Source organism: Molossus molossus, unplaced genomic scaffold, assembly GCF_014108415.1.
Source record: "Molossus molossus isolate mMolMol1 unplaced genomic scaffold, mMolMol1.p scaffold_m16_p_21, whole genome shotgun sequence".
Classification (NCBI taxonomy): Eukaryota; Metazoa; Chordata; class Mammalia; order Chiroptera; family Molossidae; genus Molossus; species Molossus molossus.
In genome coordinates, this window is record NW_023425357.1 from 6,624,226 (window position 1) to 6,849,094 (window position 224,869).

Below are 224,869 nucleotides of genomic sequence, written 5' to 3' on the forward strand. Positions count from 1 at the left end.
AACAAAACAAAAAAACCTGAAAGGTTTCTAACCACTCACCCAATTACAACCTCAAGGGAAGCTTGCTCTGGTGATTTTGTTTTGCCTGCCACGTCTGCCTTCTAAGAATGTACGTGGCCAGTGATGACAACAGTGACTAACAGCAGCTCTCTGTTGTGGGCCACTGTGCTGAGCTTGCCAGGTGCCCAATCTTATGAGGAAGTCACTTAACATATGGGAAACTGAGGCTCAGGAAGGCACAGGGACCTGCCCAAAGCCAGAGATGGTCAGTGCTGGAGCTGCAATTTAAACCTGCTGTTCCAACGTTTCTACTATTTTCTACGCTAAACGCAGCTTTAACAGTACCTGGTGTTCAGAGAAAAACTTCCCAGAAAGATTTGCTCTGTTGGTAGTGGCTGGTTCTAATAGGCACATTACAGCCTATCATCTTCACCTGGGCTGTTAAATGTGGAGAGTTCTGTCTAGATCTTTTCTCGCTCTTTCAGTATCCCAGTAACCCTGGGGTTTTTTTTCAGTCTTGCCCTGTGAATATGCACCTGCAATAGCACCAGACAGTGTTGCGTGTTGAGGTCAAGAAGGCCTCACTGGCTGGAGACAACCAACTCAGCAACTGGAAACCTTTTCCATCCCTCTGTCCTGGACCCAAACCTGTTTCCCTGCAGGGTAATTGACATCCCTGCGCTGGCTTGCTCTCCATGCAGCTCCCCCTTTCGGCAGCTTTGGACCGAGTCGATCCCTGTCTCCTCAAAAACACTCAAGCTACCAGGACACACTTGCCTGGTCCTCCTGTCTTCTGGCTCCCTGCCCAACCCTCACACGTGGGTCTTTCTCAAGGCTCTGTACTTGTCCTCAAGTCTTCTTCTTTCAGAGGTCGCAAAATGGCAGCCCAGCGGCCTCATTAGACCCACCAGCGGATTTTTGTTTGGTCCTCAGTGTGTTTTGTCTTTAATTTGAATGCCTTTAGGTGGGGCAAGCACTCTCCAAGTTCGCCACAGTCCCCATCATTCCCTAGTGTCTTACACCCGTCCGCTTCACACATTTCCATCACCTGCCTGGTCCATGAAGCCATCTGAGTTTTCAGAACCCCTGCTACATGTACTGCCTGGGAAACCTCACCCACTTTGCCTTCGACAACTGCACCAGTGTCTCCTACCCCATGTTCCGTTTGTGTGAGAACCACCTAGGGAGCTGTTCCAAGTCCCCAGCCTCCCTGCTGCCCTCCCTCCCCCAGACTCAATTCAATAGTTCTGGGGCAGGGATCGGAAACTCAAATGCCTCCAGGAGCCAGGCGGGCCACATAAATGAGTGAACTAGCCAGGTATAAGAAAAGTCAATGGCCAGAAATATAATCAAATTGCATCTTTACTGAACTATGGTGAATGCATGGAACAGAATACAAACATGTTTGGTACTGGAGTTTATATTTCAAATTCAAAGCTGAAAAAATACAAATTGAAAAATAGATTTAATTATTAAAATTTTCTCTTCTGTAATTCTTTTGCTCCTTTGAGTTGAAGCCGGAAGGCTGACATCATCCCTTCTGTACCGAGACATCGGCATCAGGCCCCAGGTGGCACGGTGGGATGAGCACTTGAGAATTCAACCATGAATCCTGGGAGCGGTGTTTAATTTGATTCAGTTTCGTAACGGAAAACCACTGTTCACAAGCATGGGTACCTCCAGACTCGGAGAATTCAGGACAACTACTGGAGAGCTGTAGGGTTGAGACGCTCCAGCAGAGTCCCACCAGGAGCCAGCACCCTATTGCACTGTAGTTCAACAACTCCTCCCTGTGGTCTGTATTCACACGACCGACATTTGCCGACAAAGGAAAACTGGACAGCATTAGTCCATTTTCATAGCATCTGGATGCAGAGCCTTTGGGGGAATTTGGTCTTTAACCCCATGATTTGGGTAAATAAGGTTCAGGTCATGTCTTTCATTTCTGGAAACCAATTGCAGCAAAGGAAACAAAGTCATAATATTCCTTGCTAATGGCTTCCCCATTTTTGCCAGGACAGGGCAAACATGATCATACATTCAAGTAGCTGCTTGTGAATGTCCTTGCAGAGGAAAAGAATCTTCAGACGGGTCATAACCTTGACCCAAAGTCTTTGACCAACCTTCTCAGGGGAACCAAGGTGTAGCTTTTGCCTCATCTGAAATGAACCAAGTAGACTGATTTCAACAGTTGTGACTTCTTCCACACCATCACGTGACAACCAGGTCACAGAGCTTCTGTGGAATACACTGGGTCAAGTCCGCCATTAACCTGCCTGTGATTCAAGTACAGAAGTGCATCAAGGACATTAACGGTGTGTTCCATTGACTTTCTCTGCACGATTCAATTCCAGTGACTGACACAATCACCTGACTTCTGTGTCCTCGCCAAATGTTGCCACCTAGGATTGTGGTGTCCTGACAAGCTCCCCTGTGACACAGATCATTAGATTACCACAACTGTCTGTAGCTGGGCTTAGGAATTCTGACTGTCTATGTAAAACTTTTCATTTCTGTCAATACACGCACAAAAATAAGTCATTTCCCAGTGTTGGGCCTGCCTTGGCACCACCATGTCACAGACTTCTTCGGTCACATGAAAATTCTCAATATTACAAATAAATAAAGCTAACTGGAAGTAGTTCATGCGCAGAAATAGAAAAGGCCACAATGGATTTGACTCTTTCAAGCAACTGGACTTGTAAATCTTCTGATTTCTCTTCAACACACTGTGCGATGCAAATCAACGCCTGTTGGACTTAATGGCCCTCACAGACGTGTTTCTGTCCAGGACATATCATTCTTCTCCTTTATAAACTTGCCGTCTGTGGGAAGTTTTAATGCCCGGGTAATTCTTTCAGATCACTGTGAAACTGCATGTGGCACTCACGTCATTTCTAGTGTTGGCTTTCCAAACCCTACTGACACTTGAGGCCCTTTTTCAGTTCATTGAGTATTGCATCTCGTGTCTGTTCTGTATACTGGTCGAAGCTCTTACTGTGCTTTGATTCATAATGGCGTTTCAGGTTGTACTCTTTCAACACAGACATGATTTTTTTGCATATTAAACACGTAGGCATGCTCTTCACTTCCACAAAGAAATAGTCTCGCTCCCATTTTTTTCGAAACACGGGGCCCTCTCGTTCTCTCTTTGGCTGTGCCACTTTTGATAGAGACATGGGTACAAGAAAGATTTCACTTTCCTTGGCATGCTACCACAGGAACAACCACAGGGCAAGCCCAGTGACAAAGGTGAGGGAGCATGAGGGAGTGGTGGGGACTGTGGCGAATTAGAGAGCACATGCCCCACAAAGGGGCAGCTCTAGCCCATTGTTGCTAGGCAGAAGGGCAGGCCCAGGGGTGCCAGATCTTCTGACTTGGCAAGAGAAGCCAAGACCATAGATTTTGTGTGTGAGTCTGTGTGTGTGAGAGAGAGAATTATCCTGAATTTTACAACTAACTCATTAGAAAAAAATACCACATATGCTAACACAGGGAAGGCCAAACAAAACCCATCTGTAGAGTGGCCCATGGGCCACCATATTGCAACCTCTCTCCTGGGAAAGGGCCTGGGAATCTAATGTTAACCAGCGTCCCAAACAATGTGAATGCTGGTGGTCCAGGTGTGGACCACACTCTGCACAACACTGGTCTAGAGTCTGACAACAGAAAACTGACTGTCCGCCTCTAGGGAAACCACCCACACGCCCCACACCTGCGTCTGTAACCAGCTGTCCCCTGGACATCTTTCTGAGGATGTCCTTCAGGTCCCCTGCCTCACCACATCCCACATCCCCAAACTGCTTACTGCTGGGTTTTCCATCTCAGGGATAGCTCCACTGTCCATCCGTCCAAAATCCTGGAAGGTAGGTCACTGAATGGGACCTGGGACCTCCCCTCTTTCCACATTTGCTCTCATTCACTCCTAAGACTTCAACCATCAAACATACACTATCTCCTAAGGACACACCCTGAGTCCCCAACACAACAGCTGGGGGGCATACCTTGGACCATTAGTATTCACTACTGGCTCCTTCTTCCAGTCTCTAACTCAGGGAATCCCCACCATATACCAGCAGCCAGGACAGGTCCTGGGGGCCAACCTCAATGCCCCCACCCTTTTCCCCAACTTCCTTCAAATGGCAACCAGTCCCCAGCCTCACCCCTCTTGCCCCCGACTCTACCTCAGCTCCTCCTCTGGGTTCTCCTCTCCTCTCCTCTCCTGAACCATCGCCCCAGCCTCCTTCCTGCTTTCCTGACTCCTAGAAGACCAAGGCCTAACCCCTGCTTGTGGTCTCTTGTGGTGCTGTGTCCTTAGGACAAACCTCGAGCTGCTCAGTTTGGAGGCTGAGGGCCCCGAGACCTGGCACCTGCCCACCTCTAAGCCCTCCCTCCCCTGTGCTCACACTCCAGAAGCACTGACCCCCTTGCTCCCCAGAACACTCCAAGTTTTCCCCTGCCTTCGCTTCTTCATTTCGGCTTCCTCTATGCCTGGATGGTCTTCCTGGCCTCACTGACTCCTGCTTCTCTTCCTGACTCTGCTGAGCCCAGCTGGCTCAGAGGCCACTTCCAGATCCCCACGGTACCCTTTCTACCTCCACGAGAGCACATGGTCCCGTGAGCTCTGCCTGTCTCCATGTCTCCTCTGAGCCAGGCTGCACCAGACGGCCTGACTCACTGCCAAGGCCCAGGCATCACCAGCCTGGAGCCTCAGGGATGTCTGCTGAAGCAAGAACAAAGACAGAGATGTCTCCCCCCGGTCTCCTCCTGCCCAGTCCTGGGGGACGTCAGTGACGGGAGCCGGGGCGTGTGTTAAAAGGAACTTTATTGGGTGTTGGGGATTCAGATGAGATCCATGAGGATGTCGTCCTCCATGACGCTGGGCTGCAGGCCCGGCTGCGGAACCGGGCCCCGGGGACCCCCGCTCAGCAGCATCTGACCTGGGGGGCAGTGGGGAAGGGACTGCATCTCCCAGTAGTCCCTGGGGCCCGAAAGGGCCCTGGGGCTGCTTTCTCCCTCCTCCTCTGGGAGTCCAAGGCACTAAGTTGTCTAGAAAGTCCTGGGAGACCTATCAGAGGCACTTTCTGGCCCCATCTGGACATAAATGTGCTGCTTCCCATAAGCCTTTAGGAGCCCATCCCCCAAAATACCTCTCTGGCCCTAAGACTACATTTCCCAGCAAACCTCAGAGGATACGCAGGAAAGTGATCATGGGGCGAGCTCTTGCCCTCTAGGTCCTTGGCCCCCTGGCCCTCAGAGATCCCCAAGAGCCATGGTGGGGGATCCACTCTTCTTGAAATCCAGGACTTTACTTCCCAGGAGCCCTTGGTCTTAGGGCTCCAGGCCACTGGGACACTCAGTCCAGATCCCGGGCCTCCCCCAGACCTCCTTACCTGGCAGTGGAGCCCTTGGGGGAAGCTGTGCAGGCCAGGACTGGGCAGGCGGTGGGTGTAGAAGAGGGGGCCCCAGCTGGGGCTGCCCCAGGCCCTGGTGTGGTGGGGGCAGCAGTGCAGGGGCCCCTGGTGGCTGGAGGTGGTGGAGAGAAGCCTGCTGTGGGGGCACCGCAGTCTGGGGCTGGAGGGAACAAATAAAGCGGCTCAGAGAACCCAATTGGGAAGACCCCATCCCACCATGCAGCCTCTACCATAGATGCTGCTCAGAAAACGTCTCATCCAGTCACTTGTGTGGGGTCTTTCTTCAAAGAGAGGAGCTGATGGGCCTGGAGCCTTTGGTGGGGCTTTACTCACCCCCCTTGATCAAGCCCACCTCCCTCCTCTGAGATGAAAGATCTAGAACTGTCACAGCCCAGGACCCATGTTCCTAGCTGCCTCCCCACCCCAAATCTCACCGGTGGTGGGTTGAGGAGTAGGCTCCGCAATTGGGGGTTGGCCCCAGGGTTCTGGGGCCGAAGGATAGGTCCAGGAGGGGGCGGGCCAGGAGCTGCTCCCGGAGGGCCTTGGGCAGCACCTGGAGGGGCCTGGGCAGCACTCTGGGGCTGAGGCTGCCCTGCAGCTGCAGAGGTCCCCACAGTGCCCTGAGGCTGGGGCTGCGGTGGGCGGAGCTGGAGCTAGTGGGAAGAGATGCGGGTGAGCAACAGAAACTCCAGACCCCTTGGCCTCCACAGCTAGGTCAGAACAACACTGTCCTCCCCTGCCCTGGCCCTGACCCTGCTGGCCTTGTCCTCACCAGATTCTGCGAGGGCCTTGCCTGGTCCTCCAGGATGGGGCCCAGCCCCGATGGTGCCTGCTGTGCCCCCATCTGTATGGGGGGAGAAAGGGTACGTTACTAGGTGTGGAGTGGATCTGAGAGGATTGTTCCACATCAGAGAAGACCTGAGCCCTGAAGGGGAACAAGTAAAGAGCTGGGAACATCTCGTTAAAGGTAGGGGATCTGGAAAGTAAACTTTATAGGGTCCCCAAGAGGGGTCTGTCTCTCAAAGATTCCATGAGAACACTGAAAAGCGAGAGAAAGGTCGCAAGAAAATGTGGGGATAGAACTGGATCAGGATGGCCCTGGGGGTCCCCAGGGGATTTGGCCATGAGCGCTAGGGCCCAGGTGGGCAGGTGCTAGGAGGGGGCGGGATGGGACAAGGGACCTGCATCACTCACCCCGCGCTGCTGCTCCAGCTTCTGCTGCTGAACCTGCTTGTGGTTGGTGATGACCTGCCGGATGCCGTTGACGAAGCCGCTCTGGTCGTAGGGGATGAGGCCCATGAAGATCTTCTTCTTGGACGAGTACAGGAGCATGAGCACGCGCACCTCGCAGGGGGCCGTGTGGGGAAAGTGCACGCAGCCCGCCTGGGGGGAGAGAATCAGAAACAGTCACACCCTGGAGGAGGAGGTATCACATCCCTCCCAGGTCTAGAAGGTTCTAAAAGCCCCAGTCAAGGAGTGGTGAGGTTCCTGCTATGGAAGACTGGAGTTTTGCTTGAGGCTGCTCCAGAAACAAAGGGAGGTGCTTAAAGGAGAGCTAAGTACCCTAAGAAACAGGGCTGGGCTGGGGATCTAGCTGACTGTGGGAGGGAGTGGAGAGGAAGCGCCCCAAATATAGGGCTGGATCCCAGCTCTCCCACCCTGACCCTCCACCTCCCACCTCCTGGGGCCACCCTAAGGGCTGCTGGGAGGGTTGCAGGCTGAGGAGGAGGGGCTTCAACACAGACCTGGCACCTGAAGCACATGACGAATCACGATGGTGGATACACTGACCCAAGGGATCCAAGAGACCTAAGGGGGTGGCCACACCTTTCCTGGCCTCACTCTCTGCCATTAAGAACTAAGGACATCCCAGGGTGCTTTGACCGTGGGATGCATCCATACACATCAGGCATCCTGGCAGCAGCTGGACACACAGAAAGTGCCCCAAAAATATGATCAAACATGAAGTGGGGTCATAATATCTGGACACTCAGAATAGGGACTCTTGAGGGAAGAGTGGCTGACATGGTTGAGGTCTCACCTATGGAACCTCAGCCCAGCGAGTTTACTTCTCTGAGCCTTGGTTTCTCATCTAAAGCAAACCCTGCTAGCTACCCACGCAAGATCCACCTGCCCTTCTCCCCTGTGTACACCCTAACTCTGCTTGGGGTAGCAACAGGTCCAGGCCCAGGGCCCTGAATCTGGCCCAGGAGCTAAAGAAAACGGCTCGGGGGTAAGGGCAAGTGTCTGCTTTCCTGAAGTGACGGAAATACACCACGGATGCCACACTTTCTTCTTGACTTCCTGCATCCAGTCACACAAGATTCCTGGAGCTTCAAGAGCCATCTTGTGACCATGAAAGAGAAGCCAACAGAATCTTGGTCCTGATGTCATGGGGCTACAAAATTAATTCCAATAGCTGCCCATCTCTGGATGTCCTGTTATATTGCAAAAATAAATGCCTGCTTGTGATGCTCATTTTGGGGACATCCCTCTCAGAAGCCAGCTGCCATGCTGTGAGGATGCCTAAGTCAGGTGCAGAGGCATGTGTGGGCGCTCTGACGGCCAGGTCACGCTGTGTCCTCAGCTGACAGCCTGCACCATGTGAGTGAGTCTGGAGCCTCTACACCATTCCAGCTTTCAGATGAGTAGTCTCAGCCACCATCTGATGGCAACCCCACAAAACTTCTAAGCGAGACTAGCCCAGCTGAGCCCAGTAGACCCACAGAACCATGAGGTAAAATTATTGTTTTATGCCCCCATCCAATCACCTATTTGTTCTAAAAACTCTGCTGGTTGGGTTTGTGTTATTTGTAGCCCAAAGCACTCCTAACTCCCAGGATCACCTTCTTTGCAGCATTTTCCTGAGGATCCTGTAAGGTGACCCACCAAAGCTCCCTCTCCTGGAAAAGTCCACAGGACGTGCTCAATAACTAGACCTGTTCCTATTTAGGGAGACCCTCCCTCAGGGTTTTAAGTTGAATTGTCCTCCAAAACTAGAGTTGAAGTTCCAACCTCTAGCACTTGTGAATGTGACCTTATTTGCATTCATCAGAGTGGGCCTTAATCCAATGACTGGTGTCTTTGTAAGACACACACAGGGAAGAGAAGACCACGTGAAGGCACAGACAGAGAGAGGACGGCCATGTGGAGACAGAGGCAGAGACTAGAGTTCTGATGCCTAAAGCCATCAATGCCTGGGCTACCAGCTGCTAGGAGCTATGAGGGGACCTCCCTTGGAACTTTCAGAGAGCATGGCCCTGCTGATACCCTGATTTCAGACTTCTGATTTCCAGAACTAGGCATAAATTTCTGTTGTCCTCAGCCCCAGAAAAGCAATACACCCGGTAAACCTGTCAGAGCCAGCTTCTTCCCTATGGCTCCTGTCACATCCTGTCACATTTTAACAGAGAATGGACTTCCATCTGGTGCATATTAACAATTACAAAACAAGCTAATGCTCAGGAAGAAAGTTGAGGAGGCCAAGCTTATTAAGCCCACCCAACTATCAAAAACAGCTCCCTGGTGCCCAGATGGACAGAGGAGTCAGCACCCCTGGGTCCCACCCAGTCCAGGACTCACAAAGCCATTGCCCATGATGCGGTAGAGGCCTTTGAGGGACTCCAGGTCCTTGTTAGTGAAATGGAACTGAACCATCCTTGAGTTCCGGAACAGAGGGCCCAGCGTGGTCTAGGGAGACACAGAGGTCAACCAGCATGTGGACTGGGGAAGTGAGGAGGGGAGAACAGAGGTAGAGGGGGCAGGGAAGGGATAAGGGAGAGAAGAATAGGCAGGGGCTGGGGCTCCTCCTGCCTGCCACTCACCAGCAGCTGTTGGGGGATGAGCTGCATGATCAGTTTCTGGGGCCACTGCTCTGTTTTCCTGAGGGCAATGCCAAGAGATGTGTCAGAAGGATGCAAACCCCAGCCCACCACACCCCCTGACAGTCACCTACAGGTTCTCGCCGTGATTCACATAGACCTGGCAAGGCAGTGACCGAGTCAACTTGGTGTTGGCATCCACAGAGGCGGGTTTGGGCTTCTGAAAGGGAAAGAAGGGCACATCACAACAAAAAGGGCCCTGAGTCTCAGTCCCCTCGACCCCTGCTCAACCCTGGGAGCCCAAAGCTCTGGATCTTCCCCAGTTTAAGTGACAAGAGCCCTGGGCCCCGCCTCCATACCATCAATCCCACAATTCTCTAGCCCTCTACAAATATTGGCTCCTCCTTTTGCTCCTAAATCCCACAACCCTCTGTCTCCTAGATGCCACAATCCCCTGGGCCCACCTGGACCCCTAATCTGAGACTCTTCAGTACTTTATCTGCGATGCAATTCTTACTACCTCCTTAGTCCCAAATCTGGGCTACCAATCCCATGCTTCTTGGGGGCTATCTGGGACCACAAGTCCATGTCCCTGTGGGGTCCCAGTCTCACCCTGTGCCCCACCAGGCCTGGCCCTATGAGGTCCACTTGCCCAATGTCTCCTCAAGCCAACTCACCTCCTGCCACTCAAGGACGCCATTCCAGGCCAGGAGTTTGTTGGAGACTGACTGCTGCCCACCGAGGGCCGAGGCCCCTAGCTGGGCTGGGGAAGGGCCACTTACCCCACCTTGGGCGACGGTGCCCGCCTGCCAGAGGGGAGGAAAGAGGGAAATGCAGGTGTGTCAGAAGGTCAGACCATCTCATGGGAGGAACTGTCCTGAGAAACAGGCCAGCAAGAACAGGACAAAGGCCTCTTCCTCTGTACCCCAGTGGCCACCCCGGGGATATAAACACCTAATCCTATAGGATTCCAGGACTCTCAGAACAGGAGCCCGTGGGATCCTCAGAACAGTCTTCTTCCACCAGGAACTGCAAGCCCCATAGTCCCCTCTCCAAACCCACTAGACTTAGTGTTGCTAGTAACACAAGACTCACGCCCTGGGCTCTCCTCAGGCAGGCAAACTGCTAGCCCAGGGCAGTCAGGGGGAAGAAGTGGGGCAGCAAGTGAGAGGCACACAGGCACCTACCATGGACGGTGCCCCAGGCTGCGCAGTGGGGGCCAGGCCCTGACCAGGGGCTACCGTGGAGACCAGGCTGGGCTGGGAACTGGGAGACGGCTTGGGGGCACCAGGTGGCCCCTGGGGCAGCGAAGAGGCCTGGGCCTGGCTGAAGGGGGTACCCACTCCTGGAGCTGCTTGCTGTAGAGGGTTGATGGGTGAGACTGTGGGAGAGACCAAGGGAAGAGGTGGGGCAGGTGGTCTCGAAGAGAGGCCTGGCTGGCCCATACCCCATACCCTCGCCCCAGGACTCACAGCGAGGACCTAGCCCAGCCTTCTGGTTTTTGGCAGCCTCTACTGCATTCTGGGCAGCTACCTGAGCTGCGCTCAAGTTCCCAGGAACCTGGGAATAGAGGGGAGGGGCAGATGAGGACTATGCACCCCAGTCCCTTATTCTGGTGTCACATGAGGCCACACCACCCACACCCCCACAAGGCACAGGCACCCCAACTCCAATACCACAGTAACTCATGATTCCCATCACCCCACAAGAACATGACTCCTCAGCCCCAATAGTCCACCCTCTTCATGTCTCAAGGGAGACTCCCATTACCCCACAAGCCCCAACATCCAACCAGGTCTCTTCCAAGAGGCCAGGGCTCCCACAAGGAAGCACGTCCCTTCCTGATGCAGTCCATACCTGGTACTGCTGGGGAACAGGGGGCAGAGGCTGCTGGGGGGCTGCCGAGAGTGCAGCGCTTGAGGATGGAGCTGGAGGCAGGGAGACAGGCTGCTTTGGCTGGAGGGGGCCTGGGGCTGAGCCACCCCCGACTGAGAGCCAAGGATGGACAACACAGTCCCATAAAAAGTGATTTGAGAGGGAAAGAAAATCCAAGTCAGAGGGAGCCAGCCAGCAAGAACACCCCCATCCCCCACCGGAGAGCGGGCCTTACCTGGCAGCACCAGCCCCCGCACCAGCACCATGTGCCGTGGGTCCTGGCTCACATCTGCCGGCGGCTGCAGTGGCTCCAGCATGGCTGGGGGGGCTGCCTTTTCGAACAGAAGCCGCAGGGCAGGCAGCTTTCGAGGAGACACGATGGAGAAGTGGATCCCTCGCTGCAGGAGAGGGGACATGCAGTCAGGATGGGGCCACAGGGGCCAACACCCAGGCTACCACACACTCCTGCTGGGGATCTGGACAGCCTGGCCCTAAAACCAAATTCCCATTAGGCTTTGGGACAGGGGACCACGAGACCTGTGTTAGCTGCCCCACAGGATTCAAAGTTATAGTTCTTCCACCTGGAGTAAGCACAGCTGGCCACAGAGTCTGTGACCATTCTGTGACCCAAAAGTCCCCTCAGATCTAGGGGTGCTCACCTCCCCAATCTTCTGCACAAGACTCTCCGTTGTGCACCCAGAGTATGTGGTGCTCTCGACAGCGGGCAGCAGGTACGGGGGCGAGTTACAGATAAGGAGGCAGACGCGGTGTGTCTGGCCACTGCCAGGAACAAGAAAAAATGTAGAGCAGGCAGCAGCATGACCTTGGAGAGGGACCCAGGCCCAGCACAGGAGAAGTCAAGGACTCTGCCCCACAGGAAGCCAGGAGGAATGGCCCCATTTTTCAGCTGAGAACACTGAGGCTCTCAGGTTCTTGACTTACTCTGAATTGGACAGCAGGCAGGGGAGATAGGAGCTAGACACCCCTTCCTGCTAAGGACAGAAACCGGGCACCAACCAGGGGACTCCTGATTCCCAGCCCCAACCCCCCACGGTGAGGCAGGGTGCAGAGTCCTGAAACAGGCAAAGCGGGTTCTGAGCCAAGTGAACAGAAACCAACATGGGACACAAGCCCCATGCTCAGGGCGCACTCACATCTGCTCTCGCATCTTCTTGAAGTCATCGAACAGCTGCAGGGCTGTGCTGAGGCCTTCTGCGATGAGGCTGCAGCTCTCGCCGCCCCCGCCCATGAACCTGCACGAGACCAGGTTATCAGCCTTCAGGGGGTTCCTGCAGCACCCAGGGCTGCCACCTCCCAGCACACAGACCACACCTGAAGTGCCTGCACCTGTGCCATCCCCTACACGGCACTGGACTGTGTGCCTTGGGATGGAGACACTGTTGAGTTTCCTGCTCTATCCCCAGTGCTGGCACAGTGCCAGGCCCAGAGAACAAGGACAGTGGACATATATCATCTCTTACAAGGAAATCCCTCTGGGAAGAGGCCCCATCAAGGATAAAACAGGAAAGAACCTGGGATCCCGTGATATGTCCCAGTCCCTGTGTACCTCCCCTCTCTGGGCTATCTCTCCTTTATTTTATTGTTTTTATGTTTTTTTTAGAGAAAGAGGAAGAGAGAGAGATGGAAATATTGACGAGAGACAACATCGACTGGCCACCTCCTGCATGCCCCGCACTGGGGATTTAGCCTACAACCTGAGTATGTGCCCTGACCAGGAATCAAGCCAGTGATCCCTTGGTGCGTGGGTCGATGCTCAACCACTGAGCCACACTGGCCGGGCTGAGTTGTTCATTTTAAAATGATTACTTTTCTTACATGAATTTCACCTCAACTTAAAAAGGTAATTAATAAGGGAACATGTGATTAATCGACCATTTTGAGATCCTAAAACTTGTTCCTTACTGACCACTAAGGAAAAGCAATCTGTCACCAGCTCAGAGATAGGTAACATTCTTTCCAAGAAATGAGAACAACCTGAAAATGGGAAGTGGGGGGAAAAATATGGTCAGTTGCGAAACATTATTTTTTTATCCTCACCTAAGGACATTTTTCCATTTTTTGTTCAGATAGAGTGGGAGGGAGAGAGAGGAAGAGAGAGAAAGAGAGAGAGAGAGGGAGAGAGAGAGAAAAACATCGACGTGAAAGGGACACATCGAGTGGCTGCCTCCCGCACGACCCAACCAGGACTGGGGACAAACTGCAACCAAGGTACATGCCCTTAGCGGGAAGCAAACCTGGTTCTCTCTGGACTGCAGGCCAACACTCTAACCGCTGAGCCAAACCAGCCAGGGCAATGCCCTTTTTTTTTCTTTATTATTTAGAGAGACAGGGAGGGAAGGGGAGGGGAGGGAGAGACAGAAACATTGATAAGAGAGAACATCAACTGGCTGCCTCCTGCATGCCCCCCACTAGGGATTGTGGCCCACAACCTGGGCATGTGCCCTGACCGAAAATTGAACCTGTGACCTCTTGGTGCATGGGTCAATGCTCAACCATTGAGCCACACTGGCCAGACCAAAATGTTTAAAATATCATCAAGTTTATGATACATCTCATTTCTAAATAAACCCCTTGATGTTACAGACACAAAGTAAAATAAAAACTGAAAGTGCTGCCCTGGCCGGTTTGGCTCAGCGGTTAGAGCGTCGACCTGCGGTCCTGAGAGACCCAGGTTCGGTTCCCGCTAAGGGCGCGTACCTCGGTTGCAGTTTGTCCCCGGCCCTGGTCGGTCGTGCAGGTGGCAGCCACTCGATGTGTTCCTTTCACATCGATGTTTCTCTCTCTCTCTCTGTTCCTCTCTCTCCCTCCCACTCTACCTAAAAAAAAAAAAAAAAAAAAAAAGGGAAAATGTCCTCGAGTGAGGATAAAAAAAAAACAAAAAAAAAACTGAAAGTGCTCCGGGTGCTCTGGCCCTTACTGCTTCCTTGTCCTCTCACTACCCCCATCTGTTCAGTCCAATGTCATTCACAAGAATCCTCAATGCCCACTTTCATGGGCCAACAGGTCTCTGAAGGCCCCAGAGGTACAGGACCAATGAATGAATGTGATCAGCAGCCAGCCCTGAGTGATGGGCTCCCTGTGTGCTAGGTCTCTTGTCTGCTTGTCACCCCACCTCCAAGAGGGTCAAGCAAGAACTTGCCTATCTTATGTCCCCTGACTCCTCAGTGCCTAGGACAGTTTGTTCCACAAATGTTCGCTGAATGAACAGACTGTCACACCATGGGGAAGACCAGCAGGGCTCTTTTCCTTCTACCCATTTCTTTCTGACCTGAGTCACTAGCTTTTGGAGGGGGGAAAACTGACTCTTTTGTACGACAGGAAATGTAACATCAAAAATGAATCTTCCCAGAGCAAGGCCATTTCAAGTCACACTGCATGCTTTGTTCCTTAAGTTCCAGACATTCCTGAGGAAGATAAGATTTCCCTAAGTGTGAACAAAAGTTGCTGACTCTTTGTGATCTCTGTTCCATCCTGCCTAGAACAACACAGAAACTGAATTTAAATGGTTACGTAGGACTTGATAAAAACAATGACAACTGTGAATGTAAAATAATAGCTTAAAATGTTTATCAACTGATTTGAAGAATTCTTCAGTATGCATACAGCATACAAAGCTTTCTCAGTTGCTTAAAGATACAGTGTATGCTAAGTTGATTAAGGGGGAGGGTAGATATGTGATGAAGGTATTCAGAAAGCATTTCCCAGCCCTGACCTAGTAGCTCTCTTGGACAGAGCATCATCCCGATATGCCAAGGTTGTGGGTTCAATTCTTGGTCAACGCACATGCAAGAATCAACCAATGAATACATAAACAAGTGGAACAACAAATTGGTGTTTCTCTTTCTCCAAAATCAATCAATAAATAAAAGTTTAAAAAAAAACAATCAATGCCTGGCCAGTATGGCTCAGTGGTTGAGCATGACCCATGCACCAAGAGGTTGCCAGTTCGATTCCCGGTCAGGGCACGTGCCCAAGTTGTAGGCCAAATCCCCAGTGGGGGCATGCAGGAGAATCAATGTTCTCTCTCATCGATGTTTCTATCTCTCTCTCCCTCTTCCTTCCTCTCTCTCCAAAGTCAATCAAGAAAAAAGAGTACTTAAAAAAAAATCAATCAAAAAAATATATATGTACAATTAAAACAAGAAAACATCTCTTTTAGTTTCCTAGTGCCCCAGGAATTATTAAATAAGGAAGATTGACTGCTTTTCCTGATACTTAAAAACCCATAAGAAAATTTTGTTCGTATAAAAAAACATTGTTTTTCTTTTTTGATTTCAGAGAGAGAGGAAGGAAGAGGAAGAGAGATAGAAACATCAGTGAGAGAGAACAATCAATTGGCTGCCTCCTGCATGCTCCTCACCGGGATTTGACCCACAACCTGGGCAGGGGCAGGTGCCCTGACCGGGAATCAAACCAGCAACCTCTTGCTACATGGGTCACCGCTCAACCACTGAGCCACACAGGCTGATCAAGATTTGGTTTCTTTCTTTCTTTTTTTTTTCAGACAGAGTGGGAGGGAGAGAGGAAGAGCGAGACAGAGAGAAACATCGATGTGAGAGAGACACATCGAGTGGTTGCCACCCACACAACCCCAACCAGGGCTGGGGACAAACTGCAACCGAGATATGTGCCCTTAGCGGGAACCAAACCCAGGACTCTCCAGTCCACGGGCCGACACTGTAACCGCTGAGCCAAACCGGCCAGGGCAAGATTTGGTTTCATGTTGATTATCTTCCCTATAGCTTTCACTCATTCATTTACTCAGCCAAGGTTTCCTGAGGACTCTTGGGTGCCAAGCACCAGCTGGAAGCAAACACCCAGGATCCTGGACATTCACAGTTCATGTGAAATGTGAACATCTTGGAGTGATGGGGGCAGAGGAGGGAGCAACTGGATGCCTGCCAGAATCAGGGACGGGGCATTTAAGTTGGGTCTTGATGCTTATATAGTTTACCAGGGAGAATCAGAGTATGAAGTGCATTCAGGGCATTCATACATTTCACTCACTTGTTCTACAAACTTTTCTTTCGGCCTGTGTCAGGCCTCCTGGGTGCCAGTGATTGAGGGATGTCAGCCTTGGACTTGGGCCTCAAGAAGCACCCATTTAACACTATTTGAGTCTTATCTACCACAATGTATCCCAGCTGTTCTCAACTGGGATTGATTTTGCTCCCCCAGGGACGTATGACAATATGTGGAGACATTTTTGTTTGTCACAATTTGGGAGGGAAGTGGCTACCGACATCTGGTGCATAGAGGCCAAGGATACTACAGAACAACGCACACAGGACAGCACCCATTATAAGGAACTGTCTGTACCAGCAGTGCAGAGGTTGAGAAACCCTGCTCCTACCCTGACCACTATGACCATGAGGAAAAACTCTGGGTGTCACCTTGCCACTGAACCTTCAGCACCCAGTACAGCACTCAGTGTAGAAAAAGCAGGCACCCAACAAACACTTGCTGAAGAAATGTAATGAAAGGGTGTGGTTTAATGGGCTCTGATCACAGACCAGATCCAACCTTAACACAGGATGAAGACTAGCTCCTGTGATCCTCCCAAGAGTACTGGGACATGGACTACCGTCATCTATTTGCAAACCAAGAAACTGAGACACAAAATAATAGCAAACACTGAGGTAGCACATAATACATACCAGGCACTGTTTTAAATCATCAACTCATTTAATTCCCAATGTATCCCTATGAAGTCATGATAGCCAGGTCCCCAATGATCCCTACCTCCTACTCTTCACACCCTTAGTATTCACACCCATTCAAACACTGAACACGACTGACTCGTGTATCAAACAGAATGCGGCAGAAGTGATAATGTGTGATTTCCAAGACTTGATCATAAAAAACCTATGGCTTGCCCTGGCCGGTTTGGCTCAGTGGTTGGAGCATCGGCCCGCAGACCAGGGAGTCCAGGTTCAATTCCCGCTAAGGGCATGTATCTTGGTTGCAGTTTGTCCCGGGCCCCGGTTGGGGTTGTGCAGGTGGCAGCCAATCGATATGTCTCTCTCACATTGATGTTTCTTTCTCTCTCTCTTACTTCCTCCCTCCCCCTCTATCTGAAGATACATGCAAAAATATCCTCGGGTGAGGACAAAAAAAAAAAACACAACAAAACGAAAAACCTGCGGCTTCCTCTTTACTTTTTTTCTGGTGGACTGCTCAGTTCGAGGAAAGCCAGCTGCTATGTTGGACAGACACTCAAGCAGCCCCATTGGGAGCCCCTGTGGCGAAGAGCCAGCAAAGCATTGAGTCCTCCAGCCTACAGTCACAGCGTGAGCTACCTTGGAAATGGAGCCTCTGAAGACCCAATCAAATCCCTGGTGACTGCAGTCCCGGCTCTTCGTGACTGCAACCTCATTAGAGACCCTGAGCCAGAACTATCCAGCTAAGCTACTCCTGAATTCCTCACAGAAACTGCACAAAATAATACATATTTGATTTTTAAGCACTAAGTTTTGGGGTAATCTCTTACACAACAGTGAATAATAAAATAACTAATGCAAGTACAGATTACATGCAAATAAACCCATCTAAATTGAAATAATCACACTGAAAATTCATTTAACCTACCAAACACCATAGTTTTGCCTTACCGGTTTTTTTTCATTGTTTTTATTGATTTTTTTTTTTTTAAAAAAGAGAGGAAGTGATAAACACAGATTAGCTGCCTCCTGCATGACCACTACTAGGGATCAAGCCCTGACCAAGAATCAAACCAGTGACCTCTCAGTCCATGGGACGACCCTCAATCCAATGAGCCACACCAGCCAGGTGCCTAGCCGATTTTTATTGAACACCTATCACTTTTGCTCCACTGTAAAGTTGAAAAAGCAGCCCTGGCCGGTTTGGCTCAGCGGTAGAGCGTCAGCCTAAGGTCCAGAGAGACCCAGGTTTGGTTCCCGCTAAGAGCATGTACCTCAGTTGCAGTTTGTCCCCGGCCCTGGTTGGGTCGTGCGGGTGGCAACCACTCGATGTGTCCCTTTCATGTCGATGTTTCTCTCTCTCCTTCCCCACTCTATCTGAACAAAAAATGGAAAAATGTCCTCGGGTGAGGATAAAAACAAAACAAACAAAGTTGAAAAGCAACCAACAGCCCTGGCCAGTTTGGCTCAGCGGTTAGAGCGTCGGCCTGTGGTCCGGAGAGACCCGGGTTCGGTTCCCGCTAAGGGCACGTACTTCGGTTGCAGTTTGTCCCCGGCCCTGGTTGGTCGTGCGGGTGGCAGCCACTCGATGTGTCCCTTTCACATCGATGTTTCTCACTCTCTCTCCCTTCCTCTCTCTCCCTCCCATTCTATCTGTACAAAAAATGGAAAAATATCCTCGGGTGAGGATAAAAAAAAAAAAGAAAAGCAACCAACAACTGTGTGTATTATTAACACACCCCTTTTAGAGATAAGTGATACTAAGCACAGAGAGGACAGGGACTTCTGCTGCTGTACTACTGTGATCTGGCCCCAGGCTATGTGCCCTGCAAGAGCCTGCCACTGTGAATTAACAAAATTCCACATGAAGCACAGAGGGATCTGTCCTGTCCTAGCCCCATCCCCCTTGCACTGAGGCTTCAATGTGCCCATCTGAAAAAGCAGGACTGGACTAGAGGTGAAACACAGCGGAGAGAAAGCAGAGAATCCCAAATGGAGTACCAAGCGGGTACTGGAGCTCAAGGCTGCCTTGACTGGTAAGTTTTTCCTACTTCCCAACCAAATGGCAAAATCGCTGGGCACATAGAACCCACCACAGAAGTGACTTATGGACAAAAACATACCCCCCCCCCCAGTCCTTTCAGCCACCCAGTGTGACTCTAGCCACCATTCATTCATGGTCCCTCACAGGGTCCCCCAACCCACCCCAAGCACAGGAAAAAGCTCACTTAATGCCATCGAGCCAGGTGACAAACTCATAGGCGCTGCTGGTGGGAGCATGACACTGTACATAGGACTCAGGAGCGCAGTCCACTGTGTTGAACACCACGAGGCTGTACTGGGTCCCCCCATACTGGAAGGGAAACAGAAAAACTTTTCATCTGGGACCTCAGAAGTAGTGGGTCCCCAGCCCCTCCTCCCTCAGACCCAGGAGTCCGGGCCCCCCGCCCCTCCTCCCTCAGACCCAGGAGTCCGGGCCCCCCGCCCCTCCTCCCTCAGACCCAGGAGTCCGGGCCCCCCGCCCCTCCTCCCTCAGACCCAGGAGTCCGGGCCCCCAGCCCCTCCTCCCTCAGACCCAGGAGTCCGGGCCCCCAGCCCCTCCTCCCTCAGACCCAGTCCGGGCCCCCAGCCCCTCCTCCCTCAGACCCGGGAGTCCGGGCCCCCAACCCCTCCTCCCCCAGACCCGGGAGTCCGGGCCCCCAGCCCCTCCTCCCCTAGACCCGGGAGTCCGGGCCCCCAACCCCTCCTCCCTCAGACCCGGGAGTCCGGGCCCCCAGCCCCTCCTCCCTCAGACCCGGGAGTCCCAAGACTCACGTCTCCCCCGAAGTCCGTCTCGGCGGGAGGCCCACCATTAAAATACCTGTGAGGGTCGGAGATGAAAAGTCGGGTGAGGCAAGGCAAGAGGCTGTGGAAAACGAAACTCAGAGGGCGGGGCTGGAGTCGTGGAAATGGCACTCACTCGATGGCCGGGAGCAGGTAGTGCTTGCGGAGCCCCTCGAAGTAGGGCCCCAGGTTGGCCGTACCCTCAATCACAAACACCACGTCAGCCACCAGGCCCCCGGCGCGGGCCGGGCCCTCGGACCCGGGGACCATGCCCCGCGAGGTAGACGCCACCGCCACTGAAGCCTCCGCCGGACGAGCGGAAGTGCGCCTGCGCGGCTACTCGCCGCATGTGCGCCTGCGCTGTGCGCCGGAAGGCTTTTCGCCTCTGCTGACCCGCCGGCGGCCGTGTTAGTGCGGGGCACCCAGGGCGGGTTGGTTCTGTTGCCATCCTCGTTCTCACCCACCGCAGGCAAGACTCAGAAAGGACGTAGCAGATGCCTTTGGGGCCTGACGTGAAAGAATGAATCATTGGCAGGATTGTCGAGAGCGAAATACATTGAAAGCGGCACCGTCGGCCGTCATCTTTGAGCGGGGCACCTGTTCGGACTCTGAGCACCCGGGCCAGACGACCTGGTTGCTAGACAACGCGAACGCTGCCCTTTTTTTTCCTAACAGGTTTTCAGTTCTTTATAGAGCAGGGGAATGGGAAGTGTGAAGGGTCCAATCACATCGTCCGAGACGGGGTAACCTGGCAACGCTTAAAGGTTGCCCTCAACTCAGGAGTGCAGCTGTTTTTTGTTTTTCCACGCCCCGCCCCCAAAAGCCAAACTCCAACCCTAGTGGAGGTTGCTAGGCAACACCTGATGGTTGTTTTCTGGGAGAGGAGCCAGAAACTGGCCTAGAACATAAATACATTCCAGGTGGATTAAAAAATGTAGATGCAACAAATGAAACCATAACCGTATCTGAAGAAATAAGGAAATGCACTGCATAATCCTGAAGACTTGTTATAAGTTTCTTATCGTTACAGCAAAGCCAGAAAACGTAAAATATTGATTTCTCCACAAAAGACTCCCTAAACTGTGTTGAAAAAAAGTGCGAACCGGGAAAGTCAGCATAACTTGTGTTGATAGAAATTTACTACACAAATACACCTTACCAATCAATAAAAACACAAAAATAGTAATACTTGATTAATTTTTTAAAATATTTTTTCTTTATTGATTTTAGAGAAAGAGAGGGAGGGAGAAAGAGAAAGGGAAACACCGGCAGAGAGAACAACGACCAGCCGCCTCCGGCACGCCCCCGACCAGCCGCCTCCGGCACGCCCCCGACCGGGGACCTGGCCCACAACCCGGGCATGTGCCGTGACCAGATATCCAACCAGCGACCGCCAGGTGCATGGATTGACGCCCAAGACTGAGCCACACTGGCTAGGCCTTTATTAATTTTTTTAATGGGAAGGATTCTAACCAGGCTTCTCTCTCTCTCTCTCTCACACACACACACACACATTAAAATGGCAAATAAACATCTTAAAACTGCTCATGTTCACCAAAAAGTCCAATGATACAGCATTTTACTGTGTCATGTTCATTAATACTGGAAAGAGTAACGTCCATGGGGTTGGGTGAAATGAGAAGGCTCAGACATGGTCTAGTGGGGGTGTAAATCAGGACAACTTGTTCCTATGCAGATTGGCAATATTTGTTAAAAGGGTACATAACCTTTGCACACTGCAGTAGCACCGTCTTGTCACATTTATGTTATCCATTCCTTATCTTCTTTGCTGAAGCTTTTTAAATCCTCAGTATCATATTGTTTTACCTTTACATGCTTAATTGCCATCTCCAAAAGCTGTGTGTGTGTATACATATATATGTGTATATATATATAAACATATGTGTGTGTATCACATAACAACTGTGCCATTATCACCTCTAACAAAATTATTTCTTAATTTCATCTAACACAAAATCCATAATCGAATTTCCTCAATTCTCTCAAGATATCTTTTTACAACTGCTATATTTCCATCAGGATCCAAACAAAGACCAAACACATATTTAAACATTATATCTCAAATTAATTTTAATCCAATTGGCTCCCTCCTTTTTTTTATGCCAGTCTGGTTCAATTTTTAATAAAATTACAAAGAAGACAAAAGTAAAATGGAGAAAGGATCCACAGAAAAGAAGGTTAAAATGTTACCTAAAATACAAATCTGTCTTCTTAACTATAAGGAATCTTTTATTTAGATAAGTATGATTGGTTGAATGAACTGATTTTTAATCATTTCCATTAATGTATTACAAATGGTAAAATCAACTATTAGGTATTTTAAACTGTATGTCAGCTTGTGGCATTATGGTAGGGGTGTCTTCAGGAATCCCACCACCCACCCAAAAAAGACAGAGCCAGAAATTAACAAAAAAGAGAGGGTTGGGGTAAAACTGCCTGCTGGAGGAACGGGGCTGCATTGGCGTTACCAAGAGCCTGAAGGCTGCTGTGAATTGGAAAAGTGACACTGGTTCCCCAACTAAGCAAGGGCCTTCCAGGGCAGCTGCATTAGTTCCAAATTGGTTATAGTCCTTACAGTCTGCAGAAATAGAAGCAAATGCTCCCTATGGGCCTCAGATCAATATTTGCACAATCATACGTGAAAAAGGTGTTAATATTCTGTTAAATTGTCTCAAAAATATTTTGGAGAAAAGATTTGGGGAGTACTTTCATATTCTGCATGATATATTATCATGTATAAAATTACAAAAATATCATTTTTGTGATTCTGCTGAAGGATTTCATCTTCCTGACCTGGCCGGTTTGACTCAGCGGTTAGAGTGTTGACCTGTGGTCCAGAGAGACCCGGGTTCAGTTCCCGCTAAGGGCATGTACCTAGGTTGCAGTTTGTCCCCGGCCCTGGTTGGGTCGGGCGGGTGGCAGCCACTCGATGTGTCCCTTTCACGTCGATGTTTCTCTCTCTCTCTCTCTCTCTCTCTCTCTCTCCCGTCCACTCTATCTGAACAAAGTATGGAAGGATGTTCTCTGGTGAGGATTAAAAAAAAAGGATTTCATCTTCCTTTTTCTTATCAAAACCAGCTAATCTCATTTGGTGGTTACTAGGCAAGGCTCATTGGACCAAACCATCCTCAAGGGTGAGAGGGCAGATGGTGTTTTTCTCGATTTTGCTCTAAGGTAGGGTGCTCAGGATCCCTCAGGAGGCTAGCTTTGAGTGGCGCACAGCTGTTTACAGCTTTAGGATAAAGATTAGACTGACTGTGGTTGCTAGGCAACACCCTGGCACCGTCACCACCTTTGAGTGGCACACAGCTGTTTATCAATGTACCTACTTGATGGTTGCTAGGCAACGCCTTGGCTGGTCACTACCTTCAAGAAAGGCTCTTCAGTATCTTTTGTAAATAAATTAAATCAAACTGTTACCTAAGGGGTGAAAATCCCCTTTTCGAGGACCCCAAGCGGGGTTCTTTTCCCATTCGGTGTCATAAATGCAATTATGAGACCAAAGTATTTACAGCATAAACTTTGCTCAATTCAGAAGCGGGAGCCTAGCTCTCAAATCTACCTCTTCTCAGCCCAGGATCCAGGAACTGTTGATATTTAGGTGAAGGGGAAGAATATAATTTTTTTTCCAGATTCTGCCTTTTTTCTGTCCTTCTGCGGTTCCTTCTGTCGCTGTCATGGTGATTGTCAACTGTCATGGCACCTGAGGGGTGTCATTTAGTATCAACATTAGATTATCAGATTTTTGGTCTTCTGGAAGTCACTTCGGTGGCCACCTTAGCTGTATTTTTTTCCTCTTCAATTACAGTGTACATTCAATATTATTTTGTATTGAATGGTTTACAATACATTGGAGAATGACCGTAGTCACATCAAGTCGGGTGCAGGTTTACAGCATAGTGGTTAGACAATCATATACTTTACAAAGTGACCACCACCAGCATTGAGCTGGTTTAAACTAGTTCTTTTTTAAGAAGAAACTATTAACTGCAGGCCTTCCTGTTCTCAAAATGTATAGAGTTAGGGTGGGGTAGGAGCTCAGCCAGGTTATATAGATCTTTTGTAAGGTAACAGATTCTCCCCTTTCTTATTTTCACTCATTCTCGAAGGGTGCTGAGGGAGGAAGGTTAGCCATCCATAACTTCTTTCGGCTGAATATGAGTGTTGTTATGGGACCTTTTATCTCGCCAATCCTTTTTTTTTTGGTACATGTCCCTAGCGGAACCGAATCTGGGACTCTCTGGTCTGCAGGCCGGCGCTCCAACCTCTAAGCCAAACCGGCCAGGGCTATCTCGCTAATCTTAAATAAGTCTGAATTTCTCTTGGCTGTAGTCCTAATTGTTCATGCCCCTGGGTAACTATCATTTGACGCTTCATTGATGCAGGTACGGGAGACAACCGATCAATGTTTCTCTTTTCCTCTCTCTGAAATCAGTTTTAAAAACTGTAAGAGGATCAAGACATGTGAAGCCACAGGGTTGGACAGACAGTAAGAAAGTACATTATAACAGAAACAAGATATTCCCTAGATCTGGTATCTTACCCAGGAGTTGCCTGAAATTCCTATGATCATGGCTCCTCTCTCACCTTTTCCGTCACCCCGAAGAAGGAGCCAGTGACCTTAATCCGCGCGTCCCGGAGCACGACCCTGGTTGGGGGAGGGGGGTGTCCCCGACCTACTTAGTTTAGGGGGTCTTCTCCGTATCCACGCCCTCCTTTACCTGTGCTTGGCTGTTAGAGACGCCCAATTTTGTTTTTTGGTGTCTCTGCCCACCCCCCACCCCTTTTCCCTCGCGCTCAGCAGAGGAGGATCGAAACCACTTCAGGGACAGATGGAAACTTCACAGGTAGAATCAATGATCCGCCATGTTTGTTTGGGACACTGTGACTTCCGGTCGGGGCGGAAGCGAACCTAGCCGGGGCTGGGAGAGGTGCTGGAACGGGGATCGTGGAAATCTTTTGCGTTGGATTCTTCCGGTCTGCGCCCCATCTCGCCCTCTGGTGGTTTCGGATGGCAGCCCGACTTGGTGTGACTACGGTCGTTCTCCAAGGCGGGCACTGACCGTGTTCGCGAAGAGAGTGGGCTGGGTTCCAAATGGGGGAGGGGGGGACGGAGGCCACGGTACATCTGCTGTGCCTCGCGGCCTCCAGCGGAGTTCCCCTGTTCTGCAGAAGCAGCCGCGGCGGCGCCCCCGCCCGCCAGCAGGTGGGGCTCTGGACGTCTGGATCTCCGAAATTGAAGGGGGTTAGGAGCTTGGACTCTGGGTCTTTAGGAGAGCAGGGGCTGGGGAAGTTTCAGAGTTGAGTTTAGAGGGCTGAGGGTGCAATGGACCAAAATTCCTGGTTCCCTAACCAGGAGGTGCCAGGGCATCTAGAAAGGGGAGTGGATTGGGGGACCCTGTCTAATGTCCTCAACTTTTCCCCAGCTCCCATTCTCTGTCATCGGCTCCCTCAATGGAGTCCACATGTTCGGGCAGAATCTCGAGGTGCAGCTGAGCTCTGCGAGGACCGAGGACACCACCGTGGTGTGGAAAAGCTTCCATGACAGGTCTCCAAGTGGTAGCTTGCAGCAGGGACAGGGCCCAAGTGATAGGCCCTGTTAAAGATGACCCCAAGGCCTTCCAGCTCTCAAAGACGAGCTGTTACTTGGCTGTGGGATCTCTGACAAGCCAATTACCCTTTCTGACCCCTGAGTTTCTCTGTATGAGAAGCGAGTTGTGCTGGGGGAGGATGGAGCTGGCAGCCAGGATAAAGGGCAAACTCTTCTATCCTCACTGCCCTGTTTTCCTGGCCTGGACTCATTCTTCCTTTTCACCTTCCTTTCTCAAGCATCACCCTCATTGTTCTGTCATCTGAGGAGGGCACCTCGGAGCTGAGACTAGAGAGACTACTCCAGATGGTGTTTGGGGCCATGGTGAGACTCCCCAGGCCTCTTTTGCAAACCAAGGAATCTGAACTTTCAGCATCCTTCTCCCTCAGACCGAGCAGTCCAGGCTCCAACACCTTCCTCCTCCAAAACCCAGGAGTCCTGGCCCTCAGTCCCTCCCCCCTCAGACTGAGGAGTCCAGCCCCCCAGCCCCATCCTTCCTCAGTCTGAGTCCCAGCCCCTCCTTTCTTCTTTCTGCTTATATATGCTTCTTCTAGGTTCTTCTTTTGGGACTTGAAGAACTGACCAACATCAGCAACGTAGAGAGACTGAAGAAGGAGTTGAGGGTGAGGCTACTGATATTTGGGGACTACAGTTCCCAGCAGCTTCTCGGGCAGCTCATTTGTCTGACCCTGGAGCTAGGCCCACTCAACAGGGCCACTTTTCTGAGGTCCTAGTTGCCTCCCTTCTCCCTCTGCTAGGCCAGTTACCGCCTCATCGACAGCTTCCTGGGGGACTCAGAGCTCATCGGGGACCTGACCCAGTGTGTGGACTGTGTGGTTCCTCCAGAGGGGTCCCTCCTGCAGGTATTGGAAAAGCCTTAGGAACTCTTAGACCCGTCCTTATGGCCCTGTTTCAGTCCTCATCCTCTTAGCCCTGGACTGTTGCCTCCACTTCGTCCCATCCTCTGGGCTTCCAGTCCAACCCCACTTAGCCTCAGAAGGATCTTATTACATCACAGCTGACTGTGCCCCTCCCCTGATCACAGCCTTCTCATGGCTTCCATCACCCCCAGGACAAGGTCCCAGCCCCTCATCCAGCTGCCTCAGGGGTCCCACAAATCCCAACAACTTCCCATCTTTCCTGCCTTAGCATATACTGTTCTTTCTGTTCTGTGAATATTTACCCTTTTAAAAGTACTGCTCTTGTAGACTCACCAGGTATGGCCACCTCCCAACAGTGTGACTCTAGGGAGGTTACTTGACTTCTCTGAGCCTCAGTAGGTGGTTGACTGCACCTACTTGGCACTCAGTAGAACTCAATAAACCATAGCTGCTGCTGTAGTAATTATTAGCGTCAGGCCCTGGCCAGTTTGGCTCAGCGGTTAGAGCGTCGGCCTGCGGTCCAGAGAGACCCGGGTTCGGTTCCCGCTAAGGGCACGTACCTCGGTTGCAGTTTGTCCCCGGCCCTGGTTGGTCGTGCAGGTGGCAGCCACTCGATGTGTCCCTTCACGTCGATGTTTCTCACTCTCTCTCCCTTCCTCTCTCTCCCTCCCACTCTATCTGTACAAAAAAAAAATGGAAAAATGTCCTCGGGTGAGGATAAAAAAAAAAAAAAATTATTAGCGTCAGTAGCACATACTGGCAGGGAAGCAGGCACCTTAACCCATTTAATCTAACTTGATTTGGGGATTGTAACTGCATGTGAAGGTGAAGGAACCCAGACCCAGGGAGGGTGAGACACTTGAGCGTGGCCACCAGGCAAACTTTGAATTGTATGAGGTCCGTTCCCACTCCTCGCCAACCTGGGAAGTCACTGCCGCCCCTGCTAGTGTCTCCTGACTTGCTGTCGGGCTGCCTCCCTTACCCAGGAAGCCCTCTCTGGGTTCGCCGAGGCTGCGGGCACGGCCTTCGTCAGCCTTGTCGTGGCGGGCCGGGTGGTGGCAGCAACAGAGAGCTGGTGGCGGCTGGGAACGCCGGAGGCTGTGCTACTCCCCTGGCTGGTGGGATCCCTGCCGCCGCAGGCCGCACGCGACTACCCGGTGTACCTGCCACACGGCAGTCCCACGGTGAGTGGGTGTGGATGGGGCCGGCAGGGGCAAGGCGGGGCCAGAGACCCCTGCGCACGAAGGGGTGAGACCTAGAGGCCAAGTCACGAGGAGGCGGGGCTTGCGATGGATGAGACCAAGCTCCGGCCCGCCCACCCCGCACCCCGCACCCCGCTTCAGGTCCCGCACCGGCTGCTGACCCTGACGCTGCTACCGGGCTTGGAGCTGTGTCTGCTCTGCGGGCCGCGCCCTCCCCTCAGCCAGCTGGATCCACAGGTGAAATCGGCCCGTGTCCCGCCTCCTCCCTACCATCCTGCCCTGCCACGTGCTCCCTACTCTGTACCGCCCCTTGGTCAGCCCCGCCCTCCCGTCGCCCCGCCCCCTTGGGCTGCGTTCCAATCTCCTTCATCCCAGCCTGGCCCCTTCCACTCTTCGGCCATCCTTCCAGGCTTCGCTCACGCCCCTCTGCCTTCTCCCGTGTGGGCTCCTACCCTCCTCCATGGCCACGCCCCGTCCCCTCGATACTTCCCCGACCTCACCACCGGCCCCACTCCCGTCGACCACGCCCCCTGCAGCTTCTGGAGCGCTGGTGGCAGCCGATGCTGGAGCCGCTGAAGGCCTGCCTGCCCCTGGGACCCCGAGCTCTGCCCGCTGGCTTCCCCCTGCACACGGACATCCTCGGGTAGGGCTGGGGGGAGGAGTGCGTCGGGGGTCCTCATCCCCTCTTCCTGGTCATGACGCGCCCTTTCCCGCAGGCTGCTGCTCCTCCATCTGGAACTGAAGCGTTGCCTCTTCACCGTGGAGCCCTCAGGGGATAAAGGTGACTGAGGAGGAGGGCGAGTCAGAAGGGTCCTGGGCCCTGACGGGGCTCCCTGTCACCCTTTCTTCTCTTTTCAGATCCTTCCCCTGAGCAGCGTCGGTGCCTCCTCCGTTCTTTCTACACCCTGGTCACCGCCATGCACTTCCCACCAGGTCAGAGGTGGGCACAGTGTCCCGTTTGCACAGGCTGGGACACTGAGTCTCGGGTCACACAAGGAGGGAGTAAGAGGTGGGGCTGGAGAAATGTAGGACTCAGCAGGTGTTGGGCATGGTTAAGGCCTGGGCATCCACTACGGAAAGGGAGGGGCAGGGAGGTCCCTGCCTGGAGGTTACAGAATCTCCTGGGGAATCCTAGTAGTTAACACAGATCTCTCTCTTGCCAAGTACTTTATGTGCAATGACTCACTTCATCCTCATAGGTGAGGGTTATCTCCTGCTATATCATCATTCCCGTATTACAGACAAGGAAACTGAGGCTCAGCTACTAAGTGGCAGAGCCATAAGTTACACGCAGGTGGCTCCCACATCCACACACTCCACCCGGCTGCTTAAAGTATAGGTTTTACCCACAGTCTGGGTGGGGGGTACCACAGAGCCCAGGTTAGTTAGGAAAAGTTGTCCTAGAACCCAAGAGGCCCCAGAGAGACAAAAGAAGAGACCTAGGCCCTGGCCGGTTTGGCTCAGCGGTTAGAGCATTGACCTGCGGTCCAGAGAGACCCGGGTTCGGTTCCCTCTAAGGGCACGTACCTCGGTTGTGGTTTGTCCCTGGCCCTGGTTGGGTCGTGCGGGTGGCAGCCACTTGATGGATGTGTCCCTTTCACATCGATGTTTCTCTCTCTCTCTCTCTCTCTCTCTCTCCCTCCCTCCCACTCTATCTGAACAGAAAGTTGGAAAAATGTCCTCGGGTGAGGATTTAAAAAAAAAAAAAGAGAGAGAGACCTAGGGTGACACTACAACCCCAGTGAAGACATAGTAATGTAGCAAAATGGTGAAGAGCTGCACCTGGCAGGGGCAGGGGACTGTCTCTTTCTAGCTGTTGACCCCACCTCTCTGCACCTGTTTCCCACATGGAAAATGGGGTGGGGTCCCTTGTACCTGGAGCCCAGTGCCTGGCACCTAGTAAGCATCACCTGCGTGTTTGTCATTTGCGTTGCTAAGTGGATTGCTTGGGGCTGCACATAGTATCCACAGGAAAGGGGGGGACCTCGGCCAGGTGGGAAGAGGGGCAGCTGAGTGAAAAAGTCTGCAGCCTTCAGGTCACTGACAGCCGATGGAGCTGTGAGGCCCCTGCCCGTCAGGAGTCAAGCTCAGGCCCAGGATGGGGTATGGCTCCCACTGGTCACCTCAGCCCTTCTTGTCCTTTCTCCAGAACCCGGACAGCAGGAGGAGAAGGTGGAGGACGTAGCCCACCAAGCCCAGGTGCCTAGAGCCTGCTACCTGGTATCAGGGACTGAGGAACCAGGCACAGGATGGCGTCTGGTGGCCCTACAGTTGGGGCCACGGCGGCTGCTGCTGCTGCTGTCTGCTCAGAGTCCCAGCCATGGGCTGCGGAGCCTGGCCACTCACACTCTGCATGCCCTCACCCCACTCCTCTGACCGCTGGGTGTGAGTGACAGATAGGGACTCGGGGCTGTTAGCGTCTCTCTGTTTATTTGATCACAATAATACACAGCCCCTGGACGGGGAGGGGGCAGGAGGGGCCACAACAGGGTAGGGTGGGAGGGGAGGAGGCGCCTGCTTCCCTGGCCCCTCTCCCCTCTGTGCTTAGGGGGGAAAGGGAGGGAGGGGGCTCCCCCTTACCCCCCAGAATGTAAACAGCAGCAGATGAACAAAAATAAAAATACAAAAGGCCGGAGGAAGGTCCCAGGCATCCCCCTACCCCGGGGTCTTCCCTGTCATCAGTGGAGGTCCCCTCACTGCCCCAATCCACCAAAGCTCCCTCAGTCCTAGGGGCTTCCTGGCGCCGGCCACATTCCCGGGGGCAGAGTCCAGGGCTCAGAACTGCTGGGCCAGCAGCTCACACAGGTGACGGGAAACAGACTCCTTGCTGGTGCGCAGGGTCAACCGGTACATCTTTGGGGGGGGACATAAGAGAGAGGGACTCAGAGAGGAGGCAGAGGGATGGGGCAGGCCAGGTGAGACAGGGTGGAGAGCTCGGGAGGGCCGGGATACAGGGGAGATAGAAGGTGAGAAGAGAGAAAAAGGAGAAAGGGACCAGGAAGGTGATAGAAAGGACAAGAAGTAGGAATAAAAGTGATGGGAAACAGGCAAAGAATGAAATGAAAGATAAGAATGGAAAGGATGTAGAGAAACAAAACCCAGGGCGGGAGAGAGGGGAGAGGAAGACAAGAGCCAGAGAGCTGCAGGGCAGGGCAGGCAAAGAATACACACGAGGCAGGGGGTAACGGTCTATTTCAGGTGGGCCTCCCAGACCACCACTCACCTGAGCCTGGGCATTGGGCTCCAGTCGGAGCAGACAGCCCACCTGCAGGGCTTTAGTCTGGATGATTCCAGCCCCTACGAAGTTCTCAGGGTTGGGGTCCACGTTGTCCAGCAGAGCAGAGCCAAACCCCAGGAGCTGCGGGGGAAGGGTGGTAGCCGTCAGAGGTGCCCGATCTGTTACCTCCCAGAGTGGCATGCCAGTTCCCAAAACCCTTGGGAGTGGGAATTGGCCTCATTTTACAAATGGGAAAACCAAGGTTCAGAGTTGAGCAGCCACTGCTCCCCTAAATCCAGAGTTAGGGAGAGGCAGGGATGGGGCGTTAACCTGGGGACTCCTCTCCTGATTCTCCGCCTCACCTTAGCCTTCGTGACTTCAGCGTCCATGGGGTGATTGGCTTTGAAGATTTTCTGCGCTTCCTGTTGGGGGCTGGGTCAGGAAAGGTTCTAGTCAACAACCTGGCAGCTTGGCCCCGCCCACCCTGAAGTGAGGCTCTGGCTCCACCCCCAGCTACTCACAGGCTCAGCTGCTTCCAACGCTGGAAGAAGTCCTGGGCCGCCATCTCTGTTGGCTGGAAGAACTTGTTGATGGTCACGGGGAGCTTCAGGGTGAGGGACTGAGGGGCTCCCCCATACCTGAAGTTGGAGGAGAGAGGGCTTGGTCAGACCACGCCCCTCACCCAGGAAACCCCGCCCACCCGGCACGCACCCTACTCACCTGAAGCGCACTGACAGGAGTGGGGGCATCAGGAAGTCCCTCAGACACTCAATGTTGAGCACCTGCTGCACCTGCGCCCCACCGTCCACCTGTGCGGCTACACGCTTGGTCTGCACGGCCAGCTGTGCCCACCGTGGTCAAGGAAGCCAGAAACTGGAGGTGGCTTACCAGGGTCCTGCCACCCAGGATTCCTCCTACGCTGAACTGACCTTGCACAATGGGCTCAGCAACTTCCTTTACCGCACATGTCACACCGAGCCTCTCTGGGTTTGAATCCCAGCTCCGACTTAGCCTCTCTTAGCCTCACCTGCAAAATGAACTGTGTCCTCTGTCCAGTGATGCAATCCAGTATGAATACTTGTCAGTGTGTTTGGCATATGGTAAGTGCACAATCTGTGTTGTCACCATCTACCTCCATGTCAGTGACACATGGGCAAGGGCTGGGTCTTCTGCATCTCTTACCATGCCCCACCCATGCCCAGCACAGAGCTGAGCGTGCAAGAGGCCTTTGGGAATGATGAAGGAAGCAAAGAACTAAAACTAAAAATATCCTCAAAGTTTTGGGGTCTAACTCCTATCATTTCACAGGGGTGGAAATGGACCAGAGCGTGGGGAGAGGGGGCTGACACTGCTCAAGCACTTCCTTTATGACAGCCATCCTTCCAGAGTTCTCCAACCATGCTGACCTGTACGACAACCCCATGAGAAGGAAGAGGAGGGTCTACACAGCGGGGAAAGGAAGGCTTGGAGAGGAAAAGCGACAGGCCCAGGTCACACAGGAGGTGGCTCTGGTCAGCATCAAGACCGCCAGGCCTGGTTCTCGAGTTCAGGAGGCACCAGACTCATGGGTGTAGAGCAGACTGAGGACAAAGTCAGGACAAGGTCAGGAAGGGGCCTGACAGGGACACCTGGGGCCTGGAGCAGCAGGGGTTGTAGAACACCTATCACATCACTTCACTGCCATCTCCTGTCAGGGGAAAAGGGACCAGCCCCTTCTTACAGGTGACAGTAAATCTCAGAGTATTAACAAACTCAGGCTCTCAAGTAAGGGGGCTAAATGGGAATCTGGACCTGGGTCCATCCACTTCCCAGGAAGGCAGACCCTGAGCGGTGGGCCTGAAGCCAGGGGGCGGGACCAGGCAGAGAGGATATGAGTCTGGAGGTCTCCAGGGTGGACGACAGTGGGCGTGAAGTTCTGGAACTGTACCGAGGTCTTGTTGCCATAGAAGAGATACATGCGGCCTGCAGTGATGGGAAGAGGCAGACCTCCATCAGAGTCCCTACTCAACACCCAAGCAAAGGTACCCCCCAAACCCCATCCTCACAGCCCCCGGACACACCCAAGTTCTGCCGGAACTCTGACTTGACTCCAATCTGCAGCAGCTGGTTCTCAAACAGAACACCATTGTTCTTGCACACGAACCTGGGGTGGGGGAGCTCAGCGTGAGAGGAGGCCCGTCTGTGCTGTGCTTCGCGATCCCCACCTGTCCTCTGCCCGCCCTGATCTCCCCCAGACTCACTTATTCAGCAGTTCATCAGCTTCTGGGATGGGCAGGCCGATGTCCTCAGGACCTGGGCTGCAGGCAGGGAGAGAGGCGAGATGAGCGGGGACTGGCGGGAGGGAGGAGCTAGACAGAGGCAAAGGCCCGGAGCTAGCTAGTGAAGGAGACCACAGACCCTAAAGGACAGAGCCCCACAGTCCACATACCGTATTCCCCAGAGAACCCCAGAATCAATCTGGTGACTGCCTCTCATGGGAATAGGACTGTAGCATGTGCTGCCACCCGCCCCGGCATCAGAGGACACTGACTTTCACCCCCTTCCAAGTCCCTGTCTCTACATTAACTCGAGAGGAACCCTTGATGAGGGGTCCCAGTCCCCTACCCTCCCTAGGGACAAGAGTCTGCCCACCAACCCCCTGAGGCCACCCCTTACTCAGCAACTGGAGCTGGGTCAGCCAGCAAAGCCATGGGGCTCTCAGGAGCAGGCGGCTCCAGCTCGCTGGGCCATCCAATCCCAGAGCAGACAGAGAAGACAGGCGTGGCAGGCAGCCAATCCCAGACAGGCAGCAAAAGGGCCAAAGAGAAAGAAGGAGGAGGGAAGGAGAGAAGGAAGAGCAGGCTGAGACACAGTGATGGGAAAGGACGACAAAGGGTGGCCAGGGGCAGTGAAGAGCCCAGAGTGGCCAGAGGGAGGAAGGAGGCTGGAGAGGTGGCAGCCAGAGGCACAGGGACAGGGAGGGAGGAACAAGTCGGGGGGAATAGACAGAAGACGGGTAGCCCAGAGCCCAAGGCAGATGGTACCTGAGGAAGGCCTCCTCAGGGGTGGGCCCCAGGCTGGGCTGGGCAACTGGGCCATCGGAGGAGACGTCCACCAGGAGGTTGCCTGCACCAGAAGGAGCCTGGGGCGCTGCGGGAGGAGGGGCTGCCCGCAGCCCCAGGAGGTCGGCGGAGGGTGAGGGCGTCGACTGCAGAAGTACAGACTTAGGTAAGAACGACACCCCAGGTGAATCCTCCCAGTGGCCCAGTCCTGGGGGACTCACCACGGTGCTGGGGGTGGGCTCTACACCCCCATTGATGTCACTGCTGCTTGGGTCCCTCCGGCCATCATCCAGGGCGCTGGCAGCTCCTGGCCCCTTCTTGCGTTTCAGCTTGGCCAGGATGGACGACTCGCGCTCAGGGAAGGGCGGCATCTCCTCCAGCACGGTGGCCTGCGGTGTTGGGGAGCAGGAGCAGGTCAGGAGGAAAGGGAGGCTGAGGCACAGAGTGGGGCAGGCGGGGGCAGGGGGGCCGGGCCCTGACCAGGACATCTGTGCTGGCCACCGAGCTGAGGGTGAGGTACTCGACCGCGCGCTGCTGCAGCTCCACGTCCGCGTTGCGCAGCTGGGAGCCGGCCCGCAGCACACCCTGGATGGTGGCCTTGGTCTCCGGGAAGAGGTTGATGAACTTGATGTAGGTGGACAGCAGCAGGGCCCGTGTCGCCACGCTGCACAGGTGGAACTTGGAGTGCAGCAGCGAGAACTGCACTGGGGGGCTGTATGGGGGGCAGGGGGCAGCGAGTGTCAGCTCCACCAGCCTCTTCCAGAAACCCCTACATGAGGTGCCACCTCCCTTGGAGGGACACTTCTCAGGACCCCAGGCTGGCACCGGGGCAGTGTCCACTGCTAAACTCTGTCCCAGAGGCTCCTGAGAGCTGGGTTCTCCCTTACTCCACAAGGTTCTGGGCGAGGGGCTGAGATTCCTGGGAGCTGCCTCATCACTAGTCCTGAGACTCCTGGGGTCCCCCTGTCCCGGACCCTTCCAAAGTGCATATATTCACCACCTCACCTGGAGCGGGGGTCCCCAGCAATGAGGTTCCCAAACTCCCCAAGGATGTAGCCGCCGACCTTCACCATGTTCTCATGACAGGCTGGGGCCTGGAGCGCCTGGGAGGCAGGGACAGGGCGGCAGAGACAGCCGTGAGTAATGACACCTGGCTCAGGAGCACTCAGGTGTGCAGGCGGGGTGCTGACCCTTGGGACTCTGTGACATGTGTGGGATTACAGATGGGGAAACCGAGGCACAGAGTGGTTTAGTGACTGGCCTGAGCTCACACAGGTAGCAAAACAGGACAGAATGGGACCCTTTTCTGGTGCAGAGGGAGTGAGAAAGTGCTGAGACCGGGGGACCGGCAACTGCACACTGTGCTGACCCTCACACGGGCCGCTGAAGGCTGGGCCCTGTCCCTTGGGAGAAGCAGGGAGGCCAAGGCACTACTCTGCGGAGGAGGAAGCAGGATGGTGGCCAGGGCTGGTTGGCTCCACAATGCCAGCTGTCCTTTCTCTGCCCTGAGGCCCCTTGACGGGGGAGAGCTGGGTGTGCTGACCTCAAAGACAGTCTTGGCAGCGTAGCCCTGGACGTCATCACGGTTGGTGACGATTTGCAGCACACGGTACCACACCTCCTCACTCACATAGTCGCCTGCGATGCGGATGAGGTTGAGGATGGTGTCCACATACCAGCTGTAGTCCACTGCATATTTCTCAGCCAGGATGGCCACCTTCAGGACCTGTCAGTGGGAGGGAGGATGGGCACACATGTGCGCACTGGCGTACGGCCACGGGGAAGTAAGGTGTGGACTCATCTGGATCTGGGCTCATGACTGTCCCTACCCGGAGACCCAGGAGTCCTGGCCCCCAGGACCTCCTCCCTCAGACCCAGGAGTCCAGGCCCCCAGCCCCTCCTCCCTCAGACCCAGGAGTCCTGGCCCCCAGGCCCTCCTCCCTCAGACCCAGGAGTCCAGGCCCCCAGCCCTCCTCCCTCAGACCCAGGAGTCCAGGCCCCCAGCCCTCCTCCCTCAGACCCAGGAGTCCAGGCCCCCAGCCCCTCCTCCCTCAGACCCAGGAGTCCTGGCCCCCAGCCCCCCTCTCTCAGACCCAGGAGTCCAGGCCCCCAGCCCTCCTCCCTCAGACCCCGGAGTCCAGGCCCCCAGCCCCTCCTCCCTCAGACCCAGGAGTCCAGGCCCCCAGCCCCTCCTCCCTCAGACCCAGGAGTCCAGGTGCCCAACCCTCCCAGAACTCACGATCTCTTCTCGGATGGCGTAGTCGGCTGTCTCCAGGTACCGCAGCATCTCTGACACGATCTGCTTGGCATTGCTCCGGTCACACATGGCATAGAGAAGGTCAGCCGCCCGCTGTCGCACGCTGACATCCCGCTCCGTCTGAGGGAAAAGAGCAGGTGGGGTGTGTTCTAGGATCTGTGTGGCATAAGGCTGACCACCCAAGGGCCTCTGAGCCCTGTGCCACCCAAGGGCTGGGTGGGCATGGGGAGCCTGGCCCAGGGCAGGCTCCAGATCACACCTTGAGGGCGTTGATGACGGTGTCGATGTGGGTCTTGACCGCCTCGTGGGAGAACTCGGAGCTGGCCAGTGTGCACATGCTCTCCAGGGCCAGGTAGCGCAGGTTGGTCTCTCGGTGCTGCAGAAACTGACCCAGCTGGTTACAGGCCCGCACCAGGAGGTTAGGCTCACTGCCAGCAAAAGAAAGAGACATGGGGACATGAGGAGGAGGACTCGGGAAAGGCTGGTCCATCCCGTATCCTCCTCAGGACCCAGGTCTTAACTCCTGCCCTCTGGCCCAGTCATGACCACTCTTGGTGACCCAGACACTTGAACCTTTGAGCCCAAATAAAGATAGCCAGAAGAAAAAAAAAAAGCCAGGAATTCTGCCCCCCAGGAGGGACCCAGCACCAACCCGGCAGGGTAACATTTCACAGCTTCATCCTCCTTCTACCTAAAAGTCACAATTCCCAGACCCACACCCCTCGGACCCAGGAGTCCAGGCCCCTACCCCCAGCCCCCGGATGGGCACCTGTCGTAGTGGATGATGAGGCTGATGGTCTCGAAGAGGATGGCATTCTTGGCATTGGAGTGCTGGACCTTCTTGGACTTGGGCGGCTCCTGGGCCTTGTTGAGCACGGTCTCCAGACACTCGACCAGCCTCCCCTTCACAGCCGCGTCCTCTGGGGAAAAGGAAGGATGCCCTGGGTCTGAGGTCTCTACCGGCCCAGCTTACCTGCCAGGAGCAGGGGCCATGCCATGGCGCCGGCTCCCACCTTCCACAGGAAGGGCGCAAGAACTGCAGCTGCTGGCCAGGGTCCTGCTCCCTGAAGCCCTTCCTGGGGCCCTGTGACCAGAGGAAGTGGGAGAGATGCCAACAGAGGACCCGCCTCCACACCTGGGCTTTCATCCTGCTCCATTCTGACCCTGCTGGGCAAGAGGCTCCACCCCTGTGAGCCTCAGTTTCCCCTTCTGCAGCAATAATGTTCTTTAGATTCCTCACAAGCAAAGAAAGTCCCAGGAACATTCCCCGGAGACACCCTGAAACCCAGCCTTCCCACGGAGCAGTCCGAGTGCCTGAGACAGACGCCAACCAGGAGCTCACGGGATCCTCAATAACTGCCATTCCTTGGACCGCAGGCCGACGCTCTAACCGCTGAGCCAAACCGGCCAGGGCGCATTGTGGTTTTATACAGTAGCCTTGGAGACGTGTTCGGAAATATTTCAGGGTGGGGGGAATGTTGTGGTGTCTGCAATTTCTCTTCAAGTGATGCAGCAAGGATCTGAGAGAGTGAGCGAGCAAGGGCACAAACACAGTGAATGTTAACAGGCTCTGTGGGCGCTAGGTAGAGGCATCTGGGCGTTACTACGCTGCTCTGGGCGTTACCTGAATGTTTGAAATTGTTTATAATAAACAGGTGGGTGAAAGCCAATGCCCTGGAACAAAGGGGGCTCAATCTTCCAATGTAAGGGAGATGTGTGAGAAATAATCAAGCCCGCCCTGGCCGGTTTGGCTCAGCGGTTAGAGCGTCGGCCTGCGATCCAGAGAGACCCGGGTTCGGTTCCCGCTAAGGGCGTGTGCCTTGGTTGCAGTTTGTCCCCGGCCCTGGTTGGTCGTGTGGGTGGCAGCCACTCAATGTGTCCCTTTCACATCGATGTTTCTCTCTCTCTCTCTCTCTCTTCCTCTCTCTCCCTCTCACTCTATCTGAACAAAAAATGGGAAAATGTCCTTGGGTGAAGATAAAAAAAAGAAATAATCAAGCCCGATACTAGTATCTTGAACAGATCCTAGTTTGAACTGACCACGGAAGACATTTCGCAGAGAGTATCAGAGAACATTAGGGAATCATTGTTCCTTTGAACTAGGAACGTAGAATTGCTGTTGGGAATAAAAATTGCTGGTTTTGAGAAATATATAACAAAATATTTAAAAGCAAAATATATGTCTATAATTACCTTTGAAATATGTCAGAAATATATAAGAAAATAAGAGCGTGCCTACAAGAAACGTGACATCTAGGTGATGTGTATTCTCTACTTGTTTGTATGTTGGAAAATTTTTCGTAATACTTGTTAAACTCATTACCTGGAAATGAATTGGAGATAGCCCCTCACTGCCCAGCAGCATCTGCTTGGGGCCACCGCTACAATCCCTACAGCGCAGAGCAGCACATCCCAAATTATGAGGTGGGATTTCTGAGATGGAATTGGGCTTAGGTTCTACCTAAATCCTTCGTTACAGCATGGGAAAGAGCCAGAGAGGGCAAGAGGCTTCCCCAGGGCCACACTGCAGAAGTCATCACTAGTTCTCCAGGCTGGGAGGGACCTCTGGAGTTGCCTAAACCACACACTCAACATGCAGACACACACGTACACATATATACAGATGCACCCACCCACACAGACATGCATGCACACACACACATGGACAAGCATACACAGGGACATGCACAGACATGCATGCATACACAGATCCACACAGGCACATGCAAACATGCATGCAGAGACATGCACGCGCAAATACACACGCACACACATAGATACCCTTGCACACAAGTGGCTGGCTACAAAGACTCAGGTGCACATTGGTCCTGGGGCCCACGGCAGGTGCTCAGCCCCTGGCTGTATCAAAGGGAACTGGTTTATCGGGCACCTACTATGTGTTAAATATTTCAGCTCAGGGTCCCTCTGTGGGACTGTTCTGTGAGGTCAGCCAAGGCCCCCATGGTAGAGTGCAGGGCTTAGAGCATAGATTCTGAAGTCAGGCTCTGCCTATCTCTCAGTTACTGCCCAGGCCTGGAACGGCCATGTCCAATCTCCAAGCCTCAGTTTCCCTGTTTGCATATTGCAGAGACAGTTCCCCCTCATCAGCTCTGTTGGGAGGGTGCAGGATCTGGCTCATTGTAGGCGCTGCATCCATGCCAGTGGTCATGACAGTGAGGACATGAAAACCCCTAACAGAGCCACAGTAATTCAAACAGCACAGCCTGGGAACTGCTAGGTGACCATAGGCAAGGACCATCCTGCTCTAAGCCTCAGTTTTCTCATCTGTAAAACAGGCCTAACAACAGCCCCTATGTTACAGGCTGGAGTGCAAGTGCGGCTCAGAGACACCAGCCCACACAGGGGATCACCAAACACCAGAGATCTGTCCGACTCTGCTACGCAGGATGGTTCCCTGCCCTGTGCTGCTCCCGCCTCATGCAACACACTCGTCCTGGAACCTTCCTGGCTGGGTCCTGGGCTCAGGGCTGCCCCAGTTGCAGCCAAGGTGCAGGGCTAGAGGCACCAGCTGCCTCCAAGAAATCCTGACACAGACCCCCAGCACCCACCCAATTTCCCTAGGGGGTCAGAGGCCCCCGATTCACCCCCCAGGGCTCAGCAGTACCTGGCGGGGGGTAGCACTGCAGCAGCCGCAGAAGCTTCACCGAGAGCCAGGGCGCTGGGACAAAGTAGTAGGTGTAGTCCTGGAGGTCGGTGGAGGCTGAGGAGACGATCTGGGGGCAGGAAAAGGAAGGTGAGGCATGGGCAGGGGCACCAGGATGGAGTGGGGCTAATGCTGCCCTGCCAAGGGGGTGTAGGAAACTGAGGCTCAGGGAGGAGAGAGGAAGCCACGGGCACACGACGAGTGACAGGGAAATCTAGGACAGAGCCAGACTGTTGGGTGGACAGGTAGTTTCTGCCAATCTGATGCCCTACTGTGAGCTTCTGATTCCAACTCTCTGCCCCCCGAAAACCCTGGCCACATGCACCAGCACACACATCGCACCCACTCACTGGAGACTGCTTCCCTGCAGTCCTCCCCCAAGACTGGAAGCTGCTAAGGGGCTGGAATTGAGTCCCCAGACCTAATACCAGGTCAGACACAAGAAAGGCTCCGGGAACAGGTGAATTAGTGAAAGGGCATGTGACTTTGTTTCCTCATGGCAAACTCCTACTCAACCTTAAAAACCCCTTCTCTGAGAAGCATTCCCACCATGCTCTGTTCCACCTCCATTGTGGTATTTGCCCCACCCCATTGTCACTGTCTGTCTCCCCCACCAGCCTGGCCCACAAGACTATTCAGATGTCTGGTGAATGAATTAAAATAATGACTGAAGGAATAAGCTGGTGTGTTGTTCTCTTGCTTGATAATCCAGGCCTCTTCCTACCTGGCCAGAAAATGTTTATATTTATTCCAAGTCTCAATTTGGGGATCACCTCTCCCAGGAAGCCTTTCTGGATTTCCAGGCTAGGTGAAGTGCTTCCTGTGGGGGCCTACAAAGCCCTATGCTACCTCCACAACAGCACAAACATCCCTTTTATGACAATTTGTGATTGAGTCGGTCTGCCCTGCCACATGCCCCTTCCTCCAACAGGACAGGGGGCTTCTTGAGGGTTGAGGCCTGACTCGTGCATGTTCCCCGTCAACCACACAGAGCCAGGCACACAGGAAGCCTCAGGGCACGTTCCCAGGACAAGGCACACATGAGGAGAGGAGGAGAGGAAGGAGCGAAAGGAAGATGCATGGAAAGGGGCAAAGGAAAAGCAGGAGGAAGAAGGAGACAGGGTGGGCAAGAGGGAGGGAGGAAATCAGGATGGCAGCTCTCGCTTCCTGGGTCCTGACCACATCCCAGACCCTGTTCTAATACTTTATATGGAGACGCAGATTAATTTACAGCAGCTATACTGTGAGGTGGGCACTGGTACCATCCCCACTGAACAGAAGGGACAACTAAGGCCCGGAAAGGTGAAGCCACTTGTGGCCAAGCTGGGATGAACCCAGCTCAGAGTCTGAGTTCTCTCTTTTTTTTTCCTTATTGATTTTTAGAGAGGAAGGAAGAGGGAGGGAGACAGAGAAACATCACATTGATCGGCCGCCTCCCGCATGCCCCCCACTGGGGATTGGGCCCACAACCTGGACATGCGCCCTGACCAGGAATTGAACTAGAGACACCTCCTGGTGCATGGGTTGATGCTCAACCACTGAGCCACACCAGCTGGGCGAGCCTGAGTTCTTAACCACCAGTTGGGCTTCTTCTCAGGGAGAGCAAAGAGGACCAGAGAGGTGCGGCAGGGGACAGGGACGCCAGGGCCACCCCCAAGCCAGCGGCGAGTCCACACCCACCCTGCTCAGGCGAGACACAGCCAGGGAGATACATGTCTTGAAGTCATCCGGGTTCTTTTTGCAGAGACAGGTGATGAGGCTAACAGCAGCTGTGACCACACCCTGCAGGGGCAGATGAGTGGCAGATCAGGGCCCTGGTGGGAGGGTCAGGCTGGGGACGAGTGTGCAGGCTGTGGATCTGAGAGCAGAGACTCAGGAACACACTAGGGTGGGCTTGTGGGAGGGGGCGCTTAAAGCTGCGTAGGTGTCAGTGTTTCCAGGCTCAGGGACATGACCAGCACTCACTTAGGTGCCTGGAGTGCCCCTGGGGGGTGCCCAGGACTAGGGTGAGGAGCAGAGGGTGGGTGGAGACTGTGGAGGAACTGGGAGTATTGGAGTGGGGTCAAAAGTCAGCATCTCTGTGCTGGCTGGGCCAGCAATGGGCACTAGGGGGACCTCTGTCAGAAACAGAGGCTGGGATTTTCTGAATGGATAGGTGGGTGATGTGTTGGGGACGCTAGACAGGACCCCTGGGCAGCCAGAGATGGAGGTAGGGTGTTTCGGAACATTTGGGTGAGTAAAAAGTACTGGGGAGCAGGACCAGGGTCTCTTGGTGCCTGGATAAAGACAGACAAGATGCAGGGCCCCAGGCACCCAGGACAGGGGTGGGACTCCCTAGGCCTCCAGGTGGACATCAAGGGCAGGGGTGGATCTCAGGACAGTGGCGCCGGCCTCACCATGTGCTGGTCATTGAGCAGGTGCACGACGCGGGCCGTCCACTCGCCCATGGGCACCAGGTCGGGCGAGGCCTTGTAGAGCCGTAGCAGACACAGGGCTGCGCTCTGCTTCACACTGTCCATGCTGTCCCTGCAGGGACACATGGGGTGGGTGGGGTCAGTGCGACCCAGCCCCGCACCCCTCCCCTCCTCCCTTGCTCCTCCCAGGCGGACTCGGGATCCAATCTGGCGCTGTTCTCACGGCCTAGATCGCAGTAGCCTTGCAGGGTCCCTGGCAAAGCAAAAGGTCAAGCCTGCTCTGCACTTATTAAGCGCCTACTGTATACCAGCACTGCTGTAGGCACCATGGACAGAATGGTGGACAAACTCTGTCCTCACAGAGCTTAAGTTCTAGCCAGGGCCGCCAGGACCCATGCACACACACCCGATACTGCTGGGTGGGGTTCGGTGCTATGGTGGAAACTGGGGACGCTGTTTCGGAGGAAGGCGCCAGGTGAGCGGAACACCAAGTAACTTAATGAGGAAAGACAAAATCTCCGCACAGAATGTCCCACCCCGGGGTGTCCCCAGTGACGGCACAAGAACATTCACTGCCTGACTGTCATCAGATTCAAAGTGGCAAACAGCAGAAGGTCTGTGCGCAGGATGCTGCTGGACTGACTGTGGTCTCTCACGTGCATCACCACAGCTCATGTCTCACAGGCCCTGACTGTGGGCCACACACTGTACCACGTGCTTCTACATATCACCTTGTTTAATCCTCACCACAAACTGCCAAGGAGGTGAATTCTATTATCCTCTCCAGTTACAGGCAGGGAAATGTCCAGTCAAATACCAAACCAAAAGGAGTAAGAGCTATTTATCAACTTGGTGAAGTTAAACAGAGACTGTGACACTATTTAGGGTGAATTTAAAACGACATAATTTTGGGGGCTGACCCCAGGTATGAAAGGACAAAACCACCAGATTTAGGGGACCAAGGAAGGAAAAGAAGATGGAGAGATGATGTGAGGGATGCTGGGGGAATTCAACTGCAACTGTTTCTTCTTTTTATTTTTTAATTTTTTGTTAATCCTCACTTAAGGATATTTTTTCCATTGATTTTTAGAGAGTGGAAGGGAGGGGGAGAGAGAGAGAGGGAGAGGGAGAAACATCAATGTGAGAGAGACACATGGGCTGGTTGCCTCCCCCATGCACCCCGACTTGGCCAGTGATCAAACCTGCAACCCAGGTATGTGCCCTTGACCGGGAATCGAACTGGCAATCTTTCGGAGCACAGGAGGACACCCAACCAGCTGAGCCACAGGTAGCTGCTCCAGAAATATTTGCTGAATGATCTCCTGCCTCAGGACGATCACTGCCCCTCATGCCTTCCCCCTTCCCACAGCCAACACTTCCTCCTCATTTAGGCCTCAGCCTGATGCCACCTCCTCTGGGAAGCCTTCCCTGATCCCCCAGCCTAGGTCAGACGCCCCTACTAAATGCCCTGAGGGGCTCCTATCCCCCACAGCATGGTTTTGAGGCATTAAATGCTTCATCCTCCAATTATTCAGTTAATGTTTATTTCTCCACTCTGTACCCTGAACGCTGTGAGGACAATGGCCATGTCCATATCTCGTCATGTCTACACCCCCAGCAATCGGCATAAAACCTTGCACATAATAGATGCTCAATAGATGTTTGTTGATTGAATGAAAGGAGAAGATGGAGAATTTCTGGAGGGCTGTCACCAACATAACCGAAGGCTATTACCTCTTCTATAGTAGATGTTAAAGGTCAGTTAATGAAACAGACATCCCACTGGCTTTGCTGGGAGGCTGCCTCACAGTCAAGTCAGTCGGGTTGGTCAGATGAGGAGATACGACCACAGGGCTGCCACCAGAACCAGTGGGGTTGCCAGTCGAGCATGAGCTCCACATCCTAGCTGGGAGACCTTGAACATAACCTCTTTGAGCCCCGAACTTGGCTGGGCCTTGTCTCCCCCATCGCCTCCCCCATACCAGGTCTCCAGTGACTCACCCGGCCACCAGGATGCGAGGGATGTCAGCGGCAAAGGCCTCGCCCATCTCACGGCTGCCCACGTTGGCGATGCAGTGCAGGGCCAGACACATGAAGGTGGGGTTACGGCTGGCCAGGTCATTCTTGATGGCATTGTTGATGAGCCGGATCAGCTCGGAGTTCGAGTTCACCAGCACTGAGATGAACAGGTAACCCTGGATGGAAAGGGAAAGGGGGCAGGGGAACCTTCTGGTTAATTCGTCCTAGCCTCCTCCCTCAGACCCAGCAGTCCAGGTCCCCAGCCCCTCCCCTCAGACCCAGGAGTCCAGGCCCCCAGCCTCTCCTCCCTCAGACCCAGGAGTCCAGGCCCCCAGCCTCTCCTCCCTCAGACCCAGGAGTCCAGGCCCCCTGCCCCTCCTCCCCCAGACCCAGGAGTCCGGGCCCCCAGCCTCTCCTCCCTCAGACCCAGGAGTCCGGGCCCCCAGCCTCTCCTCCCTCAGACCCAGGAGTCCGGGCCCCCAGCCCCTCCCCCCTCAGACCCAGGAGTCCGGGCCCCCAGCCCCTCCCCCCTCAGACCCAGGAGTCCGGGCCCCCAGCCCCTCCCCCCTCAGACCCAGGAGTCCGGGCCCCCAGCCCCTCCTCCCTCAGACCCAGGAGTCCGGGCCCCCAGCCCCTCCTCCCTCAGACCCAGGAGTCCGGGCCCCCAGCCCCTCCCCCCTCAGACCCAGGAGTCCGGGCCCCCAGCCTCTCCTCCCTCAGACCCAGGAGTCCGGGCCCCCAGCCCCTCCTCTCCAGACTCACTATCTGCTTCTCTGTGTATTTGTTGGAGCTAAGCAGGTTCACGGCTTCCATGTGCCCAAAGTCAATGTCATGGCCCAGCAGAAAGATGAAGAGCAGTTTACACACATATTTTTTCTTACTGTAGCCATCCAAGGCTTTGTCCCCTGGGGCCAGAGGAAGAAGGAAAGGGGAGGCCAAACAAGGAAAGATCACACCTGTGAGTCCCAGGATTCCCAGTCCCCAGCCCCCTCCTTCCTCAGACCCCGGAGTCCAGGCCCCCCCACCTACCTTTGAACTTGGAGCGGATATTGGCCAGTTCCTTGTTGATTCTCTTAATCTCCGCCTCCTTGCTCTTACCTGCGGGGAAGGCAGAGCTGGTGAGGAGGATTCTGGAGAGCTGAGCCACCTGCCGCCTTGTCAGGTCCCTCTCAACTGGAAGTGCAAACTCTCTTCATCCTGGGGCCCCATCTGTAGCTGGGACCTTCAGGGAGGTGATAACTTTGACTCATTGGTCTCTCCAATCCGGAGAAGCTTGGCACACACTTCAGGGCGATCCTTGACTTCCTCCTCTCAAGGAAGCCCCTGAACTACACTCTTCCTGGGAGTTCCTGTCCCCACCCACAGCTCTGGTTACCCCTGCACCAGCCCCCAGCACTGGCCTGGCAAAAAATACGTGACAGCCCTGGCACAGCCCTGGCCGGTCTGGCTCAGCGGTTAGAGCGTCGGCCCGAGGACCAGAGTTGTAGGTCTGATTCTGGTCAAGGGCGTGTACCTCAGTTGTGGTTCAGTCCCTGGCCCTGGTCAGGGTTGTGTAGAAAGCAACCAGTTGATGTGCCTCTCTCACATAGATGTTTCTCTCTCTCTCTCTCTCCCCCCCTCCCTCCCATTCTATCTGAAGATAAATAGAAAATAAAGTATACTCAGGTGAGAATTAAAAAACAAAACAAAAACATGACAAAGTAAAGAATGAATGAATGGCCCGGCTGCCTTCTAGCTGTCCCCCAGGACCCTCACCCCTACCACATCCCGACTGAGCTCAGTGTTCCCTGAAAACCTGGTCTTCCCCCCGCTTCCCAATTCAGTGAAGGTCCCATTGCTACCCAGCCACGAGGCCAGACCCGTGGGTGCCGAGCTCCGCCCTGCACTGTCCCACAGAGCAGGCATTAGCCAGGTGGCTCTTGGGCACCTGGAGCGTGGCTGTTACAAACTGAGGTGGGCTGCAGATGGCAAAGTCACACCAGATTTAGAAGAGTGTGTGGGGGGGGGATATAAAAGTAAAATATCTCATGAAAATTTTACAATATTGATTACATGTTGAAATGACAATATTTGGTGTCAGGAATATACTATTAAAATGAATTTTGCCTGTTCCTTTTACCTTTTTTAAAAATGTGGCCACTGGGCGGAGTTAAAACCACACGAGGGGCTCACACTGTACGTCCACTGGACAGCGCTGGCCCAGGCCTCCTCTGGGCTCCCACACTGCCTGGGTCACCTCCCTGAGAGCACACGTCATCATGGGTGTCTGGGTCCACCTCCGTGCCCAGACCAGACCAGAAGCCAGTTGAAAACAGGGCCAGCACCTGCCACTTTTCTGGGTAGCAACTCCGTGTTCCAAAGGCTTCCCGAGTGAGCGCCTGAGCTCAGGAGCCCCGAAGATGTGAACGAGGGCCCCATGAAGTGCGGAGTGACCCCCTCCACCCCCTCAGGAAGGAGGAAAGGGACTGTGGATGGGGGGTGGCCCTCTGGGACCCAGGAGGGAAAGGCCAGCACTTCAGTGATGAGTCTGAATTGGCCTGTGTGGGCCCAGAGGCCATCTGATCCTTCATTTATTAATTACACGTATCCTGAGGCCCCGGGGGCCAGGCCTAAGTGGGACTATGCTGGGCACCCAGGACCCAGCACTTCTGATCCGCTTCAGGGACTCCTGGCCTGGTGGGGCACAGGCGGGGGGCTCCAAGCCCACACCTGAGCAGGATGTGCAGGGACGGAGGTTACCAGGGCACCGCCTGGGCCTTGGTGGAGACTGCAGGAGGTGAGGACACTGGAGGAGGGCTATGAAAGATGAGGAGGCTTCGGGAGCAGTTCACCAGCCAGGGCGGCCAGAACTACGCCAAGAGGACCTGCTCATGGGTGGCCCAAGGTTAAGACAGCACCTCCCTCAGGGGCAGGGCGGGCGGTGACCAGCCAGGGCCACGGGAGGCCTCTCGAAACCACTGTGCGTGATCTGTGCTGTCGCTAACCTGAGAATGACCACAGCTGCTTCAAATGTTTGCCTTAAAGCTATTCTGCAGGAACCAGAAAAAAATCTTTTATGAATGGATCACATGTCACAAAGTAGCTGCCTAAACTTGATCACAGATAAATGGATATTTGAATGGCAATTGCATTTTTGAGGCTACCAACCTCTCTGGCCTTCACTTACACCTCTATTAAAAGCTTCGAGAAGCAGGCAAAACCAACCTACGGTGTTAGATGACCCAGTGGTGGTTGTCCCTGGGGAGGGGCGGGGACTAGGAGGGTGCACGAGGCGGGCCGGGGAGCCAGGCTAGGATGCTGGCTCTGAATCTGGGGGCCAGGTACATGGCTGTGTTCTATCAGGGAAAACTCATCAAGCTGGACAATTATGATCTATGGGCTTCTTCAATAGATATGATATTTACATATATATACACAAATATATGTTAAAATTACATAGCAAAATATTTTATAGGAATGGACTCAATTACACAGAAGACAATATCAAACAGATATGGACAACTTAAAGATTATTTTAAAAATATATATGTGTGTGTGTTTCCTTTAAATAGTCTTTAAATTATCGACATCTAGAAAGATCTCTTATCCTGTGAGATGACATGGAGGTACCTGGAGAGTATGATGCTAAGCAAAATAAGCCAGTCAGAGAAAGAAAAGTATCACATGATCCCACTTATTTGTGGGTTATAATGAACAAAATAAGGTGATGAACAAAATAGACCCAGAGACTGACAAACTTCAGAGGAGGGAGTGGGGGGAAGGGAAGAGATAAACCAAAGAACTTATGCATATAAGCATAACCAATGGACACAGACAACAATGCTGGGGCGGGGGGCAGGAGGAGGGTGTCAATGGGGGAAAAAGGAGAAATATCTATAACAAAAATAAATAAGTTAAATAAAAATAAAAATAAATAATCGACATTTATTTGATACTGTCTTCTGTATAACTGATATACGTTGCTATAATAGAACTGACAGCCCAGCTGGTGTGGCTCAGTGGTTGAGCATCAACCCATGCACCAGGGGGTCTCCAGTTGGATTCCTGGTCAGGACATATGCCCAGGTTGTGGGCTCAATCCCTGGTGGGGGGTAGGAGGGTGGGGGTGCTGATCAATGTTTCTCTCTCGTTGACATTTCTCTCTCTCTTCCTTTCCCTGAAATCAATAAAAACATATTTTTTTAAAAAATTTTTAAAAGAAGAATCGACAGCCCTGGCTGGTTTGGCTCAACGGTTAGAGCGTCAGTCAGCCTGTGGTCCTGAGAGACCCGGGTTCGGTTCCTGCTAAGGGCACGTACCTCGGTTGCAGTTTGTCCCCAGCTCTGGTTGGGTCGTGCGGGAGGCGGCCACTCGATGTGTCCCTTTCACGTCAATGTTTCTCTTTCTCTCTCTCTCTTCCTCCCACTCTATTGGAACAAAAAATGGACAAGTGTCCTCGGGTGAGGATAAAAAAAAGAATTGACAGAGAAAACAAAGCACTGGGCCTCTTAAAAAAAGGGCTGCAGCCCTGGAGGGAGAGAGCCTATCAGGCGCACAGCCTCAGCAAAGATCTAGAGGCAAGAAACAGCCCAGGTGCCCAGAGACAGTGCATGGGCGCTGCTGAGTGTAACCCCTGGATGAAAGGGGCCGAGGCAGCTGTGACCGATGGGCTAATGCAAGCAAAGCCTTTCTAGCACTCAGGACTAGCCAGCAATAGGGGAGTGAGCTCACTGTCACAAGAAACATGTAAGCATTTTAAAAGGCTCCCTACTTAAAAAACAAAAGTTCCCTTGCCCTGGCTGGTTTGGTTCAGTGGTTAGAGTGTCAGCCCGTAGACCAAAGGGTCTCGGGTTCAATTCCCAGGCACGTACCTAGGTTGCAGGTTGGATCCCCAGCCAGGTCAGGGTCATGCAGGAGGCAACCAATCGATATGTCTCTTTCACATTGATGTTTGTTTCTCTTTCCCTCCCATTCTCTCTAAAAAAAAAAAAAAAAATCAATGGGAAAAAAGGAGGAACACCGGTAATACTTTCAACAATAAAAATAAAAAAAATAATTTTTAATCAATGGAAAAATATCCTCAGGTGAGGGTTAAAATAAATAAGTCAATAAGAAAAAAAAAACCCAGGTTTCTCTTATCTTCAAACATCCCCTGGGGCCAGCCCTGTGCTTAGAGACTCCTGGACTGGACAGGAGGCTGAGGCAATTTTGCTATTTTGACAGAGACAAACACAGTGCAGCTGGGAGGCTGTAATCAGCTCCTGGGATTCGAGGATCAAAAGATGAGGCTGAAATGGACCACAAAGAAATAAGGGCAAGTGTGCACTGGGCAGGAGGACCTGCCTGTGCAAAGGCCCGCAGGCTAGCCCAGTGGGCTTGGCCAGACTGCACAGCCCCTGTGCTAGGGTAGTGAGGGCACTGAGCAGCCATGGGAGGGCGCAGGTCCTTCTTCTGCCTCTAGTTTTGGCTGTAAGGGACTGTGGGTGGGAAAAGGTCAGAGCAGGGTATGCCCTACCTTGAGGCTCTGTTTAGGGGAGTTAAAAACTTCCCTAAGGGTTTACGCAGAAAAGGCAAAGGTGGGTCTATCACTGCCACCAAAAGTATCCTAACAAACCAGGACTGTACCCTGGTGGGAACCAAAGCACTTTTATTGAGGTAAAGGTCCCTCACCGCAAGCCATTGTCTAGACAACCACTTTTACCACACGAGGTAACAATGTTTCCATCTATACAACCCTGCCCTGATGGGTCTCCCACAGAAGTCCAGGCAGTACTGGTCCTCAGAGAGGATTCTGGGTGATGACGCCTGCTGACTCTGGACCAGCAGGAGGCTCAGACCGTACTAGGCCTGTGCTGTCCAATACGGGAGCCACTGGCCACGCGTGTTGGAAATATGGCCAGGGTGACGGAGACATTGAAGTTCTCGTTTTATTTACTCTTTAAAAAAAATTTTTTTTTAATCCTTACCCAAGGATATTTTTCCATTTATCTTCAGACAGAGTGACAGAAGGAGAGAAAGGAAGAGAATGAGAGAAACATCGACATCAGAGGGACACATCGACTGGTTGCCTCCTACACGACCCTGACCAGGGCTGGGACCAACCACAACCAAGGTACATGCCCTTGGCAGGAATCGAACCCGCAACTCACTGGTCCATGGGCCGATGCTCTACCGCTGAGCCAAATCGGCCAGGGATGTATTTACTTTTAATAAACTGAAATTGAAAAACCAATTCTCATTCAGTTACTGCAAAAGTATGTGTGGAACAACTCGAGTGCCCCATGAATCTAAGTTTTATGAACGCTTAATGAAAAGCAAGTACTTCCAATGAAAATGACGCCTTTGAATTGAGAAAGGAACATAAACTGTCTCATTAACCGTTTTAAAACTATCGATTACACTTTCAAGTCATATTTCACACACACTGGGATAAATGTGTTAAAATTAATTTCACTGGTTTGTTTTCCTTTTTTTAGCACTGGGTTAGACTGCTGCGTTATCCAAGTCACTGCCATCCCTTAGAGAGAAAACATTCTCCTTGAGCACCACGTCACATTCCGTCATTCCCCAGCTGGAAGGCAGCTGCAAAGACCCTCCCTGAGCTGCCGCCCAACATTAAGGGTGCACATGCTGATCTGCAAACCCTCAACCGATCACAGCGCCAGGTCCCCAAAGGCAGGGAGGTGTGGCTGCTCCACTCCCAGTGGCATCCACGGGGTCCAGGGCAGTCCTGGCACAGGGCAGGTGTTGAAGGCGATTGTGGTGGGGGGAGGGGTGGAATCCCCAATGTCATGCTCATGTTGGAGAACCACCAGAGTGGGGCTCACTCTGTTTTCTGCACAGCGGCCAGAGGGATCCTATAAAAATCTGAGTCAAATCCTGTCCCTTCTCTACTCCAAATCCCCCCACGGCTACACAAGCTCAGAGTAAAAGCAAAGTCCTCAGTGTATGATCCCCCAGGCCCTGCACACCCTCTAGAGCTCCCCCTCTGACCGAAACTCCCACTCTACCCCCAACCTCCTCTTGTTCCTCCTCCTTCACTTTAAGCACAGTTCTGCCCCAGGGCCTCTGCACAAGCTGTTTCCTCTGCCAAGAATGCCCTTCTCGACGTTTATACAGACCCAATTCACCCACTAAATTGGATTCTTTCCTCCAACCATCACCTTTTCAGCAAGAGACTCTGACTGGACTATATGCCAGCACCATCCCTAACATTGGTCCCATGCCCCCCCTTCCCTGCTTTATTTTATTTTATTTTATTTATTTATTTTTTTATCCTCACCCGAGGACATTTTTCCATTTTTTGTTCAGAGAGAGTGGGAGGGAGGGAGAGAAACATCGACCTGAAAGGCACACACTGAGTGGTTGCCACCCGCACGACCCAACCAGGGCTGGGGACAAACGGCAACCGAGGTACATGCCCTTAGTGGGAACCGAACCCGGGTCTCCTTTTTTTTTTATTTTTATTTTTTTTTTATCCTCACCCGAGGACATTTTTTGATATTTTGTTCAGGTAGAGTGGGAGGGAGAGAGAGAGAGAGAAACATCGACGTGAAAGGGACACATCGAGTGGTTGCCACCCACACGACCCAACCAGGGCCGGGGACAAACTGCAACCAAAGTACGTGCCCTTAGCGGGAACCGAACCCGGGTCTCTCCGGACCGCAGGCCAACGCTCTAACCGCTGAGCCAAACCGGCCAGGGCCCCTTCCCTGCTTTATTTCCCTCCAACACCCACTGCCACCTGTCTGAATGACTGAATACTACATATTTACTTGTGTTGGTCTGTCTCCCCCTTAGAATGTGAACACCACAGAAAGGGGACTTTAGTTCAGTCACAGTACCATGACCTAGAACAGTGTCCGGCGCTCAATCAGTGCTCAGTAAAGGTTAGTTCATTTGTTCGTTCATTCAATGGGAAAATTTCTCCTGAGGACTCCAGTGGGCCAGGTCCTGCCACGGGCAGAACTGGGGACCCAGGGAAGGGATCAACCTGTGTTCCAGGGACTGGGGGGATGTCACAGACAAAATGGGTCACAGTTTGGAGTGGGATGTGCCCTAATGGAGTTGCTCAGCACCCCCACCCCCCACCCACTCCCTCGGAAACTCTCCTGAGGCTTGGAGGGAGCTGGGCCCTCCAGAAGTGGCAGCCCCAGTCCCTGCCCTAGGGAGCTCCCAGTCAGATAAGTGACTGCAAGGCCCATCCAGGCTCAGACAGTCCAGGACCACACCCTCAGGCTGCACCCAGCCTCAACCTCTCTTATCTGCAGAATTTGCCCTTTCTGGCCCTCCTCAGACCCTGCCCTTTATCTCCTTCTAGCTCTTTCTCTCTGAACTCCACTATGTTCTTCAGATCCTGCAGCAGGATGTCTCTGCCTCCACTCTCCTCACCTGTTCATTTCTGAGCACTACCTGTCCCTCACCCCTTCTATTCCCTCCCTCCTGCTTAACCCCCAGCTCCGTGCTCTCAGGACAAACATTCTGCCAACTCCCCAAAGTCAGATCCTAGGCCTTACTTAGCTCAGAGTCTTGACTGGGACTCAGGACCTTTGCACTTGCTGTCCCCCTGCCTTCACAGTTCTCACCTTCCTTGGCCTGGCTAACTCCTCCACATTGTCTGAGCAATGCAAACAGCAAACCCCAGTCTCTCAACTTTGAGACTCTCGCCCTCATTGGAACTAGAACAGCTACAATATTTTTCCACTTAAAAAAGTAAGATATAGCCCTGGCCAGTTTGGCTCAGTGGTTGAGAGTCGGCCTGCGGACCAGAGAGTCCCGAGAGAGTCCCGGGTTCGGTTCCTGCTAGGGGCACATACTACAAACAAAACAAAACAAAACCAAAAAAAAAGTAAGATATAGCCCAGCCAGTGTGGATCAGTGGTTGAGCGTCAACCCAAGAACCGAGAGGATGCCCAGGTTGTGGGCCAAATCCCCAGTGGGGGACATGCAGGAGGCGGTGACTCGATGTTTCCCCCTCTCTCTCCCTCTCCCTCCCCCCCCTAAAATCAATAAAGAAAAAAAAAAAGTTAAGATATAGCCCTGGCTGGGTGATTCAGTTGGTTGGAGCATCATCCCATACACCAAAAGATTGTGGGTTCGCTTCCCTGTCAGGGTGCCTATGGAGGCAACTGACTGATGTTTCTCCCTCACATTGACTCCTCTCTCTCTCTCTCAAATCAATTTTTTAAAAAAGTACCCTCGCCCTGGCTGGTTTGACTCAGCGGTTAGAGCGTAGGCCCACAGACCAATGAGTCGCAGGTTTGACCCTGGCCCTCGTTGGGTCATGCAGGAGGCCACCAGTAGATGTGGCTCTATCACATTGATGTTTCTCTCTCTCCCTCCCTCCCACTCTATCTGATAATAAGTAGAAAAATATCCTTGGGTGAGAAATAAAAAAAAAGTATCCTCGGCTGAGGATTAAAAGGAAAGAAAATTAAGATATTTCACATACCATAAAGTTCACCACTTTGAAGTGTACAATTCAGCAGTCTTTAGTATATCCACAATGTTGTGCAACCATCTAATTCCAGAACATTTTCTTCACCCCAAAAAGAAATCCTGTACTCATTAGCAGTCACTCTGCATTCCACCATCCCTTAGCCCTAGGCAACCACTAATCTACTTTCTGTCTCTATGGATTTCCCTCGTCTGGACATTTCAGATAAAATGAATCATACATTTTTGTGTGTGTATGGCTTCTTTCATTTAGAACGATGCTTTCAAGCAAGGTTCATCCATGTTGTAGCATCTATCCATACTTTATTCTTTTTAATGGTTAAATAATATTCCATTGCATGGGTGGACCACATCTGTTTATCTATCCATCATTGGACATTTGGGTTGTTTCCACTTTTTGGCTATTGTGAATAACACTGCTATGAACATCTGCATACAACTTGTGTGTGTGTGTGTCAAGAACAGCTGTATTTTTTATACAGTACTTGTCTCCTTCATGGGGGCACAGACAAGTGTGTCCTATTCACCACTGTGTCCCCAGCACCCATGATAAGGCTTAAAACATACCAGCCACTCAACACATACTTGATGAGAAAAGGAAGGACAAGAGGAAGCCCCGAGTCTCCGGCCCCAATTCATTTGGTGAAATTACCTCCACTGCCCTCGAGTTGGAGTCTCCCCTCTGTTCTCTGTCTTCTCTCTGGGGTCCTACAGTGACACCGGCCTGGTTTCTCTTTCCTTTCCCACCCCCATCATCCAATCCCTTTGCAAAGCCTTCAGAATCGATCCCAAACCTAGCCATTTCCCCCCATTCCCTTCTCACCCCAGTCAAGCCAACACTATCTCACACCTGGATGCCTGCAATCGCCCCCACAGTTCCTTACCTGCTTCCGTGCATACCTTCAGTCTATGCTCTTCAATGTAGCCAAAGGAATTATTTTAAAACATCAATCAGCTAATTTCCCTCCTGTGCTCAAAACCTACCCACCGCTTTCGTTTCACTCAGAGAAAGGCCAAAAAAAAGTGTTCACAGTGACCCTCAAAGCCCTACACATCCCTGTCCCCTCTATGCCCTCAGCTCCCACCTTCTTTTTCTCCCTCCCTCGGCTCCAGCCACACTCATACGTGAACACACACCAGGTATATGCAACCTCAGGACCTCTGAACATCATTCCCTTGACTAGAGACCCCTCTTTCCTCCAAAATCCACAGAGCTCACCCTCTCATTTCACTCAGATGTCATGTCCTCGGTAAGGTCTTTACTGAGCACCCTCTCCATCCCGGTCCTGGTCCCTCCCCCCTCCTTATTTTTCTTCACAGCATAGTGTGACACTGTATCATTTATTATGAGTTCTCTGTGTTTATTTTTTCTATCTGTCTCATGCCATGGTGCTCTGAAAGGCAGGAATTTTTGTTCACCATTGGAGCCCCAGGTCCAGAACAGTGTCTGGCATTCTAGTTAGTGATCAAAAAGTACTTGTTGCCCTGGTCAGTTTGGCTCAGCGCTTGGAGCGTCGGCCTGCAGACCAGAGAGTCCAGGGTTCGGTTCCTGCTAGGGGCACGTACCAAAACAAAAAAAAAAGTACTTGTCAAACAAATGAATGAATCTTCAAAAGCAAGATGTTGTTATGCATGGGGTTGGCAGATAAGAAAACTGAGCGTCAGAAAGTTTAAGTGTCTTACCAAGGGTCACATGGCTGGTAGGTATCAGATGCAATGCACACCTGCTCCTAACAGCTGGCCCCCCACCAAGTTTACAACCCCTCATGGTTCCACCCCTTTTCATAACAACCAGAACCTCTCTCCTCCACATGATAACCAACAGTTTCCACCCCTCCTTTTCACAAGCACCTCACATATATTAGATCCTTCCATACCCAGTAAATTCTAAAACAATCATTGGGCCCCTAACAGCTGCCACTCCTCAGATCCAGCAAAACAAACAAGAAAAATAGCCAAGATCTGTCTAGTAGTACCTGAAATGTGGGAAAGCCCCACTCACACACATTATCACAACAATCTCATCAGGAAAGTGAAATCAGCAGTCCCTCCTGACAGAGGTGAAGTCCCTCATTCAAGGTCACACCACAGGAAGAGAGTGACAGCACTCAAACCCAGGTCTGGCTGACCCCAAAGCCCATGCGGATGCAGCCTCTGAAGCTCTTGACAGCTCCAAATACCAACACCCACTCGGAGGAGTTGGGAGCTGACTTGGCACCAGGCCTCCCATCATCATGACAATCCTTCCTGCTGGTGATCACTGTCCCCATATTGATGTGGTCAGGTTCTAGATTCAAGACTGTCCTGCCCCCTGAACCCTGACCCCTCTCCAAGACCAGGCTTTCCCCACTCCCACCCCCAGCTGTTTAGATTCTTCCCCACAAATTCCTAAGGCCCCCCTGGCTATCTCCTCTTTCTGGAACATCCCCAGGCCCCACTTTATAGTGTCCACTCCTTTTCAGGCCCCCAGCCCCCTGTCTCAGGTTCTCCACCTGCAATGTCTCCCCTGTGTACCCCTTGATTCCCTCCTTCCCCTTAGTAACCCTTCTAACCCCTTCTCCACTGCCCTCCATATCTCCTAAGCAATCCTCTATTCTGGAACCCCTCTACCCCTCACAAGGGTCCTGCTATAGTCCTCCACCTTCCCATCTCTCCTCCCCAAGCCCCTGGGACTTTCTATCACTCCCAGGCCCTCTCGATGCACTAGCCAAGAGCCTCAGTGACCTATCTAGCCCCTTCCCTCTATAACACCCCCTCACCCAGGCCCTCAAGCATGGCCCCATTAGCTTCCTGTGTTTCACGTCTTCCCAGTCCCCTCTGGCCTCCTCCCACTCTATCGCTCCAGGGGGCACCCCCCCACACACACCTATGCACCTCCTTCCCTTTCTATCTACATCAGAGATCCCTCTACTACGACCCCCCAGGGGCAGCTCTATAACCCCATCCTCAGAACCTTCCTAACCTCCTCGCCTTTAAGACCCTCTCGGACGCCTCGAGCCACCCCGTGTAGTCACCTCAAGAGGCACTCTAGGACACTCTAAGCCCCTCCATTCCCCCCACCTTAAAGTTCCCCCCGGACCCTATCTATCCTTTCCCTCTACGACCGCAATGGTTTTCTATCCCCGGGGCACCTCTGTAACCCCCAACCCCTTATTTCATCGCTCCCCTCCTCCAGTGTCCCCCGGCCGCGCTCTCACAGTTCCGGATGTCGGAGATGAACACCGCGAGCCCCCGCATCCCATCGCCCTTGGACACGGCCGGCATGATGGCGGTGGTGTCGGCTCCAGGCCTGGCCGGGCAGGGCACAGCGCAGCGGGGGCTGGCAGCCGGGACCGGGAGGAAAAGGACCCCAGGCAACGCCAAGGAGCGGAGCCGGCCGCAGGGGGGGTAGCACGGCTGGCGGGCGGGCGGGCTGGAAGGCCGCAGCACCGCCCCCGGCCCCTCCCCTCCCCTCCGCCGCCGGAGCTCTCACCGCCCATTGGCTCAGGTTACTGCCGCTCAGACTCAGGCTCTCCCTCATTCCCTTGCTCATTGGCCTCAGGACAAAGGCACGCTGCTACGATTGGTCCTGCGCCCCGCTATTTCCGTTTGGGAGGGAGGAGTTGCCCAAAAGACGGGCGGAGTTCGATTACGTACTGTGGGACCGCCCCCTCCGCGCGGCCGGGTCAGATAGTGATTGGATCGGGACGCTCTCCCGCAAGGCAGGGATTGACGTGAAGGAAGGCGGGGGAACGGGCTTGAGGAGGAGAGACTTGCGCTGGCTGGGACCAATGGACGAGGAGATCGCCCCCGCAGGCGTCTCGGATTCGCCAGACCTATCCTACTCCCGCCCCCAACTGGGCGGTTATGTGGGCGGTTGGAGGGAGATGAAAGGTGGAGAAGGGAGAGTGTCATTCAGCTGGGCTGGGATAGGTGGAGTGTCGCCTGCAATTCCCTGCTGCAGAGAAGGGTATGGGAGGGGCAAGAAAGCGTGAGGTGTTTACTGCGCACGCGTCTCTCTGTTCCCCTTTCTCCCTAATCTCCTCCACCCTCAGAATTCTTAAATTTTCTTCCAAGAAGGCGTCGCTATCCTCTCCTCTTCCTGTATCTAGCGGCAGCGAAGTCGAGACCTAACTTTGTTAGAAAAAGAATCCCAGGGCAGAGGAAACGGTCATTCGTATCTCATTCCCATTAAGCGGATGTTAAAACTGAGATCCAGAGAGGCTGAATTTCTTGCCCAAGGTCACACAGCTAGGAAGTGTCAGCAAGATTTAAACTATATTTTGGCTTTTAATCTCTTGTCAATATACAGTGCCCCCCCCCCCAATCATATCGCCATTAAACAGATATCAAGTCAAAATTGTGAGTCTCTCCTTCACCAGACTTAGAGCTCCTCAGTAAGAATGCGACCTGAGCCCTGGCCAGTGTGGCTCAACTGTTGAGCGTCGACCTGCGGACCGGAAAGTCCCAGGTTCGGTTCCCGCTAGGGGCACATACCACACACACACACACACACACACACACGAATGCGACCTGCTATTGAAGAATGCTGGTTAAAAGGAAGGAATAGGTGGATCTGTTGTGTTTGGCCCAATCACCACCCTTCAGCGCCCCCAGAGACCCGCTTTGGTTGACTGGCTTTGGGGAAGGCCAAGCTTCCGGAACTGTACCCGCCCCTGGCCATGGAGAAATTTGGAGCAAAGGGTAGTGGAAGAGTCCATTTCTGTCACCGGAGGAACTAAACCCAACCACCACCCTTTTCTAATTTCTGAAGCCTGGTATTCTTGGAATGAGCCTTGAGGGAGTGTCTTGGCTCCTGGCAAGGTCCATTCCGAGTCCGGGGGGGGGGATAGAAATGAGGGTGAGAATAGCTCACCTTCCAGGTTCAATGGATCCGCCCATTTGGGTTTTCCGGAACAGGGCTTGGGAAAGTCCATTATGGATTCTAGGAGGACAGACATCGCTCAGCTGTTTTAGTAACCAAGAGGGTCCATTCCTAATAAGGGTTGGAAAGCGGGGTGCTGTCTGCCCCTAAAGAACTAGAACGGCACCATTAAAAAGAACAATAACAACAAAAGTCATTAGGACCAGGAAAGAGTCCTTTTTGTGGAAGATATTAGTAAGAATCTCAAGGACTGGAGGAGGCCATTCCTGACCTGGAGAAAGCACTTTCTCCCTGAGGATAACTCTCCACCTCCCTGTGACCCACCATTTCCAACCCTTTGCCTAGAGTCCTCCTGGGACTAGATGGAGTTAACTCGGGTTTTGTTGTGGAAAGATGGGGGAACACGGTCCAAACCCTCTCCCGAGCCCATGAATTAGCCCAAACTTAATTTTTAAAACTGGGCCTAAGGCAAAGGCATTCTGAGGTCTAATGGGGAATCAGATTAAGGAGGATTTAACCTGGAAAACCTGGGACTGCTTGACCTTGTGTGGTGCCACCTACAGGAGCTATTGGATTTTACCCCTGTTGAATTAGAGCAGCACTTGCCACTGAAAATACAGTGGGAACCACAGATACGATTTCCAATTTATTCCAGCAACATTTTTTTAAAAAAGTAAAGCCTTGGCCTGTGTGGCTTTAATGGACTGAGCGCCGGCCCAGGCACCTGAATGTCAGCGGTTGAATTCCCAGTCAGGGCACAGGCCGGGGTTGCCAACATGATCCCCAGTAGGGGGCGTGCAGGAGGCAGCCAATTGTGTTTCTCTATCTCGCTCCTTCCCTCTCTCTAAAAAATCAATAAAAAACATTATTTAGAAAAGTAAAAAGATGTCCTGGCCGGTTTTGCTCAGTGTTAGAGCATTGTCCCACAGACCAATGAGTAGCCAGTTCCATTCCGGTCAAGGGCACTACCTCGGTTGCAGTTTGTCCCCAGCCCTGGTCAGGGTACTGCAGGAGGCAACTAGTTTATGTGTCCCTTTCACGTCGATGTTTCTCTCTCTCTTTCCCACTGTATCTCAAGATAAATAGGAAAATATCCTCAGGTGAGGATTTAAAAAAAAAGTAAAAGGATGCCCTGGCTTGTTGATCAGTGGTTAGAGCGTCCGCCTGTGGACCAGAGAGTCTCTGGTTCGGTTCCCGCTAAGGGCACGTACCTCGGTTGCAGTTTGTCCCCGGCCCCAGTTGGGGTCGTGTGGGTGGCAACCACTCAATGTGTCTCTCAGATGTTTCTCTCTTCCTCAATCTCTCCCTCCAGCTCTATCTTAAGATAAATGCAAAAAAGAAAAAGTTTAATAATTTTTTAAAAAACCTTCACCCAAGGATATTTTTCCATTGAGTTTTTTAGATAGAGTGGGAGGGAGGGAGAGAGAGAGAAAAAAAAATATCGATGTGAGAGAGAATGGGACCAGGGATTAAACTTGCAACCTAGGTATGTGCCCTTGACCAGAATCAAACCCTTGACCCTTTGGTCTGCAGTCCGATGCTCCAACCACTGAGCCAAACCGGCCAGGGCCATTATCTAGTTTTAAAAAATGTGTAACATACGGTAACGAAAGGAAACTAAATGGCTTTGGGTGGTGAGCTTACAAGAGTATGCAAATATTGAATTATAATGTACAGCTGAATGCTATCTATTATTAACCAATGTTACCTCCAATAAATTTAATAGAAAAGAACAAAATGAAAAATTTTAATATGCAGTATAGAAATTTTCTTTCTTTTTTTTTTTTTATTTTATCCTCACTCGAGGACATTTTTTTTGCATTTGTTGTGGGTTGAATTGTGACCCCTAAAGATGTTGAAATCCTAACTCCCAGGACCTGTGAATGTGACCTCACTGGAAATAGGGCCTTGGAAGATGATCAAGCTAAGATGAGGTCGTTTGGGTGGGCCCTGACCAATATGACTGTATCTTTAAAAAGGGGGAAACTTGCCCTGCCTGACCAGTGTTGCTCAGTGGTTAGAGCATCTGCCTGGGCATTAAAGGGTCTCAGGTTCGATTCTGGTCAAGTGCATGTACCTAGGTTACATTTTCCATCCCCACCCCAGCTGGAGCATGTGCAGGAGGTAACCAGTCAGTGTGTCTCTCTCAGGTCGATGTTAATCTCCGCCCCCCCCCACTCCCACTTCCATCCCTTCCACTCTCTCTAAAAATCAATGGAAAATATCCTCGGGTGAGGATTAACCAAAAAAAAGTGGGGGTACTTGGACACAGGTAGACAGGGGCAGAGAGAAGCCAATATGAAGACACAGGGAGCCCGTTTGGTGTGGCTCAGTGGTTGAGTGTCGACCTATGCACCAAGAGGTCGCTGGTTCAATTCCAGGTCAGGGTACATGCCCAGGTTGTGGGCCAGATCTCCAAGTGGGGGTCATGCAGGAGGCGGCCTATGTTCTCTCTCATCAATGTTTCTATCTCTCTCTCCCTCTCCCTTCCTCTCTCTAAAAAATCAATAAAGAAAAATTTTTTTAAAAAAGACACAGGGAGAAGATGGCTGTCCATAAGCCAGGGGATGCCTGAGGGTCACCAGAATCAAGGGGAGGGGCCTGCTCCTGCCACAGATTCTCCCTCACAGCCTCAGAAGGAGCCATCGCTGCTCACACCCTGATCTTGGACTTCCGGCCTCCAGAATGGAGAGACAATATATTTCTGTGGTTTCATCTCCCCATCTGTGGTACTTTGTTTCAGAAGCCTCAGGAGACTAATACAGATCCTTCAATGCCTACCATTCCCTATAATTCCATGTTTATTTAGAATTTTTTTAACAGGCAAAACTCACACAATAAAATGCTCGAATCCCCGGCATACAAATCAAATCGCTTTGACAGATGCCCACGCCGCTATCACCTGGGTTGGATTTTCTTTAGATCACTTACCGACACCTGGCCTTTTTGTGTGTTTCTGTCGATTGCTTGCGGGCACCCTCCTAGCCCCTCAGTGAATGTTAGATCTTCCAGGGCTGGGCTCCATCCTCCTTTACCACCGTCTCCCAGACCCAGGGAAAGTGCCAAGCCCAAAGTATTGCCTGAAGAATCAAGTATAAATGTGGGGGGCTGAGTGACCCCACGGAGACTCTCTGGGAGAGGGAAGTTGGACCCCTCCCAAGTTCTGGACTAGAGTGAATAACTCCATTGAGGTTCTGAAGGGGAGGGACTTATGGGGGTAGAACTAGAATCTGGACAAGAAGAGTTCACTGGGACCCCCTGGGGGAACATGCTGAGCCAGCACCTCCTTCTTTCCCTGCCCCCCCCCCCTTAATGAGGCCCAGTGGTCGGGTCCTTTATGAGACAGGCTTGTGGAGACCGGAACTTTGAGGGCCGCGCTCAGAATAGGTGGAGAGTCTCAGAGGAAGGAGACACTGGGAGCAGGGCCCCCACACGCCATGGCCAGCGTGGTGGTGAAGACAATCTGGCAGTCCAAAGAGATCCACGAGGCTGGGGACCCCCCCGCGGGGGTCGAGAGCCACTCCCAGATGGTTCCCAAGGCTCCTGGGGGGGTGACCAGCCCAGCCAAGGGGATCTCGAAGAAAAAGAAGGCCGTGTCGTTCCATGGGTGGGTTTGTAGCACCGTCTGTTATGGTCCTAGCACCCAACACTGCCTCCAACAGAGCGCGAGTCTCACCGGGGGTGCTGGAGGAAGAAGACAGGGAGATGAGAAGGGGGCAGAGGAGAGGCAGGCAAGGAAAAAGTCAGAAGAGGGGGCATTAAAGGAAGCAGAAAGTAGGCGGTGGGGTTGGAGTCAGAGACTAGGGGATGTGGAGACAGGGAGGCAGGAGGGGTCCTACTCCACGGAGGCTACCCCTTGACCCTCCTGCCTGTCTCTCCCCACCAGGGTGGAGCCTCGGATGTCCCACGAGCCAATGCACTGGTGCTTGAACCTCAAACGGTCCTCGGCCTGCACCAATGTGTCCCTGCTCAACCTGGCCGCTGTGGAGCCCACCGACTCCTCCGTGACAGACTCTACTACGGACGACAGTAGCTCGCTGGCACTGCCTGTGCCCCCTGCCTCCCCCACCCCACCCTGGGCTCCAGATGACCCAGATATCACGGAAATACTGGTGAGGGGCTCCCAGCTGGGGAAGACAGTCCTCAGCCTGGTGGTAGGCAAATACTGAGGATGGAGGGGTGTCTTTGTGATTCTGGTCACTCTTCAAAGCCCGGAGGAACTGTCGCCTCCTCCCCTAGTGGCCAGCCATGACTCTGTTCCGTCCCTGGTGAATGATGCTACTGCCTGGGAGTTGGTCTTTAGTTCATCCGGTCACTTCCCAATGTCCTGGTAAGGCCTGGAACACAGGAGTCAGGACAGGTCCCTGCCCTGGAAAAACTCCCAGTCTGGTGGGGGTGACAGACACAGACTGGGGGGTATACGTTCCTTAATGGAGGTAACACTGGGGATCCCAGAGAAAGGACCCTCAAACCAGGCTGGGGGTATGAGGGAAAGCTTCCTGGAGGTGCCAGTGTTAGAACTGGGCTTTGCTGGCCGGTTTGGTCAGTGGTTAGAGCGTCGACCTGCGGTCCTGAGACACCCGGGTTCGGTTCCCGCTACGGGCGCGTATCTCAGTTGCAGTTTGTCCCCGGCCCTGGTCGGTCGTGCGGGTGGCAGCCACTCGATGTGTTCCTTTCACATCGATGATTCTCTCTCTCTTTCTGTTCCTCTCCCTCCCTCCCACTCTACCTGAACAAAAAATGGAAAAATGTCCTCTGGTGAGGATAAAAAAATAAAAAAAAGAACTGGGCTTTGACGGAGGAGTAGGAGTTCTCTGAGGGCTTACCAAAGAATCTGGGGCAAAACTGGGAGGTGAGCAAGATCTACAAGAATTGAGAGAATTCTCAACAGAACAATAGACTACTATAGCTTGGTCCTGTTACCCTCCCCCCAGTAACCCCCTTCACCCCCACCACTGAGAATTATACTAACGATAACCAGGCTCATCTGGCTGTGCGGCTCGGTTGGCTGGGCGGCCTCCCCTGCGCTGACAGGTTGCTGGTTGGATTCCTGGTCAGGCCCAGGTTGCAGGCTCCATCCCAGGCAGGGGGCGTGCAGGATGCAGCCAGTGGATGTGTTGCTCTCACATCGACGTTTCTCTCTCTTCCTCTATCTCTCAAAATCAATTTTCTTAAATCTTCAAAACAAAACCAGTAAATATAGCAGCATCCAAGGCAGAGTTCTGGATATAACCATACCCACTTCACACTGTTGTCATGACAACGAAGTGCAGTTCATTCATGCAAAATGTTTAGCACAGTCAGCCATCTGTAAACACAGAATAAGTGTCGCTTGCTATTATCGTTATTTTCATCTACCCCCATTTCACACATGAACATATTGAGGTCCTAAAAGGTTAAAGAGTACATCCAAGGTTACACAGCTTGTAAGTCATGGAGCCAGGCTTAGGAGTCAGGTAGAGAGCACCCTGCATTGGTGGGGGGCAGTGAGGTCACTGTGGGAGCCTTAGAAAGGGAGGCCTTGGCCCAGCCAGCCCTGGCCAAGGAAGGCTTTCCAGAAAAGGCAAAACACAAACTGGATCTCGAAGACGAGGAAGGTGTTCCCCAAGCAGAAGACGGGTGTCCTGGCTAGCAGGAAGATGCGCAAAGGGACAGGGATGGAAAAGGACCTGAGGAATGGGGATAACTGCAAGTTAGTCCACAGGCTACACGGACTGAGAAAGGTGGGTGTTCTCCTGAGGTCAATGGGGAGCCACTGAGGGTTCATGAGCAGGGGAGAGAGGAGCAACTTAAAGTATTGGCTCCATTCCCGTTTACTGAGCACCTACTATATGCACTGTGCATATCCCTAAGGTGGGGATCTCCTTGTCCTCAGAAGTTCTGTAAGGGAGGGGCTGTCATTACCTGTTAAAGGATGAAAACAAAAGTAACAGGCCTGGCCCTGGCCAGTTTGGCTCAGCGGTTAGAGCGTTGGCCTGCGGTCCGGAGAGACCCGGGTTCGGTTTCCGCTAAGGGCATGTACCTCGGTTGCAGTTTGTCCCCGGCCCTGGTTGGTCGTGCGGGTGGCAGCCACTCGATGTGTCCCTTTCACATCGATGTTTCTCTCTCTCTATCTCTTCCTCTCTCTCCCTCCCACTCTATCTGTACAAAAAATGGAAAAATGTCCTCGGGTGAGGATAAAAAAAAAAAAAAAAAGTAACAGGCCTGGAGAGGCAGAGTGACCGCTGTAGGTTCAGAGAGCTTCTCAGAAACAAGGTCAGCCCTAGAAACCTAGGGTGACTGACGCTAAAGCAAAAGTCCTTTCTCTCCGGAGGAGACTCTGCTGGGGCTGGGTGGGAGACCTTTGAAAGGCAGAGACTGGAGGCAGGATGAATGAGAGGAGGCTGGGCGAGGGTCCAGGGTAGGAGGACAAGATGGAGAGAAGGGAGCCGGGCAGGCACAGTCCGGCGGATGGCCGGCCTGGAAGACATCCCCTCCCCCAGCCAGAACACTTTCCTTCTCTGTCTGAGTGCAGCTTGGGTAGCACTTGCAAAGGTTTGCTTCCCACCAGAGCTATTTCTGAGTCACGTCCCCCGTGGATGGTGACACCTCAGAAAGAGCCCTGGGCAGCCAGGATCAAGGGCCGATGCAGCCGCCAGCTCGCTGTGGGGGTGGAGGGGAGCATCAGCCTCTTAGCAGGCTTTAGGTTCCGTATCCCTGAAATGGCAGTAATAACAGCCAACACCTCTGAGTACATGCAGCAGTGAGAAGGTGGGGACAGGAAGGACACACAGCGGCACTCAGCACTGAGCTACATCAGGAGAGAAAGCTGGAGGTGGACAGAGTAGAGGGCAGAAACCCAAAGAGGGGGGGACAGAGATCCAGAAAGGAAAGGGGCAGACACCAGAGAGACGTGGGACAGACAGATACAGAGAGAGGTTAGAGAAATGGGGGCATGGAGACGCTGGTTGAGTGACAAGTTCAGATTGGATAGAGACAGTGGGAGAATGATGAAGCCGGCAGCTTTGGCTTGTGTCTTTTCTTTCTTTTTTATTGATTTTTTAGAGAGAGATAGAAACATTGATGAGAGAGAACCTCAATTGGCCACCTCCTGCATGCCCCTGTGGGGATTGGCTCACAACCTTGTCATGTGCCCTGACTGGGAATCGAACTGGTGACCTTTTGGTGCATGGGTCCACACTCAAAACACCGAGCCACACCAGCCAGGGCTGGCTTGTGTCCTTTTATGTAAATCCTCATTCAAGGATATTTTCCCATTTATCTTTAGATAGAGTGGAAGGGAGGGAAGAAGAGAGAGAAACACTGATTTGTTGTTCCACTTATTTATGGATCCATTGGTTGATTCCTCTATGTGCCCTGACCAAGGATCGAACCCACTGAACTACCTGGTCGGGTGGCTTCTGTCTTAAGCTATGATATCTTTATGAGGCCAGAGGATACAACTGAAAAGGTGACTGCTTTTCGGGGAGGTCCATGAATCAAGGCAAAGATGCACAGGTCATTTGACCCCTGCTTGGGAACGGTCCTGCTCTCTGCAGGTTCCCCTGAGGCTGCTAAGAGGCTTTGGTTCTAACCCCTTCTTGGTAGATCCCATCCTGCTGTGGTTATTTTTTTAAAATATATTTTTATTGTTTTTTTTGTGTGTGTTTTTTTTTAAATCCTCACTGGAGGACACGAGGATATTTTTCTATTTATCTTCAGAAAGAATGGGAGGGGAAGAGAGGAAGAGGAAGGACACATCGACTGGTTTCCTCCCACACGACCCCGACCAGGGTCGGGGATGAATTGCAACCGAGATACATGCCCTTGACTGGAATTGAACCCACGACTTCTTGGTTCACGGGCCTATGCTCTACTGCTGAGCCAAACCCGCCAGGGCTTTTTATTGATTTTTTAGAGAAATGAAGGGAGAGAGAAACATGGATGTGAAATTGATTGACTGCCTCCTGCTCGCCCCCTACTGGGGATAGAGCTTGCAACCTGGGCATGTGCCTTGACTAGGAATTAAAATTAAACTGGGACCTCTCAGTCCATGCGGCGACACTCAATCCACTGAGCCACACAGGCTGGGCCTGCTGTAGTTATTTTATTTGCTTTTTTTTTTTTTTTTTTAATTCTCACTTGAGGACATTTTTTCATTTTTTGTTCAGATAGAGCAGGAGAGAGAGAGAGGAAGAGAGAAAGAAAGAGAGAGAAACATTGACGTGAAAGGGACACATCAAGTGGCTGCCACCCGCGCGACCCAACCAGGGCCGGGGACAAACTGCAACTGAGGTACATGTCCTTAGCGGGAACTGAACCCAGTCTCTCTGGACCGCAGGCTGACACTCTAACCGCTGAGCCAAACCGGCCAGGGCATGCTGTAGTTATTTTTAACAATGCTGACACTAATCGCTATGTTTGGTTTATTGATCGTATCTATTGACCTTTCCTCATTGCCATCTAAGCCAGGTATCGTCATTCCCATTTTATAAGAAAGGAAACTGAGGCAGACTAGAAGTAGGGAATTGCATCACTAAGTCGCAAGGCATGAGGTGGCCAAGAAGGGCTTTGTCCCCAGGTCTCTGGCTTCCCTCTTAGCCAAGGATGACAGGCCCTTCATCATGCCCCTCATCTGTGCTCAGTGAAGCTAAAACTCACATCCAGGGGTCACAGTTGCCCTTTTTCAAGGAAATATAGACCAAGGGCCTTTCTGGGCCAGCCTGCATTCCTCCCAACAGCAGCCTTGTGAAGAAGGAACCCAGTAGTCCCATCTCCATTTTACAGGTAGAGAAACAGGTACAAAGAGGTGAAGTTCTACCCTGGCCAGTTTGGCTCAGCAGTTGGAGCGTTGGCCTGTGGACCAGAGAGTCCCGGGTTTGGTTCCCGCTAAAGGCACGTACCTGAGTTGCAGTTCATCCCCGGCCCTGGTTGGGATCGTGTGGATGGCAACCAATTGATGTGTCTCTCACATCAATGTTTCTCTCTCTCTCTCTCCTCCCTCCCCCCTCACCTTCTCTAAAAATCAATGGAAAAAATATTCTCAAGTGAGGATTAACAACAGCAAAAATTTCAGCTGGGGCTGCAGTCATCTGAAGGCTTGACTAGGGCTGGAGGTCTTGCTTCCAAGATGGTTCACTGGCATGGCTCTTGGTTCATGGCCTCAGTTCCAAACCACATGGGCCTCTCCACAAATGGCTGCTTAAGACATGGCAGCTATCACTCTCCAGAGTAAGACAGAGTAAGCAGGAGGCTGTGGTTTCATAGGAACTAAGTCACATACCATCTATTCTGCCTTATTCTATTTACTAGTATGAGTCACTAAGTCACGAAAGGGGAATAAGGCTCACATTTTTTTCCCCTTAATCCTCACCCGAGGATATTTTTTCTATTTATCTTCAGATAGACTGGGAGGAAGGGAGAGAGAGGAAGAGAGGGAGAGAGAAATATTGATGTGAGAGACACTGACTAGTTGCCTCCCGCATGACCCTGACCAGGGTTGGAGACCAACAACAACCAAGGTATGTGCCTCTGACTGGAATCGAATCTGCGACTTGTTGGTCCATGGGCCGACGCTCTAACCACTGAGCCAAACTGGCCAGGGCAAAGCTTACATTTTAAAGGAGTGTCAAAGAATGCATGGACATGTTTTAAACCACTGTAGTTTTGTGAGTTTTTTTGTAGATGCCCTTCATCAGGGTGAGCAAGTTCCATTCTATTTCTAGTTTGAGTTTTTATTTTTATCATGAAGGAATGTTGGAGTTCATCAAATGCTTTTCTTCAGTTGATGTGATCATGTGTTTTTTCCCCTTTATTCTACTAATATATTACATTGATTCATTTCTATATATAAAACCAACCTTGCATTCCTGGTATAAATCCTACTTGATCTTGTTTGTGTAATCCTTTTTTATATGCTGCTGGATTTGGTTTGTGAAGATTTTGTTGAAGATTGTGTGACTTGCCCTGGCTGGTTTGGCTCAGCAGTTAGAGCGTTGGCCTGCGATCCAGAGAAACCCGGGTTCGGTTCCCGCTAAGGGCACGTACTTCGGTTGCAGTTTGTCCCCGGCCCTGGTTGGTCGTGCGGGTGGCAGCCACTCGATGTGTCCTTTCACGTCGATGTTTCTCTCTCTCTCTCTGTTCCTCTCTCTCCCTCCCACTCTATCTGTATAAAAAATGGAAAAATATCCTCGGGTGAGGATAAAAAAAAAAAAAAGATTGTGTGACTTTCTTCAGAAGGGATATTGGCCTTTAGTTTTATTTTCTTGTGATGTCTTTGGTTTGGGTATCAGAGTAGTACTGGCCGCATAGAATCAACTAGGAACTGTTCCCTCCTCTTCTAACTTTTTGGAAGTTTAGGATGGATTGATAGCAGTTCTTTTTTCCTCATTGGTATAATTCATCAGTGAAGTCATCTGGTACTGGGCTTTTCTTTGTTGGACGTCTGATAATTAACTCAATCTCTATACTGTTCGGATGTTCTAGTTTTTCTTGAGTCAGTTTCGGTTGTTTGCATTTTCCTAGAAATTTTTTCATTTCATTTGGGTTATTAAATTCAATGGCATACCATTGGTCATAGTATTCCCTCATAATCCTTTTTCCTTCCATAAGATCAGGAGCAATGTCCCCTTTCCTTCCTGATTTTAGTAATTTGAGTCTTCTCTCTTTTCCAGAGTCAGTCCAGCTAAAGATTTGTCAATAATGTTGATTTTTAAAAAAAAAAACACAACTTCTCATTTTACATAGTTTTTCTTTTCTTTTTTTTTATCACGGTAATCTTTACTATTTCCTTCCTTCTGCTAGCTCTGGGTTTGGTGTGCTCTTCTTTTTCTAGTTTCTTAAGGTGGAAGTTTAGGTTATTAATTTTGAGTTTTTTCTTTAAATGTTTTTTCCCGTTATTGATTTTAGAAAGAGAGGGAGAGATAGAGATAGAAACACTGATGAGAGAGAACATCAATTGACTGCCTCCTGCAGGCTCCCCACTGGGGATCGGGCCCACAACCTGAGCATGTGTCCTGATCAGGAATTGAACCAGCAACCTCTTGGTGCATGGGCTGATGCTCAACCACTGCGCCACACCAGCCGGTCAAGTTCTTCTTTTTTTTTTGGTATGTGCCCCTAGCAGGAACCGAACCCAGAAGTCTCTGGTCCACAGGCTGACGCTCCAACTCCTGAGCCAAACCGACCAGGGCGAGTTCTTCTTTTTTGATGTAGGTGTTTAGTACTCTAAATTTCCCTCCAACTATTGCTTTCCCTAATCCCATAAGTTTTGGGTTATTGTGTGCTCATTTTCCGGCATCCCAAAGCATTTTTATCATTCCTCTTGTGATTTCTTCTTCTACTCATTGGCTGTTTGTAAGTGTATTGATTACTTTCCATATATTTATGAGTTTCCCAATTTAATTCTGCTATGAGTTCTAAGTTCATTCTACTGAGGTTATCAAGGTCAAAACACTTACTTTGTGTGACCTCAATTCTTTTAAAATTTATTGTAACTTTTTGGGAGAACCTTTCATGTGCACTTGAGTAGAATATTCTGCTGTTGTTATGTGGAGTGGTCTACAGATGTCCATTAGGGCTTGTTGATTTAGTGCTCAAATGTCCTCTCTTTGTTGATCTTCTGTCTAGTTGTTGTTACGGAGAGTGAGGTAATGAAGTCAGCAATTACTGTTGAATTATCAGTTTCTCCCTTCAATTCTGATAGTGTTTGCTTCATGTGTTTTGAAGTCCTGTTAGGTGAATATATATTTATAATTGTTATATCTTCTCAGTGGCCCGACTCTTACCGTTTTTGAGGGTTTTTTTCATTGGTTTTATGAAGGGGTAGAATTTTGAGGGTTTTGTCTCCACCATTTTGCTGCCACCTTAATACAATTTTTAAATTTAATTTTTCCATCACCATTTATCCCTCTGTGCCCTCTTCCACCTCCACCTACCACCCCCTGCAATCACCACACTGTTGTCCATGTCCATGAATTCATTCTTTTTTCCTTTTTCTTTTTTATCCTCACCCAAGGACATTTTTCCATTTTTTGTTCAGATAGAGTGGGAGAGAGAGCGAGGAAGAGAGAGAGAGAGAGAGAAACATTGATGTGAAAGGGACACATCGAGTGGCTGCCACCCACACGACCTGGACCTGGACAAACTGCAACCGAGGTACATACCCTTAGCGGGAACCGAACCCGGGTCTCTCGGGACTGCAGGCCGACACTCTAACCGCTGAGCCAAACTGGCCAGGGCCGCTCTTTTTTTCCTTTTTTGCTCAATCCCTCCACCTCCCCCACAACACTTCCCACCCCCACCCCCCACCAGAGCTATCTGCCTGCTTTCTATCTTTGAGTCTGTCTCTGTTTTGTGTGGCAGTTTAGCTTATTCATTAAATTCCACATATAAGTGAAATTATATGGTTCTTGTCTTTCTCTGAATGGCTTATTTCACTTAGCATAATGTTCTCCAGGTCCAACCATGCTGTTGCAAAGGGTCAAATTTTCTTCCTCTTTACAGCAGAGAGTATTCCATTGTGTAAATGTATCACAGCTTTTTTATCCACTCATCTACTGAGGGACACCTGGACTGCTTCCAAATCTTGGCTATTGTAAATAATACTACAAGGAGCACAGGGGTGCATGTATTCTAATACAATATTTCTTATCACACTTGTTCTCCACAACAGTCATGCAAAAAATGTGATGCTGTCCCCAGTTTACAATAGAGGAAATTTGTTCTCTTGTTTCTCTTTGTGTATCAGTTCAGTAGCTATGAAAAAAAAAACCAAAATTACCTGTTTAAGTAGGATAGACTGTTTCTCACCTAAAAGCCTAACAAGAATAGCAGGCCTGATCCTCAAATGCAGTAGGTTACACCCTGGCTGGTATGACTCAGTGGTTAGAGTGTCCGCCTGAGCACCATAGGGTCACAGTTTCGATTCCCAGTCAAGGGCGTGCACGTTACCTGGGTTGTGAATTTGATCCCCAGCCCCAGTCAGGGTGCATGCAGGAGGCCACCAATTGATGTGTCTCTCTCACATCAATGTTTCTCTCTCTTTCTTCCCCCTCCCTCCCTTCCTCTCTTCCACTCCCTAAAAACTCAATGGAAAAAATATCCTTGAGTGAAGGTTAAAAAATAAAAATAAATAAAAAACAAATGCAGTATGTTACAGGCTCTTGTGTTCTGGTGGCTCAGCTATTAGGTCACAAGTCTATAACCAAAAGACACAGAACAGCATAGCTTCAACAAAATAGAACATGTTGCCCTGGCCGGTTTGGCTCAGCGGTTAGAGCATCGGCCTGCGGTCCTGAGAGACCCGGGTTCGGTTCCAGCTAAGGGCATGTGCCTCGGTTGCAGTTTGTCCCCGGCCCTGGTCAGTCGTGCGGGTGGCAGCCACTCGATGTGTTCCTTTCACATCGATGTTTCTCTCTCTCTCTCTCTCTCTGTTCCTCTCTCCCCCCCAACTCTATCTGAACAAAAAATGGAAACATGTCCTCGGGTGAGGATAAAAAAAAAAAAAATAGAACATGTTACCTCTTGTGTGTAAGTCTTCACAGGTGGATGGAGTCGAGGATGGCGGTCCCACAGTGTTGGGATTCAGGCTTCTTCTGTCTTCCATCTCACGGTCCAGGATGGCGGCTCCAGCTTTAGCCATCAACTCTGCATTCCCACCAGTTATCCCTTATTAAAGACCCTGAAAATGTCTTAATTATTCCCACTCACATTCCGTTGGCCAGAACTCAGTCACATGACCAAACCTTGCTGCAAGAATGCCTGGGAAATGTAGTCTTTGGCTGGAAAGTCACGTGCTAGGCTAACGCTTCTGTAAATGTGGAAGAGCTGAGAGTAGACCCAGCCTCCGGCATCCCTCCTGAGCCAGCTTGGCAGGAATCACAAAGCACTGTATGGGGATAAAATGTAGTTGGTGATCAAAGCCACGTGGGAATGCCCTTGTACACCCAGGTACACAGCACATGAGGTGGCCTTGTCAGATTTTAAACCCAGAGCTCAGGCCACCTCAGGTTCTATGTACCTGGGAGTACAAGGGACATCCCCTCTCTGAGCCTCATTTGCCTCACTTGCAGAATGGGCCAAGTAACCCCAAGAGGTGTGGTTGTGGGGAATAAAAGAGAACATGTGTGTCAGTCCTCGGCCTGGAGCACAGTGAGTGCTTGTGTCTAGAAAATGGGTTACGCCCTGGCCGGTTTGGCTCAGCAGATGGAACATCAGCCTGTGGACCAGAGAGTCCCGGGTTCAGTTCCCGCTAAGGGCACAAACAGGAAGGAAGGACAGAAGGACGGAAGGACGGAAGGAAAGAAGGGAGGAAGGGAGGAAGGGAGGAAGGGAGGAAGGGAGGAAGGGAGGAAGGGAGGAAGGGAGGAAGGGAGGAAGGAAGGAAGGAAGGAAGGAAGGAAGGAAGGGAAGGAAGGAAGTTATCTTTAGAATTCTCCAGTGCCTGGAGAGAAAGTCAGAGCATGTATCTTAACAATTTGTCTTATTTATGTCTGTGGATCCCGAAGGCTTTTATCTCAGTGTTTGGTTGAGACCATCTTCCCTCCCCCACGTGTCTGAGTGTTCCCCCTGCCCCCACTCATATTTCTTCCCATCCACCAAGCAGAAACAAGTCCACCCCTGGTTTTCAGCACAGAAATACCAAGAATCAAAGAGGCATAGCCTTGGCTCAAAGTCACACAGCTACTCCACGGCAGAACCAAGGTGTAAACCAAGCCTGCTCCCAGTTCTAGACTTTTTCTTGGGGTTATGGTTTTGTTCCCACACACCTATGACCCACCTGTCTCCCATTCTTCCCCAGAGTGGGGTCAACAGTGGATTGGTTCGCGCCAAAGACTCCATTACCAGCTTGAAGGAAAAGACAACCCGGGTGAATCAGCATGTGCAGACACTGCAGGTGTGCGGACCACGCTCCCCCCAAGCACCTCCTCTTCCTCTAGGGCCAGGCTGCTCTCTTAGGCCCCTCCCACCAACTCAGTGCACCCATAGCCCAGTTGGGGAGGTAGAGGCTCAGAAAGGAAAGGGACCTTCCCAGGCCTAGCCTCTCCCCACCATGGGGTGTCCCCTTGCGGCCTTAGCTAACCCCTCCTCCCTTCCATGCTCCAGAGTGAGTGTTCTGTGCTGAGTGAGAATCTAGAGAGAAGGCGGCAAGAGGCGGAAGAACTGGAAGGATACTGCAGTCAACTCAAGGTGAGCCACTGGGGGGCAGGAGTGGGGTGGGGAGAAGGGAGTAGACTTAGGAAGAGGGTGGGAGGAAAACCGGGAAGGAACGGAGTGGGTGAACATGAGAGGGTGGAGGAGTAACACAGGAGAGGTTGAAGGAGAAAGCCAAGGGAACCAGACGCCCAAGAGGCAGACCAATATGCAGAAGGCAGGTGCTGGGGTTGGGGGGTGCCTTGTCCTAGGGGTTGGAGCCTGTATGAAAAGAGAGGGTAAGGGCTAGGAGGCAGAACTGGAATGGGAAGGCAGGGCCCCTGCCCTGGTGTCCTGACCCAGGAGAACTGCCGGAAGGTGACCCGGTCGGTGGAAGATGCTGAAATAAAAACCAACGTCCTGAAGCAGAACTCTGCCCTGCTGGAGGTAAGGGAAGAGGATTAGATGCAAAAGGAACTTGGTTAGACATCAGGTGGAACTTTGCCACCCTGCCCTTTCATGTTCATGGTCATACTTCTCTATGCACAGTAATATTCAGCTCCCAGAGAGGGACTTGTGTTGGACTTCAAGTGGGAATGTCTTTGGTGCCCGTATGCCCATATATTTCCCACCAAAATGTTTGAAAAGTTTCTACTGTTCTTCCTAAACAGAACTGGAATTGACACCTTGGAGGATTGGAGTTGGGAACAGAGGGCTGGATAGAGACAGGGAGGCAGGCATTAGGATGTTAAAGTAGTTGGACTTCAAATGGGAGAAATATACTCAGTAACAAGTGGGAGTCCATTTAGAATCCAAGCTGGACTTCCCAATATCCTGTCCCCACATCCATTTATTTTCCAATCTCGGGGATTCATTGGGAGATTTGGGGCTGGAGGTGGTTGTGGGAGGCAAGGGGCTACACGGAGTAACCCTGCCCTCCTTCCCGGCCCAGGAGAAGCTACGCTACCTCCAGCAGCATCTGCAGGATGAGACACCTCGGAGGCAGGAAGCCCAGCTGCAGGAGCTGGAACAGAAGCTGGAGGCCGGTCTCTCCCGGCAGGGCCTGAACCTTGCAGCCCAGCCCCTGGGCAGCTCTGGCTCTCCGGGGAGCCCTGAGGACCCACCACGACCCCGCAGCCTGGTGCCGGGCAGCTGGGGAATGGGGCCCCGGGCAGGGGAAGGCCTCGGCATGAGCGAGCAGGAGGTGCAGAAGGTGTCCACCGGCCTTGAGGAGCTGAGGTGCGTGAGGGGTGAGGGGACTAGAAGATGGGGGGGGGGGCGGGAAGATATTAGGGGGCAGGGCCTAGGGGGTGGAGCCTTGAAAAACCCCGGAGGGAGTGTTCTGGGGGCGGTGATCTAGAAGAACAAAACTTCGAAGAACTTAGTTTTGAGTACGGGGCTGTCGGGAGGGAGGTCCACGCTGGGTAAAACTGAGGTGAGCGGGGGTTTTTTGGAGGGGGCAGGCCCTTGGAGGCTCCAAGTTCAAGGGGCAGGCTTGGTGTGATCTGTGCCTCGAGGAGACAGTGCCTGGAGGAGCTGATGTGGGGCTGCAGGGCAGGATGAGGGGAGAGGGCCGATTCCTGATGAGACAGAGGCAGGGTTCTAGAAGACATTGGGGGATACCAAGAAATGGGCAGGACCGGAGAATTTGGGAACGGGGTGGGTCTGGAGCTAAGCACGTGGTCTTGGCAGGGCGGGACAGATGGGGGTGAATTCAAACCCAGCCCTTACCTCTGCCCCTCCAGGAGGGAGGTGTCCTCATTGACCGCCCGGTGGCATCAGGAGGAGGGGGCGGTGCAGGAGGCCCTGCGGCTGCTTGGGGGCCTCGGAGGTAGGCTCGACGGCTTCCTGGGCCAGTGGGAGCGGGCGCAGCGTGAGCAGGCGCAGACCGCGCGGGGCCTGCAGGAACTGCGGGGCCGGACCGACGAGCTGTGCACCATGTAAGAGCCAAGGCGCGGGGTGGGACTAAGGAAGGGCGGGGCCTTGAGGGAAAAGGGTGGACCAATCAGCTGGGACCAAGAGGGCCAGACCGGATACTGACATGTGGAAGCCCCTATTAGAGAGTGGGAAGGGTCTTGCCGTACCTAATAAGGACTGAGGGGCGGAGTCAATTAGAAAAGGACAAAGGGAGGAGCCAAGGAAGAATAGGGAAAGCCAATTAGAGAACAAGGAAGGACTTTCCAAAGCTCAGTATTTTTGCACTGGCCGGTTTGGGTCAGCAGTTAGAGCGTAGGCCCCACGGACCAAGGAGTCACTGGTGCGATTCAGGTCAAGGGCATGTATCTCAGTTGCGGTTGGTCCCCCTCCCCGAGGCAATCAGTGGAGCTGGACACATCGATGTTTCTCTCTCTCCCCCTCCCTTGCACTCTATCTGAACAAAAACATAGTAAAATATCCTCCAATGAGGGTAAAAAGAAAAAAAAGAAGGAGCCAGAGACTGGCCGGTGTGGCTCAGTGGTTGAGCTTGCACCCCATGCACCAAGAGGTCACTGGTTCGATTCCCGGTCAGGACAAACATTTTTAAAATTGATTTTTTAGAGAGAGAGGAAGGGAAGGGGAAGAGAGAGAGAGAAACATCAGTGCAAGAGCGAAACATCAGCTGCCTCCTGCATGACCCCTACCAGGGATCAAGCCTGAAACCCGAGCATGTGCATAGGACAATGCCCAACCAACTGAGCCACGCCAGTCAGGGTAGTTTGGAGACATATCCCCAATGGGGGCCAGGAGGCAGCCAATCCATGTTCTCTCTCATTGATGTTTCCATTTCTCTCCCTCTTCCTCTCTCTCTAAAATGACGGGGAAAATTTTCAAAAAGGTGGGGGGAGGGCAGTATTGCAGACCTGCTGGTCATGGACACAACCTTGCGACCTCGCCGCCCTGATTATTCTTACCCTTCAGGGTGGAGCGGTCAGCAGTATCTGTGGCTTCACTGAGGAGCGAACTGGAGGGGCTGGGTCCTGTGAAACCCATTCTGGAGGAGCTGGGGCGGCAACTGCAGAACTCTCGAAGAGGGTCTGACCTCACCATGAACCTGGATCGGGTCCCCCAAGGAGGCTCCTGTACCCGCTGTGCCAGGTAAGGGGCCCAGGCCTGGGTCTGAGTACATTCAATGAACACAAAGTATTGAAGGAGATGGGGCATTAGCAAGCGTGGCAGGGAGGGTGTTGCACTGTGGGAGACAGGGCATCTTTATGCATGCTTTGTAGGACCAGCCAGACCGGCCCCACATTTCTTCCCTCCTCAGAAGTGGAGTGAGTGTCTTGTGGAACACAAGAAAGTCTTGATATAGTTCAAGCATCCTGGATTCTAGTGCATGGTGGGAAGGTTGGGATGTAGTACTTGGTGGGAGGCTGGGTTTTTCAGTGCACTATAGAGAAAAGAGACCTTGGTGTATCGGAGAGCCAAGGGATACCAAGCTCGGTTTATATTGGGAAAGGAGAGGACTTCAGTACGATGTGGGATCAGATTTAAACAGTCCGTTGTGGGCAGTATGAGTCTTTGATTAACTGAGGGCTGTCTGGTGCCCTTTGGGAATGTGATTCTCCAGGCATTGTGGGAATTCCCCCGCTGTGGAAACCAAAGGGTATCTCATGCACTGTGGGTTGGCCCCAGTGCATGGTGGTCAGGTTGCATGGGTGCACAGTGGGAAGGGGACCTAGTGGAGGCTGGGCAGGTAGGCACCCTGGGAATGGAGTTAGTACTAGACCTCTTTACCTGGTGACCACCCTTCCCCAGCCAGGGGCAGCAGTTGTCCACAGAGTCCCTGCAGCAGCTGCTGGAGCGTGCACTGACCCCGCTGGTGGACGAGGTGAAGCAGAGGGGCCTGGCTCCTGCTTGCCCCAGCTGCCAGAGGCTACACAAGAAGATTCTGGTACCAGGGACCACGGGCCACCATGCCCTACTTTTCTGTCAGGGGAGGGGGAGGGGAGCCCCAGGCACAAGGTACTGCTGGTATGTGGCAGGATGGGAAGAGCTGAGCTGTGCGCAGAAGGTGTTGGAGGAACATTGGGTTTTAGTGATTGGTGTCAGGGGAGGGGCAAGCAGTTTGGAACCTTGAATTTGCCATTTGAACAGAATGTCAATTTGCAAACATTTTTAAAATTGATTTTTTAGAGAGAGAGGAAGGGAAGGGGAAGAGAGAGAAACATCAATGCAAGAGCGAAACATCAGCTGCCTCCTGCATGACCCCTACCGGGGATCGAGCCTGAAACCCGAGCATGTGCATAGGACGATGCCCAACCAACTGAGCCACGCCAGTCAGGGCAGTTTGGGGACATTTGAAAAACTAGCACAGGTTCCGTTGGTCAATCATTATGGAAGCTTGGGTGACAGACATTGCCTAAAGCATGGTGGGACACTGGATATATGGGACATGGTGGGACAAAAGGACAGACATGTCTACAGCTTCATGGAATACAAACCTGATTTTCTGTAGACCTTAAGAGAGGCCACACATTATACGGGGTCATTGAGGATGACAGGATCCAGTGAATGTAAATCACAGTAAGCTAGTGCATTTTGGGAAATGGAACCACAGCTCTTCATAGGCCGTTGCACCAAAGACTCAAGCCCAACAGCTAATGAAATGAGGCCTGTGTACATTCTTTTTCTTTTTTTTTTTTTTTTATTGATTTGAGAGAGAGAAACACTAGTTTGTTGTTCCACTTATTTATACATTTATTGTTAGCTGATTGTACGTGCCCTGACCAGGGATCGAACCTGCAACCTTGGTGTAGTAAGACGATGCTCAAACCAACTGAGCTGCCCGGCCAGGGCCAGACCGATGTACATTCTGAAACAGAGAGAGCTAATGTATGATGGGATATGGCCTAATGGTGGATATAAGTTGTAGTGGGTGAGAGAGACAAGTGAGGCGGTATGGGACATTGATGTGGCAGAGCTATGGGACTAAGACATGATAGGACAAGGGGTCTAGTGCATTCTGGGATATAGGGAACCAGAGAACTCAAGACTACTATTGTGACAGAGATACTGGTCTGTAGATAAGAAGATGTGAGGTCTTATGAATTATGAGATGCAGAAGGTCATCACGTGATGGGGTACTGGGGCCCAGATACACATCCAAAGCATGATGGTTCGTGGGCATCTGGGGAAAACATGACAGATGCTGATTTAGTGCTTGGTGGGACATAGAAGGCCAGGGCATTATGGGACCGGCAGTGGAACACACAGGTTCAGCACACAATGGGATTTGGAAGGCCAGTGCATTGTGGGTTGCTGGGGTCAGCTGGAGGCAGGACAGGATACTTTGAGGGAGGAATGTGGGCCCCATGGGACCCTGCCCCTTGCCCTCCGCGATCCAGCTCCCCCTCCACCCCCAGCCCAGTCAGGCAAGCCCAGCGGCGCCTACACTCCTCTCCCCAGGAGCTGGAGCGCCAGGCCTTGGCCAAACACGTCAGGGCAGAGGCCCTGAGCTCCACCCTTCGGCTGGCCCAAGACGAAGCCATGCGGGCCAAGAACCTGCTGCTGACGGACAAGATGAAGCCGGAGTGAGGAAGGAGGCTGAGGGCATGGGAGGAGGGTGAGGTCTTACGGATAGAGCCTGAGTCACCCCCTCCACCAGCCCCGTGGCATCTGGCCCCACCGGCACCAACTGCCCGCTCTCTGTCATTACAGGGAGAAGGTGGCCTCTCTGGACTATCTACACTTGAAGATGTGCTCCCTCCACGATCAACTCAGCAACCTGCCACTTGAGGGGTCCACAGGGACAATGGGAGGAGGAAGTGGTGGGGGAACTCCCCCGAAACGTGGGGGCCCAACCCCTGAACAATAAATGGCTCCTCATGCTGGCATGAATTCTGTCTCCTTTTTTGGCACCAAAAAATGGCTAGTAATTTGGATGCACACCGGGCACCCGCCTCGGCTCACTGGGACTTAGTCCTCCGCCAACAGGAGGTCTTGATTCCAGAGATGCTGCTGATGGTCCACTTCTTTGAAAATAAGGTTCTGTGGTGCAGCTCGGGCCAGTCAACCAAGATTTTTAGGATTCTTTTTACGAAATAATCATCTATTGCTGTGTAAAATATTATCCCCCAAACTTAGCTGCTTCAAACAATATTATATTATCATTTCTGAAGGTTAGGAACTTGGGAGTGGCCTAGCTGAATGGTCTGGTTCAGGGGCCTCGTGAGTTCGCAGGATGCCGGCTGGGCCTGCAGGCACCTGGCAGCTGCGCTGGGGCTGGGAGTTGTATTTCCAAGAAGGCTCACTGGCCTGGCTGTTGGCTGGAGGCCTCAGCTTCCCAGGCAGCTCACTTCTCCCAGAGCCAGCAGTCTGACAGAACAAGTGCCTGTGATGCCTAGTCTCTCAAATTGCACACTCATTTCCCCTTTTTACATTCCTTAGAATTGAGTCCAAATCTTACTCAAGGGGTGTGTCAGAGAATTTGCAGACATATTTTAAAGAGAATGTCCATTTGTGCACATATTTTAAACCACCACGGTAATGCTATTTTAAGTTTTTAACTGAAGTATAATATAAACAGAAAAGTTCACAAATTAAAAGCTCCATGAAATGGCCATGTTCATGTAACCACCACCAAGATTTAAAAATTCAGTTTATAACCCGGCCGGTGTGGCTCAGTGGTTGAACGTCAACCCATGCACCAAGAGGTTGCCAGTTCGATTCCCGGTCAGGGCACGTGCCCAGGTTGTGGGCCAAATCCCCTGTGTGGGGCATGCAGGAGGCAGCCAATTGATGTCCTCTCTCATCGATGTTTCTATCTCTCCCTCTCCCTAAAAATCAATAAAGAAAAATAAATTCAGGCCCTGGTCAATTTGGCTCAGAGGTTCAGCCCATGGACCAATGAGTCGCAGGTTCGATTCTGGTCAAGGGCACGTACCTTGGTTGCAGTTTGTCCCCAGCCCTGGTCAGGGTCATGCGGGAGGCAGCCAGTTGATGCGTCTCTCTCACATCGATGTTTCTCTCTCTCTCTCTCCATCCTTCCCACTCTATCTGAAGATAAATAGAAAAATATCCTTGAGTGAGGATTAAAAAAATTTTTTTTAATTCAGTTTATAGCATCCCCGAATCCCTTCTCACATCCCCTCCCAATCACTATCCTTCTACCCCAAAGGTAACCCCTATTCTAACACATTGCAATAAGGTAAGAAAAGAAAGAGTACAAGAATAGAGAAGAAGCCCTGGCCAGTTTGGCTCAGCGGTTAGAGCGTCGGCCTGTGGTCTGGAGAGACCCGGGTTCAGTTCCTGCTAAGGGCGTGTACCTCGGTTGCAGTTTGTCCCCGGCCCTGGTTGGGTTGTGTGGGTGGCAACCACTCAATGTATCCCTTTCACGTCGATGTTTCCCTCTCTCTTCCTCCCACTCTATCTGAACAAAATATCGAAAAATGTCCTTGGGTGAGGATAAAAAAAAAAAAAAAAAAGAATAGAGAAGAAGACTATCATTATTCTGAGATGGCGTAACTAGGCACATAGAGAATCATAAAGACCCAATAGAACACATTATTAAAAACCAGTAAGTTTGGCCCTGGCCAGTTTGGCTCAGCGGTTAGAGCGTCAGCCTGCGGTCCGGAGAGACCCGGGTTCAGTTCCCGCTAAGGGCACGTACTTCGGTTGCAGTTTGTCCCCGGCCCTGGTTGGTCGTGCGGGTGGCAGCCACTCGATGTGTCCCTTCACGTCGATGTTTCTCTCTCTCTCTCCCTTCCTCTCTCTCCCTCCCACTCTATCTGTACAAAAAATGGAAAAATATCCTCGGGTGAGGATTAAACAAAAAAAAAAAAACCAGTAAGTTTGTAAAAATGCCATTTATTTATTAATTATTTGTTGTGAGTAGTAATAGATGATTGGTAAAAATTTTGTTCTTATGAAATACGTTGCATTTAAAAATAGCAAGAAAAGGAAATACTGTGGACTTGAAATTTAGTTTTGGGTTTGAGTCTCAACTGCCAAAGAGTTGATTGTGCAATTTGTTCCTGTAATTTAAGAAGTTATTTTCTCATCTGTAACAAAAATAAATAAAACACACTTGTAGGAATGACCCTCAAAAAAAAAAAGTTATTTTCTAAGTCAAAGAATGATTTGCCATTCTATATAATTATATATTTATTTTTTATTCTTCTGTCCTATAAAGACAAGGGTTTTGTTTTGTTTATTGATATTCTCAAACTTTGAATGTGTATTTGGCCTGTAGAAGATGCTTAAATACTTGGCAAAGAAATGAATAAATGTGGATGAATATTGTTGGGTGAATTAAAAAAATAAAATAAAATAAATATAATCAGCCCTGGCTCAGCAGTTAGAGCGTCGGCCTGCGGTACTGAGAGACCCGGGTTTGGTTCCTGCTAAGGGCATGTACCTCGGTTGCAGTTGTCCTCGGCCCTGGTTGGTCGTGCGGGTGGCAGCCACTAGATGTGTCCCTTTCACGTCGATGTTTCTCTCTCTCTCTCTCTCCCTCCCACTCTATCTGAACAAAAAAATGGAAAAAAGTCCTCAGGTGAGGATAAAAAAAAATCAGTGAGTCTGCCTGCCCCTAGTAGCTCTGTGGATTGAGCGTTGTCCCGTGCACCAGGAGGTCACCAGTCCCAGGGCACGTGTCTGGATTGGGAGCTTGATCCCCAGTAGGGGGCGTGCAGGAGGCAGCCAATTCATGTTTCTCTCTCACATCCATGTTTCTATCATTTTCTCTTCTTCTCTCTCTAAAAAATCAATAAAAACATTTTTTAAAAAGAGAGAAAGAAATGTTACTGTAGTGCCCCTCCCCCCCCCCCATTCGCAGTTTCACTTTTCATGGTCAATCTTAGGCCAAAAGTATTTCATGGAAAATTCCAGAAGTAAACAATCCATTCGTTTTAAATTGGGCACCATTCCGAGTAGCATGATGAAATCTCATACAGTCCAGCTCCGTCCTGCCCCGGCATGAATTATCCCTTTGTCCAGCATCTCCACGCGCTAGTCACTTAGTAGCAACTCAGTTATCAGATTGCCTGTGGTGGTATCTCAGTGCTTGTGTTCAATTAACCCTTATTTTACTGTATAATGGCCCAAAGCCAGTCACGTTACTTCTATTATAGTAGTATATTGTTATATATGTTCTATTATTAGTGTTCATCTCTTACTGTGCCTAATTTATAAATTAAACTTTATGATAGGTATGTATAAGAAAAAACATAGTATATATAGGGTTTAGTGTCCTATCTATCTGTCTATCTATCTATCTATCTCTGGGCTTCGGGGTTCAGGCATCCACTGGATACTCGTATCCCCCTCGGATAAGGGGGACTATTGTACTTAGGTATAAGGGTCGGTAACTAGGTAACCAAAAGGTATAAAGAGAACCCTGTGGTATCTTGGTGAGATCCATTCTAGGAAGCAGCTATCGTCCCTGGGGCAAGAAAAAGAAAAGGAGAAAGTTCAGAATTATGGAAACTAAACGCTTGGATGAGGTTTCCACTGGAGATGGAACTCAGACAGTAAGGGGGCACTGCCCAGCCGGTGCAGGTGTGTCAGCTCAGACCACCCGGCGCTGGCACCTTCTCAGGAAGCGTGCTGGTGAAGTGGTGCTGGCATTTCTGAGGGTGTGCAAGATTTAGAAAAACTGGAAACTAGACTCACCAGCAGTTACAAGAAGGAACCGCCTCAGCCAGGGTGAAAAAGCTGTGCTGGGTGATGCTGATGGAAACAAGAAATTGACTGGAAATAAGCAGAGAGCAAACAGGAAGGAGCGGGTTCCTTTGATTTCCTCCCGTCGTCTGGGCTCCCTGGTGCCCCCTACCGGCAGAGTGTAGCACAGCCGGTGGGCGGAGGGGAAGTGTGGTTTTCAGTCCCAATCTGATTCACAAAACCAGAAGAGGGGAATGGATTTGAAACCAGGAGGTAATAGCTTAATAACTGAGATACCTAACAGTAGAGCATGCCGGGGCGAGTAATCTGATTCCGCACCCATAAGGGTCAAATATATTTTTATTTATTTTTTAATCTTCTCCAGAGGATATTTTTGTATTTATCTCCAGATAGAGTGGAAGGGAGAGAGAAGGAGAGAAAGGGAGAGAGCAAGAAACATGATGTGAGAGAGACACATCGACTGGTTGTCTCCTGCAGGACCCTGACCCAGGCAGGACCCTGACCCAGGCGGGACTAACTGCAACCGAGGTACGTGCCCTTAGCGTGAACTGAACCCCGAACTCCCTGGTCCGCAGGCCGACACTCTAACCGCTGAGCCAAACCAGTCAGGGCTTAATTTTTTTTATATCCTCACTGGAGGACATTTTTCCACTTATATTTTAGAGAGATTAGGAGGGAGGGAGAGAGAGAAACATCAATGGGAGACAGACACACTGACTGGTTGCCTCCCACAGGACCCGATCAGGGCTGGGGACGAACCACAGCCGACCTACATGCCCTTGGCAGGAATCAAACCAGCAGGTCATTGGTCTGTGGGCTGATGTTCTAACCGCTGAGCCAAACCGGCCAGGGCCCAAATAACATCTTTAATGCAAATATAATAAAAATCCCCATTAGATTATTTTTTAAAGGATTTAATCCAATTATTCTAAGGGTCTTGTGAAGAAATAAGTATAAATAAGAGACGCAAAATTTTTTCTATGGACAAGATAGGTCTAAAGCCAATATATTAAAATATAAGGTAACACCAATTAGTGTAGTCCTGAAAGATTAAAAAGATGATAAACATTAAAACTTCATAGATGTCCAGCCAGTGTGGCTCAGTGGAATGAGCACTGGCCTATGGACTGAGAGGTCCTGGGGTCGATTCCTGGTCAAAGCACATGCCTGGGTTGTGGGCTCAATCCCCAGTAGGGGGCGTGCAGGAGGCAGCCCATCCATATGTCGTTCTCATATCCATGTTTCTCTCTCCCTTTCTCTCTCAAAAAATCAATAAAAACATATTTCAAAAAATAATAAAAATAAATAAAACTTATATAACATACTTGACAAATTTATCATAAAGTAACCAAGAATAGTGAAATTATTCATAATATTATCGGGGGGGGGGTAAAAATGGCATTAATTACACTCACAGTGTTGTGTAATCATCACTACTGAGTTCCATCTTCCCAAAGACAAACTCTGTATCCATTAAACAAAGCCGCCTCACTCCCCATTCTTCCCTCCTCCCGTCTCCTGGCAACAACCAGGAACATCTTTTCATGTGCTTATTGGCCATTTGTGGATCTTCTCTGGAGAAATGTCTATTCGAGTTCTTGGCCCATTTTTGAATGAGGTTGTTTGTTTGTTTTCTGTTTTTTGGGTTTTGTTTTGTTTTTTTGTATTGAGTTGTAGGAGTTCTGGGTATTAACTCCTCCTAGTCAGATAAATGCTTCGCAAATATTTTCTCCCATTATGTGGGTTGTCTTTTCCCTCTGTGGTTTTTTGAAGCACAGCTTTTCATTTTGACCAAGTCCAATTTATCTATTTTTTCTGTTGTTGCCTGTTCTTTTGCCGTCATATCCAATAAATCATTGCCAACTCCAACGTCTTTTCTCCTATTTTTTTTTTTTTTCTGCCTTGCGGAGCAAGGCCACTAAAAAGCAAGGCTTCCCACACGAAAAAAATGGGAGAGAGAGAGAACATCTCCTATGTTTTAAATAGAGTTTAAACTTTTAGCTCTTTGACCCATTTTGAGTTGACTTTTGTATAAGGGCCCCCGTCCTTTGCATGTGGGTATCCAGGTTCCCCAGCACGTTTGCTGAAAAGACTGTCCTTTCCTCCACTGAGTGATCTGGGCGCCCCTGTCAAAGTTCTCCTGACCACATCTCTGAGGGTATATTTCCGGGCTCTCTATTTATCCCATTGGTCCACGTGTCTGTCTGTCTTTTTTTTTTTTTTTTTTTGGTACGTGCCCCGAGCCGGAACTGAACCCAGGACTCTCTGGTCCGCAGGCCAACGCTCCAACCGCTAAGCCAAACCGGCCAGGGCTCACATGTCTGTCTTTATGCCAGCATCACACATTGTTGCTTACAGTAACTTTAAAATAAGTTTTGAAATCAGGAAATGTGAGATCTCCAACTTTGTTCTTCTTTTTCAAGATTGTTTTTGGCTCTTCAAAGCAGAATGGATTTTTCTATTTCTGCAAAAAAAATGCCATTGGGATTTTGATGGGGATTGCATTGAATCTGTACAAGGCTTTGGATGGTACTGACATTTAGCGATATTAAGTTTTCCAACCCAGGTTCATAGGATGTTAACAATTTTTAATTACATAAGCAGCTCACATGACTGGCTTAAATATTCCTCAGAACACCACATTAGTTCACTCTCAATAACATCACCTTACTTAGACGGATGAACAAGAACTGGCAAAGTGCGCCCTGGCCGGTTTGGCTCAGCAGTGGAGCATTTTGGCCCTCAGACCAATGAGTTATGGGTTCGATTCCGGTCAAGGGCACTTACCTCGGTTGTGGTTTGTCCCCGGTCCTGGTAGGGGTTGTGCGGGAAGCAACCAGCAGTGTGTCCCTCTCCTGTCAAAGTTTTTCTCTCTCCCTTTCTCTCCCTCTCTCTCCTTTCCACGCTGTCTGAAGATAAATAGAAAAATATCCTCGGGTGAGGATTTTTTTAAAAATGCAAAAAAAAAAAAAAAAAAGAATTGGCAAATGCATTGAAGGTCCACATGCTCCAGAGTGTGGACAACTGGCGTTGGGCAGCAGAAACTGGGTTGAGAGTTTTCCGGGCGTTGGACGGGGATTGGCCTGGGGTGGTTAGGTAGCGTGACTGGGGGTGGAAATGCAGTAAACAGGGCTGGCGTTAGGGATTGTCACTGGAGCTGTGATTGTAACTGCGAATTCATGGTTGGGCCTGGGGATGGATGAGACCTTTTCTCCTCCCGCCCTCCCCCCCTCCCCAGCCCAAAAGCACAGCAATACCACACCCAGCTCACCATCTTTATTGGACCAGATGTGGGGTTTCCAAACCCAAACAGCCTGTGCCTCTGTCCTGCACCAGCCCAGCCGTAGAGCCCCTCCCTCTAGTTCCTGGGGAGACCAGCTCCCCGTTGGAAGAGATCAAAAGTTGGTGGAAGGCATGGGTGCCATGGAGCCCCTAGGGTGGCAAGGGAGAGGTCCACACCGGTACCCCCGCGGGCCCTCCTCCCCTCGCCCTCTGCACCCTCGCTTAAGACGCTTTCCCTCCTGGAACAGGGAGGCCACGTCCAGCAGCGCGTCCTCGATGTGCTGCCCCAGACGGTGGGAATCCTGGAAGAAGAAATGGGTCGTGTCCAGGGGGAGAGGGAGCGGGGCTCTCGCAGTCTGAGAAAGAGGAGGGCTGGGATCTGAAGGAGGAAGGGCTGGGGACTGGGCATCCTTTTGGCGGGGTAGGAGGGAGCTGGGAGTCTGGACTCAGGCTCTGGAAAGGAGGGAACTGGGAGTCCAGACTCCTGGGTCCGGAGGAAGGAGGTGGCGGGGTGGTGGCGCTGTGTGTTCCAGTTTGTCTCACCGTTTTTGTGCTTGATTTTTTGCTGGAAATGTGGAAGGTGATCATCTCATCCCCCATGAAGATGTAAGAGACACCATAACCATGGTCATCAATCTGAAAAGGGACAGAGTGAGGTGGGGGGAAGAGGCCCAGTGCCCTCCTCCACCACGGACGCAGGAATGCAGACCACCAGCCCCCTCCTCCCTCAGGGCCCCGGGTTCAGGGAGCTGGGGTGCCGCGGTCCCACTCACAGGCCCAAATCCACCACCAGAGGAAACGTAGTCGGGGTAATTGTGGACGTCAAACAGGTGGGTTTGCTGAACAGGGATCTGGCTGGTGGCCAGCTGCCACTGCTCCGAGTGAACCTGAGGGACAGGAGCCGGTCACATGCGCAATGACGACAAACAGACCCGCAGATCCGGGCCTCCTTGGCTGGGCTCCAGGACACACAGCCTAGCCCTTCCTGACCCATTTTCCCTAAACCTGCCCCCATCTGCAGCGGGGCCCCTCTTCCTGACCACACACCTCTGCTCTTCTCCCTGACCCCGCCCCTCCTCTCTGACCACGCCCCGTTCTCCACCCAACCCGCCCTTCTCTCTGACCCCGCCCCTCCTCCTGACCCCGCCCCTCCTCCCTGACCCCGCCCCTCCTCTCTGACCACGCCCCGTTCTCCACCCAACCCGCCCTTCTCTTCTCCCCCTGACCCTCCGGTTCTTTCTGCCCCTTTCCCCTACCTGGCCTGTTTTCCTGTCCCTCTTGCCCCATCTCCCTGGCTCTCTCTTCTGCTGTTCCCTCTTTTTCCCAACATCACCCTCCTTGCCCCCAAGTGCCTCCCTTCCCCCGTAGGTCACCGCTGCCCTCTGTAACCCTTTCCCTGCACCCCAACCTGATCCAGGAAGGGCGACTGCAGGTGGAGGAACTGGGCCACGATGCAGAGTGCGAAGAGGTGGCGGTCGGCGCCCTGCCCGCTCATTGCAGCCTTCAGCAAGGCCTGGTGCTTATCCACCGCCAGGCGGAACAGGGCGAGGCACTGTGAGTCCTGGGGTCCCCGGAGGTCACAGGTCATGGAAAAACAGGAAGTGGGCTTACTGCTGGGGTCCGTCACACCCCTGGCCTCAGCCCAGCCTGAAACATCCGTGCAAGGCAGAGAGAGCAGCTCTGTTATCCAGAGGGGCAACAGGCTCAGTGAGCGGGGAGTCACTGGCCCAGGGCCACACAGCAGGGCAGAATCAGATGGGTTCCCAGGTCTGTCTGACTCTCCTTCCAATGAACCACATAGGCAGGGAGGAGAGGGAACAGAGGTGGGGGGGGGGAGCAGAGAGGTGCACAGGGTCACAAAGAGGTTAAATAATCAAAGAAAGCAGCATTGTGGCAAAAGGGCTCCCTCTGGGGTGCTCCCCCAGTGTCCTGTGAGACCCCCATTAAAGCATGTATCCCACCATGCTGAACTATCTCTGTTTCCCCCATCAGGGAGCTCCTTGAGGTCAGAGTCCAGGCCTGGCTCCTCCCGGTCCCTAACCCCGTCAGGGGCCTGGGCCTCAGCAGGTGCTCCATAAACGTCTGCCAGTGTATGGGTGAGGGTGGGCAAATGGCCGCGGCCTCACACGAGGCTCACACCCACTGTCTTCTCTTTGTCCTCCATGGCTCTCACGAAGCTGCAGGCTTCCCTCGTGCAGGAGCGCACCGTCTCTGTCCGGCCTTCCAGGAACAAGCGGGTCATAGTAGACTCGTAAGTCAGACAGAACTGACCCCTGTCCTGGGGGACAAGGAGAAGAGGAACCTGTCATCTGGGCTCAGGAAGTCTTCACAGACTTGACCCACCTCTGGACCCCCAGCCTCCTCCAGCCCTGTAATGTGTGGTTAGGAGAGAGGAATCGAAATAGCGGCCCTCCCTGGCCGGTGGGGCTCAGTTGGGTGGGCGTTGTCCGGTGCACCTAAAGGTTCGATTCCCGGCCAGCTTGCCAGCGCCATCCCTGGTAGGGGGCATGCAGGACGTAGCTGATCAATCTTTCGCTGTCACATTGATGTTTCTCTCTCCCTCTCCCTTCCTCTCTCTCTAAAACTCAATAAAAATATATTTTTAAAAACCTCTAAGGGGTGGGGGAGAAGACGGTGGATCCACAATGGCCAAGAAGAGTCATGAAAGGGGCTGACAAGGCAGGTCTTGGGGGACCAGGGAACTGAGCTCCTGAGGGGGGGTGGGGGTCAGGGAACCTAACTGACCCGGAAGTGGGCCAGCTGCAAGGCCATCTGGATGAAGCTGTCTGAAGAGAGGTGGCAGCGTTTGATGAAGCTTTTGCCGAAGTGGGAGAAGGGAAAGACGTGGCAGTCAACGTCTCCAGACAAGGTCTTGGCTCCCCTCAGGGCGAGGGAGATGGACAGATGGATCTGCCAGAAGGGAGGCAGGAGTGGCGGGGTTAGAGATGGCGGTAGGGATGGCGCTGGGAACAGGGCTGGAAATGCCATGAGGATGGAGTTAGGGTCGGGGTGGATAATGGAAATTGGGACAAAGAAGGGAATGGAGCTGAAGGGCCAGGTGAAATATGGAGGCAGGGATGGGGCTGGGACAAGGTCAGGGTCGGGACTGGGATGGAGTTAGGGTTGGGCTTTCAGATGGTTTGGTGTTGGAAACAGGGTTGAATTTAGGTACGGTGATGGTGCTGGGATGGAGACGAGTTTGGGGTGGGGGTGGAGCTGGGGTAGGACTGAATTGGGAGATGCGGTTGGGGTTGAAGATAGGGTTAGAGTTGGGGTTGGGGATGGAGTAAGGGATGTGGTTGATCTCGAGGTTGAGATTGGGGGTGGGGATGAGTATAGAGTCAAAGCCAGGAATTTTGGGACTCGGAGGAGAGGCCCCCAAACCCAGACTCACCTTCTCTGGAAGGTCCCAGTGTAGCCGCTGAGGCCGAGGCAGTGAGGGGTCAGGATGCCCCTTGCAGTGGCCGTCCACCGAGTAGCCCAGCTGAAAGCATTCTGTGGCCAGAGTGAACTGTGTACAAATGGAGGCTGTCAGAGTCCCTTCCTCCCTCTGGTCCAAGGGCCATCTAACCAGGGACCCCTTTTATCAGTCCCTCTGGGCATGGGCTCAGTCCCTGAGAAGGAGAAACCCATGTTCACAAGAGGGTTCTCAGGTTCAGTTCGTCGAGAGCAGGACTGATACTAATAGCATCAGGTGCTCACTAACCCTGTACTTCCGCCAGGTAGATAAGGAGCCGCCAACGGCTGCCCGGCCCTCCCAGGGACCACCCCTCAGCACCCATTCTGATTGAGTCGGGGCCCACACCCAGCTTTTTATTATTGTTAAATATTTTAAATATTGCTAAATGTTTTACATCAGCCCTGATAGACCACTTACTGCCTGCCAGCCTTGCATTTCTCTTTATTTTACTTTACGTGACATCTCCTCGTTCAAAGTCAATACAGAGATGATATGTTGACATGTAGCATCTAAAGGGTCTGACATTGAACTGAATTGAGAGTTTCCTTTACCAACATCATCAAAGGGGAAAAAATTCCCATTTTACTAGTAAGAAATAGGCCCAGTGGGTCAGTGCTGATCTGGGGCTGCTCCCAAGGTCTGCAAGAGGCCTCCCTTCCCCTCACACCTGCCTGATCCCCACCCTCAGCCCCATCCAACCCCTCCTGCAGCACCACAGAAGTCTGGGAACCCGATGGGGGCTGACACCACATCCTATGATTTAAGACTAAGTAAAATAGAGACTTGAAGGTTCTCAGGACTGGATGGGACTTAAAGATCAAAGAAACCCCAGCCCTTTCACCTGTCAGAAGGGAAACTCACGTTCAGAGGGGAGTGACTTGCCCAAGGTCACACGGCCAGTCAGCACTGAAAGCCAGTTCCGACTCAGTGTGGTGTGACTGAAAAGCCTCTCGTTTGGGTCTCAGAACATTCCAGATTCATATCCCGCTCTGCAACTCCTGGCTCTGTGACTCCGGGCAAACTACCTCCCTCTGAGCCCCAACTGCCCATCTGTCAAAGGTAGGTCATAATCCTGGGCCCTTTGCTGGGTGGTCTCTGTGTCTCTCTGAAACTCTGCTTTTCCTCTGACCCTAGGTCCCTGGAGAGGAAGGTGTCTGGAAATGGGGCTGGCGGTCCCCGGGGTGGGGCGGGCTCGCTGCCCTACCTCCCACATATGTCCTGAGATGGGGCAGTCTGCCCACGAGTGCTCCACGCTGAGGCCCAGCTTCCCGTTGGAGAAGACGATGAGGGTGAAGGACTTATCATACCAGCTGCCGGCAGAGAGTTCAGAGTGGTCACCAAAGAGCGGGGGCCAGGAGGGAACTCGGGGTGCTCTCTGGGGGTCTTGTGGGGATTTCAGGATGGGGAGATTTTTCTGGAATCAGGGCTGGAATAGGGATCTCTAAGAGGGCGGGGTCTTCAACTGGTGGTTCTGCGTGGACTCTGAGAGGTGTCTAAGGTTTGAGGGGTTGGGGACTTTTGAGAGAATGTATAGCGTAAGGTAAAGGCTTACAGGGCGCTGGGAGGTTAGGGAGACTTCCCCAGGGCCTAGGGAATCAGTGATGACTAGTGGGCATCTAGGAAGTTGAGGATCTCCAGACTTGGTCCCCAGACTTGGGGTTCTCTGGGTCTGAGGGTCCAGATCTGGGGTTAGGGGTCCCGGAATTCTGGGCCCAAAGGTTGCCTGGATTTGATGTCCCCAAGTCTCAAGGCATTGAGTCTGGGGTCCTCAGATCAAGGGAGCCCTTGGATCTGTGGCCCCTGGGGACCAGGGTCTGCTTGTCTAGTGTCTAGAGTCTCAGATATAAACACTGGGTTTTGGTCGCAGGTTGGGGTGGGGTCCAAGTCCCAGGGCTGACTCACCGGTCGTGGCCTCTGCCAGCCAGCAGGGCATGGGCGTAGGCATCCAAGGACGCTGCGGGGTCCTCCCTGGCGAGCCCCGCGGGCTCAGAGTCCAGTGATACAAAGAAGGCGGCCCCTTCCACGGCCTCCAGGGCATCCTCCGCCTGGCTCTTCAGGGACCTCCGCACCTGGGCCCACGTGTCCCTGTTGGGGATGTGGCTGAGCCCTTCACCCTGCCCAGCCTCCACCCGGCTCCCCATTCTGCCCTCTGGAACCTCGGGATGGTGGATGGGCCGCCGGGCCACCTGACCACCCGCCCTCACCTGGGAGCCGCGGTCAGGGCCGCCAGATGCTCCTCATGGGGACAGGCGGGTGAGGGGTCGTCCAGGATTCGCTGAAACTGTTGCTCCAGGTCCCGCGGGGAAAGCAGGCCACTTTGGGAGTGGGTCCCCACGCGAAAGAACCGGCCCCGGTGGAAGACGGCCACGTGTCGGCTGTCACGGAGGTGGCGGATGTGGTCTTGGGGTGGCGGCAGAAGTGTGGAGGGCAGAAAGGCGGGAACCATTGTAAGAGTAAGAGTAGCAACCCCTCATCAGGCACTTCCTATGTGGCTTGCACTGTCTGGGGCGCTCCCTTATTCCGCACCACCCTATGGATCCGTATTATCCCATTTTAGAGATGGGAAAACTGAGGCTCAGAGAAGGTAATACCTTGCTCAAGGTCACACAGCTAGGAAGAGGGGGCTGGGATTCAACCCAGGCAGGCTGGCTCCAGAGAACATGCTCTTGGCTACGACACTGTCCCACCTCTATCAGTCAGGAGGAGAGAGGGGTCTCACCTTTCTGGACCCCAGGAATGCGCGTGGTGTTGAATATCTTCTCGTATTGGGCAGAGCATAAGGGCCGCACTCCCATCAGCAAAGTCTGCAGGAGGTCATGGCTCGGGAACTGCCCCCCAGGACCCCCGTGGCCCCAGCCCACCGGGGTGGCCCTCTCTTACCGGCAGGATCTCCTGGCGGTTCAGGTGGTGACGATAAAGGAGCAGGGCGTGGACAGCGTTCCCTGCCCGAGCAGCCTGCACTGGTGTGGGTGTGACATACAGGAAGTCCTGGGGACAGCCCAGGGGACAGCAAAACGCCTAGGGTCAGGTTTGCCCCTGATGGGGACACTGACCCCCACACACAGGTCCTGACCCCAACAGAGGACAAATAGCGAATTCCGGACTGTGACTTGGGACACTGACCCTAAATCCCACATTCTACTCAGACATCCCAATCCTAGACCCAGGAACTATGAACCCCACCCTCTCCCCGACTCCTAGCCCCCTTCCCCCTTTCTCACCATCATATAATAGTTGCTATTCACCATCAGAGAGTTCCGGGAGCGTAGGTACACAAATTCTTCCCACCAGTCAGTGACCTGGGAGTGGGGCAGAGACACACAAAGCTGGGGTGGCTGGGGCCAATGTAGCGGGGAGACAGTGGGGGGGTCGAGCCACCCAAGACTCTCCTGTGTCCAGCAGGGAGGGTGGAGCACAGTGAAGGAGACCAGCATGATCAGTAGCTAAATAACCTAAAACCTACACTCATGCTATGGAATATATGCAGCTGTTCAAGAAAAACAAGGTACACCCTGGCTGATTGGGCTCAGTGGTTAGAGTGTTGGCCCTTAGACCAAAGGGTCGTGGGTTCAATTCTGGTCAAGGGCATGTACCTGGCTTGCAGGTTTGATCCTCAATCAGGGTCATGCGGGAGGCAGCCAGGCAATGTGTCTCTCTCACATCGATGTTTGTCTTTCTCTCTCTCTCTCACCCTCTCCCTCCTTCCCCTTCCACTCTCTCTAAAAGAAAAAAATCAATGGGAAAATATCCTTGGGTGAGGATTAACAACAACCAAAGCATCAAAGCTGGCTGAAGAGTGTCTATGTGTATGAAGAAAATCCTGGAGACAATGATGGAACAAGATTTTTTTTTTTTTTTTTTTTTTTTATCCTCACCCGAGGACACTTTTTCATTCTTTGTTCAGATAGAGCAGGAAGGAGAGAGAGAGAGAGAAACATCGATGTGAAAGGGACACATCGAGTGGCTGCCACCCGCACGACCAACCAGGGCCGGGGACAAACTGCAACCGAGGTACATGCCCTTAGCGGGAACCGAACCCGGGTCTCTCCGGACCGCAGGCCGACGCTCCAACCGCTGAGCCAAACCGACCAGGGCTGGAACAAGATTTTAAGCACTAGGTACCAAATGGTTGGAGGGTGGGGAGGAGATGGTGATGAATCAGACCTGGTCAGAAAATCTCTAAGACAAAGTCTAAATCAGGTCGGTTTTATTAAAAGCCATTCAAGTGCTCTGCAACCAATGGCTTTGGTTATATCACAGGATCTTTCAGGAAATGCTCCATCACTAGGTTCTTGACAACACAGGGGCGAGGCTGCGTGGAAAGCGGGAAGATACGGCAAGTCTGAATCAAAATGCAAGTGAGAAGAATTAGATTCGGAATGTGTCTTGGCCGATTTATTATATTCACAGCTTCCTTTTTTTTTTTTAATAAAAAAATTTACGAGAGAGAGAGAAAGGGAGAGAGAGATAGGAACATTGATGAGAGAGAACATGGATTGGCCGCCTCCTGCACACCCCTCACTGGGAATTTGGCTCACAACCTGGGCATGTGCCCTGACTGGGAATTGAACCAGCGACCTCTTGGTACATGGGTTGAGGCTCAACCACAGAGCCACACTGGCTGGGCTACAGATTCTTTTTTTTAAATTTTTAATCCTCACCTGAGAACATTTTTCCATTTTTTGTTCAGGTAGAGTGGGAGGGAGAGAGAGGAAGAGAGAGAGAGAGAGAAACATGGATGTGGGAGAGACACATCAAGTGGTTGCCACCCACACGATCCCAACCCGAGCAGGGACAAACTGCAACCAAGGTACGTGCGCTTAGCGAGAACCGAACCCAGGACTCTCTGGTCTGGAGCCGATGCTCTAACCACTGAGCAAAACCGGCCAGGGCTACAGATTCCTTTTTAAGTTTGCTCGGGAGTGATACTGGATACAAATCTGACTGAGTCTAGACAAACTCGTTTCATATACAGTTGATTCTCGTTACTCACCGCAGCTGAGTTCCATAAAGTCACCGTGAACACTGAGTCAGCCAGTACTAAACCTGACCACTGTTCCTGGGAAATTCAGGTTCCTGTGAGACTCTGGTTACCACCACATTTTCATCAAGCAATTAATGCACGAAGTGGTTTTTATGTGTGTTTCTACTTAAAGACACTTGACTTAATAAATATCGTTGGTTCCATCCTGTTGAAGTCATGCCAACAACGCGTGCCTGAAGGAAGCTCATGGAACACAGGTATTTTCCCTGTTAGGCACATCCCAGCCTCCCCATGCTTGGAATGCAAGCCAGCACTTCAGCACATGCTTGAGGGCCATTTAAACAGCGAAATCAACAACAACAACACATAAAAATGCAAACAACGTGAAACCAAACAGATCACAGAAAGGACCCATGTTTTCAGGATGAGAGCTACCAGAAGGCAGAGCAGAGCCTTCTTCAACCTCAGCTGGGAACATGCGCGGCCGCAACTCAAATTCTTCTCCACTCTGCGCATGTCCTGCGGTGAGGAATACCCATGCAAGGGCCACAGTATTGATTTGGGGGTTACAGATATATTTTGGCAAATAGACAAATTAGCATATCCAGAATCCATGAATAATGAGGACTGATCTATATAAAAAGTCTAAGTGGGCCCTGGCCAGTTTGGCTCAGCGGTTAGAGTCTCGGCCCGTGGACTGGAGAGTCCCAGGTTTGGTTCCACTAAGGGCATGTACCTCAGTTGCAGTTTGTCCCCGCCCCAGTTGGGGTCGTGTGGGTGGCAACCAGTCAATGTGTCTCTCTCACATCGATGTTTCTCTCTCTTCCCTCATCTCTCCCTCCTGCTTTATCTGAGGATAAATGCAAAAATGTCCTCAAGTGAGGATTTAAAAAAAAAAGTTCTAGTCCTGGCCAGTTTGGCTCAGCGGTTAGAGCATCGGCCTGCGGGCCCGAGAGACCTGGGTTCAGATCCACTAAGGGCATGTACCTCGGTTGCAGTTTGTCCCCAGGCCTGGTTGGGTCGTGTGGGTGGCAACCACTTGATGTGTCCCTTTCACGTCGATGTTTCTCTCTCTCTCTCTCTCTCTCTCTCTCTCTCTCTCTCTCTCTCTCTCTCCTCCCACTCTATCTGAACAAAAAATGGAAAAATGTCCTCGGGTAAGGATAAAAAAATAAAAAATAAATTTAAAAAAATTTCTAAGTGGTAAGAAAGCAGTGTGTTTAGCTGGCCTCGCTTTTTTTTCTTTGTTGTTCATGAGATACATGTTATAATTGGTGGTGCCTTAGATGTACAATAAAATACATGTTGTGTGGCCCGGCCTGTGTGGCTCAGTGGTTGAGCATGGACCCATGTACCAGAGGTTATCAGTTTGATTCCCAGTCAGGGCACATGCCCAGGTTATGGGCCCGATCCCCAGTGGGGGGCATGCAGGAGGCAGACAATCGATTCATCGATGTTTCTTTCTCTTTCTTCCTCTCTCTCAAAAATCAGTAAAGAGAAAAAAATATATGAAATACATGTTGTGTCAGTGGGTATAAATTTTTTTTTTTCTATCCTCACCCGAGGACATTTTTCCATTTTTTGTTCAGATAGAGTGGGAGGGAGAGGAAGAGAGAGAGAGAGAAACATCGATGTGAAAGGGACACATCGAGTGGCTGCTACCCACATGACCTCAACCAGGGCCGGGGACAAACTGCAACCGAGGTACGTGCCCTTAGCGGGAACTGAACCCGGGTCTCTCTGTACCACAAGCCGACGCTCTAACCGCTGAGCCAAACTGGCCAGGGCGGGTATAAATTTTTAAGAGTAGAATTCGGTCCAAGAGCATGACAAATGGGAAAAGACGGAAGAACTAGGGCCATTTGCACTGCACCTCTCCAGACGTGCCTCCATCAAGCTCCTCCGACCAACCCTCCTGTGCTGCTACCCTTGGAGCTCGGTCCCTTTTCACTCTGTATTCCTGCCTCCAATAGTCTCATCCAAGTCTAATATTTCATATTCCTTTGATAGCTGAAGATCACAACCCCGGCCTATTTCCTGAGGCCTCACCCGGCCAGTCGAACTTGTCTCCACAGAGCTCAGTGTCATGACCCCAAAGCTGGTTCTCTTGTCCCTACCAAATACCAGGTCCGACCGGTGGGTGCCATACCCATGCCATCTCCCTCCTGTCCTCCCCACAGCCTGGCATTCCCAGCCTCCTGCTCCCTGACACTCTCTGCCTTGTTCCCTGTGTCCCACTGCAGCCTCTCAGGCCTTGTCCCCTGGACCCTCACCCAAGCCTCCCAGCCTCCACCGTCCCCTCTCCCCGAAGTCTTTCCCTAACATCAGAGCTGACTCTGCCCCTCTCCTGCCCAGAATCCTCCCCTGGCTCCCTAGACCCCCAAGATAAAGTCAAAGGTCCTCAGCAGAGCCCAGGCCTATCCCACCACTTCCCATCACCTCTCATGACCAACACCCTTCAATTCCCTTGTTCCAGCTGGAGTCAAGCCTCCTTACTGCCCAGCCCCCACGGGGCAACCCTCCTACTTCCTCACCTTTGCTCAAGGCATTCCTTCACCAGCCTGGCTGGTTCACATTCTCTTCAACCCTCAATGCAGCCCTGAGGCCGCCTCTGACCACCCCCAGACACTCACACCACCCCATCTGTCTCTTCATTGCTACCGCTGCCTGCACACCCGGCCTGACGGTCGTCTACAGCTTCCTGCAGAACGGGAGCCTCGTAAGCCTCGCTTTGGGGGAGTCGCTGACTCCATGCCCCAGCTTTCCAAGGAGCTCAACTCACTGTACCAAAAGGTCTAGCTCCTGAACTCAGAATGGAAGCCCATTTGGGGAAGGTGTTTCCTTGAAGGGGGGATCTATTCTGGAGTGGGGCTTAGAGTGTTGGCTGGCCAGGCGAGGGGCCGAAATATTAAATGGGTCCTGGAATTCTGGTTCAGGTACTGGAGGGTTAAGGGCAGAGTGCAGGATGTGGGCAGAGCTGAGATTATTGGAGAGTCTGCTTTAGAAAGTCGGAGCATGGAGGGAGCTGCTCAAACTGTTGGCAGATGAGTGTGCAGAATACTGGAGTACAGAGGAGTATCAGGGGCTGGGTTTACATGATTGGAGTTTGGGGACTGGGCTTTTGAATATTGAGCAGGAGGTGGGGCTGAAAGTGTGGATGGGGCGGGGCTCAGAAGACTTGCGTGTTTAGAGCCTCCAATCGCCACAGGGCCTAGGAGTTGTGGGCGGGGCGGGGGCGGGGCGTAGACCTCGCTGGCTTAGGAGAGTGGGTTCGGAACCTCTGCCTCCCCCACCCGGGACTCACATAATTGGACGCCCACCAGGACTTGAGCTGCAGGTACCACTGGAGCAGCGACGCTTGCAGCCGCAGGAACTCCTGTGCTAGGACCGCTGTCCAGTCGAAGTCCTCGTCCGACAGGACAGGCCGGACGGACTCCAGGTACTGTGGGAAGAGGTGAAGAAGGTAGTTCACGCCCCGTGCCCGCCCCGCCCGCCTCTCCTCCCATCCCCAGGTACCGGGACCACCTTGTGCACGGTGTCCTGCACGGAGGGCACCGGCTGGCGCGGCAGGGAACGTTGGTAACTGAAGAGCATTGGGTGGCGGCCGGAGAAAATGCGGACCAGGGCCTGGGGGGTGGGGAATGGGAATTAGTGGGTCATTAAACCCCTCCCTGGGGCTGGGGACCTGGGTGGGGTGTGTGTGGCAACCCACAGAGAGAATGGGGCAGATACCTCCCAAAGGGGGATAGAGACTCAGAGAGAGGGGGACAGAGAGGTGGGCCCCCGGAGGGCCTGAGCTGGGCACCGTCCCTCATTTACCAGCCAAGTCTTGGTGGGTGAGGACATGGCTCCGTGGGGTTCGAGGAGCCAGCCGTGGTAGGACAGAAGCAGCCTCAGAGCCACGTGAAGAGTGAAGATCAGGGCTCCCCACAGGCACGAAGCAAACAGTGCGGCAGCCAGGACCCCTCGAAGTCTGTGGTGCTGTGCACCCCTGGGGGAGGGAAGAAGGGGGTGGGCCTGGGCCCCCTGGCCTCAATCCCCCTCCCCTCCGGCCTCACTCAGCCCTTGCCCTTCCCAATAGTCTCTGACTCTGGTCTTTTGGCTGCTGGAGGCTCGTCGTGTAGAATTAGTCAGAGAAGTCCAGTTTCCTTGTTTGTAAAGTAGACATGATTCTCTCTCAGTACATTTCTCCTCCCAGGATTGCGGGGACACCAAGCTTCTAAAATCACTTCTTATGAAAATTCACAGGTGCTTAATAACTGGTGTTTCTATTTTTTTGTTGTTGTTAATCCTCACCTGAGGAGATTTTTCCATTGATTTTTTTTTTATCCTCACCCGAGGACATATTTGCATTTATCTTCAGATAGAGTGGAAGGGAGAGGAAGAGAGAGAGAAAGAAACATCGATGGGAGAGAGACACATTGAGTGGTTGGCACCCGCATGACCCCACCGGGGCCAGGGACAAACTGCAACCGAGGTACGTGCCCTGAGCGGAAACCGAACCCAGGACTCTCCGGTCCACTGGCTGATGCTCTAACTGCTGAGCCAAACTGGCCAGGGCTCCATTGCTTTTTTAAGATAGAATAGTAAGGGAGGGAGGTGGAGAGAGAGAGACAAACATTGATGTGAAAGAGACACATTGATGGGTTGCCTTCCGCACAACCCCGACCAGGGCTGGGGATCTAACTTACAAACCAGGTATGTGCCCTTGACCAGAAATCGAACCCAGGAGGGCTGACACTCTAACTGCTGAGCCAAACCAGCCAGGGCAAACGGTGTTTCTATTAAAGGGACACAAATTATATATAGAGTATCAAATTATGCTCTAAGTGTGGTTCTCAAAGTGTGACCCTTGGACCAGCACAATCAGCACCACCTGGGAGCTTTCTGGAAATTCAGATTCCTGGCCCCACCCAAACTTGGTACAGCAGAATCTGTTGCGGTGGGACCTAGCAGTCAGTGTTGTTGGGTTATTTATTTATTTTTCTTTATTGATTTTAGAGAGAGGAAAGGAGAGGGAAAGAGAGATAGAAACATCGATGAGAGAGAACATCAACTGGCCACCACCTGCGTGCCCCCCACTGAGGATCGGGCCCACAATCTGGGCTTGTGCCCTGACCAGGAATTAAACCAGTGGCCTCTTGGTGCATAGGTCGAGGCTCAACCACTGAGCTACACCGGCTAGGTGCAATCAGTGTCTTATTTATTTATTTTGTTAATCCTCATCCAAGGATATTTTTCCATTGATTTCTAGATAGAATGGAAGGGAGGGAGAGAAACATTGATTGGTTGCCTCCCGTACAACCCCGACCAGGGCCAGGGATCAGACCTGCAACCCAGGTACTTGCCCCTGAGGAGAAATCAAACCCGCAACCCCTTGGTCCACAGGCCGACGCTCTAACCACTGCTCAGCAACCAAGCAGGCAGCAGTCAGTGTTTTAACAAGCCTTCTCAGGTGGTTCCAAATCAAACTCAAGTTTAGGAAACTCTGGCCTACAGTAAGCCAACATGTTTGCAAAGTAGCAAAGAGACATGGGAGCAAATTCCACTGGGGGAGTTGGGGCGAGTCACTCCCCTCTGTAGACTAGATAAATCTAACCTTTCTGGAAATTTCTACCTCTGATCCAAGATCTGCCCTTTAGGGCTGCCTGCGTCCTCAGGGGACTAATTCAAGGGTTAGAACCTGCCACTTCACTGTTACCTGGTTGCCAACTCTTTCCCCAAGCTGACAGCAACAACTATAATATTACAACCAGTCCCGTTTAACCATCTCCTGGCACAGTGCTGAATATTCCACATGCATGATTTTAATTCTTCCAACCACCCTAAGAAGCAATTATTATTACCCCTGTTTAACAAATGAAGACCCTGACACATATATTGGTGAAGTCTCTTACCTGAGTATACAACCAGAGACCAGCAGAGTTCACACTTGTATTACCATACATTTTCTAGCTTGTCACCATCCCCCTTAGCAAGGAACAGCCAGGATGGAAAATGTACAGAGAGGAGAGAGAAAATCACCTCCTTTTTATTGATGCTGTTACCTTTATTAATCCGTCCCAAAGTAGGTCCCAGAGGTTACTTTTCCTTAGCAGGCACAGCACACTGATAGAGAAACTTACTGGGAAGAAGGAAAGGGAGTAGGGAGGTTACTGGGCTGAAGTGGGCAGCTCACCAGTCCGGCAGCAACTCTTTAATCTTCTCTGTCAGTCCTAGGGAAGGATCCAGCTGGAGGAACCAGGCGAGCTGGATTGCACTGAAGAGGAAGAGCCAGCTGAGGGGGCTGGCGGGGAACACACCAGTGAGAAAGTCATTCTGTGGGGAAGAAAGGGCATCCATTCAATCTCATCCTCTAAGCCCAATCCTTAGGTAGACTGAGCACCTAGTGTGTTCTGGGTCCTGATCTAGACTCTGTCCTCAGGGAGGTCAACGAGAATGAAGCCCGTGCTAATGGTGATAGACAAGGCACAGGAGCCCTGTGGTGCAGGTTGCTCATCCCAAGGGAGTCAGGGAAGGCTTCCTGAAGGAGGTTCCCCTCAGGAAGAACCCAGAAGGCAAAATAATCCTCCAGACAGAGAAGCATCTGGAGCTTGATAGGCCTTCGAGAACTACCTGGCCATAGAATGAATGAGGAATGAATGAAAGTACTGGGTTACTAATCAGGTTCCGAGGGGAGGGTGAACAAGATAATTAACACTTAATGAGAGTTTACTACATGTCAGGTGCCCTTTACAAGGCTTAACTCTTTAAATCCTCCCCACAACTGGAGAAGTTAAGTACTAAGAGTATCTCATTATACATTAAAAAAAAAAAAAAGCAAACAGCTTCAAGGTCACACAGCGAGCATGGTTAAGACAGGATAAGAGCTACCATTACTTGGGGACATCACCATCCAGGCTCAAGAACCCACTTTCTCACCCTGGCCGGTTTGGCTCAGCAGTTAGAGCATCGGCCTGTGGTCCAGAGAGACCTGGGTTCGGTTCCTGCTAAGGGCATGTACCTCGGTTGCAGTTTGTCCCCAGCCCTGGTTGGGTCGTGTGGGAGGCAGCCACTCAATGTGTCCCTTTCATGTCGATGTTTCTCTCTCTCTGCCCCTCTCTCTCCCTCCCAGTCTATCTGAACAAAAACTGGAAAAATGTCCTTGGGTGAGGATTAAAAAAAAGAAAAGAAAAGAACCCACTTTCTCTCTTCTTCCTGCATTTAAGGGACAGGAGGGCCTCAGAAATCAGAGTTTAGAACTGGGGCTCTGGAGTCACACCCTTTGCTCTGTCACTAACAAGCGGAATGGCAGGCATGTGACCTCTCTGTGTCCTCACCTGTAGAATGGGAGCAATCTCAGAACTTGGCTCACAAGGCTGTCACAAGGGCTGAATGAGAAAATGTCATTCCACAAATGTTTGTTGGGGTCCTACAGCAGTGACAAGACAGCAAGGTTCTCATGGGGGACAGAGGCAATGTCCACATAAGTGAAGGACTTAGCGAGTCAGATGGAGCTAGGTGCTATGGAGAAAATAAAGCAGAGAAGGGGCCTGGCGAAGGGCCTGCATGGCATAGCTCAGTGCCAGGCACACAGCAGGTGCTCAATAAATGTTACTACAGTGATCCTTTCTATTGCTCCTCTACTTCACTTTGGGGATTTATTTACTTGACAATCTTCCTTTGGCTCGGCAGGAAAAGATTACAGGCAAATGTGTTTATTTTTTGTTTCATTTTTCCTTCTTAAAGAAGCTGTCAGTTCTTCTATTTGGTGCTTTGATTGCAATAGAACAGAGGCTTCATAATAACAGGAAATGTCTCCATGGCATTTCCCAAGTACCAGGCACACCATTAAATCATCTTATTCCCCTGTAATTCAGTAAGGGAGTAATTATTATCTCTATTATATGGATGAAGATAAGGCAGGATAGTAAGAAGCTAGGAAAACTCTTTGGCAAGTGGAACAGGGAAACTGAGATAGATAGCTAAACAAGGCTGAACAATTAGCCTGATAATAAATCATAAACCCTTATCTTTCTTAACCAAGGACACTTAGGAGCAGGTGGTTTAAACCCCTCCTCCCCAACTAGAGTAACTTAAATCACCCTAGTCAGGGAGAGAAATAACAGAGATCCAGTTAGTGCAATTAGTGCCAGCCAAACCCCAGAATGGATGAAGTCAGGGAAATAAATAACAATTAAGCCCAATTAGAGCTGCGCAAATCAAAGATAAAAGTAAAGCAGTGAAGCTGACCAGGAAATGATCCCAGCCCTGGCCGGTTTGGCTCAGCGGTTGGAGCGTCAGCCTGCGGACCAGAGAGTGCCGGGTTCGGCTCCTGCTAAGGGCATGTACCACCCCCCCCCAAAAAAAAAGAAGAAAGAAAAAGAAAATGATTCCAAACCCCCTATTTGCTCTTTTTAATACATCAGCATATCAAAGGAAACACCTGGAAAGCTGTTGAATATTCTGTTGAGACCCTACCCTGAGATCTCCCCTAAAACTCTGCCTTTATACAAGATGAAAACCCTTAAGGCAAAGGACCCAATGCACACTGTCCCTTGAGCACACCAGTGTCCCCCTTTCCTCAGGGGTGTACTTTAGCTTTCATTCTCCTAAACTCTAAGGGTCCCCACAAGACCTGCAGCCAGGGGAGCAGTGGGCAGTGGTCGTTGTCCTAGGCTAACCCCCTGAACCTGTCTCCAAGGGCCCTCCTTTTGCTCCTGTAATTTTTTTCCTGAACCCATGCAGCCCAGTGTGGCTCATTTCTGTCACTGTAACTTGTTTTCTGAATCCACACAGCCCAGCATGACTCACTTTTTCTGTCTCTTTGACTTCCTTTCCTGCATCTAGGCAGCCCAGCTTGGACCACTTTCTTTCTTTTTTTTTTTTTTATCCTCACCCGAGGACATTTTTCCATTTTTTGTTCAGGTAGAGTGGGAGGGAGAGAGAGGAACAGAGAGAGAGAGAGAGAGAAACATCGATGTGAAAGGAACACATCGAGTGGCTGCCACCCGCACGACCAACCAGGGCTGGGGACAAACTGCAACTGAGGTACGCGCCCTTAGCAGGAACCGAATCCGTGTCTCTCAGGACCGCAGGCGGATGCTCTAACCGCTGAGCCAAACAGGCCAGGGCATAGGCAGCCCAGCTTAAGCTCACTCCTGTTGCTGTGACCTTGCCTCTTCTATCTTAAGCCCTTCCTTTGTTTCAGCGCCCACAGCTTCAATAAACATTCTCTCAAACTGTGAAATCTTTCCTACAGAAAGTCAAGAACCCACACATTCCAAATCATGCCAGAGCAAACCTGCCTTGGTTCCATCCTGGTCCCTTTTCAGTGACAAAGAAACTGAGAAAGGAAGTTTGAAGAACTCATTCAAAGCCACAGAGCAGGAAGCAGTGGAGCTAGGATTTGCACCTAGGTTCCCTGGCTCTAAGGTCCACTATCAACACTCAGACCATTGGATGCCTTGGGACCCTAATGTAACAGGATATACTACAAGGTATCATCCTCTGGGGAATATTATGTCTCTGAATTTCATATTCATTTGAGAACTATTTCAGGGAACACTGTGTTCTCTTGCTGATGAACTACCCGCTCAGTGCTACATGTCATGCCATGTGCTTGGCCCACTTCCCATAATTCACAACAACCCTATGGCACATGTAACAGGACCACATTCTAGAAAAGAACCCCAGGCCTGGCTACTGTGGCTCAGTGGCTGAGCATTGACCCACGCACCAAGAGGTCACCAGTTCGATTCCCGGTCAGGGCACATGCCCAGGTTGTGGGCCTGATCCCCACTGAGGGGCAAGCAGGAGGCAGCCAATTGATGTCCTCTCTCATAGATGTTTCTCTCTCTCTCCCCCATTCCCTTCCTCTTTCTCTAAAATCAATAAAGAAAAAAATATTTAAAAAGAAAAGAAAAGCAGCCTAGGATAGTGGGCATCAGCATAGCTCTAGAACCAGACTGCTCATTCTGGCTCTGCCCCTAGTTCTGCATCTTAACAGCTGTGTGACCTTGGGAAAGTGAAAGCACCTCTCTGGGTTTCTGTTTATTCATCTGTAAAATGGCACTAACAACAGGTCTACCCTGAAGGCCTTAGGGCCCTGGCCCATGTTGCTCAGTGGTTAGAGTGTCGAGTCACGCACCAGAGAGTCCCAGATTCGATCCCTGGCTCCAGTTGAGGCACATGTGAGCGGCAGCCAATCATTGTGTCTCTCTCACATCAGTTTCTCTCTCTCTCCTCGCCCTCCCTTTCTCCCTCCCACTCTCTCTAAAAATCGATGGAGAAAAATATCCTTGGGTAAGGATTAACAACAACAAAAAAGGCCCTAGGAGTAATAGATTAAAAGAGCTTGCTTAGTGTACAGCCTGGAACACACTACTACTCAATGTCATTTTAGAAATGAGGAGGCAGAAGCCCAGAGACGTTATTACATGCCAAAAGGCACACAGCACCAATGTGGCACATAAGAATAGCAATGCTGCCCAGCCAGTGTGGCTCAGTGCGCTGAGCAATGTCCCATGGACTGAGAGGTCCTGGTTCAGTTCTCTATCAGGGCGCATGCCCAGGTTGAGGGCTCTGTCCCCAGTAGGGGGCGTGCAGGAAGCAGCCGATCCATGTTTGTCTCATGGGTCTTTCTCTCTCTCTCAAAAAATCAATAAAAACATATTTAAAAAAAAAAAAAAAAGCCCTGGCCAGTTTGGCTCAGCAGTTAGAGCGTTGGCCTGCAGTCCGGAGAGACCCGGGTTCGGTTCCCGCTAAGGGCACGTACCTCGGTTGCAGTTTGTCCCCGGCCCTGGTTGGTTGTGCAGGTGGCAGCCACTCGATGTGTCCCTTTCACATCGATGTTTCTCTCTCTCTCTCTCTCTCTTCCTTTCTCTCCCTCCCACTCTATCTGTACAAAAAATGGAAAAATGTCCTCGGGTGAGGAAAAAAAAAAAAAAGAATGGTAATGCTGAAGTGGTTACTTCTGTGAGCCAGGCCTTCTGCTTAGACAACTGATGCTTACAACACCTGAAGGCAGGGACTGTCAAGGTTCCCATTTTATAAAGGAAGACAGTGAGGTTTGGCTATGCATCTATGCAACCACAGCTCTGGTGCTGCTGAGGGCACAGCCCTCACCCTGGGACCTGCGGTCCCAAAGTAAAAGAGGAAGGAAATGAGAGCTTCAAGTGACCATCAGGGAGAGACATGGCTCTGTGATAGGAAAGAGTGATCATTATTACAATTATCATTCAATCCTAATGTGAAAGTCTGGTGGAGACCACTGGCCACAGGGGACATTTGACTCTAAAAGGGCTTCAGGTCTTGCCTTTTCTGCGGGGGTGACAGTCAAAATATTCAACAATGCAATTCCAGTCACAACCCATCCATAAGCATAGAAATCAGAACAGTGGTTGCCTTGCAGCGAAGTATTATGAAAATTCACTGTACACTTAAAAAAAATCTGCCCAGCAAGTGTGGCTCAGTGGTTGAGCATCGACCCATGCACCAAGAGGTCGCCAGTTCGATTCCTGTCAGGGCACATGCCCAGGTTGTGGGCCCGATCCCCAGTGGGGGGCTGCAGGAGGCAGCCAATCGATGTTCTCTCATTGATGTTTCCATCTCTCGCTCCCTCTCCCTTCCTCTCTCTCTAAAATCAATACAGAAAAAATTTGTTTAAGAAATTAAAAAAATTGTCCTGGCTGGTTTGGCTCAGCGGTTGGAGTATCAGCCTGCGGATCAGAGAGTCCCGGGTTCAGTTCCGCTAGGGGCACGTACCAAAAAACAAAAACTAGAAATTTTAAAAATCTATGTATTTTTCTGTATGTAACTATATCTTAGTTTAAATATATATATGCTTATTTTTCTGTCATTTAAAAAAAATTAATCCTCACCAATATTTTTCCATTTTTTATTTTAATTTTTATTTATTTTTAATATTTTTATTATTTATTATTTTTATTTATTTATTTATTTTTATCCTCACCTGAGGATATTTTTCCATATTTTGTACAGATAGAGCGAGAGGGAGAGAGAGGAAGAGAGAGAGAGAGAAACATCGATGTGAAGGGACACATCGAGTGGCTGCCACCCGCACGACCAACCAGGGCCGGGGACAAACTGCAACCGAGGTACATGCCCTTAGCGGGAACCGAACCCGGGTCTCTCTGGACCGCAGGCCGACGCTCTAACCGCTGAGCCAAACCGGCCAGGGCTATTTTTAATTGATTTTTTAGAGAGAGGAAGGGGGAGAGAGAAACATCGATTGGCTGCCTCCTGCATGCCTCCTACCGGGGATTGGGCCCACAACATGGGCATGTGCCCTGACCAGGAATCAAACAAGCAACCTCTTGGTTCATGGGTTGATGCTCAACCACTGAGCCACACCGGCCGGCCCCATTGATTTTTTAGACATAGTGGAAGGAAGAAAGAAACATCAATGTGAGAGAGACACATTGACTGGCTGCCTCCTGCACGACCCTGACTGGGGCTAGGGATCGAACCTGCAACCCACTGACGAGGAACTGAATCCGGGACCTTTCGGTCTGTGGGCCAATGCTCTAACTGCTAGGCCACACTGGCCAGGGCTATTTTTCTTCTTTATTGCAACTAGATGGAGAGCTCCATGAGGGCAGGGTTCTATCTGTCTTGCTCCCTGCAGTATCCCCAGTGCCCCAAACAGTGCCAGGCCCTGAACAAATGCTCCAAAGATATCTGGTGAATGAATAAAGAACAATGTTATCAAAAGCTAACACTTAGCCTTTGCCATGGGTCAGGTACTTCGCTCAGTGCTTTACATGTAAGAATTCATTTAATCCGTGCAACTGTCCTGTGAGTAAGGGGCCATGGTTACACCTGTTTTACATGTGGGGAAACTGAGGCTCAGAGAGGAGCGCTTAGGATTAAAACTCAGTCATGGCTGACCCCACAGGTGTTCAAAGAGGAGGTGACCAGTGGGGAGATTCTGTATGTAGACAGTGTCAGAGTTCTGGGACCAGGGACCCTGAGGCAGACATGGGTTTTGGTTAGATGGTGGACGTGGGCTTTCTAGAGCCAGAGCAAGGAGCAGAAGTTGGGCTTTTCCAGAACAAAGCAGCAGGGTTTGTAGTTATGGAGAGTGCAGGATACAGACATTGGAGGTTCACAACTCAGAACCAGGGGGCCTTCAAGATTGGGGTGGGGGCTACCTAAGATCTGGATCGGGTCTTGGAGTTGTGGAAGGGGGAGTACCCAGATCAGAGCCTGGAGTGAAAGGGAAAGACTAGAAGTGTACCATGGAAGGGGACTGAGTTCTAGAAACTGAGGCGGAAGTTATGTTTGGAAGTGTGGGAAAAATTGGGGATACCTGAACTGGGTGCAAGAGGTAAATAGGGGCACCTAGTAGGTGAGGCTGAGAAGCCCTGAAGTGAGCCACAGACCAGGAAATAGCTTTAAGAAGTCCTAGAAATGGACATCAGAATTCCCATCAGTGGGTGATATGATCCCAGAAGTGGGCCTCCGGCATGACGGAAGCAGGTAACTGGATCCCCGGAAGAAAACCAAGCCTCAGCCCTCCTCACCCAGAAACGGCAGAGATGCCTTTTCCACGAACGCAGTCCAGACAGATAGATCTCCTGCAACACCGAGGCACTGAGGTCCACTTCCGCCCCGTCCGAGGTCAGTGAGGGTCGGAAGCCCACGGCTTGGTGCGCTTCAGCCATGTCCCGCTAGACTCCTGGGAGGACAGAGGGTTATTCTCTAAGTCCCCAGCTCCCTGCTCCCTCCGACCAGGAGTCCAAGACCCCAGCTCCCTCCTCCCACAGACCCAGGAACATGGGACGCCAACTCACCCCTCCTAAGCACCTGAGGGATCGTGAGGGTCCCGGCCTGACCCACACTCCGGTGTTGGGGGGGGGGGGGCGCCTCAGTTGGTGATCTCTGTGAACGCATAGAGTCGCATATAGAGGCGGGAGGGATAACTCGCGTTAACCCCTTTTGTGGCTCTGCTGAGAATGTGGTGTGAGGGCAGCGCCTCCCCCCAATATAGGACTTTCACGATTCAGGGGTGGAGAGGGGAAACCTGTTCAGGGTGAGTTACCGGATCAAGAGGAAAATATTAGCCCTAGACCCATTTGAAATGAACACCTGCTGGACGCTGACACTGTCCACTCTGTTTCCGTTTCCCATTCTAAGAGGGTATAGGGATGCGGGAACTGTCTATAAATTCATCCGCTCTGGGGTGGCCCAGCGTCCCCTCCCCCCAGAATCGGGGCTGGAGGGGATGGGGGGAGGGAGCACCCTACTGCGCATGCCTCGAAGTCAGGGATGCTTCGAGGACAAGTGATGGAGAGGCTCCTACGCCCAACCCAATATACAGGCCTCCAGCCCCCGCAGTACCTCGGGCCCCTCTCGTCCGGTACTTACTACGCTGAATCAGGGGTCCACCGGATCGGATCCTGGGGACCAAGCCCGATTACACCTCCCCGACCCCGGATTTAGAGCGCCGGACCTGTCTCCCACTTGCATATGTTCCACCCAGTGCGACGAGTCCACCACTCGGTCGATGGGCTTCCGGAGGTCCTGCACGCCCCCGATTATCCAACACCCAGGAATCCCGATTTCTGTCTCCCGTGTGCCTCCCCTGGTTATTCAAGTCCCTGGTCTTGTCCCCGCCCCCTTAGAATTACTCTGCGTTCTGTCCCCGCCCCCTCTGAATCCCAGCTTCCAATCCCCTCCCTCGGTTGAATCCCCGGCCCTCTGTCTACCCCGCAGGATCCTCCATTTGCCTCCTGCGTTCTATCAGCATCTCTCCTGAGGCCCAGGTTCCTGGGCTCCCCAGTCCGCCCTCTCGAGGAGCTCGCTCCTTTCACTTCAGGGAGCACTCACAGCCTGCCTCTGGGTATACTAGTCACGGCGCGTGGGGTATCGAGCTGGAGCGAATCGCAGTCCTACCATCCGGGGAGGGAAGAGAACTGCTTTGGGGTGGGATAGACCCACAAAAACCACCCCACAGAAGGTGCAACTGCATGGACTGAGCTGATGCGAAGGAGGGGGCTACAGTGGGTTGAGTTCGAGTTAAACAGTCAAAGGAACTTCCAGGAGGGAAAACGTGTATGACAAAGGGGAAAAATATATTAGGGACCGGGATCAGATTGGCAGGTCACAGAGAACAGAGACCGAAATAGGGAAATTGTCTTTTATTTGGGTCTGGACGTTAATATTCTTTGTCCATGCTGGCTCTGGTGTGCCCCTGGGTCCAGTCCAGTCACAGCGAAGGGCTAGGTTTAGGACGAGACGATCTCTGGGTGAGCCCCCATGGAATTAGGGGAAAAGAAACTTGGGGTCATGGCCGCAATATATAGATGGGTAAACTGTGGCCAGGGTAGGTGCAGAGATGGGCCCAACATCCCCAGCAAGCTGGGCACTGCGCTAGCCTTTGCTGCCTGGGCTTACAGCCGGACTTCCCTGAGCTCCTTGGTGAAGGTTGAGAGGAACTACTGGGTTTCTGGCAGATGGTATATTTAGCATGTGCCCAGGAAACACAGGGGCGGATTGTGGAAGGAGCATGATATGGGGGGGGGGGCGCGTTCAAACAGGAGCCACGGGAGAAGTGGGGCTCTGTAGGGTAGGGCACAATGAGATCGCCTTCCCATTCCACTGAAAACACTGGCCCGGGGGACGCATTTCCCTGCCACCACCATTCTCACCTGCTCTTGGAGTCTGGGCCCTCCAGGGCGGAGGAAGCCAGAAGCAACAGGAGGGTGTGGGCGTCACCAGCAAAACTCGGGAATGAGGCAGCCCCTCTGTGGTGCAGCCTTGCCCCGCCCACCCCGCCCCCAGCCCCCTGGATAATCTTCTTCCCCGGCGCCACCGAGCTCAAGGAGTCAGAGACCAGTCCCCACCTTCCAAGAGGGTAAAACAGGGAGTCTCCACACCACGCCAAAAGGGCAAGATGAGAACTCAGACCCACGGGTTCTCGTGACTGTACTGGTGGTGGTGAGGGCTACAGCCTCTGGAGAGGTAATCCTGTTAAGACCCAGGAAGAAGGGTGGGACAGCTGACACCTGCCAGTGGTTTAATGAAAGGGGTGGGGAAGCTCTGGCTCCTGTGTAGACCAGGCCTCACCCCTGGAGACTGGCACCTGGGAATAGCGACAAAGGCAGTCTGAGTGTCAACAGAGCTGGTGTGGACACCACTCTGGGAGAACAGAACAGGTGTAGGCAAAGGTGAGGCACACATAAACCTCAGGCTCCGGCTGCACTGAAGCAGGTTGGTAGCAAGGCCTGTGACCCAGATTGTGTGGGCAGCGTCCTGGGAGACCAGGGGGCTCTGTGGACAAGGCCATGGGGAAGGACAAGTGGACAAAGTCGCCATGCCTGCAAGTAGACACTGGGCAGAGCGCCCCTGGGCCACTGGGAAGGTCAGCTGGGCCTTGGTGTCTACCTGATGTAGGGAGGCTCTGATGCCCTGACACCCCCCATGATCCCCCACCCCCAGGTTCCAAGCCAGGCCAGAGGAAGCAGGCACAGACCCCTAACAAGGAATTCTATCCCCCAACACAACTCAGTTTCCCCAGTTGCAACAGGGCCAGGCAGTATCACTGCCAGTCAGCCCTGGCGTGGCTTTGGAGGGTGTTGGACTGAAAAAACAGCCAGAGAAAAAGAACGTGCGTTGGGGGAGGCAGGGAGACAACTTTCTGGGAAACTTCAGGGCCCAGCTGTACTGGGGACCCACACTCCAACCCTTCCCCAGCCTGGCAGTGCAGCTGGGGGCAGAACCATGCCCAGTGGGGACAAGAGGAACAGTGCCATAGTGGGCAAGAGAGGAGGATGGGGGAACATACTCTCCCCAGAGAGGGCTGGGGTGGAGAGATCTTGGGAGGGATCTAAGGGGTGAGCTGGGACAAGATTCAGAGAGGGCTATGGTGAGACAGACGCAGACAGAGAATGAGGACAGAGACCTACAGCCATCAACCAGTTACTCCGGACTGCTCAGAATGGCACCGTAGCACCTGCAGGTAGAACCCCAACCCCACTTTGCCCCCAGGAAGCCAAGCTGTCCCAGCTGAGGATTTATTGGCGTAAATGTAACCATATAAAAACATAAGTTATGAAAAACACAATCACGATGTGCCCTCCCCACCCAACCCCCCACCCCGGACCCAGGCCCCTAAAACCCCCTTCTGAGAAAGGGAGAGGAAGGGGGAGCCCGAAACCGCCTAAGAATGCCGCAGCCCCTGGGCCTGTGCAGGGCCGGCCGGGCTGGGGTGGGAGAAACCGGGCGCCGGCTCAGCGCATCCGGTAGTCGGTGGAGCAGGACAGCTCACACAGCTGGCCCTTGAAGTCCAGGTCAATGGTGAAGTCCAGGTCTCGCTGTGGGGAGAGGGTGCACATGAGGGGGACCGGAGACAGGGCAGACAGGGACCTAGAACTGTCCGAGCCAGCAGGAAGCAGGGGGTGCAAGCCCGGCACACCTGAGATGCTGTGTCCCCACCAGCTGTCTACACACCCTCCCTGGAGACTCAGGGGAGGCCTGCTTTTAGCCCGTGTCCAGAATGGAAATGCCACATTGCTGGTCTCACCCCCAGCATCTGCCCTGAACCCTGACTCCCAGTAACAGCTACACGTGACACCCTCAAATCCACCGGGTTTCTAGGGGACAGAGTTGGGCTGCTCTGCCTCTTGCTTCATGACTATCTCTCCACCAGAACCACTCCCATCAGCAAACAGTCACGTCTTCCTCGTAGCAGAGGTGAATCCCTCTCAAGCACACTTCTTCCTCCAGAAAAACTTGACAGAACTCAGTGGCCCCAACCCACTGTCCCCACTTCCTCTGCTCCTAAGCTTCCTGGACACCCATCCCCCTCCTGTACCCAGCTCCCTGGAAAGGCTGGGACAGTCACCAATGACCTCAATGACCTCTGTGCCCTCCCTGCCAGAGGCCCCCTTTCTCCAGTTTGTAACAACCCCAAATGTCTCCAGTGACCAATATCCTCTGGGGTACAACAAAACTGTCCTTGGTTGCGAGTCCGTGCTTGAAAGGGCTCATCTCCCTTAGAAAGTGGGTGCGGCTTGGGCTACTGTCCTCCATCCAGGCTACCTGGGCACCATCTAGCCTCACACTGGCCTGGTGGTATTTCTGGCACAGAACACTCCCCTTCACTCAGGAATCCAGACCCTTCTTCCTCCCACGCACTGGCTGAGCTCAAGCTCCTGACTGCCCCAGACCTACGTCCCCCCATGTCTCAGCTGATGGCAGCTGCATCCTGCCAGGTGTGCAGAAGGAACAAACAGTCTTTTTTTTCTTCCCTGGATCCCCATGCCCAGAATTGGAAACCCTGGAAACCGGATTCTCCCTCTGGCCCACCCCTTCCCAGCTTGACAGCCACCTCCAGCTGTCGTTTACGTGTGTCCCACATCTAGATTGGAAGCATCAGGAGGGCAGGGGTTTGATGATGGCTGGGTCCCCAGGGCCCCACTTCCTGTAGGTGCTCAATATAATCTGTGTTCCAAAGACAGGCCCCAAGAGTGCCAGACAGGCAGAGGTGCCTCCACAGTCCACCCCCAGCTGCCCACGAGCCTCACATTGTTCTTGGCATTGGGCCGCATGCCAATGGTGCCAAAGATCTCCTCGCCTGTCTTCACCGTCAGGTAGTCCTCCATGTAGAACACCGTCTGCTTCCAGTGCGTGTACGGGGACTCGGGGCCTGGGGGCAGGGTAAGGTCAGCCCACTGGCCTCCTGCCCCCAACTGCACCTTGGTCTTGCCCTTCCCCCTGCCTGGCACATCCCCCAATGACTGTTTACTGCCCATGAATCCCTCCCCCCTCCTCCAGCCTCAGAGGGACTTGTCTGGGTTTTGTGGGTGGGGAAACTAAGGCAGAACCAGCTCGTTAGCAGAGCCTGCGTGGGAACACGGGTTCGCGCGGCCCCCAGGGAGGCGCCCTCTGGCTGCTTCCGGAACCCCTTCCCGGCACTCACTGGTGGAGAAGCCGGTCCGCTTGTGGCAGCGGGTGAACTCGATGTTGAAGTAGGCCACCAGGGCATGCACGTAGTCGTTCCGCTTCACTTGCAGACAGAAGGGCGAGGTGAAGGTCAGGTCTTCCACCTTCACCGTGTAGATGTCCACCTCCTGCGGGACAGGCCCCATGAGCCCCACTCGGCAACATCCAGCCCAGGGTCCAAAGGCAAACGGGGGTGGGGGAAGTGGGGGTGGGGGCAGCTATTGGATTCCATTCCCTTCTCTCCCACATCCAAACCTCAAACCTGACAGTTTACTTCCTGGACTGACCACTTGACTTGAACTGCCTGTCTACCCCTCTCTGTGGCCCACACCCTGCCCCAGGCCACAATCGCCTTCCCTCTGCAGCAGCCTCCTAAAAGGCTCCCTACTTCTATCCTCCCCGCCAAACGACACTTCTGAAACAAGTCAATCAGATCACGCCAGAGCCCTGCCTAAAACCCTCACAGCTCCTCACACACTCAGAACGAAACGGTGCTTCTGAGGCAGGCCGTCTGGCCGCTCTCCTCGCTCCCTGCACAGCCTGCCTCCTCCACCTGGTTCTGCTTGCCCCAAGCAAGAAGTGACGTTTGGGACGGACGTGTGGGGAGGAGGCTCAACAGATGATTGCAGTCACAGCATTCTTTTTGGTATGTGCCCCTAGCGGGAACCAAACCCGGGACTCTCTGGTCTGCAGGCCAACGCTCCAACCACTGAGCCAAACCGGTCAGGGCCGTCACAGCATTCTTTATCGATGTGGATAAACTCGTCCTGGCCCCAGCTTCTTGCATTTGTTGTGCCCCAGAGGGTAAGCCCTGGCTGAGGGCCTTAGCTCCCTGCCTCAGGTGTTCCCTCTGGAGAATGTGCCCCGGGCAGGGCAAGCTCATCTCTGTGGGTTCCATCTTGGAACCCACTGGCCTTGGTTGGCTCACAAAGCTTTTTAATGGACAACATGGTTTCACTGGGTCTCTAGCATTACCCTGGCTGACAAGTCAGGAACCCAAGACCTCAGGCCAGCATTCTGCACCCTGATGTCTCACATGGGGGACAGGTACTAGCTCTTCTTTGGTTCCAACCCTGGGGGACACCTGGCCATGCCCATCCCCTCACCTTTATGAGGCAGGCGTTGGTGACCAGCTGCTTGGGGTCCACCACATCCACCAGGGGCTCCTTGATGGCCACGTCTTTGATGCAAGACATGTCAAAACCATACACATTCTCCCACCCTGGGGAGGAGGCAGGGAGGAGGGGTAAGCACACCAGGGTGCCCAGGTCCGGCCCAGCCCGCCCCACCCCATGAGCTCCTTGGGCCCGAGCTCACAGTGGATCTTGTAGTCTTTGTACTGCCGGTCCTCAATGGCCGTCACGTACAGTGTGGCTCGGTCTGGGAAGATGAGGCCATCAGGAGCCTGTGGAAGGGGAGGGTGAGGGTGTGAAGGATGCGGGGGCCTTGGCAACACTGCCCCCAGACCTCGCTCATTTGGCTCTTTATCTACCCACTCTTTATCCTACCCTGGTCTGCGCCAGACACTCCCCACCTGGGCTCCTGCAATGCCTCATGTATTTCCAGCTCTGCCCTCATCCCCAAGCCCATTCCCCATATGGCTGCCAAGTGGTGCCCAGGAGCACCTAAGTCAGACCCTGTCCTTCAAAGGTTCTGAGGGAATCAAAACACTCCCTGGCTCCTCTGAAAGGTAAAGCAAAGTCTCATGAGGGTCGACAAGGCCCCACAGGTTGGAAAAGGCCCCTCCACCCCCCACCTCTAACTTCACCTCCTACTGCTCTTCCAGGCTCTTTCACTCTAGCTTCCTTGCTGCTCAACACACAGCAAGCACATGCCTGCCCCAGGACATTTGCACTAACTGAAATCCTCCGTCCAGCGTGTTCTTCCATTCAGATTCAGATCCTCTGCGGCTACTTTCCATCCTTTGATCAGATCTCAGTCACCTCCCTTGGGAGGCCTCCTCTGATCTGAGTACCTGAAGGGATCACGGCCCCCTAGTTCCTCTCCATCCCTCTGCCTTGCTATGGCTTTCTTTCCAGCACTAGCTCCCTCCTGACAGTGTACCATCTCCTTGTCACCGTCTGGCTTCCAAAGCCTGTTATACTCCATTTGGTCATGGGCCTTCCAACACCTGTGCTGTTAATCCCGTGTTAAGTCCACTATGAGGGAAATACCTAGCAAGGCTTCGGTTTTCTGCCCGGCCCTTGACTGATACATGCAACAAACATCCTAAGGACCCCAGCCTGCTGTTCCCACCCCGCCAGAGCCTCACCAGCCACTTGTCTCGGGCATAGAGCACGGTGTTGAGCATTGACTCGTAGAAGAGACAATAGCCCATCCACTCGCTGATGATGATGTCAACCTTCTCCACTGGAAGCTCTACCTCCTCCACCTTCCCCTTGATGATGGTCACCACTGTAGGGGCAGAGAGACACATGCCACCAACCCTGAGGAGACCCATCCGATCACCTCCCCCTGGGGGTCCAGGGCCCAGGGACCTGACTGGGGCAGCCCTTATCTTCTAAGGAAGGGCTGGGGCTACGTTTGGGCATCTTCAAAGAACTCTGCGAGCTGAAGCCACACCCTGTTCACTCAGTTTTAAAATTCATTCGCTCTAGATATTTTCTGAGGCAGAAGCAGAAATTTTACATGGACTAGGTATTAGGTGATGTTAATGTTTTGCCGCTAACAGCACGGTCATCTATTAAAAACACACAGCAGAATTTAAATGACATCACAGTTGGACTCTGTTTCCAAAGGACATATTCAGAGCTGAGTGATGGGTACTTGGGGGGGGGGGATTCATTATACTATTCTAAAATTTAAAAAAATACCACTTCAGTCTAACGAAATGCTAGGAGCCTTCACATCCAGAAAACCCACCTCTTCCCAACTTCTCTGCCCCTCAAACCTCGCAGGTGGGAACTCAAAAGCAATCTGGCAACATCTACCAAACTTACATTTTTGACCCATGCAATCCTACTTTGATAAACTGACCTTACAGATATACTAGTTCATTTATGGAATGAAGTTATACGTGGGGGCATGAAACTCTCAGAAGCAGCTAAATGCCCATTACTAGGAATCTGGTTAAAAAAGCTGGAATATGTGCATATTGAAAATAAGATTCCCTCAACATCCTGCAACATGTTAAACTCTGTGATAAGCAGACAGAGAAAGAAAGGGCAAAGACTTGTATGAAATACTACTTGTGTAAAAATAATGCACTGCCCTGGCCAGTTTTATAGTATCGGCCCATGGACCAAAGAGTTGAGGGTTCCATTCTGGCCACGGGCATGTAATCTTGGTTGAGGTTCGTCCTTGGCCCTGGTCGGGGTTGTGCGGAAGGTAACCAATTGAGTGTCTCTTTCACATCAATGTTTCTTTCTCTCTCTCTTCTTCCCTCCCACTCTAACTGAAGATAAATGGAAATCCTTGGATAAGGATTAAAAAAAACAATGCACATGAATGTAAGAACATTTACATGGAATGTTGGCCGAACTCGGAGAAGGGCAGCTGAGAGACTGCTCACTATAGGCCTTCAGGTGTTAACCACATGACTCTATTCATTGAAAAACCTAGACTGCTTCTTGCCCTAAAGTTTTAAGAGTGAGGTGCCAAGTTTGCAATTTCAACACTCAAGTTCTAAGATAGTAGAACCCAATCATCAGGTTATAGGCTCTGAGAAGGGTGAATTCTCAGGCTGTTGGCAGCACAGAGCCCACAGGAGAGGAAAAGCTGAATTTGTATTCCGTGGCCCCCACCCTCTTGCCAAGGGCCCAGGGAAGCTGGGATTACCCTCTCCATTCCCACAAACCCATTCTCTTCCTGGGCTCACCATGGTCTAACTTGTTGGCTTTGACGATCTTCACCGCATAATCAGAGATACTGGAACACTCGATCTGGGGTCCAGGAAGAAGGGAGGGTGAGACCCCCCCTAGTCCCATTCTACCTCCCACTCCCTCCATCCAATCCCTGAGCCCCAAGGGGCCCTCTTTCCATCCCAAGGCCCAAGCCCACCCAGCTGTCCAGGACACTCACCCCGATGACCTTTCGGGCCCCGGCCTTGGCAGCAAACATGCAGAGAATCCCCGTGCCTGAGCCCACGTCCAGCACCACTTTGTCCTTGAAGAGGTGCCGGTTGTGAAACATGGAGTTGCGGTAGGTGAGGGTGCGCACCTCATCTTTCAGCATCTCCTGGAGGGAGGGGGGAGAAGGCATACAAAGATACCATGAGGACGCCTGCATTCCCACCTGGAAATTGGCGTGTACTGGCCTCTGACACGCTGACAGCTAGAGCTCAGCCTTCCCACTTGCTTAATCCCTTTGGAACAAGTTATTTCCTTTCCACGTGCCTCAGTTTCCCTATTCATAAAATCAGACTGGATAGACTAAGCTCCCATCTTAGCCAGATTCCACCATTGCCTCCTAAGCCCCAGCTATCCTTGAATTTAAAAAATCCTCAGTAACTTAATCCACTGACCTAGAAAGGAAAGGAAAGGAAAGGAAAGGAGGAAAGGAGGAAAGGAAGAAAGGAAGAAAGGAAGAAAGGAAGAAAGGAAGAAAGAAAGAAAGAAAGAAAGAGAGAGAAAGAAAGAAAGAAATTCTCAGAACTTCATCCCAGCTACTTTCTGGGGCCCCAGACTCCAGTGTACAAGAGCAGAGAAGCCATCTGTACACCAGACATGAGCAGCCGGGGGACAATCCCACTGCCGCTCACTAGAGGGCGGCAGAAACCGGCAGGCCCTGACCTCCAGCGCAGTCTCAGCCAGGCATGCGTGCTCCCACCGCAGCCTCCCAGGAGGGGTACTGAAGAGCTCGGGGCTAACCTCGGTCTCCAAGGTAACCGCTGGGAGAGGAGACCCCAGGGTGAGTGTTGGGCATGCGCAGAGGGGCAGCCCGCTGACAGGGAAGGCAGAATGCATGCGTGGGAAATTAAGTTCCAGCCCTCCCAAATACTCAGCAGCCTCAGGAGCTGTCCACACTCACCTCGTGGATACCGAAGTGAGCGTAGGAGTCAAAGTAGTAATCTTTGGACGTCATGTCCTCAGCGTTGGGCTTCTCGCTGCTTTCTGCTTGGCCACAGGAGACCTGGGAGAAGGAGGATAGGACCATGGGTCAAATCTGGGGGCTTCCATAGCCTCTTAAGCCTCCAAGTACCTACTTCTCCCTGGAATAAACCCCCAAAGACATACCCTACAGCCCCCACCTGCCACCTTGCCTCCCCCAGAACTTCCAAATCTAAAATCCCATATTCCTATTGCAGGACCCCCCAGAGCACCATCCAGGGGAGTACCCCGATACCTCAGCCACGCCTACCATCTCTCCAGTCTCTCTGCCCCCGTCTCTAGCTCAGCCCACAGCAGGGGAGGGGAGGGGAAGGCAGAACTGGGGCAGACACAGGGAAGGGCAAAGGGGGGCTGGAAATGGAGTTAAGGAAGCAGCCACAGTATTGGGGAAGGCCAGGTGGGGGCCACAAATCTGGAGGGAGTTTGTACTGAGTGTTTGAGGGCAGGGGGAAAACTGGTTTGAAGCAAGAGGGATCATGGTTAGACCACTATAAAGGGCCTGATGTGTGGCAAGATATCTTAATGTGGGGAAGGGTCTCACAAAAGGATATTTACTTCTTCAAGAGGCGGCTGGAGGCTCATCCCATTAGCCAAGGTGGCTACAAAATTCTAGGAGAGAGTAACAGGGAGAAAGGATTAGCTACTGGGAGTGGCTAGGGGCAAGCCAGGCCAGGGGACCCTGGCTCTTGGAAGAGGGGAGGTGTTTCCTGCAATTTTCCTTTTCCTTGGTAGGGAGTGGTGGCAGAGGGAGCAAGTAATGAGGCAGGGTTGTTTCAAAAAGGGGTGGGAGAAGTGGGGGAAGAAGAGAAGGGATTCTGTCTCAGCTGTGGCTGGAGAGATGGAGGACTGCTCCCACGTTGCCCCTCTCTGGCCAGGCACCTGACCATACTCACCTCCCCCATCCAGCCCAGAGGAACTGGCACCCACTGGGCACATAGGCACTGCCAGCTGTCATTCCCCTCCCATCATCTAATCCCCCCAGATTAGGTGACACTTCCTGACACACACACACACACACCCATGCTGGGGTGCCATGAGTAGCTGGGGGAGGGGGCTGGCAGGGTATACCACTGGACATCTGCCACTTTTGGAAATCAGTCTCTTTTATGAGAGAATTCCAGGATGGAGGTATGGCACACAAGCACCCCACCAGAGCTGGCAACCTGACCCCTAGCTCCTGCGTTGGGCTCAGAAGCCCTGAATAAAAGCAGTTGGAGCCAATCTCTTTGCTTATTACTCTCTACCTAGAAAGGTCGAGTCCCTGGGGAGAGGCCAGACTCTGGACCCTGGAGCCCATCTGCCTCCATTCACACACCCATCCCAGGCTTGGAAGCCTCCAGGTGTGAGTCCAAATCCTGAGGCAATCTCTGGGGAAGCTATTTCCTCCACCCATACAGGCCCTGGTCCAGGAGAGAGCCAAGGGGGATGGGAGTCATTGGAGTGACCCTGGGAAGCTGACCTCCCACTCCAGAGAATGCCACAAGATAAGGGGTGAAAATTCAGAGGCCCCATCAGATTACATCTCTTCCAACTGTGACCACCCTTCAAGCTCCAAAAAGCATGAGGTTAGGGAAATGACTCACGGGGCTCCAAGCCTCACCCCCATTCTCCCAAGCCAGTGAGGATACCTATGAAGAATGGTGGGTGGTGAGGGGATTTCCCACTGGGGCCCATTTCTCAATACCACTGATACTACAGCCAGACAAGCCCCAAACAGCGTGAAACACAGCGCCGGAACTAACCCCACATGGCTGCACAAGAACCAACATCTTGGGAAACCATTTCAGGGATCCAGGCTCAGGACCCTCAAACTGGGCTTATAGGAGGGGGAGTACATCTCCCACCTTCACGAATGTGGAGGGGAGAGAAATGGGGGTCAAGTTCGCAGCTTCCATCACATGCCCTTCCCAGCAGACCGACTCTCCCTCCACTGGCCTGGGAGGGCTCCAACGGGGAGGTGGGCTTTGGGACACGCCCCATGAAAAAGATGTCCCTCCCACACACCCAGAAATGGCCACAAGGGGGTGCCTGGGACCTTATCGGGAAAGATCTTCAGCTAGAAGCCCCACCACCACCCAGAGAGAGGTCACAGGGGCATACCCCATCCCCCAGCTCCCAAAGCCCCAGGCGGAGGAGAATCCTGGGACAGGAAACGGGGGGGGGGGGGGGGCTGGAGAAAATCAATTCTTTGTCTTCCTCCAATCCTAACCCAAAAGTGCACGAAACCTGGACCGATGCTTAAGTAAATGTCCCAGTCCTCGGAAGGGGGTTGTAGAGGGTCGAGATACACTGCCCCTCCCAAGAGACCCTTTACTTCTTGGAGGCCCCCAAGTCAGTCCCACCCAGAAGTATACGTCGCGATCCCCGGGAGAAAGGCTGGGGGCCTCTGAAGAAGGGTGAGAGCCTCCTCCCCGCCCCCCCGGGGCGCCCCTCCCCCGGCCGGGGGCGGGGCCTTTGTCCCGCACGTGGAGCCCGCCGGGCCACCGGGCATGGCACACCCCCTCCCCACCCACCGCGCCGCGGCCACGTGGGGGCCAGGCCGGAAGCGCCCCCAGCCCTCCTCCACGTGGGAGGGGCACAAGACCACCCGCTTGGCAGGCCCCGGAAAGCTAGGGAACCCGCACTGAAACGGTGGCCCCGGATCCGGAGCATGCGGCCTCCCCTCGGTACGGCTGGAGGCCTTTACTCAAATCCGCCGACTCACAGCCCCTTCTCTATGACGGAACCATAAAACACCGACCCCCGAACCGACCCCCACCCCCGGCAGCATTCCAGACGCTCACCTCCATGATGCAGTTCGCGGCCTCGGCTGCCGCCATATTCACCCGCACCTACTCCTCGAGCCGCCGAGACCCCCCCCCTTCTCCGCACTCTCCCGAGACCGCCTTATACCGGAGGTCTAGGCCCGCCCACCGCGACCCCGCCAGGAGATTTCATTGGCAATGGAGGCGGTCCGTCTGGGGGTACCATGTACCAATTGGGTAAAGAAAACGCCAGTCAAAGCTCAGAGATCCTCCCAGTCTAGCGTACAGAGCCCCGCCCCTTTAAGTCGACAGGGATGGGAAAGACTGCCTGTCTATCACAAGAAGTGCGACTGATGATTGGGTAAAGTCGTTCGAGAGTTCCCGCCCCTTTTCCTAAGCACCGCGTCAAAGCTTCCCGGCGGGCCCCGCGCTAGCGGACATTTTGAAATAGATCTGTCCATCACCTAAGTGACCCGCCTCTTATCAACTTCTACTGGTTTATCCAAGTTGTGACGTCACGAAGTCTTTGGCGAGCCCTTGCCAAGCTGCTGGTTTCAAGAACAGGGCCATTGGCCCATGAGGGGCGAGGGCTTTAGCCTCTAGCGATTGACTCAAAAGAACTATCGCTCATCGTCCATTCAGTGGATTTTCCCAGCCCCAAAGGAGTCGAGGAGGAACAAGGGAAATTTTGCCCACTTAGGAGGAAAACACTGAAACAGTGAGGGGAAAACACTGAAGCCATCAGAGACCCAGAGAAAGGGAAGGCTTGTCTAGGGTCCCGAATAGGACTCAAGCGTCAAGGTACTTAAACTCTAGCCCTCTATTTAACTGTTCCCATTTTTTTAAACCCAGCAATCCCACTCAAACCACTTAGCCTTTGCCAAGTCTCTCCCCCTGCCAAAACACCCACCTCCTTTTGTATACATCAGTCAGGACACAGCTTAGACATCACCCCCTCCAGGGAGCTATCCTCGATCTGCAGGAAAAGTTACTAGTTGAATGAAGATAAATGCAGCTTGTAGAATTGACTCATCACCCCGGAACATTCCTTCATAACCCTTTCCAGTGAACACCTTCCCTCACTCAACCCCTGAAGTGATCACGTTCTATTTTCTGTCACTATAGTGTAGCTTTTCCTTTGCTGAAGTTTCCTATGAAAAGACTTATACAGTATGTACTCTCTTGTGTCTGTCTTCTTTCACTCAACATAATGCTTTTGAGATTCATCCAAGTTGTTGCATATGAAAGTCGTGCAAACCTTTTTATTACTGAGGAGTATTGGAGTATTCCATTGAATGGATATATTATTGTTAGGACAAGGGTCTCAAGGTCTGGGAAGTTCCAAATGTTATTACTGGTTAAAATGTAGCATAGCATTTCTTAGATGCAGCTGTAAACAGGATTAGCTGGACAGGAACTCAACTGGTAAGTGTAGCCAAGTGCAAAGAAGAAATCAACATGTAACTGACCAAATTATGTGATGAGCCATTTAGCTAAGCCTCCACTGGGGAGACAGTTTTGGAATATGAATCCACCTCTTTGCTGCTAGTAAATAAAACTATCTTGCAACAACTATGTTTCATTTTTTTAGTAGAGCACCCCAAGCTAGGAACCCCTTGAGTTCAGTAACAGTACCATAGATTGTTTATCTATTTTCCTGTTGACAGACATCTGAGTAATGTCTAGATTGGGGCTATTATGAATAAATTGGCCATGAATAGTCATGTACAAGTCTTTCTGTAAACGGACACTAAGTCATTTCTCTTGGGTAAACCTAGAAGCAGGTGACTGAGTTGTAAGCTTAGGTGTATGTTTCACTTTATAAGAAATTGCCGCCCTGGCCAGTTTGGCTCAGCGGTTAGAGCGTCGGCCTGCGGTCTGGAGAGACCCGGGTTCGGTTCCCGCTAAGGGCACGTACTTTGGTTGCAGTTTGTCCCCGGCCCTGGTTGGTCGTGCGGGTGGCAGCCACTCGATGTGTCCCTTCACGTCGATGTTTCTGTCTGTCTCTCCCTTCCTCTCTCTCCCTCCCACTCTATCTGTACAAAAAATGGAAAAATATCCTCGGGTGAGGATAAAAAAAAAAAAAAAAAAGAAATTGCCAAAAAGTTTTCCAGTGTGTTCTACCATTTTGCATTCCCATCAGTGATGCATGACGAATTCCAATTGCTCTATATCCTGGCCAGCTCTTGATGAGATCAGAGGGGGCTTTCCCCGGGACAAACGTGCTGTCAGAGGCCTTTGTTTCTTTGGTGAGCCCTTCCCTGGGGCAGCAGACAGCCGCTGTATCTGGGACTCCAGCAACCTGGCTCACACTGGTAGCCCCGCCCTGGTGACTCCCTGAAGCCCCGCCCCACCCAACTTTCAGGCCCACCCAAGCTGTTGCCAGTTGCTTAACCATAGATTTGGCCTGTCTTGGATCCTGCTTCAGGTTTTCCTAAATTCTTTCAAACAAGTAGCATCTGGTCTCAGCTAGCCCCATACATCTCGTTAAGTAATACACAGAAACAAACACAAGGAGGCAGCCAAAATGAGGAGACAAAGAAAGAGGTCCCAAATGAAAGAACAGAACAAATCTCCAGGAAAAGAACTAAGCGAAATGGAGATAGGCAACCTAACAGATGCTGAGTTCAAAATACTGCTTATAAGGATGCTCAGTAAATTTAGTGAGGGCTTCAAGAGCATAAAAAAGGACCAGTCAGAAATGATGGATGCACAGTCAGAAATGAAGGAGGCATTAATTGAAATAAAGAATAATTTACACAGATTCAATAGTAGAGTACGTAAATCCAAGAAGCAAACCATCAATTTGGAATATAAGGAAGCAAAAAACGCCCAATCAGAACAGCAAAAAGAAAAAAGAATCCAAAAAAATTAGGATAGTGTAAGGAGCCTCCGGGACAACTCCAAGCATGCCAACATTCGCATCTTGGGGGTGCCAGAAGGAAAAGAGAGAGAACAAGAAATTGAAAACCTGTTTGAAACAATAATGGCAGAAAATGTTTCTAACTTGGTGAAGGAAACAGACATACAAGTCCAGGAAGCACAGAGAGTCCCAAACAAGATGAACCCCAAGAGGCCCACACCAAGACACATCATCATCAAAATGCAAAAGGTTCAAGACAAAGAGAGAATCTTAAAAGCAGCAAGAGAAAAGCAGTTAGTTACCTACAAGGGCGTTCCCATAAGGCTGTCAGCTGATTTCTCAAAAGAAACTTTGCAGGCCAGCAGGGAGTGGCAAGAAATATTCAGAGTGATGAAAAGCAAGAACCTACAACCAAGATTACTCTATCCTGCAAAGTTGTCATTTACAATCAATGGCCATATAAAGAATTTCCCAGATAGCCCTGGCCGGTTTGGCTCAGCGGTTAGAGCGTCAGCCTGCGGTCCCGAGAGACCCGGGTTCGGTTCCTGCTAAGGGCACGTACCTCAGTTGCAGTTTGTCCCCGGCCCTGGTTGGGTCGTGCGGGTGGCAACCTCTCGATGTGTCCCTTTTACGTCGATGTTTCTCTCTCTCTCCCTCCCACTCTATCTGAACAAAATATCAAAAAATATCCTCGGGTGAGGATAAAAAAAAAGAATTTCCCAGACAAGAAAAAGTTAAAGGAGTTCATCACCACCAAACCGTTATATGAAATGATGAAGGGTCTTTTTGAAGAAAAAGATAAAATATATCAACGAACAAAATGGCAATGAATACATATCTATCGACAATGGAATCTACACACAAAATAAACAGGCAGAACAGAAACATTCTCATAGATACAGAGAACATTTTGTTGGTTGCCAGATGGGAGCGGGGTTGGGGGAATGGGGGAAAAAGGTTAAGGGATTAAGAAGTATAAATTCATTGTTAGACTGACAAACCTCAAAGGGAAAGGGGTTAGGGGGTGTGAAGAAATAAACCAAAGAACTTATATGCATAACCAATGGACACAGACAATAGTGGGAAAAGGAGGGAGGGGGGCGGGAGGAGGGAGGAGGGGGCCATTGGGGGGAAAATGAGGAACATCTGTAATACATTCAACAATAAAGATTTAAAAAATTTTTTTTTCTTTTTTTTTTCTTTATCGAGTTTTATAGAGGAAGGGAGAGGGAGAGAGAGATAGAAACATCGTTGAGAGAGAACATCGATTGGCTGCCTCCTGTGTGCCCCCCACTGGTATTCCACAACCTAGGTACCCACCCTTACCGGGAATTGAACTGGGATCGTGGCACCATGCTCAATCCACTGAGCCACATCAGCCGGACTCTTTTCAATTTCTTTTTCCTTTTTTTAAATGTATTTGTTTTTAAACCTCACCCGAGGATATTTTTCCATTTATCTCCAGATAGAGTAGGAGGGAGGGAGGAAGAGAGAGAAACACTGATGTGAGAGAGACACATTGAGTGGCTGCCACCCACATGACCTGGCCGGGGACAAACTGACCGAGTTACCTGCCCCTTGTGGGAACTGAACCTGGGACTCTCCAGTCTGCAGGCTGATGCTCTAACTGCTGAGCGAAACCAGCCAGGGCTCTTTTCATTTTCTTTTTTAATTTTTAATTTTAATTTTTATCCTCACCCGAGGACATTTTTCCATTTTTTGTTCAGATAGAGTGGGAGGAAGAGAGAGAGAAACATCAATGTGAAAGGGACACATCGAGTAGCTGCCACCTGCACGACCAACCAGGGACAGGGACAAACTGCAACTGAGGGAACCAAACCCGGGTCTCTCCGGACCGCAGGTTGATGCTCTAACTGCTGAGCCAAACCGGCCAGGGCTCTTTTCTTTTTCTTAACGTCTTTCGATGAGCAGAGATTTAAAGTTTTTATTAAGTCTAAATAAATAATCAGAGCCTACATTTTGACCCGAGGACATTTTTAATTTTGTATGGGTCCTACAAATACTGTATGGGTCCTAAATGAGTTTTTTTAAATCCTCATATGAGGATATATTTCCATTGATTTTGAGAGAGAGAGAGAGGCAGGGAAACAGAGACAGGGAGAGAGAGAAACATTGACTGGTTGCCTCTCGCACATGTCCCAGCTGGGGATTAAACCCCAAACCTAGGAATGTGCCCTGACCGGGAATTGAATCCCCAACTCTTTTGTACAGGGGATGACGCTCCACCAGAGCCACCTGGTTTTTTTTTGCAACTGTTTCAGCAACTTTTTTTTCCCCCTGATTTCCAAGTACTGTTTATTGTTTTTTGTTAATCCTTACCCAAGGATATTTTTCCATTGATTTTTTTTTTAGATAAAGTGGAAGGGAGGAAGGGGAGAAAGAGACAGAAACATCGATGTGAAAGAGACACTGATTGGTTGTCTCCCACACAACCCCGACTAATGCCGGAGATCAAACCTGCAACCCAGGTACCTGTCCTTGACCAGGAAACCTGAGACCCTTCAGTCTGTGGGCCGACGCTCTAACCACTGAGCAAAACTGGCCAGAGTCCAAGCACTTTCTTTATTGATTTTGAAAGAGAGGAAGGGAGAGCAAGAGAGAGATAGAAACATTGGTCATGCCCTGCATGCCCACTACTGTGGATCAGGCCCATAACCTGGGCATATGCCCTGACCAGGAATTGAACTGGCGACCTCCTGGTATGTGGGTCAACACTCAACCACTGAGCCACACCAGCTGGACCCAAGTACTGTATTTTAACCTGATCAATTACTTCTGCTCCGTGCTGCTACTAAGAACATAAAAAATAAACTATTTATGGAGCACTAGGGAATAACCTAATGGCACTGCACAGGGGTACGCAGGAGTATAGAGTTCAGGGGCAAAGTCTCAGGCTGGAGTCAGAAACCGGTAAGTTGTCAGCATCAAATTCTGCACTTTCTAGGATATCACCACTCGCCACATGGGGCAGTTGAGTAATGGACTGTGGCAAGTCTGAATTGATGTACTATGAGTGTAAAAAACAGCTGCCCTGGCCGGGTAGCTCAGTTGAGTTTTGTCCCATGTGCTGACAGGTTGCTGGTTTGATTCCCAGTTAGAGATACATGCCTGTTGTGGGTTTGATCTCCCTGGCCCGGGAGCATATGGAAGGCAGCCCAATCAATGTTTCTCTCTCTCTCTCTCTCTAAGCATGTCCTTGGGTAACAGTTAAAAAATAATAATAATAAATAATAATAAATCAATAAACACACATCAGATTCAGAGGACTTAAATATTTAAAAAGAATCTGTAATACCTCATTAATATTTTTATATTGATTACATGTTGAAATGATTCTATATTTTGAACAAACAGGGTTAATAAAAATGACTTAAAATTGATGCACCTTGGCCGGTTTGGCTCAGCGGTTAGAGCAGCAGTTCTCAATCTGTGGGTCACGACCTCTGTGGGGCTCGAACGACCCTTTCACAGGGGTCGCCTAGGACCATCGGAAAACACATTTCCGATGGTGATTCATAACAGTAGCAAAATTATAATTATGAAATAGCAACGAAAATAACTTCATGGTTGGGGGGTCACCACAACATGAGGAACTGTATTAAAGGGTCGCGGCATTAGGAAGGTTGAGAACCACCGGGTTAGAGCGTCAGCCAGCGAACCGGAGAGTCCCGGGTTCCGTTCCCACTAAGGGCGCGTACCTCCGTTGCAGTTTGTCCCCAGCCCCAGTTGAGGTCGTGTGGCAGCCACTCAATGTGTCTCTCTCCTGTCGATGTTTCTTTCTCTCTCTTCCTCCCTTTCTCCCTCCTGCTCTATCTGAAGATAAATGCAAAAAAAAGAAAAAGTCCTTGGGTGAAGATTAAAAAAAAAAAGTGATGCATTCCTTTTTCTGTTGCTTTAGTGGGGTTCTAAATCACATATGTGGCTCCTTTAGTTCTGTTGGCCAGTGCTGTACTGGATCACCGCCCTTGAAATGGACGAGACCACTGAGGGGTTGGTGTGATTAGAAGTGGGGTTAGAAGAAGCACACAGACTAATCTGGCAGTGTTCCCAACATGAAAATTCATGGCCTGGGATGGTAGAAACTTCATCTCTGACCAAAAGGGAACTTGGCATTCCTTCAATGAAGAATTTAGTATACTTCAAAGATCCTAGAATATATTTCAAAGATCCTAGAATTAGCCCTGGCCGGTTTGGCTCAGCGGTTAGAGCATCAGCCTGCGGTCCTGAGAGACCCGGGTTCGGTTCCCGCTAAGGGCATGTACCTTGGTTGCAGTTTGTCCCCGGCCCTGGTCAGTCGTGCGGGTGGCAGCCACTCGATGTGTCCCTTTCACATCGATGTTTCTCTCTCTCTCTCTCTCTCTCTTCCTCTCTCTCCCTCCCACTGTACCTGAACAAAAAATGTCCTCGGATGAGGATAAAAAAAAAAGATCCTAGAATTAGCTCCTGTAGCCTGGTCCCCAACATAAATCGCAGATGCCTGCATGTCACATGACAGTTGTTATAGATACCCATGTGGTGGGCAGAATTCTAAGGTGGCCAAGATCTCTGCCCCTTACTTTTATATACCAAGGAGTAGGTTGGGTTATCTGACAAAGAAAATGAATGTCACTGCCTTGATTAGGTTACCTTATATGTCGGGGGTGAATTGATTTTGCAAATGTCTTTAAGCCTCAAACCAGTTAACTTTATTTGTTTAAAATCCTTACCCGAGGATATTTTTCCATTTATCTTCAGATAGAATGGGAAGGAGAGAGGGAGAGACATCGATGTGAGAGAGACACATGGGTTGGGATTGGTTGCCTCCCACAGGACCCTGACCAGGGCTGGGGACCAAACTGCAACAGAGGTATGTGCCCTCGACCAAATTGAACCTGCAACGTCTCTGATCCATGGGCCAACACTCTAACCTCTGAGCCACACCAGCCAGGGCCAAAACAGTTAACTTTAAATTAATCAAAGCCTAGCTTGTGTGGCTCAGTGGACTGAGCATGGTCCCACAGACTGAGAGGTCCCAGGTTGATTCCAAGTTTGGGCACATAACCGGGTTGTTGACTCGATTCCCAGTAGGGGGCGTGCAGGAGGCAGCTGATCCATGTTTCCCTCTCACATAGAGGTTTCCATCTCTCCCTTTCTCTCTCTAGAAAATCAATAAAAACATGTTAAAAGGTGGGGGCAGGGGATTGTCCGGGGTGGGCCTGATTTAATCAGATGGGAGCCCTTTAAAAGGGGGTTAAGACCTTCTGAGGTCACAGTGATTTTCCTGCTGGTCTACTGCTGTGAGTCCCACAGCCACAAAGACATGAATTCTGCTAAAAACCAACTGGGCTCGAAGCGGACCCTGAGCCTCAGATGACATGGAAGCTGAGAACTTGACTGCAGCCAGACGAGACCCTGAGCAGAGCACCCAGCTAAGCTGCACCCACATCCCTGACCCACAGAAAGTGTGATTAATAAATGGGTATTGTAAGCCGCTATATTTGTGATGTGTTACCCAACAAAATGGCAATAACTAATACATCTGAAAGCCTTATTTCAATCTACAGTCGATTCTTTTTTTTTTTTTCCTCACCCGAGGATATTTTTCCATTTTTTGTACAGATAGAGTGGGAGGGAGAGAGAGAGAAACATCGACGTGAAGGGACACATCGAGTGGCTGCCACCCGCACGACCAACCAGGGCCGGGGACAAACTGCAACTGAAGTACGTGCCCTTAGCGGGAACCGAACCCGGGCCTCTCCGGACCGCAGGCCGACACTCTAACCGCTGAGCCAAACTGGCCAGGGCTACAGTGGATTCTTATTACCTGTGGGAGATCTGTTCTATGAAGGAAGTGTGAATACCATCTGACTCAGCAAATACTGGGCCATTGTTCTTGGGGAAATGCAGGGTCAGGTTCCCATGAGCCTCACAACATGTTTGTCAACCCACCCATACTAACCTTATTTTATGTGTGTTTTCTGTTTAGACACCTTTATATTATTTATTTTTATTGATTTTTGAAAGAGACAGACAGGAACATTGATTTGTTGTTCCACTTATGTATGCATTCATTGGTTGATTCTTGTATATGTCTTGTATGTATGCAGGAATCAAACCTGCAACCTTGGCGTATAGGGATGATGCTCTAACCAACTGAGCTACCTGGCCGGGGCCTAGATACCTTCTTTAATAAATATTGTTAATTCATTCCCAGTGAACTCACAGTCAAGAGCACAATAACTCACGCCTGAACGAAGCTCCTCTAACCAGGCACACGAGAGCGTTCCTGCATTCAGAAACCCTAGACAGCAATGCAGTGCCATGTTCGGGGCCTTTTTAAACGGCAAAATTGCCCTGGGTGGTTTGGCTCAGTGGTTGGAGCGCAGGTCTGCGGGCCAGGGAGTCCCGGGTTCAGTTCCCGCTAGGGGCACATACCAAAAAAAACCCCAGCAAAATTACCACCAAAAAAGCACAAAAATGCAGAGAAGACATGGGGCCCTACAGAGATTGTGGACAGGACACATAGTCACAGCCTGAGAGCTGACAACAGACGGCAGACTGTGGCCTGAGCCCAGAAGGTGCACAGTGGGTGAGTCCAATCTTGTACAGCTCTGCCCACACTCATGCCCACAACCACCAAACTACCATGAGTAAGGATTTGACAATTACACATACAATTTAGTGCAAAGGCAAATTCACAAATACAGAATGTGCAAATTAACAAGGATCGACTATAATTTGTTCCCCTTATAATCCTGTACATTTCGTTGTGTGTGTTTACAAATATCATTCTGTGAGACAGGCTATCACCCTAAAAAGGTAACAAACCCCGAGTGCCCAGGGAGATGAGGAGGACCAGCAAAAAGGCCCAGAAGGAGCAGTGGTAGGAGAAAAATTAGAAGAGGGTGGTGGTCTGGGTGTCCCGTGAAGGAAGAGGACAGCTTTCTTCTAGAACTAGCTGGAAAGACCCCACAAGCATCAACAAGGGGGAACTGGAATAAACTATGCAACAGGGAAAATGTAATTAGCTAGAATCGTATTTACAGATACCCTCAAACATGCTGCATGTTCAGCTAACAGGTACTCTTTATTTTTTATTTTCATTTTTTGTTCAGATAGAGTGGGAGGGAGAGAGAGAGAGAGAAACACATCGACGTGAAAGGGACACATCGAGTGGCTGCCACCTGCACGACCAACCAGGGCTGGGGACAAACTGCAACCGAGGTACGTGCCCTTAGCAGGAACTGAACCTGGGTCTCTCTGGACCGCAGGCCGACACTCTAACCGCTGAGCGAAACCGGCCAGGGCGCAACAGGTACTCTTAAATGCTCCAAATAAGCATGTCTCGAATGAATGGATTGGCTCTTGCCTCAATTTATAAACCAGAGAGATCTCTGAACCCAATTTCCCCTACTTAGAACTTTAGTTCGCGAATGAAAGAACAAATAATTAAATATTTGAACAAGTTTTTAATATGAAAAAAATTGAAACGATTTCTTTTTTTGGCAAAACCAGGGTGGGCAGCCCCCCCCCGCCCCCACCCCAACAGCCCTGAGTAGAACAGGAAGGCTTGAGAAGCACACACAGTCCAGGCACCTGAGGTCCAATCTTGTAGCAGCTGCTGAAGAAGCTCTCAGTCCAGGGGTAAGTTCAAGTCCACAGGTGAGCCGGCCAGGATGCCCTCCTGGAGGGAGAAGCGGCAGAGCCTCATAAGCAGAGGCTCCCTCCAGTCACAGCAGCATCCACACCAGCCCAGTGAGAGCTGAGACAAAGGAGGCAGAGACCGGAGAGGGGGAGAGAGAAACCCAGGGTGAGAGGAACACAGACCCGGACAGGGGATCAGACACCAGGGGTGGGTGGGGACAGAGTCCTAGAGAGAAGAGGGAAAGCCAGAACCTGGGTGGTGGGCAGAGCACTAGAGGAGGGTGGATAGAGACAGAGCACCAGGGAGAGGCAGACAGAGTGCTGGGGTTTTAAAGATTCAGAGCCCTGGCTTTGTGTCAAAGTGTTGATTCTCATCCCCCGCACGAGGGACTTTCCCTCTCAGCCTTCCTAAGACCAGGATAATAACTGAATCCCATAAGGTTATTGTGAGGCTTAAATGGGATCATCCCACTGAAATCCTTGGTGAATACCTGGCCAAACTTACCTGTTATAATTCCTTAAAAATAAAAATAATTTTATAATTTTATGAATCAACAAGCTTCTGGGTGGAGCTCCAGACACTTATATCCCCTATGCCCTCACCATCTTGCTCTGAGGTCAGAGGGCATCTCTTGCTTAACTGGACCACTTTCAACCATCTCTGACTCTTCCTCAAACCTGCTCCTTCCCTTCCCCTCCACCCGCTTGTCCCCGTCTCTTCCCATCTTGGGGAATATTAGATGTAGCCCAGCAGCTGCCCAGGCCAGCATCCTCGACTCCTGCCTGCCGCTCAGTCCCCAAATCCACTCCATTAGCAAAATCTGTAATCTCTATCTCCAAATTAAATGCGGACTCCTTCACTACTCCCATACTGGTCTGATCCACCCTCATCTCCCCCCTGGACCAGCAGAGTCCCCCTCTCCAAGCTACCTATTCTGCCCTCTTCCCATACAGTGTTCCCCACGCCGCCACCAGGGGGCGCGTGTGAACACCTAAGTAGCTTCTTGTCCTCTACTCAGAGCCCTCCAGGGATTCTGGGCTCACTCAGAATCAAACTCTAAATTCTCAGCATGACTACAAGGCCCTGAACAACCCTCCTGCTGTCAACTCTGGCCCTCTCACCTCACTCACCCCGCTCCAGCCCCCCCCCCCCCCCTGCTCCTCACACACACCAGGCCAGCTCTTCCCAGTCTGTGAAGCAACAGTTCCACTCCCTGGGCCTGGTTACCTTCCTTGGTCTTGGCGGGCACCCTTCTGGGACTGCATCACCACAACAAGGCAAGTGAGGTGGCGCCCATTGGGAGGGGGCAGACCAGTGCTCAGGGAGGTGGGGCCGTAGCCCAGGTTACACCACCAAAACACTGAAGCCCAGCGCAGCTCTGAGCCTGGCACTGCATTGAGAGCCGGGAGCATCAAGGTAAGACTCCCTGGGCTTCGGAAGCTGAGGTATCAGGGGCGGGAGAAGACGACAGAAATAAAACTAGTCATTTCTGCCATCTGTTAAAAGGTGCAGAGTGCTATGGAAGGAAGGAAGGCAGCCAAGAGAGAGGGGGAATAGGTGGGAGGGTGTGGGGTGGCTGCAGTTTTAAATGGGGACCAGGAAGGCCTCCCTGGGGATAATACCCGGGCAGGAGGATACCCAGGCAAGGGTGTCTTAGCAGGCAGAGTTGCCCAGGCAGACTACCATATAATCACGCAAACAAATGCCCACAGAATGCCAAGTACTTACAAGGATGATCCCACTTAATACTCACAATAACCCACTGATCACCACAGTGCCTGTACAGTAGGTGCTCAATTAACACAGAACAGGTGACTAGGAGGGAGGGGAGAACACCTATGATGTCTGAATAGAAACCTAAAAAAGCCTCCTCCCCCCAATTACAGTTAGGTAAAGCGAGACCCAGAGAGGCTGGGGCGGCTCACCCAGCCCCCATGGGCCTGGATCCAGGGCGTGAAGCTGTGCACGTGCTCTATGCTGAGTCTAGCCAGGGTGCCCCCCAGCCCGGCAACTCGCCGACTCAGCTCCATGGCCAGGGCCAGGCGGGCCAGGGGCTCTGGGGAAGGTGGTGGGGGCCCAGGGCACGGCAAGTTGGGGCGTGCACAGCTGGGGCGAGGGCTGCCCTCCCGGCTGGAGAACAGCTCCACTAGTCGGGCGAAGGAGCCAGAGGAGAGGCGGGCCAGCGTGCGATGCAGGGCAGGGTCGGATGCCAGCTGTGGGGTAAACAGGGAAGAGACAGGGAGGTGTGGTTCTCTGGTGCATGGGACTTCTAGATACTAAAACTCTAAGCCATGCTCCTGTCCATCATATCACCCAATAATAAACCAGACTCCTGGTTTCTGCCAAATTACTTGCAGGAAGGTGGCCTAGAACCAAAGAAGCTAAACCACGCCCATGCACAGTCCTCCACAGCTAATAAGGGCTGCAGCCCTACTTTAACTGAGTTCTAGAATGCTAACCTTCTAGCCACACCCACAGTGGGGTTCCCTGACAGCCCAGCAGACCATGCCAGTGTCTACAACCACTTTGCCTTCAACATACAATTAATACAACAGGACCACACACTTTACCCAAACTCCTATGCCAAGCCAATCATATTCCAAGAGTCACAAACCAGCAGTCCATTTCCTCCACATTCTAAACCATGCCCCTATATAATCATCAGGGCTTCAGATTTTAGTCTCCTCCAAACTTCACCCCTGTTCCACCACCATACATTCTTACTTCCTCAGCTGGTCCCAATCTCTTATCTAGATCATGTTTCTGATGGCCACACCCCCTGCATCTAGGCCACGCCCCTCTAATGCACAATGCAAGCCTCCAGGTACTGCCACACCTGGGTCACTCAACCTTTCATTAAAGCCTTGTCTCACCCTCCCTACTAACCATCCAATGAGAATACAGACTCAGCTTCTGATCCCAGTGCCCAGTCATTAAGCAATTCCTATTCTAGCTAAGAGAAGGAATAGACTGACCATCACCTTCTGGTTGATGACTTCTGCCTCCTCCTCCAACAAGGCCACCAGCCTCCGCAGCAGGGCTTCCTTTTCTGTGCGTGGGGGACCCTGTAACTCTAAGTGGGGCAGAAGAGAATTCAGCTGGGGGCAGAACTCTGGCGACCCCTCTACCCTCATCCTCTAGGGCCCCTCTGCACCTCACCTGGACTAGGTGGGGATTTCAGTTGCTCTTGGACCAGCTGTTCCAGCCGCTGGGCCACCAGGGCATAGAAGTCTGGAGTAGCTGGATCTGGGGTGAAAAGAGACATGGATAGGTCTCCAGAACATCAAGAAGTTATGGATTCTGTCCTAGCAACTACCTCACCAAGTAGCCGTGATTTCCATTTCATAATGGGGTAAATTGAGGCCCAGTGAGCAAACTTGGCAAAAGACCTTTATACTTTCCTTTATGGTGTCCCCCAGAATGGACTTAGCGTGTTAGAGCTGAACTGAACCTTGAAGAGGATGCCCCATTCAAGGAAGGCAAACACAGGACAATCCAGCAGTTACTTTATTCCTTGTCCATTTCAGGCATCATCAACAGATCACAGAGCCCTTCTCTCTAGCTAGGAACCCCTTGCAAGCTAGCACCCCAAGTAGCCATTACTAATCTATCTAGGCTCACATATGAGCGGAAAGCTGTTGATCACTTTTTTTTAATCCTCACCTGAGGACATTTTCCCATTGATTTTTAGAGAGAGTGGAGAAAAACATCGATGTGAGAGAGACATCATCAATTAGTTGCCTCCCACACAGGCCCAGACCAGGGCCTGGGATGAACCTGCAACTCAGGTACATGACCTTGACCTTTGGTCCGAGGGCAGATACTCTAACCACTGAGCAAACTAGCCAGGGATGTTGGTCACTCTTGATCAAACCCAATGACCCACCTATTCCTACTTTGCTACTGTAGAAACAGGAGCAGGGAAGAAAAGGATTTTCTGAGTCATGTAACCAAATAGAGAAGGGGTTGTGATTAAAAACCTCGTCTCCCTATTGTACAGGAGAGAGATAACAAATAGAAAGGGACCACAGAATTGACAAACAGCAATCTAACTGGGATGGCATAGGGTGCAAAATGGTGAGGACAGATGCTGGAGACACCACACCCTTAGCTGAGCGATCTTGAACTAGTTCCTTATCCTGTCTATGCTTTAGATTCAAAGCTCCTGACCCTGCAAGTTCACGGGTGATCTAGGGAAATCTCTTACCAGGCTGTGAACCATAGCAGGGGCGAATGGGCAGGGAGCAAGGCCGAGGGGACTCAGGGCCTCGACCCAAGGAGCAAGGAAAACATCTTCGAACGCGGCTCAGCAAGTCTGTCGGCTCCTCCTGGGCAGGGCTGCAACCCCAGGGACAAGGAATAGAGCCAGATATAAAGAGAGGGGAAAGGGCACAGACTAAGTCCAGGAGCAAGAGTTAGAGATGGCCCACACCACATGCAGAGGCCCCTGAGGGAGGAGGGCAACTCCTCTTACCTGGGTGGGACAGTAACGGGGGACCCGGCAGCCTCACCCCGCCTAAGGAAGGCAGCTAAGACCTTCAGCGTGTCCTCCCGGAGCCCCAGCTCTTCCGAGCCTGCCATGGGGGCACCTGTAAAGGGGCTGAGGGATAAACTCCAGGGTTCAGCGGGAAGTGAATGCTTGGGGCCCCAATTCCTGGTCCGTGAATGAGGAGGGGCAAGGACTCGGAAGTCCCCAAGGGAGGAAGGGGCTGAAGGGCCGAACTCCTAGGTGCGTTAGGGGACGTGAGGTCTGGAGGTTCAGACTCATGAGTCCTCAGAGGGAGAAGAGGGATGAGGACGAAGCCTCCTTGATCCTGGCAGATGAGGCGGCTGGAGACCCGGATTCTTGGGTCTAAGGGAAAAGGGGGAAGGGGGTTTGAACTTTTGAATCTGAGAAAGAAAGGATTTGTGCCTCAGACCTCTGGGTTCCTGAGGGAGGAGGAGGCTTGAGGTTTCGATTTCCGGATTCTGAGAGGATACGCCAAACTATTTAAGCCGTTAGAGGATGGAAACTACCAATCCCAGCAGGCTTCAAGGCAAACAGTCCACTAGGTCCGCAACCGACCGCCGCGCAGCCTGCTGGGAGGTGTAGTTTCACTAGCTAAAACTGGCATCTTGGGGAGACCCGCGACGTTTGAATGTCGAAGAAGCGGGACTCGGGTTCCAGCTCCTCGACGCCGGCCCTCTTCTCTTCCCCTCTCACCCCAGCCCTCACTAACGCCCCACTCACCTGGCCCCGGGCCCCGCCGCCGCCTCCTTCACTGAACTTCTATCAACTTCTAATAGTTCAACTTTCCCGCGCCTGCGCACTGGACCGGGTTGGTGACGGCCCGAACGTAGAGGGGGCGGAGCGCCGGGTGCCCGCCTAATTTACATGCGACGTTCCCAGCGTGCGGGCGGCCGGAAGGCTTAAAAAGGGCGTAGGGAGGAGGGACGTTCGGGCTTTGGGTGTGGCTTCTTTGGAGTTTGTTTCTCAAACGTGGATCAAGTAGTTTTGTTGCAAGAAATCGGTATAAAACAAAGCTCCACCGCCCTACAGTTCAGCTGACGGGAAGTGAGGACGGGGTGTGCAGCTGCGAGTTCGAGAGCGACTGGACCCCCAAAGTCAAGGGTGGGCCCCAGCACCTTGCACGCCCCGTCTTTCTAGGTAGGTAACACGGAAGAGCTGGGGAGTTGGTGGCGACCAGGCGTGAGGAACCGAGAAGGAAGAGTCTGCCGTGATAGTGGAGAGTGAGGCTGTGTACCTTGGGGAGAGGGGAGCAAGGAGGGAGATAAGTGAAGCAGTGGCCGGTGCCAAAGCAACTCTTAGAACTAGTAGCGTGGCGGCGAAAGGGGAGGGTGGACAGCAGGTGGGAGGCAGTCCACTCTCGGAAGTGGGGAGCGTGCCCTGGACGAGGGAGGCTGTTTGGCGGGAATTATGGATGGAGGTCTACGGTGGAAATGGATAAGGGGATCTTACTTATGTGGGAGTCTGTGGAAGGGGGTCTACACTGGGGTAGGTGCAGGAAGTAGACGTCTACACGAGAGTATTGTCTGCTTTAGATTCCACCTTGGAAGTGGGAGTGCCTGCGTTGGGTAATGAGGAGGTAGGGATGTACAGTGCAAGAGGGAAGGGTCTCTTGCTGGCGGAATTGAGGGGGAAGAAGGGTTTGCACAAAAGCTGGGGAGACGGAGGGAGTCGAAAATGGGTTTGGGAGGGAGTCCTCGCTAAATTGGGGAACCTATCTAGAGGATGGGAGGAGGTCTGTTTGTACCCCAAGAAAACAGATGAGGGACCTGTGCCGTGGTCCCGTGAGAGGATGGTCTGGTTGTGGAACTCTCAGACCGCCTGCGCCCGTGAACTGCCCATTGTTGGCAGGCCCGACCATGGGAACCCAAAAGCCACGGATCCTGCCTTGGCTGGTGTCCCAGCTGAACCAGGGGCACCTGGAGGGTGTGGCTTGGCTGGACCCGAGCCACAGGCGCTTCCGCATACCCTGGAAGCACGGTTTGCGGCAGGATGCCCAGCAGGAGGACTTCAGCATCTTTCAGGTGCGTGGGATCTGGGATTCAGGAAACCGAAGCTGCCATGGGATTGGGTGGATTCTGAGCGGTGGAGTTAGAATGAGATGGGGTAGGATTAGGATAGTTTACAGACTTTGGATAGCTGGCAGGATTGGAGGGGCCAGGTTCCCGGAATAGAACCAGAAAATCGGGTTAGACTGTAAAGAAAATACACCTAGGGGTTCAGGGCTCACTGAGGGTGGGGCTTTTGGATGTAGAATTCTGGAGGCGGGTCTTGGAACATGAACGATCAGATTGCCTGAAGCTAAGGTTACTTAACACCAAATTAGGATACCCTAGTGGTGGTCAACTGAGTTAGTGTGGGAGGGAGCAGGTTTATTACAGAGGGTGTCCTGCAACAGGTTGGTTGAAGAGTTAGTCACTCAGCAGGACATGGAAGTTTGGCTTAGAAAGGAAAAGATTTTTGAAAGACGGAGATAGGGGTACTTGGGGCACAGAGAATCCGAGAGTTTGGGAATAAAACCTTGCCAAGTTAGCAGTGTGCCATGGGAGAGAGGTCCAAGTTAGGATGAGAGGAGGCAGGGTTCTGACCCCTGGAACGGATTCTGAATCATCCTTTCTATCCTGATTCCACTGGCCACCCAGGCCTGGGCAGAGGCCAGTGGTGCCTACATTCCTGGGAGGGATACGCCTGACCTGCCAACCTGGAAGAGGAATTTCAGGTCTGCCCTGAACCGGAAGGAAGTGTTGCGTTTAGCTGAGGACAGGAGCAAGGACCCCCACGATCCACACAAGATCTATGAATTTGTGAACCAAGGTGTGTTGAAAGTGGGGATTTTCGTGGAGGGATGGGATTTTGAGAGTGCCCTGCACCTCTTCTCTGCTTACCACCTCTCTCACCAGGAGCTGGGGACTTTACTGAGCTGGAGAACTCTCCAGACACCGATGGCAGAGGCAGTACCTCTGATACCCAGGTAAGAATATGCCCAACCCATGCCCGGCTGGTGTGGTTCAGTGGTTGAGCATCAACCCATGCACCAAGAGGTTGCTGGTTTGATTCCCATTCAGGGCACGTGCCCAGGTTGTGGGCCTGATGCCCGGGGGCAGCATGCAGGGGGTGGCCAGTCGATGTCCTCTCTCATTGATGTTTCTATCTCTGTCCTCCCTTCCTCTCTAAAATGGATAAAGAAAAACTATTAAAAAAGTACCCAACCCTCCTGCTGCCTCCCCCACCCCCAGTCTCTGTCCCATCTCCTCTCTGCGTCCCCTTGGCCCTGTTCAGGCCTCATCTTCTCCCCATGGACCATCACCCCAGCCTCCTCCTTGGGCTCCCTTCTCTCCTTTACCTGACCCAGAGCTGACCGTATCCCTCTTCTGCTCACAGCCCTCCCAGGGCTTCCCAGAACCCTCCCTCGGGAGAAAATTCAGTTTTCACCAAGCATGCAAGGCCCCAACACAACTTCCACTGTTTACCTGCTTTCCATCCTCTTGGCAACTCAGAAGTTCCCTAACCTTGATCTTGCTGATGTCTGTGCCAGGTAAAGTCCCCTGTGAAATTCCACCTGGAATTAGCTGCTCCCCTAGTGCCATCATGGCACCCAGCATATATCCGAGCATGCCTGTGCCCATGGCTGCCCTTCCCCTAGACTAGAAGCCCCTTGAAACACAACTCAGGACTGTCTCCTCTCTGGGTCACCATATTGCTGAGCAGGAGGCCTGGTCCATGGCAAGTCTCCAGAACATGCTGTAGAAATGCCTGGAATGTTTATCTTTCTCTCTCTAGGAAGACATTCTGGAGGAGTTACTGAGTGACATGGTCTTGGGTCCAAATCCAGTTGAGGGGGCCTCAAGTCTGGCTGTGTCTCCTCAATACCCCCCGCAACACTTGCAGAGCCCCAACTTAGACACCCTTGCTCCCCACCCAAACTCGGAACCCCCTGAAAACCCACTGAGGCTGTTGGTGTCCGAGGAAAGTGAGTGCCAGCTGTGGGCTGGGAGGACTGGGTCTCGGGTGACGGCCCCCTTCATACTCTGTCTCTCTTCCTTCACATTGCTGCTGCAGACTGGGAGTTCGAAGTGACTGCCTTCTACCGGGGCCGCCAAGTCTTCCAGCAGACTGTCTTCTGCCCGAAGGGCCTGCGGCTGGTGGGGTCAGAAGGAGACAGGACACTCCCTGGGCAGCCTATAACACTGCCAGACCCTGGGGAGTTCCTGAGAGACAGGGCCGTGAGGGACTACGTGAGTCGTGTACTGAGATCCCTGGGTGGAGGAATAGCTCTGTGGAGAACAGGGCAGTGGCTCTGCACCCAGAGGCTGGGGCCCTGCCATGCATACTGGGCTTTGGGCGAGGAGTTCCTCCCTGACATTGGTCGCAAGCCTGATGGCGAGGTCCCCAAGGACATGGAAAGAGGCGTGTTCAACCTGGGGCCATTTGTGACAGGTGAGTTGGGCAGGCCTTACTCTGCTGTGGAGAGTGGGCCCCAGTGGTTAAAAACACTGGGGTCACACCTTTTGGGATCCTGCTGCTCTGTCTGAAGTTTAACCTGGATTGCTCTGAGCCTGTCAAGACTGAGGACTGTCTCCCTCCACCTGCTGGAGCTGGTAGGAGGCACAGGGCCCACTGTACTGAAGGTGCTCAGGGAACTAGCTGCTGTAATTATCATCATTATTACCAATTATGGTGGATGGATAGACAAGGGGGAGAGAGATCCCGCAGGGCTTTGCCAGCCAATAGAACTTTCTTTGTCCAGTATGGTGTTCGCCAGCCATCAGTTGCTATTGAGTACGCAGATGCTGTGAGTGCAACTGAGGAAGTGAACTTTCAACTTTATTTGTATTTTAACTAGTTACAATTTAAATAGCCATGGTGGCTAATGGCTACATATGGAGAGTGTGGCCTTAGGAATTAAAAAGTAGTAACTGTCAGCTGCCTCTCCACCTTGGGGAAAGTGGATTCCCCTCTGGACCTGTTTCCTGTCCGGAATGCACGCGGCTCTTGTGGAGGTGGGAGCAGCTCTCCCAGCCCTACCTGATGGGTGGGAGGGGAAGGGAACATTGATGTTGGCGCCAGAATTGTGGGGACTTTATGTAAATCAGCAGCCCCCTGGTTTTGATGGCAGAGGTTTATCAGGCTTTAGGTCAGGAGAAAAGGTAGGATAGGCCTCAGGTTTTAGGGGGAGGGGCAGATAGGGGTCTTCTCATCCCTGACTGGGCTCCTGGGCCTCCAGATCTGATCGCCTTCATCGAAGGAAGCGGACGCTCACCACGCTACACCCTCTGGTTCTGTATGGGGGAGACGTGGCCCCAGGACCAGCCGTGGACCAAGAAGCTAGTGATGGTCAAGGTGCCTGCAGCCCTGGGTTCCTGGAACTGAGGGGGTGGATCTTCCAAAGGGAATATGTTGCTCCCAGGAACTACAATTCCCAGAAGCCCCTCAAGAAACTAAAACTTCCAAGTGTCTGCAACCACCATCCTTTCCTAATCTGAGGACATTTTCACTGATTTTTAGCGAAAGGGAAAGAGAGAGTGAGAGAGCGAGCAGCAGAGAGAGAGAAATATTGATGTGAGAGAAAAACATCAATCGGTTACCTCTAGCACCCACCCTGACTGGGAATTGGTCTGAGACCTTTTGGCATACGGGATGCTGCTCCTATCAACTGAGCCACACTGGCCAGGGCTGCACCACCATTCATCTCCAGAGCTTCTGGGTGTCCCACCCATGGCCCACCCTCAGAGTTGGTGCACTACATGTGGGAGTTGGTGCACTACAAGTCCTGACAGCCTGTGAGGAACTAGAGCTCTCAGGAGTCCTCCTGACACAAGTGCTCAGCCCTAGCTTCTGGGAACTCCTCTGGCCTCCCATGATTTTAAATATGGGAAAACTACAACTCCCAGCAACCCTGGGCTTAAGTTTACCCTGGGTTATGATGGGAGCTGTTGGGAGTTACAGTCCACTCAACCTCACCTCCTACCAGACTATGTTGGGTGCTTCCCTTGAACGTGTTTCTCCCCCATCCGACAGGTTATTCCCACATGCCTCAGGGCTCTGCTAGAGCTGGCGCGGGCAGGGGGTGCCTCCTCGCTGGAGAACACCGTGGACCTGCACATTTCCAACAGCCACCCACTCTCCCTCACATCAGACCAATACAAGGCCTACCTCCAGGACCTGGTTGAGAACATGGATTTCTAGGTCACTGGGGGAGGTCTGAGCCCACCACTCATGGGTGCAGTCCCCTCACCTCAACCAATAAACTGTTTCTTGCCACTGTCACCACTTGTGTGTGTATCTGGTATTTGGTGTCCCCAGGCCAGCCCTGACCCAACCTGGGCATTACTCCTTTAGGCCTCAGTTGATACACCTGGCGAGTCACCCACAACTCAGGTGCTAAGGCTCCCAGGAACTCCATGAGGGCAAGGCTCTGTGCAGGGCCAGCTGACACCTATCAACTCCCTGCCTCTTCCCATGGACCTGGTGAGAAGGTGACGGTCAGCCCCGTTTTACAAACCAAGACAGTGAGGCTTAGAGAAGAGTAACGGTCACAAGATGGGAAACAAGCTGGGTTGGAATCGGTCTCATTTCCAGGCTGCTGCTCTCCGGGGAGACCAGGACTGCATCTGGAATCCCCATCTGGCCTGTGAGCAGCTTGGGCCAAGGTCCAGTCTGCAGAGCTCCCTGACTGTTCTGTTCTGTCTGTCGGGGGCCTTGGATCCCTCCCAACTCCTGCTGGGTGACCTCAGGCAAGTCCTCCTTTCCAGCTATGGGTTCCCCCTGCATGGGGCTGGGATGGGGAGCTGTACAGGAGCTCTGTGCCCCACCCCTGGAGTCCACATGCTCTGGCAACCCAACAACACCGCCTTCCCTCACCGTGCCTGGCCTCTGGGCTACAGGACTGACCCAGGTCAGCACTGCCCTGACGCACCATGTGGCCCTTACTGAGTTTTCCTCTCCATCTTAGGAGGGTGGATTCGATCATCCCCACCTCAGGACTGCTAAAAACACAATCCAGCTAAATGGGGAATGGGCGCTTCCAAGGCACACATGTAGCACCTAGTGCCCTGAGCTTGGAAGACACTGGCCAAGTGTGCCTGGCACCCCTCTGTCCCATTGCCACTACTCTGTCAATAGCAACGGCTATTGTACCGAGTGGGGTTCTAAGTGCTTCACTTGCCTGGGTCTCACTTAATCTTCACAACACCCACTTTATAGATAAGGAAACTGAGGCCCGGAGAGAGGAAGGTACTTGCTCCAAGCCACACAGTCTGGTCTCTCTGCTAACCACCCTAGACTTGGGCCAAACCTCCTGCATGTTCCTCCTCAACTCTTTTCCAAATTGGACTCTGAAAAGAAAGGGCTAAAATCATGGAGCTCAGGGGTAACATTTCATGAAATCTTTAATGAAACTGGGGGACATGAACAGAGGGAAGGGACAGGTTTGGGGACAAGGGAGATGGGCACAGGGCTGGGCAGGGGGCTCTCCTCTTCCCCACAGCAACCCTCCCCCAATCATCCCACTGACAGGGGGAGGGAAGTGGGGAGGTGGAGCCATAAATACGTCCAGAATTCTGAAGAAGCAAAGGAGGGAAACGGGGACTGGGGGTCTCAGAGCGGGGGCAGGGGCAGGCCCAGGCCTGGGCCACCCTTGTCAGGGGGCCCTGGCTCCTTGGGTGGCCGTGGGGGCCCTGGGGGGTCCCCTGGCTTGCGGCCGTGCTTGCGGAAGTAGCGGTAGCGCTGGACGTAGGCCCGCACCAAGTTGCTCACCTTCACCGGGTTGATCTCCCCGCTTTTGCTGTGGCAGATCTGGGGAGCAGGGGACAGCTGTGGTCACCACTATGACCTGTCCACTGGGACTGCTGAGCACAGCTCAGGACTAGGCTAGGAGTCACTCCCCCAGTGTTGAAGCCAACGTCCCTACTTATGATGGCAGCAGAACAGGCCCAGGTGGGCTTGAGGAAATCTTATTGTGACCCTCCTCACCTTCCAGATTGACCCACCATCCTCAGTCTCCCCATTTGCACACATCTGTCTCTATCACATCCTCCACCCACCTCTGTATCTGCACCCTCTGGGCCCACCTTGTGGACAGCCTTCCTTAGGATGTCCTTGTACTCCTCCTTGGTGATGTCTTTCTTCTGATAGTACGGTTTGATGGCCAGCTTCACCTCCTCCACCGCCCGCTCCTGTGTGTGCAGCTTCTTTAGGTACTGGCGGGTGATGACAGGGTGGGGAAAAGGGACAGCAAAGGCCAGGTGAGCTTCTGCGGAACCCCTGCCTCCACTCACCTGCCTGCCAGCTCAGCCTCCTTGACCATCCAGCTACTCCTGGAGGTGGAAGTCCTGCTTAGGGTCTGCCTGTGCTCCCCATGCTGCTGTCACCCTGGACCACAGGCCAGGCCTGGGCCTTGGAATGTCACTGAGCATGTCCTCTAGGCTGGACTCTGGCCATCCCAGGTGGCCACGACTAGGACACATGTGTTCCCTGCCCGTACAAAGTTCACAGTCTAGTGGGGTGACAAGGTTAGCCAAGAAGTCACGACTGTTTTAATGAAACTCCACAAGACTTGCTCTGGTCGCAGCGGGAAATTAGGGCAAGGCTGCTCAGCGGGGGAGTGATAAGACCCAGCGTGGGATCGGAAACCCTGTCCTGGCTCCTGAGTGGACAGCCGGACTAAGGGACACGGGGTGTGGGACTGGCTAGGAGCACAGGGGTGGGGTGGGAGGTGAGCTGCCATGTTTGTGCTAAATCGTGGTTCAAACCCCGTTGTAGTTCATGTGTAAAATGTGGAGAGTACGCATGGGGATGGCTGAGGCAACAAACGTGGAGGCCACAGCAAGGAGCCAATCAAGGGGATGGATGGCTGTTCTGAGGGTGATGGCTATGGGGACAGGCCAGGAAACAGCTGAGATACCCCTGACCCCTGCCTCAACCTCAAGTGAGATCTTTGCAAAAGCTGATAGGACATCTCCAGCAGGAGAGTGCATTCAAACCAGAGTCAGTCTGTCGCAGACTCCCCCCAGGCACAAGGGACAGTCACCCTAAGAACCAATCCTGGGGAGGTCGCCTTCTCGGGCCAGGGCTGAGGGCAGATGGAAACAGTAAACAGGCCAGGCAAGGGCAGGACAGTCCAAACTTCAGGGCCAGCACCTCGGACGAGATGATAAGAATGCAAACTGCCTGCTGAACTCCTGGGTTGTCTGGGCAGCACTGCTGCTAAGAGAGCCACGGCCACGGGGGAGTGTCCTCAGGCCTCCTAACCCAACAAGAAGTGGGTTTCTAAAGAGAAAGGGAGCTGTTCCCCACAGCCACCTCAGATGTGGCCAGGGAAGACAACTGGCAAAGAACAGGCCAGGGAAACTTCACTGGGCAGAGCAACAGGCCTGCTGCTGGTCACAAAGTCCACACTGTCCCTGTCCTGCAGCCCATGGCACGTGTCATGCACCAGTGACCACCAAAGCTGTGCCCCTGCCACTGTCTCTCATAAGGGGCTTTTAGGGGGTTCATTATTCTCTCTGGCACTGTACATAAAGTATATAAATAACGGGTAAGCCCAGCCGGTGTGGCTCAGTGGTTGAGCATTGACCCATGCACCAAGAGGTCGCTGGTTCGATTCCTGGTCAGGGCATATGCCCAGGTTGTGGGTCAAATCCCCAGTGGGGGGCATGCAGGAGGTAGCCAATCAATGTTCTCTCTCATTGATGTTTCTCTCTCTTTCTCTCCCTTCCTCTCTCTAAAATCAATAAAGAAAAAATAAAAAAACCCCAGCATCCTGAACTGACCAAAAAAGATAACAGCCCAAGGTCCGGGAGGAGGAGCCAGATGTAATGGAATAAAAACCTGTGTGTATTTGCCCAGCCCCCATTCTTCCTCCTCTCATCTAGAAAATGCTTAATTTTTGTCAACCATCATTCCCCTTACACAAAAAGATGGGGAAAGAGGGAGGGAGCGATATGGGTAGACTTTAGTATAGTGGGTATATGTAAATGTGTTTGTATCTTCATATCTCTCTATGTATGTGCGTGTGCATACACACACACACAACTTAAAAATCTGCCCAGCACTCATTTCTTATTCATCCATTAGAGTAAGTTTAGATCCTTACAATTCAACGATTTCAGTTTTTTATCTAAAGCCCCATCTGTTGGCATCAGCCTGCCATTCTCCTTGGGCCCCTACATCTCAGTTCTCTGCCAGACTGTCACCATCAACCCACCTCTCCCAAGCCCAGCTCACCTTATCTGTGTCCCCTCGTCCCTCGGAGCTGCTGCTGCCCTCTCTCTTGTCAGATGCTGCAGCCAGCCCAGTAGGCGTGGGAGGGGTAGAGCCGCAGCCCCCGAGGGGAAGGCTGCCAGGGAGCAGGTAGCTGGAGGGGCCAGGGGGCAGACCCAGAGAGGTGGGCACAGGAGCTGGTGTCACCCCTAGACTGGAGGGTGGCTTTCGGTGGCTGAGGATCTGTGGAAGAGGTTGGAGAATAAACAAAGAGAGGTGGAGGAAGGAGGGATTGTGAACCCCTAGTATTCCCACCCTGATTTCCCAATATTCCCAAGGACAACAAGCTCCACTTCTGGCCAATACCCTAAAGCCTGCGGAGGGTTGTGGTTCCTCTCCTAACCCAAGGCAAAGAACAAGAGAAGTGGGGACTCCTCCCCTGGGGAGCCCACCTGGTTGGTGGCCTGGATCAGCTCCTGGGCCTTTGCTCTGCTTGCCAGATTGGCCTCTTCCATCTTGAAGAGAAGTGCAGTCACTGCAGGAGGCAGAGAGGCGACGACAGGGAGATCGGGGTTGACAGATGAGACAGCGAACCTCAGCTCTCCACCTACCGCCATCTCCTGCCCTGGGCCCCTGGACATGCCTTAAGGCCGCAGGTTCAGAACTAAGAAAGGGGGCTTTGACCACTGAAAAAAATCACCCCACACCCATAATGTTCTCGGGACTCAAGGCATATGCATGTTGGCTGTGTCATGAGGACCACTCAGTGACAAGGTGGTGGCAGAAGTGAGATTCTGTCTCCTGAGCCCCAGTGGCCAGTCCTAGCCTCTCTCCCCACTTCTGTGATGTGGCAAAGGCTCCGCCATCCCGAGGGGCACTGCTCCCTGCTGATGCCTTTCTTTTTGGTCCCTCCACCGATTCTCTACCGGCTCACCTCTAGGACTCCAGGACACACCCCACTCCACCAGCCTGTACCCGTCTGCTCTGCTCTCTCCCATCACACCCAAAGATCTAGAAACCTCCTGGACAGACCCTGGTCGACCCTTCACCCACCTGTGGCCCTGCAGTCCAGGTCACTATATACCCACCCTTGTCAAGGCATCCCCATTGTCTCTAAATCTGTTCCCATATGACCTCATCTTCCCTGATCCTTTCTGCCCTCCCCAGACTGCCCTGAACACTCACAGGCCAGGACGCCACTGGTAGTGCAGTCCACACCAGCGGGCAGGTTCCAGGGCATGGGTGGGGGCAGCGTGGGCAGCTGGGAGACACGGGTAGCCGGCCCATCTTCCGCCCCTGAGTCACCGGCTGTGGACCCTGCACTAGGGGCGGTGCTTGGGGCGGCAGCAGCCGTGCTGGTAGCTGTGGTGGTGGCTGGCTGCTGCTCCTCTTCCTCCTCCTCTTCCTCCTCCTCCTCTTCTTCCTCCTCCTCCTCCTCTGCCCCACCTCGGACCCCAGCCTCCTCAGTGGCCTCTTCGGGCAAGAAGGAGACCTCAGGTGTCTTACAGCTGCTATCTACAGTCTGAGAGTCCGGCGTAAGGGCGGGGGGCGGAGGGGCTGCCTTGGGGGGTGGGGTGCTGGGGGCCTTGGCTGCCCGCTCTTCCCCAGACCAGGAAGTCTCCTCAGCCCCCTTGGCTCCTGCCGCCTGGCTACAGCTATCCGCCTTGGACTTCTTCAGTGTCACAGGGCCACCAGTGCCCCCGCTGCCGCCCCCACTGCGGACCTTTTTCCTGGTCTTGGATGGCTTGGTCTTTCCCTTGGTCCCCTTGGCTTTCTTGGCCCCAGCCTTGGCCTTAACCTTGGTCTTTTTGGGCTTGGTGCTGCCTGGAGCTGCCTTGGCTACCTCAGTAGGAGCCCGCTCATCAGGCTTCAGGAAGGGGGAGCGGCTCTCCCGGTCGCGGCTGAACTTGACTCCAATGGAGCCCAGGCCAGCCGAAGCAGCCTCCTTGGCTGGTGTGGTGCTGCTGACACCCTCCCGGATCAGCACCGCCACCTTGGACTGCAGCTTCACCTTCCGGGAGGAAGAGGACGATGATGAGGACGAAGAGCCTGAGCCGCTGCTGACCGGTGGCTTGGGTGGGGGCCCTGAGGAGGGCACCGACTCCTTGGGGGGCCGGGCTTTCTTGGATGACCTGTCCCTGTCCCTATCTCTGTCCCTTTCCCGGTCCCGATCCCCCCCATCCAGTGCCTTCCGCCGTGATCCCTTCTCCCGGGAGGAGGCCGCCCCAGAGCGGCGCCGGTCCTTCTCACTGCTCTTGCCACCCCGCTCCTCAGTGCTCAGTCCCTCCGAATCGTACAGGACCTCGCGCTTTGGCGACGAGGCCGGGACTGGGGAGGGGCCTCGGGGGTCGGACTTGTCCGGCCGGCCCACGGTGATGGTCCGCTTGATGGCGAAGAGATCATGGTCTGTGAGGTCTTGGATGGAGGGTGGCACAGCCCCCCGGCGGCGGCTGTCACGCTCGCTGCCCAAGGAAGTCGAGCCAGAGGGTGGCTGGGCGGGCACCAGGGCTTTTTCACTGTCCCCTGACCGCTTCTCACCCCTGGACCGAGACCGCTTCTTCTTCTTCTTGCTGCCACCACCTTCCCGGTGCTTGCCTCGGTGCCGTTCCCGCCTCGAGGAAGATGAGGAGGAGGTGGCTGGGAGCGGAGAGGCTGAGCGCCGCCTCCGTCGCCGCTTCTCCCGGGACCGAGAGCGGCGGCTGCCCCCACGGCGGCGGTCGGGGCTGCGCGAGCGGCGGCGGGCAGAGCGGGACCGAGAGCGGTGGCGGGTGGATGAGGAGGCGTGGGAGCCGGGCTTGCGGTCCCGGGAGCGGTGCTTCTTGGAGTCCCAGGGGGAGGCCGGGGCTGGTGGGGCTGGCGGTACACCTGAGGAGGAGGTGGCCTCCTTGGCCTCGCCGCTGCGCTTGCGCTCCCTTCGCGACTTCTTGCGGGTGGGCGGGCCGGCTGGAGTGGCGGGGGCTGGGGAGGGCGAGCGCTGGCGGTAGCGCTCCCGCCGCTGGGTCAGGATCTTGCGGCGTAAGTCCAGGCCGCCCCATCGCGCATCGGCGGGGGGCTGCGCGGGGGCCGGCTCCCCCAGGTCCACCTGCAGGGCACCCTCACCATCTGACTCGGCGTGCAGAGACAAGAAGTCATCTCCCTCGGGGGCTCTGGGGGCGGGTGGTGGGGGTGGGGGCTGGACGGTAGGTGTGGCTGGAGTTGCAGGTGGAGGGCGGGCAGCCCGGCTGCTGGCCCGGAAGAGGGACAGTGCCATCCTGGGCTCCTCCTCAGGCTGGACGATCTCACCCTCCTCAATCTCTGAGTCACCAGGTGGCAGCAAGGGGGGTGGCAGGGCAGCTCCGCTGGCTGTCACTACCTCCACGGAGACCTTGCCTTCCCGACAGGCCTCTGCCTCAGCCCCGACCACAAAGACTCGCCGGCGGGTGGCTCCGTCCACCCGGGTGGAGTCCGCCTGTGGTGGTGTGCCAGGGGCTACAGTTGACTGCGGGGGCTGGGGGTCCGGGTGGGGACTCTCGTCACCTGGGAAGTCCTGACTTAGGCTGTTGTCATCATAGATGCCCGCCAGGGTCTCAGAGATGCGGCTGATGCTCTGGGACAGGCCTTCCTCTTCCTCTTCTTCTTCCTCCTCTTCCTCTTCCTCCTCCTCCTCCTCCTCCTCAGGTGAGGGGGTCCCAGCAGATGAGCTGGGGTTAGAGCCAGTAGGCTCAAAGGGATCGTACTTCTGCTCTGGAGCAGGAGGTGGGGAATAGGCCTCGTCGGTGGGGTGGAAGGGGTCATAGATGTCGAAGCGGGGGGCAGGCTGGGCTGGGGGAGCTGGGGGTGGGGGAGGAGGAGGAGGGGAAGGGGAGGATGATGAGGGGGAAGGGGAAGGTGAGGAGGAAGCAGAGGAAGGGGCAGGGGGTGGTGCAGGGCCCCCGTCTCCGGTGCCCAAGGTGAGGAGGTGGCGGGCACAGGTGGGCTGAGAAGAATGAGACTGAGGAGAAACTGCAAAGGAACAGGGGATACAGAGAGCTGTGGTCAGGTGCACGTCCCTCCTCTGTCCCCCAGCAGAGGGGGCTGCAGGCCAACTAGCACCCACCCTTGCCCTCCACGCCCCCCACTCAGCAATCACTGCATCTGTAGGTACTGCCCCCAGTGCTTCGGGTGTGTCAACTCACAGGATGTTCCCAACAACTCCACACCATAGATACTGTGACCCGCGGGCCCCAGGAGGAAACTGAGGCACAGAGAGCTGTGGTAGCTTCCCCAAGGACACAGCAGTGGGGAGGAGTCAGGGTGCTAACTTGTTCAGTGGGGCCCCTCAGCCTGCACTCCCACATCCTGAGATGGACACTGGCCAGCAGCCTAAGACCACCCTGACTACTGAGGGCAGTGAGGTTACCACAGATGGTGAGGGCTGGGGCAGGACAGTGGGGTTCAAACCTCAGACCACCTGCACAACCAAGCTTGGGCCTGCTGAGCCGGCTGCCTCCTGCAGGTTACCCCGTTTTATAGAGAGAAGGGGAGCCTGAAAAGGTGAAGTTCCCTCTACAGAGCAAGGAAGGGGCAGACTAGGGAGCCCTGGCAGCCTGAGTCCCCACTCCAAACTCTTCACTGTACGATGAGCCCCACCCAAGGGGCTGTATCTGCTCAGGACTCAGAGAACACTGACTGGTGACAGGGACAACCCCTGTTCACTCCTTCCTACAGGCCATCATGCTTTCCTATGTCACCTCGTCCACACTCCTGAGACCCTGCCTTCTAAGCACAAGTCTCACTGCCACAAGTCCTGCACCAGAACTCAAAACACACACATCAGAGTCCAGAGGCCACATGTAACTGCAAGGACCTGCCATGGCAGGGACGCCAGCACAGTCATGTGGACAGTGCCAGGGACACAGGGTTGAGAAGGCGGCTCTGGAGCCACCTCCCGATCCTGATCCCAGGCTCCAGCCCTCCCTCGTGACCTGACCATGGGCAAGTCACTCAACCTCTGTCTGCCTCAGTTTCCTCATCTATTAAGCGGGGGTTCGTGCATTCATTCAATACATTTTTATCCATCACCTATTTGTGCCAGGTGCTGTTCGGGGTAGCAGGAATAGGATGGTGAACAAAATAGACAAAAATCCCTGCCTTCAAGGAGCTCACATTCGAGTGGGGAAGAGAAATATCAACGTGCCAAGCGTAGAGTCTGCCAGCTGCTGAGGGCTCTGGAGGAAAATAAAGCAGGGGATGATGATGATGGGGGCATTAAGACCCCACAGGTTTGAGAGGACCATATGAGCAGCTGCACAAGAAGAACCAGACTGTGCCTAGCACTGGGAGGACTCGGTGAGTGTGAGCGCCTATGACCCTGGTTATCATCAGGACCTGAAGTACAAAACAGACTACAGACTGGAGCGGTCTGGAAGCACAAGCCATCTACTTCTTTATGTAATTGTTACACAGGATAGGAATAAGGGTGCGTTTCCTTTTCTTTTTCTTAAGTTCTTAGTATTTTCCAAACAAAGACCAAAAGAACACTTAGAATAAGGAAATGAAATACAACCCCTGAAGACAACTACTAGGTTCTATATATATCTAATATTACTTAAGGCCCAAAAGCCAAGTCCAGCCCACCATGTTTCTGTTTTTTTTTTGGTATGTGCCCCTAACGGGAACCGAACCCAGGACTCTCTGGTCCGCAGGCCAATGCTCCACCGCTGAGCCAAACCGACCAGGGCCCACCATGTTTTTGTAAATAAAGTTTTATTGGAATACCTATCCACTCATTTGTTTACTTATCCTCTATGGCTTCTAATTTTAAAAGAAATGAAATAACTTTTGTGGGCCCCTAAGAGTGTGGTGGGTCCTAGGCACCGTGGCCCCTGAGCCTAATAGACAAGGTCAAACTGCAACTGTAAAAAAAGGACAAGGAGCCCTGGCCAGTTTGGCTCAGAGGTTAAGAATGTCGGCCCACCGACCAAAGAGTCATGGGTTCCATTCTGGTCAAGGGCATGTACCTCGGTTGTGGTTTGGTCCTGGCCCTGGTCGGGGTTGTGCAGGAGGCAACCAATCAATGTGTCTCTCTCTTCCCCCCGCCCCCTCCCACCAACTCTATCTGAAAATAAATGGAAAATACATCCTTGGGTGAGGATTTATAAGGAAACCGTGAACTGGCTCAGAGGGTGACCAAGCCACAGTGGCTGGTGGCTGACCTACTGTTAGACCTGCACCTTCCTGTCCTCTCCACCCCTCCCCAAATATGTATATACATACAAAAGGAAACTGTGAACCCAGGGTCTCATCAGGGTCTCGGGACCAGCAGCAACAGCACCAGGGAACTGGTTAGAAGTACAAATTCCCGGGCCCCACCCCAGATCTGCTGAAGCAGAAACCCTGAGGGTGGATCAGGCCACCTGCCACCTGTGTATCTAGAAGTCCTAGTGATTCTGATGTTGGCTCGAGTTTGAGAACCTATGCTCTTCACTGCTCCTGTGAGCGACACCACTGCACATGGGGTTGGGGCAGACTTTCACTTGGGCAGGTGCGCATCGAAGAAGTCAACAACCTGGGCTTTACACTCAGACACACCTGGGCTTGGGGCTCAGGACCACCACTCAACTGGCTATGCCACCTTGAGCAAGCAATTTCCCTCTCTCAGCCTTTCTCCTCTGCAAGATGAAAATGCTAAGAGTGTCTCCTCCTGGGGAGGCAAGCCCCAGTGCAGTTACACTGACAGGTAGAACCCCGGACACCCAGGGCTTCCCACGTGGTAGCCATCACATCAGTTTTCACTTTATATACATCTGTAAGTACATGCAGCCTTTACTACAGTGTTACAGGAAAGAAGATGATAAAATAAAGATTCGCTCTAAATGAAACAATCATCATAACTGTTACTTTTAAAGAGAGCTGACTCACACAAAGCCAAAGCCAGCCACCTGCCCAGATCTGCCCTGGCCACACATACCCGTTTTGCTCGTCCTCCAGGCCCTGAGACGAGGCAGCAGGGTGGGCACTGGCAGAGGGATCGGATCCCTGTCCCCGATGCGGACCTCGGCCACCAGCTCCAGCATGTCCTCGCTTCTACAAGACAGAAGGAGGGAGTGAGCCTTAGGGGTGCTCCCAGCTCCCACACCAAGGCCTCTTCCACTCCAGCTGCCCAACTACTCACTCGCCAGGCCGCAGGTCCAGGTGGCTGGGAACCCAGGTGTCTGGGGGATCCAGGACGCTCACCAACCCTGCCAGGAAGCTGTCTGTGGCCATGTCCAATACCTGGCATAGGGAGGAGAGACTCCACCCTGACCCTGATCATGTGAGGACCCACAAATCCCATTTCCCCAGCTCCTAACCTCTCAAGAATCCAGACAACTGAGACTCCCTGAATGCCCCCAGGACCCAAGGCTTGGCCCCCAGGACCCAAGGCCTGGCCTCCAGACCCTGCAACACTGCCCTGATCAGAACCCCAGTACCAGGAGGCTGCATCCCCATCCCCATCTCCCCATCTCAGGGACCCACGCACAGGGCCTGTCCTCCCCCGCTCCCTCCTTACTCACAGCAGCTGTGTCAGTTCCCCCCGACTCCTGGGAACGGGACTCTGACCGTGGGCTCCGGCAGCGCCTCCATCGAAGGCCATGACACCTAGAGCCATCTGGAGAGAGATGTGCATGGGGGATTGGGGATAGAGGACCAGACGCAGAGCCTTTGTGGGGCAGAGGAAAGAGGAGCCCACCCTTGCTCTTGATAAGGAAACCAAGCTTCTGCCTGCTCTCCTAGCCTCCATCCACCACTTCCCAACTTGGGTCCCAGAAGGACTTTCCCAACACCCTTCCGAGGCTCCAACTCTTACCCATTTGTCCTCCTAGCTGCCCTCAGTATAAAGTCCAGACTAGTCAGCTTGGCATTCAAGCCAAGCTGTGACCTGGTCCCCATGAACCTCTACTGCCTCCCCTCCCACCCACTGCCTGCCAGCCCCTAAGAAACACAGCTTAGTCCTGCAGCGCGCCCGTGCTATGCACCTGCTGTTGCCTCTGTCAGGCTTTCTTTTCACCAGACAACTCTAATATGTTCTTAGAGACCCAGTTCACCTGTCACCCCCTCCAGGAAGCCTTCCTGGGCCCTGCCTCCTCCATGTTAGCTTAGCTGGGCCTCCTGCCTTCTCAGGGTACCATAGGCTACCTCTGTGCCATGACTGTCTCCCCTCTAGACTGTGAGCCCCTCCAAGGCAGCTGCAGGGGGTTCAACTCAACTTTAGCTCCCGTGCCAGCACAAGAGTGGCACCCAGGAGACCTCAGAAAAGTATGTGAATGAAATTGGGATAAAGAATGTAGAGATGGGGCAGAGAGCTAAGAGGAACCAGAACCCATCATACCTTTATCATTCGCCAGATCCCCCTGCAGGGAACTTCCCACAGCCTGCTGAATGGCCCGCTAAAGAAAAGATGGGGGGTGGAGGGGGTGGAAAGAAAGGGCGGCAGTCAGGGGACTCACAAGCTCTGCTCCTGGGAGACAGGCATTCTAGACACTCTACAGCCAGACTCAAACCCTTCAGAGGAGCCAAGAGTCTAGGCCCCCAGCCCCGCCTCCCGCTAGTTTGCCAGTCAAATCCGGACTCTCAGCCCCTCCCTCTTTTGGCCCCAGGTAGCTGGCAGCCTCACCAGAATAAAGGCAGTAGGAGAAAGCGTGGGGTCTCTGTCTGGCGGACCATCACCCCTATCTTCGCCCGACTCCTCTGTCTTCCCTCGAGACTCATCTTCTTCCTCCATGGTCACCTGGTGGTTGAAGGGGTAAGAATGGAGCGCAGGCTGGCAGGGCTGGGGGTATATGATGTGTGTGTCTGTGTGTGTGCGTGCGTGTGCACATGCCTACAGGGATAAGAGCAGAGAATGGTCATGAAGACCTTAAAGGTCTCCCATGTTGCCTCAATCAGCATCCTCCTCAGCATCCCTTCTCTCCCCCACCTCATCCCAGTCCTTGGGAGTGCACCAGGTCCAGTGCAGACACCAAAGGGAGTAGAATGACTCTTTTCCCTGTCTGGATATCAACTGCCTCCTCTGTTGAAGGGAGGCCTTTCCAGCCTCCTATTTCTACACCCACTCCCTAGATCCCATAGCTTCCCCCCAACCCAACTTAAAACCTCATGGCTCACCCTCATGGGATCCAACCCAATGCCAAGATGTTTTTCTGTTGAGTTGTAATTTCAAACAGTGTGCTCCATAGTCTCATGCATGCACCTTTCACAAAATGAGGTATGTGCCAGGGTGCTGGGTGCACCTCCTACACAACGAAACTTCCTAAAGCATCATCAATCTTCCTTAATGGTAAAGGACCAAAACTATTTATATACATAATATAAGATGGAACTATAATAGTGTGATTCACAAAACCTGCGTGCCACTATTGAAATGAAAACACTAATTTCAGAAAGGCACACTGTCCACCAGACCCCATGGGGACATCGCCTCTGGCTTATCTGCCCAACGCACGAAAGCATGGCTGAAGCCTTTGCTATGTCACAAAAACTTAGATTACAGACGTTGAAAGGTCATCCTTCAGACTGGTGGTTGTCTTAATCAGAGCTCCAGAAAATAGGAATATTTCAGCTGTAGGCTATCCTCCAACTGTCAAACCTGCTACTCTGAAACAATACGCAGTCTCTCAAGGTTCCTAGGAAGCTTCAAACCCCTAACCCCCCGATTCAGGGTGCTTATCTCTATATGACACAATCATGTGTCTCTGAGAACATCGGTGAGAACTGAAAAGAGACACTTCAGCCACAGAGTCAGCACAACCCAGTGCTCAGTACAGAGTAACAATGATTATTATTATTATTATTATTATTAGCCTTTTAGGCTCAGGTTTCTCTCACATCTGTCTCCCCCCTTTTCCCATTGCATACTTGCAAAGAAAGACCTCTATCCTGGTCTCCCTCCTACCAGATTTTCAACCTTTGCCAAATCTCCCCCATGCAGCCTCCCAGCTCTCTAAGAGCCTGCGTCTCCTTCCCTAACTCTCCATTGATAGCTGTCCTAAGGCCCTAAGGACAGTTCCCAGCCTTGGAGCAGCTCTCCAGCACCTCCAGGGGGGAAGGAAGCACAAACTGCTGTGACTGTCACACAACAGAAGCTTAATCAAGATCTGTTGGCTACCAACACACAGATCCCAAACTCTGTGGGTATGAAGATGCTCCCTTACCCATTCAGACATGCCCCAGGCGCTGCAGACACACATACCAATGGCTCCTTAAATCTTTTTGACATGAGAAGGCTCTGCAGACATTGTTAGGAACCTCTAGATCAGTGAATGATTCCCACTGATAGCAGTATAGTGCTTCACAAATAGCTTGTTATAAAAAGTATATCGAACACAGTAGAAAATTCTTCATGGTACATCGCAAGTAGTAAGGAGACATGCTAATGAGACATGGGTATTAGTGAAATGTGTACATTGATAGGTACTGGGTTTCAATGAAAAATGTATTTCTTACTGTAGATCAAGGTCAAAGGAGTTTGAAAAGCATTGCACTAGATGTCTAGTTGATCCTATTGACTTTCCCAGACTAATGTAGGCTAATCTAACTCTCTCTATAACCCCAGGGCAACGCAGACTTTTAAAGCAGATTTCATTTGAATTACCTTCTAAAGTGCAAGTACATTTGAGCTCCGCAAATTTTCCAGTACTCTCCTTTGTCTTATTCTCCATCTGATTATCTGGCCCCAAAAGGCATTCGTATTTGCTCCAGGCATACAGACTGCACTCTTGCAGGCCCACTCAAAGCCACCGAGATGGTTCCAGGTCCTTCTAACTGCCCCCAGCCTCCTGTCATTCAGATTTGACACTCCCCAGACGTTGGAGACACATCCTGGTCTTTCAGCACATCTCAATATTCGCCTCCCTCCCTTCGTGGGCACATCCCACCCCTAAAAGACTTCCTAAACCAGGAACAGTTCTTTCAGGCCCGCTGAATGGCCCCAGACCCATGTAGGTAAGTGGCATCCTCACGTCAGCCCATGTAGACACTTCCCTGCCCCAACAGACATACCCCAGAGCCCTGCAGATACTCCTCAGCTCTTGCAGACCTCCTTCACCCCTGGGACATATCTCAAGATCTCAAGATGGCCCCAGAACCATCGGAACAGACCCTAGCCTCCGGTCAGCCCCCCAAAACGATCAACAGTGCCTACAGAAATGACCCAAGCCAGCTATATGATGGAGGGCAGGAGCCAGTCTCAGTCCAGGCCCTATGGCCGTCCCCAGTTCTCACGGAGACGCCCCGTAGATGCCCCCCGCACCCAGAGACGCGTCCCGGGGCCTTGAGAAGGCCCCCCGTTAGGCGCCAGGCTACGCCGCCGCTGCCTCGCCAGAGGCCGCCCCGCAAAGTCCTTCAGGCCCCGCGGCGTGTGGGGAACACCGCAGGACTCCTAGCGACCCGACTCCGCCCCGCCCACCCCGATAGGCCCGAGCCCCGCGGCCCGGACCACCGCCGCCATCTTACCCCGCCGCTCGGGCTGCGGCTCCGGCCCCGGCGCGGGGCGGGGCGGGCTGGGGAGGTTCGCGAGCAGAGGGAGGAGAAGGGCGGAGCTAAAACGCCGCCGAGCTTGCCGGGACTTCAAGTACCGTGCACGGTGCCGTGAAGGCTGGTGGGAAGGCTCCGGACTCGGTTTCCCAACAGTCAACGGGGCACTTGGGCAGGGATGCGCGCGACGCACGCCGGGAGGCGTAGTCCGCGCGTCCCCTCCGTCACGCGGGGACAGCAAGGAGGTGAAAGGTGAAGTAGGCGGGGTTGCGGTAGCCCGCGATGAAACCCCACAATGCCGTGCGCGCGCGCGGAAAGAGCTGAGGAACAGGAAGTGACCTAAAGATCACTTAGCCGGACAAATGCAAGGGAATTGTAGTTCTACGGAGTGGACAGTAGGAAAAAAGCTGGATTGCCTGCAAATTGCCCCGCCCACATACTGGGGAGCCCAGAATCCTGATTCCCCCAGTCCCTTCTAAATTTAGAACCAAGAAGGCCGGGCCTACAGACTCCTTATTTAGGATAGAAAAGTCCAAATTCCTATTCCTTTCGCTCGGCAGAGAAGTCCGAGACCTCCTCCTTCCTTAGATCCAGGAGTCGGGTCCTCAGGACCTTCCTCCCTCAGACCATTCCTGGTCTCAAGCTCGTACCTTACGCGAACATAAGTGTTCCGGTTCCCCAACCCAATTCCCTCGGGATCAAGAATTCTGAGTCCCCACACCCTCCAACTCCTGGACCCAAGTGTCTGGGCCCTCAGCTTCCTCCTTTACGGGATATGGGTAGTCCTAATAAGGACCTCCAGACCCCTTCCTCCCCGGATTACAGGAGTCCAGACCTCCAGCCCCATTCTCTCCTAGGCACCCGAGTCTGGGCCCTCAGCTTCCTCCTTCAAAGACCCAGATATCCTGGCTCTAAACCCTTCATGACCCAGGCGTCCCGGCTTGGGCGAGCTGGCTCATGGATCAGGAATGCAGTGATCTCACGGCCCCTCCCTGCCCCGTTACTCGGCTGTCCTCCTCCAGGGCCCCAACTCCCCTCCCAGCCTGTCTTCCGCTAAATTGGGACAGCGGGAACCGGAAGCCTGGGTCCCTTAGCAGGCGGAGACTCCGGCATCCAGCCCAGACACCCGGGTCGGGAGCTTGGCTCGGATCCCAGGACGGAGGTGGAGCTTCCCCTCAGGACCTGCTCCTTCCTCGAAGCGCGCCTATATACGGCCGCGCGCGAGCCGGCTGGCCCCGCCCATGAGAACAAGGCCCTGGGGAGGGTACCCTGAGAAGCTGTATCACAGGTTTCTTATTTGCATAGCCCCTCCCAGAACAATCTTTCCGACCCGTCTGCCCAAAGAATGAGAGTTTATATTAGCATATCCCCGCCCCCAGAAGGCCCGCCAGTCCACAGCGCGTGGTGCAGCTTGGGGTGAGCACTGTTCTCATTAGCATGTCCCCGCCCCATTGAGGAATTCCCCTGCACAGTGACCACCCCTCTCTAGCTCTTATTAGCATAGCTCCTCCTTTTCCCTGGCTTTACCTCCTCCTTAAGTGTACCGAGACTTGTGCCCTTCTCGCTGGAGCTCATGATTATGCAGCAGACTTATTAGCATGACCCGCCCCTAAGCCCCGCCCGGCTGCCCCCAAGGCTGTAGCGGCGGCGGCAGCGGACGCGACATGAGCAGCGGGGCGGCGTCCGGGACGGGGCGGGGGCGGCCCCGGGGCGGGGTGCCGGGACCCGGGGACCCCCCACCCAGCGAGACACACAAGCTGGTGGTCGTGGGCGGCGGCGGCGTGGGCAAGAGTGCGCTGACCATCCAGTTCATCCAGGTAGTGGGGCCCTCACCCGGGGGGTGCCCCCGGGACCCAGAATGTAGCCCTTGCAGGGGATCTCTGAGACCCCGACTTCCCCTCGATCCATCACTGAGGCCCTCCTATGAGGTCCTCTAATCATAAAAGTTCCCCTCAAAATGTGATTCTGAGCCCCCCCAGGACCTCCACCCTCTTATTTGAGGGACCCTCCTCCTATACTCACATCCTGAGACTCACCATCCCTCCCCAGAACCCAAGACTCCCTTTCCCTGCCGACCTGACCCTCAGCACCTCCTGGGAGCATTTTAAATCCAGGAGTCGCCCCATTCAGATCCTAAACCCTCTCCTGTGCCCCCTCCCCTGTAGATGCCACTTCCTCTCATCCTGAACCCCATCTCCCCCAAACCCCAGACCCCACCTTCCCCTCTGAGCTACCCAGAGCTTAACTGGGAGAACACCTGTGCTCAAAGCCCTTGAGATGCCCCCAGACTTGGTGCTTAGTCTCTTCAGGGACCTCCCCTAGAATCTAGAAATTATGCCCAGACTTTGCCCCCTGAGACCCATCTGGGACCACTCAGTTCTAAGAGAGGCGCCCTCAAACCAAAGAGAGTTCAAAAAGGTCCTGCCCCTTGTCATTCCAGAGAACTCTAAGACCTTAAATGCTGGGGCTCCCCCATCCCATCAGACCCAGACCTCCACCCTCCCCTAAGAAAACTATCTTGAATTTTCCACTGCGACTCCCTGAGCTCCTCTCAGAAAACCTGGCTGGCCCCCAGATTCTTGACACCCCCAGAAATATCTACTCCTGAGGAGTGTCTTTGACCCCATACATGCATGTCTAGAGTCTCTTAAGGCTCTAGACATGCACCTATATATATCCTATTACAAACCTCCCAAACGGGCCCAAATTACTTTTGGACTTTCCCCCAATTTTCACCCCTGAGCTTCTCCTGAGGTACACTGAAGACACCCCCCTAATTCCCCCAGGGCCTGGTCCCTACACCCTCCCTCTAGGACAAGCCCTCACCAAGCACCTCCCCTAGCAGGATGTAGCTCTAAGACCCCCAGCTGCCAGATCACCCCTTCTCTGCTGAAAATCCACTCCTGCCCAGGAAACCACCCCATTCCCAAGGGAAACCCTCCCACCTCCGAGAAACCCTAGAAAGGTATCTGCTCCCGAGATGAAACTGCAGAGGCCCCTGGTCCCCAGACCCCTCAAGAGACTAGCCAGTGCCTGCGTGGGAGCCCCTGCCTGTGTAGAGAAAAGCTCCCCAGCCCTGGGCCCCTTGTCCCAAGGGCAGACCCGAAGCTGGTCAAAAGCCTGGCTGGAGACAGGCGGACCTAGGCAGGAAGGGAGGGGCCCAGCCTGCAGGAGGGGCAGTTTCTCCAAAGTTGGATTGGAACCCAGACCTTCCCCTGGGAGGAGACACTAAAAACAGCCCAAGGAGGAGGAGCAACAGGAGGAGGAGGAGAAAAAACAGGAGGAAGAAAAAGAGGAGGAAGGAGAGATATAGCAGGCAGATATTCTGGACAACAGAGCTCCCAATAATTAAGCACCTACGTCCAGGTGGTGTGTTAAATGCGTAGATATTAAATGAATTTTTCCTGAATCTCACAGACACTGGATTAAATATAGTGCTATTTTTATCCTCATTTTCTGAATGAGGAAACTGAGGTTCAGAGAGGGGAAGTGATTTGTTAAATGCCACACAGCCAGGAGATAACCATGATGTGGGAGATGTACTTTATACCAGAAAGAGAGAGGTCCAGGAGAGACTAGGGCAGCAGAGGGAGGGACAGAAAACCACAAAGAGGAAGATAGAGCCAAAGAGAGGGGGAACAGAGATAGGCGGGCTCCAGGGACATCATCTCTGCTGGGGCAGTAGAATAACAGTGTCCTCTCCCCCACCCCACCAGTCCTACTTCGTTTCTGACTACGACCCCACCATCGAAGACTCCTACACAAAGATCTGCACCGTGGATGGCATCCCTGCCCGGCTGGACAGTGAGGGCGGCAGAGAGTGGATGGGGGGATGGTGTCGGGGCCAAGGGTGCGTGGGGATGGCTAGGGGGAGCCTTGTCCACATGGTAGCCCTCTCCCCATCTCTGCAGTCCTGGACACTGCGGGCCAGGAGGAGTTTGGCGCCATGCGGGAGCAGTACATGCGAGCCGGGCATGGTTTCCTGCTGGTGTTTGCCATTAATGACCGGCAGAGGTGAGAGGAGCCGGGAGATGGCAGAGCAGGGGGTGGGGGGACAGGAACAGGGCTGAGCAGCTGGACCTCACTCCTCTGCGCTTCATCTGCAGTTTCAACGAGGTGAGCAAGCTCTTCACGCAGATCCTCCGAGTCAAGGACCGAGACGACTTCCCCATCGTGTTGGTCGGGAACAAGGCAGACCTGGAGGCACAGCGCCAGGTCTGGGCCCCGCCCCGGGGACCATCTCAACCCGGAGGCATTTCCTGCCTCTTCACATCAGCATCCTCCTCTGGCTTGTGTGATCCTGCTCCCTCCAACATCACACACCTCACTAGATGTGTTGCCCCCAAGTTGGACCTTCTGAGTTCCCAGGAGAGGTGGCTGGATGGGAAAAAGGGCTCCTCCCCGTCCCCAGGTCAGCCAGCCCTGACTCTGCTCCAGCCCCGCCTCTTGTTTCCACCTGGACCCTTGCACCATCCTCCTATTTCTCCCTTCCAGTCCAACCCCCACCGAGCCCCACTGCCCCTGCCTGTTCCCAGCTCCCAGCCCCCCTGGCTCCCATTGCCTCTGGGAAGAAACCCCAGCTCTTCCACCGGGCACTGGATGCCCAGCAGGGTCTCGTCCCGTCCCTTCCTTTCTCTGCTCCCACCACTTCCCCCTGCACACCCACAGACCATGGGATTGCCATAGAGAACACATTTTTTCGATTAAGCCTTCGGGGATTTCCAACCTTGGGAGCTTGGCCCAGGCCTCTGCTGGGAACACTCTGACTTCTTTGCCCGATGAACTGTTCCCTAATACTCTGGAGGGCAAAGGTCTGTGCAACCTCCCCTGGCTCCTCAGATGGTGCCAAGCCCCCTCGGCACCCCCCCCCCCAATGATATCTGGAACTTTCCCTTTCCATTTGAGCCCCCACCGTGCGGAAATCCTCCTCTCTACCATTCCAGCATCCAGTGTGTCCTGCCCCTCCACTGAGACCCGCCTGAGCGCAGGGACCTGACTCCTCCCTATGTCCCCCCCAGGTGCCCCGATCTGAAGCCAGTGCCTTCAGCGCCTCCCACCACGTGGCCTACTTCGAGGCCTCCGCCAAACTGCGTCTCAATGTGGATGAGGCCTTTGAGCAGCTGGTGCGGGCTGTCCGGTGAGTGGAACCCCCTCCTGTCAACTTTGTCCGCAACCCCTGGGGCCCAAACTCACCAGCCTCTTTCCACAGGAAGTACCAGGAACAAGAGCTCCCGCCCAGCCCCCCCAGCGCCCCCAGGAAGAAGAAGGGGGGCTGCCCCTGTGTCCTCCTGTAGCCCTGGCATGAGAGGAACTACCTGCGCAAGTTCTAGGGACCAGCTGCCCTTGCCAAGCCTGTTTCCCCATCTGGGTCTCCCAGGATACACTACACCCCCACCCACAATTCCTGGCCTCGGGGCCATTGCCACTGTGTGCCTTCTGCCACCGCCTTCTTTCCCCACCCAAGCCCCTGGTGGGGGTGAGGGGCTCCCGGGCATCCGGGTCACTGCTGTATATAACTCCGCCCGAGAGAAATAAACTTCACTGCCAATGTCAGGAAGTGCTGTTGTAAAGGGAAAAGGGCGAGGGGAGGTAGGTCAACTCAGGGCATACACACAGGTGCCCCGCCCCCCCCAAACCATAGGATCTAGAACCCTTGCTGGGCGGGGGGCAGGGCCAGAGAACAGGGGGAGCCAGGTGTCTAGAAACCCACTTACCCTTCTGTTGGGCCATTCCACCCTTGTCTGAGTGGGCATTTTAGGGGATGAGGTTTAATGTTTGAAAAAGGATATTTTTTCTGGAACATTCTAGAACTACTGTTCAGTATGTAGCCAGAAGCTACACGTGCCTATTTTATTATTATTATTATTATTATTATTATTTTCCATTGATCCTAGAGAGGGAGAGGGAGAAACGCGGACCCATTGCTCCACCCATCCATACACCCACCAGTTGAGTCCTGTATGTGCGCTAAGGATCGAACCTACACCCTTGTGGTTCAGGATGACGCTCCAACCAACCGAGCTACTCTGCTAGGGCATATGACTATTTAAATAAAATGACAAATTTGGTTCCCTAGTCACACTGGCCACATTTCAAGAGCTCAGCCTTCACATGTGGCTAGTGGCTATCCCCACGGACGGGGCAAATATGCAAAACCACATTCCCACTGCAGAAAAGTCTAACAGGCAGTTGTGTTCTAGAAGGTTCCAGACCTTGAAGACAAGCAGCAACTGTTAGAAACCCTGCCCACCCCGCCTCCCACCCCCAATGTATATTTTGAGAGGGCTTTTGGCTGGACAGAAAGGGACAAAATGGTGTCCAAGCAGCCAGCTGGCAAGTTCTGTTCCAGAAAGTTCCCAATTGCGCTGACATCTGAGTCTAAATCCTGAATCCAAGTTCAAGCCGGGTGGACACACCCCATCTGAGCCTCTCTCCTAGGAGGGGCTAAAGTGTGGAGTATCTTAAAGCCGCCACAAATAACTTGCCAAGACTCTTCAGTTTGGAAACCTTCAATTCCCCCACATTCAACCCAGAACCCCTCATTTTATGCTCTATTTGTTGACCTGGAAGGCTGGAGCCAGAACTGGAGACCACAACTCACCTATCTCCAAGTCCACTTGACAGGTGTCTTTGAACCCCAACACCTACTCAACATACCAGGGCAGAAACCTCAATCCAGATGTCCCCAAGCCTTGGAACTTTGACCTCCACTTAATTGTCCCCAGTCCATGACCTGCTGCCCCTCTCCCCACAACTAAGTGTCCACAGAATCTTGGCCCACCCAAGAACCCACTTCCTGGACCTCGGGCAGATTACGGTCCTGCATGGGTCCTGACAGAGGGCGGCCTGGGCTCAAATCCAGCTCCGCCACCCCAATCAAATGCCTGTCTTCTCATTTGTAAAATGTGGGTGACCACGGAGCTACTTCCCAGGGCAAGAGGCCTTGAGGAGCCAATGTGCACACAGGGGATGAGCACAGTGTCTAGGACATACTAACCGCTCAGTCTAAATGACCGAGGCCCTGTGTTCTCCTGCCCCAGAACCATGAATGTCCCTCTGTATTCCAGATTAGAACAATGATTAGCTGAATATCCCTTTCCGGGTTTATCGCAGAATCCTTGGCCAGTGTTCAACCTTCTGCCTGGGGAATAAGCGTGGCTCAGATGTATTGTACTACAAGTTCCCCCCCTCCCCCAGAACCTCTGCTCACTGGAGGCCCACCTCTGCAGGACAGGGAAGGGATGGTGGGGGGATATTTCTAGCAGTTTCTGACACCTCCACCTAAATCCCAGCCAGAGGTGAGGCACGCCCCCGGCACAAAATCTGAGTTCTTTCTGCATTGCCTAACAGCCAAGTTCTTGGCTGGGACATCCTGCTTCTTAAGGGTCTAGGATGCACTTTGAGAAGCTGATGAAAGCTACCTTTTGCCCCCAGAACAAGGCACACACACAAACCCACATGACAACTGGAAGGCCATTTTTGGAAGGTTTGCCATCACCATTCCAAAGCTTATCAGACAGCAACAGGAGGCTGGGATGACCTAGTTGGCATTTCCCTAGGCACGTGTGTGCACCCCGTGAGTCCCTCTGGTTTCTGCCAATGATTGGAAGTCTCTCTGGGTTCTGATGTCATCCTGTCTCTCAACCCTGCTTGCCATCTCTTGGACCTCTGACAAACCTCTTGATGTCTCCTGCTATAGGTAGCAGCAGCTGGGGGCCAGGCAGTGCCGAGTGCTTCAAATATATTTCCTTCACCTTGACAAAAGTCCATTTTACAGATGACAAAACTGAGGATGGGAGGCTATTCTTTTTTTTTTTTTTAATCCTCACCCGAAGACATTTAAAAAAAATTTATCTTGAGATAAGAGTGGGAAGGAGAGAGGAAGGGAGAGAGAGAAACATCAATGTGAGAGACACATCGAGTGGCTGCCACCCACACAACCCCAACCGGGGCCGAGGGACAAACTGCAAGCAAGGTATGTGCCCTTAGTGGGAACCGAACCCGGGCCTCTCTGGTCCGTGGGCCAACGCTCTAACTGCTGAGTCAAACTGGCCAGGGCGGGAGGCTATTTTTCAACTTGCCCAGTTAGTTAGTACTAGAACTCAGATCCAGTTGGGGCTGTTGAATTACAAAGGCCAACCACAAGGTTATTCTAACCCCACCGTCCACAATCTGACCACTCACTCCATCTACTTTCTAACCCAGAGCTCTGACTTGGGACAATGCTGATCCTGGAAACTCTGGTCCCAAGTGGACATCTATCCAATCCAGAACCCTGAATGTGTCACTTCCTCTGAGGCTATACTCCCAGCATCCCACAGCTCAAGGACACTAACAGTCCATTCTCAATGCTCTTATCAGATTAAGATGATTCTAGAAAGTCTGTGATGCATCACTAACTCGCCTATTATGGTTCTCAAATGTTACTAGCCATTCTGTAAAACCAGGGCGCTACAGTCAGTAACATTAGTGACGGTCCTGACAACATTCAAGGTTCTAGAACAATGGGGTTCTTCCTCAATTTCCCCTAGGAGTCTAGGATGAGGATTCACTCCAAAACCTCACTGGGTCTCTCCCCACTGACCAGCCATCCTCAATGCTGACACCAGGATTCTAGAACACCAATAGTCCATTTTTGTTGTCAAGTGTCCAGGCTCTAGAACAGCATACTCACTGCTTCAGCGGTTGGGTTCTAGAAGACTGCCAGTGGAACCCCACGTTCTTGTTCTACAACATCGCCCATCAAATTTGAATGTACATTTGAATTCTCCCAGTTTACTGAAAAGTGGGCTTTGATTCAGTAGATCTCAGAAAGAGCTTGAGCATCTACATTTCTAGCAGTCCTGGATCACAGTGAGGCTCAAGAATACAGAATCTGTCCATCCGTCCAGTTGGTGTGGCTCAGTGGTTGAGCGTCAACCCGTGCACCAAGAAGTCGCCGGTTCGATTCCTGGTCAGGGCACATGCCCAGGTTGTAGGCCGGATCCCCAGTTGGGGGGGATATGCAGAAGGTGGCCGATCAATATTCTCATCAATGTTTCTCTTTCTCTCTCCCCTCCTCTCTCTAAATCAATAAAGGAAGAAAAAAAAAAGTGCTCCAGGTGACTATTTAATAATAAAAAAAGAATACAGAATCCATCCTCACCTCTGTGTGCCGGCCTCTAAACTGCCAGTCCACTCGTGATCTTGTAGTTTCATGGTTCAAGAACACAGAGACCCTTCCCAAGTCTACATTAGGGAGCCAAGGAAAAGCTGGTCAACTCCTGACACCTGTCACTGCCTATACTGGTTTAAAAATACATCCAGCCCTGGTGGGGTAGCTCAGTTGGTTAGTGTATTGTCCTGATAAGCCAAGGTTGCAGATTTGATCCCAGGTCAGGGCACATACAAGAATCAATCAATGGCCCTGGCCAGCTTGGCTCAGTGGTTGAGCGTCGACCTGTGGACCAGAGAGTCCCGGGTTCAGTTCCCTCTAGGGGCATGTACCACCAAAAAAAAAAAAAAATCAACCAATGAATGCTTAACAACAGATCGATGTTTCTCTCTCTCTCAAATCAATTAAAAAAAAAAAAAACACTAAAAAACTCCTATACTTTTCCCTTCACAAAGTGGAGCTTAACCCCCTCTCCCTGGGTGTGTGCTAGGCTCATTCGTGACTCTCCTCTAACAAACAGGTGGCAGAAGCAATAGACTATAATGACAAAAATATTGTGTCTTCCTCCTTGTTGTCTCCCTTGTATTACTCGCTCTGAGGAAAGCCAGCTGCCATGGTGTGAGGACCTCATGGTGAGGTCCACGTGGCAAAGAACTGAGGCCTCTAGCCAAGAGCCATGCAAATGAACCACCTTAAAAGTAGATCCTGAAATGCCAGTCAAATCCTTGATGACCGCTACCCTGGCTGATGACCCCTATGACAGACCCTTGGCCAACACCACCCAGTTAACCCGCTCTCAAATTCCTGATTCTCAGGAACCGTACAATGATAAATGTCACTTAAGTCACTAAATTTTGTGGTGGGCTATTTGTTACACAGCGAGACCTAACGATACAATGTCCCCAGCCTGACTGCCTCCCAGGGCTCTAGAAAAGCCACATTCCAGTTCCAGACCCTCTGCCGGTGCCACCCCAGGGCCACCCAGACGCCGCAGGACAGAGCCACTCCAGCCGGACGATCAAGTGTTTGCCGTTGGGTTTTCGTTTGGCTGGTTGTGTGTACACAGTGTATACAAGTTGAGTTGTACAGAAGCCCAAGAAAGAGCAAGAGACAACGGGTGGTGGGGCGTTGGGAGCAGAAGGTTAGAGGGAGGGAGGAGGGGAGGGGAGACCGATAAAAAATAGAACCACATCCAGACGACAATGGGATGGGGGTGGTGTGTGTGTTGGGGGGAGACACAGACAAATCGCAGTAGAAAAGGAGTGGGAGGGGCAAAGGGAAGGGATCCTTTTCCCCCCTCCACCTCCCCAGCCCCCCGCCCCAGGTATGTACAATAAATAAGATTAAAAATAATTAACAAGATGCATTTTCCCCTTCCCATTGGACACAGAATGCCCTGGGGCGGGAATGGCCTTTAGCAAAGATCTTGGCCTGTAAGGGGGGGCTTGGGGGTGAGGGGGTCCCCCAGCTCTCTGAAGCCGCCCCACCCTCCTCAACCATACATAGATTTTTCCTATACATTATGTACAAGGTGGAGGGGGTGAGGGCTATGGCCATGGAGGGGGAGGGGGCCAAGGGGGAGAGGGAAACCGTTACTAAATAGACATTTATACATATATATAAATAATTTCTCTGTACACCGGACAGTGGGAGGAATGGGGAGGGAGTGGAAAGGGCTTGGGAGAGAGGGGAGTCGAACTCTGAACCCTGCCCTGTGGGGGCAGCACGGACACACCCTGACCAGTGACCCCCGCCTCTTCCCTGGCAACAGGGCCTGGGGGTTAGTGCCTGAGGACACAGTTCTGTCCCAGTTCTTGGTTCACGGAGGAGGTGTCTCCCCCAGGCCGAGGTGGGGTCACCCACAGCGGCTGTGGGCCTGTGCTTGGGCCAGCAGGTCGCTGAAGGAGTCGAAGAGCTGTTCCAGCCACGGCTGGTTCCGCATGCACTGCTGGACCACCTCCTCCTGACCCAGGTCCTCAGCACCGCCCTCGATGGCCAGGGTCTGCAGGGGTTGAAACACGGAGCTGGGGCAGGTGGCCAGCAGGGCCTGGGGTGGGAGGAGGCAGGGGGTCTAGGGATCAGTGTCCCAGGGAGAGGGGGGCTGGGAGCTGGACCCTGAGTCTGAGGAAGGAGGGGCTGGGGGCCCGGACTCCTGGGTCTGAGGGAGGAGGGGCTGGGGGCCTGTGCTCCTGGGTCTGAGGGAGGAGGGGCTGGGGGCCTGGACTCCTGGGTCTGAGGGAGGGGGAACTGAGGTCCTGGACCCGAGCCCATGGAAGGGCCCATGAGGGGTGGAGCCGCAGGGCGATGCATGCTGTGGGTGGACTCACCTGGTCCCGGCAGCGCAGGAAGGTGTGGTACTTATAGTGATGGAGTGAGTGGTAGAGCGTGTAGTACCCCGACTTGTCCAGCTCAACCTTGAACTCCTGGGCAGATGGGGCAGAGAAGCCTCAACGCCCTGCCCAGCCCTGGGCAGCCCCGGTCCCCACACCCTGCTTGCCCTCCCTGGCCCCACCTGGGCCCGGACCACGCTCCTCTTGAGCTTGCTGAGAGTCTTGCGGTTGTAGGGCTCCCCAGCCGGCCGCAGCCGCACGGCCCCATCTTCAGGGGAGCCCTCCCCGCTCTGCTCCACTTGCAGCTGGGGGAACGTGTGCAGGGCGTCCTGTGGGAGGATGATGGATCAATGGACCTCTCTGGACCTGCGCACCCCAAACTCACCACCCAGATCTCAGGTTCCCAGAGTCATCGGATGCCTCAGTTTCCCCCAGGATGCACATCAAAAGAGACAGTTGGGAGTCTTGCTTCCTCCAAAGGACAAAGGAACCTAGGCCTGCCTGGTGACCTTGGTGCTTAGTGGCCCAGCCCAGGAGTCTCAGAGCTACCTAACATCCTACCCAAAATTCTAAGAGTTAGTCTAAAATCCAGTATCCCCGGTGCCATATAACATTCCACCCCAGAATTCTAAAACCAGGCTAACCTTCCATCCCATAACCCTCAGACCTTTCCTAGGACAGGCATACTCTGGAGACACTGTGGGTTCCGTTCCAGACCACTGACTGCGATTCAGCGAACATCGCAATAAAGCGAATCACAGAATTTTTGGTTTCCCGGTGCATATAAAAGTAACGTGAGCCTATACTGTATAGTTCATTAAGTATGAAATAACATTCGCTCAAAAAAAAAAGTACATACCTTCATAAAAAATAAATACTTTATGCCCTGGCTGATTTGGCTCGGCGGTTAGAGCGTTGGCCCGCGGATCGGAGTCCCGGGTTCGGTTCCCACTGAGGGCATGTACCTCGGTTTCAGTTTGTCCCCGGCCCTGGTTGTGTGGGTGGCAGCCACTCGATGTGCCTCTCTCACACTCATGTTTCTCTCTCTCTCTCTCTCTCTTCCTCCCTCTCTCCCTCCTGCTCTATCTGAAGATAAATGTAAAAATGTCCTCTGGTGAGGATTAAAAAAACAAAAAAACTTTATTGCTAAAAAATGCTAACCATTATCTGAGCCTTTGCAAGTTGTAAGCTTTTTGCTGGCGGTGGTGGTGGGGTCTTACCTCCAATTTGTAAAAAAAATGCATTATCTATGAATCTTAAAAAGATGAGGTATGCCTGTATTCTATAATGGCTTTCCTTATTTCTTTTATTTTTTGCTTTTTAAATGTTTTTCATTGATTTTTCAGAGAGACAGGAAGGGAGAGGGAGAGATAGAAACATCAATGAGAGAGAAGTATCAACAATTGGCCGCCTCCTGCCCGCCCCCCTACCGGGGAAATCGAGCCCACAACCCGGGCATGTGCTCTGACTGGGAATCGAACCAGCAACTTCTTGGTGCATGGGTTGACACTCAATCACTGAGCCACGCCAGCCAGGCTTTCTTTTTATTTTTAAAATTGATTTTAGAGAGAGAGAGAGGAAGAGAGGCAGGGAGAGAGAGAGAGAGAGAGAAAGAGAGAGAGAGAGAAACACTGATTTGCTGTTCCACTTATTTATGCATTCATTGTTTGTTTCTTGTACGTGCCCTGATTGGGCACTGAACCCACAACCTTGGTATAGCAGGATAATGCTCTAACCTACTGAGCTATCCATCCAGGGCTATCTTTTTAAATTTTTTTATTATTATTTTTTCTTATCCTTGCCCGAGGACATTTTTTCATTTTTTGTTCAGACAGAATGGGAGGGAGAGAGAAGAAGAGTGAGAGAGAGAGAGAAACATCAAAGTGAAAGGGACACATCGAGTGGCTGCCTCCTGCACGACCCAACCAGGGCCGGGGACAAACTGCAACCAAGGTACGTGCCTTTAGCGGGAACCAAACCCAGGTCTCTCTGGACCGCAGGCCGACGCTCTAACCGCCGAGCCAAACCGGCCAGGGCAAGGCTACCTTTTTTAAATAATGGAATTCTTAACCCTCATGACATCCTACCCAGACTTCTCAGAGCCAGACTAACAGTCAGTCGCAGAATTCTGAGTCATCTTAACATCCCACCCAGGGCTCTAGAACCAGATTAACATTTTAGGACACAAACCAACATCCCACCAAGAACTTTCGGAGCCAGCCTAAAATCATCCTAGAATTCTCAGAACCAGACTTACATCCCCTCGCCCCGAATTTTCTGGGTGGGCTACCATTCCATCCCAGGAATCCACGTTGCCCTAACATTCTTCCTTGGAATTCTCAGCATGCCCCTAACATCCCCGTGGGAATTCTCAGAGCCAGACTTCCATTCTATCCCACAATCCCCAGAGCCACCTGACATTCCATCCCAGAACTCTAGGCCATTCCAGAGGGAAATTATGGAGCTGAGCTAATGCTGAAGCCGGAGATTCTCTGAGCCTCCATCATGTGGACGAGCCCTTTGTGCGGGACTCAGCCTACCGTTTTGTCCCCAAACTTGCACTCCACAACCACACTCTGCTGGGCCTTCCCAGCAGTCCATCCTGGACCTTCATGACCCCTCCACACCATCCCAGCTCCCTGCTCCTGACAGCCCTGCTCTCAACTTCTCTCCTGGCCAAGCCCGACTCTCCCAGTGCCTGCTCCCTCCGGGGACCACGGCAGTGGACAACATGTACGCGTCTCCTCTATGCCTGACCTCTGGGCCCCAGACACCTCCTGCCCAGGCCTCCCAAGCACCTGCAGGGCTGGGCTCAGCGACAGCCGCTTCAGGACTTTCTTCTTGTGCTCATTCAGGAGGCCGTCGATCTTCCGCATGGGGGGGAGGTACAGCTCGTCTGAAAGACGAGGGGGGCTGTTAGAAGAGCTGCAGCTCCAGAGTGTGAGGGCAAAGAAGGGTTGAGGGTCTGCGTGCCCAGCTGTCTCCGCCCGGGCCTCAGCTCACCATGCGTATCCTCCAGGGCCTGGATCATGTCCGGGTCGAGTGCTGTGCTCACCAGCATTTCCACGTAGCTCCGGTACATCTCCCGCATGGCCCGGGTCTTCAGCAGACGCCCAGGTACTGCCCGCTCTGGGGAAAACATGCAGCATGAGTTCACTGTGCCAACCTGCTCTGAGGCTACCTGAGGGGCAGTGTTCTAAGCACCACGGTCCAGGAGAGAAATCCCTGCTCTCAGGGAGGCCCAAGCCCACTGGGGAGGACTGACGAACCAGCACAGCCCTTGCCTGTATGGCCCGGTGGTTAGAGCATCAGCTCATGCACTGAAGGGGCAGGGGTTCAATTCCAGGTCCTGCTCTGCACCAGTGTGGGAGGCAACCAATCCAATGTTTCCCCCTCTGTCTCTGTCCCTCCCATCCTCTCTAAAAAAAAAAAAAAAATCAATGGAAAACATATCCTTGGGTGAGGATTAACAAAAAAACAAAAAGAAAAAAAAACAAAAGAACCAGCACAACGTGCTCTAAGGGTGGAGTTGCAGGCATTGTGACGAGCTCAGCCCAGGAGTCAGGGAAGGGTTGGTTCCAGGTTGCCAAAGAGCTGAGTCTTGAGTGACAGGAAAGAGCATTAGGAAATAGCATTCCAGGCCAGTAAACTTCACGTTTGACTAGTTCAGTGCAGCCTCAGCGAAGTCGAAAGAAGCAACATGGTTGGTTTCCAAACCGGTGAATCAAGTCAGAGAGATCAGATCAAGAGAGCAAGATCCCAGGAGGAGATAGGAGTGGACTGCATGTTATCAGTGTGAGCCAGACCACAGGGCCTCCAGCAAAGGTGGAGAGGGCTTTCCCGCTGGGGAAGCTGTGTGCAGGGGAGGGGTGAGAGCAACTGGGGGAAGACCCTGCTGAGGCCATCTGGGGGGTCAGATTGGAGGGATTGGACCAGGTAAGAAAGGATGAGGCTGGGGCAGGGTGGTAGGGACAGACCATAGAGATGGCGGGGGCGGGGGCGGGGGCGGACACAGGAGGGCCAAGACTGGGGCAGCCAGGGAGGGTAGGACTATGGACTTCTCAGATGTGGAGGTGAGTGAGCGACACATGGTACCCAGAGGGGCTGGCCTGGCGTCTGGGCAGCCAAGAGGACTGTGCCTGAGATAGGGAATCTAGAACAAGGAACTCGGTGGGAAATGAAGGGAGGGGGCTTTCGGGGTGCTTGTGGGAGGCCTGGAGGGTGGCTGGGGGAAGAAAGGAACCCGAGGCTCATTGGAAACTTGGGGGAGCCTGCCAAATGAAAGGTGGAGGATGAGAAGCAACAAGGCCAAGGATGAGAGGCTGAGGGACCCACAGAAAACCCGAGGGGGTGTGTCGGGAAGAAAAGACAGAGTGGGGGGCGTCATTCGAAGACCCCAGGCTACCCCTCAGGAAGAAGCATGAGAAATGTCTACTTGGTTTATGCATAGTGAGGGTCCCTGGTGACAGCTGTTTCAGGAGCCTGGAGTGACCACGTGGCAGTGGGAGTCAGACCCCACGAGGCCTCAGCCCAAACCCAACTGAGGCTCCTGAACGGCTCAGAGTAAAATCCTGCCAGAGTGGCCACAAAGCCCCAGGCCCCTTGTCCCTCCAGGTCCTGTTCCTCCTCTGCGCTCACTTCTCCCTCTCCTCCTGCTTGCTCCAGCCACTGGCCTCCTTCCTGATCCCCAGACACACCCAGCCTGGAATGTTCTCTCCCTCAAAGTCACATGACCCTGCTGTGTTCAGCTCTCTGCTCCAATGTCATTTCCAGAAGCCTTCCCCAACTCCCTTCCCCACAATATCACCCCGTTTGCTGCCCGTATTCTCTTTTCCAGATTTATTTTTTTGTAACTGCCTTTAATCCTCCCCAGCCTTCCACCGAGGATTTTTCATACGGTTTGGTATCCTATTACATAACTTATTTATCTAATTGGCTCCCCGGCTGGACTATGAGCTCCCACGAGGACACATATTTTTGTCTATTCTGTTCACAGCTGGAACCCCCATTGCAGCACAAAGTAGGTGCTCAATAAACACCTGCAGAAAGAGGCTGAGGAAGCTGGATGGGAGTGGACTAAAGGAAGAAGACAGGAGACAGCAGTGCAGCCTCTTTCTAAAACTTTCACTGGGAAGACAAGAAAGGAGAGTACCAGCTTCCAGCCCATGGAGGCTGGCTGGTCTTGGACAAGCAAAAGGGTTGGTTCTGAGACCTCCTGGGCTGGGCAAAGCCTTCAGGGTATCCAGGTTCATCCTCCCCTGGAAGGAATCCTGCTCGAATGGGGTGAGGGGAGACAAACCCAGACAAAGAGAAAGATACTGACCCTGGGAAGGGGAACTGTTACTCTAAGAGTACAGAGTTCAGTTCCTCCCATTTTCCAGGTTCAGAAAATTCAAGGCTGTCCAGGTGTGTTCAGAATAGCATTAGCCAAACAGTGGAAACAGCCCTGGCCGGTTTGGCTCAGCGGTTAGAGCATCGGTCTGCAGACCAGAGAGTCCCAGGTTCAGTTCCTCCTAAGGGCATGTACCTCGGTTTCAGTTTGTCCCCAACCCTGATTGGGGTTGTGTGGGTGGCAACCACTCGTGTCTCTCTCACATCATGTTTCTCTCTCTCTCTCTCTCTCTTCCACCCTCTCTCCCTCCCACTCTACCTGAAGATACATGCAAAAATGTCCTCCGGTGAAGATTAAAAAAAAAAGAGAGAGTTAACAAACACTGGAAACAACCCAAATGTCCATCAATTGGTACGTGAATAAATAAAATGTGGCAGATCCACACAATGGAATATTACTCAGCCATAAAAAGGAACAGAGAACCAATACATGGGTAAACTTCAAAAACACTGTGTTAAATGCAAGAAGCCAGACATAAAAGGCCATGTATTGTATGATTACACTTACATAAAATGTCCAGAATAGGCAAATCTATAAAGATAATACATTGCTGGTTGCTTAGGGCTGGACGGAGGGAAAAGGAGTGATGGCCAAAGGGGGCAGGGTTTCTTTCTGGGGTGAGGTAAATGTTCTAGAATTGATTGCCAAGATGACTAACTCTACGACTATACCAAAAGCCAATGAATGACATGTTTCAAATAGGTGAACCAGATGGTACGTGACTTAGATGTATAAACCCATTTGAGAAAACAAGAAAAAATTGAGGACCAGGGAAGAAAAGACCTGCAAATCCAGGCCTTCGGTAAACCTCTTCCCTTGCTGTACCTTCCAGTCTCAGCTTAAAGGGCTTCCATCAGGCCTGACTCAGCACAGCTGGACCAGCTAAAAGACTACAGTTCCTGGGCTCCGTGCAGCTAGCTGTGGTCATGTAACCAGTGCTGGCCAACGGGACAGAAGACAGGACTGGGCCACACCTACTTAAATGTGTCACTTAAGAGGAAGGTGAAGCCACTGCCCTGCCCTTGTGTCCGTTCCTGCTGACAGGACCGCTGGGCTGCCTGTGACCATGTGGTGAAGACAGCACGCTGGGGGACAGCAGAACAGCAAAAATGAAGGAAAACTGGGACCCTAAAACACCTTGAGAAGAGCCTCTTCTTCTCCACAACCCTCCCTCCTATATCAGGGCTTTGAAAGGGCAATTCCACCTCTCACTTGACTAGCTGAAGTCTAGGCTCTGTTAAAACAGCTACTCTGCCCTGGCCGGTTTGGCGCAGCGGTTGGAGCGTCGGCCTGCGGTCCTGAGAGACCCGGGTTCGGTTCCCGCTAAGGGCACGTACTTCGGTTGCAGTTTGTCCCCGGCCCTGGTTGGTCGTGCGGGTGGCAGGCACTCGATGTGTCCCTTCACATCAATGTTTCTCTCTCTCTCTCTTCCTCTCTCTCCCTCCCGCTCTATCTGAACAAAAAATGGAAAAATGTCCTCGGGTGAGGATAAAAAAACAACAACAGCTACTCCTCCCCTAGCCGGGCAGCTCAGTGACAGCGTCGTCCAGATACGCCAAGGTTGCAGGTTCCATCCCCGGTCAGGGCACATACAAGAAACAACCAATGAATGCATCAACAAGTGGAACAACACACTGATGCCTCTCCCTTCCTCTCTCTCAAATCAATTAAAAAAAAATTAGTAAGTAAATAAAAGTTAATAAATAAGTTAAAACACACACATGCACACGAGTGCACACAAAACAGCTACTCCTGCTCTATAGCTGAAAGGGTGTGACCTCGAACAAGACAGGTCACCTCCCAGGGCCTCAATTTTCCTCATTTAAAAACTTTTTTTTTTCTTTATTGATTTTAGAGAAAGGAAAGGAGAAGGAGAGAGAGACAGAAACATCGATGAGAAAGAACATTAACTGGCCGCCTCCTGCACGCCCCACCCTGGGGATGGGCCCTGACCGGGAATCGAACCGATGACCTCTTGGTGCATGAACCACTGAGCCACACTGGCCAGGCTGTTTCCTCATTTTTTTTTTTTATCCTCACCCGAGGACATTTTTCCATTTTTTGTTCAGATAGAGCGGGAGGGAGAGAGGAAGAGAGAGAGAGAGAGAAACATCGAGGTGAAAGGGACACATTGAGTGGCTGCCACCCGCAAGACCAACCAGGGCCGGGGACAAACTGCAGCCGAGGTATGTGCCCTTAGCAGGAACCGAACCCGGGTCTCTCTGTACCGCAGGCTGATGCTCCAACCGCTGAGCCAAACCGGCCAGGGCGGCTGTTTCCTCATTTTAAACGTTGAGGATAACTCTACAGCACCTACCTCATAGGGTTTATGTAAAGATAAAATGAGCCATGTGTAAAGTGCTTAATATGATGCCTAGCACCCGGTAAGGACCTGGCTGTTCTATTTACCTATGTGCACTTATCTTTTTGTTGTTACTGTCATCATAAACCAGACACCATTCTAAGCAATGGAGCTCACATCTGGTACCTACTGTAGGCAAATACCCTCCCATGTGCTTTATCTATTATTAACCCATTTCACAGGTGACGTCACTAAGGCACAAAGAGGTGATGCCTCTTTTCTGGAGCTCCCCAGCAAATTCCAGGGAACACCACTATCTCTGGGCCTCTAGGATCAATGCTGGTCCCCCTCGGCCCTCAGAACCTGCTTATTCTGAGACGAAACAGCACAGCATTGAAGGACAGAGTCTGAGGCCCCGCTGGCTGTGTTCCAGCCCGGGTGGGACGCCACATCCCCGCGGTGTTCCACTCTTGGTGCCTCAGTTTTGTCATCTGTATATGAGGACAACAACAGCACCTACCTCTAAGGCTGCTGTGAAAATTATGCAGATTAATATGCGCCAATAATTTAGAAGACAGCTGATCATGTAATTAGGTGCCACATAGTTGTTAGCTAGTGCAAGTATTGTAGTTGCTCTTGTTAATCCTCACTTGAGGATATTTTTCTGTTTTTTTTTTTTCCCCCCATTTTTTGTTCAGATAGAGTGGGAGGGAGAATGAGGAAGGGAGAGAGAGAGAAAAACATCGAAGTGAAGGGAACAATTCGAGTGGCTGCCACTCGCACGAACGAATCAGGGCCGGGGACAAACTGCAACTGAGGTACATGCCCTTAGCAGGAACCAAACCCGGGTCTCTCTGGACCGCAGGTCGAAGCTTTAACCGCTGAGCCAAACTGGCCAGGGCTTCTGTTCTTTTTTAAATGTTTTTATGGATTTTTTTTAGAGAGAGAGGAAGGGAGAGGGAGAGAGAAAAACATTGATGGGAGAGAAGCATCAACATTGACGGGCTGCCTCCCGCACACCCTCTACTGGGGATCGGGCTCACAACCCAGGCATGTGCCCCCGACCGGGAATCAAACCAGCAACCTCTTCCTATACAGGTCGACCCTCAACCACTGAGCCACACTGGCTCCATTGGTTTTGAGAGTGAAAGGGAGGGAACGAGAGGGAGAGAGAGAGAGAAACATTGATGTGAGAGAGATACATCGATCGGTTGCCTCTCCTTGTGCCCCGACCAGGGCTGGGGATCGAGCCTGCAACCCAGGTAGGTGCCCTTGACTGGGAATCAAAACCGTGACCCTTCAGAGTATGGGCCAATGTTCTAATCACTGAGTGACACTAGCCGGGGCACTAGAACTTTTAATTTACTTATTATTGTGACTGTCTTGCTGATGCTGCATGGAGCCTACTGGACAGCCCGCACCCATGCCCCCTTCTGAAGGCCCAGAATCACCCCACCAGCCCCCCCCACCAGCCACACGGCTACCAAGGGCCTCACCATCCTCACTGGGCGCTCCAGGGGATGACTCTGAGTCCGAGGAGCTGCCTGGTGGGCCCCCGCCCGCCGAGGCGTTGCCTGCCACCTCCTTCAGCCACTTCTTCCTCTTCTTCGGGGGCGGCTCGGCCTTCACCTTGGTGGGCCGGGCCTTGGGCAGCCTGGAGCTGGCGGGCTGTCCTGCGGTGAGGCTGCGCTCCGGCCGGGTCTGCCGCCCGCCTGCGCCTCGCTCCCCGCGCAGCGGCCGCTCCCCGCGAGTCACCCGCTCCTTCTCCTTCTCCTTCTCCTTCTCCACAGGCCGAGGTGGGTCCGGCTTCTCAGGGGCAGGGGGCTCGGGCACGACCGTCTCGGGCGTCTGCTCCGGGGGCTTCTCTGATGTCGTCTTGTCAGGAGTCTCAGGCTTAGGAGGTGGCGCCGGGGCCTTGGGGGCAGGTGCAGAGCTGCCCCCAGCAGAGGCGGGGCCCTTGGCCTGCCCTGAGCGCCTGGAAGGGAACGTAGAAGGAACTGCAGTCAGCAGCCCCCAGGAGGGCCAAACTCTCCTCCTGGGGTCCCCCCTGCCTGGCCCACGGCTCGAAGCACAGAACCATCTCCCTTCTTGCTGGGGTGCTGTTTCCTCTCTCTGAGACTCTCCCTGTGCTCTGGACCTCTCTCCATCTCTGGGTCTCTGTCCGGCATTGCTCTGTCCCCTCCCCTCGCCTGTTTAGCCGCCCGCCAGCTGTCCCCTAGGCCCATGGTACCTGACAGGCGCTGGGGGCCGGTGCCATGGTTTCCGAGCGCACACCCTCACATAATCCTTCTTGTTGACGTTTTCCAGAAACTTCACATAAAGGCGCTGGTACCGGTTTTTCGCGTCTCCAAAATACCCCAAGTACTATGGCGGGAAAGAGGAGCTCCTTCACCCGCCCCATCCAGGCAGCCCGACACCCAAGATTCCCACTCACCCTGGGCCACCACTGCGGCCGGACCCCCCACCCGGGCCCCGTCCTCGCTGCCCTCTGCAGGCTTACATTGCTGGTGGCGCAGAACTGCCGCTGGCCATCCTTGATCTCGGGGGTGAATTTCTGCAGCAGAGCCTTCTGCACGCGCCAGATGGGTGGGGGCTCGCGGCCCGTCTGCAGCGCCAGCTGAGAAGGGGCACAGTGAGGCCGGCAGGGTCAGCCCGCATTCCTGCGCCTTGTCCCCCAGTTCCTGGCCCTCTGACCTCCCTCAATACCCCCTCAGAGGAACGGCATCGTGATCAATAAGGATTAACGAACATCGGGTGACAGATATCTTTGGGCCCCATGTTCTCAGCCCTGCGATGCAGCTAGAATCTGGCCCCGTCCTCCATGGCTTATCAATCCGGCCGTTTGTTCTTGGGTTACAAGGCTTCAGTCGTTATAGCTTTATGGTGTGAGGGTGCAAGTGTCCTGCATGACTCAGTGTAGTGACAAAACCGTGTTGGGCCCCAGGGTTCGGCGGTGACTGAGATTGACAAAGCCTTAAGGGGGTCTTTATTACAGAAGTAACAAGACAGATGAGCAAATAAACAAAGCAAGGTGAGGCCATGGACAAACAGGTGACAGGTGACCTGAGACCATTTATTTCAGGGCACAGTGGTAGACAGGCTCTCCCGTCTCCACTCCCCCAACACCCTCAGACCCTCACCCACACACCGAGGCTTGTGTGCCCCCAACTGGGCACTGGAACCAATGGATGTAAGTCAGACCCAGCATCCAATCTTGGGGAGTGGGTGGGCAGCAGGGGAGCCAGACATAGGTACCATGAAATAACACACAGGTAACAAATCTGTTCATGGTGGATGTCCCTGCAGCCTAGAAGGACCCTGAACTCAATCTGAATCCCAAAATGCTTCCTGGAAGAAGTGACACCTCAATGAGTCCTGGAAGGACCACGTCCTCTTCCATGAGGGGACTGGGTGATGACCAGGGGCTACCAGGGAAGTGTGTGACAGCCGTGGCCCGAAGAGAGACGCTGACAAGTACAGATACGCGAAAAATAAGAATGTAGCGGAATATCTGCACTGAGCATTGTGATAACCCAGAGGTGACTGAGGGGCAGTCCTGCATTCAAAGGCCCCACAGCCAAGTGATACAACAGTGTTCAGACGGTAGCTCCAGTTGATTGATTATGGCTGCCCTGAGCACCAGATTCAGCAGGAGTGAGTGCTGGGATCAATTAATAATGTCTGCCACTGACAGCAGCTGCAATGCCAAAGGCTGACCGCCAGGTACCGTCCACTCTTGGTTTTGGGTCAACTGCTCTCACATCCACGATTTTTCACGTCCCTCAGATCAACCAGGGGAACACAAGGAAGGGGTTACAATAACCTGATGAAAATGAGGTCCAGAAAGGCTCTTGGGCCCTGGCCGGTTTGGCTCAGCAGTTAGAGCGTCGGCCTGCGGTCGGGAAAGTCCCGGGTTCGGTTCCCGTTAAGGGTTGCGGCTTGTCCCCGGCCCCAGTTGGGGTTGTGTGGATGGCAACCAGTCGATGTGTCTCTCTCACACTGATGTTTCTCTCTCTCTCCCTCCCACTCTATCTGAAGACAAATGCAAAAATGTCCTCGGGTGAGGATAAAAAACAAACAAAAATAAATAAAAAAATAAAAAGTCCATTTTCATCCTGCCCTGCTCCAAAACCTTGCGGGGCCTCCAATGCCCATTCTGCAGGTTGGCACAGAGAGACTTTGCCTCAATTTCCTCTCCTGTTCCCTGCCCCTGCCCAACAGGCCATGCAGACCCTCAAAGCTCAGCAGACAAGCCCCTGACTTTCTGAACTCCAGGCTTTTCCATACAGAGGGTCCCCCACCACGGGTGCCTTTTCCCTCAATGTGAACATGATGTACCCTGTTCCAGCTCTCAGAAGCCTTTAAAAAGCCCATCAGTGCGTTCTCCGCCCCCAGCCAGGGGAAACCCCCTTCAGTCTTCTCCCGTGGCCGATCTGCCTTCTCTAAGGAGTTGGCTGATTCTCTAGCTGGGCTCAGGTCCCTGCGCTCACCACATTCCAACTGGACTTCACATCTTCCCCGAACCAGTTTTCTCCCACGATGCCCACCATGCCCCCACAGTCATTGGACCCAATCACCTGGCCACCATCCTTGCCAGTTTCTCCATCAATGCCAGCTAGTCCCCAAGCCATGTCCTTCCTGCCTCTCCTCATGTTACACCCACTTCCACTTACTAGGGAAGTTGCCCCACCCACAGCCCATAAATGCTGAGCTGGACCAGTCAGATCCTCTTCTGGGAATTTGAACTGTGACAAGCTGGGGCAAGGGCAAAATGTGAGTAAGCTAGACGCACTGAGCCTGGTGCTAAGGAGTCCGTTAACGGGGGAGTCACTGTCACAGAACTGATGCAATAGACAGACTGTCATCAGAACTGGACACCTCCCCCAGCCACCTCCCTGCAGACCAGGGGCACTAGCAGAGGCTGGGCAACCCACAGCAGATTCTCCCATTGATCCCAGCCTCAGTGCTCACTGTCCAGCCATTGAAACCCTTGCGTCTCTGCACATCACAAGCACATCATGCTTTCCATCACCACAGGGCCTTTGAACAGACTCTTCTTTCTGGCTGGACCACCCTCCCCAAACTTTTCTGCATCCAATAAACTCTTACACGTTCAGAGGTGACATCCTGTTAAATCTTCAGCATCCCCAAGAACTGAGAGTCAATATGATCACGCCCATATTACAGACCGGGAAGATGAAGCAGAGAAGGGGTTAAACCATATTCTTCAGTCAACAGCCCCTCCCTCCTCACACATGGCTCCTGAGCACTTGAAATGCAGCTGATCTGAATGTTCTATGAGTGTAAAATACACACTGGGTGCCAAAGATTTGGTATGAGAAGTAAAAGATGTAAAACATCAAGTTTTCCTACATTAATTACATACTAAGATATTTTAGACGTGCTGGGTTAAAAAAAAATACATTCTTGTGGCTAATCTCACCCATCTTTTAACTTCGTAAAAATGTGGATCCAAGAAAGTTTCAATGATGTATATGACTCATGATATTTCTACTGGCCTGCCACTACTCTTGGAAAAACGATGGCCTGTGGCCCATTTTCATAGATCTAAGAGCTAAGAACAGTTTCTACATTTTAAATTGTAGAAATCGTAGGACGGGAAAAATACAGAACATGTGACAGAGACCCTGAGTGGTCTGCAAAGCCAAGAATATTTGCTGTCTGGCCTACAGGAAAACGTGGCCAAGCTCTACACCAGCGATTTGCCCACGATCACCAAGATGAATAAAGAAGCAAAGCTTGCCCTGGCCAGTTTGGCTCAGCGGTTAGAGCGTCAGCCTGCGGTCCAGAGAGACCCAGGTTTGGTTCCCGCTAAGGGCATGTACCTCGGTTGCAGTTTGTCCCTGGCCCTGGTTGGGTCGTGCGGGTGGCAACCACTCGATGTGTCCCTTTCACGTCGATGTTTCTCTCTCTCTCCCTCCCACTCTATCTGAACAAAAAATGGAAAAAATGTCCTCGGGTGAGGATAAAAAAAAAAAAAAGAAAGAAGCAAAGTTTGCCCTAGCCAGTTTGGCTCAGGAGAGTCGGCCCACAGACCAAAGGATCTTGGGTTCAATTCCCGGTCAAGGGCACGTACCTGGGTTGTAGGTTTGATCTCCAGCCCCATTTGCGGTCATGCAAGAGGCAACCAGTCGGTGTATCTCTCTCACATCAATATTTCTCTTTATTTCAGATGCCACCCACAGTCATAGCACTGGATAAACCATAATATCAAGTCTTCACACTGCATGGAGGAGGTACTAACATGATCCAGCCCCGTTTTACAGATGAGGAAATTGAGGCTCAGGATGGTTCAACATCAGTCTATTTTTTTTAAAGTTCCATGAATTTTTTTCTTTATTGATTTTAGAGAGAGGAAAGGAGAAGAAGAGAGAGATAGAAACATCGATGAGAGAGAACATCGACTTGCCACCTCCTGCATGCCCTCAACTGGGCATGTGCCCTGACTGGGAATCGAACCGGTGACCTCTTGGTGCATGGGTCAACGCTCAACCAGTGACCAACATCGGCCAGGCTCAACATCAGTCTAAATCAGAAGTGGTGGAGATTTGCACCAGTCAGGTTAAAGCTCAAGCTGGGCTCTCAACAGCCGCGCCGCCAGCCTGCCCTGACTCCAGGCACACCAACGAATCTCCAACACCTGCATTGGTGACTCACTCCTGAGGCTGTGCGTGCCCCATTATAATGCACATTTGTGTTGTATTTTAAGCATCAGAGTCCTCGCCCGGTCCCTTCTTCTGCCCCATGCCAGCCGGGAGGTGGTATCAGATGGCTCTGGCTCCAATCCTGTCTTGGCACTCACCAACCAAATGATTCCCTCTCTCAGATCCTGAACTTCCTCATCTGTAAGTTGGGAGTCATGGTCCCTGCCCCAGAGCCCTGTCCACTTGGCCAGCAGCACTGGCTGCTGTCAGGGTCAGTGTTTGACAGAATTACATAGAGAATGGCTGAGTCTGGGGACAAGGGCACAGGCTCCCAGAAGGCAGAAGAGCTGCAGGCAGGTCCCAGCTGTGAAAGCTTGCGAAGGCTCCTACACCACTCTGAACCTGTTTCCTCCCCATAAAACAGGAACAGTAATCCCCATAAAGGAGGGTGATTATAAATATAAAACTTGGAACCCGGCCGGTGTGGCTCAGTGGTTGAGTGTCAACCCATGCACTAAGAGGTCGCCAGTTCCATTCCTGGTCAGGGCGCATGCCCAGGTTGTGGGCTAAATCCCCAGTGGGGGGCATGCAGGAGGCGGCCAATCAATGTTCTCTCTCATCAATGTTTCTCTCTCTCTCCTCCCCTTCCTCTCTCTCTGAAATCAATAAAGAAAAAAAAGATGTAACTTGGAGATAGTTTTGCACAACAATATAAATATACTTAGTGCCACTGATCAGTACACTTAAAAATGGTTAAAAGCTCAACTTCGTGGTATGCATAGGTTATTACAATTAAGGAAGGGGGGCGGAGATCAAACTAAATTCAGACTGTGACGTGCCCCAAATCCTGTCCAGTTCCTACCATTGGTGTTTGTTCCAATGTCTTCCTTGCTTGTCCCAGACTGATTGGCCAAATCAGCCTCAGAAGTCATGGGAGTAAAATAAAATAATATTACAGGGCACCATGGGAATGAGTACGACAGTGAGGGATGCAGGAGGGCTGGCCAGCGAGTGACACCCGAGACTCGAGGCACTGGGAATGTCTGGTTGCTGGCAGGGTGTCTATGGGATGTGAGTGTTCATTCTAGCATCCTGCTTTATAACTTATCTCTTATGACTATTCTTTTGTATATATCAAATTTCATGCTAAAACGAGAACAAAATATGGGTGAAAGATATCGTGTCTGGGGTGGGTAGGGTGGAGGAGGGGGCAGAATGTGCCAGAGTGGAGAGAAAGCAGGACCAGCCAGGTGATAATGGTGGAAACCGAATGGGCACACACATTGCTATTTGCTCTACTTTCCCCACAATAAAATAGGTTAGAAATAACATAGGAAAACCACACTAAGCTCATTACGTGAAACACTCAATAAAGGACATAATAACAGTTATTACCCTTACAATTAATTCATCCCACAATTCCTCCATCTATATTTTAGAACAACATCCAAGATTAAATTAAACGTGGTAGCATACATCAAGGCCCGAACATGGTTCCTGTCCCATAGTCAATACCCAGCCAGTGACAGTGACTAATGAGGAGAATGGCCTTAGTTTTTGGCGTCACCATCAAGGGGCTAACAGCTTACTGACCGACCAAGTCCTCGCTCTGCCTCATGCCCCATGAGAAGCACTAAACTGGAATCTGATGTCACCTACCCTTGGCACGCACTTACATTAATCCTCTTATCCAATTCTACCTGTCCAAGGAAACACAGGAGCCAGCAACCCTTCTGTAAAGAGTTAGGTAATGCCCTGGCCGGTTTGGCTCAGTGGTTAGAGCGTCGGTTTGCAGTCCCGAGAGACCTGGGTTCGGTTCCCGCTAAGGGCATGTACCTCGGATGCAGTTTGTCCCCGGCTCTGGTTAGATCGTGTGAGTGGCAGCCACTCAATGTGTCCCTTTCACATCGATGTTTCTCTCTCTCTCCCTCTCCCTCCCACTCTATCTGAATAAAAAATGGAAAAATGCCTTGGATGAGGATAAAAAAAAAAAAGAGTCAGGTAATATTTTCAGCTCTGCAGGCCAACTAGGCTCAGCTAAAAGAACTCCACTCTGCCACTGTATGGGGAAATCAACCACAGATCATATGTAAATGAGTGGCCGTGCCTCTATGCCAATAAAACTTTATTTATGAAAACGGGCACTGGGCTGGATTTGGCCCATGGGGGCTGGAGTGGCAGCAGTGAATGGGCTGCTCTGACTAAAATGTTAAGATGTGCCTGGTATAAATGCATTCCCAACCCACTGGCGTTCACATTTATGTGGCGTCAACGCCCACCGCTTTCCCCGTGATGGGACAAGTCACAAGAACCTCGGAAAGGCCAGCAGCCCCTGACCTGCTTTGTTCCTCACTATAACCCTAGCAACCAAGACAGCTGCAATGAACGGTTAACCATCGCTGCACCTTATTTACAGGTAACACACACACGAAGTAACACCCGGGGCAGGCGTGTCCCCCGCTGTCCCCTCCCAGCAGCCAGCGGCGGTGAACCGCGGCCCGCGGGCCATCGGGGCCATGGCTGCACCTGCCGCGCGCCATCGGGGCCATGGCTGCACCTGCCGCGGGCCATCGGGGCCATGGCTGCACCTGCCGCGCGCCATCGGGGCCATGGCTGCACCTGCCGCGCGCCATCGGGGCCATGGTTGCACCTGCCGCGGGCCATCGGGGCCATGGCTGCACCTGCCGCGGGCCATCGGGGCCATGGCTGCACCTGCCGCGGGCCATCGGGGCCATGGCTGCACCTGCCGCGGGCCATGGGGCCATGGCTGCACCTGCCGCGGGCCATCGGGGCCATGGCTGCACCTGCCGCGCGGCCTGCGCTCCTGCGCTCCGGGACCACTTCCATCCGGCCCGAGGCAGGCTGGTGACTCACCTTGAGGGAAGGGATGTCCTCGGCGCGGATGACGAACTCATCGCGCTCGCGGAAGATGCCCTCCCCGCCGCTCTCGCCGGCTTCCTCGTCCGTCTCCCCGCACAGGGCTGCGGTCTCCTGCTTCTTGGCCAAGTGCAGGGGCCGGGCGTCCGGAGGCTCGGGCTCGTCGGGGGACGGGGCGGCGGGCTCCTCGGGCGGGGCGGCGGCTGGCGGGGGTGGCGGGGCGGGTGGCGAAGGCAGGGCTGGTGGAGGTGGAGGTGGAGGTGGAGGTGGAGGTGGCGGAGGTGGAGGTGGAGAGCTGGACTCGGGGATGGGAGCCGGGGCTGGGGCTGGGGCCGGGGCCGGGGCAGGAGCCACCAACGGGGGTGGCGAGGGTAGGGCTGGCGGTGGGGGTGGCGGCTGGGGCGTTGGGGCAGGCGGCGGAGAGGGTGGGGGCTTCTCCTCCAGCAGCGGGGGCTCTAGGGGGTGAGAGGGGTGTCAGAGCTGGACCCCCAGAAACCCCCCACCTCCCGAAGCTTCAACCTGCTGTCCATCAACATCCCAGCATGTCCCTCAAGTCCCCACTATTCCTTCTGTTGTCAAAGGCCCTCCCAGCCCTTTCCTAGTCTCCTCTACCGAGTGCCAACCCAGCCTTCCCTGCACCCCAACATGCCTCCTGACGAAATGGGGTTCTTCAGCTACCACACACCTCTGTGCGCCCTCCCTTCCTCTCATCATTCTGTTGCTCTCGCTCCTCCAAAGCTGATGTCTGAAGCTGCTCACCGATGCCATTCAATACCCACTTGTCCCCAGACACTCACAGGAAGCTCACGTCCCTTTAACTTCTCTCCAATGTTCTATTCACTCTTCCTACCCAGACATACTGCTTTGTTTCTGGCTGTCTTTTCCCAGCCTTGAAAGACCCAGTCTTAAGATAGCTGTGTCCCAATACCATTGCTCAGTGTCTGCTCCCCATGGTCAGGCCTCTTCTATCCCATTAAAATGCTCTCTTCATGGCTCAACTGTCCCCCAACTCTGGTCATCTCTCCCGTTCCCCAGCCTAGTCCCTACAAAGCTCCTTGTCCTGCCCTGACATGCATCCTTGTTACCACCTGCCATCCCCCAGAACCTCTCTGCTTGTCCCTGAATCTGAATGTCCCTTCCTGCAACAGCAGCCCCTCTGCCCCTTATTGCCACTCAGGTCCTCCATAGCTCTCTGCCAGGCCAGAGTTTCTCCCTGAGGCCCCTTCTCAGCTCCAGCACTAAACAGAGCTCCTGAAACGTGTTTCCCATCCTGAATGTGGCCTGGCTCTAATCCCCGCGCCTTCCTGTTCTTCCCAATTCTGAAATCATTCCCTCTGTGCCTCTACTTCCTCGTTTCCAGCTCAGGTTTCATCCTCCTGCATCCAGATCCTTCTCCAATCTCAGAATAATTGACCTTCTCCTTAGGGTTTTTCTAACATCCTCTCTGAGTCCTCAAGGCCCCTCATTAACTGCCTAAAATGCCCTCCTCCAAACCCCCAACACCTGTTACCTGCATCAAAGGCCCTTAAATTTTGTCCAAAGTTTCTCTCAGGACAAAACCCTATTCACACCCAACCATACACCCGTGGCCTTCCCCTCCACCACCCCCCACGATACCTGACTAGTCAGTGTTCCTGTTTCTTTTTCAACTACTCCCTCCAAATCTCTCTCTGCCCCTGGACACCTTCCCGTCTTTTATTACACATCACTAACTTCAGAGCCCTTCTCAGGGCCTAAATCCCTTGCGAGTTTTAAAAGCTCAGAGTACCCCATTACCCAACTATCTCCATCACTCATAACCTGCCTTGTCCCCCCGAGTTCTCCAGTGCCCACCTTGGGGCCCCTCCTAGTCTGCTTAGCATCTGTGGGCAGATCAGGAAAAAAACACCCCTTTCTCAAAACATTTGTTTGCCCTCATCAAAAGTTACCTCCGTAAATATGCAAATCTACATCATCTAACACAGTGTCCCTTAAACAGTACATAATCCGCAAAACCGTACCCAGTGTCCCGCATAACAGGAAACCCCTGCCCCGCCCCTGGACCATCTTCCCAGAGCTCACCAGGCGTGCCATTGCTGCTGGCACTGGGGAGCCCTGGGAGAGGGGGTGGCCCTGGGACTGGAGCCTCAGTAGCCAAGGGAGGCCCTTCCGGGGTGGAGGTGTCCTTAGGCCCAACAAGGGGCGGGTCGTCGAGGGCAGAGATGGCCGAAGAGATGCTCTCCTGCAGGTCCCGATTCTTGGCGACAGAGTCTTCCTCATCAGAGGAGAAGGAGGGAAGCGTCTCAAGGTTCCGTTTCAGCTCCTCGTCCAGGCGCTTGCAGGGCGAAGGGCAGCCCAGCCCCAGCCCCTCGCTCTCAGCAGCCTCGAGCGCGCCTCCCAGCCCAAAGGTGCCAGTGGGCGGGGGGTGTGGCACGGTGGGGGCATTGGGGGGCTGGGGCTGCAGGCCGCGGGTGGGCACAGAGGGTGGCACGTTCTTGGGGGGGCTGAGTGGAGGTGTCATGCTGGCCTGGTAGAGTGGTGGGTGGCGCTTGCCTGACTTGAGGAAGTCCAGGAAGGAAGCCATGAAGCCAGACTTCATCTCTGGCTGCTTCTCCTCTACCTCCTTGATCTTGGCCTCAATCTTCTCCCGAGTCAGGCTCGAGTCCAAGCTGTTGTGGTCAGCGCCTGATACGGCATCACCAGATGAGGCTCCCAAACCCTCACCAGCCTTGGGCACAGACAGCTTGATCTAGACACAGGAGCAGTGGGGAGTCAGGGCCCAAGAGTCAGGCCCCAAGTCCCCTCCTCCCTCAGACCCAGGCATCCAGAATCCCAGCCCCCTTCACACTTTACACCCTGAAGTTCAAATTGCCACTCTCAGCCTATAGATTCCTCAAATTTAAGTCCACAGACTCCTTCTTTGATTCCAGAATGACAGGACTCAAATCCATCCTTTTATTACTCACTGACCTCTCTCCTTGCTCAGCCCAAGAGCCCAGGGCTCCGGACCTTGCACCAAGACCAAGGAATCTAGGACACCCGACGGATAAGAACGCAAGAGCTCCAACCTCCTGCCTCCCTCTAAAACCCCAAGTGTCAACTCTCGAATTTCAACAGAGGAATCCTGCCATTCCAGCCCTCCGATTTATTTCCTCACAGGGTTCAGAAATATGAACCATATCCCCCATCATATTCAAGAACTTCAAACGTGGGGCAACCCTTTCCTTTTTCTAAGACTCAGGCATCGGGGTCCATTCGCCCTCACCTTAAGTGGCTTCAGGGGCTCCAGCGGGGTGCCCCCTGCTTCCTCAGCCTTCCTGCCCCGGCCGCGTCCCCGACCCCGGGGTTTCTTGGCCCCATCAGTGGGCGCGGAGGCCAAGGCTGGCCCAGTGGTGGTGGGCACCTCCAGCGGGCGGATCCGGGGCCGTCCCCGGGGTCGGGGTGGGCCATCACGCTTGGCCTTGGTGGGCTTGCGGCCACGGCGCCGGGGGCCATCGGGGCCGGGGTTGGGTGGACAGAAGTCAATGTCACCGAGCGGAGAGAGGGCTGGGCGGGAGCGGCAGCTGGACACCAGGTCAGGCAGACGCCGGGGATTGAGGCGGATGTCAGCAGGCACATCGGCCTTGTCCTCGTCTGCCTCAAACTCGTACTCCTGGGCATACAGTTTCTTGGGCGTCTGGAAGGGAGGGTCACGGCGCCGTAGCAGGTGGAAGGAGGATGTCTTGAGCAGCTTCTTTGGCTTGGTAGAGCAGAAGATGGGCGAGGTTAGGCCTCCTTTGGGTTCTGAGGCAGGTGGTGGTGGAGGGGGCGGTGGGGGCGGCTGGGTGGCCTGGTGTGGCCCACTCTGGATCAAGCCCAGAGGCTCAGCGTTGACTGTGGAGGGCAGCTCAGGTGGCTTGTTGTGGTCGAGGCCCAGGCCTGGCGTCTCTGGCCCTGCTCCAGATGCCCGACTTGGGCAATAGGGCCCATAGGGATCATAGGCAGGGGGGCCAGGAGGGGGCCCGGTGCCCGCCTTGGGATCACCTTCGTCCTCGGGCGGTCCAGCCTTGCCGTAGTCATCTGCTGCCCCTCCGCCAAACATCTCCTCCATGGTGGGGAAGAAGCTGCGATCCTCGTCTTGAAGCAAGGAGTCAGGGAAGCAGATGGAGGTGAGTGGCACAAAGCGGGGGGCCTTCGTGCCTTGCGGGCTGGGGCTGCGGTAGGCACCTGAGGGATCCTTTCCCTCGGTGTTAGGTGGGCCCACACCAGTGTCACCGGGCCCTGGGGGCAGGGGTTCCAGGGCCCCAAGCAGTTCCTGCATGGCACCTGGCGGCTCCAGGCTCTCCTCGGGTCGCAGGCGGGGGCTGGGGGCACCAGGCTCCAGCCCATGGCTGCGGAGATGGGCCTCGAGCTGGAGAGGCATGGGTGGCGGAGGTGGGGGAGGCGGCGGAGGTGGTTGGGGCGCCCCATCACGGGTGGCTGGTTCAAGGAGATGGACTCCAACTTTGGGGGTGCTAGAAGAGGGGCTAGGGGTGTGGCTGAGAACTGAGGGAAGCAGTTGTGGGGGAGGAGGAGGCAGCACCAGAGGGAGGTCAGGGCCCCCAGCCTCCAGGAGGAGGCCATGGGCGGTGGGCTGGGAAGGCTGGGCCGAGGGAGGTGGGGGTGGTGGGCTCTTTTGGAGAAAAGCCCCCAGTTCCTTGGCACCTGCCCCATAGTGGACGACTGAGGTGGCTAGCCCCTCAGGGGTCTCACCACCCCGTTCTGGACCTTTCTTCTTCTCCTTCAGCCTCCCCAGGCCTAGCTCCAGGGCCGCTGTGGCACCCTCATCAAGGCTGGCACTGGTACGGATGACACTCTGCAGATGGTACCTCTGGGGGTCTTCCTTAGCCAGCTCATAGGGTGTGCCCGGGGGACCCCCAGCCCCACCACTCCCCCCAAGTCCTTTGGAGGCATCTGCTGCCCCATCTTCGCCCACCAAGCCATCAGCTCCTGAGGTCCTCGGGGGACTAGGCGCCTGTAAGAGGTGCTGGATGAGAAATTCCTCATCCTCAGTGCGCTCAGCAGGAGGCCCCCCGGGGCCTGCCAGCAGCTCTGAGCCATCTCCCTTGCCTTTATAGCCACCTGCTCCAGCTGCATAGCTGCCAGTTCCTGGAGGTGCCAGGAATGGGGCTGAGGCCAGGACGGAGCTCAGGTATTTGCCAGGGGCTCCTGGAGAGCCGACTCCAGGTGGGCGACCAGGGGCAGGTGGCGACTGCAGTGGGCGGATGATGTGCGAAGGGCTAGCCTCTCCACCGCCACCCAAGGAGCTGGGACCCCAGCCACCTCCATGGCCTGAGAGCGCTGGGGAATGGCCAGTACTATAGCTGAGTGAGGGGCTAGCTGTTGGCAGCCCCTGGGAGTGGGCAGCTGGTCCTGGGTACGGTTCACCCTGCACCCCATACAGCTGCCCCTGCAGCTGGTCAGGGGAGTAGCTCTGACACGTGGCTAGGCCAGGAGGCTGGGGGCCGCTTGGGGGCTGCGGAGGCCCCCCAGAGTAGCTAGGGCCTTTGCTCAAGTCCTGTGCTTGACCCCCTCCAAACCCTTGCCCATAGGCCTGGGGTCCGAGAAGCCCCTGGGGCTGACCAGGAGAATAGGCCTGGCCTCCCGCCCCGCCAGCCCCAGAGGCCTTCCCAGTGGCATAGGCCGCTGCTGGACCACCCAGGCTCTGGCATTTGGGTGTAGCAGTTGAACGAGGTGGTGGGGGCCTGTTGGCACCACCCGCAGCTGCTCCATAACCACCTTTGCCCGTCTTGTAACCAGGTGACTGAATGATGGGGCGGTAACCTCCACCACCACCTGCTGCCCCACCTCCTCCGGCCCCCTCAGGGCCCGCAGCCCGGCCTGATGCTCCGGCTGTGGCTCCACTGGGCCCAGCCTTGCTAGGCTCACCAGAACCTGGGGAAGGCTCCCCACCACCCAGGGGGCTGCAGGCCAGGTTGGCTCTATGGCCCATGGAGGGATAGCTGCCTCCACAGCTCAGGTAGTGCTGGAGGGCATGGGCTGGTGGTGGGGGCGGTGGGGGCTGGGCACTGGCTGGCCGTTGGTAGTGCTTGATGACGGTGTCCTGACGGGGGAGGGCCCGCTCAGGCGGTGGGCCTGGGGCAGCACCCGAGAAGTTGTAGAGCTGTGGGGAGGATTGCTCAGCAGCAGCAGCAGCAGCAGAAGAGGAAGCCAGCAGGTTGAACTGAGTTGGGAGGTGTCGGGGAGGTGGAGGTGGGTCTGGAGGGCCAGGGCGGTAAGGAGGGGTCTGGGCTGGGCCTAGACCAGCGGGACCCAAGACACCACCCCCTGCCAGGCGCTCAAAGCCTAGCGAGGAGGGCACTGTGGGTGCCTGCGAGGGCTTTAGGTGCAGCACATCATGAGGAGACAGGAGCCCATTAGCTGGGGGACTGAATGGGGGGTCCTGGAGGCTAAGGGATGAGGGCACTGGGAAGGGGCGGCTGCCGAAGGAAGCCGGGTGCTGGTAGGCCGACAGGGCAGAAGAGGATGGAAAGGTGCTGGACCCCGGCAGGGCGCCTGAGATGAAGAGCTCCGTGGGACCTGGCGTATGCATGGCTGGGGATGATGGAGGAGACCATAGGTCAGGGTGGACCACAAGCCACCCCGACCCTGGCCCTCTTACGTTGGCAATGGGCTTACCTGTTTGCCAGGAAGGACTGCGGAACTGGGAGAGGAGAGAGGAGGCAGAGGGGCCTGGCTGGGGGCCCCGGGACTCCAGGGCAGAGATGAGGTTCATGACGGAGGCGTCAGGCCCTGCTGAGCCCGCGTGGTGGAGGCCAGTGTCGAAGAGTCCAGAGAGGCCTGATCAGGAACAAGGGGTAGTCAGCTAGATAGAGGATAGGGCAGGGTTGAAAGGGAAGAGGCCAAAGGCAAGTTGGGTCAAGGAAAGGGATTGGAGAGAAGGGGGAAAAAGTGGGCAGAGACAAGCTAAGGAGACAGTAAGCAAGATGGAGTACAATGCTATCATATGGGCAGGGAGTCCAAAAACAGAAAGGTAGACAAAGGAATTTAGAAAAATCCAGAAGTGAAGGAAGTGAGAGCAAAAGGGCAGGGAGTTGTAATGACTAGGAGCACAGAGTGAGACCAAAATATTTAGACAATTCCAGCAAGGGGAAGGGAAGGGATGGGATGAAATGAAATGACTGAGGCCACTGAGAACTAGAGGACAAGAAGCAAGGGACTGAGTCAAAGTGAGAAGATACAGAAAAACAAAGACGGGAAGGAAAAAAGAAGCCACCAAGAGGGTCAAGGATCAAATTGGACTCCAGTCTCATTGCTGGTCTATCAAGGAATGAGGGCGGTAGAATCAAAGGAAGGGGGCCAATCACAAGCCTCCGAGACAGAGCCACATAAGGTAGTGTCAAGTCTAAGGAAAAAGAGGGCGGTCCAAAGAATCACTGCCAATCAGGAAGAACGGGAATCAGAAGGAAAGAGTTGAGAGAACCAAGGAGCCCAGAGAATGGGCAAGCCCAGAAGGAAATAATTGGGTGGGCTGGAGAGGCGGAAAAGCCTGGAAGAGAAGGTGGGATTTGGGGGCTGTGGGGATGGGACCAATTGGAGCAAAATAGGCGGGACCAGAGACAGAGGCTGACAAATCCGGTATGAAATTAAGCAGCCTCAGATCAACCAATCAGAGGAAAGATTAAAGGGGCGGGCCAGGACGCAGGGCAAGGCCAATTAGAAGGGGTGGAACTTTCATTAGCCAATCAGCTGCCTAGGAGGGAGGGCCAGCTCAGGCGGGGCGGGACGGGAGCCCGTACCTGCAGGGTGGTGGTTGGTGGCATAGCTTTGCAGAGGGTGGGGGGCCCCGTAGGCTTGGCGGTGTAAGATGTCCGTCTCGGGGTGCGAGGTCCTGGAGCTGCCATAGACCAAGCTGGGGGGAAAGGGAAGAAGTTAGGGTATCCTCTGAAGCTGCCCTCGGAGAAGAGAACTCAGCAAGCAAATCCCTCGGGAAGTTGGGGGAAATCTTCCAGCTGAATGAGGGTTAACCTAAGGAACACTGGGCCCTAAAGGAAAAGAAGGCAAGGGAATCGGGTGCCCAACTAAAGAGCCATAGAAATGGTTCCCACTTGAGCCCCAGCAGCAGTAAAGAGACCCGAGTCCCAGTAAATAGAGCCCATATAGTCTCACGTTCACAAACAGACATGCACGAGGATGAGACAAACACAGAGAGTTGAGTTAGAGAAAGTGTCTCCAGTTGAAAATGTGGACCTCCTACCACATACAGGCCCCCATCCTGCTGGTGACACCAAGACCCTAGGGCCAATCCCAGAGCTGCGCACATGGAAACACACAGGCCCTTAACATCACCGGGTGGTGCAAAACCAGTCTGGGGCAGGAGACAGATTGTTCCCCAAATGGCAGGGATGTGGGATGAGGAGGGAAGAGTCAAGTACCAGGTACAAGTGCGAACATGAACACCGTCCAACCCCTGGTACCGAGGTTAAAATGCATGGAACCATGCAAAGCCAAGTATGTGTGCAAAGAGTATCCAACTCACCCGTGGGGAAGCATATAGAGGGAAGAATCCCACATGGGACACACGTGTGGTCATGCCCAGCCATGCTGGGAAACCCAGGTGTGTGGGGGAGGGAGGTGGTTCGGGGCAGGTGAAGAGTGAGGGCACGACACAAACAGTAGGCAAGGGGCAGAATCGCAGGCGAGCACACTACCAGCTACCACACGCAGATGGTCCACACTCACACACACAACCAAATACCCGAATCTTCCCATGCAATAATGGCCCCACTCCATGGCCCAGACTCAAAGAGGTCAAACACTCCACTCCTCGCCATTAACTAGGATTCCCTGCCTTTGGGGGTGGGGAGTTAAAGGGGGCGTGTCTCAGATACCAGGACCCCCCCCTTACACATGGAACCCCAGCTTAGGAAGGGGGCGGGGCCCCGTGCCCACTCTGCGCGCGGAATTTCGGGGGGGGGCGAGTGGCGTGGCCTCGCGCAGTCCCCGAACAATGGGACCTGGGAGGGGGGCGCGCCCCCAGGTCTGCGCTCTAATTCTCCTTTCCTTTCCACCTTTGCAAGAGCAGAGCCTGGGGCGCCGGGGGGAGGGGTCAGCAAACCGGGAATCCAAAGATGGGGGGAAATCCAGGCCTTGCTTCACCAGTCCCTCCCACCTTCCCAAGGCCTTTCCGTCCGAAATTGTTTTGCACCCGCATTTTCCCGCTGCATCTTTCCCTTTGCATGCCGGAGCTGGCTTTGGCGGAGTTTGCAATTTGCAAACTGGGGCGGCGGCGTTGTTGCAAACCGAGGAAGGCCGCTCCCTTGCAAGCCGGAGGGGAGTTTGCGATGCACGCGTCGCCGGGCGGGCCGGGCCCGGCACGGCCCGGTTTGGTCCCCACCCCTTGGCCCCTTCCTCCAGGCCACCCTCGGTTCCTTACCTAGCTTTCGCTGACCTCTCGTAACTCCATCCCGCCCCGGCGCCGAGCGGGTCCCCGAAGCCGGCGCTGGGGTAGTTCCTGTCCATGAATTGGCCGCGGTGGAAATTGGGGGGAGGGGGAGGGGGAGGGAGGGAGGGAGGGGGCGCGCGCGCGCTCTCCTCCGCCGCCGCTCCCTCCGCTGCTGCTTTTTTTTCCCTTCTCTCTCTCTTTTTTTCTTTGCTGCCGCCGAAGGCCCGGGAAGGGCCCGGGCGGGGGAGGGAGGGGACGGGGCAGAGGGGCGGGCAAGGGAGGGGGTGCAGCCGCCGAGCCAAGGAGGGGGGAAGGGGGGTTCCCCCTTGAGGGAAAGGGGGGAGGAGGGACCCCGCTGTCTCCGCCTTTGCCCCGGCGCTTGCAAGAGAAAAAGGGGGAGCGCGCGCTCAGGAGGGGGCGTCCCGGGCGGCCCCGGGGTGGGTGCGGGCGCTGGGTGCTCGCTCTCTCGCCGCCGCCGCCGCCGCCTCCTCCTCCGCTGCGCTCACGGTGCAGCCATCTTTGCACAAGGCGGCTGGGGGAGGGGGGAGGGGAAGGGGGGGCGGGCGGCGGGGTGTCTGGCTGCGCTCCGCTTCCTCCCACAATCCCGTGCAAATGCAAAAAAAAAAAAAAAAAAAGAGTGAACGAGAGCACAAGCAGGGCCTGGGGGTGTAGGTCGCAACATTAGTACCGAAAACCAGCTCCACTACGCACAAGCGCCTGGGATCGCGATTCAGTTTATTTTATTTTTTTGCATTCTTTCACTTGTTTTGGTTTCTTTTCCAAAGAGCTTTTATTTAGAAGAGCCTGCCTCCAACGAGGACGGTTGCAAATATGCCCCCCACCCTTTCCCTGGGTTGCAAAGTGGCCCTGTACACGCACGGGGAGCGCACGAAGACATGCGTGTGCACGGGCGGGGTTCTGCCTGTGTGGCCCAAGGCACTGGAGATGGCCGTGTCAAGCCCCACACGCGTCTGCACACTCGGCCTGCGAGCCTGGGTCCGAGTTTCCACGGCAAGCCTACCTCGGGGGCGGGGCTGGAGGGTACCCCCAAGGTCAAGAGAGCGTTGGAGCCCGCGAGGTGCCGGAACGCGGGAACACTTTCGCGGGGACCTGCGTGTATCCGTACGCGGCGGAAACACGTGTGCCAGGGTAGGCCACGAGCCAAAGGACCCCTACTCCCACCCCACCCTCCCCTGCCCAAGCTCAGTTCCACAGTTTAAGAGGCTTGGGGGCTTCCGGAATCCGGTGTGAATCTGGGGCACGGTTCGGGGAACCCCGGCTCCGAAGTAGCTCTTCAGCGAGGCCTCCGGAGACTGCATGGGGAGGGGCAAAGTGGGGAGTCAAAGACCCGGCTGTTTTTCCTCCCCCTCCAACCCCCACCCAACCAAGACCATTCCGACCCGCCCTGGGCGTCCCAGCCAATCCCAGACCCTCTGGACACAAGATCCACCCTCCTCAAAGCTCCACACTCTTATGGCTGGGCCACGCCCCCCGCGCTCAAACCTCGCCCGGAATAATACTCAAAATTCCAAGTCCCGCCCCCGAAATCACGCCCCTCCTCCAGCAGTGCCCTCCCCTCTGTGCCCCGCCCCCGGGCAAAAGTCAGCTCCGCACCTGGTGTAGGGGGGTGGAGGTGCGTCGTGCACCCCAGAGGCCACTAAAGCCTGTTCGTAGGTGGGGAGGCCTGGGGGTTGGGGTGGTGACAGGGGCATTGGCGGACCTGGAGAGTTCAGGGGACTCATAGGGCTGATGAGCTCGGGCCTGGGGAGAGAAGGTACACAGTTAGCAGGGGAAACCTATAGGATAGAAAGACTTGGGAGAAGGAGGGAGGACTTAGGGACGCAGAGACTCTGAGGATGGTAAGGGAACAGGTGGAAGGGAGATGAACCAGGGAGAAAGAGGTCACCTTCAATCTGACATGCAGAAAAGCACCTCAAAATGACAGGCAGATGCACAGGGACAGGCAGACCCAGAAATCAACCACTGCTGAGAGACTCTTATCCAGACACACAGGTACTCCAGATACAGGCAGAGAAATGGAAAAGAAGACAGGCTTCAGAGAGGCAGGTGGACATACACAGAAACAGACACAACATGGAGATACCCACTTACAATAAACTCTTCTTAAAAGTCCCCAGACCCACTATACTTCCAAGACTGACACTCAAGCACCTTTTTAGACCCTGCCACTGAGAAAGACACACCTAGAAAACTCCTACAGGCACACACAAACATCTGCTACACCCTGTACCACGGAAACTGACATACCACAGACACCCATAGACCACAGGCTGCAGCTTCACCAGATCCAACATTCAGAGTGATAATCACACAGAAACCTGGTATTGCAAAGACAGGCAGCAAATACTGATTGCACTCCTACTGTGTGCCAGGTACCGAGAATCCAGGCAGGCAGACAGACATGCCACAACTAGACACAATCTCACAGACTCATTCTCCACATGACTATCTCCTCAGCTATTTCATCAGCACCCACCTGCCCTAAATCCTTGGCCCATCTCATTAGGTTGACCCTTCCTTCCTCCTCTCCAGCACCCCACCCCCCCAGCTCCTCCTCCCTGAAGCCTCCTTACTCTTGAAGACTGACTTGCTGGCCTCGGCCTCGGCCTCGGCCACGTCGCCAATGTAGATACCAAAAGGCTCCCAGGCCGGCCAGCACAATGAGCAGGATGCCAGATGTCAGCCCCACAACCAGGCCTGCTACATCCACTCGTCCACGCCCTGTGGAGGAGGGGGAGGGAAGAAGCCACTGCCTCAGAGGCTGCCACCCACCCCAACATGCAAATGCCTTTCCCCTGAGGGAGGAATACTGGCCAAGTAGCAAGGCAGAGCTGGGGCCACTTCCTAGAACTGACCTCAGGCAACTCACCTCACTCATTTCTCCATTTCCTACTCTGTAAAATGGGACCATAACCCCTCTCTGACAGGTTACAAAAAGTCAATGAGATTAAATGCATAAAAGGCCTATGATAACTACATCTAGTACTGGATGATAGAGGTCCTACCCTGAACATGGGATGGTTCAAGACCGCCCTAAGCAATCCATCTGCTAAGATTGCAGGTGAGCCCTGGCCAGTTTGGCTCAGCTGTTAGAGCTTCGGCCCACAGACCAAAGAGTCCTGGATTCAGTTCCCACTAAGGGCACGTAACTCGGTTACAGTTTATCCCTGGCCTTGGTTGGGGTTCTGTGGGTGGTGACCACTCAATGTGTCTCTCACATCAATGTTTCTCTCTTTCTCTTCCCCCCTCTCTCCCTCCCACTCTATCTGAAGATAAATGCAAAAAAATGTCCTCGGGTGTGGATAAAAAAAAGTAAATATGATCGCAGGTGATATACTACAGGTAGGGTAGGGACATCAGGTAGCCAACTGAACACTGCCAGATTTAACAAACAATAATATAGGATACCTCACAAAACTTTAGATACACAATGAATAATCTTTTAGTATAGATATATCCTATATATTCAATAGGACATACTTATACTAAAAAAATTATTCATATGGCCCTGGCCGGTTTGGCTCAGTGGTTAGAGTGTTAGCCTGTGGTCCAGAGAGACCCGGGTTCGGTTCCCGCTAAGGGCATGTACCTTGGTTGCAGTTTGTCCCCAGCCCTGGTTGGGTCGTGCGGGTGGCAGCCACTCGATGTGTCCCTTTCACATCGATGTTTCTTTCTCTCTCTCTCCCTCCCCACTCTATCTGAATGAAAAATGTCCTCGGGTGAGGATGAAAAAATAAATAATTAAAAAAAAAATTATTCATATGTATTTGAAACTTAACTGAGGAAGGGGATGGGGGATAGTTCCTGTATTTTATCTGGCAATCCTGCCCCCTCTGGAATGCAGCTCCTTTTACCAACCAGGCTACTGAGAGTCAAGGTCTCAACTCTGAAGGAAGAGTAGAACCCACAGGAAGCCTTTGGAATTTACCAGAAGGCTAGAAAAAAATTCATTTATCAATGGAGGAACTTAGGGATCTCCCTCCAGTAACAGATTGCTGGGTGTCTAGAACTCACGTGGCCCCTTTCCTAAGGCCCCTTTCCTTTAGCAATCCAAGGCTTCCCAACTGAGGAAAGTATGTGGAGGTGCAGGGACAACTCCAGCTTCATGAAGCCTTGCTAGGTCTTACTGCTGGGGAGATCAACTGAGCACTGGGAGGGGGGCTTTCCTTAAACAGTAAACCCCAAGCTTTTAGCCCTCTTAGCAAAAAGCTGCACTGACATGTTTCAGGTGGATTCAAGGAATAACCAGGCATCCATAGGCCCTTAGCAACGCAGTTACCTCCCCTAGCAACCGGGCTCCAATGTGAGGACTCCAGCCCAGACCTAGGGCCTGTTGCTATGGTACATCCACCCTTAGCAACCAGGCCACAAGGGGGTGGGGCGTCTGGTGCCTGGAGGGTGGTCCTCTGGTGGGCAGGAGGCCTAGGGTCCTGAGCCTGGCTGGCTAGGTGTGGTTGCTAGGAAGAAGGCCTCCTTAGCAACCATGTGAGACTGGGATGGGCAGTGGGGGAGGGGAAGCCAGCCAGGTAGTGAGGGCTGCAGTCTTCCTTGGTCTGGCTTGGCTAGGCCTTGTTGCTAAGGAGCAGCCCCTCCCCCTTAGCAGCAAAGCTACAGCCATGACAGGGCCTCAGAACTCAGAGGAGAGTTGGAGGGTGGACAGACTACTCAGGTGAGAATGTACAGGTTTCCATGGCCTGGCCTGACCAGGCCCTGTTGCTAGGGAAAACCCCCCTTAGCAACCAAGCTGCATAGGGCTGGGGCTCTGGACTCCAAAGAGGGGTTTAGGTGGGCCAGCATCTCTGAGCCTGAGGCCTGATAGGCCCCAGGCTGTAACTCCTCTCTCCTCTATCACTTTCCACTCTCTGGGAACTTGGGACCTCTTCAAATGAGGTGTGGTGGGTTCCTCAGACCTCCGTTCTAGTCTCAAAATAGAGGACGCTTTTAACAACCACCTCCAGGAACTCAGGGATCACAGGATTTGGGGTGGGAATGTTGTTTCAGGCTCCATGGGAAGGGGCTGCCTTAGCTGCACAGAACAAGAGGGCTTGGCCTCCCACTCACCTGCTTTGCCATTGTAGATATATGTCTCCCAGAAGCGCTCCTTGAAAGGGTGGGAGTAGAGAAGATGGAAAGACAGCTGTCAACTGAAAGATTCTACATGCCCAAACCAGCCCACCCAGATTTCTGAGACCAGAGGGTAGAAGGAATTGAGGGCCAGGACCCCCCAGGGCCTGGAAAAGAAAGGGACTTCGGGGCCCCCAGGCTCTCACCGTCTTAGTATTGTCCTCAAAGAACTCCCGAGCCTCTTCCCAGGAACACTTCTCCTCTATACACTCTCGTTCCAGGTTTCCTGGCGTGAATATCTCCAAGTCCCAGTGATTGGCTCGACGAATTCGTCTGTGGCTGCCCAGGAAGCTCTGGGCCTTGGGGGAGTCCAAGAAGACTTCTGGGCCCAAAGGACATGGGGAACAGAAAAATGGAGGACAAGAGACATGGAGGGATCTGAACCCAAAGGGAAGGACAGCTATGGGGCCCTGGGGTAGCAGGGGACTAGAGGCAACGGTTCCAGGGTCAGGGGAAGGTGGATGTCAGAGCCTGAACACCAGCTCTTCCCCAAATACTCACCTTGGTCTTGCTCCCCACTGGGTGAGGTGTCCAGGCAGGTGGTCAACCCCAGGTATAGCAGCAGCAGAGAGGGGTGTCCCCAGCCCCTCATATTTTGTGGACCACCTGGAATGAGGTGTGGAATAGATGACAAGAGCCTCAGCCCCTAAGGAATGAGACAAGGTCTTCCTGCCTGGACTCTGTGGCCCATGAATATAATAATAATAGCAGACTGTGCCATAGTCTGTATTCTGGCCAGACACTGTTTAAGGTAGTTTACCTATATCATCAACTCAATTTAATTTTCACAACAGTGCTATTATTATCTCCATTTCATAGATGGGGAAACTGAGGTACAGAGAAGAACCTGCCCAAGGTCATATGGTTTACAAGCTTCAAAGCAGGATTTGAGCAAAGGAAGCATGCCTCCAGAGACAGGAGTAGGAAGCTTATCTTTTTTTTTCTTCAGATAAAGTGGGAGGCAGGAAGAGAGAGGGAGAGAGAGAAACATTGACGTGAGAGGGACACATCGACTGGTTGCCTCCTGTATGACCCTATCAGGGCCAGGGACAAACTGCAACTGAGGTACATGCCCTTGACCGGAATCAAACCCGCGACTCATTGCTCCATGGGCGGACGCTCTACCCATGAGCCACACTGGCCAGGGGAGGAAGCTTATCTTTTTCCCCTTTCTATCTGCAGCCACTAGCACAGTTTTGGCACATAGTAGGTGCTCATAAACATCCATTGGTGCCCGGCCGGTGTGGCTCAGTGGTTGAGCATTGACCAATGCACCAAGACGTCGCCGGTTCAATTTTCGGTCAGGGCGCATGGCCAGGTTGTGGGCCAAATCCCCAGTGGAGGGCATGCAGGAGGTGGCCAGCTGATGTTCTCTCTCTCTCCCTCTCCCTTCTTCTCTATCTCTAAAATCAATAAAGAAAGAAAACAAAAAAAACATATCCATTGATGATCAGGATTCCTTCTCTCCTGGTAATTTCCACATGCATCCCCTTGCCTCTATGCCCATTGCCACATCCAGCAACAGAGATAAAGATAGCAGGAAAGGCAAGAACAGGGGCCTAAATTCTTGGATCCAGTGGGAGGAGGGGACAGGAGCCCTGGACTCTTGGGCTTGGGGACCCTGAATTTCTAGGACCCAGAGGGGCAGGGAGCCAGGATGCCAAGGGCCCCAAGCCAGGCTCTGCCTCCAGGGACATTCACTTACCTGCCCAGACTTGTGAGCACTATCCCCTCCTCCTCAATCGGAGCCTCTTAGGCCAGCTGCAGCCAGCTGTGAAGAGGGGCAGGAGAGAGGGGAGGGAAGAAAAAGGAGGGGTTCTTCCCGCTCCTGCTCCCAGTAATCCTCCCCATCGCGGTTTCTGGCAGAAGGGCGGGGTTTGCGACTACCTGTCCTGGGCGGGACTCAGGTAAGGGACAAAATATTTAAAGGGACCTTATGATGAAGGGCATGAGGTCCAGGACCCCATAAGGAAGCTAGGGTCTACGACACCGTGGGGCACTTAGGGAACTGGATAGGCGCCTCCTCCGCTCCTCCCGTTTCCCCGACGGGAGCTCGCCCAGCCGATCTAGGGAAATAAACGTCTAAGATATCTTCATATCTAGAAACTGGCAGGGGCTGTATGCCTTGGTCCCTAGGGGTAGATGAGTAGGCCGCGGTAAATTCCTGTTTCCTGGGGTGATTTGAAGGGCTTTGACTTTCGATTTCTCCATCGCTCCATTTATAAAATCGGGACAGAGGAGTTGTCCCCTCTCAATTGTCTCTTCACTTACAAGAAAAGTGGATGATATATTTGAGAAAGTGGGTTCCCAATCTCTGGAGAAAGTGATTAGTCCTTAAACTCGGGCTTGGGGAGACTCAGAGCGGTGGGTACAAGCAGGATATCGCCTGCCCCGGGAAATACCTAGTATATACTAAGCGCGCCCCATCTTCAAGCCAGCTTCCCCAACCGGAACCTTCGATCTGTCACTTACGTTTCCGACGGGAGGAAGAGAAGAAGGGAGAATTTACCAAACCAGATGAGGTACCTCCGCAAGTAGGGGCAGCTCTACTTCCGGTTGCTTTCGCCGCGCGGAAGTGGGTGGAGCTAAGAGGGAAAACAGCGCTCCTTTCCGCGGAAGGGGTACAGTTGAAGAATCAGCGGAGGGACCAGAGGTCGTTCGTGAGGTGAGTTCCAGGAGGCGGGGGGATAGTGTTGCTGAGATAGCCTTTCCCAGGGCTAGAGCCGTGGGGTCCTGAGGGAGACAGGGACAGAATTTCGATAATACAGTCGTCTCTCAGTGTCTCTTAAGTTTCTCCTAATTTAGAGACGTCTACCCTCCGCGCCACTATGTTTTTTTTCTTGGTGTCATCGATTCCCTGAAGAAACTGGGTCAGTTATTCTGTTGATCATCTCATCATCGGGATCTGGTTTTTTGCTACTTTGTAATCTCATTTCACTTGTTCCTCCATGCCAGGCGTCCGCAGGCCAAACCCAAATCTTACTGGCCGCCTTTAAAAAAAAAAAAAAAAGCTTTATTGGAATATACTTAAACTAACATAGAGTGAACCCATTTAAAATGTACAATTGGGCCCTGGCTAGTTTGGTTCAGCAGTTAGAGCGTGGGCCCGCAGACCAAGGAGTCGCGGGTTCGATTCCGGCAAAGGGCCGGTACCTCCGTTGCTGTCCTGTCCTCGGCCCGGGAGTGGGAGGCAACTAGTCAGTGTGTCTCTCTCACATCAATGTTTCTCTCTATCCCCCCCCACACACTCTATCTGAAGATAACTAGAAAAGTATCTTGGGAGGATTTTAAAAAATAAATAAAATGGCCCTGGCCGGTTTGGCTCAGCCGTTGGTGTGTCGGCCTGCGGTCCAGAGAGACCCGGGTTCGGTTCCCGCTAAGGGTACGTACCTCGGTTGCAGTTTGTCCCCGGCTCTGGTTGGTCGTGCGGGTGGCAGCCACTCGATGTGTCCCTTCACGTCGATGTTTCTCTCTCTCTCTCTCTTCCTCTCTCTCCCTCCCGCTCTATCTGAACAAAAAATGGAAAAATGTCCTCGGGTGAGGATAAAAAAAAAAAAAGCTTTATTGGAATATACTTAAACTAACATAGAGTGAACCCATTTAAAATGTACAATTGGGCCCTGGCCAGTTTGGTTCAGCAGTTAGAGCGTGGGCCCTCAGACCAAGGAGTCGCGGGTTCGATTCCGGCCAAGGGCGGGTACCTCCGTTGCTGTCCTCGGCCCTGGAGCGGGAGGCAACTAGTCAATGTGTCTCTCTCACATCAATGTTTCTCTCTATCTCTCCCCCCCCACACTCTATCTGAAGATAACTAGAAAAATATCCTTGGGAGGATTTAAAAAATAAATAAAATGGCCCTGGCCGGTTTGGCTCAGCGGTTGGAGCGTCGGCCTGCGGTCCCGAGAGACCCGGGTTCGGTTCCTGCTAAGGGCACGTACCTCGGTTGCAGTTTGTCCCCAGCCCTGGTTGGTCATGCGGGTGGCAGCCACTTGATGTGTCCTTTTCACGTCGATGTTTCTCTCCCCCCCCCCCCACTACCCTCCATCTCTCCCTCCCACTCTATCTGAACAAAATATGGAAAAATGTCCTCGGATGAGGATTACAATTCGGTGGTTTTTGGTATATTTACATAGCCGCACAGCCATCACCATTGCAGTTTTAGAACATTTTCATCACTCATTGACCCATGCACCAAGAGGTCACCAGTTCAATTCCAGTCAGGGCACATGCCCAGGTTGTGGGCCCAATCCCTAGTGGGGGGCATGCAGGAGGCGGTCAATAGGTATTCTCTCTCATTGATGTTTCTCTCTCTGTCCCTCTCCCTTCCTCTCTCTTCGAAATCAATAAAGGATAAAAAAGTAAGACTAAAAAAAAAAAAAGAAACCCAATACCCATTAGCTGTCACTCCCCATTTTACATGCTCTCCCTAGCCCCAGGCAACCATAAATCTACTTTTTATCTCTGTGGATTGACCTAATCTGGACATTTCACATAAATGGAATCATTTTTCTGTCTGGCTCTTTTCACTTAGTGTAATGTTTTCAAGATTCATCCTTTTTTTGTTTGTTTTAATCCTCACCCAAGGATATTTCTCTATTGATTTTTAGATAGAGTAGGAAGGAGGGAGAGAGAGAAAAAAAGAAATATTGATGTGGAAAAGACTCATTGATGGGTTGCCTTTTGTATGTGCCCCAATGGGGGATCGAAAGGAAACCCAGGTATGTACCCAAACCAGCAACCTTTCGGTGCCCAGGTCAGCATTCAACCAACTGATAGGGTTGGGCCCTATCTGGTTCTTTTTGGTCAACAATACCTGCTACATCTGCTTACTTCCTAGAACCAGGAAGTTAAATATATATATATATATATATATATATATATATATATATATATATTTTTTTTTTTTGCAGCCAAGGGAGAAAAATAGACTTTATTTACAAGTAATAACATTTAGAAAAGATCCGTCTCTGGCCCTTAAAAACCTTCCCCATCAATCCAGATCCCACCCCAGTACAAGTCTAGAGAAGGTGGGAAGGCCCAGGTGAGCTGCAACTAAAGGCTGTGCTTCCCACCCTCCCCCGCCCCAGCTGTTCCGGAAAAGAGCATCCTCTGGGCAACTGTGCCCTTGGATGGATGGGAGCACCTAGGAGTGGGGTGCTCCCACTAGGTCAACGCCCAGTCCTAGACTTGAAGAGCAAGGGCCCCTGCTAGGACTAGCCAGGAAGTTAAATATAAAGGCTTGATTAAATTTGGGTTCTGCCATTTTGACATTGGTAGCTTCATGTTGCATAATGCCTGGTTGTCCCACTTTTGGGGTGGTGAGATTGTTGTGGGGCTTCAGGTGGTGTTTGTGGACTTAATGTTTATCCTTTCCCTCCAAATTCGTATGTTGAAGTCCAGCCCCCAACATGACTATTTGGAGATAGGGTCTTTTTTTTTTTTTTTTTTTGATGGTACGTGCCCCTAGCGGCAACTGAACCCGGGACTCTCTGGTCTGCAAGCCAACGCTCAACCTCTGAGCCAAACTGACCAGGGCCGGGTCTTTTTTTTTTTTTTTTAATCCTCATTTGAGGATATTTTTTTCCCATTTATCTGCAGATAGAATGGGAGGGAGAGAAAGAGAGAAACATCAATATGAGAGAGACACATCAGCTGGTTGCCTCCTGCACAATCCTGACCAGGGCCAGGAACTGAACTGCAACCGAGGTACGTTCCCTTGACCAGAATCAAATCCGTGACTGTTTGGTCTGTGGGCCAACGCTCCAACCGCTGAGCCAAACTGGCTAGGGCTAGAGATAGGGTCTTTGTGGTAGTTTAGGTTCTTTGGCCTGAGCACTGGTTAGAGTGTCCGCCCATGGACTGAAGGGTCTCGGGTTTGACTCCTGGTCAAGGGCATGTATTGGGTTGCAGGTTTGATTCCTGGCCCTGGTCCGGGTCATGCGGGAGGCAACCAATCTATGTGTCTCTTTCACATTAATGCTGTTTTCTCTCTCTCTTCCCCCTTCCCTCTTTCCCTTCCACACTTTCTAAAAATTCAGGTGAGGATTAACAACAACAAAAGAAGAGTGGGGTCCTAGTCCATGGGGTTGGTTCCTTATAAGAGCAGGAGAGAGCCCTGGCTGGTTTGGCTCAGTGGTTGGAGTGTTAGTGGTTGGAGAGTCATGGGTTCAATTCTGGTCAAGGGCAGGTACCTCAGTTGTGGTTCATCCCCGACCCTGGCAGGGATCATGCAGGAGGCAACCAATCTATGCGTCTCTCTCACATCAATGTTTCTCTCTCCCTCCCTCCCACTCTATCTGATGATAAATGGAAAAATGTTCTCAGGTGAGGATTTTAAAATAAAATAAAGGATATGATGATCATTTCTATTTTTTTTAGTGCTTTTGTGATAAATACATTGATTGGTGGGTGATCAGTTTATTGAAGACACACTTCCCCTGACATTGGAAGTGGTGGAAATGGTTAGCTGATCCCATCATGACACCTCTGAGCCCCCATCTCCCAGGTGTCAGGCAGTGCTGCCACCCAGACAGGAGTCTGACCAGGGCCTCGCTCTAGGGGCTCCTACTCCAGAGGAGGAAATACTGAGGTGTGGTGGCTCTAATGGAGGTAACTCAGGGCATTATCAGAGCTCAAGAAACTCCTAACTCAGCGTGGAGATCAGGCCTCCCAGAGAGGCGATTTTCCTATGGAGCCTGGGAGGAGGAAGGGCACAGGATTTCCAGGAGAAGGACCAGGCACGCACTAGCAGTCCTGTTCCACACTGAGTCCAGCACAGTGCCCGAGGCTGCCTGCAGCCAGGTGGCAGCGATGGTCAAACCCCCGCTGCAGGACCTTGGCCATCTTTCTGTGCCTCTGTTTTTTTGTTTGTAGCAACCATTTGGGTGGTTGTGGAATTTGATGGAGATAATATGTATAAAATAGTTAGAACAGGGCCGGTTTTACCAAAGCTCTTCAATAAATATGAACCTTTTTTTTTTTCTTTATTGATTTTAGAGAGAGAGGAAGGGAGGAGAGAGAAACATCGATGAGACGGAACACCGACTGGCCGCCTTGTGCATGCCTCCTACTGGGGATTTGACTCACAACCTGGGCATGTGCCCTGACCAGGAATCAAAGTGGAAACCCCTTGGTGCATGGGTTGATGCTCAACCACTGAGCCATACCGGCTGGGCAATTATTATTAATAGAAAGTCTCAGAGGCTTGCATTTGCTCCTAGGGAGTCTCTCTTTCCTGCTTTCAATGTGTCCTGTTTCTGTCGATGTTTTCCTTCAATGTTATTAGCCCTCTGGGTTCCTTTAACACAGGGGCCTCTGCCAAGAGGTTCAGAACCACCAGTTCAGAATTCAAACAAACCAACTGCAAAAAAGAGACAAAAAAACAGTTGGGAAACAATCAGGGAAATTTGAACACCAGCCGAATAGTCAATGATGTTAAAGAATTGTTAATGTGGTAACGGTATTGTGGTTGTGTTTTTAATTTTTTTTTTTTATCCTCACCTGAGGACACTTTTCCAATTTTTGTTCAGATAGAGTGGGAGAGAGAGAGAAACATCGATGTGAAAGGGACATATCGAGTGGCTGCCACCCGCACAACCAACCAGGGCTGGGGACAAACTGCAACTGAGGTACATGCCGAACCCGGGTCTCTCTGGACTGCAAGCTGAAGCTCTAATAGCTGAGCCACACTAGCCAGTGGTTGTGTTTTTAAAAGCGCTCTGTCTTAACACCATGCTGTTTGCACTCCAGTAAGTTAGCCACCGGTCTCAAGAGGCTGGGGAGCCCTGGCCAATGTGGCTCAGTGCTTAGAGTATCGGCCCTCAAACCAAAGGGTCAAGGGTTCGATTCCCGATCCAGGGCACATACCTTGGTTTTGGGTTTGATCCCCAGTTGGGATGCAGATGGGAAGCAACTGATGTTTCTCTCACATCTATGTTATTCTCTCTCTCTTTCTCTCTCTCCCCCTCCCTTCCTCTCTCTCTAAAATCAGAAACATATCCTCAGGTGAGGATTAAAAAAAAAGACTTGCCTGATCAGAAATTAAAACATAAAAAATTTATATCATAGCCCTGACCAGTTTGGCTTAGCGGTTAGAGCATCGGCCCGTGGACCGAAGAGTCCTGGGTTCTATTCTGGTCAAGGGCATGTGCCTTGATATCTCTTCAATAAATATGAGCCATTATTTATTTTTATTTTTTTATTACAATTTTTTTTCTTTATTGATTTTAGAGAGAGAGGAAGGGAGAGGGAGCAAGATAAAGACATCGATGAGAGAGAACATTGATTGGCTGCCTCCTGCATGCCCCCCACTGAGGATCGAGCCCACAACCTGGGCATGTGCCCTGACCCAGAATTGAACCAGACCTCTCAGTTCATGGGGCGACACTCAATCCACTAAGCCACACCGGCCAGGCCATCACAGACATTTTTATTTTATTTTTTAAATTATTTTTTTTCTTTATTTATTTTAGAGAGAGCAGAAGGGGGAGGGAGAGAGAGAGAGAAACATCCATGAGAGAGAACATGGATTGGCCGCCTCCTGCATGCCCCCCACTGGGGATCGGGCCCACAACCTGGGCATGTGCCCTGACCAGGAATCAAATCGGCAACCTCTCAGTGCATGGGTCGACGCTCAACCACTGAGCCACACTGGCTGGACTGTTTATATTTTTTTGAATTCTCACCCAAGGATATTTTTTCATTGACTTTAGATAAAGTGGAAAGGAGGGAGGGAGAGAGAGAAAGAGAAACAGTCCATGAGAGAGACACATCAATTGGTTGTCTCCTGCATGACCCCCACCAGGGCCAGAGATCGAACCTGCAACCCAGGTACATGCCCTTAACTGGAATCAAACCTGCGACACTTCAGTTTGAGGGCCGATGCTCTTATTGCTGACCCATACCGGCCAGGGCCATGACATACATTTTTATTTTTTATTTTATCTTATTTTATTATTATTTTTTTTGTCCTCACCTGAGGACATTTTTGCATTTATCTTCAGAGAGAGCGAGAGGGAGAGAGGGAGGAAGAGAGAGAGAGAAACATCAATGTGAAAGAGACACATTGAGTGGTTGCCACCGACACGACCCCAGCTGGGGTCGGGGACAAACTGCAACCGAGGTATATGCCCTTAGCGGGAACTGAACCCGGGTCTCTCGGGTCTGTGGGCCAATGCTCTAACCACTGAGAAAACCGGCCAGGGCGGCATACTTTTTTTTTTTTTTTTAAATATACAATCATTCTTTAGTCTCATCTTATACCAAGCACATATTCAAATTTCCCTGAGTGACATACATTTTTAAAACCCAAGATGCCCAGACACACATTCAATTAGCCTTCAGAGGGACGACATCCTTGCACATCACATGGCCTCTGGAATAAGAGGAACAAAGGCAAATTCATTGTAGAGTCGTGGAAATCGTTCTGTGGACCTCCTGAAAGTACCTTAGGGACCTTTGAGAAGCAGTGCCCCAGGCAAATGGCCCCACCTCCAAGCCCGGGTTTGCCCACCTGCAAAGTGGTGATGGTGACAGGACAGACCCGAGGGTGGTTGTGGTGGATGATTGATGAGAAGGGAGAGTTGGCAGGTGGTCAGGGCTCAGGCAGCGTTCTCTTGATGATTCCCATTATTTCCTGGCAAGGTAAAAAAAAAAAAATACTCTCTCTAACTGTTCCTCTGTCTTGGAGGAAAAAATGTCCCGGTCCATGAAGCCAAAGACATAGAAATACCCTGTTCTTGGCCACAAGACAAGCAGCTCAGTGCCAAATACCGCAGAGGGTCAAGGCAGTTGACAACTAAGAATAGAGCGGGGAATTTGTCCATGAGGAGGTCAGCTTGACCTTCACGAGTGGTGGTTGGGGGGCTGGGCGGAAGCCAGGGGACCAGGCTGGAGGAGGGGGTGGCAGGTGAGCGAGAGAGCAGGCAGCAGGTGCTGGATACTTGCTCAAAGCTTGGGGGTGAGAGGAAGTTGGAGGAGGGGGCTGTGGGTTCAGTTGGGGTGTTTCACCAAAGTTAGTTTCTACAAGCAGCACAGTGGCCACTTCTTGGGTGACAGCAATGTTCTGTGTCTCAATTGGGGGTTGGTTACCAGGGTGCATACATTTGTTAAAACCTACTGAACTGCATCCTTAAGGTCTGTGGATGTATTCTATTTAAGTAAACAAAAATTGGCTTCTGGGAGGAAGACACCAGTAGGGGGCGAGCGAGATCCATAGCTCAGAGAGACATTTGCATTTCAAATCTTGAAAGTGAAAAGCAAGTTTCTGAAAGTAACCAGAAGGGGGAAATAAAAACAAAGTGGCTTTTTGCATTTTGAGAGCCCTTGGTTATGTCGCTCCCCTAGTCCCCCACCCCCCACCCTCATTCCTCCTGACCCTCGCCTCTGGGTCCTGCTTGAAACCAGAGAGCCAGAGAGAATATTTCCTGAACAGCCCTGTGTGCCAACCTCTGGGCAGGACCTCATTTAGTACTTATAGCAATTGAATCCCGTCAGCTAGATCCCCTGGATATTCCCATTTTTTACCAAAGGAAACTGAGACTCAGAAAAAGATCACCAGGCTAGTCACATTGAGTAGGGGGCCAACCTTGGACTCAGGCCCAGGCAGGTCATACTGCTTAATCGTCTGCAGGTTGATCTGTGTAACCCCCTCCTTGTTTCATTAATTTATTCTTGCTTATCCCCCTAGTCAGTCCCCTCCCTTACATGGACAACCGTTCTAATACATGGGCTTCTTTTGTTTGTAAGTGTTCTTTAAAACATATCCTCTGGCCCTGGCTGGTTTTGCTCAGCGGTTGGAGCGTCGACCTACAGACCAGAGAGTCCTGGGTTTGGTTCCCGCTAGGGGCACATACCAAAATAAGTAAATAAATAAATTTAAATAAATAAATAAAATGTATTGTTTGGGCACGTGTAGATTGTTAATGATCTTTTATTTCTTTTTTTTCCACTTTATTTTTTTTTCAATTTTTATTTTATTTTATTTCTTTTATCCTCACCTGAGGAAATTTTTCCATTTTTGTTGTTGTTGTTGTTGTTCAGGTAGAGTGGGAGGGAGAGAGAGGAACAGAGAGAGAGAGAGAAGCATCGATGTGAAAGGGACACATCGAGTGGCTGCCACCCGCACGACCAACCAAGGCTGGGGACAAACTGCAACCGAGGTACGCGCCCTTAGTGGAAACCAAACCTGGGTCTCTCGGGACCGCAGGCCAATGCTCTAACCACTGAGCAAAACCAGCCAGGGCTCAATTTTTATTACTTTAATTTTGTTACACATTTTCCCCCCTAGACACCCTCCTCCCCATCCCACCCCCCCCCCAGTGATCTTTTTTTTTATATATAATTTTTTTTCCCCCTTATTGATTTTAGAGAGAGGAAGTGAGAGGGAGAAATAGAAACATTGATGAGAGAGAACATTGACTGGCCGCCTCCTGCATGCCCCCCACTGGGGATCAGGCCCACAACCTGGGCATGTGTTCTGACCAGGAATCAAACCAGCGACCTCTTGGTACATGGGTTAACGCTCAACAACTTAGCCACACCAGCCAGACCTCAATGATCTTTTATTTCTTACTTTTTCACCCAGTGTTGTGTTTTTAAGATCCACCCATGATACTTTGTTCGCGCCTTGCATCTCCTGGCTGGGTGGTCTCCATGGCTGGCAGTTACTGTCCACTCTCCTAGGGAAGGAGGGACATTCAGTTGCCCTCGACTCCCCCCTCAGTGTAAATGACACTGCTGTGAACTTGCTTCCTTATGGATGTCTCTGAGAATGTCTTTGGGGCACATACACCTCGCTGCAGAAGTGCCTACACTCCCTTCGCTGAAGTACTGACAGCCTGTCCCAGGATGGCTGACCCTGTCCACTCTTCCCCCTGCATCACCCGCGGGTTCCCATGACCAGCCCATCCCCACCAAGCCTTGGTTTTCATCTGAGGAGAGTTTGAGCATCTCTCCATACCCTTGTTAGTCTTCGAGCTGCTTCTGTTGGTTGCTTCTTCTTCCTTTTTTTTTTTTGTTAATCCTCATCCGAGGATATATATATATCTATTTAATGTGACGGCAAGATTTTATTGTGAGTTAAGGGGAACTGATACATCCTCAGGGGATAGAGGGCCGGCAGACTCCAGAGCACTGCCACAAGGCTCCTGTTAGTCCTCCGTACATCTTCTTGGTTCAGGTAAAGAATCAAGTGTTGCCAGAGAAATGAGTGGGTGGAATGTCTCCAGCACTAGTGGGAGTGGGGTTCTTGCAATATCTTGAGTAAAGGAATTTGCTAAGACTTGCACAGGAGAATGATTTTTATTTGTGTGTAGTTACATCCCTCAGTTTGTCAAGTCCCAGCTCCCTTAAGCCAGTCCTGGAAAACATGCATCTGGGGTTTCAGCAGAGCTAGAAGCAGGGCCAGTGTCCAGAGTTTCCATTCCATGGTGGAGTTGAGTCCAGCAGAGCATCACGTTACATCCAGTCCATCAGTCCACTGTGTGAGTCCCACATGACCGTGAGCCAGCTGAGGATATTTTCCCATTGTTTTTCAGAGAGAATGGAAGGGAGGGAGGGAGAAAGAGAAAAGAAAGAGAGAGAAACATTGATATGAAAGAGACACATCAATTGGTTGCCTCCCACGTGCACCTTGACTGGGGCTAGAGATTGAGCCTGCAACCCAGGCACATGCCCTTGACCGGGAATCAAACCCACAACCCTTCTGTCTGAGGGCCGGCGCTCTAACCACTGAACCACACCGGCCAGGGCTGTCAGTTGCTTCTTCGTATCTTTTACCCATCTTCCTATTGGGTAGCTGGCTTTTTCATGTTGATTTGCCAGAGTCCCGTGTACAGTCGGTTCTACTCTGATGCTTGTTTTAAAAACTTGGAATTTGCTCCAGTGTGACTGATGCACTGGGGATCAGTGTGAGTGGACAGCAGACTTCCTCTCTGCGTACATGTGAGTTCATCCACGAGAAAGGCGAAGTGAACCCAGAGGCCTGCCCTCAGCTGAAATGAGCACATAGGCAGAGCACATGCACGCGTGCACCCTGAACATCAGCCAGGTGCCTCAGGGCCCCGCATGTGTGTGGCCACACCCATCCACAGTTGGTGCTAGAACTTCTCCTCAGCCCGGCCCGAGGGTTCACCTGTTCGATTCCCCAGTTCCATTCCAGGTCAGGGCACATGCCCCAGTCATGGGCTCGATCCCCAGTCAGGGGTGTACAGGAGGCAGCCAATCAATGTTTCTCTCCCTCTCCCTTCCTCTCTCTCTAAAATCAATAAAAACATATTTAAAAATAAATAAATGGAACTTTCGCCCTGGCCAGTTTGGCTCAATGATAGAGCATCGGCCTCCGGACCAATGAGTCGCAGGTTCAATACCGGTCCTGATCGGGGTCGTGCAGGAGGCAACCAGTCGACGTGTCCTTCTCACGTTGATGTTTCTCTCTCTCCCTTTCTCTCCCTCTTTCTCCCTTCCACTCTATCTGAAGATAAATAGAAAAAATACCCTCAGGTGAGGATTTAAAAAAAAACTAGAACTTTCCGTCAGATTTCAGATAACTCCTTCCACCACCTCACACTAACTCATAAGGCACACCCCTGCCGACACCCACTTCCGCGGCAAGCTTCAGGTCCTTTCCAAGGCAAAGTGACATTTCTTTTTTTTTTTTTTTTATAAGGGCACTCCTATTTATTTATTTATTTATTTTTATCCTCACCCAAGGACATTTTTCCATATTTTGTTCAGATAGAGTGGGAGGGGGAGAGAGAGAGAGAAACATCGACATGAAAGGGACACATCGAGTGGCTGCCACCCGCACAACCCAACCAGGGCCGGGGACAAACTGCAACCGAGGTACATGCCCTTAGCAGGAACCGAACCCGGGTCTGTCTGGACCGCAGGCTGACGCTCTAACCGCTGAGCCAAACCGGCCAGGGCAAAGTGACATTTCTTTCCTGGAATGTGCAGGAATTTCTTAAGCATTTATCGTCTGTCACACTGTCCTCCCCTGCCCCACTGCCAGCTTTTCCGTCTGGGGCACAGGTCGGCTCTGAGGGCCGTGAAGGTCCCTGTGTGGGCTCCCTCCAGCCACGCAGCCCTCCAGCTGTCCCCCCTTCCCACAGGATGACTCGGCATGGCAAGAACTGCACGGCTGGGGCTGTCTACACCTACCATGAGAAGAAGAAGGACACAGGTACTGGGTTGGGAGGGGGACAAATGTGTCTCGAAGTCACCATCCCACTTGGCACCTCTGGCTGTGCTTTCTGCGTGTGTCTCTCTTCCCTGACTGATGGTCACTCCCACACAAGGGACAGCCCACGTGATCCAGTAACCTGTTTCCCACCCTCCACCCCCATGTCTTGGGCACTGCCTTAGGTGCCCTGTAAGTGAACTCATCTAATCCTCTCATGGAAGGGGTCACTGTGGCCATACAGTATTCCCGAGGGAGAAACGGAGGCCCAGAGAGGTGCAGGCTTAGGGGTCTGTTACTTACTCTCTGGGGATTAACACCTTCCTGTGGGTTGTGTGGCCCTGCCCCCAACAGACACACACATCAATTGGTTGCCTCCCACGCGCACCCCAACCAGGGCCAGAGACTGAACCTGCAACCCAGGCACGTGCCCTTGACTGGGAATCAAACCCACAACCCTTCAGTCTGAGGGCCAGCGCTCTAACCACGGAGCAACACTGGCCAGGACTGTCAGTTGCTTCTTCATATCTTTTACCCGTTTTCCTACTGGGTAGCTGGCTTTTTCGTGTAAATTTGCCAGAGTTTCGTGTACAGTCAGTTCTACTCAGATGCTTGTTTTAAAAACGTGGAATTTGCTCCATTGACACACTGGGGATCAGTTTGAGTGGACAGCAGACTTCCTCTCTGCTTACATGTGAGTTTATCCATGAGAAAGGTGAAGTGAACTCAGAAACCTGTCCTCAGTTGAAATGAGCAACGTAGGCAGAGCACAGACACACACAGATACACAGCCCACTCTTGACTGCCTATTTCTCCGAGTTTCCTCACCTCTGAGTTCCTCTTTGCCTCTGTCAGAGCTTGGAGAGAGTCATGTGTCCTGTCTCTCCATCCCTTTTCTTGTCTCTGTCCTCAGCGGCCTCGGGCTACGGGACCCAGAACATTCGACTGAGCCGGGATGCCGTCAAGGACTTTGACTGCTGCTGCCTCTCCTTGCAGCCCTGCCACGACCCTGTTGTCACGTGAGCTGGGAACAGGGTGCTGAGGGCAAGGGAGCCACAGGGAGGGGTCTGCAGGAGTGGGTCTAGCCTCCTGCACAGCCAGTGCCATGGGCCAGCCGCCTACTTCTCAGATCCTGTGTCCTCATCTGAGAAGTGGCGCGATTCCAGTGTGGGGTATGGAAAAGAATACGTGTGCAGCCCTGGCCAGTTTGACTCAGTGGTTAGAGCGTTGCCCTGGACTGACAGGTCGTGGGTTTGATTCCTGGTCAAGGGCACGTCCTGGGTTGCAGGTTTGATGCCTGGCCCTAGACCAGGTCATGTGGGAGGCAACCAATTGATGTGTCTCTTTCACAACGATGTTTCTGTCTCTCTTACCCTCCTTCCCTTCCACTCTAAAAATCAACAGAAAAATATCCTCAGGTGAGGATTAACAAGAAAAATAAAAGAATATGTTAGCATTGGGGGGGTGGGTGGCACTTGGAACATTGCCTGGCCCATAGCAACAGCTCACGTGTGGAGTGTTTTCCGTTACCCGCTTCTTATGACTCAGCAAAGGCTTCAGCGAGATTGTAAGTACAAGGTACTTAGTGACTAAATGTGTGCTTGTCTGTACGACCGAGATAAGGATGAGAGTGGACTGGTTCAGGGTCCCTGTGGCTGCCCCAGGCTCACGGATTCCTTAGGAGGCCTCACAGAACTCGGCAAAGCTGTTACACTCACAGCAACAATTTCTCTCTTTTTTTTTAAATCCTCACTCGAGGACATTTTTCCATATTTTGGTCAGATAGAGTGGGAGGGAGAGAGAGAGAAACATCGACGTAAAAGGGACACATCGAGAGGTTGCCACCCGCACGACCCAACCAGGGCCAGGGGCAAACTGCAACCAAGGTACATGCCCTTAGCGGGAACTGAACCCGGGTCTCTCTGGACCACAGGCCGACGCTCTAACCGCTGAGCCAAACTGGCCAGGGCAGCAACAGTTTCTTACAGTGAAAGGACACAGACCAAAATCAGAACTGGGAGGCTGGCTCCCTCCTGTGCCCCGACTGGGGATCCAAACACAACCTGAGCATTTGCCCCGACCAGGAATCAAATCCGCAACCTTTACCAAAACACTGGTGTGCAGGCCAGTGTTCCAACCAACTGAGCACCAGGCGTGGCAGATTTTTTTTAGGGTATGTTTCTAGTGTTGAACTATATTAAAATATATTGACACCCTGGCCGGTTTGGCTCAGCGGTTAGAGCATCAGCCTGCGGTCCTGAAAGACTCGGGTTCGGTTCCCGCTAAGGGCACGTACCTCGGTTGCAGTTTGTCCCCGGCCCTGGTCGGTTGTGCGGGTGGCAGCCACTCGATGTGTCCCTTCACATCGATGTTTCTCTCTCTCTCTCCCTTCCTCTCTCTCCCTCCCACTCTATCTGTACAAAAAATGGAAAAATGTCCTCGGGTGAGGATAAAAAAATAAAATAAAATAAAATAAAATATATTGCCCTGGCCAGTTTGGCTCAGCGGTTAGAGCGTCGGCCTGCGGTCCAGAGAGACCCGGGTTCGGTTCCCGCTACGGGCATGTACCTCGGTTGCAGTTTGTCCCCGGCCCTGGTTGGTCATGCGGGTGGCAACCACTCGATGTGTCCCTTCACATCGATGTTTCTCTCTCTCTCTCTTCCTCTCTCTCCCTCCCGCTCTGTCTGAACAAAAAAATGCAAAAATGTCCTCGGGTGAGGATAAAAAAATATATATATATATATAGACACACTTAAGACTTTTTTTGGTTAATCCTCACATGAGGATATTTTTTTTCATTGAATTTTGTAGAGAGTGGAAGAGAGGGAGGGAGAGGGAGAGAGAAACACCGATGTGAGAGACACATGGATTGGTTGCCTCTCGCATGCATCCCAACTGAGGCCAGAGATGGAACCTGCAGGCCAGGTACGTGCCCTTGACTGGGAATCGAACCCACTACCCTTTCGTCCAAGGGCCGGCGCTCTAACCACTGAGCAAAACTGGCCAGGGCGGTGTCCAGGGTTTTTATTGAAGGTTGGTCACATAGACATGACTCCATATGGCTGACCTTGGTCTCCAGCCCCTCCAGAGATTAAGTTGATATCATGTGGCCCAAGCAAACAGACACACCCTTTCAGGCAGGACACCCCAAAGGCTTAGAGGTGCCCTCCCAGGAGCCCATCAAGGGCCAGTGCTTTGGAATGGGCAGGGTTTGGACAACCCAGGCCTGCTGAGTAACCTTTCGCCACAAGATTTTCCATACACTGCATGGCACAGCTACAACAGCCAGGAGAGGTACACTGGTCACCCCGGGGAGCTACGCTGAGCGCTGGGTGAGCTGCCGCCTGCGGGATGGTCACTGGGCCCAGGGCAGGGAGCCCGGTGCTTGCCTGGTGCTTCTGAGCCCCGGCTGTGTGGCCTGGGCCAGGCCCGTGCTTTCTCACCCGGCCTCTCTTTGCAGCCCAGATGGCTACCTGTACGAGCGGGAGGCCATCCTGGAGTACATCTTGCACCAGAAGAAGGAGATCGCCCGGCAGATGAAGGTGATGAGGATGAGGGAGCACAGGGCGCCTTGGCGGTTTTGATGCTGAGCTCACAGGCAGAGCGCCACTGGGCCCTTGCCTTGCTCACCTCTCCCTGGCTGCCCGCAGGCCTACGAGAAGCAGCGGGGCGCTCGGCGGGAGGAACAGAAAGAGCTGCAGCGGGCAGCTGCCCAGGACCAGGTGCGGGGCTTCCTGGAGAAGGAGGCGGCCATCGTGAGCCGGCCCCTCAACCCCTTCACACCCAAGACTGCCTCCAGCAATGGCGCCGGTGAGGGGGAGCAGGCTTGTGGGTGGATGGGGGTCCCCCAGAGCCAGGTACTAACCCAGATGCGGCATTGGAACCCCTCTACCCCTGCAGATGATGCCCAACCCGGCCCCAGCACCGGCCCCACAGGCAAGGACAAGGACAAGGACAAAATGCTGCCCAGCTTCTGGATCCCATCACTGACCCCGGAGGCCAAAGCCACCAAGCTGGAGAAGCCGGTGAGCACCCCCTGCCAACAAGCGCACTTGCACCCACTTTGCCGCTGTCCCAGGGGTGCCCTCCCTTCCCCCACAGGGACCCCACCATCCTCCCTGCATCTGGTCCAACCCTGCCTCTCTCCTGCTCTCATAGTCGCGCACTGTGACCTGCCCCATGTCCGGGAAACCTCTGCGCATGTCCGACCTGACGCCAGTGCGGTTCACTCTTCTCGACGGCTCTGTGGACCGCGTGGGGCTCATCACACGCAGTGAGCGCTACGTGTGCGCCGTGACCCGGGACAGTCTGAGCAACGCCACGCCGTGCGCTGTGCTGCGGCCCTCGTGAGTCACCTGTGGGGGGGTGACATGTGGGGACCTGAAGTGGGGCCGGCTGGGGGGTGGGGCTCTGTGGGGCAGGGCCTCTGATCGGTGTCCCCACTCTTCCCCTCACCGCAGTGGGGCCGTGGTCACCCTTGAGTGCGTGGAGAAACTGATTCGGAAGGACATGGTGGACCCTGTGAACGGGGAGAAGCTCACAGACCGCGACATAATCGTGCTGCAGCGGGTGAGCAGGGCCCCTCCTTCGGTCCCTTCCTCCCTGTCCCCCCTCCAAGGCCCCGCCCCATCACCTCCAGCACACCCACTCCTACCCTGAGACTCCGCCTGTCTCCAGGAGACCCGCCCGCTCCCGCCCTTCCCAGCCGGTTTAGGAGCCCCCCGCCTGCCGCCCACAACCTGCCTTCACCTCTGCCTTCCCCTCCCTTCACCCTTCCCCCAGGGCGGCACCGGCTTTGCGGGCTCCGGAGTGAAGCTGCAGGCAGAGAAGTCTCGGCCCGTAATGCAGGCCTGAGTGCGGGAGACAAATAAAGGGCTTGGAAGCCACTGGCCGTGCGGCGCCTTCATTCACCGCTGGGCCTGGGCCTGGGCCTGGGCCGGCAGGAGGCTCTCAGGCGGTGGCGGGCCTGCCGGAGTGACGAGTGTGGAAGCTGCGCTGAGAGTATTTAATATGGTCGCAGATTAAGAGTAATATCTGAGTTGAACGCGAGTGCACAGCCTTAAAATTGATGGAGTGGCCAGAGGTCGAAGTCCCAGCCATCACCGTATGAGGGCGCCACTTTAACAGGCTAAATAGTACTCACCCACCCACCCACCCACCGGGTCCTTTTGAGTTCTCAGAGATTTGAAGCCTGTAAGATGCGCAGGAGTCAAGAGTGATAAGACACCCAAACGCGTCCAGCTGGTGTGGCTCAGTGGTTGAGCGTGGACCCATGCACTAAGAGGTCGTCGGTTCGATTCCCACTCAGGACACGTGCGCAGGTTGTGGGCCCGATCCCCAGTGGGGGGCACGCAGGAGGCGGCCAGTGGATGTTCTCTCTCATCCATGTTTCTGTCTCTCTCTCCCTCTCACTTCTTCCCTCTCTAAAATCAATAAAGGAAAAAAATATGTTTAAAAAGAAAAAAAAGATACCCACAGGCAATCAAGTTGTGTGAGAAAGCAACAGGCAGCCCCTCTAGAGAAGGGGCCAGGACTGCCCCCTCCCCTAACACTGACTGCTGGAGGGAGAGGAGAAAGAGGAAACCGCAAGTGCAAAGGCCCGGAGGCAGCAAGTACTTGGAGGGTTTGAGGAGCAGAGCAAGTGAGCAGGAGAGGGTGGGCCTGCCTGTAGACCTGCCCAGAGTTCCAACTTGACAAGGAGAGCAGGGGCAGCCCTTAAAGATTTGTGTGTGATAACCAGTGAATCTCAAAAGTGTCCGTGGGCAGTGTGGAAAACTGGAACATACAGTCAAGCAAAAATTTAAAAAACAAAGACTTAACATTCCCGTCTCCCTGAGTGATCCCTAAATCCTGGCCTTCCTGGTCTTTCAAAGTGAGGTCTCAGAACACAATCTACCTGGTCATTTTGGTAAAAGGGCTTCTCATCTAATGTCCAGATGTGATTTGAAGGACCAGGAAGTGTCCTTGGCTGCTGATTGGTCAAGCCCCACTGTGGTGCAAGACCAGGTACATCTGGTGCATCAGACTACAGGGAAAGGTAGGAGGGTGTTTGCTGGAGCCCCAGTCCCTGGAAACTGGCCCCGTTGCCCTGACATTCAAGGAGCCCTTACCATCTGGACCTGTCAATCTATAGTTCCCTTGTAATCTTTGCCACAGTTCTGGGACAAGGATGCTTAGACTCATTTCCCAGAACAGCAGCCCACTGAGGTTAAGAAGACAACTTGGGCCCTGGCTGGTTTGGCTCAGCAGTTAGAGTGCCGGCCCGCAGACTGGAGAGACCTGGGTTTGGTTCCCGCTAAGGGCATGTACCTTGGTTGCAGTTTGTCCCCGCCCCGGTTGGGGTTGTGTGGGTGGCACTAGTCGATGTTTCTCTCTCACATCGATGTTTCTCTCTTCCTCTCTCCCTCCTGCTCTATCTAAAGATAAATGCAAAAAAAAAAATGTCCTCAGGTGGGGATTTAAAAAAAACACCTTGGGCCCTGGCCAGTTAGGCTCGGCGGTGAGAGCATTAGCCCACATTCCAAAGGGTCTGGGCTTGATTCCTGGTCAAGGGCACATATCTAGGTTGCAGGTTCATCCGCGCCCTGGTCAGGTTCGTGTGGGAGGCAACCAATGGATGTGTCTCTCACATCTATGTTTCTCTCTCTCCCTCCCAGTCTATAAATCCATGGAAAAATATCCTCGGGTGAGGATTAACAACAACAAAAAGAGCAGTAGGTCAGGCCCTGGCTGGTTTCGTTGGCCTGCGGTCCAGAGAGACCAGGTTCGGTTCCCGCTAAGGGCATGTACCTCGGTTGCAGTTTGTCCCCGGCCCTGGTTGGTCGTGTGGGTGGCAGCCACTCAATGTGTCCCTTTCACGTCGATGTTTCTCTCTCTCTCTGTGTTCCTCTCTCTCCCTCCCACTCGACCTGAACAAACAGGAATTGGAAACAAATTACTGGTCTGAGGTTTAGAGAAAGAAACAGGCGCGCTGGGGCTGATCCTGGGCCGAATGAGCCTGCTGGTGCCCCGGCCTCACCAGGCCCACTGGCAGCGCCTCAGGACAGTTACAGTTACTTGTTAAGGTGTTTAAATGGGGAGATGTATTCTGGAAAAAGGACAACCACATGGGCAGGGAGCAAATCCCTGGTTGCCTGGGGAGAGGGAAGAGTTGACTACAAAGGGGGTTGGAATGAGAATCTAGGCGGGGTGTGTGTGAGGGAACAGTTCAGAACCTTGACTGTGGTAGTTGTTACATGACAGGTGCTACAGCACCTTCCATGTGGCATCACTTATAAATGACTAGAAACAGCCTAAATGCTGATCAGTAGAGAACTAGTTAAATTATCTAGGGGAGTATTACTCAGCTGTTAAAAAGAAAGAAGACAGTCCAGCCAGTGTGGCTCAGTGGTTGAGCGTCGACCCATGCACCAAGAGGTCACCGGTTCGATTCCTGGTCGGGACACATGTCCGGGTTGTGGGCCCGATCCCCAGTGGGGGACATGTAGGAGGTGGCCAATCGATGTTCTCGCTTATTCATGTTTCTATCTCTCCCTCTCACTAAAATCAATGAAGGAAAAAACAATTAAAAAAAAGAATGAAAAAAGACTAAATGAAGACATTCCTTTTTCTTTTTTTCTTTAAAAGTATAATCTTTAAGATCTTAGAGAGAAAGGGAGAGAGAGAAACATGGATGTGAGAGAAAAACATTGATCAGTTGCCTTCCATACACGCCCCAACCCGGGATCGAACTGGCAACCCAGGTATGTGTCCTGACCAGGAATCAAACCTGCAACCTTTTGCATGGGTACACCACCAAACCAACTGAGCCACACTGGCCAGGGTTCAAAATGTATTCTTAGTTACCCCAATAAAAAAGTAAGTAAATTTAAAATTGGATTCTGACTCAAAAAAGTATTGTTAAGAAAAATGAGAGTCAGTGCCCATGGAGTCCCCCAGATCTGTCTCTTGGTTCAACAGTGTTTGGATGGAACAGACCCAGGGACACCCCTTCTTCCAGCCTCCGACCACCCTTCAACCTCTTCCAGTCACCACCTTTGGAACCACCTTCAGAACCACCTTAGCTTCCGAGACCAGCCAACACCATTTTTTTTTTTTTTACCTTAACTTTTATTGCCAAACAACCGTGAGCTTCCAGATTCGTCAGAACTATTCCACCGAGGTGGAGACTGCTGCTAACCGCCTGGCCAACCTGCATCTGCGGGCCTCCTACACCTACCTCTCTCTGGGTGTCTATTTCCGCCCAATGACATGGCTCTGGAGCGCGTGGGCCACTTCTTCTCAAGTTGGCCCTGGGCATCTCTTAAAGCGGCAAAACCAGCGCAGTGGCCGCGTTCTCTTCCAGGACGTGCTGAATGAAGCCTTCTCAAGATGAGTGGGGCGGAACTCAGGACGCCATGGTCCTGGAGAAGAACTTGAACCAGGTCCTTTTGGATCTGCATGCCCTGGGTGCTACCTGCACAGACCCTCGGCTCTGTGACTTCCTGGAGAAGCACTTCCTGGAGGAGGAGGTGAAACTCATCCAGAAGATGGGCGACCACCTGACTAACCTCCGCAGGCTGGCTGGGCCCCAGGCTGGGCTGGGCGAGTATCTCTTCGAAAGGCTCACCCTCAAGCACGACTAGGAGCCTTTGGAGCCCAGAGGCCTTGGAGGGGCCCTTTGCATCCCCCTGGTGTCTGGCTTTTGCCTGAGCCCCTCCCTGAAACCACTAGCCATTCCCTTAACCACCCTGGAGCCCTCTCCCATGCCTTGGACCAAATGGAAACAATAAAGTTTTTGCAGGAAAAAAAAAAAAGTGAGATAAAAATATTGTTAGTCATCTGCTATCATTTCTTTTTTAAAAAGTAAAATAATTGATATGTATTTGTTTAAATCTGTGTAAATTCTTTCTGGAAAGAAACACTGGCCACCTGTGCACTTGGTGGAGGAAAGAGACTTCATTTTTAGTATGTAGCTCCTCGTATATTTAGAATTTTGTTATCCTGTGAATATAGTGCCAAAATTTTGAGATAACCAAAATGTGCAAAAGATTAAAAAAAAACAAAACTGGGGAGAACCCCTACAGGTGACAAGGCGGTAGGAAGCTTTCCATCATAAGTTGTTCTGTAGGCTGGTCCGAATGCAGTGGTGGCCTACAACTAATTGATCACAACCAGTTACAGATTCCTTTGTTCCTTCTCCACGCCCACTGCTTCACTTGACTGGCCTTAAATAATAATAATAATAATTATAATAAATTGTTCTGTAAAAGTAATGTTACTATGTGCAAATATTATTTTGATATTTTTTTAAATCTACAAATTTGCCCGGCCGGTGTGGCT

At 52.6% G+C, this 224,869-nt stretch overlaps 13 protein-coding genes and 1 long non-coding RNA gene across 31 annotated transcripts; 5 read left to right on the top strand and 9 right to left on the bottom strand.

Annotated features, from left to right (window-relative positions):
• Positions 1-1,488: 1,488 nt before the first annotated feature.
• Positions 1,489-19,917, bottom strand: MED25 (mediator complex subunit 25). Of its 2 annotated transcripts, none has more exons than XM_036274246.1 (18): positions 19,751-19,917; positions 19,606-19,651; positions 19,020-19,144; positions 12,265-12,363; positions 11,770-11,890; positions 11,346-11,508; positions 11,093-11,223; positions 10,708-10,795; positions 10,423-10,616; positions 9,913-10,041; positions 9,370-9,455; positions 9,239-9,296; positions 8,997-9,104; positions 6,609-6,797; positions 6,187-6,258; positions 5,849-6,067; positions 5,394-5,574; positions 1,489-3,163 (listed from the first exon to the last, which is right to left on the bottom strand). In XM_036274246.1, exons 1-18 carry the CDS (start codon positions 19,882-19,884, stop codon positions 2,919-2,921), a joined length of 2,388 nt encoding a protein of 795 aa, XP_036130139.1. In that variant the 5' UTR covers positions 19,885-19,917; the 3' UTR covers positions 1,489-2,918. The 2 variants fall into 2 exon arrangements, with proteins under 2 accessions (XP_036130139.1, XP_036130140.1); XM_036274247.1 differs by lacking the exon at positions 1,489-3,163 and adding an exon at positions 4,140-4,940.
• A 4,657-nt stretch (positions 19,918-24,574) lies between these two features.
• Positions 24,575-29,727, top strand: FUZ (fuzzy planar cell polarity protein). The gene is made up of 11 exons (XM_036275887.1): positions 24,575-24,841; positions 25,062-25,183; positions 25,465-25,549; positions 25,780-25,848; positions 25,984-26,088; positions 27,093-27,290; positions 27,450-27,545; positions 27,845-27,951; positions 28,025-28,089; positions 28,167-28,241; positions 29,458-29,727. The coding sequence occupies exons 1-11, from the start codon at positions 24,731-24,733 to the stop codon at positions 29,682-29,684; spliced, it is 1,260 nt and encodes a 419-aa protein (XP_036131780.1). The 5' UTR covers positions 24,575-24,730; the 3' UTR covers positions 29,685-29,727.
• On the bottom strand, positions 29,720-56,751 carry AP2A1 (adaptor related protein complex 2 subunit alpha 1). 3 transcript variants are annotated; one of them, XM_036275883.1, is made up of 24 exons: positions 56,553-56,751; positions 44,950-45,018; positions 44,683-44,825; positions 43,903-44,096; positions 41,884-42,013; positions 41,168-41,269; positions 39,449-39,557; positions 36,593-36,743; positions 36,083-36,251; positions 35,806-35,943; positions 35,110-35,292; positions 34,572-34,669; positions 34,047-34,278; positions 33,788-33,955; positions 33,549-33,712; positions 33,181-33,246; positions 32,766-32,822; positions 32,586-32,668; positions 32,398-32,487; positions 31,246-31,369; positions 31,047-31,163; positions 30,888-30,957; positions 30,532-30,666; positions 29,720-30,161 (listed from the first exon to the last, which is right to left on the bottom strand). In XM_036275883.1, exons 1-24 carry the CDS (start codon positions 56,617-56,619, stop codon positions 30,084-30,086), a joined length of 2,937 nt encoding a protein of 978 aa, XP_036131776.1. In that variant the 5' UTR covers positions 56,620-56,751; the 3' UTR covers positions 29,720-30,083. The 3 variants fall into 3 exon arrangements, with proteins under 3 accessions (XP_036131776.1, XP_036131777.1, XP_036131779.1); XM_036275884.1 differs by lacking the exon at positions 33,181-33,246; XM_036275886.1 differs by lacking the exons at positions 29,720-30,161; positions 30,532-30,666; positions 30,888-30,957; ... (2 more) ...; positions 32,586-32,668; positions 33,181-33,246 and adding an exon at positions 31,455-31,753 and having other exon boundaries at positions 56,553-56,738.
• Positions 56,752-61,656: 4,905 nt separating this feature from the next.
• On the top strand, positions 61,657-79,124 carry TSKS (testis specific serine kinase substrate). Its single transcript, XM_036274819.1, has 11 exons — positions 61,657-61,826; positions 62,106-62,331; positions 72,999-73,094; positions 73,304-73,387; positions 73,694-73,777; positions 74,283-74,569; positions 75,076-75,270; positions 76,229-76,405; positions 77,066-77,201; positions 78,716-78,840; positions 78,968-79,124. The coding sequence occupies exons 1-11, from the start codon at positions 61,657-61,659 to the stop codon at positions 79,122-79,124; spliced, it is 1,737 nt and encodes a 578-aa protein (XP_036130712.1).
• A 7,067-nt stretch (positions 79,125-86,191) lies between these two features.
• CPT1C (carnitine palmitoyltransferase 1C) lies at positions 86,192-108,337 on the bottom strand. Its single transcript, XM_036274818.1, has 18 exons — positions 108,183-108,337; positions 100,835-100,974; positions 98,476-98,647; positions 98,182-98,283; positions 97,961-98,098; positions 92,894-92,971; positions 92,553-92,660; positions 92,392-92,476; positions 91,877-92,072; positions 91,575-91,757; positions 90,877-90,982; positions 89,607-89,723; positions 88,958-89,122; positions 88,356-88,490; positions 87,621-87,773; positions 86,986-87,099; positions 86,756-86,848; positions 86,192-86,514 (listed from the first exon to the last, which is right to left on the bottom strand). The coding sequence occupies exons 1-18, from the start codon at positions 108,321-108,323 to the stop codon at positions 86,326-86,328; spliced, it is 2,415 nt and encodes an 804-aa protein (XP_036130711.1). The 5' UTR covers positions 108,324-108,337; the 3' UTR covers positions 86,192-86,325.
• Positions 108,338-111,661: 3,324 nt separating this feature from the next.
• On the bottom strand, positions 111,662-121,617 carry PRMT1 (protein arginine methyltransferase 1). Of its 4 annotated transcripts, XM_036275009.1 has the most exons (11): positions 121,457-121,541; positions 119,229-119,282; positions 118,594-118,695; positions 117,646-117,801; positions 117,443-117,506; positions 115,877-116,019; positions 114,922-115,009; positions 114,711-114,826; positions 113,582-113,732; positions 113,187-113,308; positions 111,662-111,974 (listed from the first exon to the last, which is right to left on the bottom strand). In XM_036275009.1, exons 1-11 carry the CDS (start codon positions 121,490-121,492, stop codon positions 111,891-111,893), a joined length of 1,116 nt encoding a protein of 371 aa, XP_036130902.1. In that variant the 5' UTR covers positions 121,493-121,541; the 3' UTR covers positions 111,662-111,890. The 4 variants fall into 4 exon arrangements, with proteins under 4 accessions (XP_036130902.1, XP_036130903.1, XP_036130905.1 ...); XM_036275010.1 differs by lacking the exon at positions 119,229-119,282 and having other exon boundaries at positions 121,457-121,617; XM_036275012.1 differs by lacking the exons at positions 119,229-119,282; positions 121,457-121,541 and adding an exon at positions 118,924-119,013.
• A 10,219-nt stretch (positions 121,618-131,836) lies between these two features.
• On the bottom strand, positions 131,837-137,174 carry BCL2L12 (BCL2 like 12). Of its 3 annotated transcripts, XM_036275229.1 has the most exons (7): positions 137,156-137,174; positions 136,400-136,777; positions 136,133-136,263; positions 135,085-135,171; positions 134,907-134,998; positions 133,851-134,138; positions 131,837-131,964 (listed from the first exon to the last, which is right to left on the bottom strand). In XM_036275229.1, exons 2-7 carry the CDS (start codon positions 136,504-136,506, stop codon positions 131,914-131,916), a joined length of 756 nt encoding a protein of 251 aa, XP_036131122.1. In that variant the 5' UTR covers positions 136,507-136,777; positions 137,156-137,174; the 3' UTR covers positions 131,837-131,913. The 3 variants fall into 3 exon arrangements, with proteins under 3 accessions (XP_036131122.1, XP_036131121.1, XP_036131123.1); XM_036275228.1 differs by lacking the exon at positions 137,156-137,174 and having other exon boundaries at positions 136,400-136,830; XM_036275230.1 differs by lacking the exons at positions 133,851-134,138; positions 137,156-137,174 and having other exon boundaries at positions 136,400-136,830.
• Positions 137,175-137,380: 206 nt separating this feature from the next.
• IRF3 (interferon regulatory factor 3) lies at positions 137,381-142,691 on the top strand. 5 transcript variants are annotated; one of them, XM_036275801.1, is made up of 8 exons: positions 137,381-137,572; positions 137,968-138,456; positions 139,075-139,246; positions 139,333-139,403; positions 140,213-140,402; positions 140,492-140,869; positions 141,657-141,772; positions 142,451-142,691. In XM_036275801.1, exons 2-8 carry the CDS (start codon positions 138,193-138,195, stop codon positions 142,616-142,618), a joined length of 1,359 nt encoding a protein of 452 aa, XP_036131694.1. In that variant the 5' UTR covers positions 137,381-137,572; positions 137,968-138,192; the 3' UTR covers positions 142,619-142,691. The 5 variants fall into 5 exon arrangements, with proteins under 5 accessions (XP_036131694.1, XP_036131696.1, XP_036131695.1 ...); XM_036275803.1 differs by having other exon boundaries at positions 138,249-138,456; XM_036275802.1 differs by having other exon boundaries at positions 138,284-138,456.
• Positions 142,692-143,807: 1,116 nt separating this feature from the next.
• SCAF1 (SR-related CTD associated factor 1) lies at positions 143,808-162,330 on the bottom strand. Of its 3 annotated transcripts, none has more exons than XM_036274495.1 (11): positions 162,190-162,330; positions 155,247-155,360; positions 154,962-155,019; positions 154,147-154,241; positions 153,765-153,865; positions 153,561-153,676; positions 147,818-150,613; positions 147,085-147,167; positions 146,657-146,875; positions 144,502-144,630; positions 143,808-144,226 (listed from the first exon to the last, which is right to left on the bottom strand). In XM_036274495.1, exons 1-11 carry the CDS (start codon positions 162,274-162,276, stop codon positions 144,029-144,031), a joined length of 3,996 nt encoding a protein of 1,331 aa, XP_036130388.1. In that variant the 5' UTR covers positions 162,277-162,330; the 3' UTR covers positions 143,808-144,028. The 3 variants fall into 3 exon arrangements, with proteins under 3 accessions (XP_036130388.1, XP_036130389.1, XP_036130390.1); XM_036274496.1 differs by lacking the exon at positions 162,190-162,330 and adding an exon at positions 158,084-158,195; XM_036274497.1 differs by lacking the exon at positions 162,190-162,330 and adding an exon at positions 157,224-157,875.
• A 6,573-nt stretch (positions 162,331-168,903) lies between these two features.
• PRR12 (proline rich 12) lies at positions 168,904-196,304 on the bottom strand. Its single transcript, XM_036275773.1, has 14 exons — positions 196,219-196,304; positions 194,582-194,694; positions 193,461-193,622; positions 190,069-193,376; positions 188,886-189,552; positions 186,822-187,279; positions 179,783-179,899; positions 179,513-179,646; positions 178,779-179,257; positions 172,592-172,717; positions 172,387-172,484; positions 169,771-169,917; positions 169,586-169,681; positions 168,904-169,260 (listed from the first exon to the last, which is right to left on the bottom strand). The coding sequence occupies exons 1-14, from the start codon at positions 196,302-196,304 to the stop codon at positions 169,114-169,116; spliced, it is 6,138 nt and encodes a 2,045-aa protein (XP_036131666.1). The 3' UTR covers positions 168,904-169,113.
• A 1,135-nt stretch (positions 196,305-197,439) lies between these two features.
• PRRG2 (proline rich and Gla domain 2) lies at positions 197,440-203,934 on the bottom strand. Of its 3 annotated transcripts, none has more exons than XM_036275367.1 (8): positions 203,845-203,934; positions 203,078-203,143; positions 201,874-201,978; positions 201,519-201,691; positions 201,310-201,349; positions 198,822-198,969; positions 197,842-197,988; positions 197,440-197,540 (listed from the first exon to the last, which is right to left on the bottom strand). In XM_036275367.1, exons 3-8 carry the CDS (start codon positions 201,962-201,964, stop codon positions 197,522-197,524), a joined length of 618 nt encoding a protein of 205 aa, XP_036131260.1. In that variant the 5' UTR covers positions 201,965-201,978; positions 203,078-203,143; positions 203,845-203,934; the 3' UTR covers positions 197,440-197,521. The 3 variants fall into 3 exon arrangements, with proteins under 3 accessions (XP_036131260.1, XP_036131258.1, XP_036131259.1); XM_036275365.1 differs by having other exon boundaries at positions 201,519-201,694; XM_036275366.1 differs by having other exon boundaries at positions 201,519-201,694; positions 203,882-203,908.
• Positions 203,935-203,957: 23 nt separating this feature from the next.
• LOC118639132 (nitric oxide synthase interacting protein) lies at positions 203,958-220,695 on the top strand. 2 transcript variants are annotated; one of them, XM_036275368.1, is made up of 9 exons: positions 203,958-204,037; positions 215,481-215,551; positions 216,462-216,567; positions 219,009-219,090; positions 219,199-219,358; positions 219,449-219,573; positions 219,707-219,894; positions 220,009-220,117; positions 220,331-220,695. In XM_036275368.1, exons 2-9 carry the CDS (start codon positions 215,482-215,484, stop codon positions 220,400-220,402), a joined length of 912 nt encoding a protein of 303 aa, XP_036131261.1. In that variant the 5' UTR covers positions 203,958-204,037; position 215,481; the 3' UTR covers positions 220,403-220,695. The 2 variants fall into 2 exon arrangements, with proteins under 2 accessions (XP_036131261.1, XP_036131262.1); XM_036275369.1 differs by lacking the exon at positions 203,958-204,037 and adding an exon at positions 215,180-215,211.
• On the bottom strand, positions 210,635-211,596 carry LOC118639133. The gene is made up of 3 exons (XR_004961148.1): positions 211,487-211,596; positions 210,881-211,003; positions 210,635-210,742 (listed from the first exon to the last, which is right to left on the bottom strand). It is a non-coding gene; the product is annotated as an uncharacterized LOC118639133 (long non-coding RNA).
• A 2,619-nt stretch (positions 220,696-223,314) lies between the features above and the next one.
• On the top strand, positions 223,315-224,206 carry LOC118639150 (ferritin light chain-like). The gene is given in 2 exon segments (XM_036275395.1): positions 223,315-223,898; positions 223,900-224,206. Coding segments are annotated over 2 exon segments (699 nt in total). The 5' UTR covers positions 223,315-223,472; the 3' UTR covers positions 224,173-224,206.
• Positions 224,207-224,869: the final 663 nt, after the last annotated feature.

Bases quoted from the DNA above. Each gene is read 5' to 3' on its own strand.
- MED25 (XM_036274246.1), bottom strand. From the start codon at position 19,884: ATGGTCCCCGGGTCCGAGGGCCCGGCCCGCGCCGGGGGCCTGGTGGCT. The intron at 11,891-12,264 runs GTGAGTGCGCCC...TGTTCCTGGCAG, and splicing joins AAGAAGATGCGAGAGCAGAT to TGGCCAGACACACCGCGTCT. The intron at 9,297-9,369 runs GTAGGTGACTGT...CATTGCCCTCAG, and splicing joins GTGAATCACGGCGAGAACCT to GAAAACAGAGCAGTGGCCCC.
- FUZ (XM_036275887.1), top strand. From the start codon at position 24,731: ATGGGGGAGGGGGGGACGGAGGCCACGGTACATCTGCTGTGCCTCGCG. The intron at 27,546-27,844 runs GTGAAATCGGCC...CGCCCCCTGCAG, and splicing joins TCAGCCAGCTGGATCCACAG to CTTCTGGAGCGCTGGTGGCA. The intron at 28,090-28,166 runs GTGACTGAGGAG...TTCTCTTTTCAG, and splicing joins GGAGCCCTCAGGGGATAAAG to ATCCTTCCCCTGAGCAGCGT.
- AP2A1 (XM_036275883.1), bottom strand. From the start codon at position 56,619: ATGCCGGCCGTGTCCAAGGGCGATGGGATGCGGGGGCTCGCGGTGTTC. The intron at 34,279-34,571 runs GTGAGGTGGTGA...CCCCCCATACAG, and splicing joins GCTGGGGACCCCCGCTCCAG to CCCCCCAGTGCAGTTCTCGC. The intron at 30,667-30,887 runs GTGAGGCGGAGA...CTTCCCCCGCAG, and splicing joins CTGAAGTCACGAAGGCTAAG to CTCCTGGGGTTTGGCTCTGC.
- TSKS (XM_036274819.1), top strand. From the start codon at position 61,657: ATGGCCAGCGTGGTGGTGAAGACAATCTGGCAGTCCAAAGAGATCCAC. The intron at 76,406-77,065 runs GTAAGGGGCCCA...ACCCTTCCCCAG, and splicing joins TCCTGTACCCGCTGTGCCAG to CCAGGGGCAGCAGTTGTCCA. The intron at 78,841-78,967 runs GTGAGGAAGGAG...CTGTCATTACAG, and splicing joins ACGGACAAGATGAAGCCGGA to GGAGAAGGTGGCCTCTCTGG.
- CPT1C (XM_036274818.1), bottom strand. From the start codon at position 108,323: ATGGCTGAAGCGCACCAAGCCGTGGGCTTCCGACCCTCACTGACCTCG. The intron at 92,073-92,391 runs GTGAGACCCCTC...CGCCACCCCAAG, and splicing joins CATTCCTGGGGTCCAGAAAG to ACCACATCCGCCACCTCCGT. The intron at 86,849-86,985 runs GTGAGTGGGACC...GTCCCTTTTCAG, and splicing joins CTGGTGGTGGATTTGGGCCT to ATTGATGACCATGGTTATGG.
- PRMT1 (XM_036275009.1), bottom strand. From the start codon at position 121,492: ATGGCGGCAGCCGAGGCCGCGAACTGCATCATGGAG. The intron at 114,827-114,921 runs GTGAGCTCGGGC...CCTCCTCCCCAG, and splicing joins CAAAGACTACAAGATCCACT to GGTGGGAGAATGTGTATGGT. The intron at 113,733-114,710 runs GTGAGGGGATGG...CCTGTCCCGCAG, and splicing joins CCAACGCCTGCCTCATAAAG to GAGGTGGACATCTACACGGT.
- BCL2L12 (XM_036275229.1), bottom strand. From the start codon at position 136,506: ATGGCAGGCTCGGAAGAGCTGGGGCTCCGGGAGGACACGCTGAAGGTC. The intron at 134,999-135,084 runs GTGAGGTGCAGA...TGCCCCACTTAG, and splicing joins GAAATCCCCACCTAGTCCAG to AGTTACAGGGTCCCCCACGC. The intron at 131,965-133,850 runs GTGAGCCGCCCC...TTCTCCCTCCAG, and splicing joins TCCAGGCCCATGGGGGCTGG to GAGGGCATCCTGGCCGGCTC.
- IRF3 (XM_036275800.1), top strand. From the start codon at position 138,193: ATGAGGGACCTGTGCCGTGGTCCCGTGAGAGGATGGTCTGGTTGTGGA. The intron at 139,247-139,332 runs GTGTGTTGAAAG...CTCTCTCACCAG, and splicing joins CTATGAATTTGTGAACCAAG to GAGCTGGGGACTTTACTGAG. The intron at 141,773-142,450 runs GTGCCTGCAGCC...CCCATCCGACAG, and splicing joins AGAAGCTAGTGATGGTCAAG to GTTATTCCCACATGCCTCAG.
- SCAF1 (XM_036274495.1), bottom strand. From the start codon at position 162,276: ATGGGGAAGTCGTCTCGGTCCTTGACTCGGAGGATCTGCGTGAAGAGC. The intron at 147,168-147,817 runs GTGAGTGTTCAG...TGCCTCCTGCAG, and splicing joins TACCAGTGGCGTCCTGGCCT to TGACTGCACTTCTCTTCAAG. The intron at 144,631-146,656 runs GTGAGCTGGGCT...ATCACCCGCCAG, and splicing joins GACGAGGGGACACAGATAAG to TACCTAAAGAAGCTGCACAC.
- PRR12 (XM_036275773.1), bottom strand. From the start codon at position 196,304: ATGGACAGGAACTACCCCAGCGCCGGCTTCGGGGACCCGCTCGGCGCC. The intron at 179,900-186,821 runs GTGAGTCACCAG...GCCCCTTCTCAG, and splicing joins AGGACATCCCTTCCCTCAAG to CTGGCGCTGCAGACGGGCCG. The intron at 172,485-172,591 runs GTGAGCTGAGGC...CTCGTCTTTCAG, and splicing joins GGCCCTGGAGGATACGCATG to ACGAGCTGTACCTCCCCCCC.
- PRRG2 (XM_036275365.1), bottom strand. From the start codon at position 201,964: ATGAGGGGCTGGGGACACCCCTCTCTGCTGCTGCTATACCTGGGGTTG. The intron at 201,695-201,873 runs GTGAGTATTTGG...CTTTGGGCCCAG, and splicing joins CAGTGGGGAGCAAGACCAAG to AAGTCTTCTTGGACTCCCCC. The intron at 198,970-201,309 runs GTGAGTGGGAGG...CCTCCTCCACAG, and splicing joins TATCTACAATGGCAAAGCAG to GGCGTGGACGAGTGGATGTA.
- LOC118639132 (XM_036275368.1), top strand. From the start codon at position 215,482: ATGACTCGGCATGGCAAGAACTGCACGGCTGGGGCTGTCTACACCTAC. The intron at 219,091-219,198 runs GTGATGAGGATG...GGCTGCCCGCAG, and splicing joins AGATCGCCCGGCAGATGAAG to GCCTACGAGAAGCAGCGGGG. The intron at 219,359-219,448 runs GTGAGGGGGAGC...CTACCCCTGCAG, and splicing joins TGCCTCCAGCAATGGCGCCG to ATGATGCCCAACCCGGCCCC.